This window comes from Dendropsophus ebraccatus, chromosome 1 (assembly GCF_027789765.1).
Source record: "Dendropsophus ebraccatus isolate aDenEbr1 chromosome 1, aDenEbr1.pat, whole genome shotgun sequence".
NCBI classification, from domain to species: Eukaryota; Metazoa; Chordata; class Amphibia; order Anura; family Hylidae; genus Dendropsophus; species Dendropsophus ebraccatus.
Window position 1 is genome coordinate 44828110 of NC_091454.1, and position 288358 is coordinate 45116467.

Below are 288358 nucleotides of genomic sequence, written 5' to 3' on the forward strand. Positions count from 1 at the left end.
CCCTACTACCGTAGAAGATGTCTATGATCTCCTCTGGACGCAAGTCGGGAGCTAAGAGGCACCACCTGACCTGCAGAGAGTGTGGTGGGTAACAGCTGGGGAAACCGCTACAGTGAAACGGATAATTAGCTAACCTACCTTATTTATTCCAGAAATTCCCTTGCCGGATGACAGTGAATTCACCATCTGCTTGGCGTGTCGCCCCCGGATCCAGGTGAGATTTAATCCTTTAAACTTAAAGGTTTAGTCCTCTGGCGTACTATAAGGTCTATTTCCATAGGATAAAGAGGAGCCCACTATCCAGGACGTGGTTATATGGGTTAGTGACCTTGTAAAATCCTCGGTGGATGGTTTAAAAAATTCCCTCACTCAGTCAAGGTGTGTGCCCCCAGCTACCCCCCCTCCCCCCTCACCTTTCTCACTTGAAGTAGAGACTGATGTACCTCGAGATCTAGGAGAGACCACGATCAATCTCCGTCTATGTCTGATGAGGGGTATAGAATCCTAGATGAAGTGTTTTCCTCGGATTCTGAGAGAGACATCAAAAAGAAAGAGAAATTCTTATTCAATCCGGATAGAATTTCTAAGTTAATAAAATATGTCCAGGAGGCCAGCGAGCAGCCTGAGCCTTCTGCTAGTACTTCCAGAGCATTCCGGATGGACGATTTCATTTCCGACTTAGTCAAAGCGGAGTGGAAGAGGCCTGATAAGGCACCTGCCATAGGGAAAAGTTTTTGGGCCCTATTTCCACTAAATAAAGAACAGTCTAGCCCTTGGGTGGAACCACCTAAGGTGGATGTGGCAATATCTAAATTGTCCAAGAATATTTTGGTCCCTGGGGATGATGGTTCTAGTCTCAGGGATCCCATGGATCGGCGCATTGAGGCATCCCTAAAAAGATCCTATACCACAGCGGCTGGACAGGGGGCCATAGCCATAGCTAACCACGAGGTCTCCAAGGCACTTAGGAAGTGGCTCAAGAAAATGCAGGAAGACATTGACTCTGGGGTGAGCAGAGATGATATCCTAGATTCTTTTAAAGAAATCAACCTAGCAGTGGATTACATCTCTGACTCAGCCACTCATCAGACCAGATTAGCATCTAGATCTTTGGCCCTGTCAACGGCTGCCAGGAGAGCGCTGTGGCTTCGCCCTTGGGCAGGGGATAACCCGTCCAAGTTTAATTTATGCAATATCCCCTACACTCCTGGGAAGCTATTCGGCAAGGAACTGGATTCCTTGATGGAAGAGCTCTCGGACCGCAAGGGTAAATCCTTGCCGGCCCCAAAGAGGTCCTTTCGTAGGTATCGCGACAGGTCTCCTCAAAGAGAGAGACAATACCGATACAGAGGTAGAGGTAGAGGATATGGAGGTCCCAGAAGAGGGGGTGGGACTAAGAGAGGTAAGTCCCCCCCCTAGAAAGAAGGACGCCTTCTGACGCCAGACTCCCAGTAGGAGGTCGCCTCTCGCATTTTCTGCCAGCTTGGGAGAGGCTGATCAAGGACGCCTGGGTCCTAAACATTGTCAGGAGGGGATATGCGCTATCCTTAGAACATCTGCCACCAAGAAGGTTCAGGATTTCATCTCGTCTCTCACCCGACAAACAGAGGATCCTGGAAGACTCCATTTTAGATCTGGTCAAGATTTCTGCCCTGGAACCTGTACCGAGAGAAGAGATAGGACAGGGCGTCTATTCACCTGTGTTCCTTGTTCCCAAACCATCAGGGAAACACAGACTAATAATAGACCTTCGTTTCCTAAATCGCTTTATGGTAAAGAACAGATTTCGGATGGAAACAATAAAGTCCGTGAAAACAGTCCTTTGCAGAGGCGACTTCATGGCATCACTAGACCTAAAGGATGCCTATTTCCATATTCCAGTCTTCCAGGGTCACAGAAAATATCTACGGATAGCAGTACACGTGGGGAGACGTGTCCTGCATCTTCAGTTCAGGGTCCTCCCGTTCGGGATATCTTCAGCACCCTTCATCTTTACAAAGTAGTAGCCTTGGTGGTGGCAGTTCTGAGGTTACAAGGCATAACCATAGTCCCCTACCTAGACGACTGGCTATTGATAGCCAGATCTCAGGACCTCCTCAAGCAGGGAGTCTCCACAACACTGGATCTACTCTCCGAACTCGGTTGGCTTGTCAACTGGGAGAAGTCAGATCTAACTCCCTCTACAAAAAAGACCTACCTGGGATTTATCATAGATTCCCAGGAGATGAGACTATTCCTTACTCCAGAGAGGAAGAAAAGAATTCTGGACGGATACCGCTTTCTGAGAGTTCCTCGCTTGGTCTCTCTGAGGACCCTGATGAAGTATCTAGGGCTTCTAACATCGGCCACAGAAGCGGTTCCTTGGGCCTTGTTCCATATGAGACCTCTTCAGGCGGAGGTTCTCCAACAATGGAACAGACAGACTTCAGGTCTGGACAGGAAGATCAGACTCTCATTAGCTACAAGACAATCTCTACGGTGGTGGTCTCACATAAAAGACGGTGCAACGATAGAAGAACCAGACTGGATCACTCTCACCACAGACGCTTCAGGCCGAGGATGGGGAGCTCATCTAGCTCAGAAGACAATACAGGGAATTTGGACTCCGTCGGAAAGAATCCTCTCGTCGAACGAGCTCGAACTGAGAGCCATTTTCAACGCCCTAGTTTACTTCTCGGATTTGCTCCAGGGTCAAGCGGTCAAGGTAAGAACAGACAACATTGCTTCTGTATATTACCTGAGGAAACAAGGTGGCACCAGATCCAAAACCCTCCTCAAGGAGGTAGGGAAGATCTTGAGATGGGCAGAATCAAATCTTGCCAACATTTCAGCTGTCCATATCAAGGGGACTCTGAATGTTCTGGCAGACAGGCTAAGCCGGGACCTGGCAATTCCAGGGGAATGGTCTCTGAATCCTGTAATGTTCAGCCAGATAACAGCCAGATGGGGGACCCCGGAAATAGATTTAATGGCGACCCGTCAGAATGCGAAACTCCCAAGATTCTGCTCACTATATCCGGAGGACAACCCAGAAGTAGTGGATGCAATGTCAATAAGGTGGGAATTCAGACTGCCATGATTCCCAGGATCCTTCTGAAGATCAGACAGGACAGGACTTCGGTAATAGCAATAATTCCATTTTGGCCGAAGAGATCCTGGTTCTCCTTTTTCATGACCATGAGTCAGGGGAGATATTGGAGGTTGCCACCTTGGCCGAACCTGGTGTCTCAGGGCACACAGCTCTGTCACAACCTGGGATCATTCCACTTGACAGCATGGAATCTAACATACCCCTATTAGAGGCCAAAGGCTTTTCTTCTAGGGTCCGGGAGACACTCTCCCATTCAAGGAGTAAGGCCACTAACAGAGCTTATGCAAGAATCCTGAAGATCTTCAATTCTTGGTGTTCTCAGCACCAGATAGACCCTAGTACTCCATCCATTCCCCAAATATTGGAATTCCTGCAAGATGGGTATGATAAGGGACTATCCCCAAGCACGTTGAGAGTCCAACTGGCTGCTTTATCAGCATCTCTACACCAGAAGCTCCTTCAGACCCAGGAAGTAAAAGATTTCATCAGAGCAGTGTCTAGGCTTCGCCCCAGAATCTGCAGACCAGTTAACCCTTGGGACCTTTCCCTAGTCTTGAGGACACTAAGTAAAGAGCCCTTTGAGCCTCTAGGCCAAGTCACTCTGAAACAATTGACTTTAAAGACAGTATTTTTGATGGCAATTACTTCTGCCAAACGTGTAGGAGAACTACAAGCATTCTCCGCTGTAGAACCATATACTACCTTCCTAGAGGACAAGGTCCTTTTGAGATTTCTCCCCAACTTCTCACCAAAATGTCCATCATTTTCTAATCTAAATCAGTTGGTAACTATACCAGTACTACCTGCAGAGTTAACAACGGGGGATGCTGAACTTAGTAGACTGGATGTAGTAAGATGTTTGAGAACATACCTACATAGAACCCAGGAATTCAGAAGATCCGAAAATTTATTTATATCTTTTTCTGGAAAGAATAGAGGGCTGAAGGCATCAAAACCATCTATATCCAGATGGATTACTGAATGTATAAGAATCTCCTACCAGGTTAATGACAAGAATCCGCCTGAGTTTACCAAGGCCCACTCGACCAGTGCAGTCGCTTCTTCCTGGGCAGAGAAGGCTTTTATTCCTTTGGAACAGATTTGCCAGTCTGCCTCCTGGTCTACTCCGAAGACCTTTTTCAAATACTACCGCATTAGAGCCTCTGAGTCTTCCACTTCGGGGTTTGCCTCCTCGGTAGTCAGGCCTTCTTGGATTCCCACCCTAGGGATTACTTGTCTTGCTAAATCCCCATTATTGTGACGCTGATGGACGTAAGGGAAGAGTACATTTGATTGATAATGTGTTTTCCCTTAGTCCCATCAGCGGCACAACTTCCCGCCCTATTTTATTGTAATTTTTTTTCTTTATAAATAACTCATGGTGTATGGGGGCTGGCTTCCTCTTATACTAAGGAGGAGGGGCCTATTCAGTATCATTTCATTAAAGCTTTATTTTTCTATTAAAGTTCCTTTGTCCTGCCTAAGCTCACAGGGGCAATAATACCCCATTATTGTGCCACTGATGGGACTAAGGGAAAACACATTATCAATCAAATGTACTCTTTCTTTTAGTACCTTGATTTTTCTTATCATTTTTCTGGATTTGATGCAACCAAAAATCAGCAATTTGGCACTTTGGCTTTTTTTTGCGCTTACGCCTTTTACCGTGCAAGATCAGGAATGTGATAATTTTATAGTTTGGGTGATTTCATACTCGGCAATACCAAATATAGTTATTTATTTATTTTTATTGGAAATAGGAAAAACTGGGTGATTTAAACTTTTATTAGAGGAGGGGATTTTAAATTAATTAAAAAATGTTTTTATTTTTTTATTACAATGTAATTCAACTACACTGATCTCTCATAGAGATCTATGCAATTCATATGTACTACATAGATCCATTAAATTAGTGATGCATTGCTCTGGGCTGCTGGAACCAGAGCAATGGATTGCCGAGCTGCAATCTCACTACTAGACCACCACAGATGGGGGGAAATAGCCATTTAAATGTAGCTTTGACAGCTGCATTTGAATGGTTAAATAGCCGGGAGCGGCGATCGGTGGTCTGATAGCAGCTGGGAGCGACCCGGTGTAGCAGGCCAGTTTAACCCCCGTCCAGATTATACCCGGGTATAAAATGGCCTAGGCCAGAGTATACCCCGGAGTATAAAATAGCCTAGGCCAGAGTATACCCCGAGGTATAAAATAGCCTAGGCCAAACTATACCCCTCCAGGCCAGAATATACCCCAGGGTATAAAATAGCCTAGGCCAGAATATACCCCGGGGTATAAAATGGCCTAGGCCAGAGTATACTCTGGGGTACAGTATACCCCGGGGTATAAAATAGCCTAGACCAAACTATACCCTGGTGTGTAACATAGCCTAGACCAGAGTATACCCATCCAGGCCAGAATATATCCATCTAATGTCGAACTAGGCCACAGTATACCCCGGGGGATAAACCCTACACCTGGGGGTGTAAAACAGCCTAGCCCATGCTATATCTCTCCGGGCCATAGTATTATTACTTCACTGGTTTTCTCACCCCTGGCCCAGGCAACAGTGTACACCAGGGCATATATTTTCATACCCAGGGGTGTAATATAGCCTAGGCTATACTATAAACCTGGGGACAGTCTAGCCCAGCCACAGTATACCCCGCCAGACGATATCCCTCCAAGTTATCATTTCACTGTTTTTCTCAGTTCTGACCCAGGCTACAGTATACCCCAGGAGATACATTCTATACCAGGGGTGTAAAATAGCCTAGGCCACAGTATACATGAGGTGATATATTCTATACCAGGGGGTGTAAAATAGCCTAGGCCAGAATATATCCCTCCAGGTCATAATGTTATCGCTTCACAGTTTTTTTCACTTTATCTATAATTTGTTGAAAAGTGTGCAGTTTTTTTTTTTTGTTTTTTTTTTTATTATACTCGGACACACAGCTGCTTATTATGGGCTGTGAAAAATTTTACGGTTGTTGAGCAAAAAGCATCATTAGACGCAAGTGCCCTGATACATCTTGCAAAATTTATTACACTATTTACGCGTTTTTTGCAGTCCGGTTTTTTTTTTTTCATCCTTTTTTGCAACAAAAAAGAATGGATTGAAAAACAGAGCAAAACACATTTTTTTTAGAACAACCCCCTCTCCCTTGCATACATTGAAAAAAGGTGCAGGCAATGAAAACTGATGTAAAATAGCGCAAAACTCTTAATAAGTCTTGGACAGGTATTTATGAAGTGCACAAAATCTCCTTATTAGCCAAAAAAACCCCATAATAATAAATGTCCCCTATGGCCCCATTCACACTGAGCAAAAATGACGGAAGCTCCGCTGCGGAATCCCGCTGTGCTCAGTGTGCTGCTTTGAGTGGAAGAGAGTGTGCACGCTCCTCCGCTACCGCAGCTCTCTGCTCAAAGAACTAACATGTTAGGACAATGACAGAAGGAAGCGGACGCCTTCACTCCTTCACTCACAGTGAGACACTGAGCACGGCGGGATTCTGCGGCTCAGTGGGAATGAGGCATATGGGGGAGGCAACCAATCAGATTCCACCTTTCATTCCTCACAGACTCTTTGGAAAATGAAAGATGAATCGGTTGCTAGGGGCAACTGAGCCAGTTTCACTTAACACCATGTTTGATAAATCTCCTCTATGTGTTTAGATTTTTAAGATTTACATCAGTAGCTTCTCACTTAACTCAGTAGACAAAGCCGAATACCCAATAAAATGTAAAAAAAAAATTAAGTATTTCTTGTGTATATCACTCAATGCTACTGCTTTCATGGGGGTATAAAATGGCCTGAGGGGGTATGAATTGGCCTAGGCCGAAATATACCCCGGGGTATAAAATAGCCTAGGCCAAAATATACCCGGGGTATAATCAAGCCTAGGCCATTTTAACCCTGGGTATAGTCTGGGCTGGGGGTATACTCTGGCCTGTTACACCGGTTCAGAGCGGGATTACGGTGCGACCCCCCTCTAAACTCCCCTACCCAACCCAGGACATACTGGTACACCATGGGTTGTTAAGAAACTCGATAATAATTTTTATTAACCCCTTCATGACAATGGTCATTGGTGCACGGATGTCCAGGTCACAGTGAAGCAGTGTCACCTGCTTGCATTCTAAGAGCTATAACGCTTTTATTTTTCGCCTACAGGGCTGGTAGGGGGCTCATTTTTTGCGCCACAATCTCTTGTTTTTATTGGTATCATATTGGTGTAAAAGAAAATTTTTGATCGCTTTTTATTAATTCTTTTCTGATATATATAATATAAAAAAAATAAAAAGCCTTAGAGCAGACACTATGCCCAGAGTGCTCATCCGACAGGTTCGAGATAAGTGGCCTGTAAGTGCAAGTGATCGGAACCCAATCAGTCATTTAAAGACTTTTTTTTTTTATTCAAAAGAGCCGGGAGGAGGCGGCTTAACATATTAACATGCACTTACCTCCCCGGATCCACCACAGGGGACCACTGTCCTCCGCTATGATTCCTGGTCCCCGGACATTTCTAGGTCTGAGTGGGGACCTGAGATGTGACATGTCAGGCCTGCTAAGCCAGTCAGCTGCCAAGGTGGCAGCTCACTGGCTGAGTGGGCCTGACATTTCACGTCCCCAGTCCCTACCTAGAGGCGTCCGGGGATCGGGAACCGGATCTGCGGGAGGTAAGTCCATGTTGTGCCATCTCCTCCCTAGCTGTTTTGAGAAAAAAAAAGTCTGTTCCCAGACTTCTACTTTAATTCTCCTCAGTAAATTCTCTGTGCACTGCTATATAAGCATTGATGAACTGTTTGCAAATAGAGATACAAGTATCTTACTGTAGATGCAAGATTTATGATGAATGTCACACTTTGTATTGGTTTGTATGGTATTCCAACAGGGAAAAACTCAGACATACAGAGGTATAGTAATAGGCCTATGTACCTTTAAGGCAGCCCTGTTTCAAGACAGTCTTAACATGGTGTGGTGTTGGGTACACTCTGGTGTTGCATTCTACTACCGGTCGCACACTTAGGTGGAAGCAGTGATGCCACTTCTAAGGTGGTTGGTAGTGCAGTATAGCCTAGCCAGTGATGGTTCTGTCGTGATGCCAGTGCTAACTCAGCACACAGGTGTGGTGGTATACCTGCTTTGTTTGGTGGCTGGCTATACTGTTCCTCTGAAATGGTCGGTTGTGATGGGTCCCTTGGGCTCTTGTTACACTGGTCCGGAGTGGGAAGATGACCCACCCGAACTGTCGGTACCGCCACCCACAGAAAGGGGAGAGTAACCCAAGGAAGGTGTAGCCGGTATGTGTAAGTGCTGGTGCAATGATCACTGAGTCCCAGTAGAATAAATATAATAGCTTTACTGGATACAGGATAGCTTGGTAATAGATAACTTCTGTGATACAGACTTGAGTTCACTTAAGATACCTTAAGTGCCATGGTAGAGAAGCAGTGCTTGTGGAGCTTAGTTTTGAAGAGAGTAGAGAAGTTTGTCGGGAGAGCCCCAACCCAGGGTAGTAGTGTGCTTTGCCGGAACTTGAGAGAGATACTTAAGAGAAGAATACTTGAGCGAAGAATACTTGTGCCTGTGTTTTACTAAACCACCTTCTGCCCTGCAGTGTTGGGGTAACCGTCCTACGAGGGTGACACAAGCCCCAGTCTAGGTTACCTGGGTGAAGCTAAGTGTCCGAGGGTGTCCCAGTTTCACCTGCGCTGTGATCTGGTGGTAAAACTCATATACAACCTCATCACCACCTTAAGAGTACTAGGCTTTTGCTACAGGTGCCAGATAAGGAACACCAGTGGTGGAACAACACAATGGCCCATTAAAACTCTTATTTTTCATCAGTACAGAGCACTTCCATTTTGTTTAGCATGCATTTTAAGGTATGTAATTAAACCCTAATGTTTGTAGTTATTTTTTTCTAGGTATAAATCCCATCCGATGGTTTTGCCTACCAGTTTTGCTGAATATGTTGTTCGGTCATCAGCTAGGCAAGTAATAGGTCTAGCACAGTGGGAACAAAGGGTCATTCTCTAAATGAGAATAACCATGATATCAGTCTCTCTCTCTCTCTGTTCAATAGAAACTGGCAAAGAGCCTGTACTCAAAGAGTCTTCAAAAACCTTCAAGAGCTCTGGGATAAAAGCCGCTCTATATTTCTTATATACTTCAAATGGAAGATCATCTGTTACAGGAGTCTTATCATTAAAAATTTGTTTAACTCTTTATATTATGTTTGAAGAATGCCTGATTGAGTCAAACCTTCTTTTTTAAAGGGAATCTGTAACGTCTAAAACACCAAATAAACAAAGAATACCGCCATATCCCATCTTTTAAATATATTGCATGGATACCTCTGCATCTTTTGGCCACCACTACAATAAAAAAAGTGCCTTTTATCAGCATTTTTGGGACCAAGAAGGCTGATTAGAACCACTGCACATGTTCAGTATGTATTGGAGCCAACATTTGTCATGCTTTACAGCGATTAAACATATATAAGGCAAGAGATAGACTCACTTTTTGTCTTCACATATTTTTTTATTTTTCTTTTATACGTGAAGACAGCAAAAAGTGAGTCTATCTCTTGCCTTATATATGTTTAATCGCTGTAAAGCATGACAAATGTTGGATCCAATTCATACTGAACATGTGCAAATGATGACCGGTGGTGGTTGGAATTGTATGAGCCTGACCTGGTAAAGGTTCACTTACATGTACTTTGTCTAATCATTAGAACCACTGGTCTGCTCTGCTCTGTAACACCCCTCCTCCTGCACCATGCTGCCCAGTCCACACTTCATTTTGCTGTGATAGAATCAAGGATCCATTTCTCACATGCACCTATTAAAATTGCACCCCCCAGCTATATATAATATATAAATGCAATTAACATACTGCACACAAGCAGTGAATATACCGCTGCACACATATATACCAGCAGTATATAGACTGCACACAAAGTCATACCTGCAGTGAATATACCACCGACTTGCATATATACCAGCAGTTACCAGCTTGCTTCAGAGTTCACTTTCCCATTCCTTATCAAAATGCAGTAACCAGAACTCCACACAGTGCCCTTGGTGGTGGCAGAGAAAGTGATATCCTAACACCTAATATATTCCTAATATACAGTATGCTGAGACTCCCTAGTAAGCTTCTCCTTAGGCCCGCTGGAAGGCTGATATGACAACATATACTACTCAAATAAATAAAGGGAACACTTAAACAACACAATGTAACACCAAGTAAATCAGGCTTCTGTGAAATCAAACTGTCCACTTAGGAAGCCACACTGATTCACAATCAATTTCGCATGCAATTAGCAAGACACACTCAATAAAGGAGTGGTTCTGCAGGTGGGCACCACAGACCACTTCTCAGTACCTATGCTTTCTGGCTGATGTTTTGGTCGCTTTTGAATGTTGGTGGTGCTTTCACACTTGTGGTAGCATGAGATGTTTTCTACAACCCACACAAGTGGCTAAGGCAGTGCAGCTCATCCAGAGTATATCTAATGAGACACTGCTGTGTGGGACACTATTATGGGGCTTGCTACTGTATTAGACACTACTGTGGGGGGTGGCTACTGTATGGGACAATACCGGGGGGGGGGGGCTGGCTACTGTATAGTACACTACTGTGGGGGCTGGCTACTGTATGGGACACTATTATTGGGGCTGGATACTGTATGGGACACTATTATTGGGGCTGGATACTGTATGGGACACTACAGTGGGGGCTGGCTACTGTATGGGACACTATTATGGGGTCTGGAGACTGTATGGGACAATGTGGTGGACATGCTGGTGAGAACTGGTGATGTATTCGAGGATCGGCTGGTCACTTGCTAGATGGTAGTGTGTGACGCCACTCCGGTGGTGCTTGGCCAAGATACATCCTGACCTTAGAAGGTTATTTCGTGACGCCAGATGTGGGGGGTACACATGCTTTTAGTTTAGGAAGCCCGGCTGTACCCTTTTCCCCTGTGGACAGTGTCCTGCCGGGCTGCTACGGGGTCCCTTGGGTTAGTGTAGTCATGGATGGCCAGAGTGGTATAGTGACCCTCCCGGACTGTCGGAACTGCCACCCACAGAAAGGGGAAATGTCCCAAGGCTGTAGTGTACGCAGTGTCGGTGTCGGGTGAAGAATCACGGAGGCTCTTTATATAAATAATCTTGGTTATCCTTGAAAGGTACTTGTGTGCAGCAAGACATACAGCTGCGCATTGACAAGATAAGTTACACTTGACAGTTCCCTTGATAAAGCACTTGATAAGACACTTGATAATACGTGAACCAGATCTGTGACAGGAATAGAGTGAGGAGTACAGTGCTGACTGAGTAGCGTGTTGAGAGATACAAGGAGCAGAGTAGCAGAGAGAAGGATGCCGTGAGAGTCTTAACCCAAGTAGTACTAAGCTCTGCCGGGATGTTGGAGGATGAGGTAGACGAATACTTAGAAGAAGAAGAGAATACTTGTGCCCGTGTATTGCCCTTTGGGTCTTCACACCACCTTATGCCCACTAGCTTTAAGGGACCCGTCTTAGAGGGTGACACAAGGTCTAGACCTTGTTACCTGGGATGAGCGGAATGCTTAGGGTTCCCTGCTGAAAACCGCGCTGCAAGATAGAGTTCCTAGGCTCCTAGCAACTTTGCTCTATCCGGATGAGTTCCTAGCTTGCTGCTGTCTGTGAATACTCTCCTGTTCTGTGACTCTCCTAGTCCACGGAGTGGGTTAAGGTTGTCTCTGACTTGTCCTCTCTTGAAAGGGGTTTAACACTGCATTGTGTTGTGTAGCATCACTGAGAAGAAACTGTTAGCTGCATCCTGTCTGATGTCCCATCCATACGGGGCTCTGGCTAAGACCAGAGTAGGGGACCTGGCAGAGGGCCAGGGCCAAGAAAGGACCACTGTAGAGAGCTGTCTAGCTTTCGTCCTTCCTCTACAATGTCCAACACGAAAGACCTATGCACTTCCTCTACCTATGTGACTTCCTTCCTCAGCGTATCTAAAGTGCGCTGTAAGTGGGTTAAAGTGCAACAGAAGAAGTAAAGAGAGAGGTCATAGGAGAGAACAGATTCATGTTGGTTCACACATTCATGTGATATACAAATAAACAATAACCCTTACACACTTCAGCTGTGCAGCATCTGAATACACACATCTAATACAGCGACATCTAGTGGCAAAACTTTATCACTACCTTCATAGCCACCTTTACACAATAAGTATAGGCTTTTCTGAAGGGTGTAACCAATAGCAACACCCGTGGTAGAACACCACAACAATACTGGGGGGGGGGCTGGCTACTGTTTAGTAGACTACTGTGGGAGCTGGCTACTGTATGGGACACTATTATGGGGGCTGGCTACTGTATGGGACACAGCGGTGGGAGGCTGGATATTTTATGGGGCACTGTTACCATGTTAGGCACTATTGTGGAGTTTTACCATATCATTTTTGTAATGCAAAAAGCTAGGTGATGCACACCACTCTGACAGTGTCAGAGACTAGTGATGAGCTAACATCCCAATATTCGGTTTGGATCCCATTCACGAACATCATTTACTTTTCAGTCTACACACACACATGTACAGATTATAAGGTGATAAAAATTAAATTTGCATTTGCATACGCATTTCATTTTCATTTATTTGCGTACAGATTGCATATGTTTCGTTCTAGAGTTACGCACATGCGTTTATATTGTCAGACGCAAAGTGTAAATGACATAGTTGTGTACGTTCGCAAGTTCAAATATGTTCGAAAAAAATCGTTATTGATCGGTGAACATGAACAATTAGCGTCATGTTCGTACTAACAAGCAAACATTTACGAACATGTTGGCTCATCACTATTATCAGAGACGCCGCTATGAAAGGGCCAGAAATGCTGATGGTAAACAGAGAACTCACTGAACTCAATGAAGCTTCGATGTCCTTGCTACCAAAGCTGATCAGTCTCTGTCCTTAAGCAGAGTCTGTTCTGCTCTACCTGTCACTGTATCACTGAGAGGTATAATATACTGCAATGTATAGTCAATGTAGGACAGTGGCGGCATTTCAGGCAGCACAGCATGGAATGCCATATGTGATAGCAAGTGCCGCTTTAAATATGTTGGAGTAGGCTTGGTGGTGCCTTAGCCTGCGTTTTCACACACACACACACACACACACACACACACACACACACACACACACACACACACACACACAAACAGATAATTGACCAATTTACTTGACAGATTTTTGAAGCCAAAGCCAGGAACAGACTATACGCAGAGAACAGATCATAAAGGAAAGACTGGGATTTCTCCTCTTTCTCCATTCCTGAGTTTGGCTTAAAATCTTAAATAAACTAGTCAATTATCTGTGGATCTAAACGCAGCCTTAAAGCGACTCTGTACCCACAATCTGACCCCCCCAAACCACGTGTACCTTCGGATAGCGTCTTTTAATCCAAGATCTGTCCTGGGGTCTGTTCGGCAGGTGCTGCAGATATTGTCCTAAAAAACAACTTTGCAAACTAACTTTGCACCACCCCTCTTCCCCTCCTCCCCACCCTCTTCATCATAAGGAATGCAACTGGAACATTTTCTCCTGCGCGAACATTGCACAGGTGCCTTAGCGATCCAGCCCATGTTCAGTATTCACACAGCTGATGAATAGGAGACAATCTGCCTGGAGCATTCCTAATGATGAGGAGGGTGGGGAGGAGGGACAGAGAGGTTGTGACAGCCTAATGCATGCACAATCTAAGCCCCGGCCGTTGGACACGGGGCTGCCAGTTTAAAAGTTGTTTTTTAGGAAAATAACTGCATCACCTGCCTAACAGACCCCAGGACAGATCTTGGATTAAAAGCAGCTATCCGAAGGTACAAGCGGTTTGCGGGGGTCAGATTGTGGGTACAGAGTCGCTTTAACCTCTTAAGGACATATGACGTACCCCTACGTCATATGTCCTCACTTGCACTTCAAAGCGGGGCCGCGCGGCGGCCCCGCTTTGAAGTGCCGCGATCCCGGGTGCCGCGAGTAGCCCGGGACCGCTGCTATTAGCGAGCACGGTCGGATCGCCGTGCCCGCTAATTAGCTAATCGGAGGCAGCTGTCAAAGTTGACAGCTGCCTCCGATTACCGGAGGCAACGTTTCCCTGGTGTCTAGTGGGGGAGATCGCTCCTCCGGGACCTTGTCCCGGAGGAGCGATCTCCGTTACTGATGCCGGCCGGGGACGCGTCCAAGATGGCGCCGTCCCCGACTCGGCACTCGTTTACTTCCGGCTGCAGCAGCCGAAAGCAAACGAGTGCCGATCTCATGGATCTCTGCAGCATATCTATGCTGCAGAGATCTCAATGAGAGATCACAGTGTATATACTAGAAGTCCCCTAGGGGGGCTTCTAGTATATGTGTAAAAAAAAAAAAAAAAAGTGTTGTTAATAGTAAAAAGCCCCCTCCCCTAATAAAAGTCTGAATCACCCCCCTTTTCCCAGGTTTTAAATAAAAGTAAACAAATAAATAAATAAACATGTTTGCTATCGCCGCGTGCGTAATCGCCCGAACTATTAATTAATCACATTCCTGATCTCGTACGGTAAACGGCGTCAGCGCAAAAAAATCCCAAAGTGCAAAATTGCGCATTTTTGGTCGCATCAAATCCAGAAAAAATGTAATATAAAGCGATCAAAAAGTCGTATATGCGCAATCAAGGTACCGATAGAAAGATCACATCATGGCGCAAAAAATGACACCTCGCACAGCCCCATAGACCAAAGGATAAAAGTGCTATAAGCCTGGGAATAGAGCGATTTTAAGGAACGTATATTGGTTAACAACGGTTTGAATTTTTTACAGGCCATCAGATACAATATAAGTTATACATGTTATATATCGTGTTAATCGTAACGACTTGAGGAACATGCATAACAAGTCAGTTTTACCCCAGGGCGAATGGCGTAAAAACACATTTCCCCCAAATAAAAGAAATGCGTTTTTTTTCCAATTTCACCACACTTTGAATTTTTTTCTGGTTTCGCAGTGTACTTTATGCAAAAATTCAGCCTGTAATTGCAAAGTACAATTAGTGACGCAAAAAATAAGGGGTCATGTGGGTTTCTAGGTGGAAAAATGCAAGTGCTATGACCTTTTAAACACAAGGAGGAAAAACCGAAAACGTAAAAACGAAAATGGGCCATGTCCTTAAAGGGTTAAGGCCCTATTACACCAAGCTATTATTGGCTGTATTTGGCTGACTATCGGCCATTACGGGCGATAATCGCTTGCACGTTGTCGGCTAATCCTTGTCTTTCAATACAGTGGTACCTTGGTTTAAGAGCGTTTTGGTTTAAGAGCTCACAGTTTTTTAAAATTGTGACTTGGTTTAAGAGCATTGCTTTGGTTTAAGACCTCCCTGTACTGAGTGGGAGCGCAAGTGGAAGAGGGTCGTGCTCTGCATAACTTGGTCTACAGCCCTGTACTGTGACCCAGGAAGTCTCCCTCACCTTCCAAATCATAGCAGATCCACTTCAAGCTGGGGCTTACATCAAGGGACAGGACTGTGGGGGTAATCTCTTCATAGTTGTAACCCCTCTCTCCCCGGACAGAGAGTGCTGTATGTATGTGCCCACATCTGCCCTGCTCATTCCTTCATGCTCCCTGCAGTCTCTGTCAGCCCTTGTGTTTCCCATATTCTCCATTACTGTACAGTAACTTATAATATCACATATTCTGCTGTTTTTGAATGTTTGTTTCATCTGTTTCACGTTATTCAGAATAATAAATCATTATTTTCGGGGTACGAAACCAATTGTCTGCATTTCTATCATTTCCTATAGGAAAATTTGCTTTGGTTTAAGAGTGGATTTGGATTACAAGCACAGTCTCGGAACGAATTATGCTCGTAATCCAAGGCACCACTGTATATTGAAAAAATTACAACGATGATGACAGTCTGCTGGCCATTGCTCCGTTTAATAGGAGTGGCGACAACAGACCGTGGCTATTATCTATGGGCTTCAAATCGTTTGATAATATGTCGGCCCTCTCTTGCTCCTCCAGATTAAATAGACGGGGCGGGGGGGGGAAACTGGAAATTTGCCAGGTTGAGGTTGTGTGGTGCCCAATGCAGGGTTCATCCTACAGGCTTTGACAGTGCTGTAGGAAGGACACTTCTCCCCTAGTGTTTGTGGCATCGCAAAAAAATGGCCTTTGCAGACTTCTCCTGGAGTAAAAACCGGATGGCAATCCGTAAATCCACAGATGTGAAAATTGCTTGAACCTCTGCAATGTCAAGCTTTATCAGAAATGAAACATTGAAAATAACAAGATGTCATGCTATCATATGGTAACAAATTCATTTTTCAATTTTAACTGGAAGGGGGCAAAGCCAGAAACTTTTCAGACTCCCTTCATATGTATATGTTGTTTATAACCATAAATGACTACAGAAGTGATTTATACAGCCTCTACTTTAATTTATAGACATTTTTTCTAGGTTTTTCTTTTCCAATCATAATAATAATGTTTAAAATTCACATTCCTAAAAGGAATTGAGTCTGAAATACTAATATTGGCAAAGGTAAGTAAAATCATCGACTTCATGCCCAAGACTTTGGTAATATCATGTGTCTAAAGCAGTCTATTGAAGATAACGCATATACAATTTTCCCCTCTGCTACACAAAGCATCCTGTCACAGTCACACCCAAGCATGAAATCAGGAAGTGACAGCTACACAATATAGCGTCACATAAATGTTTTCCCATATCTATAAAAGGTTATCATGGCACATTTTGCTGTGAGCAATCGCATGCAACTAAAGAAACAATCATTTTAATCTGGTTTTAGGGTGAACGAGATAATGATTTAGAGGTGATGGCTTCATACAGCATTTCAAATACGATTTAACAAGAAGAAATAGCAATTGCAGTGAATTGAGGGCATAAATGTAACAGTAAATTAAGCGTGGAAAGGAAGAAATTGGGAGTGTTCATAAAAGGTCATCGGTAAACAGATACATGAGCCGGGACTATGGTTTTCTTAAAGCTATAGTGTTCAGTAATAAAATTATTCCTTACAATATACTGAACATTATTTATCCCTTAATTTTGTGTGACAGGAAAGTGTTTGCATCTTGATGTATTTATAATATGTAAACTGGGAACCGTGCAGAATAGTTCAAAAGATAAGTGTATTGTTTGGCAAAACTGAACCATCCAGGTGAGTAATTAAATTATCTGAGTCTTCTTTCATGACTATGGAGAGAATTTTGTTAGACATGTTATCCCCATACTAAAGGCCCTATTCCACGGAACATAAACTCGCTCCAAGGACCGCTCGTTAACGATCACTAAATTATTTTTTTTTAACGATAACACATAACACGTGGGAACGTGAACGATATATGTAGTGTAACGATTATTTTGCAGTCGTTACATGGTCGTTTAAAACGTTCGCCGGGGTGATCATGACCATACGACACACCTACTTTTTTTAAACCTTTTTACGAACGACTGAAAGATTTCTAATTTTACGAACCGATTAGCTAATTATCTTTCAAAGACCAATGATTTTTTTTCAACATGCTGAAAAACTATTTTGAACGACAATATAACTATTTCGCCTTTGTCGTTCGCTCGTTTACACCAATTCCACGAAGCGATCATCGTTTACGAGCGGTCGTTGGAGCGAGTTTATGAATGACAATCGTTCCATGGAATAGGGCCTTAAGCTATGGGCTTTACCAGGAAGAGACAGCAACAGAGTACTGTATCTGAGTATTTTAAGATTTAAAAAAAAAACACCTTTAGGGTATAAACCCACACACCGTATATGCAGCGTATTTACTGCTGCGATACGCAGCAAACTCGCAGCAAAATCGCAGCAGATTAGATCTAAATAACTGAACACAGCATCAAATCTGTACCAACAAATCTGCTGCGTATTTGTTGCATATCTGCTGCATATACGGTGTGTGGGTTTATACCCTTAAACATAAAAGATTGTTGGCAGAAAAAGTCCAGAGAAAATGTCACCTGTGAGTCACTGGATATAACAGGATTGTAATTACTCATGTAATTATTAAGAGTTATCCAGCTAAAATCTTTCTTTCAAATCAACAGGTTTCAGAAAGTTATAAAGATTTCTAATTTACTTCTATTTAAAAATCTCAAGTCTTTCCATACTTAACAGCTGCTGTATGTCCTGCAGGAAGTTGTGTTTTCTTTTCAGTCTGACACAGTGCTCTCTGCTGACATCTTTGTCTGAGACAGGAACTGTTTCAATATATTTTATTGAATTTTTTTTCAATAAGAATTTTTGAAAACAATAGTACAACAAGTCATACAAATAGAATGAAAAAAAAAAGCAATTATGAAATAAACAATAAAGCAACATGTAGCCAAATTACATGTCTGTAAAGTTATTCATCAAGATAGAACAAATCTTTAAGTAATGTTTTTCTTTTTTATATGCAATTATAAAATACTCATGAAACAATCATGAAAAATTAAGGTGAATAGAATGGACTAGATGTCCATGGTGACCACATCTCTCTAAATTATTTTACCGAATTGTTGCCATAGGCTATTGCCTCCTCGTATTTGTAAGTTATATTTATTTCTTGGACCAATTCTGCTTTAGTCGGAATATTGGGTGTTTTCCAACGTCAAGGAAGTAAAAGTTTTGCTATTGTCATAATTAGGCAAAACAGTATCCTGTGTAGAGGTACAATGTAATGAATTCCCAAAGATAGTAACGCTAGTTGAGGTGTAATAGAGATAGGGGGGGAGATTTATCAAAGGGTGTAAAATGTAGACTGGTGCAAACTGCCCACTGCAACCAATCACAGCTCAGCTTCCAGCTCTGGTGAAAGAAAAAAGGAGCTGTGATTGGTTGTTGTGGCAAGTTTGCACTAGTCTAAATTTTACACCCTTTGATAAATCTCCCCCCGGGTGTTTAAATATTCCGGTAATTAAATCAGTGATTTCCATCCAATAATTTGCTACAAAAGGACATCTCTAGAGACGAGTGAACCTTGAGCATGCTCGAGTTCATCTGAACACGATCGTTCGGCATTTGATTAGCGGTGGCTGCTGAAGTTAGATAAAGCCCTAAGGCTATGTGGCAAACATGGATATAGTCATTGGCTGTATCCATGTTTTCCAGACAACTTTAGAACTTTATCCAACTTCAGTGACCTCCGCTAATCAAATGCCGAACGATCGGGTTCGGATGGACTCGAGCATGCTTGGGGTTTGCTCATCTCTAGACATCTCCATAAAATATTTGTCAATGATCCCTCACTTCCACAATTCCTCCAGCACATTTGTGAGACTGAGGGAAACATTTTGTGGAGTCTCGAGGGAGTATAATACCATTGTAACCTAGTTTTAATGATATTTTCAACATGAGAGACTCAATGAACTGCTTTTAAAGACCATTTGAATGCTTGTTTCCAATCATTTTCAGATGGTGAGATCTTAAGGGTAGCTTTACACGTACCACATTGCAGCTGATTTTCTGATTTTCTTGACTAAATGAATGAACACAGCATTAAATCCGCACTGTAAAATCCACTGCGGATCCGCAGCAGATTTTACAGTGCAGATTTAATGCTGTGTTCAATTATTTAGCCAAATCTGTTGCGGATCTGCTGCAGATCTGCAGCAGAAAATGCGGTACGTGTGAGATATCAGATATCCATTCTTCGAATGGACCTCAAAGACCAATGATTTACCCAACAGGTTGTAGATGTGTTTTATTCCCTTTGGCTGCGATTTGAGTAATTGTATAAGATTAGAGTTGCATTTCAGTGGGTTTTGTTTCTTTGACATTAAATAGTGTCTTACTTTTACAAATTTGTAATGGTCTTGCTTAGGTAAGTCATAAGGTTTTTTTTAGGTTTAAATAAGTATGGAGAATGCCCTCTCGAAATAATTGGTTTACTTCTGATAAACCCTGTGCAATCCAGTTAGATAAGTCAATTGTAGGTATAGCTATATGGAGTATATCCAGCAGTATGTGTGGTAGGATACTATTCTGCCTTGTCCCTAATGCTGTATGTGAAATAATCCAAGTTTTCAAACTTGCCATTGTCGTGCATGAGTAAATTTTTGGAGTAGGTAAATGGCACAGATTGGCATATAATAGTGATTTGAGTGAGTGTGGTTTAACTAAATATTGTCGACTTTCATCCAAGGAGAAACTATATGGTCTTTAAACCATGCATATGTTTGGGACAAGATTATGGATCTGTGGTACATTTCAATATCCGGTAGTCTGATTCCACCCACTGATCTATTCTTATAGAGTAATTTATATGAAATCCTGGGTCTTTGAGAACCCCACAAATATGATAATAATACAGTTCTGGTTGAAGAAAATTTCTTTGGTATGCATATCGGAACAGTTCGGAATATGTACATTAATTTTAAAAGGAGGAACATTTTAAAAGTTTTTTAATTGTTAAAGGTAATCTGTCAGCAGCACCTTTTCGGCTTCTGAGGTGCTGACATTGTGAGGAAGGTGTGTGTGTGTTAGTGTGTGTATTACCTTTCTTTTTCTGGTAGCTGCTGTACTTTTTTCATAATCTGTTCCGTAACTTGCGGCACAAGTGCCAAAGAGAAGTCTTGGTGCCGCATTCGGGCCGCACTTCATCCCGCCTCCAACTACCTCCTCCTCCAAGCTTCACCTCAATATTCATTAGGGGCTGGCTGCAGCCCTCCTGGCAACGTCATCTGACGGCAAAGGCCCCGCGCACACTTGCCACTTCGCGCATGAGCCCTCGCCCTCTGCGGCGCGCGCGCATCAACTGAGGGCAAAGGCTCCGGCCCTCAGCGCGACTGCGCCTCTACGGCGCATGCATGGATTGTTCGTCGGGAGCACACGCCGCACAGAGCCAGGGCGCATGCGCAAACTGACAAGTGTGGGCAGGGCCTTTGCCATCAGATGACGTCACCAGGAAGGCCGCAGCCAGCCCCCAATGAATATTCAGGTGAACCTGGGAGGAGGAGGGAGTTGGAGGCGGGACGAAGTGCAGCACGTACGCCACACCAAGACTCCTCTTTGGCACTTGTGCCGGAAGTTCCAGAACAGATTATGGTAAAAGTACAGCAGCTACCAGAAAAAGAAAGGTAATACACACACTAACACACACACACACACACCTTCCTCACAATGTCAGCACCTCAGAAGCTGAAAAGGTGCTGACAGATTCCCTTTAAGGAAATGCCTAAATATGATATTTTGGATTTTTTCCAGTCAAGGGGATACAGAGATTTCAGTAGGTCCGCTTTCTCTACAGGAATGTTGATTGTGAGAGCTTGTGTCTTATTAGTGTTTAATTTATAATAGGATACCAATTCAAATTTTTCTAATTTGGATAGGATATTAGGGAGAGAAACCAAGGGTTCAGTTACTGTTAAAATTATATCTTCAGCATAAAGAGAAAGGGTATGCTTTTCTTCTCCTATGGTTATCCCCTTAATATTGTCAGAAGATCTCAGTATAGTAGCTAGTGGTTTTAAAGTCAGAACAAAAAGTAGTTGCTATAATGGACATCCTTGTCGGGTGCCATTAAGTATTTGAAAAGGAGATGACAAAGTTCCATTAACAAATACTTGAGCTGATGGTGCAGAGAATATAGCGCTTATGGCCTTGTCAATAGATCTAACAAAGCCCATATTTCGCAGTACCGAGAAGGCATAAGACCAATTAATTTGGTCGCAAGCCTTCTCAGCGTCCGCAGTAGAGGTTTTCAATGGGGATTTGCTGCTTCTCTGGTCAGTTCCTGACATGGACAGAGGTGGCAGCAGAGAGCACTGTGTCAGACTGAAAAGAAAACACAATTTCCGTCAGGACATACAGCAGCTGATAAGTACTGAAAGACTGGAGATTTTTAAATGGAAGTAAATTACAAATCTATATAACTTTCTAAAAAACCAGATGATTTGAAAGAAAAAGATTTTCGCTGGAGTAACCCTTTAATGTTGATTTAAACACAACGATAAGCTGATAAAAGGATCACCAGCTGATCATTGTCTTTATTCCAGCCTAAAAATTACTGGCCGCTGGGTGCAAGATCTTACTGTATATACTCCTCATCTTACCGTACATACTCCTCATTTTTTAATATCTACAGAGCAAGTTTTTATCGTGTCTACACTGGGAGGAGTATATACGGTAAGATCTTGCACCTGTGGGTTGCTGTTGCACTTTTTGTATTTTTGTGTACTGGCTGGAATTCCTGTGTTTAGTTTGTTTGTTTTTTTCAACCAGCACAAGTCTAAAAATCTGCCTTCAGGAGTTCAGCTTTGTTTTACAACAAAAAAAATAATGAATGTATATTGCAAACTGGCTTTATATCACATCTACTGTTGATTTAGATTGTGAAACTTATAACAACCTACAACCCCTTTGGGGGAGAGGGAAGAGAGGCGGAGAGAGCCAAACAGTGGTCAGCCACGTGGAAGGGGTGAGAGGGAGGGGGAAACGCAGAGTGAGCCACACAGTGATCAGCAGTGGTGGTCGGGAGGAGAGGGGGGAAAGGGGGAACTGAGACGGAGAACATGTAGTAACAAAAACACATCATTTACTGGAGGCATGGCCCAATAAAGGTGATGTCAGTGGGTCCCATGTCCTCTGTCACTTCAGTAGTCAGGGTTATAATCGCTAACCCAGCCCATTGAAAAGCAGGAGGACACATGATCCCGACTCTGAAGGTTGGGGCCAAGAGGAAGGAGCGTGTCAGAGAGGATTCAGTTTAGCTCATTTTTTATATCCAGAGTCGGCAGAAAAGGCACCAAAAGGGCGCAAAATACATAATTACTTGCTTTGACCAATATGTACAGCTATGGGTGGGCTATGACATAATGTTAAAAAGATTTTGGTTGGATTACCCCTTTAACCTCTGTGGCAGTTTTACCTCAGGAGGGAGAATTTCGTGGACTTGGCCTTTGACAAAGATTTCATTATTCACTCAGCGATTCTCTCTCATTCCTGATTTCCCCTCACTCCACTCTGCTACAGACAGGTTATAAAGAAACGGCTGCGATTTTTCCTCTTTTCAAATGTATTCCTGGCTTAGGCTATGTTTACACAACATCAAAAATAGAGAAAAGATTTTGATATTTAAAAAAACGTCTGTTATTGCAGCAATTTAACTGACTGCATCGGCAATGCATTGAAGTAAATGGAAAGACGGAAGTCCAATGCACTCAATGTTTTTTATTAGTTGTTCACACACAGTTTTTCTTTTTTCACCATTCTTTCTCCGTTTTTACTAATAAATTCAATGGACTTTTCAATTAAGCCACACCCAAAGGTCAATTACTAACCCAAACTAGAATAATGTACCAAAAGCAGGGAAGGCTAGACAGCTAAATGACGTCCATTATTTTAGACTCAAAATGACAGTCGTCATTTTAAACGGAGCAGAAAAAACATGTAAACATAGCCTTAGTTCACTGTAATTGCAATTAGAGGGGTATTTGACTCAAACCTAACTTTTGATATGTTGCTGCCCATGGTGAGATTAACAATTAATTCTATACTTATTTTATTATTTATTCAGTCTCCTTCTCCCATTTCTGAGTCACTGCTTTCTGCTGAAAACAGAAAAATCTGTGTGTGAGCCTTTCTCTCTGCCCCCCCCCCTCCTCCCTCTCCCTTCTGAGACAGATGATGAAAACAAGTCCCTGACTGGCTTTATCTGCAACTTTGTAAAGATGGGATCGTTAATGTGAGGTCAAGTTGCTGATGAACTCACTGTGATTAATCCTCCCAGCATTACAAAGAACCAAGGGGAAGAGAGAGACAGGCTCACACACAGATTTTCTGAGAACTGGGTGTAGGAGACTAAATAGATAATAACAACTATGGAATGAATTGTTAGTCTCACCATGAGCAGCAACATATCAAAAGTTATGTATGAGTGGAACAACCCTTTAAATAATTTTTACACTAATTCGGTCCTTGGTAAGCTGGCTCACAGTAATTACCTCAGTTCCTCACAGCATGTGGACTCTACCACAGCTAAGCTCAAGCTTGATTCAGGGAATTCCTTTGAGGATTCCATTTACATAGCTCTGCCCACTTTCTAGATATTGCTTTGCTAACATCTGCACTTCTCTTAGAAAAAAATATTTTTTTTTAAATGTGTGCACAGACTGACATTTTTCCATAGACTTTAATATAGAACATTTTTAGATAAAAAACAACAACAGCATTTTGTCCGCATCTCTGTCACGGCATGGATACCTAAACTTCCAGACGCAGAGTGGACTTTACCGCCAATTGCGGTCAGCTGCCGTGCTGACAGGTAAGATAAGGCAATAGTTAAAGATGTTATACATGGACGCTTTCTACCAGAAACAGTACAACTCCCCAATTTGGGTGTAGTTTTGCAACTCAGTTCCATTGAAGTGTTATTTGTGGAAGTGGCCATGTTTCTCTAAATGGTGTGTTTCTGGACTTTCTTTTCTCTCAATAAATGGCAAACATTTTTTTTTATTCTTAATTTATTAAAGTCTTAACACTCAAATATATAAAACAAGGTAATACGACCCCAATACATGGTGGAGTGAAAAACAAATTACAGAAAATGTGAGGAAATAACACAAATAAGGCTCATAAAAGAGGAAAAAAGAGAAACGAAAAATGAAGGAAAAAAAAAAAAAAAAAGAGGGGAGGGGGGTTTGCTGGAGAGGTCCCAAGAGATATTTATTCACTTCTCAATGTCCTAAATTCAAGATCATATTCCTCTGAATGTTGTTGCTTTAAATGTTTCAGGATTACTTTGGAAAGTAGATTTTTTTGAATGTTGTCTTTGAAAGTCCTTGGAGAATCTTAAAAACACATAGAAGAGCCATAAGTGTATTAATAATGTAGTTTCTGTTAAAGAGTCACTGTCGTTTAATTTTTTTTTTGTAGAAATTAATAGTCCAGGCGATTTGAAGAAACTTTGTAATTGGGTTTATTAGACAAATATGCCATTATCTGCATGTAAAAAGCCTTTTCCCAGGTCCTTCCTCCTCTCCTTTCTGTCATCCACTGCTCAGAATCAGGAAATCTGGAATGTTTTTTCATCAGTTGGATCCTGTCTGAGCTATGAAGAGGGGAGGGGGGAGGGGGAAGGAGCCAGATTAGTGGGCAGCACAGAACAAAGGATTGCACAGCAGGGAGCTATTCAGAGACCTATTAAGAGGTCAGAGAGGTCAGTAGTGACTGCAGAGGAGTCATGTGAATGTAAATTAACTCTTTGTTATCCTGTTTTGCTGCCTCTACTTTCTCTCTCCATAGGAAAACCATAAAGACAGAGGGGAGAGCTTCAAACTGCTTTTTCATGATAAAAATTCATTTTTCAGCTAATAAAACCCATTTACAAAGTTTCTTAAAATTGTCTGTACTATTGATTTCTGCAATAAAAATTTTAATGACAGTGACACTTAAAGGGTAACTCTGGTAACATTACATAAAATTTTCTTTGCATAAAACTATCACTCCAATTATATAATAATACCATATATAATAGTAATGTTATCATTAATAGTACTCGCTTTAGCTTTTCCATGCTTCAACACTGACAGGAAATAGAAAACTGAAGACCTTCAAAATTTGTATTGTCCCCAGCTCCTCCCTCTCATCTGTGACAACGCATCATCATCTGATGATGAAGCTTGGATGTACCTTACCTCTGAGTTTGCCCTGAGGGATTTACAATGTCTGACCAGCCCCTCCAGTGTACATCACCATCATCTTAAGCGGACAAGGAGTAAGGGTGCCCCCAAACACAAAAACTTCCACAAAATTGCCATTGCTGTTCATAGTGTTTTTTTATTGCATTTTGTGCTTTTTTGTGGTTTTTGTGCCATTTTTGTCTTTATTTTTGAATAGTGTTGAATAGTGGTTCAGCAGTTAGACCCTAACACGGACTTCATCCCTAAAGTTTAAGTGACCCCTTCCTTGCTGGGGCGGACGCTAGACCCAACGCATTGAGTTTTCTGTGTGCTGGGTCGTTGAGCCAATCAACTTGGTGTAACTTGGTGTTTTTCGGGTCGACCTTAAGACCAGACCACGGACCTCATTGCTAAGGTTTAGGTGACCCCTTCCTTGCTAAGGCCCAGACCCCAATGCACTAAGTTTTCTGTGTGCTGGGTTGCTAAACCAATCAGTCTGTGTGCCAGATGTTGAGCCAATTGGCTGAGTGTACCTACAGGAGCCAGAGCCTGGCACAAATTAAAGCGAATGTACCAGGAGGTTAAGATTTTTACATCAATAGACTGGCCCCGGCGTGGGGATGCCGGTACCGCAGTTCTTTTCTTAAACCGCAACCTGGTTCCTGTGCAAGGCACCGGTGTATTCTAGGTCAGCAACCCCGCCTGAAGGACTGGAGGTGGGCCCGTCGGCCCCAAATTTGACAAAACCCCTCCCCTATGTGACGCGGCTCCATTGATTCTAATGCACTTTTTGATTAACAGTTGTGCAAGCATACAAAAAATTCTCCTGTGCGCCTAATGATATTTTTGGGTTTATAAAACAAAATCCAACGGACAACATCTTCATTGTGCAAACTTTGTGAAGTATTCTAGGTTGAACCAACTGGATTGGGGACTTTGCAGCTGACTTTTTGGATCTATTGTCTCTATTGTGATGCATGTATAGTATACATGTGTGTATATCATCTATGCATGTACAGATGCAGCCAGTGCCAACATAATCATTGGCACGTAGCTTTGAAAACTATAATAGGGACAGTAAACTTTATGCATCCCTATTTCACTGTTACTAGATTACCAGGGCCAGGTGAACTGCATCCGACCATGGGAATCGAATACCTGCCCGAACTATAATACAGCAAGCAAATGCTACTGTATACAAGGTAGGCTTGCTGCCAACTGCATACTGTCTTAGGGTTTCTTAGGCAGAAGTAAGACATTTTCTCACACACTGCAACTCTAGCAGAAGCTTCTGCTTTGGAAACATTGCAGACAAGCACAGACAAAGCTTAAGAGTTAGAAACATAGAAGATTGTCGGCAGAAAAAGAGGGCTGGGTCCATCTAGTCTGCCCTTTTAGTATTTCCATTCTTATTATCTTAGGATAGATATATGTTTATCCCAGCCATGTTTAAATTCTGTTACTGTAGATTTACCAGCCACATCTGCTGGAAGTTTGTTCCAAGTATCTACTACTCTTTCAGTCAAGTAATGTTGCTTCCTCTCACTAACCTCTAGCTCTTCTGTTCAGTTTTTTACTATAAACACTTCCCTCCAGAACCTTATTTAGTCCTTTATCATACTTAAATGTTTCAATCATGTCCCCCCTTTCCCTTCTTTCCTCCAGACTATACAGATTCAAATCTATAAGTCTTTCCTTATATGGTTTATACCTGACACCCGCCAAGCTCAGGAACTGTTCGGCATTCTGGAAAAGGACTGCACCACTGGGATCCCCACACCGGGTAATGTAAAAAAATGTGATGTACCTGACAGTACATTTGCTTTAAAATTGTCCTATTCTGACTCAACTTTTTTATTTTTCAATCTGTAGGGCTAAGTGAGGGTCATTTTTTTGCACCATGATCTGTAGTTGTAAACGGTACCATATTTATATATATATGTGGCTTTTTGAACACTTTTTTAGAAAATTGGAGCTACTGCCCCAGAGTACAATCCGGCTTGCCCTGTTGCTTTTCGTTAGAAAAACAGGCCGGCCAGGGGCACACCCCAGAACACCGATCCAGCCTGCCCCATTGATTTTCATTAGGAAAGGCAGGCCAGCCAGGGGTGGATCGGTACTCTGAGGGCAGCAGCCCCGCACGCGGTGCTCCAAACTGACTGATTAGCATAAGGATCTAAATACTTACTGCAATGGAACGGTTTCTAGGATGAGGGTAAGGGACTTACTTTCATCCTGAGCACTCAGTGCACAAAAGGGACATATCAGCAGGTTAGATTTGTGTAACCTGTTGATAGTTTCCCCTTAAAGCGGCACTGCCGAGAAAACCTGCTGATATGCCACAGAAGCCCTTTACCTTAGGAGTAGATTGATGCTAGAAACGCTTCTCTGCGCCGCTGCATTGTTCTTAAATTTGCTAATTGACCCTATGCAAATTTGGGGATTAAGAGCATTTGTTACGTCGCCTGGGTTTGAGAGCACCACTCCGTCCCCCCCAGTTCGTCCCCTGTGCCCCCTCCCCTCCAGCTTGCCCAGCCAGCCTTCTCCCGTCCCGCCCAGACGCTCAGCCCACTATGCATATTCATATGTGCATAGTGGGTCTTGTAACTGCGCCCGTGAATCAGCTGTTCTTACAAGCATGCTATCCCCAGCCCAGCATGCCTGTTATCTGTCAACCTCACCTCCCGGATATGTGCTGCCACAGAGGGGTCTGATGAGGCCTGTAATACCGACCGGTATGCCCCGTGCCTGGTTGCCATGGTGATCACAGGAGGCACGCGGGGGCGCTTCCGTGCTCGGTCGGGTATTACAGGCCTCATCATACCCCTCTGCGGCAGCACAGATCCCCAGAGGGGAGGTGACAGATGACAGGCAAGTTGGGCTGGGGATAGCATGCTTGTAAGGACAGTCGCAGTTACAAGACCCACTATGCACACATGAATATGCATAGTGGGCGGAGCCGCTGAGCGGGACGGGAGGAGGCTGGCTGGGCAAGCTGGAGGGGAGGGGGCATAGGGGGCGGACTGTGCGGGATGGAGTGGTGCTCCCGGACCCAGGCAACGCCCCAAATGCTCTTTATCCCCAAATTTGCATAGGGGCAATTAGCAAATTTAAGAACAACCCAGCGGCGCAGAGAAGCTGTTCTAGCATCAATCTACTCCTGAGGTAAAGGGCTTCTGAGCAGGGGCGTAGCTAATGTCCCTTGGGCCCTGGGGCAAGAGTTCAACTTGGGCCCCCCCCCCCTTCCTTGACCAAGCTATGCGATAGATAGATAGATAGATAGATAGATAGATAGATCAAGACTGATATTACCAATAATACCAGTATATAGGAAGGAAATATAATCACCATACATATTACCGCCATACTGTTACTGACCAAATCCTGTATACTGAGACCAATATTACCAAGGCGCAAACATTACTGCCACACCACAACCACTACCATCACCACCATATTGTTACTGATCAAATCCAGTATACTAAATCCAATACTGACTAATACCACCACATACTACCACCACTGCTGCTACTAACACCACCACATACTGACTAATACCACCACCGCTGCTACTGACTAACACCACCACATACTGACTAATACCACCGCTGGTACTGAATAACATCCACTGTACACAGATCACTATCACCTCATCCAGAAGAGGCAGACCCAGCTCTACACAGGTTGTATACACCATATACATTACAGTGCTGTTACATCAGATGACTCACAGGAGACGTCTTCTCTGATCGGAGTTCTTCCCTTTTCATCATCTTCTCCATCTGGGCCATTATGAGAACTTCTCCGAGCCACGAATCCACAGAATCTGCCAGACAGACTTATTAGGCTCCTCACTCTGGCACCATCCTCATCTCTTAACAAACTGCACATCTGTATTGGCCCCTTTACACCCTCAGTTAGTGGGTAGGCTAACTCTATATAACCCCCTTATAGTATATGCCCCCCTCTGTGTAGAGATGGCCCCTTGTTCAGTCTTCCATATATATGGCCCCATGTGCATCTCCTTGACAGCCCCTCTCAGTGTAGTCCCCCCTTTTAGATGGTCCCCTCTGTGTTGTCCCCCTTATCTTTTTCCCCATATAGATGCCTCCCTTGTTTCCCCCCCCCTTGTAGATGCCCTCACTGTGTTGTCTTCTTATACATTCCCCCCTATGTTACCCCCCATGTATATGCCCCCACTGTGTTGTATTTTTATACATACCCCCCTATGTTACCCCCTATGTATATGCCCCCACTGTGTTGTCTTCTTATACATTCCCCCCCATGTATATGCCCCCACTGTGTTGTCTTCTTATACATACCCCCCCTATGTTACCCCCCATGTATATGCCCCCACTGTGTTGTCTTCTTATACATTCCCCCCATGTATATGCCCCCACTGTGTTGTCTTCTTATAAATACCCCCCTATGTTACCCCCCATGTATATGCCCCCACTGTGTTGTCTTCTTATACATACCCGCCTTATGTTACCCCCCATGTATATGCCCCCACTGTGTTGTCTTCTTATACATCCCCCCCCATGTTACCCCCCATGTATATGCCCCAACTATGTTGCCCCCCATGCATATGCCCCCACTGTGTTGTCTTCGTATACATCCCCCATGTTACCCCCCATGTAGATGCCCCCACCATGTTTCCCCCATGTATATGTCCCCACTGTGTTGTCTTCTTATACATAGCCCCCACCCCATGTTGCCCACCCTTGTAAATGGCCCCCGTGTTGCCCTCTTATCTTGTCCCCCTTGTCAAGTAGATAAAAACAAAAGGGGGGGGGGGGGGAAACAACAACAACAACTCACCTTTAACCTCGTTCCCCCGTCGCAGCTCCCTTCTCATCTGCGGTGTTGGACGGCCCCTGGCTGACGCTGGCTCCCTCCTTTCATCCCCTGTGCCCGCCGCTCCGCACTCCCGAACCCCCGGCTGATGCTCCACTACCTGGCGGTGTCTCCGGGATTTCCCTGCAGCACACGCACCAGGAAGGTCACTGTGCGCGGGGGCTTTTACTTCCGGGTCAGGGAGCGCTCCCTGACCCGGAAGTAACAGCCCCAGCATACACATCTCCCTGGTGCGTGTGCTGCAGGGCCAGGCCGGGTCGCAGCAGCGACCGTTGCGACCACGGTCGCTACACCACTGCTTCTGTGGCATATCAGCAGGTTCTCTCGGCCGCTTTAAATATCAGTAATATTAAATTATAAAAGTTACTATTATGAACATTTATATAATAACTTCTTAATATTCTTAATATTCCTATAAGCATAGTGTACCTTAAGCATGTGACTGCTCCCTTTTTTATTGCTAGTTTATTTTTTTTGTCTTAAACTAGTCAAGGTAACATAATTTCAGCACTAGAAGGGATGCAGAATTCCCATTCCATAGCTCTAAATCAATGGAATAGTTATTCCATTAAAGTACCTGACATAAATTTATCCAATATGAGAGAAGCGTGATTTATATTTATTTGATGTATTTTCTTTTGAACCCAATGACCGCTGCCATTTGGGAGAACACAGCAGCATAAAACCTACCTATCTTCAGAAACAGGCATGCCTTTCAGATGTTTCACAATATCAAGCTATGTTCACACTACGTAAGTTGAGCAGAAATCACGGCCGTTGTTACAATGGCCGTGATTTCTGCGGTACTTAAGTAGCGCTGCAGGCTGAGGGAATCCCGGCTCTAGTGCATACACATAGTATACACTCCGGCCAGGATCTCTAGCGGAGCTGTAGAAAACTGACATGTCAGTTCACGCAACTGTCAGGTCACACAATGGAGCAAGCGGCTCTGGCCGCACACTCCATTGTGTGCTGTGGGGAGTTCTGATGCAGGGGCGCACTGATGCGCCTGCATCAGAACTCAGCGGTACTAAAGATCATCCGGCCAGTACTGCAGTACCAGCCAGGATGATCTTTTCTGAGACCGGCCGTTCCGTGACCCGGCCAGGTCACAGAACGGCCGGTCTTATACTACGTGTGACCATAGCCTCAGACAGTATGAAGGGTCCATAAAAAATTTAAATGCATATTGCTTTGCAATGTAAATAGTGACAAATAATGAAATTAAAGGAGAAGTCCGGCATGCCCGCCCCCACCCCGGCCGGGGACACCAGGAAGTGCCGTGCTCCCGGCCGGGGTGGGGGCGGGCATGCAAGAGCAGAGAGCGGCGGCCAGATAATGTGAGGAACGGGGCGTAGGAACGGGCGGGCGGGAGGAAGTCAGTGGCCGGATAGTGAGGAGCGGTGAGGACGGCGGGGAATCAGCGGCGCATTGGTAAGTTTGAAGCCGGCAGGAGGAGGGGGAACGGCGGGGGGCATGAAAAGCAGCCCCTGTGTGAGCGGCGGTGGCGGTGGCGCGGGCGGTGATAGGGATAGCAAAAGGTACTACTCCCCCATTATCTGCAGATAATGGGGGAGTAGTACTTTGTATATGTTCCCAGCACCGAGCAGGGAGGGAGGGGGGAGGTAGATAGCACCTCTCTCCCTCCCTGCTCGGTGCCCAGCAAATGTATTCATTGAATACATTTATGGGATACTTTGGGGAGCAAGGACACTTGCTCCCCAAAGTATTACATAAATGTATTCATGAAGTCACAAAAGTACAGTGCATAACATTACATTACATACACTGTTATTCCTATGGAGTGTCCAGCAGGGGCGCACTATATATAGAAGTCAATGGTACTCATTGACTTCTATATAGAGAGCACCCTCTGCTGGACACTCCATAGGAATTACACCCTTCATCGTGACGTCACTGGTTCTGAGAGAATTCTAACACTTCCTGATACACTAAATTAAGGGAAATAGCAGTATATGAGCATTTCCCATAATTAATGTACATTAGAAAATTGTATAACTTTCCATAAGTAATAACATATAAAAAAATAATTTTGGCCGGACTTCTCCTTTAAGTTAAAAGACACATTTGGATTGGATGTGGGTCATAATAATAATTATTTGAATCCAGTAGTTTATCTTACCATCATATATCACTAATCGGAAAGTATTGTGGCATTCAAGTGAACTTTCTAGGATATCCTTTAAGGTGCGGCAGAAGAGTTTGGCTTGCTCCATGCGATCCTGTTTGCTAAAGCCAGCACTGGATATATTTGACATTTCATACAGAGATGCAAGAGGTGTAGCATACTCCGCTATGCAGTAGTATGGCTAGGTATAGAAAACAGCAAGAGGTAAAATAAGAGACACATTCCCAAAAACAAAATCACAAGAAAATAGATAAGTGTTCAATCTACCAGCAGCCATGGTATTAACAGCACCACTTTAATGGTGTGCTGAGAGACCATACTGCTCTTAAACCTTATCAGCTATACCAGCGTTTCCCAACCGGGGTGCCGCGGCACACTGGTGTGCCGGGAGAACCCGCCAGGGGTGCCGCGGGATCCCGGTGGGAAATGTGCGCTGTCTCTTTAAGCATCCCGAGAAGCTGCGGCCATGCACTTCATGCCAGCAGCCCAATGGGAGGCCGGGACGTGACCTCTCCAGCAGGCGTGATGATGTGACGTCATCACGCCTGCCAGAAGTCCCGTCCCCGCGGCTCGCAAGATGGAGCCCAAAGAGGAGGAGGAGAGCTGCTGCCTGCAGCCACAGCGCGGATAAGGTGAGTATGATGTTTTTTTTTTTTAAGGGGCAGAGCAGGGGGCATTATTAGTTCATGGGGGCACCTCTGGGGGCATTATTAGTATATAGGGGGAACCTCTGGGGGCATTATTAGTTCATAGGGGCATTATTAGTATATGGGGGCACCTCTGGGGGCATTATTAGTATATGGGGGCCACCTCTGGGGGCATTATTAGTATATGGGGGCACCTCTGGGGACATTATTAGTTCATGGGGGGCACCTCTGGGGGCATTATTAGCTCATGGGGGCATCTCTGGGGGCATTATTAGTTCATGGGGGCACCTCTGGGGACATTATTAGCTCATGGGGGCACCTCTGGGAGCATTATTAGCTCATGGGGACACCTCTGGGGGCATTATTAGTTCATGGGGGCACCTCTGGGGCATTATTAGTTCATGGGCGAACATCTGGGGGCATTATTAGTTCATGGGGGCACCTCTGGGGGCATTATTAGTTAATGGGGGAACCTCTGGGGGCATTATTAGTTCATGGGAGAACCTCTGGGGGCATTATTAGTTCATGGGGGCACCTCTGGGGGCATTATTAGTTCATGGGGGCACCTCTGGGGACATTATTAGTTCATGGGGGCACAGCAGGGGATCCTACATACAGGGGGCATCTCACATTCCTACTCGCTTTACTGCACATAACACCAAACAGCGCAGTTACTTTGGGAGCCTACAGGAGGGAGAAAGGATAGGAAGTTGCTAGAAATGTGCGGAGCCTAAATTGTTTGTCTTGCACTGAGCTATACAATATAACTGGTCGTAACAAATGGGCACAGCCTTCTACTACAAAGCATCAAATTAACATACAATCACTAACATTGTAGTTCTGTGCAACTATACAACCATCCATGATACTCCATAATTCCGGCTGTTAGGGGGACATCTATCACTTCTTTCCATGTGGCAGTGCGGCTGCTGGAGTGGCATATTTGCGCCAAATCAGACTTAGGTAACCAGTGTTTGTACTGCAGAGAACTAGAATTTATTTGTGCTAATATAAGGGCACACTAGATGGACCGGGTGGTCTTTTTCCACTGACAATCTTCTGTATTTCTATAGATATATCAAAAATATAACAATGTTTCTCACTACAGTACTGATAAAGTACTATACTCCATCTATGTTATCAATGTTCTAGGATGAATATAAGGAATATGCTTGTTCTTACCAGGCACACTGAAAAAGTATTATGCAACATACCCGGTGTTCTTCATCCAGAATGCGATAGACATTGTTCTTAAATATTCTTGCTTTGATGCCAGCTCGATCCACGCGAAGTGGAGGAATCTCTTTAAAAAATGTTAAGTTTTCATCTTCTTCCTTTAAGTCATTATATATTTTGCAGCTTAAAGGCATCAAAATATACAGTTTCAAGGTTTCTGGAGACCTCAATAAATTGTTGTTCTCTTTATTAAATTCCTTTACCAAGTGTTTTAAAGCTATAAAACAGTAATTATTTTTATGTTATAGCTCAGCCATTCTATATTTTAAACATCAAAAATCTTCAAATCCAAAACAAGATTTTTAAGCATATTACCTACATCAAAAACCTCAAAAAATGATCCACACCAAAATTTATTGAATAAGTCATATGTTTTATTTATTTAAAACAATACCCCCATAAAAACATAAAAAGTCCCTGGGTGTCTATGTAAAGATCAAACAGGCTGTCATACCATATTATACATTGCCCCTAGGTCGGTGATGACGGACCTATGACGTGTGTCAGCACTGACACGCATAGCTATAGTCGCTGATACGCGACCGCTATGCAATCTCCAGGACATTCCCAGCGGCCTTACAGTGCTGCCTCCAGCGTTGTCTCCTGATGCCACAGCTCGCATACTGGACCTCAGCAGAATTGTAAGTGTGTGTGGCGAGGGATGGGGGTCTGGGGATTGGGGTCAGGGGATGGGTCAGGTGGGGTATTATGTGGAGGGATGGAGGTTGGGGGATTGGGGTCAGGGTATGGGTCAGGTGGGGAAATGTGTGTAAGTGGTAAGGGATGGGGCCAGTGTGTGTGTGTGTGTATGTGTGTGTGTGTAGGGAGGGATGGGGTCAAAATGGGTAGTGTGTATGTGGGTAAGGAGGTCAGGTGGGGTAGTGTGTGGGGGGATGGGGGTCAGGTAAGATTGTGTGGGGTGATGGGGGTCAGGTAGTGTATGTGGAAGGGTCAGGTAGGGTAGTGTATGGGAAGGGATGGGGGTTAGGTGGGGTAGTGTATGGGGAGGGATAAGGGTCAGGTAGGGTTGTGTGTGTGGAACGGTCAGGTAGGGTAGTGTATGGGGAGGGATGGGGGTCAGATAGCGTTGTGTATGGGGAGGGATGGAGCTCAGGTAGGGTAGTGTATGGGGAGGGATGGGGGTCAGTTGGGGTAGTGTATGGGGAGGGATGGGGGTCAGATAGCGTAGTGTATGGGGAGGGATGGAGCTCAGGTAGGGTAGTGTATGGGGAGGGATGGGGGTCAGGTGGGGTAGTGTATGAAGAGGGATGAGGGTCAGGTAGGGTTGTGTGTGTGTGTGGAACGGTCAGGTAGGGTAGTGTATGGGGAGGGATGGAGCTCAGGTGGGGTAGTGTATGGGGAGGGATGGGGGTCAGGTGGGGTAGTGTATGAAGAGGGATGAGGGTCAGGTAGGGTTGTGTGTGTGTATGTGGAACGGTCAGGTAGGGTAGTGTATGGGGAGGGATGGGGGTCAGGTGGGGTAGTATGTGTTTGTGGTTTTTAGTTTACTTCACACAATTATTTTTTGGTTTATTAAGTACAGTTATATATTGCAATTACATATTTTTGTTATTTAAACTATGAATACCGCAAAATTATGGTGTTTTTTCCCTTAAGTGACACACCATCTGAGTTATACTCGCTTTTTTGCCGAATGCTGACACACCAAGCTCAAAAGGTTGCCCATCACTGCCCTAGGTATATACTGCAAATGCTATACTCTGGATGAATCCCAGACATGTATTGTACCTAAATCATCCCCACCAGATCACAGGTTCTGCATCTCATTCCTATACTGACCCAGTGGCCATGCGTCCTGACTCCTCCACCTCCACAGATGGGGGAGTCTATCTATTTGTTCATCTGTTTACCATGGGCATTGTGCAATAAGATTTTATATATATCATTCTATGCTATACTTACCTCTAGTCTGTTAGTTGGGCCACTGTGCAATATATTTATGACAATCATGTTTATTCTGCTCCTTGGACATATGGTGCTATGTTAGTTTGCTGAAATTTTTATTTGCTTGGACTTTATTTATTTATTTATTTATTTATATATTTTTTGTATGATTATGTACCAACTGTAATCCTCATAGTTCTACCTTGTTTGAGAATTTGATGTTCCTGATCTCCTCTTTTTAACATGTCTAGTGTATATGTTTTTATGGGGGGATTTGTTTTTTGTCTAACAATAAAATATATGTCTATAATGTTACATCCTTTCTATGCCCAGAACTGAACAGCATACTCCAGAAGAAGCCACACAAAAGCTTTCTGAAGCAAATATTATATCCCTGGCCAGTAAGTCCAATAACTTCTTCTCTTTTGACGAAGTCTTTTACCTACAGCTTGTAGGTGCACCGATGGGGGCCAAATTTTCACCCTCTCTAGCAAATCTGGTGATGGCTTGGTGGGAGGAGGAGTTTGTTTATTCTGATCGTAATGTGTTTGGAGGCAGCATTGGGTGGTATGGGCGATACATCGATGACATACTTATTGTGTGGTCAGGCGATGTGTCGTCCATACCACCCTTTGTTGCGATGCTCAATCGAAACGAATTTAATCTGCGTTTCACACATGAAACTTCAAATACTAAGATATCCTTTTTGGACATTGAACTTACAGGTAATCCCGTAACTGGCAAAGTAGACACTGCCATGTATAGGAAACCGACGGCAGGCCACCAGTCAGCACCCTAAACACACTATCCAATCCATACCGGTAGGCGAATACATTAGATCAATCAGAGCATGTTCCACCCCAGAGGCCACACAACGCCAACTACAGGACACTGAACAGAGACTGAGGGACAGAGGTTACTCGTCACTCACCCTTAACAGAGCCAGAAACATAGCAACGAATAAGTCCAGAAATGATTTTCTTGGTGACAGGAAAAGAATCCGTAGCAATAGATTCCATAAAGGAATTTATTTTTGTACCCCTTTCAGTAAGGAATTTACCAAGGTCAAAAATATTGTACAGAAACATCTGGGCATTTTACGACAAGACGAGGGCCTAGCAAGGGTATTAGATGAAGGTTGCCACTTTGTCTCCCGAAGGGGACCCTCGCTTGGCAGCTTACTTTCTCCGAGCTTATTTATCAGCACCAAACACACTCGAAACCTTAGACCTAACAAACAAGCAGGTTTTACCCCATGCGGTAAACCACGGTGTGGTATGTGTCGATACACGGAAGCACATACTACTTTTCACTCCAGTGACATGGCTAAGTCCTTTAACATCAACCACCATTTAAGTTGCGAGTCGGATCACATTATTTATATCATACAGTGTATAGAATGCAACCTACAGTATGTAGGCTGCTCGATTAGAAAGCTTAAGGTCCGTATCGCAGAACATGTGCATAGCATAAAAAATGCGGGTATACAACTCTCTGGAGCTGCCAGACATTTCTGTACCACCCATAATGGTAGTTTAAATTCCTTCAATTGTTTTGCCATCGACAGAGTTCTAGAACCAAGGAGAGGGGGAGATTGGAGGAAAAAAGTGTTAAGAAAAGGGGCAGAATGGATCTTTAGATTGGGCACACGATCACCTCTTGGTCTTAATATCAGGAGTGATCTAATGTTTTTGTATTAACTTTCTATCCATTCTGATCCTCCTCATTGTGGATGGCACTTAGGTTTACTTGTTATGTTGTTTTCTATCTTTGCTTCTTATCCAATACTGAAGGACAGGTAGAAAACATACTAATTAAGCAGGTAATCATATCATTTTTCGTGCCTTACACATTTATGCGCCTGCTGCTATTTCTGCACTGCCTTCTTCTATGACCAGTCAACTTACACCGCAGTCTAATATCCATCATGCACCCAGATCTATTTATCCACTCAAATATTCCCCCTTTTTCTGGTTTAGATTTGGTTTAAGATTTTTGTTTTCATTTAGGGTTTAGATTCATTAGTGATGCGCTCCAAGCTGGAACGCATCGAGTCCCATGAGCTTAGTATCTGGCAAACCCATCCAGATCTGTGATTCTGGGTGACACGCACATTGCGTTCCACCAACCGGATGTGACGCACCACTGGTAATCCATCTAGATTTGCGTTTCTCGGTGACACGCATTTTGCGTTCCACTAACCGGATGTGACGCTTGTCGTCACTTCCGGTCTTGCCGGGTATTAATTCAGACGCAGACCTATCCGCCTCACACGCTGCGATTCTATGCAGCGCCACCTGCGCTTCCCCTGTTGTCTTGGTCCCATAGGTGAGTGGCATCACAAATGCTTCCCTCTATATAAACTGTTTTATATAGGATCCATAACTCTCACTGCATACTAGGTACCATTGTTTTATGTTTACATCATATGTCCACTCCATTTGTCTATTACAGAGACTCCCTGTTTCTTGGGGACTTTCTAAATATGGTAGAGACTATCCTCCCTTCCTAGTGATTGCACAGACCAAAGGTATTTAATGAGAGTGTGGCATATGTCTTTCATATAATTGGACAGAGTTCTTCTCTATGTTGTATTGAGTATTACTTCATTTATACTGCTGTTGAGCCCATGCCATACCACGTAAATTGTCTGGAGTGTGGTTGTCTTATATATAGCCTCATATACAGGCAGGACATATCATGGTTTAAGCATCAGATATACACACAGCAGCATGTCTTTGTCCATTCTTTTTCTGTTACTAACATCTTGTTATGTGTAGTTTTTAACCACCTTGTATGTACATACACTAATACTATGTTTGTCTTGTAACATTATTATTTAGATGCCATGATTAAGGGCCAGGTTAGGCCCGAAACGCGTCGGCTATCGTTTTAATGAATTACTGAAATAAAAATGGAATGATTTTACGTGAGCTGAAGGAATCCAGTTTGTTCTTCTTCACAGTAAGTCCATGCCTGTTTTAAATGCATGACAATATTCAGCTGACTTTAGAATTGGCCAAGGGGTGTAGCTACCACAAAGAAAGATGAGGAAGAAGAGGGAGGCACTGCAGGCCTAGGGCATGAATGCTTTAGGCCCCACCTCTTTTTTTTATTCACCAGCAGCCAAAAGGACCCTGGGGCTGGGCATTGATTGAGAAAGGCTAAGCAATAGTACCTGCAGTTAAGGAGGGGGGGGGGGGGGCTACTGATTGGCTAAGTGGAGACTGCAGAACTCTCTGCTCAGCCAATCAGTGGCTGCAAAGGTGACCTGCCTCAACTACTGGCTGAGCAGACATTTGAAGAGCCAGAGCCTGGCACACACGAAACTCTGTGTGCCGGACTGTTAGTTCCGTGTCGGGTCTGGTGTCTGCCCGGCAAGGAAGAGGTTACTTAATCCCTTCCTTTCTGACGTGGGTGCCTTCAGGTCTAAATTCGGACCCGAACACAGACTTCTGCGATAAAGTCCATGTCGCGGGCTGAACACCAACCCCAAAAATGACAAATGCAGCATAAACAAAATACAAATAAACACAAAAACGCCAGAAAAGAAGCCATTAAAAACGCAAATGCATGAAATAAAACACCATGTGTCGCACTGACCTTTTTTTCTGTGGTTTTTGGGGGGGCAAGAAATATGCCACAAAAAAGCTGTGTCTGTGGGTACCCTTAATGCTTTTTTTTCATGTATTGTGACTTTACATTTTTGTTTATCAACATTGTCTTTATCTTCTTTCTGGACAAGTATTTCCATATGTATCTTTCAGTGTGAAAAATGGTTTGAAGAGTGCTTGTACAGGCTAGTATCTACCACTAAATGGTCACTGCATGGGGAAATATAAGTCTTAGTATGGGGTTATTTAGTCATTACGGTGTGGTGGTATCTTTCCCTTCAAATGTAACTCATTGAACTTTCTAGATCTAAAGACTAGGCTATCATAAGGCTAAGTTAGATGTTATTGTTCTTTATTTTGACACTTTATTTTACTATATACCTGCTCACCCATCACAACATATAAGACAAAATTTCCTACCTGGCAAGGCAAACTTTAAATATCCAACATAATAGGACCATGCAAGACCATGAGCCACATTCAAATGTTTCTTTTCAGTTATTTTAGATATTTCTGCTTGTGTTGGAGCCTACAGGAATAAAATGATGCTGTTAAAACATAAATTAAATATAATCACAGTTTCACAATTTCAGTGGGAATCTATATAAATGGTAGCTAGCTTGGAATTTGTACAACACCCCAGTGCAGTGACTGCAATAGCAATGTTATAGTTGACTCTCATGAATCATAATGCAAAGGAAACTGGTGGAAGGAAGGGATGGGTAGTGCCACATAGTGTCCTTCCTGTTTAGGAGACCAGAGATTAAGCCTCCTATGGAACTAGTTCATGCTATTTAGATGACTAAAGATGTCTATCAATCAACTATAAATAAAAGTCACCAAATCTAGAGGACAAGAAATGGCTTAATGTTTGTTGTTTTCAATAACTTTAATCAAAAAGAAATATGTATATTCGCTTGTTAGCAGCACTGTGGGGGGGGGGGGGTTCTCGGCCCCACTGTGCACAGTTCAGCCCACCCGCTACCTCAATCGGAAAGATGAGGTTCCTGGCTGCAGGAAGATATCAGCAGCTTTGCGCAAACCTGTTTCCTTTCAATTTTAAATCCCTGTATAGTTTTGTTATATTCAACTCTCAGGCCATATTCACATGGCGCGAGACACTGGCCGGAACAGAATGGCCGTTGTCAGAGAAGATCATCCCGGCCGGTACAGCAGTACTGGCCAGATGATCTTCACTGCTGCTGAATTTCGGATGTGGGCGCATCCGTACGCACCTGTATCCGAATTCCCCCCTCCACACAATGGAGCATGTGGCCGGAGCCGCATGCTCCATTGTGTGCGCTGACAGCTTTTCTGTGGCCGCTATTCACTGAATAGTGGCTGTAGAAAACTGACATGTCAGTTTCTTGTGGCGCGGCTAGGGATCCCGGACGGAGTGTATACTTTCTGTATACAATCTGGCCGGGATTCCCTCAGCTGCAGAACTGAGTGAGTTCCATAGTAATCACGGCCATTGTTGCAAATCGGCTCTGCTACTGAGTCCTTTATAAGGTGGGGGACAACCAAGCTAATTGCCCAGTGCCCCCATTTCGCAGAGGGGCCACTGCAGCTGCCGTGGTTCCTGCGGATAAGATGCAGGCGCACACAGCAGTATCCCTTCAGAGAGTGAGCCTCACTACAGCTAATATCTGCTGGGCTCATCTCATGAGAAAGAAAGGCAGGAACATGTCTGTTTGTTGAGGGAGTAGGAAGAGTACTTATAGGAGTTTAGGGCAGGCAGTGGCGGTCTTTGGCACCAAGCACCCCAAGCGATCGCTTGGGGCCCCCAACATCCAGGGGGCCGACCCATGCCCCGCTCTTGTGCTCAAAAGCGCTAGACAGGGCCGCTGCCCCGCTCGCTGCTGCCATCTGAACTGTAACTATGAGCACTCGTAATGAGCGCTCATAGTTACATGCAGCAGCACTGAGAGGCCGGGAGACATTGGCTCTCTTCCTGTCAGTCACTCTTGTGGCCGCAGGAAGCGTTTTCCCTGCGGTCACAAGTGGCAGCTTTGTATATATATATAACTGGGGGAGCACACAGGGGTCTGTATACAACTGGGGCAGCACACAAGGGGTCTATATAATACTGGTGGGGCACACAGGGGGTCTATATACTAATGGGGGAACCACACAGGGGGTTTATATACTACTGGAGGAGCACACAGGGGTCTATATCCAAGTGGGGGAGCACACAGGAGGTCTATATCCAAGTGGGGGAGCACACAGGGGGGCTAAATACCCCTGAGGGAGCACACAGGGGGCCTATATACAACTGTAGCAGCACACAGGGGGTCTATATACAACTGGGGCAGCACACAGGAGGTCTATATACTTTGGGGGGAGCACACGGGGGGCTATATATAACTGGGGGAACACACAGGGGTCTATATACTACTGGGGGAAGCAAACAAGGGGTATATACTACTGGGGGCAGGACACAAGGGTTATATACTATTGGGGGCAGCACACAAGGAGTATATATTACTGGCAGTAGCGCACAAGGGGTATATACTACTGGGGGAAACACACAGCGGTTTATTGTTTCGGAACGCGTGTCGAGGGGGGGCCCCAGACATAACTTCGCTTGGGGCCCCAGAAATGCCAAGACCACCCCTGAGGGCAGGTACTAGAATGTAGTCTCAATGCATGCATGTAAACATACAGGATAGCAATGGAAACACCTCAGAAGAAAGAACAATCAGAAAAAGATACATTTTAGATAGAGATTTGGCTAAGCATTTACTATACATCTAGATAGTTTTTATATTTCTATTTAGGACCTAAGCTGATATTATTCATATCAACGGACACTGAGAAATTGGTACATACCTGAAGTCCAGAGCACCTGCAGAGCAAATTACATAGAAACAGCAACACTATGTTTATCATTCCTGGTAATGAGTCTTCATTATAAAGAATGTAGCACAAAATGGCAGTGAAGATCATACAAAATGTGTTTCTTGCATTAATACTTGTTTGCAATGCTTTCAGGTAGATGCCGTTATACCTATATAAAAAATTACGTTTTTTTTCTTTATTTCTTTATCATTAGTAAATACTGAATTGTATATCCACTATATTATTCTTTTTGATTGAACTGTATGCATTTTAAAGGGAATGTGTCATGAGAAAATTACTTATTGTTTAAATAATGTTTTTATTTTTTAAGAATTTTAACTTTTTTAAAGAATTTTTGGTGACATTTTTTCAAATTTTCCATTTTTATATCTATATTATAAAATAATCCTGATATCTTGCAGTTTTCATTCTCACCAATGGAGCTAAAACTAAGCTAACACTTCCTGTTCTGTCTGTAGTGATAAACGGAGTCTGCTGTAAAGTGATCTGTACAGCATTACAGCGTCATGTGACACCAGTAGATAGTATCAATACAAGACAATAGCAGCTCCTGCAGAATTACCTTTTTAAAGGTCACAGAGCGCGCTTAATGATGTTTTACTTCATTTCAAAATGGACACAATGGGGGACATTTATCAAACATGGTGTAAAGTGAAACTGGTTCAGTTGCCTCTAGCAACCAATCAGATTCCACCTTTCATTCCTCACAGACTCTTTGGAAAATGAAAAGTGGAATCTGATTGGTTGTTAATGGCAACTGAGCCAGTTTCACTTCACAACATGTTTGATAAATCTCCCCCAATCTGTCTATGTTCATGAGTCTTGCTGTAAAGGATGTCACTAAATGCTGATAAAAACAAATCAGGCAATATCGCAGCCCCCATAACAAAGTCAGAAAATAGAAACAGATCAGGATAAAAGAACATGTTTTAGTATCTGAATCTGATCAGTAAAATAACATTTAGGTGACACGTTCCCTTTAAATGTTTACAGCAGTATAATAGGGGAGAACATCCCAATCACAAAAACAAACAAAAACATAGAGAAAAAGACTTTTGCTCTACTCTATTCACATTAGAACAATACATTGTGACTAGAGAGAAGGAAGCGTCCTACCCCTAAATAGGGACACTCCATAATACTATCCTAATTCATATACTGAAAGTACCATAAGAGTCACAGCTTTTCTTAGTTATAGATAGAGTACAAATGATGGTTCCTTATGTTGCAATGGCCTTTGGTTATAATATTTTAACACCACTGGACCACTGTAACTTAAAAGTATGCCTGACATTGGTAAAGACAGTCTGGATTAGTGGCATGTGTATTTTACTGAAAGATTCAACATGGACATGGAGTAGAAGTAGGGGCGGTGTCTGGTGCTGAGGGGCGGGGTTCACACAGTGATTAAGTCACAGAGGGGCGTGGCTAAGTGGCGCTTCGAACGTAAAGCTCCTCCCAGGTATGCCAATCCCAGATGATAAAAAATCACTTTTTACTGGAACAACCATCATGACATATGATATAAAATGTAAATTTACCCTTTACACTTGTGTAGAGCAGTCATAATGCAAAAAGGGGGTGACAGTGTCACTTTAAAGACACACACACAGATAAATAATATGTTTGCTAAGACATTTTTTGTTGATTCCGGGGCGGACCCTAACTACAGCACAGATGTCGTGGTCCACTGGAGGATTCTGTGGTGGGCCCTGATGTCTGTTCTGTACTGCAGTTGGAGCCACATCAGACTGGAGTACCTGGAGACCACCAAAAGGAACTGAGCCTGGGGGCACCCAAATAAAGAATCAGAAGTGACATGCTGACCCAGTCCTATCCTGGACTAATCTGTATCTGTGACCACAACTCCTTAAATAACAATAACTACAACTTTCAGAATGTCATACACTTATAAAGCTTTCAGGTTATGCAGGTTATTCAGGATCCGAAAACATAGTTCTGTGGGTACTCAGTCTGTGGAAGTGACCCAAGAACAGCACAAATAGGGTATACAACAATATATATAGCATAACCATATAATCACAGCCTATATCAACAAACCAGCACATTGTTAGGGTACATGCATCCATTCATATGTACAGAATCTGCAGCAGATTTATGGTGTGCTCCATCATTTAGTTACATTGGTATCTAAAGCTTAAGGCGACTGAAACCGTCAGATAGCTGCTTTTAATCTAAGATCTGTCCTGGGGCCGTCCGGCAGGGAATGCAGCTATTGTTCTAAAAAACAACTTTTAAACTTGCACTTGCAGCCCTCTGCCAAACTGCCATGGCCTAGAGTATCTGTGCCCTAACTTTGCACCACCTCTCAGTCCCTCCTCCCCACCCTCTTCATCATTAGGAATGCCACTGGCAGGATTTTTTCTATTCCTTTGCAGTAAAAATTGCACAGGTGCCTTAACGATCCAGCCCATGTGCCGTGTTCTCACAGGTGATTAACCCCTTAAGGACCGGGCCTGAAATGGCCTTAAAGGGAACCAATCACCGGAAAAACGCATATAGAGCTTTTGAAATGTGCTGTTAGAGCACACAGCACACTTGCCACACGTGTTTTCATAGCCTCCGTGCCTCCCCTGTGTAAGCCGCAAAGTAACTTTATAAAACTGGCGCCCTGTATGCTAATTACCTGAGGTAGTCATCTGGGCGGTGTGCGGCTAGCAGGTAGTCACGGTCCCCTGGGCGTTCTTCTGCTGTAATCACGCCCCTCTGGGCGTGATTTAAATGGCCAAGTAGCTGTGACATTCTGATGCCGGACGCCGCCGCGCATGCGCAGTACAGCCGCTTCCATTCCGTCGGTACTGCGCCTGTGCAGAATAGCCTCAGATAGCCTGTTAGCCGGAGTTCGAGGCTATTCTGCACAGGCGCAGTCCAGCCGGAATGGAAGCGGCGGCGTCCGGCATCAGTACGTAAGCGCGCCGACCTCGGGCACGGTGCGCTCCCGAGAGACGCCACAGCTACTCTGCCATTTGAATCACGCCCAGAGGGGCGTGATTACAGCGGAAGAACGCCCAGGGGACCGTGACTACCTGCTAGCAGCACACCGCCCAGATGACTACCTCAGGTAATTAGCATACAGGGCGCCAGTTTTATAAAGTTACTTTGCGGCTTACACGGGGAAGGCACGGAGGCTATGGAAACACGTGTGGCAAGTGTGCTGTGTGCTCTAACAGCACATTTCAAAAGCTCTATATGCTTTTTTCTGGTGATTGGTTCCCTTTAAGGACTGGAGCAAATGTTATGAATTTGACCAGTGTCACTTTATTCATTAATAACTTCGGGATGCTTTTACCTATCCGGCTGACATATTGTACTTCACATTTCTTGTAAATTGGAGTCGATACTTATAACGAATCTTTATGAAAAAAAACAAAATAGCGTGAAAAATTGTGAAAAAATGCATTTTTCCAACTTTAAAACTTTTCTGCTTATACAGAAAATGGTTATGCCACATAAATTATATATTAAATAGCATTAGCAACATGTCTACTTTATGTTGGCAGCATTTATTAAACTATATTTCATTTTTTTTAGACAATAGAAAGCTTAAACATTAGCAGCAAATTTCTAAATTTTCAGTAAAATTTCAAAATCAGATATTTTTAGGGACCTGTTCAGGTTTAAGCTGGGTTCACACTACGTATATTTCAGTCAGTATTGTGGTCCTCATATTGCAACCAAAACCAGGAGTAGATTAAAAACACAGAAAGGATTCTGTTCACACAATGTTGAAATTGAGTGGATGGCCGCCATATAACAGTAAATAACTGCCATTATTTCAATATAACAGCCGTTGTTTTAAAATAACAGCAAATATTTGCCATTAAATGGCGGCCATTCACTCAATTTCAACATTGTGTGAACAGAGCCTTTCTGTGTTTTTAATCCACTCCTGGTTTTGGTTGCAATACTGACTGAAATATACTGACTGAAATATACATATAATGACTGAAATATACGTAGTGTGAACGCAGCCTACAAGTGTATTTGAGGGGACTGTATGTTAGAAAGCCCCACGAAGCAACCCATTTCAGAAACTGCACCCCCTAAACTCTGCAAAAGCACATCCAGAAAGTTTTTTAACCCTTTAGGGGAGTCACAGAAATAAAAGCTAATTGTGTAAGAAATTTGAAAATTTTAATTTTCTGTGCAGAGATTTTATTGTAATCCAATATTTTTCATAATTATAAACTTATTAACAGAAAAAAGCACCCCAATATTGATTTCCCCCTTTCTGCAGTTTATAGAAATACCCCATATGTGGCCCTATTGCGCTATTTGACGCAACCACAAGCCTCAGATATAAAGGAGCGCCTAGTGAATTTCAATGGCTCCGTTATATTTGGTCATTTCTGACTGTACCACTTCAGGTTGGCAGAGGCTCTGGGGTGCCAAAACCTAAAAAACACCCCTAAAGGGACACCATTTAGAAAACTACACCCCTCAAGGAATGTAACAAGGGGTGCGGTGAGCATCTAGACCCCACAGGTGCTTCACAGATTTTCCGAACAATATGGCGTAAAAAAAGACAAAAGTATTTTTTACACTAAAATGTTGTTCTAGCCTTCAATTTTTCATTTTCACAAAGGGATAAAAGGAAAAAAAAAACACAAAACATGTAGCGCAGTTTCTCCCGAGTACAGAAATACCCCACATGTGGACATAAAGTGCTAAGCGGGTGCAGGACGAGCCTCCAAAGGGAAGGAGCGCCAATTGGCTTTTGGAAGCTGGATTTCACTGGAATGGATTTCAAGGGCAATGTGGCATTTACAGAGCCCTCGTGCTGCCAAGACACTGGAAACCCCCCACAAGTGACCCCATTCTGGAAACTACACCCCTCAAGGACTCTAACAAGGGGTGCAGTGAGCATATGGACCCCACTGGTGATGGGCAAAAATGTGGAAAAATGTGACGTGAAAGTGAAAATTTTCATTTTTTCACTTTCACGGCACAAATGTGCCCGTCATCAAGGGGTCCATATCCTCATTGCACCCCTTGTTAGATTCCTTGAGGGGTGTAGTTTTCAGAATGGGGTCACTTGTGGGGGGTTTCCAGTGTTTTGGCAGTACGAGGGCTCTGTTAATGCGACATGGCGTTCATTATCCATTCTAGCCAAATCCAACCTCTAAAAACCAAATGGCGCTCCTTCCCTTTGGAGGCTTACCCTGCGCCCACATGGCGCTTTATGTCCACATGTGGGGTATTTACGAACTCGGGGGAAATTGCTCTACACATTTTTTTTTTTCTCTTTTAACCCCTTGTGAAAATGATAAATTCAAGGCTAGACCAACATTATAGTGTAAAAAATTTAATATTTCATTTTAACGCCACATTGTTCCACATTTGTGCCCGTCACCAGTGGGGTCCATATGCTCACTACACCCCTTGTTACATTCCTTGAGGGGTGTAGTTTCCATAATGGGGGTCACTTGTGGGGGGTTTCAACTGTCTTTGCAACACAGGGGCCTTTTAAATGCAAATTGTCCCTTGAAATCCATTCCAGCCAAATCCAGACTCAAAAAACCAAATGGCGCACCTTCTCTTTGGAGGCTTACCCTGCACCCGCATGGCGCTTTATGTCCACATGTGGGGTATTTCCGTACTCAGGGGAAATTGCTCTACGCATTGTGGTTTTTTTTTATCTTTTAGCCCCTTGTAAAAATGAAAAAATCAAGACAAGATAAATGATTTAGAGTAAAAATTTTAAAAAAATTACACTGAATGTTGGTCTAGCCTTGATTTATTTCCATTTCCACAAGGGGTTAAAAAAGAAAATAAAAGCAAAACGTGTAGGGTAATTTCCCCTGAGTACGAAAATACCCCACATGTGGACATAATGTGCCATATGGGCACAGGGCAAGCCACCAAAGGGACAGAGCGCCATTTAGAAGCTGGAATGGAGGAAGGAGGCCATGTCGCAATTACAAAGCTCCTGTGCTGCCAGGACAGTAGAAACCCCCAAGTGACCACATTTTAGAAACTACACCCCATAAGGAATCTAACAAGGGGTGCAGTGCGCATATGGACCTCACTTGTGACGGGCACATATGTAGAACATGTGCCGTGAAAATAAAAAATACCATTTTTTCATTTTCACGTCCCAAATGTGGCCGTCACTAGGGGGCCATATACCCGCTGCCCCCATTGTTAGATTCCTTATGGGGTGTAGTTTCCAGAATGGGGTCACGAGTGGGGGGTTTCTACTGTCCTGGCCGCACAGAGGGTTTATAATTGCATCATGGTATCCTCTAATGGGAATGGTGGCCATACCTATTTAGCTGGGGAAAAGGGACAATTCTAATTTATTTGGGAGTATTAGGCCAATTATTAGTTTATAAGGTTGAAAATGACAGGTGTCCATCAAATTCAACCTGTGTTGATCCAGAGGAAGGCAAAAAACCCTAGTGAGGCAGTCGACAGTAGCTTTATCACAGGGGAAAAATTCCTTCCTGACTCCATAATGGCAATCAGAATAATCCCCGGATCAACGTGACCCCTGAAATAGGAATAAGGGAAGGAATTTAGAATATGTGGAACCCCAATGACGTGTGGTACGCCTTGAAGCTATCCAGTATGCAGAGGCCGGGGTGATCAGGACAGGCGTCACACTGGGAAATGGTGTCCTTCCTGATCCCCCTCTTACGCCACACTCTGCGCTTCTTCTGGGGTCTCCGGTTTTCCAGTGTGGGGGACGTCACCTGGAAAATGTTGTCCTGGTGCGATACGGGGTCCTTCATGTCCAGAAGCGCTGGGGCCGCTCCATGGCTGCTAAATATTAGGGCTCTATTACAGCTTCTGATATTTTCGGAGGGGGTGCTGGTATAAAAGTTATCCCCGTACAGGTGGTAACCTTTATCCAGCAGTGGAAAGATCAGTTCCCGAATGATCTCCCCACTAACTCCGAGGATGGGGGGGGCATTGTGGGGGCATCTGGGGGCTGGATTCGGTTGTCCCTTGCTTCATACACTCTAAGGCTGGGTTCACACTATGTATATTTGAGGCTGTATTTGTGAGGCTGTATAGCAACCAAAACCAGGAGTGGATTGAAAACACAGAAAGGCTCTGTTCACATAATGTTGTAATTGAGTGGATGGCCATCATTTAATGGCAAATATTTGCTGTTATTTTAAAACAACGGCTGTGGTATTGAAATAATGGCCGTTATTTACTGTTATATGGCGGCCATCCACTCAATTTCAACATTGTGTGAACAGATCCTTTCTGTGTTTTCAATCCACTCCTGGTTTTGGTTGCTATGAGGACCTGACATGAGGACCAAATACAGCCTCAAATATACATAGTGTGAACCCAGCCTAAGGGTACATGCACACTGCGGAATGGCGAAGGATAACCCTTTGTGCATTCCGCAGCTGGCACCCACCGGCAGACTGATGCAGGCGTGCGTCTCTGTCCGTCATAGACTCCATTCTATGCACGGGCGGATTCCGCTCTCCGTCCAATGTGTTCATGCGCGCCTCCATCAGTCCGCCGGCGGGTGCCAGCTGCGGAATGCACAGAGGGTTATCCTTCGCCATTCCGCAGTGTGCACGTACCCTAAATCTGTAAGCCCAGAAAAAAGACAACGCTGGAGCCGAAAAAAGCCGAACGGGACGTCACGGAAGAAGCCGAAGACCCGACGAGAAGAAGAGGACGCCGATCAGGACCCCGGGACAGGTGAGTAATGTACAAACACCTGCTCTGGACCCGGAGCAGGTATTTATTACTTGTGGGGACTTTGATCGCCGTGAATGGCCGGCCGGTATCGGCCGGCGGTTCACGGCGATCGGGACGGTGGTACCGTGACCACCATTACTTTTTACAGTAATGGCGGTCGGTGCCGTCCTCGGACAGCACCGACCGTCATTTTTTCCGGGTCATCGGGTCACCGATGGCCCGGAAAGGTTCCGGTCGCCACTATTGGCTGATCAGCCAATAGCGGCGATCGTCGGCATGGGGGGGGTTAACAACCCCCCATGCCGACAGGGAGAGATGGCCTGCTATGTATTATAGCAGGCTATCTCCCCCGATCGGGACCCGGCCGGCCGCGGCGCCCTCTTAAAGGACCCGCGTACCGGTACATCATGGGTCCTTAAGTGACAGTGATCCATGACGTACCGGTACGTCATGGGTCCTTAAGAGGTTAATAGTAGAAAATCTGCCTGGGGCATTCCTAATGATGAGGAAGGCGGGGAGGAGGGACAGAGAGGTTGTACCAGCCTAATGCATAGACCCTCTAGGCCACGCTAGTTTGACACAGGGCTGCAGGTTCAAGATTTGTTTATTAGGACAATAATGGGTACAGAGTCACTTTAAAATCTGCATCAAATTCTAAATGTGTAAACAGACCCTTAGTCACTAAATCCAGTAAACCAAGACCAATTTTACCAATACTACCAGTATATAAGAAAATGTTTGGAATTTTTTTTTCAGGGACACTTTGCCTTTGACAGTGAGGGATATGGCTCCTTGTGGGTGTGTTTTGGGGGTGTGAAATATAGTGGGTGAGTTTGGGAGGGGTGTGACTGGTCACCAGCGTTTTTTTCTCAGAATGTTTTTTTATATTGTCCTTATTATGTGGCCCTTACGGTTAGGGCAATACAGACCCCAGTATTAGGCCCCAGCATATTAAAGACCCTAGTATTTAGGTCCATTTTGGGTCCTCAAATAGTACTTAGGCCCCCACTGTGCCCTCACATAGTAATAAGCCCCAGTCTGTATCCTCATATAGTGGATAAGCCCCCTTTTTGCAACCATATAGGAGATAGTCCCCTCTTTGCAGCTAGTCACTATGTGGTGGTAATGGTGTAGTGACAATATGTGTTTTTTATATGGTATTTAAAGATGAGCAAACTTTTCAAAAGTTCGGTCTGACCAGACTTTTGGATTTTTTCGGAAATTTCGGTTAGACCAAATTTCGGATTTCTTCGGATTTCATAGTTTAAAGCATTTATATGATACGGGGGTAGTGTATTTGGTTGAATTTAGGGCTCTACATGTCAGTGACATCAATATCTTTTCGATAACTCAAAGTCATTTTTTTTTAGACTTCAATATTCACCATTACAGGGTCTATGCAGGAAATTCACCATTACAGGGTCAATGCAGGAAATTCACCATTTCTATGCAAGTCTATGCAAGAAAAAGGTCACAAATCCAGTGAAGGAGCAGCATTAGTCATTGGAGGCCGGTGGAGGTCCAGCAATAGTCATTTGAGGCCAGTACAGGAGTAGCAGTAGCCAACATGGAGGCCAGGCAGGAGCAACAGTAGCCAACATGGAGACCAGGCAGGAGCAACAGTAGCCAACATGGAGGCCAGGCAGGAGCAGCAGTAGCCAACATGGAGGCCAGGCAGGAGCAACAGTAGCCAACATGGAGGCCAGGCAGGAGCAAGAGTAGCCAACATGGAGGACAGGCAGGAGCAGCAGGAGCCAACAGGGAGGCCAGGCAGGAGCCACAGGAGCCAACATGAAGGCCAGGCAGGAGCAACAGTAGCCAACACAGAGTCCAGGCAGGAGCAGCAGTAGCCAACATGGAGGCCAGGCAGGAGAAGCAGTAGCCAACATGGAGGCCAGGCAGGAGCAACAGTAGCCAACATGAAAGCCATACAGGAGTAGCAGTAGCCAACATGGAGGCCAGGCAGGAGCAACAGTAGCCAACATGGAGACCAGGCAGGAGCAACAGTAGCCAACATGGAGGCCAGGCAGGAGCAGCAGTAGCCAACATGGAGGCCAGGCAGGAGCAACAGTAGCCAACATGGAGGCCAGGCAGGAGCAAGAGTAGCCAACATGGAGGACAGGCAGGAGCAGCAGGAGCCAACAGGGAGGCCAGGCAGGAGCCACAGGAGCCAACATGAAGGCCAGGCAGGAGCAACAGTAGCCAACACAGAGTCCAGGCAGGAGCAGCAGTAGCCAACATGGAGGCCAGGCAGGAGAAGCAGTAGCCAACATGGAGGCCAGGCAGGAGCAACAGTAGCCAACATGAAAGCCAGGCAGGAGCAGCAGTAGCCAACATGGAGGCCAGGCAGGAGCAGCAGTAGCCAACATGGAGGTCAGACAGGAGCAACAGTAGTCAACATGAAGGGCAGGCAGGATCAGCAGTAGCCAACATGGAGGCCAGGCAGGAGCAGCAGTAGCCAACATGGAGACCAAGCAGGAGCAGCAGTAGCAAACAAGGAGGCCAGGCAGGAATAGCAGTAGTCAACATGGATGCCAGTTAAGTCCCAGCAGTAGTCAACATGGAGGCCAATTAAGGCCCAGCAGTAGCCACCATGGAGGCAAGGACAGGCACACAAGTAGTCAACCTGGATGCCAGTTAAGGCCCAGCAGTAGCCAACAAGGAGTCAAGGGCAGGCACACCAGTAGTCAACCTAGATGCCAGTTAAGGCCCAGCAGTAGCCAACAAGGGGGCAAGGGCAGGCACACCAGTAGTCAACCTAGATGCCAGTTAAGGCCCAGCAGTAGCCAACAAGTAGGCAAGGGCAGACACACCAGTAGTCAACCTAGATGCCAGTTAAGGCCCAGCAGTAGCCAACATGGAGGCAAGGGCAGGCACACCAGTAGTCAACCTAGATGCCAGTTAAGGCCCAGCAGTAGCCAAAAAGGAGGCAAGGGCAGGCACACCAGTAGTCAACCTGGATGCCAGTTAAGGCCCAGCAGTAGCCAACAAGGAGGCAATGGCAGGCATGGCAGTAGTCAACATGGAGGCCAGGCAGGAGCAGCAGTAGCCAACATGGAGGCCAGTACAGGAGCAGCAGTAGTCAACATAGAGGCCAGTACAGGGGCAGCAGTAGTCAACATGGAGGCAAGGGCAGGCACAGCAGTAGTCAACATGGATGCCAGTGAAGGCACAGCAGTAGCCAATATGGAGGCCAGTAAAGGCCCAGCAGTAGGCAAGATGGAGGCCAGGGCAGGAGTAGCAGTTGTAATGGGGTGACATGAGCAGCAGATGCAGAATAATGAGGTCCATGGACAGGCGAGAGGTAGCAGCAGCAGCAGGAATGGTGGAATGACCAGTAAGGTCTAGTTCACATATAGGCCATAATAGATGCAGAAAAGGTCCTACATCTTGGTGACAACAGGACCAAATCCTACTCTGTGGTATCAGGAGAAGGTGTCACAAAGTCCTTATCTATCCATGTGGCGTTCATTTTGATGAAAATTAGACCTTCCACACTATCACAGGACAATCTGGTTCTCCTGGGACTGACAATATGACCTGCTGCACTGAAAAGTTGCTCGGATTACACACTGCTGGCTGCACAGGAGAGAATGTCCAAAGCAAATTCAGCGAGTTGTGGCCAGACATCTAATTTCCCCACCCAGTAGTCCAGGGGTTCCGGCACTTAAGGTGGCAACGTAGAGTCCAAAAACACCTGGACTTGCTGTTTGAGGTGTGCCGCCATGTTCTGCTGCTGTGCGGGTGCTCCTGTTACCCCGGCCTTTGGCTGCATGAAAGTGTGCATCATGGACATCAGGCTCAGACTGCTGCCGCTGCTCATGCCACCCAAGCTGCTAGAGGAGGATGTGGAGGAGGCAGTGCTGCTGGTGTGGCCCTGGTGGGAATGGCGTGAATCAGAGTGCCGTGTTCCAAAGGCTGCCACTAACTGTGCACCCAGCTCCTCTCTATAGTAATTAATTTTTTTCTTCCGTTGGGAAGGGTGAATGAATTCACACAGCTTGTTGCGATACCATGGGTCCAGTAGTGTGGCCAGCCAGAACTCGTCCCATTGATGAATCCTTTGCAAGCGTAGGTTAGCCCGAAAGCATATCAACATGCGCTTAGCCATTTCCACCAGCATACTGCCAATGGGTACTGCCTCCATCCTCCTCATAGCCCTGCATATCCTCTTCTGGCCCCCCTCTGGTCTGGCAGGAAGGCTCATCTCCTTCTCCTCCACCCATCTCCCCTAAGAGTTCCTGTGCGTTCAGGTCCTCCTCCTCCTCCACAACTTCCTCTCCCCCCTCTTCCGCCAAGCCTTCCTCCAGCGACCCAGGCTGCGACAGTGGCAAGACCTCTTTCCCCTCGCCACTGAGTCACATCAGCATCAGTTCCAGTACATGAAGCATGGGTATGATGGCACTCAGTCCTGTGTCTTGCCCACTGACCCGAAAGGTGGCCTCCTCAAAGGATCGTAGCAAGCGGCAGGTGTCAAACATGAGCTGCCACTGTCCGAGCTCCAGGTTACACCGGGGAGACGCCGCGTCCACCTGCATCAAGAGGAAATCAGTCAAAGCCTTCTTCTGCTCATAGAGCCGGTCCAGCGTGTGGAGGGTGGAGCTTCACCGCATGGCTACATCGCAAATGAGATGATGGTTGGGAAGACCATTCCTCCGCTGCAGGTTGAGGAGGATGTGGAGAGAGCGACTTGAATGGCCGAAATGATTACACAGCTTTCAAGCCATTGACAGCACAGTCTGGGATGAAGTCTGGAATCAATGGGATGAAGACTTAGAAAGTGTGTAACTATTAGGTTTAAAACATGTGCCATACACGGGGCATGCCTCATACCTCCTCGAGGCAGCGCGGAGTGAATGTTGCTCCCATTGTCACTCACCACCGTCCCAAGATGGCGTGGAGTCAGCCAAGACACGCCGTGCTACACCCAAGTGGTACAAGGGAGAAACACTGGCTGTTGAGGAGGTTTTGGACCTACTGGAGGAGGTGGAGGAGGACCGCGACACAGGAACCCTGCTGTGACAACGGGGTGGTGTCATCGCCCTTCCCTGGCCACGTTGCTGGGGGTCCGCCGGCCATATTACATTTACCCACTGAGCAGTAATGGACATATATTGCCCTTGCACGTATTTACAGCTCAAGATGTCTGTGGTTAAATGTACATGTCTGCTCACTGAATGGCTCAGCGAGTCAGCAACTTTTTCGCGAACATAGCTATACATGGCCGGGATAGCTGTGTTGGAAAAGTAGTGTCGACTCGGCACCTTCCACCGTGGCTCCGCACACGACATCAGTTCACGGAAAGGTGCTGAGTCAACAACTTTAAACGGCAGAGCCTGGAGCACCAGCAACTTGGCCAGGTGGGCGTTCAGCTTGACTGCTGCGGGATTGCTGGGTGCATAAGTCTGCCTCCAGTATAGGGACTCCATGATGCCAGGCTGCCTACTGCTAGCAACACAGGGGGCACCAGCCGAAGAAGGGAGTGAAGCCACACTCCCTTCCACAGAGGAGGTCTGACTCTGTGAAAGGCCCCCCTGACTACTGCTGCTTCCTGCTGCTGTTGACCGCAGCTCTGCCTGGGCCTGGGCGGAAAGGTGGTGGCGCTTCATATGGGCAGCCATGGCGCTGGTGCCAGGATGGCAACTCTTGCCTCTTTTAATGCGCCTGTCGCACAAACGACAGATGACCATATAGGTATCCTCCCGACACTTTTAAAAAAAAACTGCCACACAGGCGAGGTGTAGAATCTAGTACCGACAGGCTGCGAGGATGGGCGGGCACTGCTGATACTAGGACTTGCAGTGGAGGAGGTTTCCCCAGTGGTCATCTGCTTGTCCCGGCTACGCTTCCGATTTGTTAGTTGACTACTGGTGCCTGTCTGCTTTTTAGTGGTGGCGGGCCTGCTGGCGGACGGATTCCTGGTTGACGAATCCGTCGAATAAGCCAAATCCTGCCGTGGATGCCCTGCACTTTATTGTCCCCTGTCTCTTCCCCCACATGCTCATCATCATCAAAGAGCAGTTTGCTGCTCATAGACGCCAACAGTTCCCTTGCAGGCGGCGGGTCAAAAGTTAGCGGGATGTTGCTGAGGATGTCAGATGGAGGACGTGGGGGAATTGCTGCCAAGTCAGGGCTGGTCCGAGGTACCCACAGATACCTGGCTTTCTGTCTCACTACTCATCCTTGTAGACGTCGAAGTGTGAGCCAGCCACTCCAGGACTGTGGAATTAGATGTGTGGATACGACCCTGGTGTGACAAAGGAAGCTCAGGCCTGCCACTGGACCCTCTTCCTGCGCTACTTCCTCTTCTGCCCCTTGAGCCAGACTCTCTGCCCTGCCCTCTGCCTGAAACGCTTTGTGAGGTTTCCTACTGCCGCTGTGCCATGACTTTATATTCATATTCCGATTGCTACACTTGGCAGATGAGAACAGTATTTTCTGTAATATATAGGACATGTATATATATATATATATATATATATATATGTATATATATACATATATATATATATATATATATATATAGGACTTGTAATATATAGGACAAGTATAGAAAAGTATAGAAATTGTGTGGACTTAGTGTAGGGACCCATGTGTATCAGATACCTGCACGTGGTACATGGGGCAGTGTGGCTTGATCAATTCATACACAAAATTCTGATGTTTTTTATGCAGCCGAGAGGCACTAGTGTCATCCATAGGTGTGAGGTGCAGCGCTCTTTTTCTTCCCTGAACCGTATATATATATTCTGCTATACACCTGCACCAGGTATTTTTGTCTCTTAGAATAAGACGGATGTGATATCCACACTATCAGAAGTATAGGACTTGTATATCTGTACAGCACGTTTCTGTTCCGTGCACCCTTTGCTGTCCTATGCCTAATCTATCTTTCGCCCTCTCTATATTTCTCTTTCAATCACTAGATGTTTCTCCTCTCCGCTTCCTAATCTTTCCTTTCCTACAATATCTTCTCAGTAGTCTGTAGTACACAACAGCAGCAGCACCAACAGCTTTTTGTCAATGACGAGCTCTGTGCACCGCTAACCAGTATGCTTCCTCTCTTTCTCTACACACTGCGTGGTGCGGTCATGTGACCGCTTCTCTTAAAGCAATACAGACGTCACACAGGGGGTGGGCTCGTGCAAGATCTCTGCTGATTGGATGTGTTTCGGGCATCATGGGAAAGGGCTTTTCCCGCCCGGAACACTTCCTGCTTTTTAGAATGGTGGCTGCCATTTTAGAAAGCAAGAAAAAAAAAATTGGAGCGGACTTCCAAAAATCCGAATCCGATCGGACTAGGATTTTTGGAAAAATCCGAACCGGATCCCATACCGTCCGAACCGGTTCGCTCATCTCTAATGGTATTATTGGTCATGGTATACTGGATTTTAGTAATGGTCTAGTGGTCTTAGTCAATATATGGTGAAAATATGATGATAATATATGTAAATACTGGTATTCTTGGAAATGGTTTACTGGATTCAGTCAGTAACAATATGACTGAATGTTAAATATATTTGTGTGATGTGAGCTGGTCGAACGGTCACTTGCCAGATGGTGCTGTGTGACGCCACTACTGTGGTGGTTGGTCAAAGTATAGCTCAGCCAAATGGTAGGTTGTTGTGACGCCAGTGCCAATTGGGCACACAGGTATGGAGGCACACCTTTTTTTTTTTTTTTTTAGGATGGCTGGCTATACCCTCTCCCCTGTGGTCGTTGACCTGCCGGGCTGTGAGGGGGTCACTTGGGTACTTATCACGGTGGTCCGGAGTGGAGTTGTGACCCACCCAGTCTGTCGGTACCGCCACCCAAAGAAAGATAAGATGACCAAAGGACGGTGTAACTGCTGTGTAGGTGCTTGAGCAATAAAAACTGAGTCCTGTTATCATAAATAAACTCTTCTTTACTGGACAAGCACTTAATACACCAGCTGACAATAGGTCGTGAGTCCCAACCCAGTTTAGAAATGTGCTCTCCTGGAATTTCAGAAGAAGAAGAAGTAGAATACTTGAGAGTACTTGAGAGCAGAAGAATACTTGTGCCCTTGTTTCGACCTTTGTCGTGATAGGTGTCAGGTGACCCGACCCTTTGTCAGGTGACCCGTCCTAACAAGGTGACACAAGCCCCAGTCCTTGTTACCTGAGTTGAGCAAGGTGGCCAAAATTACCTGGTTAAACCTGGGCTGCGAGATAGGTGGAGATAGATAGGCGGAGAAAAGAAAAAGGTCTCATTGGTGCACAGATCACAAATAAACAGTAAGCCCTTGTTCACTACAGCTGTGCAATATAAAAGAACAGAGATACATACTAGTGACATCTAGTGGCAAAACTTAGGCATAACTTCATTACCACTTTACTTTGAGTACAGGCTTTTGCAAGGGGTGTACAGACTACTAACACCCGTGGTGGGACACCACAATTTGTTCTATCCTCTATTAATGCTGTTCTTCCACACACAGAGCTCTAGGGCTGTGGAGTTGGTAAGCCACAGCTCCGACTCCATCTTCAACTCCGACTCCTTAATTTTATTAGGGACCAACTCCAGCTCCTGTATAAACGGCCAGACACCAGGGGAGTTATTTATCATACTAGTGTAAAGTAGTAAAAATGAACAAACAACTCAAGTAGCTGTACTTACAGAAACTACAACTCCCAGCATACCCTGAGAGCTTCATAAGTGGAGGATATTTATAGAGTTGAAGTTGTTGTTATTTAAAGAGTTGTTGTCAGTATGTTGCTTCTCACTGGTACTTCATTTGTGCCCCCCCCCCCCCCCAGGATCAGATTAATTGATTATTCCCAGATGTATCTGTGAGTGTGTGCCCTTAAGACTGGAGGGTGATGGTACGATTAGGTAATGAGGGGCCCAAGCAGATTTTTTTCACAGAGGCTCTCTGCAGTCTGAATCTGCCCCTGAATCCATATGCAGCTATTCAAAAGGTACATTAATTATAAATGTAGGCAGTTTTCCGACAGTCTTATGTTGATTACGACACCATGGTATGCCGTGTTAAGTTTAAGCTAGTGACTACGTTCAGCTAATTTCCCACACAAGTAAGAAGTAGAGGAAGTTATTCAAACATAGGTACTAGCTGACTACATTTGCGCCATAGAAGTAAATAGGATCTGTGTCTGTTGTATACTGTACCTCCTATTGTAGGTGGCCCACATACCCTTTGCCCCCCCCCCATATTCAGTGTCCCCTACTGTGCATTTTATTACCACTCCTGCCTCCCCTCCAGCTTGAGCTGAGCAGGTAGGGGCGGAGCATAACAAGTCTGGCTCTGGCTGGCTAATGCTCAACCTCCCAGTGTCAGGGATCTGGTCAGCTGACTATAACTAGGGCTTATTTTTGGAATAGGGCTTATAGTTTAAGCTTACTTCAAAAATACTGCAGAATATCTTATTTTTTAATGGTAGGTCTTATTTTCATTTTCAGAAAAACATAGTAGTTATAGGGGTCATTTTTTTTTTTACTTTTTAAGGCCGGATTCACACTATGTAAAACACAGGCCATTCTGTGACCTGGCCCTGCCACAGAATGGCCTGTGTCAGTGAAGTTTATCCCGTCCGCCACTGTCAGTCAGTTTTCGCTGTGGCCACTAGGGATCCCGGACAAAGTATATATACTATGTGTAAACACTCCGGCCGGGATCCCATTAATTTTCAATTGAACGTTTTTTTATCCCAGATGCTGTTGCAAATTACAACAACGGCCGTGATTAATTAAAAAAATATGTTGTATAAACATAGCCTAAAAAGTAGCAAAACAAGTAAACAAATTTGGCATTGGTGTAGTTGTACTGACCCATAGATAAAGGTAAAAAATTATTGCCCCACAAAATTGCACAATTGCATTATTTTTTTTTCTTAATTTTACCTGCTTATTGCAAATTCCAAATTTTGAGCTTCACTTGAAGTATAGCAAAAATAGTCAACACCTCATTAGTCATCCATAAAATACATCCATTCAGGTTATGATGCAAACATATTTTTAAAAGTATAAAAAAAAACTATACCAATTTGGTATCATTGTAATCATACTGACCCATAAAATAAAGGTAGCATGTCAGTTTTACCATGAAGCGCAGTTTTTTGTTACATAGTTACATAGTTAATACGGTTGAAAAAAGACACATGTCCATCAAGTTGTTGTTGTAACATTACATGATGAAATAAAGTTGTCTTGCAAAAAATGAGGATGTGTTTGTCCAGTGTCTACATACACTGGAAACTATGACAGAATCACAATAAAAAAGAATTATAAGTGATTGGGTTGCATGAGAGCTTACCTATGATGGGTCTAGTAATGTATTGTAGAACGAAAGCTACTAACAGAAACACAAAAAGGATTTTTAGGTCTGACATTAACTAAAATCTATATTTCCTATAGTTACCTGCTTTGAATATGAGCAAGTTCTTCACAAAACTCACACAAGCTGACTATGAACTGCCAACTTTGTGCAATTACACAATGAACTGCTATCGCAAAAGCTATTTGACTCCTTGTGTAATTTTCGATTCCAAGTAGGTAAAGGAAGAGAGTACATACAAGAATGAAGAAAAAGGCGGTTTTAACAGCTCGATTGCCTCTCGGTTGGGGAATAAGTGAACAACGTTCAGGGTTATTCCTTGCCGTGGGTGTCATCTAAGATATATTAAAAAAAAATTACAATAAAATATCTACACAAAAACAGACATGAGTAACATACAGTAACTTTGCTAATACTATCATATTGCAAATATGATAAGATATAAGATAAGATGTTATCTAAGATACTGTATATAAAAACAATTACAATAAAATATATACACAAAAACAGACATGAGTAACATACAGTAACTTTTATCATATTGCAAGTCATGACATCTTGGGGTTCCACGAAGTTGGTAGCAGATTTGGCAAAATCAGATGCATAACACATACATACACTACCTACATAACTGTACTGTTCTCGCTCATGGATCTGATCAATTTCTGCTGTTGATCCTGCCACTGAACAGAGCAAACATTTTTCCACAATCTCCCTAGTTTGCATACTCAGGGGGATTAAGATGCACAGCTCTGTGATTCTCACTTACTGATTAGTCCATGCTAAACACCCCCTCTCTTTCCCATTGCTGTCATGTGACTACACAGACCTCTGACAGCAGCCTCTCTATTCTAGCCTGTTGTACTATGCTACTGCATTATAGGGATCTGCAGTTCAATTATGTACCTACAAACTGCTGCGGCTTTTTGAGGTTTATGCACATACTATACATAATATACCACATGCTGCTTTCTATACTGTACAGTAACTTATATGACACATTCAGCTGTTATGAAATTTTTGTTTCATTTGTTTTACATATTATTCAGAATAAAAAATCATTATTTTTGGGGTGTGGAATTGTCTGCATTTCATTGATTTCTTATGGGAAAATTTGCTTTGGTTAAAGAGTGATTTGAATTGCAAGTATAGTCCCAGAACAAATTATACTCGCAATCCAAGGCACCACTATATATATATATATATATATATATATATATACTGCTGCACTCCAGGAGTAGAATTAATTCAAAACAACGTGTTTATTTCCCCAAACTGCGACATTTCGCTCTCCACACTGCTTGAAAAAACTCTCAGTGCGGAGAGCGAAACGTTGCGGTGGACAGGAAACAGCAGGGGCAGCATGTATGCATGCCTCTGAGGCTGCCTAATGGCACCATTATGCCTAATTCTGTGCAACAACCTGGTTAAAACAGAGGTAGGCATATGGACTACTCAAAAACTCAGCCTGACACAGCATGGCAGTGAGAACACAGGGAACCATTAAAACAGAGGTAGCATATCATGAACCAGCCAAAAATCAGCCTGACACAGAATGGCGGTGAGGACAGAGTGAACAAGGTAGAAGCGGTAGCCAGTAATCCTTCCAAAAATTATACCAGACCTAGCATGGCAGTGAGCACACAGAGAACCATAAAAAGTGAGTGAGGAAGCAAGTGAGCCTCCCAAAAATTATACCAGACACAGCATGTCAGTGAGCACACAGAGAACCATTAAGAAAAATTAATAAAAAATTAAATTAAGAAAAAAGTACAATGTATCTATACATCATAGTTCAAATGTTTGAGGGGTAGAGCACACATCCTTCTAAACTATCAAAGTGGTAAAAGTGAACTCAAACTGTGCAATCAAACTACAACAACCAATGAAAAGTGAGATAAGTGCAGAACTTTAAACTTTTATGGTGCGTTCACACCTACAGGATCTGCAGCTGATTTTCTGCAGCAGATTTAATTTAAATAACTGAACACAGCATCAAATCTGCTGCAGATCTGCTGCAGATCCTGTAGGTGTGAACGCACCCTTACAATGTAAACTATGAACTGAAAACAGTCACCCAACAATAGTGACATCCCATTCCCTAGTTGACTAAGTTGACTGTGACAATTCTAAGTGCTAATGGGGTTAAGTGCTAACAAACAAGCATGAGCACAGCTAGATTTCTCTCTCATACTGTGCAAACTTACAATATGTATATATCCCAACAAATTAAACTAAAGGGTAACCATCATTTCCAAATTTCTGACATGTCACCAAACTTGTTAGGGTCCAAGTGTTGACCCTAACCCTACTTGCTTAAAGAGAACCAATCACGGAAGAAATTTAAAAAAAAATTATTTTCTAATTCAATGTAATTATTTATTTAATTAACATTTGTAAATACTTTTATTTATTTTTTCGGCCGCGTTTTTGTTTTATTCACTTTTTAATTCACTGTCTCGCGCCGGCTCTTTTCAAAAGAGCCGGCTCGAGACAGGAAGCTCCCGTCATCCACAGCGGCAGCAATGCCGGCCGCCGCCATCTTGATTACGTCATTTGCGTTCCAGTGGTGGAACGCAAGTAGCGTAATCAAGATGGCGGCGGCCGGGCCGAACAAGAGGAACAGGTATAGTATAAGATACAGACTGCAACAGCAGTCTGTATCTTCATTTTGTCTATTTATGAAGATACAGACTGCCTTTGCAGTCTGTATCTTATACTTTACCTGATCCTCTTGTCCGTTGCAGTCTGATGCCGGGCGGCGCCATCTTGAATACGTCACTTGCGTTCCAGCGGTGGAACGCAAGCGACGTAATCAAGATGGCGGCGCCGGCCTTGCTGCAGCAAACAAGAGGAACAGGTAAAGTATACGATACAGACTGCAAAGGCAGTCTGTATCTTCATAAATAGACTGCCTTTACAGTCTGTAGCTTATACTTTACCTGATCCTCTTGTTCGGTGCTGGAAGGCCGGGCGCCGCCATCTTGAATACGTCACTTGCGTTCCAGCGGTGGAACGCAAGCGACGTAATCAAGATGGCGGCGCCGGCCTTGCTGCAGCAAACAAGGGGAACAGGTAAAGTATAAGATACAGACTGCAAAGGCAGTCTGTATCTTCATAAATAGACTGCCTTTACAGTCTGTAGCTTATACTTTACCTGATCCTCTTGTTCGGTGCTGGAAGGCCGGGCGACGCAATCTTGAATACGTCACTTGCGTTCCAGCGGTGGAACGCAAGCGACGTAATCAAGATGGCGGCGCCGGCCTTGCTGCAGCAAACAAGAGGAACAGGTAAAGTATAAGATACAGACTGCAAAGGCAGTCTGTATCTTCATAAATAGACTGCCTTTACAGTCTGTAGCTTATACTTTACCTGATCCTCTTGTTCGGTGCTGGAAGGCCGGGCGACGCCATCTTGAATACGTCACTTGCGTTCCAGCGGTGAAACGCAAAGTGACGTCATCAAGATGGCGGCGCCCGGCCTTCGTTCAGCAAGCAAGAGAATTGGGTAAAGGGATAAGATACAGACTGCACAGGCAGTCTGTATCTTCTTAGATAGACTTAGGGAGAGATTTCCTTTGATAATAGGGATAGTGATTTTTAGGTGATTGGTCCTCTTTAAAGGAAGGGGCAGAGGGCCCTGAGCAGAGTGTGGCATCTGTTCCTTCCTGATCATCACTTCCCGGATAGACAAACAGAAACAAAAAGGTGACGACGTGACCTCCTCTGCTCTATTTTGGCAACTGTTGGGGGTAAGGAGGCTGACATGTCAATATGAAAGTTATAGTCATGTCAATCGTTCTATGAAGTGATAGTTACCCTCCTCTTTAAGGCACAAACAGCATTAACAAACTATTAACTGTGGCGGTGTGTATCCTAAACGTCATTTTTGTCAACTCCATTTCCTCACTATCCTCCTCACTTTGAGTTACATCCATGACAACAACCTCACTGTCTGACAACCGGGTCTCATCGCCATCATCAGACACCTCTTCCAGCTTGCAAGTCCCCACTCTCATTACCCACTGACTGCGTGAGCTGCATAGTTTGGGCATCAGGACAGATCGACTGCTCCGGTTGCTCTGACTCAGGGAAGGGTCCAGAAAAGAGTTCCTGGGAGCATGGTGGTGGATCTGAATCCCTTCTTTCCCTGGAGGGGCCAGGCTGTGTGGCTCTGTGTGGTAGGACAACAACTCCCAGCATACTCCTATGTGGCTCTGTGTGGTAGGACAACAACTCCCAGCATGCTCCTGTGTGGTAGGACAACAACTCCCAGCATGCTCATGTGTGGTAGGACAACAACTCCCAGCATGCCCCTGTGTGGTAGGACAACAACTCCCAGCATGATCCTGTGTGGCTCTGTGTGGTAGGACAACAACTCCCAGCATGATCCTGTGTGGCTCTGTGTGATAGGACAACAACTCCCAGCATGATCCTGTGTGGCTCTGTGTGGTAGGACAACAACTCCCAGCATACACCTATGTGGCTCTGTGTGGTAGGACAACAACTCCCAGCATGCTTCTGTGCGGCTCTGGTAAGACAACAACAACTCCCAGTGGTGGGTATGTGTGGTGTGTATGTGTATATGTGACTGTATGTGTGTCTGTGTTTGCAGGATATATATACTGTGTGTCTGTATGTGTCTGTGTAAGCAGTATATACACTGTGGGAGAGATTCATCAAACATTGTGTAAAGTGAAACTGGCTCAGTTGCCCCTAGCAACCAAAGAGTCTGTGAGGAATGAGAGGTGGAATCTGATTGGTTGCTAGGGGCGACTGAGCCAGTTTCACTTTACACCATGTCTGATGAATCTCCCCCGTGTGTCTGTATGTGTATATGTGACTGTATCTGTCTGTGTAAGCAGTATATATACAGTGTGTGTCTCCAAGAGATAGGCTTGGGATGGGCTACAATCAGTCGGGGGGGGGCGCCAAAAGAATATTCTGCACAGGGCGCCATCTACCCTAAGGCCGGCCCTGGCCCTGAGTAAGTATTGAGGGCATTTACTGTACAGACTTTTCATTTGGTCGACATGTCTGTGTTAAAAACATTTTTTTTCGGTTGGTTTTATATAATATTCTAATTTTCTGAAATACTGACTTTTTGGTTTTTCTTGGCTGTAATCCATAATCATTAACTTTAACAGAAATAAACGCTTGAAAAAGTTCACTCTGTATAGAATATATGAGGTCACTTTTTGAATTGAATTACTGAAAAAAAAATAAAAAAAATTGTTGATATTCTAATTTATTGCAAATCACTGTAATAGAGGTCTTATGGACTTTTACAAAGAGGAAGTGTTTTTTTCTTCCTTCAAACAGCATACACATGAACACCTGTATATTCTATGATACTTTGGATAATTTGGAAGCCAAACACATTTTATCTATATATGATTTTGCAGATGTGTTTCCCAAAGACAATAGTACAGCTGTTTTACATATTCAATTTTACAGTCAGTAAAAAGTGTCAAATTATTTTTATCTTACATTGTCGGAATTAGCTATTAGGGAGATACAGCTGGGGAGTAAATGACATGGGTGCCGCGCTCTCCCCCAGCTATATCTCCAGATCATTGCTGAGACCGGCTGGGATCAATAACTTTTGACATGTCTGATGACATTTTATTATTTATTTTTGGTTACAGGCACTCTCTAAACTCTCAGGCAACACCTATCAGCTGGCCTGGAAAAAATGTCATTGGTGTGTGGTAGGGTCAGTGCTTTTTGACCCCACCACACTCAGGATCCATGGAACTGTAAGAATCCTCTGATTGCTGTACTCATGTGTCCTCTGACTTTGGATCTCTAAGAGCACAGCTAAATCTGGCCATTAGAATGCAGCATTTTGTGCCTCACAACATTCTGAATGTTTTATTGATTTTGCTGTGAATTCTCTGAACAAAAGAAATTATGTACAGTATATGGCTATGTTCACACAACGTATGAGACCAGCCGTCCCGTGACCTGACCAGAACGGCCAGTCTCTGAAAAGATCATCCCGGCCAGTACTGCAGTAGCGGCCAGATGATATTTGCAGCCGCAGAGTTCTGATGCGGGCGTATCTGTGCGCGCCTGCATCAGAACTCTTCACTGCACCGTTTCCTCCCGTGATATCACCCCTGCTCTTCTACAGAACACCAGTAACTGTCTGTCTGCCATCTCTAACGCTATGTCCTCCCTATTCCTAAAACTAAACCTTTCTAAGACTGAGCTTCTTGTCTTCCCTCCCTCTGCTAAACACCCTCCACCTGACATCTCCATCTCTGTCTGTGGTGCGACCATAGCCCCTACACAGCAAGCCCGCTGCCTTGGGGTTATGTTTGACTCAGATATGTCCTTCACTCCTCACATTAAATCTCTTTCACGTTCCTGTAATCTGCATCTAAAAAACATCTCTAAAATCTGTCCCTTCCTTCCTGTCGAATCTGCTAAAACTCTCATTGTCGCTCTGATTCATTCCCGTCTTGACTACTGCAATTCCTTACTAATCGGCCTTCCTTCCTCTAAACTCTCCTCTCTCCAGTCCATTCTCAATACAGCGGCCAGGCTCATCCCGATGTCCAGCCGCTATACTGATGCCTCCCCCCTGTGCCAGTCACTACACTGGCTCCCTGTTAAACACAGGATACAATATAAAGTCCTCCTGCTCAACCACAAGGCTCTCCACAGTGCTGCACCTTCATACATCTCCTCCCTCATCTCTGTCTACCGCCCTACCCGTGCCCTACGCTCCTCTAATGACTTACGATTAACATCCACCTTGATCCGCACCTCTCACTCCCGTCTCCAGGACTTCACCCGAGCTGTACCAGTTCTATGGAATGCATTACCCAAGACTGTCAGATTCACCACCAATACCCAAAGCTTCAAACGTGCCCTCAAAACACATCTGTTCAAACAGGCTTACCAGGTTCCCTAATTTTGACTCAACCCTCAACCCCCCCTCCACACACACACACACACAGACACATACATACACGCACACACACACACACCAAGCATTTAAGCACTTAGACCTGTGCATGCAGGCATTGGCTGGTGACAGGTTCACCCCCCCTTACCCGCACTGCCTTATTTATAAAGATAGCTGGACCATAAGAACATCGATGCACTTTGCCCCTCTACCATTTTGTCTCGCAACCCCTCCTGATAGTGTGTAAGCTCATGCATGCGAGCAGGGACCTCACTCCTCATGTATGGATAATTATATGTATCTCTGTAATGTCGATTTTTTGTCTATGTATGTACCTCCAGAATTGTAAAGTGCTGCGGAATCTGTTGGCGCTATATAAATAAAAATTATTATTATTATTATTATTATTATTAATAAGTCTAGATTCTGATGCTGCTATCTCTGGGGGATCAGGGTATAAAATAGTAATACACCTCCCCTGAGGATGTGTTAATACAGAATGCTCAGATCCCTCTCTACAAGTGACGCCGATGAGCTCTATTCTTTCTCAGGACAATTATGTCCCCTTCTTGGGATCGGTGGGGGTTTCATCAGTTGGATTTCCATCATTTAGCTTGTTATCTCTGATCCTAAGGATAATGTGGTAATGTGGTGTCCCTCTACTGGTGACATGGTAATGTGGTGTCCCTCCACTGGTGTTTCTTTCTCTTCTATGAACTGTCAAAAAGTTCTCACTTTAGGTTAAGTGGTGGATGAGGTACTTTACAGTTTCCTCACTAGGTGTCAGTGTCTCTTATGGTAATATGTTCTTATGTGTACAGCTGATTGGACTCATGGGTTAAGGATTTTGTACCATGTGTTATGTGCTGACCACTGGGAGGTGCTATCTCTTTCTCCACCTATCCTCTCTTCCCTTGCTCTACACACAGTGATACGCATTCAGTTGAGTCTAGCCATCAAAAAGAGCAGATGCAGATAGAGAGCAACAGTTCTTTCAGCCAAACTATTATATTCACTATGCAGTGCTAAGCCTGACTCGGACACCTAGCTCCACCCAGATAACCACAACTGGGGCTCATACTACCCTACTGGGGCAGGTTCTACGCTACCAGAGGGCAGAAGGTGGTAAGACAGTGTCTAAACGTGAGTACAAGTAACACTTCACTACTAAAAGATATCTCTCAAGCGTCCTGCAGAGTACAAAGCTACACTGGGTTGGGGCTCCTCTGGCAAACTCCTCTACTCTACTCTCTACTCCACAAGCACTACTGCAACTACCTCTTCTACTTCTCTCAAGCACCTTCCTCTCAAGTTTAAGTATTCAAGTGTGTGTCAAGATTTATTACTTGTGAAACCCTGTACTGTGAAACTACAAAACTTTTACTATAGAGCTCATCTCTATTCACACCCGCACCTATACACACACCACCACACACCTTGGGTTAATTTCCCCCCTTCTGTGGGTGGCGGTACCGACAGTCCGGGTGGGTCAGTTGCCACTAAGGACTGCCGTGACAAGAGCCCAAGGGACCCGCAACAACCCGGCATGTTACTGACCATTTTGTGGAACAAAGCCAGCCATACCAGAAAAGCATCAAGTATCAACATCACACCTGTGTGCTGGACTAGCACTGGCATCACGACAACTAACACCTCTGGCTGAGCTCATAACCAGGCTAACCACCACCATCTTAAACTTGGTAACCACCACAGTAATAACCCTTTAAGTTACAATCTAGTTCCACATATTCAATTTCAGGAATATGATTTATTGAATGACTGTGTGTACATTTCATTTTTTGCTGGGTTGTAACACATGGATCTCCCTATCCACTGCTCTTCCTTTTCTTGGAATCCTTTTTAATCCTCCTAACTATATTTATCCAGCTACTTGCCTGATTTATTAACCCCAATAACTGCTTGCACATTGAGCTTGTCGGCTGCATTTTGCTCCTCTAGATCTCTAATGCAAGCTCCCACATAAGCAACAGGCTCACATTATCCACAGTTAAACATATCCTTGAAGTGCTGCACTAGTCTTGCATACACATAAGGCACACTAAGAAAACCTCATACAGTACTTGCTATCCATTATCCCAGTTAGAAAAATGAAGAGTCGGGCAATGTTCACTCATATGCTATGTGTGAACATTGCCTGAATCTTTGTTTTTCTAGCATTCAGTTTGTTTTTAGCTGTGATTTTAATGGAATTGTGGCAAAAGTATTGATATTTTACAATTATCAACTATTATATTTTAATTTACAGCAAAACATCAATAATTAAATGCGCACCATATGCTCTGTGTGAACATACCTTAAAAGAAAAGTACCTTTAACTTTTTTTTAACTCCACTTATTTTCAAGCCACTTGGTGGAGCAAGCTCAGGCACTATTACATACTTCACTACCAGTGGTAGTTACCATTTTTCTCTAAACAGAGTTTAGTCCTCAGGGCTTATTCCAATATTGCATATTCCACTGATTTTACAGATGGGGAAGCCCTGTAGTGTTTGAATGTTCACAGCACTGTAATGAAGCAGACGCGCGGCTGTGTCATTGCAGTGCAATGAAGGCTCAAACACTTTGGAAATAAGCCCTCAGGCCATGTCCCCACATGATGATGATGAATACATGCGATCTCAACCAGCTCCCCATGCATTTACTGCATGATTTTGACAGAATTATCGACACTTTGGTTTTGGTGGCATGCTTTCATCAGAATGTAGCTTCAGGGTAGCTTCAGGGTAGCTTCATAAGTACCGGATTACAGCAGATTTCACACTTCGAGTTCTGCAGCGAAATCCTCTGTGATTCCCGGTACTGTCATTTGCTATGGGTTTACAAACTCACAGCGGATTTTTTATTCCTGGCTGAGTGGGACACCAGGGTCAGGTTGTGATGGGGCTTTACATATTCGCAGCAGAATGAAAAATCCACTGCGAGTATGTAAGTCCATAAAAAATCACAGGACACAGGATCACAGGTGCTTTGGCTGTGAAACTCGCATCGTGAAATCCGCTGTAGATCCTGTATGCTTGAAGTTACCCTCAAAGTGAGTCCTTCAGTACAAGTTAAATCACTTGAAAACAATTAGCTCATCCCCCTATGTGCCTGCAAATCATCCTAAGAAAAAAAGAAGCAAAATCCACTAGACGCTCCTTAAAGGTAATCTGTCAGCTCCTGGGCCCTACCTGAAGTGCTGACAGTGTGCTGTAGCTGGCAGTCCCCTAGTGAGCTTGGTGACTTTTGGTAATTTTCTGTGCAGTGGATTATGCACACATCTCACATCTCTTATCTCACATCTCCTACTGTACTGAAGAGGCACAAGAGTTGTATGTGCCACACTCTGGTACACCTCTCTACTCTTTACTCCTCCCTCTTCTTCATAATTAATCAATGCTGCCCGGCCTCCTGCTCGCTCAGCTGTCAGCCAGTGTCTCTGATTGCAGATCAGTCCTCTGTAGACAGTAAGGGTACAAACACACACACCGTATACACAGCAGATACGCCGCAAATACGCAGCAGACCTGCAGCAGATTTGATGGTGCAGATTTGATGCTGTGTTCAGTTATTTAGATCTAATCTGCTGCGTATTTGTTGCGTATTTGCTGCGTATCGCAGCAGTAAATACGCTGCGTATACGGTGTGTGTGTTTATACCCTAAGGGTCCATTTGCACAGAAAGATTATCTGCCAAAGATTTGGAGCCAAAGCCAGGAATAGATTTGAAAAGTGGAGAAATCTCAGTCTTTTCTTTATGACCTGATCTCTGTTTATAATCTGTCCCTGGCTTTGGCTTCAAATCTTTGGCAGATAATCTTTCTGTGTAAATAAACCCTAAAAGAATCAGATATAATTGAATCTCTCAATCCAAATGTGTTGGAGCTTTGGTCTAGAGGTAATGCTGCGTTTACACGGAGCAATAATTCGCCCGATCGTACGGTTAACGATATCGAAAGAACAATGTTTTTTTTAGAACGAACAGCGTTTAGATGGAACAATATATAGTACGGAAAAATCGTTTTGCGATCGCTTAAGCCTATCTCGCACAAAGGTAAAATCGGTGAACGACTGTTTACACGGAACGATCTGCGAATTTTTTGCGAACGACGATTTAAGGACATGTTGTAAGATCAAAATGAACGATTTCTCACTCGTCGCTTGATCGTTTGCTGCGTTTACACGTACGATTATCGTTCGAATTCGATCGTTATTGTGCAAATTCGCACGATAATAGTTCTGTGTAAACGCAGCAAACTCACCTGTCTAGAGATCTGCAAGCAGCTCATTCTCTGGTTCAAATCCCCTGATGGAAATGAAATAGAGGTCTTAATTTTTTCTTATTATTGTATCATTTTTAAGGCTATATTTACACCGTATTTTTGCTCAATATTTTGGTCAGTATTTTGCAACCAAAACCAGGAGTGGATTGAAAACATAGAAAGGCTATAGAAACACTGTGGAAGCTGAAAGGATGAACGTCATTTAATGGCAAACATCGGACGTTATTTTACACTAGTAGTAAATATTTGGGATAAAGTGGCTGCCATCCACTCAATTTCAACAGTGTGTGAACATAGCCTTTTTTGTGTTCTCAATCTACTTCTCGTTTTTGGTTGCAAAATACTGACAAAAATACTGTGTGTGAACATAGCCTTAACAATAATACAATAATGAGGAAAACAACAAAGACCTCTACTTCATTTCCTTCAGGGGACTTGAACCAAAGAATGAACTGCTGGCAGGAGACTAGACAGGTAAGTTACCCCTGCACTACAGATCCAACACATTTGGGGTGAGAGATTAAAGGGGAACTCCCAGGGCCGTATTTACCACTAGGCACCCGTGGTCCGGTGCCTAGGGCAGCACCAGGGAGCATGGGGACAGAATAAAATAATTTTTTTTTTTTTTTAGTTTCCCTCCTCCCTTCAGACTTGCCAGTAAATCTGGTGCCTTTTCCAGGGGGTGGGGGGTATGGTGGTATTGGTCAGGTCTGGCATCGCCAATAGGTGCGTGAAGATGGGGCGTCTTCAGGTTTAGTGCCTAGGGCAGCAGCAGCTGTTAATACAGCCCTGGAAACTCCAGGTAGATATTAAAAAAATGAAACTTCTGCAGAAGAATATAGCATTACTTACCTGTCTATCCCAGTTTTGAAACTAAAAAAAATCCATTTGTTTTGGGGAGAGGGGGGGTTGTTCTGTTTTGTTTTTCTGTCCTTCCTGGTTGATGAGTTCCCAGAACGCAATGCTTTCCACCTCAGCTGATCATCACAGTTCCCCCCCCCCCCCATCACAATCAGTAAAATTAGTGCAGCACCAGTTTCTGGCCGGACAGAGATGGTGAATCATTCAGGGGATTGCGGGTCCCAGCCAAGCCTCCTCTCTGCATCATCAGCCTGTCCTCACCAAACACACACAATGTGAGACAGAGGCCTGGAACATTTGTCTCCTAAGGGGGGATAGCAGAAGGAGCAGGAGACAATGTAAATTGGCACAAAGGCCATTTTTTTCACTTTTGGATTTCTATCAGTTACCAGTGTGGCAGAACCGCACAGATATGGTAATGCATTATATAGACACATCTATATAACGTTTCATGTACTTTTAATAGAAAACAATTTTTTCTTATTCAGAGTTCCCCTGTAAACAATACCTGGAGTGCTTCTTTTAGACTTAAACTGCCTACAGAGGACTGACTGAAATGAGAGACACTGGCTGACAGCTGAGCGAGTAGGAAGCCGGGCAGCATTGATTATGGGGCATTGGCGCTGCCTAAGCAGACAGTGCCTTTGACTGACGGGGCCAGGGTTTAGAGGAGGGCACTAGGTATCAGCCGGGCTAGGGGCAGTTCTGATTGGCTGGGGGGCGGGCTCACCTGGAAGTAGTCATAGCGGGCCCGGAAGTCACGTGCCATTCGCCCCGAGTGTCCGGCACCAGAGAAGACGTTTTCGTCTTCAGCTCTGTTTACCATGGCCGAGGGTGATGCTGTATTGGCCCGTCTCCAGGAGAGGATCAGGCTCGAAGGGGTCGCGTGGCTCGCTCCCCTGGTGAGTTCTGTTCCCCTGCCTGATGACCCGGCGGTGCCGCGAGTTTCCCGCCCGCAGCGCAGGGCGCGCGCTCCTGCGCGTCTTAGTCCCTCTCCTCCAGCAGCTGTACGTCGAGGTAAGGGAAAGCGTCCAGCGAAGGGCTCGCGGGGGGAGGCGGATGCAAGTGGGAGACATGTTTCCGCGGCGGTGCGCGCGGCGGCGTCTCGCCGTGCACGTGCGGCTGAGGCAGCGGTGGCCGGCAGCGCGTCGGCATCGGGGCGCCGTGTATCGTCGGATGCCGACGCAGTAGAGCCTACACCTGCGGTTAGTACGGCGGGTGCCCGCAGGTCCCCCGCACCTTTCGTCCCCAGCAGTAGCTGCGCAAAGTAGCGCTCCTCATGTGGTGCAGGATCCTCCCCCTCCCCCTCAGAGTCGTTTGGCGCGCTGGTTCGGGCGCCGAGCGGCTCCATCCAGCGCGGTAGCGGCCCTGCCCCCTCCCCCCCCGGTTCTCGCAGTGCCCTCTGAGGATTTTCCTCCTGGGGCTCCAAATCATAGTGACAGTTCCGCGTCGGAAATTTTCGACGCGGATCGGTCTCCTATTGCTCCAGCCAGGTCCTCGTCCAGCAGCCGCCACAGGTCGGCAGGTGATACTGGGTCCAGGCGTAGCAGGCGTGCATACGACGCTCTAGATCCCCCCTCATCCTCTTCATCACCTAGCTCGGTGTCTACTGCTGGCCGCAAGCGGCACAGGCATCGCACGTCACGCTCCAGGGCCACCTCTCACAGATCCTCCTGCAGAGGCTCGGGTGCACACAGACGCCAGAAGAAGCGCTCCCGTAGGTCGCGCAGGCGGTCCGCTTCATCCTACTGCTCCTCATCTGGCGATTCCTTTGGGAGCCCTCGACGTCACCGCAGGGCCCACGGCCGTGGACGTTCAAGGCGGACCAGCGAAGGGCCGGGGCTTGAGTGCTCCTCCTCTCGGGGGTCCACGGTAGCCTCTGCCGCGCCAGCTTTTCCGCAGCCTTCAACAGCCGTCCCAGGTCCAACGCCCGTGCGACTGTCCGACGGTGAGTTATCTTGCCTTCGGGCATGGTCTAATACTCCTCAGGTTGTTAATTCTGTCGATTCTGAAGTTATTTCAGTTCTGCGTGGTGTTTTGGATAAATTTGTTAAAGCACAGACTGTCCAGGACAGATCTTGTGCCTCTCCCCCAGCGGAGGAATCTTCTCCGGCTGCGACGGCCGGTTTTTCTGGTATGTTAATGAAGGATTCACATTTTTGTGGTGTGGCGCCCTTAGGTACCCATTTATCTCACGAGATTCGTGCAAAAATATTATCTAATGAATACGTAGACATCTGGGCGCTGGTATCAGTAGACCATCTGACGGTCGATAAAGAAAAAAGGTTTGAGAAAACGGAGGACAAAAAACAAAAAGTGGCTAAAACTTTTGGGAATTGGCTGCAGGCCTTTTCCATTTTCGCTGGTGTTTTATGTACCAAATACCCAGCGAAAGCGTCTGATTTGTTTACATACTTGGATACCATCTACTCTGCTTATAAGTTGCACGGGGGTACAGCATGGTGGAGGTATGACGAGGAGTTTAGAAGGCGTTTGGCTCTGCAGCCCGAGATAGGGTGGGCAACAAAAGCAACGGATGCGTGGATACAGCTGATGATGTCTCAGCAAAGGCCCCCCTTTCCTTCCTTGGCTGCTTCCAGTAGCTCCTCAGCGGGAGCAGCCAACAGAAGACCAGGAGCTTGTTGGCTCTTCAACGAGGGCCATTGCCGATTTTTCTCCTCCTGTCGTTTTAAGCATGAATGCTCCATATGCGGAGGAGCTCACACCGCCATCCGTTGTTTCAAGAGAGGTAAGACGTTTGGGCTCAGACCGTCAGGAGCGGGAAAATCCGAGGACGCCAGTGAGCGTGGTAAGGATGCTCCCGTGGCTAGAACAGTACCCCATGAAGCGGGAAGCAGAGCTCCTCACTGACGGCTTTTCCGAAGGTTTCTACATACCTCACATTCATGGTTCCAGTTTACAGTTTGTTGAGAATCTAAAATCTATCAAGGACAATCTCCAGGAGGCACAGGACAAATTGGATAAGGAGGTTGCCCTGGGGCGTATGGCCGGTCCTTTTACGGTACCGCCCCTGGACAATCTGCGTTTCTCTCCATTGGGTTTAGTGCCCAAGAGAGAGCCTGGTAAGTTTAGGCTAATCCAACATTTGTCCTTCCCTCCAGGTGAATCGGTTAACGACGGCATTGGCCCGGAGGAGGCGGCGGTCTCGTACGTGTCCTTAGATAAAGCACTGCTTTTGGTCGAAAGGGCAGGCAGGGGCGCACTGCTTGGAAAATCCGATATTGAGTCGGCTTTCCGCCTCCTCCCGGTTCGTGCTGATTGTTTCCACCTTTTGGGTTGTCATTTAACCCCTTAAGGACAGAGCCTGAAATGGCCTTAATGACAGAGACAAATTTTATGAATATGACCAGTGTCACTTTAGTCATTAATACCTTCGGGATGCTTTTACCTATCCGGCTGATTCTGAGATTGTTTTCTCGTGACATATTGTACTTTACATTTCTGGTAAATTGGAGTCGATAATCATAACAAATCTTTATGAAAAAAAACCAAATAATGTGAAAAAATGTGAAAAAATGCATTTTTCCAACTTTGAAACTTTTTTGCGTATACAGAAAGTGGTTATACCACATAAATTATATATTAAATAGCATTAGCAACATGTCTACTTTATGTTGGCGGCATTTATTAAACTATCTTTCATTTTTTTTAGACGATAGGAAGCTTAAAACATTAGCAGCAAATTTCCAAATTTTCAGTAAAATTTCAAAATCAGATATTTTTAGGGACCTGTTCAGGTTTAAAGTGTATTTGAGGGGCCTGTATGTTAGAAAGCCCCACAAAGCACCCCATTTCAGAAACTGCACCCCCCACACTCTGCAAAAGCACATCCAGAAAGTGTTTTAACCCTTTAGGGGAGTCACAGAAATAAAAGCGAAGTGTGTAAGGAATTTGAAAATTTTAATTTTCTGTGCAGAGATTTTATTGTAATCCAATATTTTTCATAATTATAAACCTATTACCAGAGAAATGCACCCCAATAATTATTGCCCCGTTTCTGCAGTTTATAGAAATACCCCATATGTGACCCTATTGCGCTATTTGACGCAACCACAAGCCTCAGATATAAGGGAGCGCCTAGTGAATTTCAACGCCTCCGTTATATTTGGTCATTTTTGACTGTACCACTTCAGGTTGGCAGAGGCTCTGGGGTGTCAAAACCTAAAAAACACCCCTAAAGGGACACCATTTAGAAAACTACACCCCTCAAGGAATGTAACAAGGGGTGCGGTGAGCATCTGGACCCCACAGGTGCTTCACAGATTTTCCGAACAATATGGCGTGAAAAAAGAAAAATTTATTTTTTACACTAAAACGTTGTTCTAGCCTTCAATTTTTCATTTTCTTAAAGGGATAAGAGGCAAAAAAAGACAAAAAATGTGTAGCGCAGTTTCTCCCGAGTACAGAAATACCCCACATGTGGCGATAAAGTGCCAAGGGGGCGCAGGACGAGCCTCCAAAGGGAAGGAGCGCCAATTGGCTTTTGGAAGCTGAATTTCACTGAAAAGGATTTCAAGGGCCATGTCGCATTTACAGAGCCCTCGTGCTGCCAAGACACTGGAAACCCCCCACAAGTGATTCCATTCTGGAAACTACACCCCTCAAGGAATCTAACAAGGGGTGCAGTGAGCATATGGACCCCACTGGTGACGGGCACAAATGTGGAACAATGTGACGTGAAAGGGAAAAATTTCATTTTTTCACTTTCATGGCACAAATGTGCCCGTCATCAAGGGGTTCATATCCTCACTGCACCCCTTGTTAGATTCCTTGAGGGGTGCAGTTTCCAGAATGGGGTCACTTGTGGGGGGTTTCCACTGTCCTGGCAGCACGAGGGCTCTGTAAATGCGACATGGCGTTCATCATCCATTCTAGCCAAATCCAACCTCCAAAATCCAAATGGCGCTCCTTCCCTTCGGAGGCTTGCCCTGCGCCCACATGACGCTTTATGTCCACATGTGGGGTATTTACGGACTCGGGGGAAATTGCTCTACATATATTGTGTGTTTTTTTCTCTTTTAACCCCTTGTGAAAATGATAAATTCAAGGCTAAACCAACATTATAGTGTAAAAAATGTAATATTTCATTTTCACGCCACATTGTTCCACATTTGTGCCCGTCACCAGTGGGGTCCATATGCTCACTACACCCCTTGTTACATTCCTTGAGGGGTGTAGTTTCCATAATGGGGTCACTTGTGGGGGGTTTCAACTGTCTTGGCAACACAGAGGCCTTTTGAATGCAACATGGCCCCTCAAAATCCATTCCATCCAAATCCAGCCTTCAAAAACGAAATGGCGCTCCTTCCCTTCGGAGGCTTGCCCTGCGCCCACATGGCGCTTTATGTCCACATGTGGGGTATTTACGGACTCGGGGGAAATTGCGCTACACATTTTGGTTTTTTTCTCCTCTTTTAACCCCTTGTGAAAATGATATATTCAAGGCTAAACCAACATTATAGTGTAAAAAATGTAATATTTCATTTTCACGCCACATTGTTCCACATTTGTGTCCGTCACCAGTGGGGTCCATATGCTCACTACACCCCTTGTTACATTCCTTGAGGGGTGCAGTTTCCATAATGGGGTCACTTGTGGGGGGTTTCAACTGTCTTGGCAACACAGGGGCCTTTTGAATGCAACATGGCCCCTCGAAATCCATTCCATCCAAATCCAGCCTTCAAAAACCAAATGGCGCTCCTTCCCTTTGGAGGCTTACCCTGCACCCGCATGGCGCTTTATGTCCACATGTGGGGTATTTCCGTACTCAGGGGAAATTGCTCTACACATTAAATGTTTTTTTTTATCTTTTAACCCCTTGTGAAAATGAAAAAACATGACAAGATTAATAATTTAGAGTAAAAATTTTACAAAAATTACACTAAATGTTGGTCTAGCCTTGATTTTTTTCCATTTCCACAAGGGGTTAAAAAAGAAAATGAACACAAAACGTGTAGGGTAGTTTCCCCTGAGTACGAAAATACCCCACATGTGGGCATAATGTGCCATATGGGCACAGGGCAAGCCACCAAAGGGACAGAGCGCCATTTAGAGGCTGGAATGGAGGATGGAGGCCATGTCGCAATTACAAAGCTCCTGTGCTGCCAGGACAGTAGAAACCCCCGACAAGTGACCCTATTCTGGAAACTACACCCCATAAGGAATCTAACAAGGGGTGCAGTGAGCATATGGACCCCACTGGTGACGGGCACTTACGTAGAACATGTGCCGAGAAAATAAAAAATACAATTTTTTTCATTTTCACGTCCCAAATGTGGCCGTCACCAGGGGGCCATATCCCCGCTGCCCCCCTTCTTAGATTCCTTATGGGGTGTAGTTTCCAGAATGGGGTCACTTGTGGGGGGTTTCTACTGTCCTGGCCGCACAGAGGCTTTGTAATTGCATCATGGCATCCTCTAATGGGATTGGCGGCCATACCTACTTAGCTGGGGAAAAGGGACAATTCTAATTTATTTGGGGGTATTAGGCCAACTATTAGTTTATAAGGTTGGAAATGACAGGTGTCCATCAAACTCAACCTGTGTTGATCCAGAGGAAGGCAAAAAAAAAAACCCTTGTGAGGCAGACGACTGTAGCCTCATCACAGGGGAAAATTCCTTCCCGACTCCATAATGGCGATCAGAATAATCTCTGGATCAACGTGACCCCTGAAATAGGAATAAGGGACAGAATTTAGATAATGTAGAAGCCCAGTGACGTGTGGTGCGCCTTGGAGCGATCCAGTATGCAGAGGCCGGGGTGATCAGGACAGGTGTCACACTGGAAAATGGCGTCCTTCCTGATCCCCCTGTTACCCCACACACTGCACTTCTTCTGGGGTCTCCCTTTCTCCAGTGTGGGGGACGTCACCTGGAAAATGTTGTCCTGGTGCGATACGGGGTCCCTCATATCCAGAAGTGCTGGGTCCGTTCCATGGCTGCTAAATATTAGGGCTTTATTACTACTTCTGATATGTTCGGATCGTGCCGCAAGCTACAGTAGCTCGGGCAGCGAGGGACCGGAAGAGGGGGCGCTGGTATAAATGTTATCCCCGTACAGGTGGTGACCTTTATCCAGCAGTGGGAAGATCAGTTCCCGGACGACCTTCCCACTAACTCCAAGGATGGGGGGGGGGGGGGAGGGGGCATCTGGGGCTGGATTCGGGTGTCCCTTCCTACATACACTCTAAGGGTACATGCACACTGCGGAATCGCGACAGATAACCCTTCGTGCATTCCACAGCTGGCACCCGCCGGCGGACTGATGCGGGCGCACGTCTCCACACGTGTCATAGACTCCATTCTATGCACGGGCGGATTCCGCTCTCCGTCCAACGTGTTCATTCTTTGGATGGACGACGGATTCCGCCCGTGCATAGAATGGAGTCTATGACACGGGTGGAGACATGCGCCCGCATCAGTCCGCCGGCGGGTGCCAGCTGCGGAATGCACAAAGGGTTATCCTTCGCCATTCCGCAGTTTGCACGTACCCTAGATCTGTAAGTGTACCCTGAGGTACTCTCACAGAGTTTGTAGAATTTCACGCCATACCGTCATCTCTTATTGGGACGGTACTGGCGGAAAAGACGTGTCTGGGGGGCAGCGTACGCTACGCTACCCCCAGACACGTCACTGGATGATGAGGATGATGAGGATGAATGGAGGAAAGAAGGATCCCCCCCATTCATCCTCACTGGCTGTTTCGGTGCCGGAGGTAATAATAACGTATCCCTCTGACGCCGAAAACACCCAGGGGGCCATCTTTATACGGGGATTGGTATATGGGGTATGTAGTGGTGTAGTGTCAAACTTTATTCAATGTAGTGTGGTGTAATGTAGTGTTTTTTACGTGTTTTTTTACAGTAAGTATAAAAAAAAAAACCTACGCCAACAAAGGAGATGCTGATAAATGCCGCAATGTGCGGCACTTATAAGCAGACCGTGGCAGTAGAATATAGAAAAAAAACACCCTACGCCAAAAAGGAGGAGTTGCTGATTAGCAGCGCACTTTCGTGCGATGCTGATCAACACTCAGCGGCGATAGGGTGCGGAAAATAGGAAAAAAAAAATTTGGGAAAAAAAAATAATTTTTTTTTATATTCTGAATATCCCTGTAGCTGCTGATAAGTGTATTACACATATCAGCCGCTAGGGGGCAGCAGAGCGCAAAATCCGGAAAATGACGAGGCTGGAGCCGAAAATAGCCGAAAGAAGACGACGAGGATCGCCGGAAAGACCCGAAGACCGAACGGAATGACGGAGGACGCCGCGAACCCGGAAGACGCCGATCAGGAGCCCGGGACAGGTGAGTAATGTACAAATACCTGCTCTGGACCCCTCGGCTACCTAGCTGAGGGGTCCAGGGCAGGTATTTACTATTTTGTGGGACTCTGATCGCCGTGCCACCGGCCCGATCGCCGTGAACGGCCGGCCGGCCGTTCACGGCGATCGGGCCGGTGGCACGGCGATCAACATTACTTTTTACAGTAATGGCGGTCGGTGCCGTCCTCGGACAGCACCGACCGCCATTTTTTTCCGGGTCATCGGGTCACCGATGACCCGGAAAGGTTCCGATCGCCGCTATTGGCTGATCTGAATTGATCAGCCTATAGCGGCGATCGTAAGCACGGGGGGTGTTAACCACCCCCCGTGCCGAGAAGCTATGATGGCCTGCTATGATTTATAGCAGGCCATCTTCCCCGACCGCTGTGTGTGAACACGCAGCGATCGGGGAAACATCGGGCGTAAATTTACGCCCTGATGCGCTAAGTACCATGGCGCCAGGGCGTAAGTTTACGCCCGATGTCGTTAAGGGGTTAAATGGTCACATATACGTCGATATGTGCTTGCCGATGGGATGCTCGATTTCCTGCCGTTATTTCGAAATGTTTTCTTCTTTCCTTGAATGGGTGGTCAGATTCGAATCGGGTTTCCCATCGGTATTGCATTATCTCGACGATTTCCTTTTTGTTGGTCCAGCAGGTTCAGAGGTGTGCGCCCATATCATGGTTACGTTCAGGTATTTAATGAAAAAATTTGGCGTGCCCGTGGCAGAGGAAAAAACGGAAGGTCCCACAACAGTTTTGTCCTTTTTGGGAGTCCAGATAGACACGGAGCGCATGGTAGTCTCGCTCCCACCACAAAAATTGGCAAAACTGTTGTCGGCCCTGGATGCATGCCTCCAAGTCCAAAAGGTAAGGTTGAAGCAGTTACAGTCTTTGCTGGGTCTCTTAGCATTCACCTGCAGGATTATGCCGATGGGGCGGGTATTCTCTCGTCGGCTGTCCATGGCGACGGCTGGGGTCAGGCACCCGTCCCATTTCATCCGGTTAACCAGGCCATTGAAGGAGGATTTGAGAGTATGGAGGGTTTTTCTGCAGGAGTATGATGGCATTTCATGTTTCAGGGAACGTGAGATGAACAGCCGGTATTTGCAGCTTTTCACTGATGCGGCTGGCGGCCACGGTTACGGGGCGATTTTCGCCGACCGTTGGTCTTCAAACCCCTGGCCTCAGTCGTGGCAGCAAAAAGGACTGACTAAAAATATGACTCTATTGGAATTGTTTCCCATCATTGTAGCCCTCGAGTTGTGGGCGGCTTTGATGGCAAACAGGAGGATCCATTTCTGGACAGACAATATGAGTGTAGTACATGCAGTGAACAACTTGACTTCGTCCTCCCTGCCGGTTTTGGCCCTGTTGAGGCGCTTAGTTTTGAAATGTTTGCAGTTTAACATTGTCTTTAGAGCGAAACATGTTCCAGGTGAGGACAATAGCGTGGCTGACTCTCTTTCCCGTTTTCAGTGGAATCGTTTCAGGGCTCTGCATCCACGAGCGGCGCAGGAAGGAGAGCCATGCCCGACGTCCCTCTGGGACCTGGTGGAGAACGGATGAGACCTCTGCTGCAAGCAGCCCTGTCGGAGGCGACGTGGTCTTCACATGGTAAGGCCTGGGCGGAGTGGTTGGGATGTGCAGCTGGCCAGGTGTGGTTGACGCAGGAGGTTTGTAATGCAACCACATGGGCCTTCCTAGAAAAACTTAGGGGGCAAGGTGCTTCGGCTGCAGTAGCAAAAAAGAGACTAGCTGGAGTCTCTTTCATGTTGCGTTTATGGGGTTTACCCGATGCTACAAAAGATCTGGCGATACAGCTAGTACTGCGAGGTTGGAAAAAGGAAGTGGTCAAGAAGGATGCCAGAAGACCAATCTCGTTTACTTTATTGCAACAGTTATTGGGGTCACTTTCTGGTTTGTGTTCATCTCCTTATGAGATTCGACTTTTTCATGCCGCGTTTAGTTTGGCATTCTTTGGGGCCTTGCGGGTGGGGGAACTGGTAGCTGCGTCCCGCTCCGCCCCGCCAGGCCTGCGCATCTCTGACGTGGTAGTTTTGTCAGATTCCTTGAGGATTTTTATTAGGAAGTCCAAGATGGACACCTATGCCAACGGGGCATGGTTGTCGGTCTTCAGTCTGCAGGGCCCCTACTGCCCGGTTGGCATAGTTCGCCAGTACAAACAATCCTTGCCTCCTTCTGCTTCCTCGGTCCCCTCGTCGCATTTCCTAATACACGAGGATAGGTCCCCTCTGACGAAATTCCAGTTTGTTTCCATGTTAAAGAAATGTTTGTTTGTGGCCGGTCTCAATCCTACCGAGTTTGGGACACATTCTTTCAGAATAGGTGCGGCCACAGTAGCTGACTCTTTGGGCATGCCGGGGGAGTCGGTAAAACGCATAGGGAGATGGGCATCGGATTGCTATAAACGGTACGTGCGTCCAAATTTGTTGTGTTACTAATTTCTTCTTTCCGTTTCCAGGTCAGCATCGGCCGGCAGTTTGGATAGTCGGTCATTCCTACATACATAGAGCTGCGCAGAGGGCTTCATGTCGACCTGGAGGGCTTCAGTTGGGTTTTGCGCAAGCGGATGTATCTTGGAGAGGAGTTGGGGGTTTGAAATGGATACGGGTTCTGTCCGAGGTTGTTTCCATCAGCAAGTCAGTTCGGGGTCCGGTAGTTCTATTAATTCATGCTGGGGGTAATGACCTTTGCTCGGTCCGCCTGGCCGAGTTGATCTCTGTTGTCCGATCTGACATGTTGCGTATGGTTGATTTTTTTACTGATTGCATCCTGGTGTGGTCAGAAATTGTACCGCAAGTGGTTTGGAATGGGGCTCGGAACCCTGGGGCAATAGAAAGGGCCAGACGGATATTGAACACTAGAGTGTCGCGGTTTGTTCGTGCAAAAGGAGGTATAGTCATTCGGCATAGACAGCTGGAAGGGGACAACCGTCCTTTAATGTTACAGGACGGTGTCCATTTAAACGACATCGGGCTCGACATATTTTTGTCAGGTTTGCAGGATGCCATAGAGCGTGGCCTGTTTACTTTGGCCAGTGGGGGAAGGTGCGCAGTGTAGGTGTACACTGCCCACCTGTGGCGGGGGGAAGGACCTTGCGGTGGTTGACGGAGAACGGTCGGCGAGGCACCTTGGCGCACCAACGAGGACATGCCCACCGCAGGAGCGGTGGCCTGGCATGCAGGTAGCCTCGCAAAGAAGATAGTGCAAGGTCCTTTTTCCTTCCCTATTGTTATGTCTTTTATTGTTTAAATTTGTTAGACAAATAAACAAGCTGTGGCCTTCCCCCACGCATCAAAGTTTTGGAGTTTCTTGTCTTTAATTTTTACTATTACAAGTATCCTTGGTAATTTTGTCATGGTAGTGTCCAACAAGGGGGTGCGGATACCGGCAGTCTGGGGCATTGGCGCTGCCTAAGCAGACAGTGCCTTTGACTGACGGGGCCAGGGTTTAGAGGAGGGCACTAGGTATCAGCCGGGCTAGGGGCAGTTCTGATTGGCTGGGGGGCGGGCTCACCTGGAAGTAGTCATAGCGGGCCCGGAAGTCACGTGCCATTCGCCCCCAGCGTCCGGCACCAGAGAAGACGTTTTCCCACCCTCCCCCCCTTTGATCTCTAAGCTTCTTGTTTTGAAACTTCTTCTTTCTTATGGGTTTTTGGCATTTTGGGTTAGGGTATTTTGCTACAGTTGTGTGTTTGATTGCTGTCACAGCTTGGCGGGGGGAAGGACCTTGCGGTGGTTGACGGAGAACGGTCGGCGAGGCACCTTGGCGCACCAACGAGGACATGCCCACCGCAGGAGCGGTGGCCTGGCATGCAGGTAGCCTCGCAAAGAAGATAGTGCAAGGTCCTTTTTCCTTCCCTATTGTTATGTCTTTTATTGTTTAAATTTGTTAGACAAATAAACAAGCTGTGGCCTTCCCCCACGCATCAAAGTTTTGGAGTTTCTTGTCTTTAATTTTTACTATTACAAGTATCCTTGGTAATTTTGTCATGGTAGTGTCCAACAAGGGGGTGCGGATACCGGCAGTCTTCATGAAGAGGATGGAGGAGGAAGGAGCGATGAGGTGTGCCAGAGTGTGGCACAAACAACTCCTCTTTGACTCTTCATTACAGTAGGAGACGTGAGATTGTACATAATCCACTGCACAGAAAATTACTAAAACCATGCTTAATAGGAGACTGCCAGCTACAGCACACTGTTAGCACCTTAGGTAGGGCCTAGGAGCTGACAGATTCCCTTTAATGTTTAATGCCTGTGGTTGAGTCAAGTAATGCTCTAGGGCTCTATGGCATAGTTCTAAAAATCACGGAATTCAGCAATAAATATTGAGTTGCACTTGCCCAAGGCAAGGTGGTCTTTTATTCTCTTTGGACTGGTGAAGACAGGACTATCATGGTTACTAACTAAAAGGAGCATTTCTCTGATTGGTATATTTTCATTGGCCGGGAGGCGGCAGTGATTACAAACCATCTGTTGTTGTGAATTGACACTGGGACTGATATCTGTGGACGAATACAGACTTTCCCCATACCAGATAGGACAGTGTGGTTGGAGCCCCTCCCCATGGCTATACACTATTGAAGATTAATGTAAATATATTTGTTATTTGTATGTTATGTATTTTAATGTATACTCAATAAAAGGTATTTTTTAGGCAAATCCTTTCTGCTTTTCATCTGATTCTATTAATAAACCTCAAGTCTTTCAGCACGTATCAGCTGCTGTATGTTCTGCAGGAAGTGGTGTATTCTTTCCAGTCTCAGGGTATGTTCCCACTACGGAATATATGGCGGAATTTTAAGCAGAGGCCACGTTGCGGACTCCGCTTGAAGTTTCCCCTGTCCCATAGACTCAATGATACTCAAACGAAATCCACTGTCCGCCAGAAGAATTGACATGTCAATTCTTTGGGCAGACAGGGGATTTTGTTTGTGTTTAGAATCATATTTCTTAAAATATTAATATTTTTAACACATTTTCTTTTTATCAAAAGTGATCAAAAAGTCGCATATGCGCAATCAAGGTACCGATATAAAGTACAGATCATGGCGCAAAAAATGACACCTCACACAGCCCCATAGACCAAAGGATAAAAGCGTTATAAGCCTGGGAATAGAGTGATTTTAAGGAACATATATTTGTTAACAATGGTTTGAATTTTTGAAAAGCTATCAAATAAAATAAAAGCTATACACGTTACATATCACTGTAATCGTAACGATTTGAGGAACATATATGACAAGAAACGTTTACCCCAGGGGAAACGGTGCAAATTTTTTTTTTTTTAAATGCGTTTTTTTTTTTTCAATTTCACAACACATTTAATTATTTTCTGCTTTTGCAGTGTACTTTAAGAAAAAATTCAGCCTGTCATTGCAAAGTACAATTAGTGGGTTTCTAGGTGAACAAAATGCAACTGCTATGGCCTTTTAAGCATAAGGAGGAAAAACGAAAACACAAAAATTTAAATTGGCCCGGTCCTCTAAGGGTTAAAGGAAAAGTCCGTCTCAAAGCTAAATTAAGTTATTGCAACATAAACAGACACTTATTACGGGAAATGCACCTATAGTGCTTTTTTCGCTCCACTTACAACTGCATCAAATCTTCAATTCCTTGATAAAATGGTGACATTACGACACTCTGTATGAGTAAGTCCCTGAGGCGTGGGCTGGGCGGCAGCTGCTGTGGTGTGTGTGATCACAGCAGCCTACCTAAAATCTTGATTTCTGGGGACTTATACCATCTACACTATGCCGTCAACTGCATTCCCCTCCAATGTCAGTCGTTCCCCCAAGTGTGTGCAACTCTGCCTCCTCTCCTTCTCCCGCCTGCATCGCTGGGACTGGAGTCTAGAGTGAGCCATGGCGCTGTTCTGCTGCGGTAATAAGGCTGCTTGGTGGTATGGGGCTGCTCCAGACAGCTCTGTCTCCCTCCATCTCCTTTCTTCCTGTTTGGACCCACACAGCAGCCATGGCAGCGGAAGCAGAAGGAGATGTGCGGGAGGAGGAGAGGAGGCAGGGGGCCTTTGCTGCCGCACACGTTTCAGGGCACCGACACTGGAGGGGGATCCAGCTTATGGCACAGTGCAGTTGGGACAGGTCCCTGGAAATTAGGATGTTAGCAAGGCTGCTGATTGTACACACCACAGCAGCCGCCGCCGCACAGCCCGCACCTCAAGGACTTATACAGTGTGTTGTGACGTCCCCATTTTATCAAGGATGCAGCAGTTAGAGGAGGGATATAAGCAGTTCCCGTAATATATGTCTATTGAGAATTTGTATAACTTTTATGTTGCAATAACATACTTCTCCTTTAATAGATCAGACAATTAAGCATGCTACAATATATAATAAGTTTATTTATTTTTACATGTTTTATTTGTAAATTGGGAATGGGTGGTGGTTTAAACTTTTCTTGGGGGAGGGGCCGTGTAATTAAAAAAAAAAATGTATATATAATTTTTAATAGTTTTTATGTCCCCCAGGTGACTATTAGAAGCAATCATTAGATTTTTAACACTTGTCATTACTATTTGCCTAGCATTGATCAGTGTTAGGCTATGTTCACACAATGTTTTTTTAGCTCTGTTTAAAATGACATCCGTCATATTTAATCTAAAATAACGGACGTCATTTAACCCCTTGACGACCAAGGACGTACCGGTACGCCCTGGAAGTCTGTGCCCAGACAACCCTGGGCGTACCGATACGCCTTTTGCTATGAAGCGCGCTCCGGAGCGCGCTTCAAAGAAGATAGAGGCCGGCTGCAGTGAGCAGTCCGGCCCTCACCGTTAAAGCGACTCTGTACCCACAATCTGACCCCCCCCCCTCAAACCACTTGTACCCTCGGATAGCTGCTTTTAATCCAAGATCTGTCATGGCGTCCGTTCGGCAGGTGATGCAGTTATTGTCCTAAAAAACACTTTTAAACTGGCAGCCCTGTGGCCTACGAGAGTGGCCTAGATTGTGTATGCATTAGGCTGGCACAACCTCTCTGTCCCTCCTCCCCACCCTCCTCATCATTAGGAATGCTCCAGGCAGATTGCCTCCTATTCGTCAGCTGTGTCAGCTCGGCACATGGGCTGGATCGTTAAGACACCTGTGCAAATGTTTAGCATGGATAAAATGTTCCAGTGGCATTCCTAATGATGAAGAGGGTGGGGAGGAGATATGGAGGGGTGGTGCAAGGTTAGGGCACAGATATTCTTCCCCACACCCGTAGGGCACAGGGCTGTAAGTTTAAAAGTTGTTTTTTAGGACAATAACTGCATCACCTGTTTCATTAACCCCTTAAACGCCACAATCCCCTGTCACTTACAGATCAGGACCCCCCCCCCAGTGGGACTGCGGGGGTCTTGATCGTTGTAACGGACCACCCGAGGTCTCTCACCTGCCTCCGTGCGGTCCGATCGGCGATCTGCTCACTGAGCCTGCACAGGCAGGCTCAATGAGCAGATCGCCTATCACGCTGATCAATGCTATGCCTATGGCATAGCAATGATCAGTGTGTGAAAACAATGTATTGTATGTACAAGTCCCCCAAGGGGGGAAAAAGTTTAAATCATTATTACACTACCCCAAAGCCCCTCCCCCAATAAAAGTTTAAATAACCCCCCTTTCCCATTATATAAATAAAACATATAAAAATAAATAAACATATAATATATCGTAGTGTGCGTAATTGTCCTATTTATTAAAATATAACAAGCGTCATTGTGAACGGCATACACGAAAAGAGGGAAAAAAGTGCCAGGATTACCGATTTTATGTTACATTATATATAAACAAAATTTTTATAAAAAGTGATCAAAACGTCCGATCTTCACAAATATGTTATTAATAAAAACTAGAGCTCATGGCAGAAAACATTATTCTAGTTTGGGTTACTAATTGGCCTTTAGGTGTGGCTTAATAGAAAAGCTCATTGAATTTAATAGTAAAAACGGAGAAAGAACAGTGAAAAAAGAAAAACTGTGTGTTAACAACTAATAAAAAACGTCTGCTGTTTGCAAAAGACATCTGAAAATAATGATCATGTTCATTATTTTGACGTCCGTGGTAAAAACGCCCGTTATTCAATACATTGTGTGCAATGGATGTCCATCTTTCCATTGACTTCAATGCATTGCCATAGCAGTCAGTTAAATCGCAATAACGGATGTTATTTTACATTTTAAAATCGGATGCTTTTTCTTCTTTTTTAATGTTGTGTGAACATAGCCTTATGCTGCTGTCCGTCATTAGTGGTGTATTCACACAGATTTATCTGACAGATTTTTGAAGCCAAAGCTAGGAATGGATTTGAGAAGAGGAGAAACCTCAGTCTTTCGTTTATGACCTGTTTGCTGTTTATAGTCTGTTTCTGGCTTTGGCTTCAAACATCTGTCAGATAACTCTGTGTAAACGCAACTGTGAAGACCCTGCTGCTCTGATAGCAGCCTGTCCTCACTCTCTATGAAGGGAGCTCAGGAGCACCTGCGCATTATGACTAGGAACTCATTGTTTTTCATGCGGTAAGGTGATTTATTTGTGTTTCTAACATACAGGCCCCTCAATTGCACTCCTCCAAACTTAACTAATCCCTACAAAAATCTGATTTTGAAATTGTCTTTTTGGACAACATCCTTTTGAACTACAACCTAAGGCTATGTTCCCACACAGCATTTTTGCTCAGTATTTTGAAACCAGTCAGGAGCGGATTGAAAACACAGAAAGGCTATGTTAACTCACTGTTGAAATTGAGTGGACGGTCGTCATTTAATGCAAATAATTTCCATAATAAAAAAAACAGCCTTTGTTTTGAAATAACGGATGTAATTTGATATTAAATGACGGTCATCCACAAAATTTCAAGTGTATGAACAAAGCCTTTCTGTCTTTTCAATCCACTCCTGGTTTTGGTTGCAAAATACTGAGCTAAAATACTGTGTGGGAACGTTGCCTAAAAAAATAAAAGGAAATTTACTAAATAATGCTGGCATAAAGTAGATATATTGGGCCAGACTTATCAAAGGGCTTAACATATACACAGGTGTGAACTGCCCATAGTAAACAATCACAGCTCCTCTTTCATTTTACTAGAGCTTAAAGCAACTCTGTACCGGCACCTGGCTGGCTTCGGCCTGTCTCCCAATGACGGTATTTAGAAGAAAAACAACTTTTATGGATGCTGCGGGGTGGGCAGTCAAACTGGCATGGCCTTGAGCAACATTGATAAAAGTTGTTATTCATCTAAATACCGTCAGCGGGAGACAGGCCAACCTTCAAACTGGGCACTGCGTGAGGGGCTCCACAATGCCGTGACGGCGGTGGCAAGGTGCTGGTACAGAGTTGCTTTAAAGCGACTCTGTACCGACAATCTGTCTCCCCCAAACCACTTGTACCTTCGGATAGCTGCTTTTAATCCAAGATCTGTCCTGGGGTACATTCGGCAGGTGATGCAGTTATTGTCCTAAAAAACAACTTTAAAACTTGCAGCCCTGTGTCAAACGGCCGTGGCCTACAATATCTGTGCCCTAACTTTGCACCACCCCTCTGTCCCTCCCCCCCCCCCCCTCTTCATCATCAGGAATGCCACTGGAATATTTTCTCCTGTCTGAACATTGCACAGGTGCCTTAACGATCCAGCCCGTGTGTCGTGCTCACACAGCTGATGAATAGGAGACAATCCGCCTGGAGCATTCCTAATGATGAGGAGGGCGGGCAGGAGGGACAGAGAGATTGTGCCATACACAATCTAAGCCCCGACCGTTGGGCACGGGGCTGCCAGTTTAAAAATTGTTTTTTTCCTATTCCTCTACAGTGAACACTGCGCAGGTGCCTTAACGATCCAGTCCATGTGCCGTGCTCACACAGCTGATGAATAGGAGAATACCTGCCTGGGGCAGTCCTAATGATAAAGAGAGCGGGGAGGAGGGACAGAGAGGTTGTGCCAGCCTAATGCACAGACACTCTAGGGTCTAGGCCATGCAAGTTTGACACAGGGCTGCAAGTTTAAAAGTTGTTTTTTAGGACAATAACTGCATCACCTGCCAAACGGACCCCAGAACAGATCTTGGATTAAACGAAGCTATCTGAAGGTACAAGCGGTTTGGGGTGGGCAGATTGTGGGTACAGAGTCACTTTAAAGCTGAGGTTTAACTGGATGCTATGAGCAGTTTACACCAGTGTATATTTTACACACTTTGACAAATCTCCCCTATTGTGAATGTGAAATATTATCCAATTTATGTGTATCTTTCTTACAAGCAGAGACTGTGAAGTTATGACCACATAAAGAGACCCTTTTAGATTTACAAAATAGGCCTTGGTTCTTAAAGCCAACATTGGCCTTGTCCTGAAGGGGTTCATCTGAAAACAACATTCTACATATTTACTGATAAAGAAAATTCAATGGGATCTTACCTTTACTCGTACTAAACAGCACATGCAGTTGAGAATGCGAAGTAGAATCACTGGGTGTTGTTTTCACAGTCTCAAACTCAGGCTGGGAAATGAAAGCAAAAGTAATTGTTCAGGAAGAGGAACTTTAGGTCCTACCAGCATCACAATAAGGGGAGTGGAGTGAAAGGTTTTAATTAATAAATACGGGTCCATTTACACAGAAAGATTATCTGACAGATTATCTGTTAAAGATTTGAAGCCAAAGCCAGGAATAGATTTGAAAAGAGGAGAAATTTCAGGCTTTCCTTTATGACCTGATCTCTGATTATAGTCTGTTCCTGGTTTTGGCTTCAAATCTTTGGCAGATAATCTGTCAGATAATCTTTCTGTGTAAATGGACCCTAATGCTACGTTTACACAGAGCGATTATCGGGCGAATTTAGCGATAACGATCGAATTCGAATGATAATCGTACGTGTAAACGCGGCCAACGATCGAAAAATCGTTCATTTTGATCTTTTAACATGTTCATAAATCGTCGTTCGATCGCAAAAAATTCGCCGATCGTTCCGTGTAAACAGTCGTTCACTGATTTTACCTATGTGTGAGATAGGCTTAACAGATCGCAATACGATCTCAAAACAAATTTTCTGTACGATATATCGTTCCATAACGCTGATCGTTATAAAAAAAAATCGTTATTTCGAAATCGTGAATCGCTGTGATTGGTTGCTTTGAGCAACATGGAGAATCTTACCATTAGAAAGCTTAAAGGGGTAGTGCGGCGCTAAAAAATTATTCACAGAATAACACACATTACAAAGTTATACAACTTTGTAATGTATGTTATGTCTGTGAATGGCCCCCTTCCCCGTGTCCCACCACCCCCGCCCGTGTACCCGAAAGTGTGTGGTGCATTATACATTACCTGATCCGTGTCGAGCCCGTCCGCCATCTTGTGCCAAACGTCATCTTCGGACGGACGGACGAATCCCTGCCGCCGCCCCCCCTCTGCCGCGTCATAACTGTGCTCAGCGATTGGCTGAGCACAGTTATGCTCAGCCAATCGCGGCTGAGCGGCTGATGACGCCCAGTATCATATCTTTGGCACTTCTACTCCCATCATTCAGTCTCCTCACTTCAAGTAAAGCTACCATCACATCCTATTGCAGCATCACCCATTCCTCAGTTATATTCAAGTCTGCCTCAATCCTGGTTGCATCCAGAGAGACTGTTGCTATTGGTTACCTCCGTTATAATAAACGCACAACTACCGTTGTTTCTGAACCCTGGCATTGGTCTAGTTATTGGTGCCTTGACTAGGGACAACGAAGAATTGCTCGGGCCCCGCATGGTCAGGATCCAGTGGGTTAGTCAGCTCCCCTCGTGCCAATACCGTGACCTAACATCTGGCAACTGGCTACCCGGGTCCTACCCAGTACCACCACCTACTACTACCCTTAGCGGGAGGCCCCAGCGCACAGCAAAAACCAGCCCTGTAAAAAATATCCTTCATTCTAATCCACAGATAAAATCATAAATCCATAGATATCCATAGGTACCTTAACAGAGGAGTCATTGTCTCTGCTCCATGCTGCTTGTACCTGTGAATTAGGAGGCGGGGCTTCCTGGTCCATCCATCCAGCATGAGCCCCAGTGTAATGATATTTTATGGCTAAGGTTAGAGACGGGTGTCATCAAGGGCAATATTCCCTCGCTTCAGCTACTGCTGAGTGGAATGGCAAGTGAGCTGAGCAACGTTCAAGCAAAGTTGGCCAAACCGAAAACTTAACACAGGAATGTCGGTACCTTATGGTGTGTTTACACAGAGAGATTTATCTGACAGATCTTTGAAGCCCAAACAAGGAACAGACTATAAACAGAGAACAGGTCATAAAGAAAAGGCTGGGATTTCTTCTCTTTTTAAATCCATTTCTGGCTTTGGCTTCCAAAATCTGTCAGATAAATCTGTCTGTGTAAACGCACCATTAGTCAAATGCATGGTCTCCAAACTGTGGCCCTCCAGCTGTTGCAAAACCACAATTCCCATCATGCCAGACAGCTAAAGCTTTGAATTTTGCTGTCCAGGCATGATCAGAAAAGTAGTATTGCAAGAGCTGGAGGACCGCAGTTTGGAGACCCATGGTCTATCGTAAAATATCATATTAACTCTAGTGGAACAGTTAGTGTACATTCACATGAACATCTGTTGCAGATTTTATGCAATATTAAGAAATTTTGTTATATTGGTTTATACAGTATCAGATTAGTACAGTTACATCCAGTGACTCAAGTCGGGAGTCTTCTCTGATCAGTCATTCATTTTTTCTTTCCAATCAGGCCAGGCCATCTTGAAGACTACTCCCAGTCATAAATTCTTTATCCTGAATCTGCGAGAGAAACAATTTAGTTTCCTTGCTCCAGCACATATAGTAGTTAAAGAGGTTGGCCACTTTATAGTAAAATAGGTCAGTACAAAGTATTAGTAAGTGTACTTGATGTATATACTGACAGGAGCTTCTTGCGTACCTCATAGAGCTAAAATCAGACTCCCCTCCTCCAGGCTGGACGGCCCTGCTCGGTTTTGTTTCAGTCCACAAAATGGCTGACATGGAGGAGCATGTGACCATGCCCTGTCCACTGTGTCCTCCATAGACATATACAGGCTCAGTGGTGGACACTGGGGTGTAGGGCATGGTCACATGATCCTCCATGTAAGCAATCTTATGGACCAAAACACCACAGAGCAGGGCAGCCCAGCCTGGAGGAGGGGAGTCTGATATTAGCTCTGTGAGGTACACAGGGAGCTGCTGTCAGTATATACAGTGAGTACACTTACTAATACTGTACACTGAGCAATTTTACTATAAAGTGGCCAACCCCTTTAAGTAGAGATGAGCGAACCTCAAGCATGCTCGAGTCCATCCGAACCCGATCGTTCGGCATTTGATTAGCGGTGGCTGCTGAAGTTGGATAAAGCCCTAAGGCTTTATCCATTGTCATTGGCTGTATTCATGTTTTCCAGGCAACCTTAGAGCTTTATCCAACTTCAGCAGCCACCGCTAATCAAATGCCGAACGCTCGGGTTCGGATGGACTTCAGCAAGTCTGGTGAAATTTTTTATTAAAGTACTGTATTGCCCCCCAAAAGTTATAAAAATGCTTATAAAGTGCTTTTTTCCTGCTCTTACTACTGCATCAAGGTTTCACTTCCTGGATAAAATGGTGATGTCACGACCCAACTCCTAGAGCTGTGCGGGCTGTGGCTGCTGGAGAGGATGATGGCAGAGGGATGCTCAGTGTCCCTCCAGTGCCCTGTGTCCCTCAGTGTCCCCCTACCATCATCCTCTCCCGCAGCCACAGCCCGCACAGCTCTGGGAGTCGGGTTGTGACATCACCAGGAAGTGAAGCCTTGATGCAATAGTAAGTGCAGGGAAAAAGCATGTTATGTGCATTTACAGTAATAAGTGTATATTGGTGATTTGTATAACTTCTCAGGGGCAATACAATACTTAAATAAAAATTTTCGGTGGACTTCTCCTTTAAGGCCTCCCCTCCAGGTTGCCTTTAGTATTATTAAAGTGACTCTGTACCCACAATCCGTCCCCCCCCCCCCCAAACCACTTGTACCTTAACCCCTTAAGGACGGAGCCCAAAATGGCCTTAAGGACCAGAGCAAATTTCAGCAATATGACCTGTGTCACTTTATCCATTAATAACTTTGGGATTCCTTTACCTATCCGGCCGATTCTGAGATTGTTTTCTCGTGACATGTTATACTTTATATTTCTGGAAAAATTGAGTCGATACTTGCAGCCTCTCTTTATGAAAACCCCCAAAATAACGTGAAAAATTGAGAAAAATTGCATTTTTCTAACTTTGAAATTTTGTGCTTGTAAGGAAAATGGTTATGCCACATAAATTAGATATGAAATAGCATTAGCAATATGTCTACTTTATGCTGACAGCATTTATTAAACTTTCGTTCAACTGTTTAAGACAGTAGAAAGCTTCAAAGTTTAGCAGCATTTTTTCAAATTTTCATAAGAATTTCAAAATCTGATTTTTCAAGGGACCAGTTCACGTTTGACGTGTATTTGAGGGGGCTGCATATTATGAAGCCCCACAAAGCACTCCACTTCAGAAACTGCACCCCCCAAACTGTTCAAAATCAATTCCAGCAAGTTTTTTAACCCTTTAGGTGATTCACAGAAATCAAAGCTAAGAGTGTGAGAAAATTGAAAATTTCAATTTTCTTTGTAGAAATGATACTGTGATCCAATCTGTCTCATAATAGAAAACCTATTTCTAGAGAAATGCTCCCCAATTTTTATTGCCCCGTTTCTGCAGTTTATAGAAATATACAATATGTGGCCCTATAGCGCTATTTGATGCAACCACAAGCCTCAGATGTAAAGGAGCGCCTAGTGAATTTTGAAGCCTCCTTACAATTGGCCAATTTTCAAAGTACCACTTCTGGTTGGCAGAGGCTCTGGGGTGCCAAAACCTAACAAACACCCCTAAAGGGATACCATTTAGAAATAGGAAACTACACCCCTTAAGGAATGTAAAAAGGGGTATAGTGAGCATATGGACCCCACGTGTGACAGACACAATGTGCCGGGAAATTGAAAAAAAAAAATTTTTTACACTAAAACTTGGTCTAGCCTTAAATTTTTCATGTTGATAAGTAGTTAAAAGGAAAAAAAACCATACAACTTGTAGAGAAATTTCCCCCGAGTACAAAAATACCCCATATGGGGACATAGTGTATCATGCGGGCGCAGGACACGCCTCAAAAAGGAAAGAGCCCCATTTGGCTTTTGGAAGCTGAATTTGGCCAGAATGGAGGACGAAGGCCATGTCAGGTTTGCAGAGCCCCTGTGCTGTCAAAACAGTGGAAACCCCCCACAAGTGACCCCATTATGGAAACTACACCCCTCAAGGAATGTAACAAGAAGTATATTGGGCATATGGACCCCACTGGTGACAGACACAAATGTGGAACAATGTGCCGTGAAAATGAAAAATTTTATTTTTTACACTAAAACGTTGGTGTAACTTTGAATTTTTCATGTTCACAAGGGGTTAAAAGAAAAAATGAACCCCTAGTCATGTAGAGCAATTTACCCCGATTACAAGAGTACCCCACATGTGGACACAAAAGGCAAAGCCCGCGCACGGAAAGCCTCCAAAGGGAAGGAGCGCAATTTGGATTTTGGAAGCTGGATTTGGCCAGAATGGAGGACGAAGGGCTCTCAGAGCCCCCGTGCTGCCAAAACAGAGGAAAACCCCCACAAGTGACCCCAACGAACTCAGGAATCTGTGGCTCGTACGGGGTGGGGTCACTTGAGAGGGCTTGTGGGGCTTCCTGGGGCGGCGCCTTGGGGGCTTATCATCACTAAATGATGATGACAATGAGGAAGAAGAGGAAGGCAGAAGTAACAAGGGATCTTCCTCTTCTCCCTCACTGGTTGTCTCAGTATCGGAGGCAATCCAGGTGAATGCCTCCTCAGCCGAGAACAACCTGTGGCCATTTTTTTTTTCATTTGGGTGCCTTCACACACGGGATCCGCAGTTGATTTCACGCTGTGGATTTGCAGCGAAATACAGCGTCAGTTCATCCCTATGAGAATACATACACGCAGCGGGAATGACATCCCGCTGTGTGTATGTAAGTTAACCCCCCCCACCACCATCCGGAGCATACATCCCCATTCCAGCTTGCTTCGGGGGTTCCCAGCGTCTGCTCATCCCACGCAGCCACTGATTGGCTGAGCGGGACATCCTGCCGAGAACCCCTGAAGCAAACCGGAGTAGGGAGCAGGTGATGTATGCTCCGGCCGCCGGGGGGTTAATTTACATACACACAGCGGGATGTCATTCCCGCTGCGTGTATGTATTCTCATATGGATGCACTGACACTGGATCCACTGCGAATCCACATTGTGAAATCCGCCGCGGATCCGGTGTGTGAAGGCACCCTTAGAGGGGTGTGTAAGTGTTATGCTTTTACATGTGAAAGTGTTAGTGTGTGTGTTTTATGTACTGTTTTTACATTTTATTTGTGTTTTTGACTTTTTTTTTTTTTTTTTACTTGGGGGGCAGAAAAAAAAGAAAAACAGCAGAGGGTAGAGGGTGAAAGGACAGAGGGCAGAGGAGAGGGTGGCAGAAGAGGAGAGAGGGTGGCAGAAGAGGAGAGAGGGTGGCAGAACGGAGGGGAGAGGGTGGCAGGAGAGGGGAAGCAGGACGGAGGGGAGAGGGTGTCAGGAGAGGGGTAGCAAGACGGAGGGGAGAGGGTGGCAGCAGAGAGGGGAGAGGGTAAGAGGAGAGGGCGGCAGCAGAGAGGGGAGGATGGATGCCGGGAGGATGGGTGGGTGCCTGGAGGGAGGAAGGGAGGGAGGGAGGGTGCCAGAAGGAAGGGAGGGTGGGTGCCCGAAGGAAGGGAGGGAGGGTGTCCGAAGGAAGGGAGGGAGGGTGCTCAAAGGAAGGGAGCCTGGAGGGAGGGTGCCCGAAAGGGGGAAACTTGGAGGAAGGGGGCCCGGAGGGAGGGAGGGTGCCTGGAGGGAGGGTGCCTGGAGGGAGGGAGGGTGCCGGGTGGGTGCCTGCCTGGAGGGAGGGTGCCGGGTGGGTGCCTGCCTGGAGGGAGGGTGCCTGGAGGGTGGGAGGGATGGAATGGGTGCCAGGAGGGAGGAATGGGTGCCTGGAGGGTGGGAGGGGTGGAAGGAATGGGTGCCTGGAGGGTGGGAGGGGTGGGAGGAATGGGTGCCTGGAGGGTGGGAGGGGTGGGTGCCTGGAGGGTGGGAGGGGTGCCTGATGGGTGGGAGGGAGGGAGGGAGGGGTGCCTGATGGGTAGGAAAAAAAGGGAGGGGTGCCTGATGGGTGGAAGGGAGGGGTGCCTGATGGGTGGGAGGGAGGGGGGGGAGGGGTGCCTGATGGGTGGGAGGGAGGGGGGGAGGGGTGCCTGATGGGTGGGAGGGAGGGGGGGATGGGTGCCTGATGGGTGGGAGGGAGGGGGGGATGGGTGCCGGATGGGTGCCTGATAGGTGGGTGGGAGGGTGCGAGGGATGGGTGCCGGATGGGTGCCGGATGGGTGCGATGGATGGGTGCTTGATGGGTGGGAGGGAGGGATGGGTGCCTGATGGGTGGGAGGGTGCCTGATTAGGGTACCTGGAGGGTGGATGGGAGCACGGAGCGGCGGCAGCGGCATGGAGCGGCGGTGGGAAGGAAAAGTAAGCGGCGGCGGCGGCAGCATGGAGCGGCGGTGGGGAGGAGGAGGAAGCGGCGGCGGAGAGGAGGAGGAAGCAGCGGCAAGGAGGAGCAGGTACTGGGGAGGGAGAGGCGATCGGGCAGGGGGGAAGAGGAGAGAGCACACCAGAGATCGGAGGAGAAGGGGGACCGCACAGGCAGCACAGCGGGAGGAGGCGCCCGGCAAACTCCAGGACGGCACCGGGCGCCGGGCACAGGGGTCATCACTCCCATCATCACCTTCTCTGCCGCTGATTCTCAGCTAGCAGAGAAGGTGATGATGAGAGTAGTCGTATAGATCGCCCATAATTGGCCGGCTGGTGATTACCAGCCAATCACGGGCGATCGGGGGCCGGCACCCACGGGCAGATGATGCCCAGGCACAGCTGTGATTAGTGCTGTCTCGGACAGCAGCAATCACAGCTCATTGCCGGGGCCCGGTTCCGGAAATAGAGGAGATTGCTGAGATTGGCCGATGAGAAGTCATCGGCCAATCACAGCGATAGTCGTCACGGGGGGCAGGGAAACTGCCCCCTACGTGACACAGGAAGATGCCTGCTGATAGAATCAGCAGCCATCTTCACCGGAGCGCCGCGCGTTTAAAGGGCCGGCGTACCGGTACGTCATGGGTCCTTAAGTGACAGTGATCCATGAAGTACCGCTACGTCATGGGTCCTTAAGAGGTTAAAGAGTCACTGTAGTATTTTTTTTTTCCAGAAATCAATAGTCCAGGCGATTTTAAGAAACTTTGTAATTGGGTTTATTAGCCAAATATGCCATTATCTGCATGTAAAAAGCCTTTTCCCAGGTCCCACCCTCCTTCCTCTTTTCCATCCACTGCAAAAAATCAGAAAATTGTGACTTGTTGCATCAGACTTACCCTGTTCTAGGGAGAGGGGAGGGGGGAGGAGGAAGGAGGGAGTTAGCTGACAGCAGAAAGCAGATAACAGAGAGCTGGGTGACAGCTGTAATCTGAGCTCAGACAGGTCAGTGGTGATTGTCTCAGGAGATTGGGTGAGGTATTTGTGTAGATTAACTCTTTGTTGTCCTGTTTTGGTCTTTTCTTTAGCTCTCTCCATAGGAGAACAATGAAGACAGGGGGGAGAGCTTTAAACTGCTCTTTCATGATAAAAATGCATTTTTTGGCTAATAAACCTAATTACAAAGTTTCTTAAAATCGCCTGGACTATTGATTTCTGCAAAAAAAAATCCACGAAAGTGACACTTTAAGATACCTGCTTTTAATCCAAGATCTGTCCTGGGGTCTGTTTGGCAGGTGATGCAGTTATTGTCCTGAAAAACAACTTTTAATTTTGCAGCCCCGTGCCCAACGGCCGTGGCTTGGAGTATCTGTGCCCTAACTTTGCACCACCCCTCCGTCCCTCCTCTCCACGCTCTTAACCTTTTTTTTACTCCTCTGCAGGGAAAACTAAACAGGTGTCTTAACGATCCAGCCCATGTGCCGTGCTGATACAGCTGATGAATGCCTGGAGCATTCCTAATGATGAGGAGGGTGGGGAGGAGGGACAGAGAGGTTGTGTCAGCCTAATGCATACACAATCTAGGCCACGGTCGGTTGAGACAGGGCTGCCAGTTTAAAAGATGTTTTTTAGGACGATAACTGCATCACCTGCCGAACGGACTCCAGGACAGATCTTGGATTAAAAGCAGCTATCTGAGTGGTTTGGGGGGGGGGTCAGATTGTGGGTACAGAGTCACTTTAACTCCTTTGCTGCCAGGATGCCCCTAGTGTTAAGAGTTAACCCCTGCCCCCTTCAAGATGCCCCTAGTATTGTAGTGAACCCCTCCAGGATACCCCTGCTGCCTGGATGCCCTTAGTATTATAGTTAATCCCTTCCCCTCCAAGACGCCCCGAGTAATGTAATTAACTAATGCCCCCTTCAGGATGCCCCGGGTATTGTAGTTAACCCCTCCCTTTTCCAGGATGCCCTTGGTATTATATTTAACCCCTCCACTGGCAGGATGCCCCTATTAATATATAACCCCTCCACTGCCAGGATACCCCTAGTAATGTATATAACCTCTCCACTGTCATGGTGCCACTAGTAATGTATATAAGCCCTCCACTGTCATGGTGCCCCTAGTAATTTATATAACCTCTCCACTGCCAGGGTGCCCCTAGTAATATATATAAGCCCTCCACTGTCATGGTGCCCCTAGTATTGTAGTTAACCCTGCCCCTCCAGGATTCTCCTAGTATTGTAGTTAACGTCTACCCCCTCCAGGATTCCACTAATATAACCCCCTCCCCCTTGCATGCACCTAGTATATTAAACAACCCCCCCTCCCAGGAACCCCTTGCATTGTAATCAACCCCTCTGTTCCCAAAGTTACTCCCCTAGTCTGTGGCAATTCCGAGTGAAAAAAAAGAAAAATATACGTACAGGATCTAGGATTTCCCTCCAGATTACCTGCTCCTGTACAGTAGTGAGTGGCGATGCGAACATAGTAAATGGTATACAAATACATGTAAAGGACTTTATTTGCTGTAGGACAGACCATGTGGTTTATGTGATCCTATGCCAATGTGGTAGATTTTATGTAGGTCAGACTAAACGAGCATTACACGTGCGGATAAAAGAACACTTTTATTCTATCAGATCGGGATCTGGTGCTCCTAGACTAATTCAGCACATGAGAGAAGTACACGCCGGTAATATGTCAAATGTAAAAATTGCCGGGATACAAAGGGTGTTCCTGTGTAATAGCTGTGATAGGTCCTGTGCTTTGCTTAAAGCCGAAACTTTAGGGTGCCTTCACACGTACCGTATCGCTGCGTATTTATCGCACAAAACGATTTTTGTGGTGTTAAACTTGTCTGTGAAAATCATGTCCAAATCAAAACTCGCATGTAAAAATCGCACCAAACTCGCATGTAGTAATACACATACATTGACTTGATAGCAATCAGTATCACTGTGGATTTATGTGCGAGAAACTGACAGCGATAAATACGCAGCGATACGGTACGTGTAAAGGCACTCTAATGGATCTTACGGACTGAGGCTGAAGGGCCCGGCGGTCTAAATGATAAGGTGGACCGTAGCTTTCTATTATGGCTATCGCAGCGTACTATTGTTTTCAATATATATATATATATATATATATATATATATCAATATCATGTTTGTTACGTCATTATTGTTGGGAGTATTTATACAGGGATGACATAACTAAGGGGGAGGGGTCTGTTGAAGCGCAGCCGCGCGAAACAAGCTTGTAACCTGCACCTACCTGGCATCTGCCCAGTGTGTGTCCATGTGTTCTAAATAAAGAAACCTGCACCAGTATCTTCATCAAAGAGTGACACTACTTTCTGTTTGTTTGATAACTATGTAAGGAGACCCCACACCGGCTGGAGCTTGCTTTGGGGGCTCCCGCCGTCTGGACAGCCAATCAATCCCACTCAGCCAATCAGTGCGCTGTGGCTGGGAACCCCCAAAGCAAGCCAGAGCATGGTGCAGGTACAGTATGCTCCAGCCGGCGGGGGGTTAACAGGGCTGTCAGTTACATACTCGCAGTGGGATGTCAATCCCGCTGGAAGTATGTCTTTTTATAGAAAGTACAGGCAAGGGGTGCAGCGAGAAATTTTGTACCAGTAATAGGATGTTATACGACCAGAAATCAGCTATTTAGCAGGTTTGGCAGGTTTTTACACTTACACTGTTTACCATGTAAGTTCAAGAATGTGATTTTAATAGCAAATACAAAAAAAAATACTAAATATGTTTATTATTTTTCTATATATGTATATGCGTGCATGTTTGTGTATATATATCTATTTGTTTTTAGTTTAAAAAAAAAAAAACAGGAAAAGGGGAGTCGTTTAAACTTTTATTAGTCGATGGATTTATTTCTATTTTAAAAAACATATTTAATACACCCCCCACCCCCCGGGACATCCATATACAATACCATGATTGCCATGGCCGTATGCATGTTTTCCAGGACTCCCTAGGGCTGCTTCCAACTTCTTATGCCACTGATAATCAAATGCAGAGAGTTCAGGTTCAGGCAAACTCAAGCATGCTTGAGGTTTGTTTCACGCAATCATTTTATCTCGTTTCTTGCTGTGCACTGTGCGACAAAATATTATGTATGAATTCAAGATTATTTGATGTTTGAGAAATGCTTTTTCAATTTCTCTCACAAAACTGATCTGTACTATGTGCGGTTCTGCCACACTGGTAGCTGATAGAAATCCAGGAAGTGAAAAAATGGCCCCTGTGCCAATTCACATTGTATCCTGCTCCCACTGCTCTCTCACCTTAGGAGACAAATATTCCATGCTTCTGCCTCACATTGTGTGTGTTTGCTGAGATCAGGCTGATGATGCAGACAGGGGGCAGGGAGTGATCTCCCAGGAGGCTTGGCTGGATCGCCCAATCCCGAGTTATTCCCCATCTCTGACCGGCCAGAAGCAGGTGTTGCACTGATTTCTCTGATTGTGCAGAAGTGTGCAGTGAAATTAGGGCTGTGTTTACACATGTTGGAGTGTCATTGCAGTACTGCAGCGTGTTCACAAAAATGATGCTAAACGGCAGAGAGGATCAGAGCCTTATTGTGGGGCTCAATTTCAAAGATAAAAGATGCTTGATCATAATATGTGCGTGGAAATGAAAAGAAAAAAAATTCTAAAAGTTTTACTTTATTCCAATATCAGCGTTACAGGTAGAGAATACAGCGTGCTGTGTGGTATTACAGGTAGAGAATACAGCGTGCTGTGTGGTGTTACAGGTAGAGAATACAGCGTGCTGTGGGTCATACAGGTAGAGAATACAGTGTGCTGTGTGGTGTTACAGGTAAAGAATACAGTGTGCTGTGTGGTGCTACAGGTAGAGAATACAGCGTGCTGTGTGGTGTTACAGGTAGAGAATACAGTGTGCTGTGTGGTGTTACAGGTAGAGAATACAGTGTGCTATGTGGTGTTACAGGTAGAGAATACAAAGTGCTGTGTGGTGTTACAGGTAGAGAATACAGTGTGTTGTGTGGTGTTACAGGTAGAGAATACAGCGTGCTGTGTGCTGTATCTTAGGGGGGAAGAGTATAACATGCCTGCTGCTCTTATAAAACAAAACAAAAAATTCTAATCACTGTACTGATACTGTGGTGTCCCAGCACAGGGTGCTGTCCCTTGGCACCTGAGCAAGTAACTCCCTCAGGTTAAATATTCACCATACACACAGAAACACTGGTAACAATGGCAGATCCCTGTAATATAGAGGTCAGCCATAGTGATATAGAGGGGTCACTGTGGGTGTGGGGGCATGCCATAGCACACACATATACACACAGCCTGCTGAAGCCATAGCACACACACACACACACAGCCTGCTGCTGCCATAGTACATACACACACATACACAGCCTGCTGCAGCCATAGCGCACACACACACACACACACACACACACACACACACACAGCCTGCTGCAGCCATAGCACATACACAGCCTGCTGCAGCCATAGCACACACACACACACACACACACACACACAGCCTGCTGCAGCCATAGAACATACACACACACATACACAGCCTGCTGCTGCCAAAGCACACACACACACACACACACAGCCTGCTGCAGCCATAGCATACACACACAGCCTACTGCAGTCATAGCACATACACAGCCTGCTGCAGCCATAGCACACACACACACAGCCTGCTGCAGCCATAGCATACACACACAGCCTACTGCAGCCATAGCACATACACAAACACAGCCTGCTGCAGCCATAGCGCGCACACACACAGCCTGCTGCAGCCATAGCACACACACACAGCCTGCTGCAGCCATAGCACACACACAGCCTGCTGCAGCCATAGCACACACACAGCCAGCTGCAGCCATAGCACACACACACAGCCTGCTGCAGCCATAGCACATACACACTCACAGCCTGCTGCAGCCATAGTACATTCACACACATACACAGCCTGCTGCAGCCATAGCATACACTTACAGCCTACTGCAGCCATAGAGCGCACACACACACACACACACACACACACACACAGCCTGCTGCAGCCATAGTACATACACGCACATACACAGCCTGCTGCAGCCATAGCATACACTTACAGCCTACTGCAGCCATAGCACACACACAGCCTACTGCAGCCATAGCACACGCACACACACAGCCTGCTGCAACCATTGCACATACACACGCACAGCCTGCTGCAGCCATAGTACATTCACACACATACACAGTCTGCTGCAGCCATAGAGCGCACACACACACACACACACACAGCCTGCTGCAGCCATAGTACATACACGCACATACACAGCCTGCTGCAGCCATAGCATACACCTACAGCCTGCTGCAGCCATAGCACACACACACACACAGCCTGCTGCAGCCATAGTACATACACACACATACACATCCTGCTGCAGCCATAGCACACAGACACACACTGACACACACACACACACACACACACACAGCCTCCTGCAGCCATAGTACATACATACATACACACATACACAGCCTGCTGCAGCCATAGCATACATACACAGCCTGCTGCAGCCATAGCACATACACACACAGCCTGCTGAAGCCATAGCGCGCGCGCGTGCACGCGCGCACACACACACACACACAGCCTGCTGCAGCCATAGCATACATACACACACAGCTTCAGCCATAGAACACTGAAGAAAAACATCACATTGAGGACAGAGGTTACTGCTGCACTACTTATGTCTTCTTCTCCTCCTCCTTTATATTACACAGGATATCTTCATATTACACTGCTGCTCATATACAGTCATCCAGCATCCAGGGAGAGAACAGCACAGACCTCCCCCACACAATGGACTCTTTCAGCTCAGAAACTGCCAAATAGTGATCAACAACTTCTAAATTGTTCTAAGATTGTTTTTGAAAGCTGGAGTCGGAGTCGGTACATTTTTTCCGGCTCCAACTCCACAGCCCTGCACTCCCAGGAGGGTTTAGATAGCCCCTGTAGGAGGAGTTATCTCAACTTTCAGCACCTTATTCTTCTGTGAAGATTTGTACTGATCCACTGTGCTGTCATCACATGTATTGTTTGCACTAAATTCATCTCCACTAAAGTATCCTATTTTTGCATTAGGCATTGGACTCTGATTTACTCTTTGACCACCTGCACCTACACACCTCTGTATACTTGGGCTATCCTCTTTTTCTGTGCTGTGGTGGTGCCAACAGTCCGGGGTGGGTCTAACACCACTCCAGGCTACTACGACAAGTGCCCAAGCAGGGCCGGCCTTAGGGGTGTGCGAGCAGTGCGGCTGCACAGGGCGCTGTGCACTCCCGGCAGGAAGGGGGCGCCACCTGCGTCCCCCTGAGGCCATAAATCCGTCCCTGCCTCTGCACAGCAGCCGAGGAAGCTCTTCTCCCCGGACATGTGACTGCAGCCTGGCCCCCATCCCCGCCCCCCACAGCGTCTCCCAGCTCACAGAGGCCCATAACCCCGCCCCCTCCCCCGACGGAGACACCAGCAGGGTGATCCTCCACTCTACCTGCTTCTCCTCATGGGCAGAGACATCCTCCACTACTGCTGCAGTGTGACTGTGAGTATATCTATCTCTGTCTGTGTGTGTTAGTGCTCTGTGCGGTAGGACAACAACTCCCAGCATGCCCCTGTGTGATAGGACAACAACTCCCAGCATACTCCTATGTGGCTCTGTGTGGTAGGACAACTCCCAGCATACTCCTATGTGGCTCTGTGTGGTAGGATAACAACTCCCAGCATACTCCTATGTGGCTCTGTGTGGTAGGACAACAACTCCCAGCATACTCCTATTTGGCTCTGTGTGGTAGGACAACAACTCTCAGCATACTCCTGTGTGGTTCTGTGTGGTAGGACAACAACTCCCAGCATGCTCCTGTGTGGCTCTGTGTGGTAGGACAACAACTCCCAGGATGCCCCTGTGTGGTAGGACAACAACTCCCAGCATGCCCCCATGTGTTGCTCTGTGTGGTAAGACAACAACTCCCAGCATACTCCTGTGTGGCTCTGTGTGGTAGGACAACAACTCCCAGCATGCTCCTGTGTGGCTCTGTGTGGTAGGACAACAACTCCCAGTGGTGGTATGTGTATATGTGACTGTATGTGTGTCTGTGTTTGCAGGATATATATACTGTGTGTCTGTATGTGTCTGTGTAAGCAGTATATACACTGTGGGAGAGATTCATCAAACATGGTGTAAAGTGAAACTGGCTCAGTTGTCCCTAGCAACCAAAGAGTCTGTGAGGAATGAGAGGTGGAATCTGATTGGTTGCTAGGGGGGACTGAGCCAGTTTCACTTTACACCATGTCTGATGAATCTCCCCCGTGTGTCTGTATGTGTATATGTGACTGTATCTGTCTGTGTAAGCAGTATATATACAGTGTGTGTCTCCAAGAGATAGGCTTGGGATGGGCTACAATCAGCCGGGGGGGGGGGGGGGGGGGGGGGCACCAAAAGAATATTCTGCACAGGGCGCCATCTACCCTAAGGCCGGCCCTGTGCCCAAGTGACCCTTAACTCCCCCAAGGCGCCGGCTACCAGCCACCACAATACTGGGGACAGCTTTATGAGGGGATCTGTGTACCGCCTCTCACACAGCCCACCCTGTGCCCTATGAAATTCAGCTCTCACTGTCACAGCTGCAGCAGCTCCTCTTCAGTCCCATCCTGCACATCATAAAGTGACACCTCCAGCTGCTGGAGCACATCCATGTGCTCCTCTATCTCCTGCTCCTTATCTCACCATTATTCATGTGCTGCTTTACCTCCTCCTCTCCTCACACAGAGCCATGAAGGTTACCTCACCACCACAAAGGAGAGGAAGGGGGCGGCTGTCAGCAGCATGATCCCGGACATGTGACTGTGCTGAGGGCAGCGGGAGCTAGTAAAAACAGGCCATCCTAAAGTGGGCTAAAGAGTAGCAAAGGTGAATGCCTCTGTGATAGGTGCCAGCCGCCCCCTTACAGATCACTGCTCCAATCAACGCACACAGAGAGGTTGGAGGACACATGAATCTCTGCTGCATCACCCATGTACTGTACAGTATTTTACATGCTCTGAAGCTTCTCATCTTATGTGAACCATATAGACAGGGCCGCCATCAGGAATTTCGGGGCCCCATACAACCAAAGTGTCTGGGCCCCCCACATTAATAATAAAAAAAAATTGTGTGTTCGACCCACGCCTTGCTGGGAGGTATAATTTGGTTCAGATCAATTCTAGAGAACTGGCTCATATACCCCATTTTCCCCAGTGGCTTAAAATGTAACCTCTGTTATACAGTTATAAAATTGTAGAAACTAAATGTGAACAAGGTGCAATTCAAATAGACACTTACTTGTATAGCTGCCTCTTGTGCTCTGTATGCAGTGCATTATATTCACCCTTGCAACGTACAATTTATAGTGTGTCTACAAGCCCAGCGGGGCTCATTATGATGGAGACTAAAACTTTTACAAGAGTGGGGTAGGGGTTCCCCTGTATTCAGAATGCTGGTGAGTACTAGGCAATGCCCCGTTTGGGGTTATTGAATTTCGAGGGTCTGGGGGGCTGTTTGATTTGTATATGTTCACCAATATCCCCCCCCCCCCCCCCCCCCCCCCCCCCCCCCCCCCCCCCCCCCCCCCCCCCCCCCCCCCCCCCGGTATGCTCACTAACATAGAATATGTTGATGAGGCTAATATAATGAGGCTGTTCCATGTTAGTGAGCATATACAAATCACCCCCCCCCCCCCCCCCCAGGCAGACTAGTTTAGCTCACCCAAGCCAGTGATAGCGAATACATGGCAGTGAGAACGCTTTCTAGGAGATCCTGTTTGTGCAGCAGAGGTGTCTTTATCCTGCTCTGCATAGACCCTCGTAATTCAATAATCCCAGACGGGGCATTGCCTAGCACTCAACAGCATTCTGAATACAGGGGAACCCCTACCCCACTCTTGTATAAGTTTTAGTCTCCATCATAATGAGCCCCGCTGGGCTTGTAGACACGCTATAAATTGTACGTTGCAAGGGTGAATATAATGCACTGCATACAGAGCCCAAGAGACAGCTATACAAGTAAGTGTCTATTTGAATTGCACCTTGTTCACCTTTAGGTTCTACAATTTTATAACTGTATAACAGAGGTTACATTTTAAGCCACTGGGGAAAATGGGGTATATGAGCCAGTTCTCTAGAATTGATCTCACACACAGACACCAGCACACATGTATACAGACACCAGCACACATGTATACAGACACCAGCACACATGTATACAGACACCAGCACACATGTATACAGACATACAGACACCAGCACACCAGGGCACGATGAAGTTTGAACTTCTGCAACCTGGAGAAATCACCTGATATCACCTGCAGTCCTATGTAACACCACATAACACAGTGGTATCTCTGAGTACAGATAATGTAGTAGATTTCACCTGCAGTCCTATGTAACAGCACAGATAACACAGTGATATCTCAGAGTATAGATCATGTAGTAGATGTCACCTGCAGTCCTATGTAACAGCACAGATAACACAGTGATATCCCTCTGAGTACAGATAATGTAGATGTCACCTGCAGTCCTATGTAACACCACAGATAACACAGTGATATCTCTGAGTACAGATAATGTAGTAGCTGTCACCTGCAGTCCTATGTAACACCACAGATAACACAGCGATATCTCTGAGTACAGATAATGTAGTAGTCACCTACAGTCCTATGTAACACAACAGATAACACAGTGATATCTTTGAGTACAGATAATGTAGTAGCTGTCACCTCGGGGCGCCCCTACTAAATGATGTTCTACAAAATAAGAAAAGTGTCATACAGTGACTCACAGGTGATGTCTTCTTTGATCTGAGCCGTCACTTTCCCTTTTCCTCTCCATCCGGCCCAGGCCTCCATGATGATTCCTTCCAGATACGTTTCATCCCCTTAGAACCTGCGAGACAAACAATTTAGGCTCCGCCCATTTCTAGCAACTTCCTTTCCTTTCTCCCCCCTGTAGGCTCCCATAGTAACTGCGCTGTGTGGGATGCCCCCTGTATGTAGGATTCCCTGCTGTGCCCCCATGAGCTAATAATGCCCCTAGAGGTACCCCCATGAGCTAATAATGCCCCCAGAGGTGCCCCCATGAGCTAATAATGCCCCTAGAGGTGCCCCCATGAGCTAATAATGCCCCTAGAGGTGGCCCCCATGAACTAATAATGCCCCCAGAGGTACCCCCATGCACTAATAATGCCCCCAGAGATGCCCCCATGAACTAATAATGCCCCCAGAGGTGCCCCCATATACTAATAATGCCCCCAGAGGTGTCCCCATATACTAATAATGCCCCCAGAGGTGCCCCCATATACTAATAATGCCCCCAGAGGTGTCCCCATATACTAATAATGCCCCCAGAGGTGCCCCCATATACTAATAATGCCCCCAGAGGTTCCCCCCATGAGCTAATAATGCCCCCAGAGGTGCCCCCATACACTACTAATGCCCCCAGAGGTGCCCCCATACACTACTAATGCCCCCATACACTAATAATGCCCCCAGAGGTGCCCCCCATACACTAATAATGCCCCCAGAGGTGCCCCCATATACTAATAATGCCCCCAGAGGTGCCCCCATATACTAATAATGCCCCCAGAGGTGCCCCCATATACTAATAATGCCCCCAGAGGTGCCCCCATACACTAATGCCCCCAGAGGTGCCCCCATACACTAATAATGCCCCCAGAGGTGCCCCCATATACTAATAATGTCCCCAGAGGTGCCCCCATATACTAATACTGCCCCCAGAGGTGCCCCCATATACTAATAATGCCCCCAGAGGTGCCCCCATACACTAATAATGCCCCCAGAGGTGACCCCATACACTAATAATGCCCCCAGAGGTGCCCCCCATATACTAATACTGCCCCCAGAGGTGCCCCCATACACTAATAATGCCCCAGAGGTGCCCCCATACACTAATAATGCCCCCAGAGGTGCCCCCCATATACTAATACTGCCCCCAGAGGTGCCCTCATATACTAATAATGCCCCCAGAGGTGCCCCCATACACTAATAATGCCCCCAGAGGTGACCCCATACACTAATAATGCCCCCAGAGGTGCCCCCCATATACTAATACTGCCCCCAGAGGTGCCCCCATACACTAATAATGCCCCCCGAGGTGCCCCCATATACTAATACTGCCCCCAGAGGTGCCCCCATATACTAATACTGCCCCCAGAGGTGCCCCCATACACTAATAATGCCCCCCGAGGTGCCCACATACACTAATACTGCCCCCAGAGGTGCCCCCCATACACTAATAATGCCCCCAGAGATGCCCACATACACTAATAATGCCCCCAGAGGTGCCCCCATATACTAATACTGCCCCCAGAGGTGCCCCCCATATACTAATACTGCCCCCAGAGGTGCCCCCATATACTAATAATGCCCCCAGAGGTGCCCCCATACACTAATAATGCCCCCAGAGGTGCCCCCATATACTAATGCCCCCAGAGGTGCCCCCATATACTAATAATGCCCCCAGAGGTGCCCCCATACACTAATAATGCCCCCCGAGGTGCCCCCATATACTAATACTGCCCCCAGAGGTGCCCCCATATACTAATACTGCCCCCAGAGGTGCCCCCATACACTAATAATGCCCCCCGAGGTGCCCACATACACTAATACTGCCCCCAGAGGTGCCCCCCATACACTAATAATGCCCCCAGAGGTGCCCCTAAAAAAACAAACATCCTACTCACCTAATCCGCGCTGTGGCTGCAGGCAGCAGCTCTCCTCCTCCTCTTCTGGCTCCATCTTGTGAGCCGCAGGGACGGGACTTCCGGCAGGCGTGATGACGTCACATGATCACGCCTGCCGGAGAGGTCACGTCCCGGCCTCCCATAGGCTGCTGGTATGAAGTGCCGGCAGCCTATGGGAGAGAATACAGGAGGAGGACGCTGACAGGTCCTTCTCCTGTATTCTGATCGCTTTAATGTTCCGCCCGCTCAATGTGCGGGCGGAACATCAAAGCGATCAATGCATCCGGAGAAGCTGCGCGGCCGCAGCTTCTCAGGATGCTCAGAAACAGGTGGCAAGGGGGGCCGTGCGGGCCCCCCTAGCGTAGCGGTGGGGGGCGGCGGCCGGCGGGCCCGCCGGGCCCCCCCCCCCCGTGTCTCTTAGGGTCCGGGCCCCATACGGCAGTACCACTTGTACTGCCCTATCGGCGGCCCTGCATATAGATATTAGTCCGTCTAAAATGTGTTAGGATTAGTGATGAGCGAGCACTAAAATGCTCGGGTGCTCGTTACTCGAGACAAATATTTCCCGATACTCAAGTGCTCGTTTCGAGTAACAAACCCCATTGAAGTCAATGGGAAACTCGATCATTTTTGCAGGGGACCAAAGCTCTGCACAGGGAAGGTTGTGTGAAAACCTGGAAACCTCAGGAAATGATGGAAACACCACAGAAATAGACAGGAAAACAGCAGGGGCAGCATGCATGGATGCCTCTGAGGCTGCCTAATCACACAATTACGCCAAATTCTGGGCAACAGCCGGGTGGTGGCCCTCAATACAATTTTAGAACATGTTAGAAAACACCCAACTAGGTGCAACTGGGAGGACTTTTGGTGTAGTCTATGGAGTCTGTGTGTACAAGGTACCAGGTGCTGTTTGTTTTAGAGCACCTGTTACACTGCACACTGCACATCCAAGATAGGTGTAGCTGCACTACAGGTCCCAGCAAGCCAAGATGCTGCACCAAAAATGAGAACTGGGGGGACTTTTGGTGTAGTCTATGGAGTCTGTGTGTACCAGGTGCTGTATGTTTTAGAGCACCCGTTGTACTGCACACTGCACAGCCAGGATAGGTGTAGCTGCACTACAGATCCCAGCACACCAAGGTACAGCAGCAGCAACAATGAGTACTGAGAGGACTTTGGGCAATTTCCTTGGGGTCTATGTGGGCCATGTGCTGTCCCCTTTCTGGCACCAAGATGGCGGTAGTTGCATTACATGTCCCAGCCAACAGCCAAGAGGAGGCCAAAGAAAATGTAGTTGTAGCCCTTAGGACATTTGGGTTCTTTGTGGATGATTCCTGCCTAACAGACACTATTATTCCCACCCTAACACTCTCCCTGACAGACAGCAGCTCTCTCCCTAAGCTCATCCAGCCTGCAAGCATCTGAAGCAAGCATCACAAGATCTGGATCTTATATGCCCAGGTCATCTGATCTGGCCAGCCAATCGCTGCTATCGACATGTAGGGTTCCCACGTGATGCTACATGCTCCCAAAGACTCTCCTGCATGATGATTGGCTGAGAAAAAGCCGCCAAACATGCAGGAAGAGGAAGATGCCATTGTCTCGAGTATCGCGAGATGCTCGTCCGAGTAAGGAGCACCATCGAGTACCCTAATACTCGAACAAGTACCAAGCTCGGACGAGCATGCTCGCTCATCTCTAGTTAAGATTAAGAACATATATAATAACCCTATTGGCATCTACCTAGGGATTTTACATGACCTGAGAGCACTTATTAAAAGTACAATGGATACACCACAGTACATCTTATTTGATACCTTAAAACATCCTAAAAAAAAAATAAACATTTTTACTTTAGACATGAATGTAAAGCTGTACTCCAGCGGGGAAAAAAAAAAACATTCTTTTAAATCAACTTGTGTCAGAAAGTGCCAGTTTATAATTTACTTCTATTAAAATATCTCCAGTCTTCCAGTACTTATCAGCTGCTGTATGTACTGATGGAAGTGGTGTATTCTTTCCAGTCTGACACAATGCTCTCTTCTGCCATCTCTGTCTGTGACAGGAACTGTCAAGAGCAGTAGTAAATCCCCATAGAAAACCTCTCCTGCTGTCGACAGTGGAAAGAATACACCACTTCATTCAGCAGCTGACAAGTACTGGAAGACTGGAGAATTTTTAACAGAAGTACAGTAAATTTTTTCACTGGAGAACCCCCTTAACAAACGTGGGCGTACATTTACGCTCTCGCTGCCTGGGCCTGCCAGTAAATGTACGCCCTGCCAGGGTCCCGGGCGTTTAAGTGTAAGGGTACTATTACACGGTCGCTCCATGTAATAAATACAACGATCAGCCGATGACAACAATCATCGGCTGATCGTTAATATAGGTTTGTACCTATTTTCGTCGGGCGCCGACCACACACCGCTACGTGTAATAACGGTGCGCGGCCGGCGACTGACGATATACATTACCTATGCACGTTCCAGGGCTGCTGCTGCGGTCTTCTTCTCCCCGGGTCCTGCGCGCTCTAGCTTCAGAGTGGTCTGTCAGCTGACAGGCCACTCTGAAGTTAGAGCGCGCGGGACCCGATGAGAAGAAGACCGCAGCAGCAGCCCTGGAACGTGGATAGGTATTGTATATAGTTAAGCAAGGGCTGCAAGGACATCGGTAACAATGTCCCTGCAGCCCTTGTTTAACGATTATCGGGCTGTGTAATAGGTCCAGTAAATGAGCGGCGATCTAGCAGATCGCTGCTCGTTTACAGGTATTATCGGGCCCCCATCGGCCCGTGTAATACCACCCTAAGTGGCCGGAGAATCTCTGGTCACTTACCAATAGGGAGCCCTGCAGCGTGTCTGCAGGGGTTCCAATCACATGACCTGACTGCCGGAGGTCTCTTACCTTCCTCAGTGCATTCAGGTCTTCAATCTTCTGATTCAGTCTGCCACAGGCAGGCTCTATCAGAAGATCACAGATAACACTGATCCCTGCTATGCTATGGCATAGCAGTGATCAGTGTGTTCAATCTAATGTAGTAATGTAAAAGTCCCCTAAGGGACAGTAAAACAATAAAAGTTAAAAAAAATGCCCCAAAGCTCCTCCCCCGAATAAAAGTGAAAATCACCCCCCTTCCCATTTTATACATAAAACACATAAAAATAATAAATTTAATTAACATATACCATACCGTAGCATGCATAATCGTCCGATCTTTTAAAATAAAACAATATTGTTCCCGCACGGTGAACGACGTGAACAAAAAGCGGTAAAAAAAATGCTGAGATTGCTTTTTTGAAATTAAATTTTATGTCTAAAAATTTTTATAAAAAGCGATCAATACATTTGATCTAGAAAAAATTTAACTAATAAAAACTATAGTTCATGGTGCAAAAAATTATGCCCCATACAACCCCATAGGTAAATAAATAAAAGCGCTATAAGAGTTACAGTAGGGCCATTTTAACCCCTTCAAGACCAAGCCTATTTGCACCTAAAAGACCAGGCTAATTTTTCAAAATCTGACCTGTCTCACTTTATGCGCTTATAGCTCAGTGATGCTTTAAGGTATGCTAGCGATTCTGAGATTGTTTTTTCGTCACATATGGCACTTTAAATAAGTGGCAAAATTTGGTCACTACTTTGTGTGTTTTTTGTGAAAAACATCAAAATATCATGAAAAATTTAAAAAAAATTAGCATTTTATGAACTTTGAAATTCTCTGCTTCTAAAAAAAGAAAGTCGTATCACATAAATTAGTTACTAAGTCACATAACCGATATGTCCTCTTTATTCTGACTTCATTTCATAAACATATTTAACTTTTTTAGGGTGTTACAGGACTTAGACATTTATCAGCAAATTACCACCTTTTCGTGAAAGTTTCCAACACTGATTTTTTTAGGGACTAGTTCTTTTTTTAAGTTGATTTAGGAGGTTTGTATACTGGAAACCCCCATAAGTGCCCCCATTTTGAAAACTACACACCTTAAAGAATTAATCTAGGGGTATAATGAACATTTTAACCCTACAGGGGCTGGAGAAAAGTATTCACCATTAGGCCGTAAAAAATTGAAAAATTTTAATTTTCCAATAATATATACGTTTAGATTAAAGTTTCTCATTTTTAAAAGGAACATGAGAGAAAAAGCACCCCAAAATTTGTAACGAAGGTTCTCTTGAGTACTACGGTACCCCATATGTGGGCGTAAACCCCTGTATGGGCACACAGCAGGGCTCAGAAAGAAGGGAGCGCCAATTAGCTTTTCCATTGCAGATTTTGCTTAAGAAGTTTCCGAGCGCCAGGTGCGTTTGCAGAGCCCCTGTAGTGTCAGCAGAGAAAAAAAAAACCATAAGTCACCCCATTTTGGAAAGTACACCCCTCAAAGAATTCATCTTGGGGTAGGATGAGCATTTTGACCCCACGGGTGTTAGAGGAAAGTATTCAAAATTAGACAGTAAAAATGAAAAACTCGAATTTTTCCAATAATATGTTCGTTTAGTTTGAAATTTCTCAATTTCACGAGGAACAGGGGAGAAAACTCACCCCAATATATGTAATGCAGGTTCTCCTGAGTAAAACGGTACCCCATAAACCACTGTATGGGCACACAGCAGGGCTCAGAAGGGAAGGAGCTCTAATTAGCATTTTCCGTGCAGATTTTTCTGAAGAAGTTTCTGAGCGCCAGGTGCGTTTGCAGCGCCCCTGTAGTGTCTACAGAATAGAACCCCCCCCCAAAAGTCACCCCATTTTGGAAAGTACACCTCTCAAAGAATTCATCTTTGGGTAGGATGAGCATTTTGACCCCACCGTGGATGGACAACCTGCTGTGGTTACAGACAATCTAGGGTGGTTACAGGCAACCTGCTGTGATTACGGGAAACATGGGGTGGTTATGGGCGACGTGGGGTGGTTACGGACAATCTGGGGTGGTTACGGACAACCTGGGGTGGTTACAAGAAACTTGGGTTAGTTACAGGCAACCTGGGGTGGTTAGAGGCAACCTGGGCTGGTTACGGGCAACGTGGGGTGGATACGGACAACCTGCTGTGGTTACAGACAATCTAGTGTGGTTATGGGAAACATGAGGTGGATACGGACAACCTGCTGTGGTTACAGACAATCTGGGGTGGTTACAGACAATCTGGGGTGGTTACGGACAATCTGGAGTGGTTACAGACAATCTGGGGTGGTTACGGACAATCTGGGGTGGTTACGGATAAACTGAAGTCCCTTTAGGTAATCTGAGGTGGATACCTGTAATCTGGCGTGGTTACAGGCAATCTGGAGGGGGTCATTGGCAATTTGGGGTGGTTAGAGGCAAGGTGCGGTTGTCAGTGGCAAGGTGCGGTGGTCAGAGGCGACGTGCGGTGGTCAGAGGCGATGTGCAGTGGTCAGAGGCAACCTGTGGTGGTTGCGTGCAATCTGGGGGGTTACATGTAATCTAGCATGATTACGGGCAAGCTGGGGTGGTTATGCGCAACCTGCAGTGGTTACGGGCAACCTGGGGGGGGTTACAGACAATCTAGGATTGTTACGGATAAACTGAAGTGCTTATAGGTAATCTGGGGTGGGTACATGTAATTTGGGGTGGTTACAGGCAATCTGAAAGGGGTCACTGGCAACGTGCGGTGGTTGCGGTCAACGTGCGGTGGTAACGTGTAATCTGGGGGGGTACGTGCAATCTGGCGTGATTACGGACAACCTGGGGTGGTTACCAGCAACCTGCGGTGGTTACGGGGTAATTTGGGAGTAAACTGTAATTATACAAAAAAATAAAACACACTTTTTATTATAGTAATGTTTGTCACTTCTTGTATTTTATACATTCATTTTCACTGTATTACTATGATTACTGTGATATTTTCTATCACAGTAATCATAGTTCAGTGACAGAAACCAAATTGGTCTCTGTCACTTTAAATTTTCAGAGTTGGCTGGTTGTGGAGCGCATGCGCACTTCATAACCAGCCGGGACGTCGAGGAGGAAGGACCTCCCAGGATCAGGTGAGTATATGGGGTAGGGGGTGGGTGACTGGGGGACGGGGGTGACTGCGGGGGTGGGGGCACATCACTTTTTATCCCCTGTCACCAATCATTTATGGTGACAGGGGATAAAAAGTGCCGGCGGCACATGGCACAAGCGATCAGTGGTATATAGCATCACTTCCCCATGCTCTCCGCTACCTCTGGTGATCTTTTTGATCACTGTGAGCAGACATTAGTCTGTTCACAGTGATGGCGGCGGCCATCTTGGATCTGATGGCCGCCGCGGGGAGGGGGGGTTAGTTACCGGGGCACTAGGGGAGCTGATCTGGGGTCTGATTGTACTTATTTCATCTCCCTCCACCGTGGATTCACATGGGGGGAGATAAAAAAAACAGCGGCGGCACCGGCCCACGGGTTAATGGGGGTCAGCTGCGGGATCGCAGCTGATTCTCATTATCTCCGGTGCTGTACTCAGATGACAGCGGGATCGCTATCTCTGCGACGATCCCGCTCTCATCACAAAGCCCCTGTCAGTCAGGAACGTATATATACATGTTACTGACGTGAAGGGGTTAAATATACCTATTTGCAAAAAAAAGTTTTACTGCTAGTTAAATTAGTAAAATGTTAGAAAACCTAGTAAACATGCATATTGCTGTGTTCAGACCGACCTATAGAATAAAGAAAAAATGGCAGTTTTACCGTAAAGTGCATTACGTAAACATGAACCCCCCAAAATTTAAATATCTGCTATTATATGTCACTTTGATGATGTGCCGGTTATTCTTTATATGCTTGTTGCTTACATTCAACCCCACTGTTTGCTTGGTTGATTTATGTATTAATTTATACTGTACTTCATATATGGTAATATGTCAAATATGTAACTGCTTTTGCATTCTTGTACAGTTGTATTACTGCACTGTTATGCTTGGAAACCCTCATAAAAGATTGAAACTGAAATCTAGTATAATGTGGGAATATAATGAGGGAAAGGGAGATAATGAAGGGAAAGGAATTAATAGATTTTTTTTTAAACTAAAATTATTACTTTGCAATCTTGCAGACAAATAGCTACATGAAGCGAAACATCTGTGGTAAGCATAAACGCAGCACCGCCAAGCCATTCTTTGTTTCTGGCTTTTAACTTCTGAAGTCTCCACAAATCTGCTATTCTTTTTTAAAGCGTTGTCTGAACATGAAATAGCTGCGTAGTTTATATTCTGATTTAAACTTCAAGGGGAAATCCATTTTTCAAAAATATGCTTTAACAAATAGTGGATATTGGAAATGCGATGAATAAAATGCCCAAGGACAAAGGCCCAGATTGATCAAACTATGTTCAGAGAAACTGGTGTAAACTGTACCAGTAGCAACCAATCACAATTCAGCTTTATTTTACCAAAGCTGGGTGCTCATATGATTTCATAAGAGCCATATTAGATAGCCCAACATTTAACGGAGAAGTCCAGCGAAAATCTCCAATATACAGTTATTATGGGAAACTCACATAAAGTGCTTTTTTCCCTGCACTTACTACTGCATCAAGCCTTCACTTCCTAGATAAAATGGTGATGTCACGACTCACGACCCAACTCCCAGAGCTGTGCGGGCTGTGGCTGCTGAAGAGGATGATGGCAGGGGGACACTGAGGGACACAAGGCACTGGAGGGACACTGAGAATCCCTCTGCCATAACCCTTTCTAGAAGCCACAGCTCGCACAGCTCTGGGAGTCGGGTCATGACATCACATGACATCATCGGGTCTTGACATTTTATCCAGGAAGTGAAGCCTTGATGCAGTAGTAAGTGCAGGGAAAAAAGCACTATATCTGCATTTTCCGTAATAAGTTTATATTGGTGATTTTGGGTCGCTTACGAGCCTATTACATGGCTTGGTGATCGTGCCGCAAGGGCTGTACAGACATTGTTAGAGACATCTGTGAAGCCCTTGCTGTGTATATAGAAAATAATAAAGTAATACATACCTCTTTACACTCCCCAGTGTCTTCCTGGCCTAACCCTGGTCACCATAGCCCTTAGCTCCAGGTGGGCCCAGCCAGATTGCCTTCATTATAACGTACCTGCATACATCTGGGGCGCCGACACCTAGTGGGCGCTGGTAGCAGCCCGACCCCCTTTCTCCCCCACCGCCAAGCTCAGCAGCAGCAGTGCCCACACATGCAGACCAGCTGTGCCTCTGAGCCAGCACCATGGAGACACAGCACTCCACAGGTCCTGTATCACTTCCCTCCCCTGCCAAGATGCTGCAGATGCCCTGCTCCTGGCTGCCTGCTAACTACAGCTGACACCAATGCAGAGATACTGGAGAAGAGCAGGGGCCAGAGGGGGGATAGGTGAGAAGGAGAGAGGGTAGCTGCCGTTGGAAGAGGAGGTTAATGGGGGCAGTGCTGCTATTAGTGGAGAAGAGTAAGAACATGGCCTTTTTTTTTTTTTTTTTTTACAATTCTGGGGTTGGTGCAGGGCTGACAGGGAGCAGCCATGCATATATTATATGCATTAAAGGGATAAGTCCTGTGAAAATTTTTATCAAAATATTGTATTGCCCCCCAAAAGTTATACAAATCACCAATATACACTTATTACAGAAAATGCACATATATTGCTTTTTTCCCTGCACTTACTACTGCATCAAGGCTTCACTTCCTGGATACAGAAGAACTCCAGACCCTCTTCCTTCACTTACAACATCTGGTTTTTACATCTATGGGTCACACAAACTCATGAATGCAGGCTGCTGATAAAAGGCAAGTGACGGAGCTGGGTGGAGGCCTGGGACCTGGCCATTCCTTGCTCTCTTGTGCACCGCTTAGCTCTCTCTGCCCCGCCCCTAGTCTCCTGAGAACATATCACTGGAGACAGGGCCAGTGTTGGGGGTGGAAACCTGGGTAGGGGCGTAGCTAGCCTCTCTGGGCCCTGGTGCAACTTGGGTCAACTTGGGCCCCCCCCCCTAACCAAGTGACAACACGCCACTCCAGAGACACCGCTTTAGGACTCAGCAGCTCCATCTGCTTAAAGAAGAAGTTCACATAAAAATGATATAATTTCCTCGATTGTTATACCCATACAAATGATTCCAATTCTCCTCAAACATAAAGATGTATCTAAACTTAGAACTACATTCATTGTTTTTATATGGAGATAAAAAAAAAACCGAATAGCTTATAATACTTTATGCACATCCAAAAACAGAGGATGAGCTCAGTTACCTAATATCAGGTTATATAATTTAGCATCTATATACAGACATATTAGAGACTGGCTCAATCACACCTCTTATATTTCTAACTTCTCACTAGAATCATCCCTTACCCATCCATGGCCTTTATCCACAATCCTACATTGTACTATCTCTGAATTACCTACTCATTTGAGACAAAATGTTATTCTTAGAGACACAATAGCAACTTGGAAATCTATCAGAAAACTATACAATTTACCGTTCAAACTCTCTAAATATCTTCCCTTATAGAATTTACCATTATTCCAACCTGGAATTAGAAACCCTGATCATACAATATGGAAAGAAAAAATATCACTACTTTAGGTCACTTACTTGATTCTGAAAAAGGAATATTTCTTTCCTGAAATCAACTGAGAGAACAATATAACCTACCCCCAGAACAAGAAGAACAGCACTATAAACTTCTCAAATTCGCAAGCAACCGAGTTCAATCAATAGCCAATGCAGAAAAATCAGGACCGTTTGACCTTCTTTTCTCCCGAACAACCTTACGACTATCCCTATCACAAATATACCAAATGCTTTCTTCCATTTCTTTTAATAATACCCCCCCTGCATTTGTGAAAAAATGGTATGATGAATTACAATGTAATGATTTAGAACAGCGATTACTAAATGGAATTAAATTCATCCACACCGCTACTCCTAACACAAAACTGAGGGAGCTCCACTTCCGACTGTTAAACAAAGCAATATATCCTTTTATCCTCTCTTATACTCAACACTTAGAAGATTATTTACAAAACTGTCCTAAATGTACTAAACCTAAAGCAGATCTCTTTCACTGTGTATGGCTGTGTCCCCATATCCAGTTATATTGGAAATTAATAGAATCTTTTATTAAAAAAAAAACAAAAAACACCTGGCACACATCTATGCCTTTTGATCCAATCTGTTATTTATTCCACGATATGACGGAAGGAAGTGAGGCTCCCTCAACCAAACAGATTATTCCCCCTGGAGTTCACCTTACTCTATTATTAGCCCTTAAATGCCTTTTAAATCACTGGCTCAAACCTACACCCCCTACACTACCAGAGTTGGTTGAAACCCTGAAAGAAACACTACATTGGGAAATGATTGATACACTACATAGTAATGAAAAGTTTACAATTTCCTTCATGAAAAAATGGAAACTATTTATAATAAATAGAAGAAAGAAATTCTGTTATGCAACATTTTTCTAATACAACTTGGTATCACAAAGCAATGGTTGCAGGTACCCTGGGAATACTTACCTGTACTTAATATATAGCATAGTATGATACAATTTTACTTCATTTGTATATTAGAGCAATAAATAGTTGTTTTATTATTTGTTTTAATGATTTGTTTTAACCCTTTAAGAACGGGGCCAATTTTCGTTTTTGCGTTTTCGGTTTTTCCTCCTTGTGTTTAAAAGGCCATAGCAGTTGCATTTTTCCACCTAGAGACCCACATGAGACCTTATTTTTTGCGTCACTAATTGTACTTTGCAATGACAGGCTGAATTTTTGCATAAAGGACACTGCGAAACCAGAAAAAAGTTCAAAGTGTAGTGAAATTGAAAAAAAAACAAACGCATTTCTTTAATTTGGGGGGAATGTGTTTTTACGCCATTCGCCCTGGGGTAAAACTGACTTGTTATGCATGTTCCTCAAGTCGTTACGATTAAAACGATATATAGGGCTTCCGGCGCCATGCTGTGAGGACGCAGTAAGGAGCAGCTCCGAGCCACACTCTCCCTCCCGAGCTTCATTTCACCCGCAATCTCTTACCTTTCCATTCCGGACCGACGGTGTATGTGACGGGCGTCCACATGGACCGGTTTGTCAGTAAAAGGGGGCAAAAGAACAAAGCCAAAGCGACAGGGAAGTCGGCAAAGGCGGCGGTGCAGGCTGACAAAATGGCGGGCGCCGGCAGCGCACAGGATACGGAGCTGCTGGATGGAGAGCTCTCGGAGCAGGAGGTACCTGCCCAGCTGGACTACAAAAGAATAGCAACGGAGGTGGCAAAACAGATAGCCCCAGACCTGCAAGAGTCCCTAGCCACTACTGTAGCGGCCACTTTGAGGCAACTGCAGAATGAGGTTGCGCAGCACACAGAGAGGCTACATGAGGTGGAGACGAGGTTGCAAAATGTGGAGGACTTTCTAGAACAAAACTCCGCACATTTCTCTGACCTAGAGGAGGACAATAGGCGGTTGTGGGAGAAGGTCCAGGACCTGGAGGACCGCTCCAGACGCAACAACCTTCGCATCTTGGGGGTGCCTGAAGCAGTAACACCAAGGGAGGTGCGGTCCTTCTGCGAAATCACCTTGCCTAAACTACTAAACCTGCCGCATGACTTTGAAGTGGAAAGGGCTCATAGACTTGGTCCGGATCTTAGCCAGCCAGCCCAGGGTGTCCCTAAATCACAACAGCACAGGGACAAGCCGAGGCAAGTGATTGTGCGTTACTTAAGGTTCACGGATAAAATGGACTTATTGCAGGCCTTTAGATGCCAAAAAGAGACTCTGAACTTTCATAACCATCGACTGCTGCTTTTCAGTGACTTTTCAGCAGAGACAACCAGACGCCGCCGCCTCTTTTCTCCGATCTGCTCTGAACTGTACACTAAGAAAGTACGATTTGCCCTCATGTATCCTGCCAAGCTATGCATATTCCATGCGGACGGATCTATATCCACATATGCCTCGCCAGAAGATACGGCAGAGGGCTTAGCCGAGGTGCTCGACACCCCAGCGCATTGGAAGACACACAGCCCACCGCGGGATGTCCCCAGTGTTCACCCACAGCCGCGTCGATCTCCAAGCTCGTCCTGGCCCTTGGATTTCCCAATAGACGTACCGGACTGGAAAGAGATGCCGAAAAAACAGCGCAAACGACGGTCCTCATTGCCACAGGTCTGACTGTGAGGCCACGGAATTATCAGATCGGAGGATTTTGCCGAACTGCTACAGGAAATTATGGTTTGCTCATCCTTTGATCTCGGGAGGGTCATGATAACTTAGGACATATTCTTTTTGCCGACGGGTGTGGTAGGGCTCATGCTCCGCAAGCCGAGATGTTTATTGGAGCAGCTATGTTTTTGGAAAACCTGCCTGAGATTTGGATGGCTGCACCACAGCATGGAAAAAACTGAGCCAAGAGGCTTAGTATGCTCCCAGCTTTTGGTTTGAGTGGTTTTTGTCTGGGATACGCCTATTTACGTTTTCTGTTGTTGGGAGACTGTTTATGTTTATGCATATGTTGGGGGGGAAGGGAGGGAGGGGGTAGGGTTTTTCTCGCGGAGTGAGTCTCTCGTAGGTTCATGCTCATTTTCTCATCTTGCCGCGTCATGCGGATAGTTTCTTGGAACATTAAGGGGTTGCGTTCCCCACAAAAACGCAACATGGTGCTTACACACCTCAAAAAGCTCCGCCCCGACATAGTTCTCCTACAGGAGACCCACCTACCCGTGGAGGATTTCGACAGGATGAGGAGACTGTGGGTAGGGTTAGTGCTAGGTTCTCCGGCGGTGAACAGGAAAGCGGGGGTGTTAACATTAGTCAGCAAGCACTTCCAGGGGGATGTCCAGCAGACCCACTGCGACTCGGCAGGTCGTCACTGTGTAGTCCAAGTTAAGGTAGCCAATGAAATGTATGTGATCCATAATGTGTATGGTCCCAATGAATCTAACCACTCCTTTTTTTCAGAGTTATCGACTAGGGTGCTGGCATGTCCGTCGCGTCACGTCCTGGTGGCTGGGGATCTTAATGCGGTCCCGTCTCCAGCGGAGGACAGACAGCGGGCCAACCCAGGTTCAGGTAGACCGATACCAAATGACACTGCCTTGGGTGATTTCTTATCCTCTTCAAGGCTATTAGACACATGGAGACACTTACACCCTGATGGTAGGGAATTCTCCCATTATTCTCACGTTCACTCCTCCTGGTCCCGAATAGACGGCGCTCTCGCCTCTGTTCACCTACTCCCCTGCATAGTGAAACATGACATACTTGATATGGTGATCTCTGATCACGCCCCTATTAGCTTGTACATCCTTGATATATTCCCTAGAGGGACAGATTTCCAGTGGAAATTTCCGATTGGGTTGGCGAAAGATAAATCCTTTCAAGATATTCTTAAAGGCTGGTCGAAGGACTATGCTTCTACTAACTCCGCACACATTCCTAATAGCCAGCTTTTCTGGGACGCTGCTAAGGCAGTATTAAGAGGTCGCATACTGGCTTATGTAGCCTCCCAGAAAAAAAAGGCCCACGCCAACCTTATCCGTCATGGCCGGGTGCTTAGGGAGGCTTACACGTCCTTCCTCTCAGACCCCACCAGTAGAAATAAAGAACGCTGGAAAACAGCCAAGCTGGAATATGATACTTGGCTAGAGAGGAGGGAGGTGTTAGGCCGCTCTCAACTTGAGGCCCAACTATTTAAATACGGAAATAAAGCAGGACGCCTGTTGGCTCGCTTTGCCAAGGGCCCTTACCCACCCACTAGGGTCACCAGGATTAGAGACGCTCAGGGTTCGTATCAGAGCTCTCCAGCGGCTATAAACAGAGTCTTTGCTGATTTTTACGCCTCCCTCTACACAGCCCCTCCTCACCCCCCGTTGCAGTGGCTACATTTGTTGCCATCACTTAGTGATGAAGAGAAGGGGACTCTAAGTGCGTCCATCACAGTGGAGGAAGTTAAACGTACTCTATCTTCTCTTTCACACAATAAAGCGCCAGGTCCTGACGGTTTCTCAGGCGAATTTTACTCCATTCTGATGGATGACATTGCTGAACCCCTGACCCCTCCTTGTACAATGCCTACCTGTCGGGAGAAGTGATTCCATCTCAGAATAATACAGCTAATATTATAGTGTTGCCAAAACCAGGCAAGGACCCGACTTTGCCGGGCTCTTATAGGCCTATTTCTTTAATAAATGTTGATCTGAAAATTGTGGCCAAGATCATGGCAGACAGACTGGCTCTGATTCTCCCCCGTTTGATTTCTCCTGTACGGGTGGGCTTTGTCAAGGACAGGGCGGCGGTGGCCAACATAAGGAAGGTCATTGCGGTCCTCGATGAAGTGGCCTTACGGCCAACACTGCACCCATCCCCAGCCATATTGTCCCTTGATGCAGAAAAGGCATTTGACAATGTGAGCTGGGGATGGCTGCGGCAGACACTAGGGAACATGGATTTCCCTGAGGCTTTTACCAACTTGATTAATGCAATGTATCATGCCCCTCAAGCTAGGATTTCCACTCCGGGCTTTCTGTCTAAGCCCTTCCCATTATATAAAGGCACACGCCAAGGATGCCCCCTTTCCCCCTTACTATTCAACCTGGCCATAGAGCCTCTGTCACGTTTTATGCAATCTACATCAGAGATTAGGGGAATAAAGGTAGGCAGCCAGGAAGTGAAGATTGCATTATTCGCCGACGACCTCTTGCTGTTTCTAGAAAATCCTGCCCGAAATTTACCGAAAGTATTCCGCCTCTTAGACTTATTTGGCCAACACTCGGGCTACAAGGTAAATGTGGCTAAAAGCAAACTCTTAGACATCTCCCCCCCACTGTCACCCAGGTTAGGCCCCCAACGAATCCCGGTTCAAGTAACATGTACACATATCTCCTATCTGGGTATTCAGGTAGGACATTCTCCACATTCCCTGTATACACTAAACTTCCCACCAATCATACAGAAAATAATATCAGAGCTCCAAAAATGGTCTACTATACCGCTGTCTTTCCTGGCCAGATGTCATCTGCTGAAAATGATGTCGTTTGCAAAATTGCTGTATCCGTTGCAGACGTTACCACTCCTCCTCAGACACCAGGATGTGAAGCGGTTGCACAAGGCCTTTACTTCTTTCATATGGGCGAATAAACGCCCGCGAATAGCATACAGAAAACTGGTACTGGACAGAGACAGGGGTGGTCTAAATATGCCCGATGTGCGGTACTATAATTTGGCCAGTTTGTTAAGACATAGTATAGACTGGCTAAGGAGGTCAAGCGTGTACTCCAACTTATCTATTGAGTCTGCTCTGGCGTCACCGTGGTCTCTAGGGTCCATCCTACACACTAGGCTGGTCTCCCTGCCCCCTGCTGTTAAGCGAAGTGTTCTTTTTAGGGACACTATAGCGGCATGGGAATCAGTACGTATTTTACTGCAGCAATCTCACCTGGCAGGTCGGTATATGGACCTCTGGAGTCATGCTGAATTTAGAGCGGGCAGAGAAAATAAATTGTTTGGGGAATGGAAGTCTAAAGGCATCTATACGGCTGGAGATCTTCTTCACGCTTCCGAACCCAGACTACTTTTCTTCCCTGAATTACAACAGTCCAAGGGACTGGGCTTAGGTCACTTCCTTTCCTATAACCAGGTGCTCTCTTTCCTGCAGTCCCGCCTTCGGAACTGGAGTAAAGAGATCCAGACGGGTGTCATAGAGGGGTATGTAGATAGTGGGGAAATGTGCCACTCCTTATTTTTCCTATACCGTGACTTAAAAAAGGAGGCGCTAGCCCACTTGGAACCACATCTATTCACGTACTGGGAGAGAAAGTTGGGGGAACAAAATCTATTAGAGGCAATTCTGAAGGGTTGGGGAGTAGTTAAGACTGCTGTTACTAATGAACGTTGGAGGGAAACGCAGTACAAGATAATGCATCACGCTTTGTACGGCTTTTCTCTGCCAATCTCCTCCATTGATCCCAATCGTCTAACCGCATGCCCCAAATGTGACTCCCAACACTGATCTGATGCGTTTTGGACCGCCTTGGGGGATGCATTGCGGACTCGACTGCATCAACACTTGCCTGTGCGTCCTCTAACTATCTTATTGCACATACCTGAAGAAGACTCACCATTGACCCTGCTCGCACATGTTTTCATCCTGGTGGCTAAAAGATGCCTGTTAGCCCACTGGCTGACACCTGAGATTCCCACGATTCCTGAGGTTATTGGTCAGGTTAAACACTACCTAAAAATGGATCAACTTGACACTGAACTTCACAAATCAAAAAAGACCAAACAGTTTGTTTCTAAATGGAAATCCTTTATTTGTTCGTTTATGACCAGCGCTGAGATATATCAGACTATATCTCCATTTCGCCAGACAGAATGGTATTTGAAGGAGGCCCTGGCGGGGTCCCTGGGGAAACTGAAGGTGGATTGAGGTGTTCTCCGTATGCCTAGATAGAAATAGAAGTGTAATAGTATGTGCATGAACGGGTCTTTTGCATTACTCTGCATTAGGCACGATAGATGACTCTGCGAGAAGGGAGGGAATGGGGAGTTGGTTTTGTTTTGTCTGTTAGTTTGCTTTAGCTATTTGGGACACTACTGGGTTGTGGCAGCCTGACCTTCTGTCATCTAGCGAAAGGGCGACACATTCCGCCGCGGCCCTCTTGGGACTTCAACGTCTGTTTCTGGTCACCTTAGTGATCAATATCATTGTATTATACTGATTCAGACCGTATGTTGGAAACTATGTGAACTTGTATATGTCCCTTTCTTTCCTTGTACCGCAAAAAAGTTATTTACTAAAATAATAAAAAATATATATATATATATTAAAAAAAAAAAAAAAAACGATATATAACATGTATAACTTATATTGTATCTGATGGCCTGTAAAAATTTCAAACCATTGTTAACAAATATACGTTCCTTAAAATCGCTCCATTCCCAGGCTTATAGAGCTTTTATCCTTTGGTCTATGGTGTCAGGTGTCATTTTTTGCGCCATGATATTTACTTTCTATGGGTACCTTGATTGCGCACATACGACTTTTTGATCGCTTTTTATTACATTTTTTCTGGATTTGATGCAACCAAAAATACGCAATTTTGCACTTTGGTATTTTATTGCGCTTACGCCGTTTACCGTGCGAGATCAGTAATGTGATTAATTAACCCCTTCGGGACCAGGCTAATTTTCGTTTTTTCCTCCTTGTGCTTAAAAGGCCATAGCACTTGCATTTTTACACCTACAGACCCACATGAGCCCTTATTTTTTGCGTCACTAATTGTACTTTGCAATGACAGGCTGAATTTTTGCATAAAGTATACTACGAAACCAGAAAAAAATTCAAAGTGTGGTGAAATTGAAAAAAAAAACGCATTTCTTTTATTTAGGGGAAATGTGTTTTTACGCCATTCGCCCTGGGGTAAAACTGACTTTTTATGCATGTTCCTCAAGTCGTTACGATTAAAACGATATATAACATGTATAACTTATATTGTATCTGATGGCCTGTAAAAAATTCAAACCATTGTTAACAAATATACGTTCCTTAAAATCGCTCCATTCCCAGGCTTATATCGCTTTTATCCTTTGGTCTATGGGGCTGTATGAGGTGTCATTTTTTGCGCCATGATGTTTACTTTCTATCGGTACCTTGATTGCGCATATACGACTTTTTGATCGCTTTTTATTAAATTTTTTCTGGATTTGATGCGACCAAAAATGCGCAATTTTGCACTTTGGGATTTTTTTGCGCTGACGCCGTTTACCGTACGAGATCAGGAATGTGATTAATTAATAGTTCGGGCGACTTCACAGGCGGCGATAGCAAACATGTTTATTTATTTACTTTTATTTATAACCTGGGAAAAGGGGGGTGATTCAAACTTTTATTGGGGGAGGGGGCTTTTTACTAATGACAATCCTTTTTTTTTTTTTTATAATACACATATACTAAAAGCCCCCCTGGGGGACTTCTAGTATATACACTCTGATCTCTCATTGAGATCTTTTCTGTATAGATATACAGCAAAGATCAATGAGATCGGCACTCGTATGCTTTCGGTTGCTGCAGCCGATAACAAACGAGTGCCGAGCCGGGGACGGCGCCATCTTGGAGCGGTCCCAGGCCGGCTTCAGTTACGGAGATCGCTCCTCTGGGATAACGTCCCGGAGGAGCGATCTCCTCCACTAGACACCAGGAAAATGCTGTATCTGGTAATCGGATGCAGCTGTCATGTTTGACATCTGCATCTGATTACTGTATTAGAGGGCACGGCGATTGGACCGTGCCCGCTAATACCGGGCTACAAGCGGCACCCGGGACCCGTCGCCACGCGGCCCCGCTCTGAATGCCCGCACCCGTGTGAGGACGTACAGTTACGTCCTCGTGCGGGAAAGGGTTAATAGTTCGGGCGATTACGCACGCAGCGATAGCAAACATGTTTATTTATTTATTTACTCTTATTTAAAACCTGGGAAAAGGGGGGTGATTCAGACTTTTATTAGGGGAGGGGGCTTTTTACTAATAACGGGTCCCTTGGGATAATGTCACAGATGATCACAGGTGACCAGAGTGGTGTAATGACCCTCCCAGATAGAAGGACCCGCCACCCACAGAAAGGGGAAATGTCCCAAGGTTGCGGTGCAAATGCTGTGCTGGTGGTAGGGAATAATCACAGACTCAGTTAATAACGTTGACTTGGTTTACTACTTGTACACTTGTGTAGCAGGTAATACAATGGATCTTGACATACACTTGATACAGTTCCAGTAAATACTCGAACATAGAACCACCAGATCTGTGTGATAAATGCTGAGTTAGGATATAGTAGAGTGGGTAGAGTTGTACTGAGGTAGCGTAGTAAAGAGGAGTGTGCCATGAGAGTCTCAACCCAAGTAGTAATGTGCTCTGCCGGGATGTTGGAGTGTATTGAAGAGAAGAAATCAGGCGATACCTTTTAGAGGCTAACTGAGTATATTTGATTGTAAGCTTTCGAGAGTCTAGCTCCCTTCATCAACTTTGTATAAAATCATGTCTGACAAAGGGAGCTAGAAAGCTCTCGAAAGCTTACAATCAAATATACTCAGCCTGATTTTTTCTCTATTCTACTGATTTCTATGGCTAACACGGTACAATATTCTACTAGCAACTTGGAGTGTATAGAGGAATACTTGTAGAAGAAGAAGAAAACAACCTGTGCCCATGTATTGACCTTTTCTCTAGTCTTCACACGACCTTATGCCCACTAGCTTTGGCTGAACTGTACTAATGGGTGACACAGGCCCCAGACCTTGTTACCTGGGATGAGCAGAGTGCTGAGGGTTTCCTGCTGACACTCGCGCTGCGAGATGGAGTTCATAGGCTTTCCAGTAACTTTGCTAAACCCGGATCAGTTCCTAGCTCTTTCGCTCTTTAGTGGATACTGTCCTGCACTGTAGTACTCCTAGTCCACAGCGTGGGTTGAGATGATCTGTTGGCTAGTCCTCTCCTGAATAGTTTAGCACTGCAGCGTGTTGGCACTTCAAGAAAGAAGTTTGTAAGAGGGCACTGTCCTGCATCCTAGCCATGCGGTGTACTGACTAAGAGTGCTACTTGTCTGTAGAGGGGACCTGGCAGAGGGCCAGGGCCCAGGTAGAACCACTGTGGAGAGCTATCTGAGCTGCGTCCTTTCTCCACCGAAGCTCAACTAAGACTCCTGCTTCACCCAAGGCACTAACTTCCTATCCAGTGTGTGTTGTGCGCTGTGGTTGGGTGGAAAGAGTGCAATAGAAGAGTAGAAAGGGAAGAGGTGATAGGACAGAAGAAAGTAAAGATCCTACTGGTTCACAGAATCTGAACTTTGTCAGGTCGGTATTTCTCCGTACAGGTTGCAGGGATGTCCTGTGTGCGGGCGAGCTGCGGGTATGCCCTGTGTGCTGACGGACTGCGGGGATATCCTGTGTGCGGGCGGGCTGCGGGGATGTCCTGTGCTGCTTTATCCTGGTGCCCAATCACAGTCCTGAGGTCTCAGCGCTTAGGCCGCCCCAGCTGTCAAGATGGAGTGTCAAGTACCCAGCATCATGAAATGGGGAGCGGATTACATAAAATGGACAAAGGTAGCTCTGCACATGACACCATACATAGAGACCGGAACCAGGACTACAAGACCCAGCATGCCGTGCTCAAAGAGGATATCACAGTGCTGTCTCCCTAGGAGCAGCTGACAGGCACTCAGCTCCAGCACTTTGTCCATGAAAAGATAAGGGGGCAGTACATGGCCACAATGTGAGAGCTAGCTCCATCATATGACATCACTGTGCGCAAGTCAGCGATCTACCCGCTGCCACCTGGAGCCAGATCACATGGAAAGAACTAGTTTGTGTACTACTGGTGCCTGCTGATGACATTAGAGGGATGTGTGGGCACTCAGCTCTGCTGCAGAAAGGGAGAAGTGGCACCTGTCTGCAGGGAAACTCCGGCTGAGCCTGTGTGCCCTTCACTCACACACTGCCCGATTCCTCTATCAGACTTCTCCTATATAAACTATATTAAAAGATAAAACCACACACACACAACAATGGCTTACACAGTGGTTTACGTTTAACAAGTACATTAACGAGTAACTGCTTTCACATATATATTAGGCAGTGTTTACACTGCGTTTATGTAAATACCTCCTGTATATGTGCTGTATATGTGCTAAAGCATAAGAGAGTCCTGATGTGCTTATCCGGGCGGTGTCTTCCTGTATATAGTGAGCATTTATAAAAACATATACGCATATGGCACATAGCGTAGCCTTGCGGCCACTGTATGTTGTATCTCACTGTTAATGTTCCTTATGTATATTACTGTCGCTTTATATTCCTGAATAGAGATAAGCAAACCTCAAGCATGCTTGAGTCCATCCGAACCGGAACAATCGGCATTTGAATAGTTGGGGCTGCTGAAGTTGGATAAAGCTCTAAGGTTGTCTGGAAAACATAGAGACAGCCAATGACTATATCCATGTTTTCAACATAGCCTTAGGGCTTTATCCAATTTCAGCAGCCACCGCTAATCAAATGTCGAACGAACGGTTCGCTCATCTCTGTTCCTTAAGTATCTCCCCTTCTGTGTATATTCCTGATATACAGGTATACAGCTATGTACACACTACAGGACGTATATACACAGATATTCAGCTATGTGCACACTACAGGACGTATATATACAGGTATACAGCTATGTGCACACTACAGGACATATATATATATATATACAGGTATACAGCTATGCACACACTACAGGACGTGTATATACAGGTATACAGCTATGTGCAACACTACAGAACGTGTATATATAGGTATACAGCTATGTGCACACTACATGACATGTATATACAGGTATACAGCTATGTACTACATAGCTGTATACCTGTATATACACATCCTGTAGTGTGTACATAGCTGTATAGCTGTATATACACATCCTGTAGTGGCTGTATACCTGTATATACACATCAAGGTCTCTGCTGAGACCCACTAATAATGACAAATGATAATAATAATAATGACAATACACTAAATGGCACAGCCTGGTTGCTGCTCAGTGAGTTACTTTTTCATTTACTTTAATGAAACAAAATTTATCCAGTTTGGCACGGGCAAGTGGGTGTGGCTTGTAAAAATGGGTGTGGCTTACAGTGGGCGTGACAATTATCACTCAATTATTGTTACTGTGGCTACATGAACGATTAACTGCGATATTTATTTAGGCGCATATTGCGGGGAGGCGAATGGCTGTGCAGCGGGGATGGGGGTTTGGTGGGTGAGACTGATGTCGGCTGGGGGGGGGGGGGGGGCTTGGTGATGGGGATCTCCCTGGCACTACTCCCCCATCATCTGCTCATACTATAAGCAGATGATGGGATCAGTGGTAGTGTGTATCTGTCCCACTGCACTGAGTAGGGAGGGAGGGGGGTGGTAGTTAGATGCACGGGCACCTCTCTCCTTTCCTGCTTGGTGCCCTCCCTTTGGGGAGCAAGTGGCCTTGCTCCCCAAATTATCCCATAAACATAGTCCATCAATAAAGGGTATTTTACATTACACTACATTACATCACATAGACTTCCATAGACAATACAGTGCCATAGACGTCTACATATAGTGCGCCCCCTGCTGGACACTCCATAGGAATTACAACTGATTCGTGATATCACGTTTTTTTAGGAATTCTAAACCCTGCCCGATCTACTAAATTAAGGGAAATGCAGTGGTACCTCGGTTCTCGAACTTATTTGGTTCCGGAAGGCAGTTTGAGAACCAAGCAGTTTGAAAACCGAGCAGTGTCTTCCCATAGGAAATAATGTAAATGTGATTAATTGGTTCCAGCAGCCACCAATAATTACCTACAATACTCATTTATTACACTGATAAGTGCTCAGTATAATCACTACAGTACAGAACAGCACTATACTGTACAGGACATTAAACATATGAAATGTTCATCAGAACCAGCAATTATAGTACAGTAGTCACCAACTCCTCACCCATCCTTTACTGTATAGCGTCCCCCCCCATCCAAGCACTTATACAGCACTGTACTGTATGTGAAGCCTCACCACTGCTTAACTCGCCAGGTACAACCCACCATCCACGCTCGCAAAAACGTTCGAAAACCGAGCAAAGTTCGAATTCCAAACACTATTTCTGGGTAAATTTTCGTTCGAATACCGAGCAGTTCGAGTTCCAAAGCATTCGAAATCCGAGGTATTACTGTAGCAGTATATGTGAACTTCCCATAATTAATGTACATTAGGAATTTGTCTAATTTGTCTAAGTAATCACATATGAAAAAAATACTTTTGGCCGGAGTTGTCCTTTAAGTAATCACATGATCTAATTCCACATAAACCAGCAAAAGAGCGCTCTGAAGCAGCTGCTGCAGAACATCTTTGACTGCAAAATGGACAGCTACAGCTCAGCTTGGTTACTACCTATGTAGTCAGTAAAGGTGACATATCTATACACACATAAGTAGAAGTGTACATATAAAAGACGGACAAGGAGAGAAAGGAGTGCTGCATCTCACACCTATGGCTGACACTAATGCCTCTCGGCTACATTTAAAAACCAACGCCAGGATGTTGGTATATAATTTGATCAAAACATATTGCTCCACGTACCATGTGCAGGTCCCCTACACTAAGTCACCACTGTGTCAGTCAGCGACCTCTAACCCCGCAAAGCGAGCACAAACAGGGAAGGGAGGCCAAAGAACAGCCCTGCAACCCCAATGTCACAGGACCAATCCCCAAGAGCCCCCCTAAAACCCAGCAGGTGCCACCGGCGGGGAAAGCTGCAACCAAGCAACACAAGTGTGACCATGGCCTTATCATTCATCATTGCTCCAGCAGGTAGAATGGGAAAAATAGAAGGTACTAGTCATGTGTGCACAGGTGCCTCCTGCTGATTGCGGGTGTGATGTGGGTCTTACCATGAGGAGTGCAAACACTCAGAAAAGAGAGAAACGTAAAATACGGACAAGGAGAGAAAGGGGAGCTGCACCTCACACCTATGGCTGACACTAATACCTCTCGGCTATATTTAAAAACCAACGCCAGGATGTTGGTATATAATGCCAGGTACACCAACGCCAGGATGTTGGTGTACCAGGGGACCTGCACGTGGTACATAGGGCAATATGGTTTGATCAAATTATATACCAAGATCCTGGCGTTGGTTTTTAAATGTAGCCGAAAGGAATTAGTGTCAGCCATAGGTGTGAGGTGCAGCGCTCCTTTCTCTCCTTGTCCGTATTGTACATGTAAAAGGATCATTACTCTGAGGCAGCTGCTGCAGAACATCTTTAAACTAGATTTGCATTTCCAGGGAAATACATAGTGCTTGAAAAGAGCGACCCTTTACCAGTGACTTCCTTTTAACTTTAATCCTGTGTGCCGTCCCTTTAAGAGCGACTTGGGTCCCATCCCTTTAAGAGCAACTTGGCTCCCGTCCCTTTAAGAGCGACGTGGGTCCTTTCGCTCTTAAAGAGCCCCAGGTCGCTCTTAAAGGGCCCCAACTCGCTCTTAAAAGGACCCATTTCGCTCTTAAAGGGACCCAGGTCGCTTTTAATGGGACCCATTTAGCTCTTAAAGGGACCCAGGTCGCTCTTAAAGGGACCCAGGTCGCACATAAAGGGACCCATTTCGCTCTTACAGGGACCCAGATTGCTCTTAAAGGGACCCAGGTCGCTCTTAAAAGGACCCATTTTGCTCTTAAAGGGACCAATTTCACTCTTAAAGGGACCAATTTCACGCTTAAAGGGACCCAGATCGCTCTTAAAGGGACCCAGGTCGCTCTTAAAGGGACCCAGGTCGCTTTTAAAGGGACCAATTTCGCTCTTAAAGGGACCCATTTTGCTCTTTAAGGGGCATATTTCGCTCTCAAAGGGACCCATTTTGCTCTTAAAGGGACCCAGGTCGCTCTTAAAAGGACCCATTTTGCTCTTAAAGGGACATATATTTTGCTCTTAAAGGGACACATTTCACTCTTAAAGGGACCAATTTCACGCTTTAAGGGACCCATTTCGCTTCTTAAGGGACCCAGATCGCTCTTAAAGGGATCCAGATCGCTCTTAAAGGGACCCATTTCACTTTTAAAGGGACCCAGGTCGCTCTTAAAGGGACCCAGGTCGCTCTTAAAGGGACCATTTTCGCTCTTAATGGGACCCATTTTGCTTTTAAAGGAACCCAGGTTGCTCTTAAAGGGACACAGGTCACTCTTAAAGGAACCCAGGTCGCTCTTAAAGAGACCAATTTCACTCTTAAAGGGACCAATTTCACGCTTAAAGGGACCCATTTCGCTCTTAAAGGGACCCAGGTCGCTCTTAAAGGGTCCAATTTCGCTCTTAAAGGGACCCATTTTGCTCTTAACCTCTTAAGGACATATGACGTACCGGTACGTCATATGTAATCATTAGCACTTCAAAGCGCGGCCCCGCTTTGAAGCGCCGCGGTCCCGGGTGCCGCGTGTAGCCCGGGACCGCCGTGCCCACTAATTAGCTAATCGGAGGCAGCTGTCAAAGTTGAAAGCTGCCTCCGATTACCGGAGGCAACCTTTCCCTGGTGTCTAGTGGGGGAGATCTCCGTTACTGATGCCGGCCGGGGACTCGTCCAAGATGGCGCCGTCCCCGACTCGGCACTCGTTTACTTCCGGCTGCAGCAGCCGGAAGTAAACGAGTGCCTATCTCATTGATCTCTGCAGCATATCTATGCTGCAGAGATCTCAATGAGAGATCAGTATACTTATACTAGAAGTCCCCCAGGGGGGCTTCTAGTATAAGTGTAAAAAAAAAAAAGTGTTGTTTATAGTAAAAAGCCCCCGCCCCCAATAAAAGTCTGAATCACCCCCCTTTTCCCAGGTTTTAAATAAAAGTAAACAAATAAATAAATAAACAAACATGTTTGGTATCGCCGCGTGCGTAATCGCCCAAACTATTAATTAATCACATTCCTGATCTCGCACGGTAAACGGCGTCAACGCAAAAAAATTCCAAAGTGCAAAATTGCGCATTTTTGGTCGCATCAAATCCAGAAAAAATGTAATAAAAAGCGATCAAACAGTCGTATATGCGCAATCAAGGTACCGATAGAAAGAACACATCATGGCGCAAAAAATGACACCTGACACAGCCCCATAGACCAAAGGATAAAAGCGTTATAAGCATGGGAATGGAGCGATTTTAAGGAACGTATATTTGTTAACAATGGTTTGAATTTTTTATAGACCATCAGATACAATATAAGTTATACATGTTATATATCGTTTTAATCGTAACGACTTGAGGAACATGCATAACAAGTCAGTTTTACCCCAGGGCGAATGGCGTAAAAACACAGTTCCCCCAAATAAAAGAAATGCGTTGTTTTTTTTCAATTTCACCACACTTTGAATTTTTTTCTGGTTTCGTAGTGTACTTAATGCAAAAATTCAGCCTGTCATTGCAAAGTACAATTAGTGACGCAAAAAATAAGGGCTCATATGAGTTTCTAGGTGGAAGAATGCAAGTGCTATGGCCTTTTAAACCCAAGGAGGAAAAACCGAAAACGCAAAAACGAAAATGGGCCCCGTCCTTAACCTCTTAAGGACATATGACGTACCGGTACGTCATATGTCCGCGATCCCGGGTGCCGCGAGTAGCCCGGGACTGCTGCTATTAGCGGGCACGGTCTGATCGCCGTGCCCGCTAATTAGCTAATCGGAGGCAGCTGTCAAAGTTGACAGCTGCCTCCGATTACCGGAGGCAACGTTTCCCTGGGGTCTAGTGGGGGAGATCGCTCCTCCGGGACCTTGTCCCGGAGGAGCGATCTCCGTTACTGATGCCGGCCGGGGACGCGTCCAAGATGGCGCCGTCCTCGGCTCGGCACTCGTTCGTTTTCGGCTGCAGCAGCCGAAAGCAAACGAGTGCCGATCTCATGGATCTCTGCAGCATATCTATGCTGCAGAGATCTCAATGAGAGATCCAAGTGTATATACTAGAAGTCCCCCAGGGGGGCTTCTAGTATATGTGTAAAAAAAAAAAATAAAGTGTTGTTAATAGTAAAAAGCCCCCTCCCCTAATAAAAGTCTGAATCACCCCCCTTTTCCCAGGTTTTAAATAAAAGTAAACAAATAAATAAATAAATAAACATGTTTGGTATCGCCGCGTGCGTAATCGCCCGAACTATTAATTAATCACATTCCTGATCTCGTACGGTAAACGGCGTCAGCGCCAAAAAATCCCAAAGTGCAAAATTGCGCATTTTTGGTCGCATCAAATCCAGAAAAAATGTAATAAAAAGCGATCAAAAAGACGTATATGGGCAATCAAGGTACCGATAGAAAGATCACATCATGGCGCAAAAAAATGACACCTCGCACAGCCCCATAGACCAAAGGATAAAAGCGCTATAAGCCTGGGAATGGAGCGATTTTAAGGAACGTATATTGGTTAACAACGGTTTGAATTTTTTACAGGCCATCAGATACAATATAAGTTATACATGTTATATATCGTTTTAATCGTAACAACTTGAGGAACATGCATAACAAGTCAGTTTTACCCCAGGGCGAATGGCGTAAAAACACATTTCCCCCAAATAAAAGAAATGCGGTTTTTTTTTCAATTTCACCACACTTTGAATTTTTTTCTGGTTTCGCAGTGTACTTTATGCAAAAATTCAGACTGTAATTGCAAAGTACAATTAGTGACGCAAAAAATAAGGGGTCATGTGGGTTTCTAGGTGGAAAAATGCAAGTGCTATGACCTTTTAAACACAAGGAGGAAAAACCGAAAACGTAAAAACGAAAATGGGCCACGTCCTTAAAGGGTTAAGGGGTTAAAGGGACATATTTTGCTCTTTAAGGGACCCAGGTTGCTCTTAAAGGGACCCATTTAGCTCTTAAAGGGACCCATTTCGCTCTTAAAGGGACCCAGGTCGCTCTTAAAGGGACCAATTTCATGCCTAAAGGGACCCATTTCGCTCTTAAAGGGACTCAGATCGCTCTTAAAGGGACCCAGGTCGCTCTTAAAGGTACCAATTTCACTCTTAAAGTGACCCATTTCTCTCTTAAAGGGACCCAGGTCGCTCTTAAAGGGACCCATTTCGCTCTTAAAGGGACCCATTTCGCTCTTGAAGGGACATATTTCGCTCTTAAAAGGACCCAGGTCGCTCTTAAAGGGACCTAGGTCGCTCATAAAGGGACGAAGGTCGTTCTTAAAAGGACCTGAGTCGCTCTTAAAGGGACCCAGGTCGCTCTAGCGACATTGGTCTCTTTAAGAGCGACATGGGTCCTATACCTTTTGGAGTGACTTGGGTCCCTTTAAGAGCAACATGCGTCCCGTCCGTTTAAGAGCAACTTGGATCCCGTCTCTTTAAGAGCGACTTGGATCCCTTTAAGAGCTACATGGGACCCTTTAAGAGCAACTTGGGTCCCGTCCCTTTAAGAGCGACCTGGGTCCCTTTAAGAATTACTTGGGTCCCTTTTAAAAACGACTTGGGTCCCTTTAAGAGCGACATGGCTCCCGTCCCTTTAAGAGCAACTTGGGTCCCTTTAAGAGCGACTTGCGTTCCTTTAAGGGCGACCTGGGTCCCTTTAAGAGCTATCTGGGTACTTATAATGGTAAAGATCATTGCTCAGTTACCATGACAATCTTACTCATGTCAGTGAGACAAAATCGTTAAGGACCTTCCATGTATTACATCTTCTATTGGCCAATAGTGGACATGTGACTGTGGATGGTGTGATACATGCCTGACAAGACCTTAGAATTCCTATTGGCTGCTATATCTCAGCTATTTGCATATGTGCTGTGATTGGCTGTTAGCGGTTAGAGTGTGGCCATTATTTGCAATGGGCCATTATTTTCTATGGGAAATTTGGGGTCTTTAACCCCTTGCCGCAAAATGACGTTTGGGGAACGTCATGTAAAGTAGGTAGTTAATGCAACATGACGTTCCCCAAACGTCATGTTATTCCTGCCTCCCCCCGCAGCCCATAAGTGAGATCGGGCAGCGGGAGGAGGCAGTATCACACCACATCCTCCTGCTGCGACCGCAGCGTCTATGGGGGATATGTGGTGTTTGCCGCCGATCGGGCGGCGGGAGGAGGCTGCAGGAAGTTGCCTCCTCCCGCCGCCACTGTCACTGTGTCCCCCGGCCCCCCTTCCACTGCCGCAGGTACCGGAGATCGCCGATATCAACGTTATACCGGCAATCTCCGGTACCGGCGCCGCCGACAGCTGTCATCTCCCCCCACCGTGAATTTACGGTGGGGGGAGATGAAAATGTAATAATCAGACCCCAGATCAACCCCCCTAGTGCCCCGATCACTAACCCGCTCCCTCCCTGGGCGGCCATCAGATCCAAGATGGCCGCCCCCATCCCTGCGAACAAACGATGTTTGTTCGCAGGGATGGAAATGAAAGAATGATCAAAGCCCCATGCTCTCCGCCACCGGAGGTAGCGGAGAGCATGGGGCAGTGATCGGGGACCCCCCCGTGTGGTCTCGGAGCAGGCGATCGGCGGTATATACTATATACCGCCGATCGCCTGTTCCCAGTGCTGCCGGCACTTTTTATCCCCTGTCACCATAAATCATTGGTGACAGGGGATAAAAAGTGTTACAGTGTCGCCCCCCACCCCCCCAGTCACCCCCCCTTCCCTACCAATTTGGTCTCTGTCACTAAACTATGATTACTGTGATTAGAAAATATCACAGTAATCATAGTATTACAGTGAAAATGAATGGATAGAGTACAAAAAGTGAAAAACACACAAAAAATAAAACACACTTTTTATTATAGTAATAATTGCAGTTTACTCCCAAATTACCCCTAACCCCCCCAGATTACCCGTAACCACCGCACGTTGCCCATAACCGCCCCAGGTTGGCCGAAATCACGCCAGATTGCACGTAACCACCGCACGTTGCCCATAACAACCGCACATTGCCCGTAACCACCGCACGTTGCCCGTAACAACCGCACATTGCCCGTAACCACTGCACGTTGCCCGTAATCATGCCAGATTGCCCGTAACAACCACACGTTGCCACTAACAACCGCATGTTGCCCCTAACCACTCCAGGTTGCATGTAATCACAACAGATTACCCGTAACCACCCCAGGTTGCCCGTAATCACGCCAGATTACACTTAACCACCGCACGTTGCCCGTAACCACCGCACGTTGCCCGTAACCACCGCACATTGCCCGTAACCACCGCACATTGCCCGTAACCACCGCACGTTGCCCGTAATCACGCCAGATTGCACGTAACCACCGCACGTTGCCCCTAACCGCCCCAGGTTGCCTGTAATCACACCAGATTACCCATAACCACTGCACGTTGCCCCTAATCGCCCCAGGTTGCCCGTAATCACCCCAGATTACACGTAACCACCGCACGTTGCCACTGACGGCCGCATGTTGCCACTGACGGCCGCACGTTGCCACTGACGGCCGCACGTTGCCACTAACCACCCCAGGTTGCATGTAATCACAACAGATTACCTGTAACCAACCCAGGTTGCCCGTAATCACGCCAAATTACACTTAACCACCGCACGTTGCCCGTAACCACCGCACGTTGCCCGTAACCACCGCACATTGCACGTAACCACCGCACATTGCCCCTAACCTCCCCAGGTTGCCTGTAATCACACCAGATTACCCGTAACCACTGCACGTTGCCCCTAATCGCCCCAGGTTGCCCGTAATCACGCCAGATTACACGTAACCACCGCACGTTGCCACTGACGGCCGCATGTTGCCACTGAGGGCCGCACGTTGCCACTGACAGCCGCACGTTGCCACTGACGGCCGCACGTTGCCACTGATGGCTGCACGTTGCCTCTAACCACCGCACACTGCCTCTAACCACCCCAAATTGCCAAAGACCCCCTCCAGATTGCCGTAACCAACCCAAATTACATATAAGCACTTCAGTTTATCCGTAACCAACCCAGATTGTCCGTAACCACCCCACGTTGGCCGTAACCACCCCAGATTGTCTGTAACCACCGCAGATTACCCGTAACCACCTCCAGATTACCCGTAACCACCCCATATTACCTGTAATCTATTTTTTTTATTGTATTTTAGTAACTGCGCTATTCTAATAACTGTTTCTAGCTGCGGTTTTGCTCCAGCAAATTGGCGCTCCCTTCCTTCTGAGCCCGGCTGTGTGCCCATACAGTGGTTTATGCCCACATATGGGGTACCTTTCTACTCAGGAGAACCTGCGTTACAGATTTTGGGGTACATTTTCTTTCCTGTTCCTCGTGAAATTTAGAAATTTCAAACTAAACGAACATATTATTGGAAAAATTCTAGTTTTTCAATTTTACTGTCTTATTTTGAATACTTTCCTCTAATACCTGTGGGGTCAAAATGGTCACCACACCCAAAGATGAATTCCTTGAGGGGTGTACTTTCCAAAATGGGGTGACTTTTGGGGGGTTTCTCGTCTGCGGACACTACAGGGGCGCTGCAAACGCTCCTGGCGCTCAGAAACTTCTTCAGAAAAATCTGCATTGAAAAAGCTAATTGGCGCTCCTTCCCTTCTGAGCCCGGCTGTGTGGCCATACAGTGGTTTACGCCCACATATGGGGTACCGTTGTATTCAGGAGAAACTGCTTTACAAATTTTGGGGTACTTTTTTTCTCTTGTTCCTCGTGAAATTGAGAAATTTCAAACTAAACAAACATATTATTGGAAAAATTCGTGTTTTTCATTTTTACTGTCTAATTCTGAATACTTTCCTCTAATACCTGTGAGGTCAAAGTGCTCATCTTACCCAAAGATGAATTCTTTTAGGGGTGTACTTTCGAAAATGGGGTGACTTTTGGGGGGATTCTATTCTGCGGACACTACAGGGGCTCTGCAAACGCACCTGGCGCTCAGAAACTTCTTCAGCAAAATCTGCATTAAAAAAGCTAATTGGCGCTCCTTCCCTTCTGAGCCCGGCTGTGTGCCCATACAGTGGTTTACGCCCACATCTGGGGTACCGTTGTATTCAGGAGAACCTGCGTTACAAATTTTGGCATGCTTTTTTTCTCATGTTCCTTTTGAAAATGAGAAACTTTAATCTAAACGTTTATATTATTTGAAAATTTAAATTTTCCATTTTTTTACAGCCTAATTGTGAATACTTTCCTCCAGCCCCTGTAGGGTTAAAATGCTCATTATACCCCTAGATTAATTCTTTAAGGTGTCTAGTTTCCAAAATGGGGTCACTTATGGGGGTTTCCAGTATACAAGCCTTCTAAATCCATTTAAAAAAAGAACTGGTCCCTAAAAAAAAATCAGTTTTGGAAATTTTCACAAAATGTGATAATTTGCTAATAAATTTCTAAGCCCCATAACACCCTAAAAAAGTAAAATATGTTTCCAAAATTATGCCAGAATAAAGAGGACATATTGGTTATGTGATTTAGCAACTAATTTATGTGCTATGACTTGCTTTTTTAGAAGCAGAGAATTTCAGAAGTTCATAAAATGTAAAATTTTCAAATTTTTCATGATATTTTGATGTTTTTCACAAAAAATACACAAAGTAGTGACCAAATTTTGCTACTAATATAAAGTGCCATATGTGACGAAAAAACAATCTCAGAATCGCTAGCATATGTTACAGCATCACTGAGCTATGAGCGCATAAAGTGAGACAGGTCAGATTTTGAAAAATGAGCCTGGTCATTAAGGCCAAAACAGGCTTTAGAGGCAAGGGGTTAAATTTCTTAAAAACGACAAATCTGATCGAAACGAAAAATAGATAGCACACCACACACCGCAGAGGGCTTCAAAACGCAGTTTGAACGGAGTCTGTGTGTAAAGCGGTTCGGGCTGTATTACGCGCAGAAAAATAGCTGGAAGAAGAAGAAGAAACGGAAGAAGAAGAAGAAGAATACGGATTACAATATAGTGCTTTTCAAGCACTATAATAATATTTTAGTATCGTTACAACCTATGCATCTTATAAGGGTGACATATCTATATATACATGATCTAGTTTCATGTAAAAAGATCATGGCCCTGACACAGCTTTTGCACAACATCTTTGTCCCCAGAACTTACATTGGTATACACACATATACTGTATTCCTGCTGGAGCTCCCTCTGGTGGCAATCACTGAGAAATATAAAAAATTTGATAATTTTTCAGATTTCCTTACAGGTAAAAAAAAACAAAACAGAAATTAGCACAAAATAATAACATGAAATTTTAACATTTTCAATTTTTTTTTTACTTTGTGACACATTTCCTTTAAGTGAGGGTGGCATGTGTCCTCACTTAACCCCTTGTGTGTCATACTATAAGCAGAATCTGCTAAGATGCAGCATTGTGTAAGGTGCAGAACACCTGTCATAATGATGGGTGTTCTGCTCCTTACTTTGTGTTTTTCCCTTTTGTTTTTCAGATATCGGTATTTAGAAGATTGCAGTAGATTCGGTGGACTACGTCGATAACCAGCGTTTTTTTTAAATAAAATGGTCAATGAGGGGCCTGGGGGCGGTATTTTTTTTTATTTAATAAAATACTTTTCTCTATTGTGTTGTTTTATTTATTACAGGCTTAGTAGTGGAAGCTGTCTGATAGACAGCATTCATTACTAAGTCGGGGCCTAGTGTTAGCCGGTATAAAATGGGTAACACTAAACCCATTAGTACCCCAACACCCACTGCACCAGGGGTACTGGGAAGAGCTGGGTACCAGTAGTCCCGGAGCGCCTCAATTGGTGCTCCTGGACTGGGCAGTAGCAGGCTGGTATTATAAGGCTGGGGAGGGCCCAAAAAAGTCCTTTCCCACCCTGGTACTACTAGGCTGCTGCTGTTTGGTTTTTAAACCTGGCTGGTTATGGATATATGGGGGACCCTATGCTATTTTCTTTATAATTTAAAAAAAAAATGTGTATGGAAATGGTTATTTCCATAACCAGAGAGGTTTGAAAACAAACAGCAGCAGACTAATAGTACTAGGTTGGGAAGGGACATATTTTTTGGCCCACAACAGCCTAATAATACCAGCCTGCTATCCGCAGGACCATAGAATAGAGTATATGGCACAGGCGGAGACACGTGTGGCCGCCAGAGTCTGCAAGCGGGTACGGGCTGCGAAATCCGTGGCGGATTTTCCATTGGGATTCAGTAGTGTGCACATACCCTTTCAGGGGGTGAGTGACATATAAAAGCATAGGAATGCTGCAAAAGCCTTTGTTACAGTATAATAGAAAGCTGACAAGCTGAAATTTTACAATTTAATGACCAAGTAACAATTTTCAGCGAAAGACCCCTTTCATTTAAAAAAAGAAAAATGAACAATGCATTTTACCTGAGGTTACCCTAATGTTGTGACAAGACATCCCTAGAACCAGCCCCTCAACTCAACCAGCCCCTGCATTCGAGGACAAGACAAAGGTGGCGCCCTCTCCCTTTGTCTACAATGCATTCAACACTTATCGCAGTGCTTAAAGGAGTTATCCAGCGCTACAAAAACATGGCCACTTTCCCCCTACTGTTGTCTCCAGTTTGGGTGGGGTTTTGAAACTCAGTTCCATTGAAGTAAATAGAGCTTAAGTGCAAACTGCACCTGAACTGGAGACAACAGTAGGGGGAAAAGTGGCCATGTTTTTGTAGCACTGGATAACCCCTTTAAAGTTTAAAAACATGGCCACTTTCCTCAAGAGACAGCCCCACTCTTGGGTGAAGTTTTGCTGCTCAGTTCCATTGAAGTGAATGGAGCTTAATTGCAAACCGCACCTGAACTGGAGACAAGAGTCGTTTTGTCTCTGAAAGAAAGTGGCCATGTTTTTGTAGCACTGGATAGCGCCTTTAACCCCTTAACGACAGTGTGCGTAATGTACGTCCGTTTAAGTTAAGGCATGGGCTGCGGGGGGCGTACATTTACGCCCGCGGTTTACCTGATGGCTGCTATAAATCATAGCAGGCCATCATAGCTTTTCGGCATTGGGTGTGGTTAACCCCCCCTCCTGACAATAGCTACTATTGGCTGATCAGTTCAGATTAGCCAATAGCGGCGGTCTTCACCTTTCCGGGTCATTGGTGACCCGGGAAGCAATGGTGATTGGTGGTGGTCGAGCCGAAGATAGGAAGCTGAGGTGTTCAGAGCAGGTATTTGGCCATATCTACCTCACCGGAGTCTTCCAGGTCCCACAGCGTCCTCTTCTTCCCGTCGTCTTTCTTTGCACCCTACCGCCACTGAGTGCTGATCAGCATCACACATAAGTGTGCTGCTAATCAGCATTTTGGCGGAGGAGGCATATGCTCTTATTGCCTCAGACACCAAAACAGCCAGTGAGGATGAATGCGGGGGACCCTTTTTTCCTCCATTCATCCTCATCATCATCCAGTGACATGTCTGGGGGTGGCATAGCGTATGCTGCCCCCCGACACATCTTTTCCGCCAGTACCTTCCCAATAAAAGATTACGGTATGGCGTGAAATTCTACAAACTCTGTGAGAGTACCTCAGGGTACACTTACAGATTAAGGGTACGGGCACACTGCGGAATGGCGAAGGATAACCCTGCATTCCGCAGTTGGCTCTGTCGATTTTTTGGACAGCAGGCAGAATCTGCCTGTGCATAGAAAGGAGTTTATGACACGTGCGCAGACGCGTGCGCCCACATCAGTCAGCCGGCGGGTGCAAGCTGCGGAATGCGTGAAGGCTTATCTGTCGCCATTCCGCAGTGTGCACGTACCCTTAGAGTGTAGAAAGGAAGGGACACCCGAATCCAGCCCCCAGAATTCCCCCCCCCCAATCCTCGGAGTTAGTGGGAAGATTGTTTGGGAACTGATCTTCCCACTGCTGGATAAAGCTTACCACCTGTACGGGGATAACTTTTATACCACCATCCCCGTTTCGGTCCCTTGCTGCCCAAGCTACTGTAGCTTGCGGCATGATCCAAAAATATCAGAAGCAGTAATTAGAGCCCTTATACTTAGCAGCCATGGAGCGGACCTAGCGCTTCTGGATATGAAGTATCGTATCGTACCAGGGCAACATTTTCCAGATGACATTCCTCACACTGGAAAACGGGAGATCACAGAAGAAGTGCAGAGTGTGCAGAACATTCTAGAAACTACACCCCATAACAAATCTTACAAGGGGTGAAAGGGGGATATGGCCCCCTGGTGACGGGCACAATTGTGCCGTGAAAATGAAAAAAAGTTATTTTTTACTTTCACACATGTTCTACATATGTGCCAGTCACCAGTGGGGTCCATATGCTCACTGCATCCCTTGTTAGATTCCTTGAGGGATGTAGTTTCCAGAATGGGGTCACTTGTGGGGGGTTTCTACTGTCCTGGCAGCACAGGGGCTACGTAATTGTGACATGGCCTCCATCCTCCATTAAAGCCTCTAAATGGCGCTCTGTCCCTTTGGTGGCTTGCCCTGTGCCCATATGGCACATTATGTTCACATGTGGGGTATTTTTGTACTCAGGGGAAATTACTCTACACGTTTTGCGTTCATTTCCTTTTTTAACCCCTTGTGGAAATAGAAGAAATCAAGGCTAGACCAACATTTAGTGTAAAAATGTTTTTAATTTTTACACTAAATCATTGATCTTGTCATGATTTTTTCATATTCACAAGGGGTTAAAATAATAATAATTAAAAAAAAATATGTACAGCAATTTCCCCTAAGTACAGAAATACCCCACATATGGACATAAAGCGCCATGTGGGTGCACGGTAAGCCTCCAAAGGGAAGGAGCGCCATTTGGCTTTTGGAGGCTGGATTTGGCTGGAATGGATTTCGAGGGCCATATTGCATTTAAAAGGCCCCTGTGTTACCAAAACAGTTGAAAGCCCCCACAAGTGACCCCATTATGGAATCGACACCCCTCAAGGAATGTAACAAGGGGTGTAGTGAGCATATGGACCCCACTGGTGACGGGCACAAATGTGGAACAATGTGGCGCGAAAATGAAATATTAATTTTTTTACACTATTATGTTGGTCTAGCCTTGAATTTTTCATTTTCACAAGGGGTTAAAAGAAAAAAAATGTGTAGAGCAATTTCCCCATAGTATGTAAATACCCCACATGTGAACATAAAGCGCCATGTGGGTGCAGGGCAAGCCTCCGAAGGGAAGGAGCGCCATTTGGATTTTGGAGTCTGGATTTGGCCAGAATAGATGATAAACGCCATGTTGCATTTACAGAGCCCTCATGCTGCCAATAACCCATTCTGGAAACTACACCCCTCAAGGAATCTAACAAGGGGTGCAGTGAAGATATATGCCCCTTGATGACTGGCACATTTGTGCCTTGAAAGTGAAAAAATGGAAATTTTCACTTTCATGTCACATTGTTCCACATTTGTGCCCATCACCAGTGGGGTCCAAATGCTCACTGCACCCCTTGTTAGATTCCTTGAGGGGTGCAGTTTCCAGAATGGGGTCACTTGTGGAAGGTTTCTACTGTTTTGGTAGCACGAGGGCTTTGTAAATGCAACATGGCCTTTGAAATCCATTCCAGTGAAATCCAGCTTTGAAAAGACAATTGGCGTTCCTTCCCTTTGCTTGGCACTTTATGTCCACATGTGGCGTATTTCCATACTCGGGAGAAACTGCACTTCACATCTGGTGTTTTGTTTTTTCTTTTATCCTCTTGTAAAAAAGATAAATTTAAGGCTAGTACAACATTTTAGTGTAAAAAATAAAATTTTTCCTTTTTCATGCCACATTGTTCTTAAAATCAGTGAAAACACCAGATATTGGATTACAATAAAATCTCTGCGCAGAAAATGAAAATTTTCAAATTTCTTACACATTTGGCTTTTATTTCTGTGACTCAACTAAAGGGTTAAAACACTTTCTGGATGTGCTTTTGCAGAGTTTGGGGGGTGAAGTTTCTGAAATGGGGTGCTTTGTGGGGCTTTCTAACATACAGTCCCCTCAAATACACTTTGAACTTGAACACATCCCTAAAAAAATCTGATTGTGTGTGTGTGGGGGGGGGCATTTTTTTCCTGGGACCAGGGGGGAGGTGGCTGAGGGAAACGACGTCCACTCACCTCCCCGGTTCCAGCGGCGGGTTCCGCATCGCGGCGCTCCGGTCCCCGACCGCTTCCTGCTCAGGTCCGTCTCAGGTCCGCTCAGCCAGTCAGTGACACAGGCGGGATCTGAGACGACTTCAAACGGATCCCGCCTCTGTCACTGACTGGCTGAGCGGACCTGAGACGTTATGTCGGACCCGCCGCTGGAGCCGGGGAGGTGAGTGGACGTTGTTTCCCTCAGCCACCTCCTCCTTGGTCCCAGGAAAAAAAAATGCCCCCCCCCCCCCCCCCCCCCCGCTGGAGTACCCCTTTAAGCTTTCTATTGTCTTAAAGAAATGAAAGAAAAATGCTGCTAACATAAAGAAGACATATTACTAATGCTATTTAATATTTATTTATGTGGCATAACCATTTTCTGTAAAAGCAGAAAAGTTTCAAGTTTCAAAGTTGTAAATGCAATTTTACACGTTATTTAGTTTTTTTTCATAAAGATTTGTTATAAGTATCGACTCCAATTTACCAGAAATGTAAAGTACCATATGTCACGAGAAAACAATCTCAGAATCAGCCGGATAGGTAAAAGCATCCAGAAGTTATTAATGAATAAAGTGACACAGGTCATATTCATAAAATTTGCTTCGGTCCTTAAGGCCATTTCAGGCCCGGTCCTTAAGGGGTTAACGAAATTGTCAATTTCGATAACCCCCTTATACTGCACTATACCAATGAAAGTAAATAACTTTGTAATAGACTTGCATTTCCAAAAATGCCCCATTGGGCCATTTTCCAGGGACATTATGTTTGTGTTCTTCCTACACTGCAGAATTGGTGACAACATGTAAAACCTCAGTTGTTTACTGCTATGAGCTGGGATAGGATGGTAATAGGAATGGTGCAACGAGGCAAGTCTCTTTCTGTCCAACAAATCTTCCTTTTTCTTGTGACTTAAAGCGAATGTACCTTCAGGTACATTCTAGTGATATGCTACACTTGAAGAAGAAGTCCAGCCAAAAGTATTTTTTAATATGTTATTACTTATGCAAAGTTAGACAAATTTCTAATGTACATTATTTATGGGAAATGCACATATACTGCTATTTCCCTTAATTTAGTAGATCATAGAGTGTTAGAATTCTGTCCCAAACCGTGACTTCACAAATCACTTGTAATTCCTATGGAGTGTCCAGCAGGTGGCGCAATATATATAGAAGTCAATGAGTACCATTGACTTCTATAAATAGTGCACCCCCTGCTGGACACTCTATGAATTCAATTGATGTGTATGTAAAAATGTTATGTACAGTACGTTTTTGATTGAATACATTTATGGAATACTTTGGGGAGCACATTACTACTCCTCTCATCATCTGCATATAGCTCCCCCTCCTCCTCCACCCAGCTTCAAACTTGTAACTATCTCGCCACTGACTCCCCACCGCTGGCCGCTGCATCAGCCCTCCCCCACCCCTCAGGGAGTACGGCGCTCCCGCTGCTTCCTGGTGTCCCCCGCCGGAATGTAGTGTGAGCAGAGAGCGGCGGCCGGCCAGTTTGAAGCTGGGAGAAGGAGGAGGGGGAGCGGAGGGGGCATGAAGCAGCCCTTGTGTGAGGAGCAGCGCGGGCGGCAGCGGCGATGTGATGGAGATAGCACAGGTACTACTCCCCCATCTTCTGCTCATACTATGAGCAGAGGATGGGAGGAGGAGTACAGTGCATATATGGCGGCGGCAGCAGGGAGGTGAGTGGGCGGACAGTTTAGTGATGGCCCTGGTACTACTACTCCTATCATCTGCTCATACAATGAGCAGATGATGGGAGGAGTAGTACTGTGTATATGTGTCCAGCACCAAGCAGGGAGGGAGGTAGTTAGGTGCATATGCACCTCTCTCCCTTCCTGTTTGGTGCCCTCCAAAGAACACTTGCTCCCCAAAGTATTCCATCAAAAATATACTGTAAATTACATTTTTACATACACATCAATTGAATCCATAGAGTGTCCAGCAGGGGGTGCACTATATATAGAAGTCAATGGTACTCATTGACTTCTATATATAGTGTGCCCCCTGCTGGACACTCCATAGAAATTACAAGTGATTTGTGATGTCATGGTTTTGGAGAGAATTCTAACACTCCATGATCTACTAAATTAAGAGAAATAGCAGTATATGTACATTTCCATAATTAATGTACATTAGAAATGTGTCTATTAACATATTAAAAAATACTTTAGGCCAGAGTTGTCCTTTAAAGTTATTGTACCTGATGGTACATTCACTTTAACCTGGCCACCTTCTTGATGTCATTGGGAATCCCAATCTGCCAAGTATCTGCTAATTTCCTTGAAAATTTAAGATCTCTGCATATGACTCCTATAGAGCTGCCACAAAAGGTGTTCCTGACAGGGAGCAATACTCTTTACTTTAGGATATTGCCCCAGCAGGATACAAGCCATCAACCTCTGCAAGGGACTACTTTGCTGCGGTTACTAGTGCCTGGCTCACCTTCTACAACCTGGGTGTGAACAATGTCCTGTCCCTGCCAGCTGGCTCCTTCATTTGCTAGCTTGTCATCTGCTAGCATGGGGTACACAGGACGTTGCGACAGGGCAGTGGTGTCTCCATTGCTATACTATGCAGTGTATATATACCTTGATTGGCAAGGCTTGTTCCCAGGCCCCGAGTTTGACATTTTCTAGATGCGTCAGTGAGTCCAGAGTGTGAATGGACCCCATAGATCAGCAACCCTTTCAATCACTGCTTACATGACTGTAGTTAGCCGGGTTTCGCTCTCCCTCATGCAGCTGCCATACGCGAAAGCCGTCATTCCTCAGTTTTAAAGAAATATCTGACAAAAAGCGACAGAAAAACCTACTGTAAACCCAGCGCTGATTATAAAGGTACGTTAGATTTCCCACTGAGCTGTGGCCATTCCGTGAGAACCTACCCCTACCTAAAGTAAAAGCAATCCACTGCATGCGCACATAAACCATACCCAGATACACGACCTTCTAAGTGTCAGCCCAACACTGGCCACAAGATGGCCACCGCACAAAGGGAGGACACGCGACGTGCAGCCGTTCCCTTGCCAACAAAAACACGTCATCATACCATAGAGCTGCAGCCGCACGCTCGGCAGAGAGTCGCCACCATAGAAAAGAAACCGGAAGTGTTTTGTTTTGTAGTCTTTAGACTGAAGATGGCTGCGGATTTCGTAAGTCAATATCAGAGTTTCTGCGAGAGTGACAAGCAATGGAGGGCCAGGGAAGAATTCCTGTTACGGAACCTTGAGCAGTTCCAGGGAGAAAACGAGATGGACAAACTGCTGGCGCTGTCTATGGTCTGGGCCAATCACGTGTTCATGGGTTGCAGGTAGGTATTAACAGGGTTAATGTTCTTTATCTGCCATTGGAGGCTAGGGAAGAGCAGACTGTACGCAATGTTCTTGTAGGATGTGTTTGTATATAGATGTGTACAGCATGGAAAGCTTTAGGGTAAATTCACACAAGCTGATCCGCCGGGAGTCTCACGCACGAAATCCGCAGCTCATCCACAGCAAAACGTGCATTGCGGATTACGTGCGTGAGACTCCCGGCGGATCCGCCTGTGTGAATTTACCCTAAGGGTACAAACACACACAGCATATTTGCAGCAGATTTCATACTATGTTCAGTTATTTAGATCTAATCTGCTGCGTATCGCAGCAGTAAATACGCAGCGTATATGCCGTGTGTGTTTGTACCCTAAGGATACGTTCACACTCACCGGACCTGCAGCTAGGGCGTTATCCAGCTCTACATAAACATGGCCACTTTTCCCCCTACTATTGTCTCCAGTTCAGGTGCAGTTTGCAATTAAGCTCCATTTACTTCAATGGAACTGAGTTTCCAAACCCCACCCAAACTGGAGACAACAGTAGGGGAAAAGTGGCCATGTTTTTGTAGCGCTGGATAAGTGTCTGCATTGATTAAAGTGATATGCAGTAGACTGCTAGATTCTTAATAAACAGTTTATTGTTGCAAATGACTGTACCACTAGTCCCAAGCAGAAGCACTGGAGGCGGGCCGACCCACCCCCAGTGGGAAGAAACCCCAGCCCCTCCATGACGTGACTCCACTAGAATCAATGGAACCCTACCATAGAGGGTGGGGGTTTCCTCCCACTAGAGGTGGGTCAGCCCGCCTCCAGTGCTTCAGCCTAGGGCCTGGTGGTACAGTCACTTTAAAGTGTACCTGTTGTCATAGTCGGGCTCCATAGCAGCCTATTATAAGTCTGACTTTTTTTTTTCCTCTCCCCGCTCTATGTAAGAAACGACATGCTCCGTAGACTTACAAGATGAGCGTATCTCTCTTTATTTCTAACAAAGAGCAAGGAGTGGACGTGCTACAGTGCGGTCCTCTCCTGTTCGTTCTCTCGTCCATTGGGGACATTTATTACTGACTTGACACCAGTTTGTCAGTTGTGCTGCTGGAAGAAATCCATATGAGGCACATGCCTGCATCCGGAGCGCAGCGTCAGGCAGTTTTTTTGACAGGGTATCCTGCCACCCGCTAAAGATTCTAGTTACTCTTTAACATATCAGGTTGTTTTTTTTTTAATAAGAGATAAGATGTCCACAAAGTTGTCAGGCTTTTCCACTTGTCAGGGTTCTAAGAAGAGAACTGTCAGCTTAAAAGGATATCTAGCTTGTAAAATTAATGGCCACCAATAATAGGCCCCATTTACCCATCCGTACGTGTCTAGAGGGCTAAGATCTGTACTGCAAAAAAGCATAGATCTTAGTGCAGATTGCAATTGCTGCACAGACACACCAACAGAACTTTATAGGGTCTGTATTATTGCCGAGGCAATCTGAAAAAAATGGACTCGCAAATAGTGACATAGTAATAACTATTCTTTTCCATTTTTGCGGATCCATTATGGAGGACTTTTTGCAGATTGCTGACGATAAATAACAGGCGCAATTGAAAAATTTACTGACTTGTAAATAGGGTTTTAGATTGGTTGAGCTCTGACTTTTGCTACAGCTGCCAATCAGCAGTTTAAAAGAAGGAGCACAGATCCTGTATAAATACTGAAGTGTTCATCTTAGTATTTCCATGCTGTTTGCATCATCAAGGATGTGCATCATCGCGCTTAATGTGAATGGAACAACACTGTGGCTCAAATAGTATAGTGATTTCAAGTAAACACTGAAAAAGCTGCTGTGCTGGCACAAGTGCCTTGGCCCATTCTGAACAGTGGGGGTGCTGGGACTTGGACCAGTCTAATAGTATGGGCCTATATATATATATATATATATATATATATATATATATATTCTTTATTTTTTTACAGGCTTGAACTTCTGGCCTCAAATGTGGTTTGCTTATGTTTTCAATATTGTTTTGTATTGTTTTTTGTGTTTAAGTGGCCTAAAGAGTTTTCATGCTGAAGTTTGGAACAAAATAAATATCTATTCATTTTTTCAGATACAGTGAAGAACTCTTGGAAAAGGTGCAGAGTATGGCAGAAGGCATTGAAATAGAAGATGCACCACAGTTCACCACAAGAGACGATATTATGAAACGGGTATGATACCTGGGTATAAGGGTGGCAACATATTAAAACATCCCATTCTTACCTTTCTGCACTCCCACATTGTCTTCCAACATCATTTTCGGGTCCCAGCTGAGGATGCCATCTCCACTTCTGCCAATCACTGGCTGCAGCAATGTCCTATCTCAGTCAGTGATTGGCTGAGCGAGCTGTCACTGCCAAGATGGGTTCGGGATCGTTGTTTATGTTCTTTTCCCTAAGGGCAGCAAAATATTAAAAGTTTACTTTGAGAGAATACCCCTTTAGTCTGTGTTGACACAACATATAAACAATGGGCGTTATTTGGCACTCAAAACAACGGCCATTGTTTTAAATGAAAATTGCATTGAAGTATGTGGACAACGGACAGAAATGATTAACATGATCATTATTTCGAGGGCTGTAGCCAAACAACGGGCATTGTTCAATACATTGTGTGAAACAATGGCCGTTGTTTGTATTGACTCCAGTGCAAATCATTGCATTGTGAAAACATGTCTGTAAATTGAAAACAATGGCCGTTCTAAAAAATGTTGTGTGAACATAACCTTACAGTGATAGTGTTACCCCTCTAACTCTATGGGGGACATGTATCAACGGGCGTACAGGGGTTTTTCGGCATAAAGTGCCGATTTGCGCATTATTTTATACGCAAATCGGCACTTTCCGCCAGGGGGAGGGGGTGTGAAGGGGGCGGAACGGAGGGCGCGGATACCATCTGTTCCATCCGGGGGCGATTCACCATTCGTTCCGCCAAAAGATACGCTGAAAACTTACTCCAGTCCTCAGCTGGCGTAGGTTTTCGGCCGTGCGCACCGGAGCGCACAGGATTTATGTAGAGGCAGTCCGCCTCTACATAAATTCCCGTAGCGCCGGAGATGCGGGGACATTTTTAAGTTCGGCGTGAAAAACGTCGGACTTAATAAATGTCCCCCTATGTGCAGTTCTCTGCATCATCCACCTGTTTTGATGCTGCACATTTGATATATACCCATATAAAACTTACCTGTGTTATCTTTCCGCTCTAAAATTGCTTAATTTCATTGGTGGATCTTCTCCCCATCTGCAGATGGGGCCCAATAGCCCTGTCTAGGTAACACTGAAGTGAAAGTATTGGGGCTGACTGTTAATTTAAAGGGGAACTATGAGCTAGTTAAATAAAGGACTATAACGTGCTGATAGTGCTTTATAGCATCCAAGACGCTGAGAAGGAAGGTATGTGTGTTACCTTTCTCCTCGGCGACGGTTAGTTGGAGTATTCTTTGCTCAGATGCACTGCTAGGAGCACCAGAGCGAAGATTACCCCGACTAACAGCGCAGGACCGGCCCCGAGGAGGAAGTTAAGACACATGGAACGTTGTTGCAGAACCCATCCAAACTGTAGACAAGAGTGGTGCTCTCTCTGGAAGAAAACGGCCGTGTTTTTGTAGCACAATGCTAATGTCTTCCTCCTCAGCGTCCCTGGCGCTGTAAGGGGCAGGGTAAATTCGTCTTAGCTGCTGATAGTTCCCCTTTAAGTTTTAGTGCTTCTTGTTGTGTTAATGTTCTCTCTTCTCTTTTTATCTTTACTATAGAACAATTGATGTCTGGATCACTTACAATGGGTATAGATTTTCCAGGACTCTTCGCCTGAGATCTTCTTTTCCATTTATTTGTGTTGTACCCCAAGACAAGCATATGGACATTTTTCTACATCCTGTGAACACCATTGGAATTGTTTTTAACATATTTTTAATTGTGAAGCTTTTTTAAAATGACTAAATATTTCATCAGGTCCTCTTTTCACATGGTTTTCTCTTTACAAGTCTTCTGATTCAAGGAATTTTTAGCAGGAAATAAATATATATCAATGTCTACTGGAGAAAAACATTGTACATAGATTATGCTGAGTCTAAAAATACTGCAACTACCCCATCAATGTGCCTCAATTGAGCACAGCCACAGCGTTTTTTCTTTTTCTGGTGTTTTTGCAGGAAGAAAAATAAAAGTGTGAAGCCTTCCTACCATTGTGTGAATTGCATAGAGACCATATCACCGTTGATGTGGATTTGTTACCCAAATAAATTGGAGACTTATTAATTCTGATGAAATAAAACATTTTTGTTGTGTTTTTACATATATGTGGTCCCATAGTTCTTGAGTACTAGTTACTTTTAATAGTTGTATGATTTTTATGAAGGTTGCATGTGTAATGTACAAGTCACAGTAGGGGTTAGCAATCTAATATCTCACTAAAGATGATAAACTTGCTTAGACATTTTACTTCATTTTAATTTATTCAAATGAAGACAATTCAGAAATTTTGAATCAAGCTGGCATCAACAAGGCATGTCGGATGTATGAACCAATGACAGCTATTGTGCACTATAGAACCTGCATTGTAGTCCGTGACAATTACATATCTGATATGCCTTGTTGATGCCCGTTTGAACCGCTATAGGTGAATTATACCATGTTTTTTCTTTTAAGAGACACACCGAGGTTTTAGAGGAGGAAAATAAGAAAAAATATTTAAATTTGTGTTATATGTTGCTACGGACTAGTCAAAACTGATTATGGAGGTAAAGCGCAGACAATATGGTGCAATAGGTATTACAGTCTGTGTGCTGTAGGGTTTTGAAGATCATCTCAAGCTGTAGGGATTTACGCAATTCAAACATCTTCCTGTTGATGCCTAGCACAGAGATCCACTCCTCTGTGATGTTGCCAGGGCCAGACCCAGATGCACTGCAAGCACGTTCTTCTGCCTCAATGTCGCAGGTGCGATCAGGCAGTGACGTTGCCGTCTCTACCTACTCCACTGAGATGGAAGATGGCTCTTGCAGTGCATCTGAGTGGTCTTGGCAATTTCACAAGAGGAATGCATCTCAGCATTGGACACTGGCAGGAACAGGGTTGAATTTTGGGAGTAAAAAGTTGTGAATTATTAAGTGGAAAATAAGGTATTTGCTGGAATAAAAATGTTAGCAAGTGTTGCAAGTTTTCTCATCTTTGAAGTAATACTAAAATGCCCCTATAATTCTGTATAGGGGCATGTCCTCATGATGCATGTAATACAAATAAAAGGTATTGCTTCAATTGGTGTAACATTTCACTGGTAAATCCTCAGAAGTATAAAGAATACCCCCAAATCCACAATATATGTAAATAGGGTATGTAAAAGCCTTTTCATTTGTATTGTGTTGTACTGTGCTATATGGTCGGATATGGGCTGATATGGTCTATATGGACTGTAAACAATATTTACAGATGGAGAGGTAAAGTCGTCCATAGTATATGCAAGATCACAGGGATGGAGTGTGCCTGCAACTCAGAGCCCAAACAGGAGTGGAGGGGTGGAAAGGACACAGGGTATACAATAACGCAGATATGTAAGACATACCTGTAACAGTGGCAAGGGCCAGTCTCCCTTAGGGTATAAACCCACACACCATATACGCAGCGTATTTACTGCTGCGATAAGCAGCAAATCCGCAGCAGATTAGATCTAAATAACTGAACACAGCATCAAATCTGCTGCGTATACGGTGTGTGTGTTTGTATCCTTAAGGTTAGGCTGGGTTCACACTGCATTTTTGCAGTCCGTTTGACATACATTTTATGGAAAAAAAAATCTCTGGAAGAAAGCGGCCATGTTTTTGTAGCACTGGATAACCCCTTTAAGTCACAATGCTAGATAGTTCATATTTAGAGATGAGTAGAGATAAGCGAACCTCGAGCATGTTCGAGTCGATCCGAACCCGAACGTTCGGTATTTGATTAGCGGTGGCTGCTGAACTTGGATAAAGCCCTAAGGCTATGTGGAAATCATGAATATAGTCATTGACTATATCCATGTTTTCCAGACAACCTTAGAGTTTTATCCAAGTTCAGCAGCCCCAGCTAATCAAATACCGAATGTTCGGGTTCGGATCGACTCCAACCCAAACCCGGTTCGCTCATCTTTATTCATATTCCCTGTTCAGTCCCCTAGGGGTCAGGGTCTGCAGCGTGTGAATCCAGTAGGCTTCTTGTTTGTGTACCTTCCCCTCCTTAGGGCAGTACCACCTGTTCCAGGACTTGGAGCTTGAGTTGGGCAACCGTATGGCCCTTTTCTTTTAAGTGGTGTGGTAAAGGTAGTAGTAAGTTCTCAGAGCAAATGGTGCATTTGTGCTTGCTAATGCGGTTTTTAACTGCTTGCATAGTCTCCCCTATGTACATTAGGCCACAGGGGCACTTGATACAGTTTGCTACTACAAGTGTAGTAGCATTTGATTTTAAAGCGACTCTGTACCCCCCAAATCACTTGTACCCTTGGATAGCTGCTTTTAATCCAAGCTCTGTCCTGTGGTCCGTTCGGCAGGTAATGCAGTTATTGTCCTAAAAATATACTTTTAAACTTGAAGCCCTGTGCCAAACGGGAGTATCTGTGCCCTAACTTTGCACCACCCCTCCGTCCCTCCTCCCCACCCTCTTCATCATTAGGAATGCTCCAGGCAGATTGCTTCCTATTCCCCACCTGTGGCAGCCTGGCACATGGGCTGGATCGTTAAGGACCTGTGCAATGTTCAGCATGAAGAAAATGTTTCAGTGGCATTCCTAATGATGAAGAGGGTGGGGAGAAGGGACGTCGGGGTGGTGCCAAGTTAGGGCACAGATACTCCAGTTTGGCACGGGGCTTCAAGTTTCAAAGTATTTTTTTTAGGACAATAACTGCATCACCTGCCAAACGGACCGCAGGACAGATCTTGGATTAAAAGCAGCTATCCGAAGGTACAAGTGGTTTTGGGAGGTCAGATTATGGGTACAGAGTCGCTATAAACATTTTGCCTTTGTGGTGGTGGTGGGGGGGGGGGATGGACATTATTACATTGTGCAGAGTGTAAGTATGGGAATGTATCACGTTTTCTTGTAATAAATGCTCTTTGTCCGTGTTTGTTATGAGGGGAGGGTGGGTTGCTATTTGCTTTAACCAAGCTGTTATAAAGGTTAGGAGCCTTTTTTTTACAAATAAGTGGGGGCCATAAATTATTCTTTCCATATCATCCTGCGGCAGCACAAGACAATTGGGGTAACCACTTATTTCATCCTACTAGGCAGAAGAAACAAAATATAATTCTATTTCAGGGTAGGACCTTTGTAGGATGCCCCATTGTCTATGGATATTTTCTATCCATGGTGTCAAGGGATGGTGCTGGCGTATGAAGGGGATACGTCTAGGTTTGTCCTGCATGTTGATACCAGGTGTGGCACTGTTTCTAGCTACCGCCAGGATGTGCTAAGGATAGCCCTGCTCAAGGAACTTATAATCCTTTTTCATTGAGTCTGGTTTCCCTTGTCATGGAGTCTGCTACTATCTGCCTCACCCACTAGAATTGGGATATTGGTATAACCCTTTTGATACTTGATAGGTGGGCACTGTCAAAGCGTAGGAGGCTGTTCCTGTCTGTGGTTTTGCGGTATAGATCTGTAGTCAGTCCACCCTTGTGGTCCTTAGTCATCATGGTGTCAAAGCAGTCTACTGTTTCACAACTGCAAGTCATGGTTAATTTTGGCTTTGGTCAGACATCATTCAAGGAAGAATGGGCCATCCCATACACAGAAGATATCAGATACAAATTTTCGCTAGACCCTTGCAGATTTACAGAAGTGAACATTGTTGTAAGCATAGTTACATTCAAACCAGGCCATATATGTATTGGCATACGGGGATGGGGGGCACAATAACGTTCTGAATGGTGAACAAAGTATCCGTGCCACTGTGTGTCTGCTGTGCCATCTGTCTCCAGGGCTGGTGGTATAGGGAGCCTAATGCTGCGTTTACACATAACGACTATCGTTCGAATTTTTGCAATAACGATCGCATTTAAACGATAATCGTTCCGTGTAAACACAGCAAACGATCAAGCAAAGAGCGAAAAATTGTTCATTTTGATCTTTCAATATGTTCTCAAATCGTTGTTCGCTAAAAATTTGCAGATCGTTTTGTGCAAACAGTCTTTCAAAGATTCACCCTATGTATAAGATGGGCTTAAGCGATCTTAAAAACGATCACATTAACGATTTTTCTTACAAATTTTCTTACGATTTTTCTAACGATTTATTCGTCTAAACGCTGATCGTAATAAAAACCAAATCGTTGCTTCAAAATCGTTAAACGATCGATTGGGCGAATTATCGCTCCGTGTAAACGTAGCATTAGTGGCATAGTGCAGGGTGATGTGCTCTTCCTGTGCTGATCAGTGAGTAATCACTGATCAGCTACAAGTGGGTGCAGGTGTTTTTTTTTTTTGCTGTTATATTACATAGCTGGATTGTATTGCAGAGTGTATACTGCCAGCAGTGCCCTGTGTGCTGACAGCCTCTGACTGCTAATCAGTCTGGTTTCTTTTGGTGCAGATCTTTCTTTTTTTTTTTTTATCTTATGTATTCTGCTGCCACTGATGCACATCACTGATCAGCAACCGCTCTTTTGGTTCCGTTGTTTTTTTTCTTGTGTGTGGTCTGCTGTCACTAAGCGATGTACATCACAGATTAATAACCACTCATTTTTGGCAGGTAAGGGTGCGTTTACACAGAAAAGATTTATCTGACAGATTTTGGAAGCCAAAGCCAGAAATGGATTTGAAAAGAGGAGAAATCTGTCTTTCCTTTATGACCTGATCCGTTTATAGTCTGTTCCTGGCTTTGGCTTCAAAGATCTGTCAGATAAATCTGTCTGTGTAAACACACCATTAGAGTGCCTTTAATGGGGGATTAAAAAGACCACCATTTACCAGTGTGACATTTGTCCTGATAATCCAGCCTCTGCATAAAAAAACTGCTTCAATGTGTACCATAGGTCAATGGACTACTAATTTGGATTTTTAGTGGCACAGCATGATAAGCAGAGGGTCATACTGACCTAACAGTTGACCAGTGTCAAACCAGGAAAAATAAATTTATGAAACACTCATGCTCCCTACACTCCTAGATATCTTCCCTAGGTGGTGTAGTTTCTCTAATGGGCCTCCTTTTTGGGCATTTCTCTTTTTATTCTCCTAAGAATGTTTGCAGCTGTCTGGCAATGCCGTGCAAATCCCTTTAAGGGTCTGTTCACACGTACAGACTCGCATGAAAGTAGCTGCATTTTTTTGTGGTGTTGAACTTACCTGTGAAAATCATGTGAAAATCAAAACTGGCATGTACAAAATCGCACCAAACACGCAGAAGAATACACATACATTGACTTAATAGCAATCAGTATCACTGTGGATTTATGTGCGAGAAACTCACAGCGATAAATACGCAGCAAGTCTGTACTTGTGAACAGACCCTTATGCACGTAGTACTCCATCCCTTTGGAGGCCTCCCTTGTGCCTGCATTTCTCTATGTCCACATGGGGTATTTCTGTATTCAGGAGATATTGCGCTACACAATTTTTTTTAACCCCTTATAAAAATGAGAAATTTGACCAGACCAATGTGTTAGTGTTAAAAACAATAATTTTTTCATTTCTCAAATACCAGTGGGGTCCATATGCTCACTACACCCCTTGTTACATTATGTAAGGGGAGGTTTTCACCATCTTGGCCCTCAACATCCATTTCAGACAAATCCAGCCTCCAAAAGCCAAATGTAGCTAATTCCCTTTCAAGGCTTGACTTTATGCCCACATGTGGGGTATTTCCATACCCAAGAGAAATGGCTAATCGTTGAGGTTTTTTTTTTTTTCTCTCTTAAAACCTCGTGTGAAAATGAAAAATTTAAAGGGGTAGTGCGGCGCTTAACAATTATTCACTAAATAACATACATTACAAAGTTGTATAACTTTGTAATGTGTGTTATGTTAGTGAATGGCCCCCTTCCCCGTGTCCCTCCCTCCTCCCTCCCCCCCCACCCACGCTAGACCCGGAAGTGTAGTGCTCTATACTCACCTGATTCATGTCGACCCCCGTCCGCCATCTTGTGACAATGATGTCATCTTCGGGAGGCCGGCCGAACTGCTCCGACCGTCCCTCGTGCCGGCCCCCCTCTGCCGCGTCATGAACTGCTCAGCCGCGATTGGCTGAGCATAACTGCTCAGCCAATCGCGGCTGAGCAGCTCATGACGCGGCAGAGGGGGGCCAGCACGGACGGTCGAAGCGGATCGGCCAGCCTCCTGAAGATCAGGCGAGTATAAAGCGCTTTTATTTTTCTACCTACAGGGCTGGTATTTTTTGCACCATGATCTCTAGTTTTTATTGGTATCATATTGGTAAGAAAAATTGATTGTTTATTATTTTTTTTCTAATACTGTATATGATTTTTTTTTAAATCAGCAATGCCATATTGGCGATCTGTGTATAGTCTGCCCGAGAACAGACTATGCACAGATCACCAATCCGACAGTGGCTTACCCACCTGTCGGTACAAGTGATAAGGATGCTGCAGGGGTCCCCATCAGCCAGTAACAGGTGCTTGTCCTGTCACCGACTACCTCTAACGCCGTGATCGCTATGCATGGCAGTGTTTAAGAGGGCTAATGACAGGCAGCTGAGTGAGTGTGGCTGCCTGTCATTAGCTCCAGCGCCGGCCACACTGATGTGTGCTCCAATGTGAGTGGTCCCAAACACATTTTAAGTCCCTTCACTACAGGAACGTATATAAACATGTTCCTACTGCACGGGCCGGGCATGTGCAGTAGGAACGTATATATGTATGATGGACGTGAAGGGGTTAATGAATAAAGTGACAGTTCAAATTCATAAAATTTGGCTTGGTCCTTTGGCTTTGCCACTTTCTTCCAGAGGCAGCATGGCTCTTGTCTCCACTTTGGGTGGAGTTTTGCAACCCAGTTCCAATGTAATGAATGGAGCATAACTGGATTTGTCTGTGGAAGAAAGTGGCCATGTTTTTCTAACGCTAGATAACCTCTTTTAGGCTATTTTAGGCTGTGTCCTTAAAAAGGTTAAAAACCAGTGCGCTGCAAATGTCCTGAGCTGTAGTTTTGTAACAACAGAATGATACAGGATTGGTGCGAAGAGTCAAAATAACCACAGATTCTGCCAATGTGGTTCCAGGAAAGTTACAATATAGATGGTACACACAAGAAAAAAAAAAAAACACACACACCTATAAACAGTTGATTATCCATCTCTATTGTGAGTAGTTTTACAGCTTACTTTGAGATATTAAAAAAAACAATGCAAGTGCTCTCCTGTAAAAAAGGGACACAAAACTGAAGCATTCAGATTTCTTAAAGAAAAGTGTACAGATTTACAAAATGTGTATTTGCATGAAAACTCCATGCCAACATTATACATTAAAGAAGGGGTAATACAAACAGGGTATATTACAAATGTAGCAATAACTTATTCTCAAACCATGCACAACATGCAATAAAAAAATACACTAAGATACACAAGCTTTTAAACTTTCCAAACCGGAGTATTATGGGCAGGAGAACCAAGAGGATTTTCTGTGCTTGCCATCAACTTTCTGCAAATCTTTAAAACTTGAGGCATTTGTAGAAGTTCTCAATTTTGTCTCTTCCAATGTTAAGATGTACACAAAAATAGAAGAACCATTTATAAGAGCAGAAAAGAGCTTAGGAATCATTCCAACTTTGTTCAACAATAGCAGATACCCTCTTTTCATATTCACGTTTGTTTTCCTGATAAAGTTGTGCTGCTTGACTGTTAGCAGGGCTGTTTGGATTTGGTTCGTCAAGTAGAGACTAAAAAACAACAACCCAAAAAGTATAGATGATAAGTAAAGGTTTGATATATGAACAAAGAACCTAAAAACTACTTTTATATCCATTCTGACAAAAAGACTATCCCATAATAACACACAAGCTACCACCCATGTAAACTATACAGCAGCAAACCAATCCCAGGTGACCCTTGGTTACAATATACATGTATTATGGCTTGCTGTTACTACAGTTATTAAAGTTACAAAAACTGTTATCTTACCAAACTAGGTTAACCCCCCCCCCCCTACTTTCAAAGACAAAAGGGGGCAGGTGTAAGTATTGATCATTGTAGAGCTAGTGGTTATGGTGTGTGGGGCAAATCATACATACATGCTATGACCGATAGCTGTACAACGTTACACTCCGAAGCAAGAGCCAAAGTAAACACTGATTTCTGCTCCCAGGACAAACTGCTTTAACAGTTGCATTAAAATAATCCTCCTAAAAACAGCCAGGGGACCTGGACCGTAGAAAGGCGAATGATGAGCTGGGGATGGGGACTGCAGGTGAGAAACTATAAGAGGGGTCACAAAGGCCATAATAGGGGGTGTGGGTATTTAGCTAGGGTACAAAAATAGAAGGGTAATGGTAGGTATATATATGACAAGGTAGGTAAAAGGATATTTAAGATGGCTCTCAATACTGGAATAGGCAGTATGTGGCAGGAAAGCCTGGGGGAGGTGTAATGGGCATTACAGATATAAAAGAGGGCAGGTAGTAAGGGCAGGTTGGGTGTCCTAGTGTTTCTTGTTAGCTGGGGAGTAGGGATAGCAGGGTTACCTTTTACACAGATTATTGCAAACAAGCATTCTTAGGAAAAAAATGGCAGAGATCAGCCATTAAGCAGGCAAACATTCGCTCGTCGTTTCATATGATCTTCTGTGCTTCTGCAAAAGATTATTATCGGTCGCACATGTCTCTGCGTAAAAAGGAGATGAATGGCCGATAACGCATTTTCACAGCAGCACATATGGTACAGCTATTGTTAATGTGACCTGGCCATGCTATTGATCTGGTCTGGTAAAGCCACGGCAAACGGGTGCCGATCTCATTTAGCAATCTGATAGGGAAGGGCTAACCCCCCCCCCCCGTCCCCCTTACACAGGGAGAAGGACTGTAGAGACAAGACTGATAGGTAGCACATACCTTGGTGCCACATTGGGCCATTCCTCCTTCCATTTAATGCCCTAACAATGGCCCTGTGTGGTCAATGTCAGCTTATGTCATTCTGGTAAATCACAGTGTGCCTATTCTGGTATTGGTACGCCAGTGTTTAATGTTCTATGATTTACAAATTGTTACTTTTTTGTATCTAACAAATAAAGAATTAAAAAAAAAAAAAAAAAATGCTGATACACTTTTACTTTATTCACTGCCAGGAGAAGCAGCTGTCTTTCCTGCACTAAGGGGGCCCTGCACACTCCTACATTTGTGATCAAAAAGCATAAGGGTATGTTCACACTACAGACTACACACAGAAATATCAAGTGGAGGCCGCACGGCAGACTCCACTTCAAGTTCACCTTGTTCCATTTCTCAAGCTCAATCCACCGTCCACCCAAAGAAATGACATGTCAATAAAATATATGTTGTATTACCATAGCACATGGCGCAAAAATCTTTGTCTCAACTTGATTCTCCGAACTAAGATTATCTTAATCCAAAAGGGAATTTCTATGGGAAATTACTAGAGATGAGCGAACCTCGAGCATGCTAGAGTCCATCCGAACCCGAACTTTTGGCATTTGATTAGCGGTGGCTGCTGAAGTTGGATAAAGCCCTCAGGCTATGTGGAAAACATGGATATAGTCATTGGCTTAGCCCAGCTAATCAAATGCCGATCGTTCGGGTCGACTCGAACCCGAACCCGGTTCGCCCATCCCTAGAAATTACTTTAACTGGGTTGTTTGGGACTAAACTGGGTTTGGGACTATACTAGCACTGCACTGACTTGTGTGAGTGTTGAATGTTCTATATAAACACGATCATTATTTATTTCTGGCAACTTCTTCCAGTTCCCCAGGACTGGATCCAGCTTTTCCCAGCACCCAGGAAGAGCAGCATGGAGCGGCACTAAGTTAAAAGGAAGCAGGCTGATGAGCGTCTGGAACTCCATGTTGTTTTTAGCCCTGCCCCTGTAGTCAGAGCTAATAATGGAGCTCAGTAGGAACTGTTGCAGAAAAGACAATATGACATGAAGGAGAGCAGGGTCTGATAGCAAATGAATTGAATGCTAGTTTACTGAAAAGTCCCAGAGAACCCCTTTAAGTTCTGATCCCAATCAGTTTTTAATTGACCTTAAGACTCCTGAAGCTGATCTCCCCAGTTGTCACCACATATACCTCTTTTGTTAAAGGGAAACTCACAGCAAGTAACAAATATCTAACATGCTGTTATGTTCCTATAGTGGACAGGGTGTTGAGAATGAACTCAGCGCTGTTTTTGGGAAATGAATATTGGGGCAGTACTCAGCAATGACAAACCAACACATCTCATCATCCCAAGACAACCATCCCCACAGCATGATGCTCCCCCACCATGTATCCCTGAGGGGATGTTTTTCAGCTGTAGGGACTTAGAAACTGGTCCGAGTCAAGTGGAAGATGGATGGTGCTATATACAGGGATATTCTTGAGCAAAACTTGTTTTGGTCTGTCAGTGATTTGACACTGGGAAGCAGGTTCACCTTCCTACAGGACCCAAAGCATACTGCTAAGGAAACACTCGAGTGGTTTAAGGAGACATACTGTATAAATGTATTGGAATCTCCTAATCAAAGCCCACAACTTAATCGAATTGAGAATTTATGGTCAGACTTTAAGAGCTGGACCAGTTTTGCCTTGAGGAATCCAAGTGGGAAGATGTGGCAAGCACAATGCAGGCATGAAACGTGTCACTCCTGTTTTTTTAGCTTCTACATAAGTGTTTCCTTGCTGGAGCTCCCTTTATAAAGATTAGGATACATAACAAAGGAAAGTGGTTTGCAGAAACAGCAGGATTTTACCTGAATTGATGTTAATATGGAAGAGACATCGTAAGTTGGGCTCCAGCGGTTCTGAAGGATGTCTAAACATATACTGCCATCAGCATAAACTGCAGGAGAAGAAATTGCTTAAGTTACAATGTAAACACTAATCAAATCTATGCAACCATCACACACACACATACATAGTAACAAGCATGAGGAACACAAGCTTAACTCATTTCTAGATTACTTGCAACTAATTTAATGCTGGGCATATTGAATCCACCCAACATACAACACATAAATCCCATGTTAGAGCAATCTGAAGTCATAGAGAAGTTTCATGCTTCCCATATAAGAACATAAGTATGACTCCTAGCATGTTGTACTTTTGCCACAGCTGGAGCATTAAAGCTTACCGACCACTGCTCTACAAACTGCGCCTAATTCTGTGCTCAAAATTAAATAAAAAAAATACTTCCGTACTACAATTAGAAGAATCATTTCACAGCTGAAACTCACCATTTGGATGAAACATTTTTGAGGCAAATCTAACAGTAGGAGGTTTATTTGGATATTCTTCAGAAAATTCTATGACAAGTTTAAAGGTACCTAAAGAAGATAATGATTAGAAAGAGAAAAATTAAGACATTCTGTAAAAAGTCTACATATTTATGTTTAGGCGAAGCCACCTTAATTCTGCAGCAGCAGCAGACCAACCTATGCATAGAAACATAGAAGATTGCCAGCAGAAAAAAAAAAGACCCTAAGGTCAGTCTAGTCTGTCCTTTTATTATTTCCCTTCTTATTATCTTAATATAGATATATGTTATTCCAGGCAGGTTTACATTCAGCTATTTTAGCTTTACCAATTATTTTTGCCAGCCTAAGGGTCCATTTACACAGAAAGATTATCTGCCAAACATTTGAAGCCAAAGCCAGGAATGGATTTGAAAAGAGTAGAAATCTGTGGCTTCCCTTTATGACCTGATCTCTGTTTATAGTATTTTTCTGGCTTTGGCTTCAAATATTTGGCAGATAAATCTGTCAGATAATCTTTCTGTGTAAATGGAACCTTATGCTAAGTTTACACGGAGCGATAATTGGCCCGATCGCACGGTTAACGATTTCGAAGTAACGATTTTTTTTATAACGATCAGCGTTTAGACGGTACGATATATCGTACTGAAAAATCGTTTTCAGATCGCGCGCCCGCAGCCCGGCCCGCCTGCCCCCCCGCTCAACCGCAGCCCCCTGTGCCGCCCCGATCGCCACCGCCACGAGCATACGTTACCTGCTCCGCATAGCAGGTCTTCAAATCCCCGGCTCCCCTCCTTAGCGCATTGATTGGCTGAAGAGATGAGCCGGGAATTTCAAACGGCTCTTCTTCAGCCAATCAGTGCTCCTCTTCAGCGAAGCAGGTAACGTATGTTCTTGGCCGCGGCGGCGATCGGAGGGGGGCGATCAGAGTGGCGATCGAGCCGGCGCAGGGGGCTGCGGATGAGCGGAGGGCCGGGCTGCGAGCGGGGGGGCCGGACTTTGGGCGGCGGGACTTTCGCGCAACAATTGTTTACAGGAAATGATCGGCGAATTTTTTGCGAACGACGATTTAAGAACAAGTTAAAAGATCAAAATGAACGATTTCTCGCTTGTCGTGCGATCGTTTGCTGCGTTTACATGTACGATTATCGTTCGAATTCGATCGTTCTCGTGCAAATTTGCACAATAATCGTTCCGTGTAAACGCAGCATTAAAGTCAGCAATCAGCCAGTGTTTGCTAGTTCGTCAGCTGATCACTGGCACTAGTACATAGGGAGATATCTGCCTGTTTGGCATATAATCGCTTCGTGTGATTGGGCCTTTACTCACCTCTCTGATCCCCCACATGGCCACTGCAGCCAACAGGCGGCCTCAGTTGGCAGGTGCTGTAGCCCTGTCAGCACAACTTAGTTACCAGGAGTATGGCCCGTGACATCTGAAGCCACTGATTCAATACCGCAGTTATTTTTTACAAATTAGATAAGTGCCCATACATGTTAGACTGCTTTTGGCTGATAGCTGTCCCTCAAGAGTCGCCCATATACATACAGGTGTTTTTGGGTTTCAAAATATGGCATACAGCTATCATAAATTGTGCAGAATTATACAAAAAATCATGGTGAAAAATGAAAGAGGAGAATCTTCAGTAGTTCATGTATTGTTAATAGGAAGAGGGGGATACAGGCAGGTGTCTGGCAGCAGCTAATCTACTGCAGGAAGAAATGATGAGCCAAGCTGAAAGCTCAAAGGTTCTCCATGCCCAGGCCATGTTCACATACAGTAAAATAATACCAAAATACGGTCATAATTTTGAGTGAGAATGAAACAACGTGTAAACAGGTAAAAGAAAGTTTTTTTGCAAAAGCATATCATAAACAATGAGCATGTTTATTATTTTGACATTCATAATTAAGGCAGTTATTCTATACTGTGTGGACTGATGGCCAATTTACCATCAACTTCAATGGACTGCATTATTACACCTAAAATATGGACGCATTTTGATCTTTATTCACTGTGTGTTAAGATATCTTGAGCAGAAGATTAAGGCTATTCCACACACCATACAGATTATGTAGTTAGCAGGTTCATATTAATGGATATGGGCATGTATACATATATAACCACCACAGATAAATATCATATCAGCAGCTCTTCTGCCTAAATAGACAGCCAACAGCTAGCACTCCTGGCCTTTCCCCTACACACGCACACTTGGCTTGATCAAGAATTCAAGTGTTTTTAATGAGGAAAGGAAAAAAAACATTGTTGCCAAATAGGATATGCTGATACATCTTCCCCCCACATTTTTTTTAAATGAACATACCATCCTCAAATGGTGTTCCTTCTGGCCTGAAAGAGAATGAGGCATCAGATTAGTCACATGATTTAAATAAAAACTAAATTTTTTACCACAATATAAATAATTCTATTGTATCTTGATTAAAGAAGCACAAATACCCCCCGCCCAATGCAGCTTCATCTAGGAGTTATGTTGACATTCTTCAAATCCAGATAGTGTTGTTGTCACCCTTCTTCTGAACCCATGTTTCCCCAGTGTTTTTGAAGACCAGAAGTCGGGGTCTTCAATGCATCTTATAAAAGCGCTCTCAAAGGGAATCATTAAAGACTGACTTCTGGCCTTCTTTGCTGCAGAACAGCCAAAGATGTCATGGGACCGCTAGAAATGAAGGGGCGCCACAAAAAAGCAATCGCTGCAGGAGAGTATACATGCCACCAGGCAGCAGGGGCAGAGGGGGTGGTTGAACCCTTGAAATTACGTTCCCCTTTGCAACCACATTAAGCAACAGATATCCTACCTCTTGTTCTGTGGCACATGTACAGATCTTGGTATGGTTGCAGACTACAAACATTTAGTATGATGTGGGGTCCAGCAGCACTGGCCAATCCCTCTGTAAGCACATAGGCGGATGCACGCTGGGGACCACTATCCCAAGAAGTGGGTGTAGGAACACTGTAGAAAGCAAGTCCAACAGCATCAAGAGTCCAGATACGACGTTTTGACAAAGACTTATTGTGAGTCGAAACGTCGTATGTGCTTGTGAGCTCAATAATGATTGAAGATTTTCCTGGACTCTGGATGCTGTTGGACTTGCTTTCTCCAGTGTACAAACATTTAGTAGTCTGGCCCCATCCTACTCCTATCTGTCCAATACAACTTTACTAACAACATTCAAGCATGGCAGCAGTTTATGGTGAATAATGTGTATGTGTATATCATATAGATATGAAGGAGCTGTCCAGTCCAATTTCTAAAAGCATTCATGTCTTAAAGGACAACTCCGGCGGGACCTAAAAAAACAAAAAAACAAAACACAGACACACACACACACACAGTTCATACTCACCATCCCTCCGGTAATGATCAGCACTTGAATCTCCCGCCGCCCATGACTGTCACCTCCGGCAGACTTCTTCAGAACTCCCTCACTTCCGGGTTCGTGTGAATCGAATGGGAGAGAAAATGCTCATGCGGCAGCCTTTTCTTTGGCTAGAGCGTATCACATGGCTTCCAGCAAGCTCAGTCAATCAGTGCTGAGCAAGCTGGAAGCCATGTGATGTGGTCCAGCCAATGAAAAGGCTGCTGGTGCACAAGTGCACCAGCAGCCTTTTCATGTCCCATTCACTGTAGCAGAAGACGCCGCGGAGGAGAAGAGGACAGGGGTCGCCTGTAATCGGGTATGTATACTTTATTTAACTTTTATTTGGGGGGGGGGGGGGGGGGGGGGGGAAGAGGAAAATCGGGGCAAGACCGCTTATTTAGACACATTACAAAGTTGTATAATAAAAGAAAATGCCGGAGTTGTCCTTTAAACGGTCTTATGTTTCAAGAGAAATCACAACTGTCAGTAGTCATCTTCATTACTAAACTTACCCAAATATGACAGCATTCCAGACCATGATATTGTTCTCAGAAGGTGCGCCACTGACTCCAACAGGGGGATCTTCTTGTAATCTGTTTAGAATTCATAAAGCAGAACATTTTAAACTGCATAAACTGGGAAGAAAAGAAAAGAGAAGAAAAAAGCCACAACACGGCACAGCTCTCTTTATTTTTCATCGGTCTTGAAAATATCCGTCCTTCCTCGGCCACACCATTCCCTCTGCTAGACCCATTACAGCAAAGAACTGGAAAGTGCTTCCCCCCTTACTATAGGTGAATTATAGAACACAAACTCTTTATCATCTATCCTAGAAAGGAGGAACGTTATATACTCCAATGACACTAATCTATTTACCTGAAAGTGGTCCCAATGGATTACTTTCCATAATGCTTCTGTTTAGGTGTTGGCAACACTTTTCCATCTTCTGCCTCTTTTTATCCTCCACCTTACTCATGTGTTACGCTACAGTAAATGTTATTCTAATTACTGTACCATTAATTGTATATTTATCTCAAATTAACGTGTTTATAAGTATCGTTTCTACCATGTCTTATACCGATCCTATAGCAAGAAAGAAAAAGGGAAAAAGGGCACCTCCTAGTCCGATATTGTGATTTTAGTAAACGTCTTATGTTGTGCAACCAATATAGGCACAAGACTATGTCACACATTAATTGAATACCGCAGCTCAGCAAAGGATCATCCACACGACGTATGGAATAGAGTACACGAAGAAAGCAGGATCCTTATAGAACTTTAGGAGCCACATATGATCCTCTAAGATGCCTGGCGCAGGTTAAAGTCACTAGGAATAGGTAGTCACTAGTGAAACCGCATCAGAGGCTGCCAAGTACATACAGTAAATATATAACTACCAAATACTGTTTGGCAGAAACAAAAAAAAGAGTTTTTAATAAGCGACGCGTTTCGGCACTATAATCCATCAGTGCCTTTCTCAAGCCTAACTTATCCTTTTATATGGACCATATTCTTTTCTTGACTATTTTGATTAAAACTATAACAATTTGAATAAGAAAAAAAACAAAAACTAATACTATACAACATATAGTTAACAGGCAAAATGCATATTTACTGTGATCCCTCCAACATGCTATATAGGTCTTATAAGGGATTCATTCATTGAAAATTAAAATATCTGGCTAACATTAAAGAAATTGTGAGGGTCAGCCATGATGAGAAAAATGAAACACTCCTGTATAAGACACCTAAGACAATGGTCACATTGTGTTCACACTATATGTCATGGGTGTTTCCTGAGGTATACATCCAACTTATACCCCAGGTGAACAAAGTACTTCATTATAGCCATGCAGTGGCATATGTTTACAACTGGTAGCAGTATACTACTGCCTACACCGCAAGTGAAAAAATGTACGGTAAATGAAAAAAACTTTTAAAAAAATAACAAAATTAGTATAATAATCTTCTAATTGTCTTCAACTTCCCCAGTAAGACAGAGTTACATCTAGTATATGTGCCAGCAGTTGGCCTGCAGAACCTATTTATCCAAACACTGAGAACACAGCCTAAAGGCAATAAGTATTCACTACAATAATACATTAACATATCACAAAAAAAAAAATAATGTACATACTTTATTAAACAGACTCTATTTAAGGGTTGCATAAACTAGTGACAGAAGCTGAACAGAATGATTTATCACTTTCTGTGCAGCCGATTTGAAGATATCCTCCTGAATAATATGGACAATAAGTAATCCTCTCCATTGTGTGGGTGAAATCAGTAGTCCTGGATATTCATGAGGACCAGCCAACTCCGCACACCACCTGCTGGTTGGCAGTTATCTATCCATGTTGTGTATAAGCAGTCAACTGTCAATCAGCAGCTGGAGCAGCTGAATCCCATTCTGTTTAATGGAAGTTGCACATACAGTGCAGCCCATGCGTATGTGAGAAAAGTGTCCCAGAGGAGTATACTAAAAAAAACACAGTGCAGGCAGGGGGTGGGGGAACATACTAAAGAGTTTATACTTACCGGTCCCTGTGCCCCCACAGTGGCACATCCCTGCTCCTTGGGAAACTGTTGATAGAAACCGGTGATTCTTCCCACCACCACCTTCCCGCACTGTATTTTCAATAAAATATGGAATAAAAAGAAATAAAAGTCCCATCTACACCAAAATGATACCTATAAAAACTGTTGACCACAGCCCAATAAATAAGTATACAGCAAAATAAAACAAAAATGATAGTGAGGGGGGGGGGGGGGGGGGCACAATATGGTGCTTTAAATGTTTGTTTTTGTTTTTTTTTTAGTTTTTTACCAAATTAACCAATTTTTTTTCTATTTGTTGGTTTTGCTGGAGTTCTGGAACCACCTTCCTGCCGAGTTCCTTCATGACCTGTGTGCAAGTACCTAGAAGAACCAATGCCATTTGAAGATACAGGGCAGACACACCAAATATTGATCTGATTGATGGTGCGTTTACACAGAGAGATTTATCTTAGATTTTTGAAGCCAAAGCCAGGAACAGACTATAAACAGGGAACAGGTCATAAAAGATTTCTTCTCTTTTCAAATCCATTCCTGGCTTTGGCTTCCAAAATCTGTCAGATAAATCTTTCTGTGTAAACGCACCATTAGATATCTCATCCATTGATTTACTTAGCATTTTGTTGATTGATAAAGACAAATAAGTAAAAAAGCATTACATGATTTTTTTGTTTCTAAAGGTGCACATAGGGTTACTAAATAATGAAGCACGGACTCCTTTGTATGCTTTGTAGTTACTTATTTTGCTCATGTGGCATGCATGTAATGTCTGCCATCTTGATTCCCATAATCCTCTAATATGATTTCCTGTTGCTGACTACATTTCTCATGATGCCTTTGAGATATATTTAAATGTGGAAAGTGACAAAGATCTTCTTTCTCTCTCTCACACTACAGAGCATTATATTGTATGTAAAAAGGCGATCGGGCGGCCTGGGCTGCGGGAGGTGTTAAAGGGGCTGCGGGCGGCTGGCTGGAGCATATACTTCACCTGGTCCCCGCTCCGGCTTGCTGAAGACATCAGGAACCGCCGGAGCCGGGATCAGGTGAAGTATCAGCTCCGGGGGGTTAATGGGGTGGGCTGCAGACAAACTCGCAGCAGGGATGTACATCCCCGCTGCGTGTTTGTCTGCCATTAAAAGTATAGGGCCGGGATCTGCAGCGAGTCTCGCTGCAAATACGCAGCGAGGGGACTCGCTGCAGACCCGCCAAGTGGGTTTGTAGCCTTACACAGAAAGATTATCTGACAGATTATCTGCCAAAGATTTGAAGCCAAAGCCAGGAATGGATGTGAAAAGAGGAGAAATTCAGGCTTTCCTTTATGACCTGATCTCTGTTTATAGTCTGTTCCTGACTTTGGCTTCAAATCTTTGGCAGATAATCTTTCTGTATAAATAGACCCTAACGGTGCGTTTACACAGGCAGATTTATCTGACAGATTTTGGAAGCCAAAGCCAGGAATGGATTTGAAAAGAAGAGAAATCTCACTCTTTCAGTTATGACCCGTTCCGTGTTTATGGTCTGTTCCTGTCTTTGGTTTAAAAAATCTGTCAGATAAATCTTCCTGTGTAAACGCACCATAAGACAAATTGCTTTCTGCCCCAATAAAAGGTGCATTTACACAGAGAGATTTATCTGACAGATTATTGAAGCCAAAACCAGGAATGGATTTGAAAAAAGGAGGAACCTCGATCTTTCCTTTATGACTTGTTCTCTGTTAGTCTGTTCCTGGCTTTGGCTTAAAAAATCTGTCGGATAAATCTCTTTGTGTAAATGTACCCTTACTGTGTAGTGTGGGTGCCCGCCAATTAGTCAATTACCTTGTCATATCCTTAGACTTGAAAATTGGATATAGACTGAAAAGGCCACTTAATATGGTGATCTTGGGGGTCTCCTTACAGGAGCCACCCCCTGGCTAGGTCCTTCCCTGGAGGGATACCTGGCCAGTGTTTTAAGACTGACTTAAAGAAGCAGTTCACAAAAAACTAAATTTTTCCACGGGGGCAGCACCCCAAAACAGCCATCTGTGGACAGATTTGGCATTTCCCTTGTCATATTCTTAGGGCGTATTCCCACATTCCAGAACACGGAACCTACGGATGATGAAGCCTGTGTGGATGCTTCATTACCGTGCCGTGAAGATTCCAACACTTTCCCTGCTCCCAGCATCATATTGATACATGATGCAGGGAGGGGACAGAGCTCAAAAAAGGGCTTCTATGCCCGCAGATTCTGTGTTTCACGGAACGTGGGAATAAACACTTAGACTCATAAATTTCGCTGTCCGTAAGATCCGCAAATTTGCGGATGTGTGAATGCCCCCAATAGCTGCGGTTTCTTTTTGCCGACTGCAGTCAGGGGTGGAACTGTGCAGAGGAGACTCTCTGTACATCCCTTAACCCAAAATGACATACCTGTATGTCAAAATGGGTTAAGGGGTTAATGCACGGATATCCAGGTTACATTGAAGCAGTGTTCCTCCTCCCCTTCTAAGAGCCACAGGGCTTTCATTTTTTCACCTACAGGGCTGGTTGGCAGCTTATTATTTGCACCATGATCTATACTTTCTTTTAGCAACTTATTGGTGTAAAATAAATTTTTTTATCTGTTTCTATAAATTTTCTTTCTGACGTACAGTATAATAAAATCCTGGCGTTTTTTTTCCCTGTTTCTGTCTACGTGGTTCTCTATGCAGGAACAATGTTGTTATATTTTAAACCCTTGACTACATGTAGGTAGGGGAGTTTAGAGGGGGGTCAGCGATGCAATCGCAGAGGGGCAATCTCTGTTTCTGCCCTAGTCGGGCCTCAGAGCTGCAATGAAGTTGATTCTGACACATCAATCGCTTACTATGGCCTGTGATACTGCAATGACACCACCCCAATCACTGATTGGCTGAGTGGGCAATTGCTCATCTGTTGCTGCTAGAAGAGCCCGGTACGTGACGTACCTGGTTTTCAGCAGAGGATAACATGGGTATCGCTGTATTCGTTCTGACCTAAAGATCAAAGATAGTGCGTCAGTTTTACCAAGCAGCGCACTGCGTGATGGAAAACAGGAAACACCCCACCCAAAAAAAAAAAAAAATTAAGCCAAATTACATTTTGTTTCTTTAACAAATAATATTTCATCCAACAAATAATATTTTGGGAGTTTCACCAGAAGTTTTATAGGAGATTGAAAGGAGTCATTACAAGGTACAATTGTTGCTGAAAAACAGCACATATGTGGCCCTGGAGATGTAAAAATTATTAAAAGAGTTATGGCTCTTGAAAAACTACAAGAAAAGATTTAAATTGTCTGTGTCCACAAGGCTAAAACCTAAGTTAAGCTGGGACTAAACCTTTACGCTTTGATCAATTCATACACAAAATTCTGATGTTTTTTATGCAGCCAAGAGGCACTAGTGTCAGCCATAGGTGTGAGGTGCAGCGCTCTTTTTCTTCCCTGAACCAAACCTTTACGCTTTGTTCCTACTGCTCCAGTCATTCTCTATGGGCATCGGACTCATCTCTGATGAGCGTGTGTACAGCTTCCGACTGGGATTTCTCGGCGGCGGGACTGGGTTCGGGATTTCAAGGAAGGGGTAAGTATAAGCGGCTCCACCGGGGGGTCAGGTGGACTTCACCCCAGCAGCCAAAGAACATAGCCAAAGAAAGGCTGCATTTCTCGTAATATTCACAGCCACTAAAAATGTTTGTGATCTTTATTTGCAGCCATCAATGTTACAAGACAGCAGCCTTTCCCTTCTATATTCCCAAAGTGGGAACATAGCCTTAAGGAACTATCAGTCTGACAAGCCGAGGAGGACAGTACGTCACTTACCTTCCTCCTCTGAACAGTTCCTGTGCTGTTAACAGTGTAATCCTCGGTCGGGAGGAGCACTGACCTTCTTCCATAGCAGGCTTGTCCACTCATTAGAAGGAGCAGGCCAACTCAACGCTGTGGGGGGTGGGCAGTGCTCCGGACCGAGGATTACACTGCTAACAGCATGGGAACAGAGCAGAGGTGGAAGGTACCGTCCTCCTCAGCTCCTTGTGTTGGGTATCAGCAAGCTAGATTTGTCTAACCTGCTGATAGTTCCCCTTTATAGGGGTTTTCTGGGCAAAATTTTATGCTGAGCTAACTAAAATTGATCAGCGTTGTGTCCACACCCACATCAGCCGTTTGGCGCCTCATTGAACAGTGAGCAGAGTTTGTTGTGTAGTGGTAGCGATATGTAACTGCAGCTCAGGTCCAGTTCACGTGAATAGAAGCTGAGCTGCAATTGCGCATCACCACAGCTACACCGCTAATGAAGAAAACCTCCACTTACTGTGTATTGTGGCACCAAATATCTGATCAGCACTGGTGGAGGATGTGGGTACCACACTGATCAGTAAATAATGAGCTATCCTGTAGATAACGAAGACTCTGAGCACTGCACAGTAGTCCTTTGTATTAGCTGTAGTGATGAAATGCAGATGCACCAGACCTGGGCGGTAACAGATAACACTACAGGAATACTGAGGGGTGTTACGCAGCTGGAAAAGGAGATTTGTATTTTTAAAAACATTATTACTTTACTATGCAAACATATTTACAAGTGAGCACCAAAAGCAATCTGGTCTTTTACTGTGATTTCTGAGAACTGCTGCAACCTTTGTGTTGACTGATGAGATTACTGACATACCTGCCCCCCCCCCCCCCCATCAGACTTATAGCTTCATGCTTAGGGCGCCTTCACAGCCAAGGAAATGTATATGACGGTTCAGTTACATTTTGTACGTTGTGGGAACGTAGCCTGAAGATCACTAGTATACAGCATGGATATAGGGTCCAGGTTATACAATCATAACAAAGCATATTCACACATGGCAGATTTGCTGAATGTTTATCATCTGATAATCTGTTGTCTTCAGCTGAATGTGCATAGATTTTCACGAACCCTTTCTGCAAAATATCTGCCGCATGTGAACATGTCCTAATAAGACACCTACTGCAACCATACATATGCTTCAGATTTCAAGTGTTTATCTGGAAACACCAAACAACAGAATGTGCAGCACTATCCCATATTAAGGACATGCTGGAAATTGTAGTTTCTATAACATCTGGCTAAAGATCACTGGTATATAGAGTGACACAACCATACAGCTAGGGGATATCCAAAAAGAGAGTTTCCTACACTTGATTCCTTTAAACCCACCTCAAGTTTAAGGTGATTTTAAAAGAATCAAGTGCTGGTATTCTCTCTTTTTTGGATATCCGCTCTCCTAGTATTGGATATCCGCTCTCCTAGTATTGGATATCCGCTCTCCTAGTATTGGATATCCGCTCTCCTAGTATTGGATATCCGCTCTCCTAGTATTGGATATCCGCTCTCCTAGTATTGGATATCCGCTCTCCTAGTATTGGATATTCGCTCTCCTAGCATTGGATATCCGCTCTCCTAGCATTGGATATCCGCTCTCCTAGCATTGGATATCCGCTCTCCTAGTATTGGATATCCGCTCTCCTAGTATTGGATATTCGCTCTCCTAGTATTGGATATTCGCTCTCCTGGTAGAGCCCAGGCAGGTTCCTTGCACAGATATATATAGTTGTTATACAGGGGCATAGCTCTGCTCCTCTCTATATAGAGATATCAGGGCACCTCACATGGCACACATGGCAGCCCCAGGAGGACTTCCTGGGTAACTGCATCTCACTACTTCATGGCCCTTTAGAAAAAACAAACAGATGGCAGCTGAAGCCAATTGTATGCCAATAGGTAAAGGGCCCATTGGGTCTGCATTGTGCCCTCCCTGCCTCGGGGCCTGGGGCACAGTGGAGTGAAAGTTGGAGGGTCACCAGTGGGTGGAGTCAGGACCTGCCCTACTCACCTCTTGAAGTCCCTCATAAGCCTCCTCCGGGCCGGGGTTGACATGGCCTTAGCTAAGGCGGACGGAGGAACAGAGGAGGGAGAGCGGGTGTCGGGAGCCCAGGCCCGGCTGCCGCCGCTGCTCACTGTACGGCCCTGGCACAAACAAGCTTCGGTGACGTTTCACAGCGCCCCAAAAAGGGCAGAACAGAACGTTCGACGGAGCGCACCACTCGTTCTATAATAGAGGGGTGTTCGGAGTTCACACAGTTCCTACTCGACTGGGAAAAGCGCTGATTTTCTTCTTCAGCATACTCTAACACTGAATTGTAGAATTATGGTCTCCCTAACGGAAGGATTGTTTAATACTTTGGCGCACAACGGCATATTACCACCGCCGCCACCCTCATGCTAAGAAACTTGGAACATTCCAAGAGTGACAACCGAAAAGTTCCTGGAGGAAGGTTGCGTCAGATCATGTGACCGGTGATGCTGTGTGTACATTGCGTGTCACTGTGTGTGTGTCAGCGAACAGAAATTAACGGCTACAAGAAGGAATGGGTTAATTAAAGGGGCATTCCAGGCTGATGCGCGTTTGGCCGCAACTGAAAAAGTGATATTTGCTATATAGGCAGGGGTCTGACAGATCGCGGGAAAGGGGGCCCCCAAGGCCATGGCTAGGAAGACCCTGAATACAGCAGCATGCACCCTGCCTCTATGGTCAGAGTCTATAGCCCTGTATTACCACAGATTGCCAGCACCTGGGTCCCCATTGTAGAGACTGGTGGGGGTCTATCAGACTGTTAATTGGCTAGCATTTATCATCCAGCCAGTGGATAGGCAGAGCCAGCCTTAGGGTAGATGGCGCCCTGTGCGAAACCGTCTTCTGGTTATATGTATAGACATAGACATACAGGGCAGAGCTGCTGCTGTCCCTGCGGTTGTGATGTTTCTGCAACAAAGTAGCTGTTCTTTTCCAATTTTAGACAACCCTATTAAAGGAGCTATCCAGAATTCAAAAATACATGGCTACTTTCTTTCATAAACAGCTCCATCCCAGTCCTCAGGATGTGTGTGGTATTACAACCCAGTTTCATTGATGTGATGTGAATAGAGACAAGCTGTAATACCACATACAACTAAAAAATAATAATACATTAACATAAGACAATAGTCAACACTAGATATAAGCAGTATGCCCTATACATGCCCTCAAATAGTAGTCAGGCAGCTCTGTGCCACCATATAAGCAGGTAGCTGTAGGTAGGTAGTTGTGCGTAGCTGTAGGTAGTTGTAGGTCGGTAGCTGTAGGTAGTTGTAGGTGGGTAGCTGTAGGTAGGTAGTTATAGGTAGCTTTAAGTAGTTATAGGTAGCTGTAAGTAGTTATAGGTAGCTGTAGGTAGTTATAGGTAGCTGTAGGGAGGTAGTTATAGGTAGGTGTAAGTAGATGGCTGTTGTTAGCTGTAGGAAGGTAGTTATAGGTAGCTGTAGGCAGTTATAGGTAGGTAGCTGTGGTAGTTGTAGGTAGGTAGTTATAGGTAGCTGTGATAGTTGTAGGTAGGTAGCTGTAGGAAGGTAGTTATAAATAGGTAGTTGTAGATAGCTGTAGATAGTTGTGGGTAGCTATAAGTAGGTAGTTGTGGGTAGCTGTAGGTAGTTGTAGGAAGGTAGTTGTAGGTAGTTAGCTGCCACCCCCTCCCCCGATGTAGGCACTGAAAAACACACATACAAAAAAGAAACAGACACTTTAACTCACTGGGCTTCCTGCCGTGCGTCTCCTCTCCTCAGCTCGGCGGACGTCACTCAGCCGTCGGGGCGCTGGAGATCAGCCATTGAGGCGCCCGGGCATAGAGAGGCAGCTCTGCATACTTATCTTTGGTGTAGAAAGGATCGATGTATGTCTGCAAGAGCGCCGTTAGAAACCACTGTAGGAGCAGGGTGCCGGGCGGCAAGCTGGGGGAGCGATCGGGGCCGACAGACATACACAACATGCATTATGTGACAGTGTTGTGCTGTGTATGTCTGTCCGCCCCGATCGCTCCCCCAGTTGGCCACCCGGCACCCTGCTCCTACAGTGGTTTCTAACGGCGCTCCTGCAGACATACAGCGTTCCTTTCTACACCAAAGATAAGTATGCAGAGCTGCCTCTCTCTGCCCGGGCGCCTCTATGGCTGATCGCCCTGCACCCTCCTTCTATAGTGTGCCTGCGCTCCTGCAGACAGAGACAGCACACATTTCTATAGCTAGATGTGCAGCTGTCTCTGTCTCTTCTGCCCGAGCGCCCCCCTGCTAGCCCGGAGTGACGCGCCCTGTGCAACCGCACAGGTCGCACACCCCAAAGGCCGGCCCTGTGGATAGGTCAATATGTGTGAGGCTAGGGCTACACAAACACTCTGTATAAATGATGGCTGGCTTCATAAGAATGGCCGTCAATGTAGAAATATCGCCTGGTTTTAAATAATGGACGGTATTTGCACAATGACGGCCGTTGTTATGAACGATGTCCCTCATTTTTACATAGTGTGAACCTAGCCCAAGGCTGTATATCTTCTATAATGGATTTCTGGTCACAAGAAGCACTTATTTGTGTCTGCATTAAAGGAGAAGTCCAGCGAAAATTTTCATTAAAGTATAGTATTGCCCCCCCAAAAGGTTATACAAATCCCTAATATACAATTATTACGGGAAATGCTTATAAAGTGCTTTTTCCCTGCACTTAATACTGCATCAAGGCCTCACTTCCTAGATAAAATGGTCATGTCACGACCCGCTGGAACTCCCAGAGTTGGCTGTGCAGTGGCTGTTGGAGGGGGCATTGGGACACTAACGGACATGGGACGCCGGAGGGACCAGGGCTGTGGAGTCTGTAAGCCATAGCTCTGACTCCGATTCTTGAATTTTATCCGGACCGACTCCGACTCCTGCTCCTTCATAAATGGTCAGATTCCAGAGGAGTTATTAATCAGACGGGCTCAGCAGCTTCTCCCTAATGTCCTACATGATCCTGGGGCGACTTCTGAGTAAATAAGAAAAGATATAAAGTAGATTCTCCTGTGTGTGCAATGGATGCAGCTAGTCTCCAGCCTCCATGTCCTGAACTACTCACAACTAGACTAGATGGAGCAGGTGGTCTTTTCTGCAGAAAATCTTCTATGTTTCTAACTAAATATTCACCATACACAAAGAAACACTGCTAACAATGCCAGATCCCAGTAATATAGAGGTCAGCCATAGTGATAGAGAGGGGTCAGTCATAGTGAACTAGAGGGGTTACACATAGTGATATAGAGTGGTCATCCATAGTAATACAGAGGGGTCACACATAGTTATATAGAGGGAGTCACACATAGTGATATAGAGGGGTCAGCCAAAGGCCCAGATGTGTCAGCTCTCTGTCAGTGTCCGTGCTCCTGAATCATCTTAGACCCACAGGAACTACCCACTCAGCCAGTCAGTGACTACAGCTGTGCCTCGCCTTACTCACTGATTGGCTGAGTTGATAAATTCCGAGTGGGGGCCATGACATTACAGGATTGGAAGCGCATTGCACATTGCACTTTAGGGGCACGGGGACTGGTTAATAGGACTTCTTTATTATGAACCCACCACCCCTGCCCCCCCCCCCCTTTAATTTCTACCTCTCTCTCTCTTTCTCTCCCACACACACACAGCCTGGTACAGCCATAGCACACACACATACAGCCTGCTAGATCCATAGCACACACACACACACACACACACACATAGCCTGTTGCAGCCATAGCACACACACAGCCTGTTGCAGCCATAGCGTGCACACACACACAGCCTGCTGCTGCAGCCATAGCAAACACACACACACAGCCTGCTGCAGCCATAGCACATACACACAGCCTGCTGCAACCATAGCATACATACACTTACAGTCTGCTGCAGCCATAGCAAACACACACACACACATAGCCTGCTGCAGCCATAGCAAACACACACACACATAGCCTACTGCAGCCATAGAATACTCACACGCACAGCCTGCTGCAGCCATGGCATACACACACAGCCTACTGCAGCCATAACACACATACATACAGCCTGCTGCAGCCATAGCACACACACAGCCTGCTGCAGCCATAGCACACACACACACACACACACACACACACACACACAGAGCCTGCTGCAGACATAGCATACACACACACACAGCCTGCTGCAGACATCACATACACACAGCCTGCTGCAGCCATAGCATACACACTCACATACACACAGCTCCAGCCATAGTGTACACACACAGCCTGCTGCAGCCATAGCACACATACACACAGCCTGTGCAGCCATAGCACACACTCATACACACAGCCTGCTGCAGCCATAGCGTGCACACACACATACACGGCCTGCTGCAGCCATAGTACACACACATACACAGCTGCAGCCATAGAACACTAAAGAAAAACACAATCTTCTCCCAGATATTAAACACCATATTGTGGACAGAGGTTACTGCTGCACTACTTATGTCTTCTCCTCCTCTATATTACACAGGATATCTTCATATTACACTGCAGCTCATATATAATCACCCAGCGTCCAGGAACAGAACAGCACAGAACTCCCCCCACACAATGAACTCTTCCAGCTTAGGAACAAGCTGCCAAATAGTGACTGACAACATTTTCCCGACCACCCTTATCTAATAGGGCCAGTGTCCTATTATAATGTTGCTTAGTATATATATTGATGAGCAAAATTTATTAAATTCATATCAAAACTCAATTCAAAATTTTTTAAACATTTTTTTAACCCCTTAGGGACTGGGCCTAAAATGGCCTTAAGGACCGAGGCAAATTTTATGAATATGACCTGTGTCACTTTATTCATTAATAACTTGGGCATGCTTTTACCTATCCGGCTGATTCTGAGACTGTTTTCTCATGACATATTGTACTTCACATTTCTGGTAAAATGGAGTCGATACTTATAACAAATCTTTATGAAAAAATCCAAAATAACGTGAAAAATTGTAAAAAAAATGCATTTTTCCAACTTTGAAACTTTTCTGCTTATACAGAAAATGGTTATGCCACATAAATTATATATTAAATAGCATTAGCAACATGTCTACTTTATGTTGGCGGAATTTATTAAACTATCTTTAATTTTTTTTAAGACAATAGGAAGGTTAAAACATTAGCAGCAAATTTCCAAATTTTCAGTAAAATTTCAAAATCAGATTTTTTTAGGGACCTGTTTAGGTTTAGGCTATGTTCACACTGCGTATGATTCCGTCCGTAGATCGTACGCCGCCGTACATGTGCGGCTGAAACTACGGGCGTGGGAAAAATAGACATGCGGCCGGATGCGTACGAACCGCGAACATACGCCCGTAGTACAGTTATGCTTCCCTAGCTTGTTTCGAAGCGATCTGAGGCAGGTCATTTACTTGGAAAACTTCGCCCAGCCCCGTAAACCACACAGAACCTTTTGGATCGAAAAATCAAGTTCAATTTGGCTGAAATAAGTACTTCTTACGGGACCCCATGGAAATCCATGGCCGTGAGTTTCAACATTTCCGTCCTCAAACAATGGTCTTGTTAATTTTTCACGGCGCCGTATACAATCCGGCCATAAGCTCATACGTAGTGTGTACTGTGCGGCCGTATATCGTATACTTTCTAGCGAACTCATCAACCTCAAAACTACGTGCATATATTCGCGGTTCGCACTACGGACGAATTCATATGCAGTGTGAACATAGCCTTAAAGTGTATTTGAGGGGACTGTACGTTAGACCCACAAAGCACCCCATTTAAGAAACTGCACCCCCCAAACTCTGCAAAAGCACATCCAGAAAGTTTTAAAGAGTAACTGTCATATTTTTTTTTATTGCAGAAATCAGTAGTATAAGCGATTTTAAGAAACTCTGTTATAGGTTTTATCAGCCAAAAAAGCCTCCTTCTGTACTCAAGAAGCAATCTCCCAGCCTCCCCCCCTGACTTCTTATCTGTGCATTATCAGGCAAACATGTCTTCATTACAGAGAAGCCAGTGAAGACGGGCTCTGCTCTCTCCATTCTATCCTTATGGAGGGGGGAGGGGCCGAGGGAGATGAGTGAGCAGGAAGAGGTGACATGAAGATCAGCTGTTTGTAGACTCTCTGGGCACCTAAACCGCAGGATTCTGGGGTCAGAAAGGTCAGTGCTTATCTATGAACTTACTGAGAGAAGATTGCAGGGTGTTGTGCTTTGCAAGACTGCTCCGTGCTTAGTCACTCCTAACAGCCCCTCCCCTCTCCATAGCCACATAATGGACACAGAAATCCTGCTGCTTCTGAAGTGAGGGGGAGGCTGGGAGATTGCTTTTTCAGTACAGAAGAAAACTCTATTGGTTTATAAAACCTATTACAGAGTTTCTTAAAAATCACTTGTACTGTTGATATTTAACCCCTTGCCGCATTACAGTTCCTGCAGATGGACGTGCCGGTACGTCCACGGGATGACAGGGGCGCAGGAGCTGCACTCCTGTCATCCCTGGCGGGGCCCGGCTGTCAGTGATAGCCGGGCAACTGCCGAGATCCGCGCCATGCCCGGATCCCGGCAGTTAACCCCTTAGTGACCGCCGATACGGCGGTCACTAATGGGCCGGCGCTGCAGTGCTTTTCATCTCCCCCCACCGTGAATCCACGGTGGGGGGAGATGAAATAAGTGAATCAGACCCCAGATCAGCCCCCCCCCCCCAGTAGCCAGTCACTAACCCCCCTCCCCCGGCGGCCATCGGATCCAAGATGGCCACCGCCATCGCTGTGAACAGAGTATATCTGTTCACAGCGATGGAAATGTAAAAATGAATTAAAACCCCATGCTCTCCGCCACCGGAGGTAGTCCCCTGTGGGGTCCCGGAACAGGCGATCGGCGGTATATACTATATACCGCCGATCGCCTGTTCACAGTGCAGGGATGCACTTTTTATCCCCTGTCACCATCAATGATTGGTGACAGGGGATAAAAAGTGTCAGGGTCCGTCCCCCAAGTCGCCCCCCACCCCCCCCCAGTCACCCCCCGTCCCCCAGTCACCCCCTACCCCCTATACCTAACCTGATCCTGGAGCTCCTTCCTCCTCGACGTCCTGGCTGGTTATGAAGTGCGCATACCGCTACATAACCAGCCAACTCTGAAAATTTAAAGTGACAGAGACCAATTTGGTCTCTGTCACTGAACTATGATTACTGTGATGTAATACAGTGAAAATGAATGTGTAAAGTACAAAAAGTGACAAACACACAAACAAATAAAACACACACTTTTTATTATAGTAATAATTGCAGTTTACTCCTAAATTACCCCTAACCCCCCCAGATTACCCGTAACCACCGCAGGTTGCCCGTAACCCCCCCAGGTTGTCCGTAATCACGTCAGATTGCACATAACCCCCCAGATTACACGTAACCACCGCACGTTGCCCATAAACATCGCACGTTGCCCGTAACCACCGCACGTTGCCTGTAACCACCGCACGTTGCCCGTGACCCCCTCTAGATTGTCCGTAATCACCCCAAATTACATGTACCCACCCCAGATTACCTATAAGCACTTCAGTTTATCCGTAACAAATCTAGATTGTCTGTAACCCCCCCCCCCCCCCCAGGTTGCCCTAACCACCGCAGGTTGCCGTAATCATGCCAGATTACATGTAACCCCCCAGATTGCACGCAACCACCGCAGGTCGCCTCTGACCACCGCACCTTGCCACTGACCACCCCAAATTGCCAATGACCCCCTCCAGATTGCCCGTAACCACGCCAGATTACAGGTACCCACCTCAGATTACCTATGACCACTTCAGTTTATCCGTAACCACCCCAGATTGCCCGTAACCACCCCAGATTGTCCGTAACCACCCCACATTGCCCGTAACCACCTCATGTTTACCGTAACCACAGCAGGTTGCCTGTAACCACAGCAGGTTGTCTGTAACCACAGCCGGTTGTCCGTATCCTCGTCAGGTTGCCTGTAACCACCCCAGGTTGCCTGTAACCACCCCAGGTTGTCCGTATCCACGTCAGGTTGCCTGTAACCACCCCAGGTTGCCTGTAACCACAGCAGGTTGTCCGTATCCACGCCACGTTGCCTGTAACCACCCCAGGTTGTCTGTAACCACAGCAGGTTGTCCGTATCCACGTCAGGTTGCCTGTAACCACCCCAGGTTGTCTGTAACCACAGCCGGTTGTCCGTATCTTTGTCAGGTTGCCTGTAACCACCCTCAGGTTGCCTGTAACCACCCAAGGTTGTCTGTAACCACAGTAGGTTGTCCGTATCCACCCCAGGTTGTCTGTAACCACAGCAGGTTTTCCGTATCCACCCCACGTTGCCCGTAACCACCCTAGGTTGCCTGTGACCACCCCATGTTGACCATATCCACCCCAGATTGTCTGTAACCACAGCAGGTTGTCTGTAACCACAGCAGGTTGTCCGTATGCACGCCACGTTGCCCGTAACCACCCCAGGTTGTCTGTAACCACAGCAGGTTGTCCGTATCCACCCCACGTTGCCCGTAACCACCCCAGGTTGCCTGTGACCACCCCATGTTGACCATATCCACCCCAGATTGTCTGTAACCACAGCAGGTTGTCTGTAACCACAGCAGGTTGTCCGTATGCACGCCACGTTGCCCGTAACCACCCCAGGTTGCCTGTGACCACCCCATGTTCACCGTAACCACCCCAGGTTGTCCGTATCCACCCCAGATTACCCGTAACCACCCCAGGTTGCCCGAAACCACCTCCAGATTACCCGGAACAACCCCAGACTGTCCGTAACCACCCCACGTTACCTGTAATCTCATTTTCTTTATTGTATTTTAGTAACTGCTCTATTCTAATAACTGTTACTAGCTGCGGTTTTGCTCCAGCAAATTGGCGCTCCTTCCCTTCTGAGCCCTGCTGTGTGCCCATACAGTGGTTTATGCCCACATATGGGGTACTGTTCTACTCAGGAGAACCTGCGTTACAGATTTCGGGGTACATTTTTTTCTCCTGTTCCTTGTGAAATTTTGAAATTTCAAACTAAATGAACATATTATTGAAAAAATTCGAGTTTTTCATTTTTACTGGCCAATTTTGAATACTTTCCTCCAATACCTATGGGGTCAAAATGCTCATCCTACCCCAAGATGAATTCTTTGAGGGGTGCACTTTCCAAAATGGGGTGTCTTATGGGGGGGGGGGGGTTCACACCGCTGGCACTACAGGGGCTCTGCAAACGCACCTGGCTCTCAGAAACCTCTTCAGAAAAATCTGCACTGAAAATGCTAATTGGCGCTCCTTTCCTTCTGAGCCCGGCTGTGTGCCCATACAGGGGTTTATGCCCACATATGGGGTACCGTTGTACTCAGGAGAACCTGCGTTACAGATTTTGGGGTGAACTTTCTCTTGCTCCTCAATAAATTGAGAAATTTCAAACTAAAGGAATATATTATTGGAAAAATTTGTGTTTTTTATTTTTACTGTCTACTTTTGAATACTTTCCTCTAATAGCTGTGGGGTCAAAATGGTCACCACACCCCAAAATGAATTCTCTGAGGGGTGCACTTTCCAAAATGGGGTGACTTATGGGGAGATTTTACTCCGCTGGCACTACAGGGGCTCTGCAAACGCACCTGGCGCTCAGAAACTTCTGCAGCAAAATCTGCATTGAAAAAGCTAATTGGCGCTCCTTCCCTTCTGAGCCCCTCTGTGTGCCCATACAGTGGTTTATACCCACATATGATGTACCGTTCTACTCAGGAGAACCTGCGTTATAAATTTTGGGGTAATTTTTTTCTCTTGTTTCTCTTGAAATTGAGAAATTTCAAACTAAACGAACATATTATTGGAAAAATTCGAGTTTTTCATTTTTACTGTCTACTTTTGAATACTTTCCTCTAATACCTATGGGGTCAAAATGGTCATTACACCCCAAGATAAATTTTCTGAGGGGTGCACTTTCCAAAATGGGGTGACTTATGGAGGAATTTTACTCCGCTGGCACTACAGGGGCACTGCAAACGCACCTGGCGCTCAGAAACTTCTACAGCAAAATCTGCATTGAAAAAGCTAATTGGCACTCCTTTCCTTCTGAGCCCTGCTATGTGCCCATGCAGTGGTTTATGCCCACATATGGGGTACCAATCTACTCAGGAGAACCTGCGTTATAAATTTTGGGGTAATTTTTTTCTCTTGTTCCTCGTGAAATTGAGAAATTTCAAACTAAGCGAACATATTATTGGAAAAATTCGAGTTTTTAATTTTTACTGTCTAATTTTGAATACTTTCCTCTAATACCTGTGGGGTCAAAATGCTCATCCTACTCCAAGATTAATTCTTTGAGGGGTGTTACTTTCCAAAATGGGGTGACGTTTGGGCGGGTTCTATTCTGCTGACACTACAGGGGCTCTGCAAATGCACCTGGTGCTCAGAAACTTCTTCAGCAAAATCTGCATTGAAAAAGCTAATTGGCGCTCCCTTCCTTCTGAGCCCCACTGTGTGCCCATACAGTGGTTTACGCCCACATATGGAGTACCGTTGTACTCAGGAGAACCTGCGTTACAAATTTTGGGGTGCTTTTTCTCTCATGTTCCTTTTTAAAATGAGAAACTTTAATCTAAACGTATATATTATTGGAAAATTTTAATTTTCCATTTTTTTACGGCCTAATGGTGAATACTTTGCTCCAGTCCCTGTAGGGTTAAAATGCTCATTATACCCCTAGATTAATTTTTAAGGTGTGTAGTTTCCAACATGGGGTCACTTGTGAGGGTTTCCAGTATACAAGCCTCCTAAATCAACTTAAAAAAAGAACTGGTCCCTAAAAAAATCAGTTTTGGAAACTTTCACGAAAATGTGGTAATTTGCTGATAAATTTCTAAGCCCCGTAACACCCTAAAAAAGTAAAATATGTTTATGAAATGAAGCCAGAATAAAGAGGACATATTGGTAATGTGACTTAGTAACTAATTTATGTGCTACGACTTTCTTTTTTTAGAAGCAGAGAATTTCAAAGTTCATAAAATGCAAATTTTTTAACTTTTTCATGATATTTTGATGTTTTTCACAAAAAACACACAAAGTAGTGACCAAATTTTGCCACTAATATAAAGTGCCATATGTGACGAAAAAACAATCTCAGAATCGCTAGCATATGTTAAAGCATCACTGAGCTATGAGTGCATAAAGTGAGACAGGTCAGATTTTGAAAAATTAGCCTGGTCATTAAGGCCCAAATAGGCTTGGTCTTGAAGGGGTTAATGTTTTCAAAAAAATGGCCCTGAAATGACAGTTACGCTTTAAGGGGAGTCACAAAAATAAAAGCTAAGTGTGCAACGTGACCCCTGAAATAGGAATAAAGGACAGAATTTAGAAAATGTAGAACTCCAATGACGTGTGGTACGCCTTGGAGCGATCCAGTATGCAGAGGCCGGGGTGATCAGGACAGGTGTCACACTGGAAAATGGTGTCCTTCCTGATCCCCCTGTTACTCTGCACTTCTTCTGGGGTCTCCTGTTTTCCAGTGTGGGGGACGTCACCTGGAAAATGTTGCCCTGGTGAGATACGGGGTCCTTGATATCCAGAAGCGCTGGGTCCGCTTCATGGCTGCTAAATATTAGGGATTTTTTACTGCTTCTGGTATTTTCGGATCGCAAGCTACAGTAGCTCGGGCAGCGAGGGACTGGAAGAGAGGGTGCTGGTAAAAAAGTTATCCCTGTACAGGTGGTAACCTTTATCCAGCAGTGGGAAGATCAGTTCCCGAATAATCTTCCCACTAACTCGGAGGATGGGGGGAGGGCATCTGGGGGCTGGATTCGGGTATCCCTCCCTTCATACACTGTAAGGGTACATGCACACTGGGGAATGGCAATGGATAACCCTTCATGCATTCCACAGCTGGCACCCGTCGGCGGACTGATGGAGGCGCGCACGTCTCCGCACATGTCATAGACTCCACTCTACGCACAGGCAGATTCCGCCCTCTGTCCAAAGAATGAACATGTTCATTCTTTGGATGGACAATGGAATCCGCCTGTGCATAACATGGAGTCTATGACATGGGCGGAGACACGTGCCTGCATCAGTCCGCTGGCGGGTGCCAGCTGCGGAATGCACAAAGGGTTATCCTTCGCCATTCTGCAGTGTGCACGTACCCTAAATCTGTAAGTGTACCCTAAAGTATTCTCACAGAGTTTGTAGAATTTCACACCATACCGTCATCTCTTATTGGGACAGTACTGGTGGAAAAGACATGTCTGGGGGGCAGTGTACGCTTTGCTACCCCCAGACACGTCACTGGATGATGAGGATAAGAATGAATGGAGGAAAAAAGGATCCCCACCATTCATCCTCACTGGCTGTTTTGGTGTCGGAGGCAAAAATAGCATATGCCTTCTCCACCGAAAACACCCTGGGGGCCATTTTTATATGGGGATTGGTATATGGGGTATGTAAATGTGTAGTGGTGTAGTGTAAAACTTTATTTCGTGTAGTGTAATAGTATTTTTTACGTGTTTATTTAACATTAAGTATAAAAAAAAAACCTACGCCAAAAAAGGAGTTGCTGATAAATGCCGCACTTATGTGTGGTACTTATCAGCAGACCGTTGCTGTAGGATATAGAAAAAAAAACACCCTACGCCAAAAAGGAGGAGTTGCTGATTAACAGCGCACTTACGGTAGGGTGCGGAAAATAAAAAAAAAAGAAAATGGAAAAAAATTTGAAAAAAAAACAAACAAAAAATTTTTCTTCAACCCAATAGCTACCGATAAGTGTATTATATACATTTATCAGCCGCTAGGGGGCAGTAGAACGCAAATTTCGGAAAAAGCCGAAGGGAGCCGAAGATTGCCGAAGCCGATCGAAGAAGAGGACGCGATCGGGACCCGGAAGACGCGATCGGGACGCTGAATCAGGTGAGTATGGGTCAATACCTGCTGTGGACACCTCAGCTACCTGGCTGAGGTGTCCACAGCAGGTATTTAACCCTTTCTTGGGGGACTTATATCGCTGTGATCGGCCGGTAGGTCCCGGACGGCTGATCACGACGATTGGGACATGGCACCTTGGCCACCATTACTTTTAACAGTAATGGCGATAGGTGCCGTTCTCGGACAGCACCGACCGCCATTGCTTTTCGGGTCACTGGGTCACCGATAACCCGGTAAGCTGCAAATCGCCTCTATTGGTTGATCTGAATTGATCAGCCAATAGCGGCGATCGTCGGCACGGGGAGGGTTAACCACCCCCTGTGCCGACAAGCTATGATGGCCTGCTATACATTATAGCAGGCCATCTTTCCCGATCGCTGTGTGTGTACACACAGCGATCATGGAAACCGCGGGCGTAAATGTATGCCCGTTTGCGTTAAGGCACAGGCTTTGGGGGCGTACATTTACGCCCACGGTCGTTAAGGGGTTAAAGTCGGAGTTGGTACATTTCTTACGACTCAGACTCCAACTCCAGACAAAACTAGTTCCGACTCCACAGACTCTGACTCCACAGCCCTGGGAGGGACACTGAGCATCCCCCTGCCATCCACCTCTCCAGCAGCCACAGCCCGCACAGCTCTGGGAGTTGGGTCGTGACATCACCATTTTACCCAGGAAGTGAAGCCTCGACCTCAATGCATATAACTGCAGTTTGGCATTTTTTTTGTAATTTTTTTTACAGCCAAATCACAACTATAATAAAGTTGCACAAAAATTTCATTCAGATATGCACGGTACTGTGTAACCTTAGTATAAGTGCGCTGTCACTTAGTGCTGTTGCTACAGTCCTAGCGGTCTAGTTCATGCTAGGGGTCTAGGAGCAGAGTAGAACAGCAGTATGATGGACATTTCCCTGCTGTTGGCACCTCATTTACAATACTGTACTGATATCGATAAAACACATTTGAAAGACTGCTGGGTGATACGTTGCACTTGTATATGTATTAATGTATTTATGTATACACTGTAATATGTTATCTTGGTTTCATTGCAGAAATCACTTGACAGCAGGCCGCTATGTCTGACAGCTCCACTATGATCCATTGGTGTGGATAGCAACAAGAACAAGTGTTTTTTTGACCGACACTTATACAGGGAGGTTCAGGTATTGACATAGGCCCTTTAAGAGCTTAAGTGGTATTCCAGTGTTTTATTAAAAAATAAATAAATTAAAGGTAATAATATGCTGTTGGCGCATGGGGGGAAAGGCATACTTACTTAGCCCCCAGCCCCTCTGGAGCTTCCATGGTCCATATGGTCCCCTAATCTTCTCTCTTCCGGCTATAAGTGCTAGACCTGCTCGCTCAGCCAGTTGCTGGCCGCAGCACCGTCCTGTCTAGTGATTAGCTAAGCCGGCAGATTCTGCATCAAATGTTCATCTGGAAAGCAAGAAGAGGAGAGAAGATTGGGAGACCAGATGGAGGTGAACAGGAGCTGTAGGGAACCAGTGGGGGGTAAGGGCTAGATTCACCTTTTTAAAATTCTTTTCCCCTTTTTTTCTCAGCAGTATATCATTAAAAAATGAAATACCCCTTTAAATCTTTAGTAGGAAGCATATTACAAAGGTATATAACTTTGTAATTTTTTTCAATTACTTGGAAACAGCTTTTCGCTGGAGTACCCCTTTAAAGAGACTTTGTACCCACAATCTGCCCCCCCAAACCACTTGTACCTTCAGATAGCTGCTTTTAATTTAAGATCTGTCCTGGTGCCCGTTCGGCAGGTGATGCAGTTATTGTCCTAAAAAAACAACTTTTAAACTTGCAGCCCCATGCCCAACGGCCGGGACTTAGAATATCTGTGCCCTAACTTTGCACCAACCCTCCTCCCCTCCTCCCCACTCTCTTCATCATTAGGAATGCCACTGGAACATTTTCTCCTGTCTGAACATTGCACTGGTGCCTTAACGATCCAGCCCTTGTTCAGTATTCACACAGCTAGGAATAGGAGACAATCTGCCTGGAGCATTCCTAATGATGAAGAGGGTGGGGAGGAGGGACAGAAAGGGTGTGCCAGCCTAATGCATACACAATCTAAGCCCCGGCCGTTGGGCACGGGGCTGCCAGTTTAAAAGTTGTTTTTAAGGACAATACCTGCATCACCTGCCGAACAGACCCCAGGACAAATCTTGGATTAAAAGCAGCTATCCGAAGGTACACGTGGATTGGGGGGGGGGGGGTCAGATTGTGGGTACAGAGTCGCTTTAAGGCTTCCCTGGAGGAATCTAAAGTCTGTGTATGTCAATGTACAGTATACCATTTCAGTCATTTGCAGGAATGGTGGTGATACACATATGATATTTGGTTGGGTACACAGCCAAAGTTGGCGAATTATTTTACATTCTTTAAAGGGGTTATTTGGGGTGCTAAGAGGTCATGCAAAATGTGGATATACAGTGGTCCCTCAACTATATTAATTGGTTCCTGGACGACCATTGTATGTTGAGACCAAAACTCTATGAAAAACTGGTAATTGGTTCTGAATCCCCCAAAATGTCATCTCAAAATGAGAAAAATTTAAAATGTAATGGAAAATAAGCAGATAACTAATATAGATAAAGCAAGTCCTTACTTACAGTACAGCAGCCAGGAGAAGCTACTGTTGACTGTAAATTACTGCAGATCACACAGGGTCCCAGAAAATTTTTATTAAGCCGCCCTCACCTGGTGCCCAAAGGAGCAGCTCAAACTGGCACAGGTAGAGAGCAGTACAGGACATGTAGTATGACACTGTACTGTAGGGAGGAGATACAGTAGGGAGGAGATACTGGACCTGGAGTTCTGGTAAGTTCAGCTTTGTTTTACAGCAAGATAACAACAAAAAAGAATGTATATTGCAGAATGTATATTGATTTTATAATGACAGTGACAATTTAAATTGTTGAAATATCTTTGTTTATGCATACAGCGGTCCGTCAACTAACATTGGTCTCAAGATACAATATTTCCAACATACAATGGTTATTTCTGGACCATCATAACTTGAAACCAGACTGAGGCTGGGTTCACACTACGTATATTTCAGTCAGTATTGTGGTCCTCATATTGCAACCAAAACCAGGAGTAGATTAAAAACACAGAAAGGATCTGTTCACACAATGTTGAAATTGAGTGGATGGCCGCCATTTAATGGCAAATATTTGCTGTTATTTTAAAACAACGGCTGTTATATTGAAATAATGGCAGTTATTTACTGTTATATGGCGGCCATTCACTCAATTTCAACATTGTGTGAACAGATCCTTTCTGTGTTTTTAATCCACTCCTGGTTTTGGTTGCAATATGAGGACCACAATACTGACTGAAATATACGTAGTGTGAACCCAGCCTCACGGGGTTGGCCACTTTATAGTAAAATAGGTCAGTGAAAAGTATTAGTAGGTGTACTCACTGTATATACTGGCAGCAGCTCCTTGTGTACCTCATAGAGCTAAAATCAGACTCACCTTTACCAGGCTGGGCTGCCCTGCTCTGTTTTGTTTCAGTCCACAAAATGGCCGACATGGAGGAGCATGTGACCAAGCCCTGTCCACTGTGTTCTCCATAGACCTATACAGGCTCAGTGGTGGACACGTGGGGCGGGGCCTGGTCACATGCTCCTCTATGTAAGCAATCTTATGGACCAAAACACCACAGAGAAGGGCACCACAGCCTGGAGGAGGGGAGTCTGATATTAGCTCTATAAGCTGCTGTCAGTATATACAGTGAGTACACTTACTAATACTGTACACTGAGCAATTTTACTATAAAGTGGCCAACCCCTTTAACCACAAATGGATTAAAAACACAGAAAGGCTCTGTTCACACAATGTTGAAATTGAGTGGATGACCACCATATAACGGTAAATAACTGCCATTATTTCAATACAATGGCCGTTGTTTTAAAATAGCAGCAAATATTTGCCATTAAATTACTGACATCCACTCAAGTTGAACATTGTGTGAACAGAGCCTTTCTGTATTTTTAATCCATTCCTGGTTAAGGTTGCAAAATACTGACCAAATACTGACTGAAATATACTGTGTGTGAACACAGCCAGGGGGTCATGTTATTGTGATAATATGGTACATGTTTTTGTTCTATCCCCTATTAGTGCTGTTCTGGGGTCACTTCCCTGCAATGAGCCCCCACAGATCTATGTATTCTGATCTCCCAGTAAGAGCCCTATTCCACAGTAACGATAATCAGCCGGATCGGCCCCATTTGGCCCGATTCGGCTGATTATCGTTTGGGGAAATAGAGAGAACGATCAGCCGATGATCGTGTCATCTGCTGATCATTCATTTAGGGCCAGACCTAAAATCATTGTTCCCCCACCGCGCATCGCTACTGTTGAATAGCGGTGCACAGCGGGCGACCGACATTTTGACAGGCTGCAGCATCATACATTACCTGTCAGGTCTTCTCCGCGCTGTCTTCATCCCCAGGTCTTGCGCGCTCTATCTTCAGAATGGCCGGTTTGGCTGGTCAGCTGACCGGCCATTCTGAAGATAGAGCGTGCGGGACCCAGGGGTGAAGACAGCACCGAGAAGACCTGACAGGTAATGTATGATGCTGCAAGGGCTGCAAGGACATCGGTAACGATGTCCTCACAGCCCTCGCTCAACGATCATCGGGACGTGAAATAGGCCCAGTAAACGAGCGGCGATCTAGCAGATTGCCGCTCGTTTACATCGTTGATCGGGCCCTCCTCGGCCCGTGGAATAGGACCCTAAGTATCCAGTGTATAATGCACCTAGGACCCAACTACAATAGCTGCAGGCACTACAACTCCCAGCATTTTACTGAGAGGCTGCAGCCCTCAGGAGATGCTGGGAGTTGTAGTTCAGTAAAGAGACAATCCTCTGATAACTGTCGCTAACTAGACAGATGTATTGCTGGACCTTCAGGGCTGATGGTTGTCACCCACAGATTGCAGCCACCAGGAGACTCTGCACACAGTGATTTATTAAAGGGTTTTCCTCTCAGAGACTACAACTCCCAGCATACCCTAAGAACTTTATATATGTAGGGTGTTCTGAGATTTGTCACAGATACAGATGAATCCAGGAAAGGACTGGGTCAGCATGTTGTGTCTCACTGGTTCTTTATTGGTGGGCCCCAAGGATCATTTCCTCTGGTGGGCCCCAGGTACCCAAGTCCGACACTGAATCTGCACCTTCTCCCTGGCGTACGCCTCGGGTGGACATTTCATAAATGTCCCCCAATGTGTTCATTAGTCACATGACTGCCATCTCTGTGTGAGCGCTCAGATGATCTGGGAAACACAGGACTTCCTGGTTTCTGACTCAGAAAACACTAAGTGCAGTGTTTTCAATGATAACTGGAAAATAAATCATGAATGTAAATTGCAAACTTGCTTTATATCACATCTATTGTTGATTTAAATTTTGAAAGTTATAACGACAGTGACACTTTAGGGTACAAACCCACTTGACGTATTTGCTGCGTGAATCAGTCTTAAAAATAAGCAGGCAAAACGCAGGTTGGCTTTATACAATTGTTCTGCGTTAAAATACGCAATTGCGTATTTTTGAATGCGTTAAAATACGCAATTGTGTATTTTTGAAGCGTGAAGCTTGTTGTTAGCAAAGCATCAGTTGTTAACAACCTGTGTGAAAAACGCATGTAGCTTCACGCTTCAAAAATACGCAATTGCGTATTTTAACGCAGAACAATTGTATAAAGCTAACCTGCGTTTTGCCTGCTTATTTTTAAGACGCAGCAAATACGTCAAGTGGGTTTGTACCCTAAATGTGATTTTGGTGCTTTCTTTCATTCCACCTTACTCCTGCTCATGCTACTCATTGTTTAAAATCACTTTCTGGTTGGGAGAGTGTCAGCTGTTCTCTAAAAATCAGACCTACTCCCTCCCACTACTACACCTAGCAGTTTGTATCCCTAGCCCAGCTCATCCCATACCTCGCTAAAAATCATGTGCCGCGCCTTTTAATTAGGCTGTTTACATGCTTCCATGTCTCTCTGCCCACAGGTCTCTTCATAACCCCCAAGCTGTGTTTGCACCTCTTCACAGCCCACTGGGGTACGCCTCTCAGTAAATCCGTTGAATTTGAGGCTGCAGCGCACACTAGAGCTGGTATGAATATTTGCCATGATTCACACTTCCTTGCAGGTCATGCCCACTCCTCACCTTGTGCCCCCCCCCCCCATCCATCAGGCAAGCAAGGCGTATGCATTGGCATAAAATTGCTGATTTTGGCAGACTTGCACAGAGCAGGAGCAACACGCTAGCGGGAGCTACCCACCAGTGGGTTTATTATGCTATACTTTTAGTGGATCGATAGAAGATTCCAAAAATATAATCATTCAAACATTTGAGTGCTTTCACATATTAATGCAATATTACAGTATTGCACTAATTGTTGATCTCGGGACTCCGCTAGTAAAGTCTTCCTGAGGCAGACTTTATTAGCAGGGTTGACATGAAAATCCCAGAAGTTTCCAGAAGGTTTCTGGCTGCCATAGTAACCACTTATCAGTAAATTTATGAGGTAAAAAGTTCCCTGTAGTCCCCATTAGCAGTACAACAATGGGGTGCTCCTGTGAGCAATAGAACGAGGAATATTTTAATGAAATCACAATTTAACATAACCCATTCCTAATGGGTATATCTTAGTGCCTAATGCTGCATTTACATGAAACGATAATTGGCCCGATCGTACGAATAACGATGTCGGAGTAACGATTTTTTTTTCAAAACGGTCAGCGTTTAGACATTACGATATATCGTACGGAAATTCGTTTTGCAATCACTTTGCGATCGTTTAAGCCTATCTCACACATTGGTTAAATCGGCGAACGACTGTTTACACGGAACGATCTGCAAATTTTTTACGAACAACGATTTTAGAACATGTTCGAACAAGATCAAAATGAACGATTTCTCGTTCGTCGCAGGATCGTTCGCTGTGTTTACGCGCAACGATTATCGCACCAATTCGATTGTTATTGTGCAAATTCGCACGATAAGCGTTCCGTGTAAACGCAGCATAAGACATGGTTATAGTGAGTAAATTTTTATAGTCTTCCTCTGCAGAAGTTTGTTTCTGACACTGGAGTCCCCATTTTGATGCAGCCTGCCGCCTAAAGCATTCTGGAAGTGACATGATACGTTCACTTCTGGATTCAGAACAGCACCCATAGTGATTCCCTCAAATGGGTATGTATCTTCTATGGCTTCACGATTTCTAAGACCATTTTGATGAGCAAAATCTTCTCCCTTCTGAGTCTGCTGGATGACTTGGGGAGACAGAGCCTCCTGCCTTTCCAGTGCCACATTGTCTCCATGCAAAGCCAGTCTGATTCTCAGAGGGTGCTTTTGCAGTGGTTGTTTACAGCTTCCAAGCTGTTTAACTCTGACATCTCTATTGTTTGTAGCATCCTGGGTTCTGTTTATGTTTAATGCTTGGTACATAATTTTAATGTAGATATATTTGCAGATGTCTTCTATAGACTCAAGTAGGAGTACAAGTGGTCACAAATGAACCTTGAGGACCCATTCACACGTCAGTGCCAGTTTTTCCTGTGAGAAAAACCTGATCAGGAGGCCTCAAAAGCCATCAGGAAAGTATCAGGATTTCCTGACAGTAATCCATTTTTACCTTCAGGAAACCATCAGGAAAAGCCTTCAGGATTTCCTGATGAGGGGGAAAAAAAAGGTGTTCTCAATATGGTCTAGTATGCCAACATACATCACAGGTACCCACATCGCCGCTCGTATACCCCGCCACTGTGTCCCCCTCGTCTACCCTGCCACTGTCAGCCCATTGTCTACCGTGTCATGTCTCCACCTCGTGTACTGTGTCACCATTTCCCCCTCATGCCATCTGTCATCCTCAATCCAGTGGTAGGAAACCTTTGCTCTCCAGCTGTTTCAAAACTACAACTTCCATAATGCTAAAGCTTTGGCAGTCAGGGCATGATGAGAGTTGTAGTTCTGTAGCAGAACTACAACTCCCATTATGTGATGTAGTCCTTCATATTACCACACATCATGCTGGGAGATGTAGTTCTACTGTGCCACTGCTAATCTGTTGCAGAACTACAAATCCCACCATTAACTGTAAGTGCTGGAGTGGCCACAGGTTGAAAAACTACAACTCCCATCATGGACTGTCAGTGCAACATGATGAGAGTTGTAGTTCTGCAGCCAGGGTGGCCACAGGTTGCAAAACTACAACTCCCATTATGGACTGTCAGCAGGACATTGTGGGGGTTGTAGTTGTGTGTAATCTCACCTGTCCTCGATCCTGCTCTTGTCCTCTTCTCTGGGGCAGCAGGCACTCAGGTCCTGGGTGCAGCTTACTTCCGTGGGGGGGGGGGGGGTTTTCGGGCAGCAGGTGGTGTGGTCCGATCCGGGAGGGGTGCTTTCTGGCTGCAAGAGGTGCGGTTCAGGGGGGGGGATTAGTGCTGTCAGGCAGGTCCAGGGTGGGGGAGGGGGTTCATGGAGGCTCAACGGGGGTCCGGCACGTCCGGTCCGGGGGTAGGGGTGGGGTGGATTGTGTCGGGCAGCAGGCGGGGGCGGTGTAGAGCGGGGGTCCACTGAGGTCCAGGGGACGCTGGGGGCAGTGGCAGGAGGTGGCAAGGGCCTGCCAGGACAGAAGCAGCAGAAGGTGACTGGTGAGTCCGGGGAGAGGGGTACGGGTGGTGGGGGGGGGGGGGGCGCGCAGACTATCCAGAACCCCAGACGCTTTCCTGATGTGCATCAGGAAAGTGTCCGTGGCTCCGGCGCTCCCATAGAGTTCTATGGGGGCGTCCAAGCCGGATTTCCGGACGAAAATAGGACAGGATCTAAAAAATCCAGTCCTATTTTCCGGAACGGACACCCTTCTGGAAAAATCCGGAAGGGTGTCCGTGACTAATGTATGCCTATGGGTCCGGAAATTCGTCCGGATTTCCTGATAAGAAATCCGGGCAGATTTTCCGGACGTGTGAAGGGGGCCTGAAATGGAGACGTAATGTCTGTAGCAACTGTGAAACCCCTTGACAGTTTAGGTCATAGGATGAGTCTTATGGTGCATCTATATGAGCTATGTAAGCCTACCCTCATATAACCAGTGTGTTATTCTTTTGCAGCTTTGTGTAAATCATGTCATCCTAGAGCTGCAGATAGAAAGGAACCTTAAGTTCATGGTGTTGTGATATGGGTGAAGGATTATTTCCAGGAGTCTGTAACTGAGTAGCATTCTGTTTTTTTTTTTCTTCCCCCCTCCCCCCCACTGTGTGTGTGTTTGTGTGTGTGTGTGTAAAAAAAACGGAATGCTTCTTTAAAGTATTCAATACAGCCAAACCCCAAAAAGAGGGCAAGAAGATGTGTCTCTACCCCCCAAACATCATACTTGGGCACTGAATTTTATGTGATTGATTGAAAACATGCAATCAACAGATTGCATATCAGGGCCGGACTGGGACTTAAAGTGACACTGTCACCTCCTTTGTACTTTCTGACATCTCTACATAGGTGTAAAGGGTAAATTTAGCGTTTTTCATACCTTATTTCATATCATACGTCACGGTGTTTGTTCAAGTAAAAAGTGTCCTTTTATCAACTGCAGATTGTATTAAGTGGGCGTGGCCTCGCGGCATTAGCACCACTTAGCCCCACCCACAACGGCACCGTTGGGCGATGTAAAGGGGTGGGGTCTAGACCTTTTGGCCCGTCTGTTCCAATGGCCGTCGAGGGGGCGGGGCCAACTGTGGCGTTCTGGGCGGGGCTAAGTGGCGCTAATGCCGTGAGGCCACGCCCACTTAATACAATCTGCAGTTGATAAAAGGACACTTTTTACTTGAACAAGCACCATGACGTATGATATAAAATAAGGTATGAAAACCGCTAAATTTACCCTTTACACCTGTGTAGAGATGTCAGAATGCACAAAGGGGGTGACAGTGTCACTTTAAAATCAGCCTTGGCACTCAAACCTCAGCAGCCCACATACCATATCCTCCCTGATATATTAGAGATAGTGTTGTACTATACATGCTGTAGCGAATTCTACTCACTACTCACTACTCCCGCAATAGTTTAGTCCAGTGTAAACTTTCATAATTATCCTTTTTCTTTACCAGCTGAAGTGTCACAGAGGAGGAGCCTTCCTGCTCTGACTGATTTACATACATAGCGGTGCTGCGGCTGTCACTGTGACACTTCAGCTGGTAATAAAAAGGATGATTATAAAAGGAATGTTTATAGTGCAATTACATCCAGTGACTTACAGGAGGCGTCTTCTCTGCATGAATTGCAAGTGACGTTTTTGCTAAAGTTGTTCTCTTTTTCTTGCTCGCCTATCATGAAGACTTCTCCGGCCGTGACTCCCCTCTGTTGGATCTACCAGACAAACATTTTAGGATCCTTGCTCCAGCATCATACCCAAGTGTATTGCTTCACACAGTAACCTTTGCCAAACTGTCTGGGGCCCCCCTGACAAAAGGGCCAGTGCCCCACTCACACCTTGGACGTGACCCTATTATTAAAACTTATCGTTTGTTAATGCCCAATAAAAGAATAAATTTAACATGAAGATGAAGGTGACACTATTAAAAATACACTCCAGGTCACCAGTATATGAAGTGTATGGATATGGCGGGCCACACAGGCCCTGCCTATACTGTAGTAGCTGCAGACTACTATCCATAGAACAATACTGATGACCGGATGATATATTAAAAGCTGCATAGCCCCTCAACTAGTGTCACTTTGCACAGAGGGAGCGATACTGCAGCTTATTTACAGGGAAGTGAATGGAGCTGAGTTCTAATACAATAACACACACAACCTGAGGACAGGGTGGCGCTGTTTTTGGAAGAAAACAACCATGTTTTTCTAATTCTGGATAATCCTTTTAAATTCTGTAGTAACAATTATGACCATAAAGTCACTACATGTGTGCGCAAACAGCCATTTTAATATTCTGTCTGCTGCAGCTATGGTGAGCGCAATACCTCATCCAGACTTGTGCTGTTTGGAGGCGACCTTCTCCGCCGGCGGTGCTGGCCGGGTTCTGGTGTGGTGTTTGTGGGTCTGGTCCTGTGGCATGGGGGTCGCAGGGCCGTCCCATGGCCCCCGTTCCCTGACTGTGCGTGCCTGCGGGGTTGGTGGCCACTGACTGGCACGGTGTGGACTTAGTGTAGGGACCCATGTGTATCAGATACCGGCACGAGGTACATGGGGCAGTATGGCTTGATCAATTCATACACAAAATTCTGATGTGTTTTTTAATTAGCCTAGGGGCACTAGTATCAGCCATAGGTGTGAGGTGCAGCACTCTGTTTCTTCCCTGAACCGCATTTTAATATCAAGTTTAATTGAACATAATAAACTGTTATGGACCTTTTAGGACTTTATGAGCAGCTACTGTATGGTCGCATTCACACGTTCCGTGTTCTGCACAGAACACGGACGTGAAATGCCTGTAACGGACTCTCCCCCGCCCGGACAACATCTGTGATAAGATGCTGGGAGCGGGGAAACTGTACAGATATGCTGTAATAAATCAGCCGCCCGGCTCTGTCATTACAGCGCGTCGCATATCTGTACAGTTCCCCCGCTCCCAGCATCTTATCACAGATGCTGTCCGGGCGGGGGAGAGTCCGTTACAGGCATTTCACGTCCGTGTTACGTGCAGAACACGGAAAGTGTGAATGCGGCCTATGGCTCAAAAAAGTGTGTGTGAACATAGCCTGACAGACAAAAGTCCAGCACCTTGCTCTGGTCATGCATCATGTGATGGTGATGGCGTCTTGTATCAGGGATTTACAATAAAGGTGTGAATATAATTAAATAGGAAGAAAGTGCTGGACTTTTGTCTATGGAATCCTACATATATTTACAGTCACATTTAACTACAGATTATTACAGATTATTCCAGTGGTGTAAACACCCAGCACACACTGTTCATTCATACATACATATATATATACATACGTACGTACGTACACATGTAGCCGGCATTAAACAGATTGTGCTGATGCTACATTTCAGGTATGGTCACATGTCAGAGCAATATGTCTAACGCTGGCAATATACACTTTCTGTAGTGCTGTGTACTGCCGATACCCTGGGATGGGCACACTACAACCAACCCATTGCGCCCCTGTCACACAATGGAGACTATAAACTAGGACAACATCTCCTTCATACAAAAAATGTGTTTTCATATTCTGCCATATTGCATACACAAAATATATGGAATACTGTATGTGCAATATGTCAGAATAAGAAGGCACAATTTTTGCATGAAGTAGATGAGGTCCTCTGGATTTTGTTTAACACGTGGATATCATATATGAGCACATTCTGTACAAACATAAAATTATATACACGTATGCCTACTGCACATACATACATGCATATATCATAAGCATACTACAGAAGCATGTAATGTATACACTATGCACACATCTACACACACACACTATACATATATTCATACATCATAAACATACTACAGAGGCATGTATACACTATATACTGAACATACATATACACACACACTATACCTATATTCATACATCATAAACATACTACAGAGGCATGTATACACTATATATTGTACACACACACATATATATACACACACACACATATACTGTACATACATATATATATACACACACACATACTGTACATACATATATCATGCATACACACACATATACTGTACATACACACACACATATATATATACACACACATGTACTGTACATACATATATCATGTATTCACACATATATACTGTACATACATATATATATACACACACACACACACATACTGTACATACATATATCATGTATACACACATATATACTGTACATACATATATATATACACACACACACATACTGTACATACATATATCATGCATACACACACACATATACTGTACATACACACACATATATACACACACATATACTGTACATACATATATCATGTATTCACACATATATACTGTACATACATATATATATATATACACACACACACACACACACATATACTGTACATACATATATCATGTATACACACATATATACTGTGCATACATCACATACAAACCCACACACACTTTACATACATACATCATAAACATACTAAAGGCATGCATACACTATATACTGTACACACATATACATACATCATAAACATACTAGAGGCATGCATACACTATATACTGTACATATATATACATACATCATAAACATACTAGAGGCATGCATACACTATATACTGTACACACACATACTGTGTACATTACACACTTGAACACACTCCATATAGTAACACACTTACACATGCACATACAATCACTTACTTCTCATCACTAAGCTCCTTAGTTCTCTGGTCCTGCCAGGTCCTCCTCCCTCACAGCCAGCATGGAGCTCCCCTGCCCCTCCGACTGCAGAGCAGGAAGGAGATGATGAAATCACTGCGAGGGGGAGGGAGACTTGGTTGCCTCCTCACACAGCACAGCAGGGGGCAGATGACAGGCTGGGGCTGTAGCTTGGTGGGGAGAAGGGTCCTGTCTGATCACCAAGCAGTGCCTGGCCCCCTCTGACTGACACCTCAGTCAGCAGCAGCCTCTCAGTGCTGCAGCCTGGGGCAACTTCTTCTCCCCTCTCTCCTCCAGGAAGCTGATCCTCTGCAGGAAATGACGTCAGCTGTGAGAGAGGAAGTTGTAGCAGACGGCCTGTGCGGCACCTCCCTTATGCATAGGGGGAGGGGGGAGCAGGGGAGAATTATTCCGGCCCAGTCACACTGGCAGAGGCTGGGCCGGCCACACTGTTCTCTCAGCCACTGCAGAGGGCCGATGCAGGTTTACAGCAGGACCAGCGGCCCCACTGACTGGTAATCTGGCGGCCCAGCGGGCATTTGCCCGGCCGCCAGATTACCAATCCGGGCCTGTTGCATATACTGATCTATGCTATGCTATGTGAGAAGTCCCGAGCCTTTCAGATTGGAGATCAGGTTATTAACATTATACAGCCTAAATGGAAAAAGCCTGAGAAAGCAGCAGTTCTAAGTATTTCGAAACACTACCATCTATGAAGACCAATCCAAGGATTGAGTAACACCTCCTAAAGTAGACATGGCTATTGCCAAGTTGTCAAAATATACTATTCTGCCTGCCATGGATGGATCAAATTTGAAAGACCCTATTGGTAGACGCATTGAGGTGGAATTAAAGTGAGCAAATTCCTCTCCATCTGCTCAGAATTCAGTGGACATATCATCTTACCAGGTCTCTAGGAGCCTCATGAGACTGCTAGCCAAGACTCAAGATGACTCAAGTCTGCCGTTAATAGAGATGATATACTGTTATCTTTTGAACAAATTAATATAATCATTTACTTTCTCATACCTCCCAACCGTCCCGGATTTCGCGGGACAGTCCCGTTTTCGTGGGTGCTGTCCCGCGGACCCGGAACGCCCCCCCAGTGTCCCGCATTATATGTGGCCCCAGCGGAAAAAACAATAAGGCAGTAACTCACCTTTCCTCCGGTCCCAGCAGCTCCTCTCCCGGCAGAGCGCGCACTCCCGTCATCCTCCGGGGCGGGCAGCGGGGTATACAGACACTGACTGTGCCGGAAGTGACCTGCAGCCTCCATCGTGAATCACTTCCGGTACAGTCAGTGACTGTATACCCCGCTGCCCGCCCCGGAGCATGACGGGAGTGCGCGCTCTGCCGGGAGAGGAGCTGCTGGGACCGGAGGACAGGTGAGTTACTGCTTTATTGTTTTTTTCCGCTGGGGCCACACAAATGGGGGGTATTGTCTACTATGTGGGGCGATATATGGGGGATTGGCTACTATATGGGGGATTGGCTACTATGTGGGGCACTATATGGGGGATTGGCTACTATGTGGGTATATATGGGGGATTGGCTACTATGTGGGGCACTATATGGGGGCATTGGCTACTATGTGGGGCATATTTGGGGGCATTGGCTACTATGTGGGTACTATATGGGGGATTGGCTACTATGTGGGGCACTATATGGGGGATTGGCTACTATGTGGGGTATATATGGGGGATTGGCTACTATGTGGGGCACTATATGGGGGCATTGGCTACTATGTGGGCACTAAATGGGGCATTGGCTACTATGTGGGGCATATTTGGGGGCATTGGCTACTATGTGGGGCATATATGGGGATTGGCTACTATGTGGGGCACTATATGGGGGATTGGATACTATGTGGGGCACTATAATGGGGGATTGGATACTATATGGGGCACTATATGGGGATTGGCTACTATGTGGGCACTATATGGGGGATTGGCTACTATGTGGGGCATATATGGGGGATTGGCTACTATGTGGGGCATATATAGGGGCATTGGCTGCTATGTAGGCACTCTATGGGGGTTTGGCTACTATGTGGGGCACTCTATGGGGGATTGGCTACTATGTGGAGCACTATATGGAGGGATTGGCTACTATGTGGGTCACTATATGGGGATTGGCTACTATGTGGGGCACTATATGGGGATTGGCTACTATGTGGGGCACTATATAGAGATTGATTACTATGTGGGGCACTATATGGGGGGATTGGCTACTATGTGGGCATATATGGGGGATTGGCTACTATGTGGGGCACTATATGGGGGCATTGGCTACTATGTGGGCACTATATGGGGGATTGGCTACTATGTGGGGCATATATGGGGGATTGGCTACTATGTGGGGCATATATATGGGCATTGGCTACTATGTGGGCACTCTATGGGGGTTTGGCTACTATGTGGGGCACTCTATGGGGGATTGGCTACTATGTGGAGCACTATATGGAGGGATTGGCTACTATGTGGGGCACTATATGGGGATTGGCTACTATGTGGGGCACTATATGGGGATTGGCTACTATGTGGGGCACTATATAGGGATTGATTACTATGTGGGGCACTATATGGGGGGATTGGCTACTATGTGGGCATATATGGGGGATTGGCTACTATGTGGGGCACTATATGGGGGCATTGGCTACTATGTGGGGCACTATATGGGGGATTGGATAATATGTGGGGCACTTTATGGGGGCATTGGCTACTATGTGGGGCACTATATGGGGGGATTGGCTACTATGTGGGGCACTTTATGGGGGCATTGGCTACTATGTGGGGCACTATATGGGGGATTGGCTACTATGTGGGGCACTATATGGGGATTGGCTACTATGTGGGCACTATATGGGGGATTGGCTACTATGTGGGGTACTATATGGGGATTGGCTACTATGTGGGGCACTATATGGGGATTGGCTACTATGTGGGGCACTATATGGGGATTGATTACTATGTGGGGCACTATATGGGGGCATTGGCTACTATGTGGGGCACTATATGGGGGATTGAATAATATGTGGGGCACTATATGGGGGCATTGGCTACTATGTGGGGTACTATATGGGGATTGGCTACTATGTGGGGCACTATATGGGGGCATTGGCTACTATGTGGGGCACTATATGGGGGCATTGGCTACTATGTGGGGCATTGGATACTATGTGGGGGATTGGATTCTATGTGGGGGATTGGATTCTATGTGGGGCACTATGTGGGGGATTGGATTCTATGTGGGACACTATGTGGGGGATTGGATACTATGTGGGGCACTATATGGGGGCATTGGATACTATGTGGGGCACTATATGGGGGTATTGGATACTATATAGGGCATTTTGGGGGGGATTGGATACTGTTTAGGGCACTATTCAGTCAGCAGCATGTGGTCACTGTAGGGGGCGTGGTCACTGTAGGGGCGTGGTCACTGTAGGGGCGTGGTCACTGACCGCGGCGCACATGTCCCTCTTTGCAAAAGTTGGGAGGTATGCTTTCTCTGTGATGCTTCCTCCCATTGGTGAGATTGTCTTTGTGATCCATGTCTTCATCTACCCCTGGTCGCAGGGCTCTATGGCTTAGACCTTGGGCAGATGACATTTCTTACAAGTTCCACCTTTGTAACTTCGAATTTCACCACGACAGACTATTTGGGCCTGAACTTGACAAACTGATGGAAGACCTATCGGATTAAAAGAGAACATCCCTTCCAAAGATTTTTAGATTTTGCCCTCACTTTGTCAGCACTCCTGCACTCTGCTAGTAAAGTCTTCCTGAGTCTTCCTGAGTCACCCAGCTATGACTGACTAATTATTTTTTTCTTTTTCTTCTTCCCTCTCCCTCTCGTCTTTTTATTTCTTTTCTCCTCCTGCTTCCTGCCTTCTACCCTTGTTCCCTCTCCCTACTTCTTTTCCTTTGTTTGTTTAACTAGCTGCTTCAAAGTCTTGACTGTTGTTATGTGGTGACATGTTTTAATGAGGGTTACTGCACAAATAATGTGTCATACATTTGATGCTTTTATGTCCTTGGATGTAGCGTTTGTTTCCTTAAGAACACTGTTATATTAAAACATTTGTTAAATAAAGAATTAAAAAAAAAATCACCTAATGGGGGATCTTGTCAGGAGTCAACAGGCATCCCTGAGGAGTCAACAGAGGCTTTGTGCATCGAGGTAGCCTTGACTAGGTAAGTATTTGTTGTTATTTTATGTTTAGTCAAAGGGGAGCATTATTAGTATAGGACACAGAGGCACATTATTACTATATGGGAGGGCAAAGGGGAAACTGTTACTATATGATTGCACAAGGGGACTACCGCTATGGGGGCATTAAAGGACAACTTTGGACAAAATTTTTTTTAATATGTTATTACATAAGCAAATTTAGACAAATTAGACAAATATACACAAATTATGGGAAATACACGTATAGTGCTATTTCCCTCAATTTACTAGATCAGGCACGCTTCAATTTCTCCAGCAGGGGGAGCAGTATATGTAGAAATGACATGTAATGGCTATTCCTGTGCTTTTCTGCCCAAAATTAACTTACCTGCAGCAAAATCCGCAGCGATTTAGTTATATGTCAAACACCCTTAAAGTGAATCTGTACCGCTTGCCACCCCTACCGTTTTCTAGAGTTCATTATGACATGTCGAGTAGAGATGAGCGAACCAGATTCGGGTTCGAGTCCATCCGAACCCAAACTTTCGGTATTTGATTAGCTGGAGCTGCTGAACTTGGATAAAGCTCTAAGGTTGTCTGGAAAACATGGATACAGCCAATGACTATATCCATGTTTTCCACATAGCCTTAGGGCTTTATCCAACTTCAGAAGCCCCAGCTAATCAAATGCCGAAAGTCCGGGTTCGGATCGACTCGAGCATGCTCGAGGTTCACTCATCTCTAATGTCCAGTCCCAGGGTCTGCCTTTCTTCTGAGGCCAGTATTCTAGCTCATAACAACTTTCACTCCAGCAGCACAGCAAGGCGGGGTGTCAATGAGACAAAGCCAGAATGCCAACCCCAGGAAAAAAAAGAGACCTCAGGACTAGATATGCCATGATGAAGTGTAGAAAACTGTTCTGGGGGTGGTGGGCCATAGAGATTCAAGATTATGTTCACACACAGTAAAATCAAAGTAAAATATGACTGTAAGGCTAGGTTTACACTGCGTTTTCAGCATCCGTTTAACTGATCCGTTTTTTGCAAAAAACTGATGCATTTGTGTGCATCCGTTTTTGATCCGTTTTTCCATTGACTTCCATTGTAAAAAAAAAAAAATGGATCACAACAGATGCGTTTTTTTGACGCACGATAAAGTACTGTTGACACTACTTTTTTGACCGTTAAAAAAAACGGATCCGTTAAACGGATTGCAAAAACGCAGTGTGGACCCACCCTAAGATCAGTATAAAATGCTGTTGTATTTTGAATCTAATGACATGCTCAATTAAAGTCTAATGTTAATCTGTGTAAATATAAAAATATATTGTATGCACAGACACACATTTTCCCATAGACTTTAAAGCGAATGTACCATGAGGTACATTCGTTTTAATGATACCCATGTATAGAACGGCGCCGGTGCCTCTCTCCGCTTTTTGAACCGCGGCCCGGTTTCTGTGCAGGGGCTGTTCTATGCACAGGTATCGGGTTCGGGCTAAAGCACTGTAGGTGGTAATATTAAAGCAAATATACCTACATTTGCTTTAAAGTGTCACTGTCGTGAAATTTTTTTTTGCAGAAATCAATAGTCCAGGCGATTTTAAGAAACTTTGTAATTGGGTTTATTATCCGAAAAATGCATTTTTATCATGAAAAAGCAGTTTGAAGCTCTCCCCCCTGTCTTCATTGTTCTCCTATGGAGAGAGCTAAAGAGAAGACCAAAACAGGACAACAAAGAGTTAATCTACAAATCCCTCACGGGATATCTCTTGTGACCATCACCAGTGACCTGTCTGAGCTCGGATTACAGCTGTCACCCAGCTCCGTGCCTGTAATCCTCTGTTATCTGCTTTCTGCTGCCGGCTAACTCCCTCCTTCCTCCTCCCCCCTCCCCTCTCCCTAGAGCAGACAGGGTACGACTCCTGCAACAAGTCACAATTTTCAGATTTTTCAGAGTGGATGAAAAAGAGGAAGGAGGGGGGGACCTGGGAAAAGGCTTTTTACATGCAGATAATGGCAGATTTGGCTAATAAACCCAATTACAAAGTTTCTTAAAATCGCCTGGACTATTGATTTCTGCAAAAAAAAAAATACGACAGTGACTCTTTAAGGGTATAAACCCACACACCGTATACGCAGCTTATTTACTGCTGCAATACGCAGCAAATACGCAGCAGATTAGATCTAAATAACTGAACACAGCATCAAATCTGCACCACCAAATCTGCTTCAAATCTGCTGCGTTTTTGCTGCGTATCTGCTGCGTATACGGTGTGTGGGTTTGTACCCTAAGGGTACAAACACACACACCGTATATGCAGCAGATACGCAGCAGATTTGATGGTGAAGACTTGATGCTGTTTTCAGTTATTTAGATCTAATCTGCTGCGTATCTGCTGCGTATTTGTTGCGTATTTGCTGCGTATCGCAGCAGTAAATACGCTGCGTATACGGTGTGTGTGTTTATACCCTCAGGGTATGTGCACACTACGGAATCCACACGGATAACCTTCAGCGGATTCCATTGTCAATTCTTTGGGCAGACGACGGTATCCGCTTGAGCATAGAATGGAGTTTATGGGACAGGCGGAGATTCAAGCAGGAGCGTGCACGGAATCCGCTGGAAGTTATTGCGCAGATTTTGTAGTGTGCACATACCCTAATGTAGCATGTTATTAGATTCAAAATACAACCGTGTTTTATACAGATCTCCCATTTTGCTTTTATTTTACTGTGTGTGAAATAATGAAAATGTGAGTATTGTGGTGGATCACTGGAGACCTGGCTGATTACAGGACTGTTCCTGTGCAGGTTTCCATATAGTGACATTACTGAGGTAGTGTACTGTGTGTGACACTCTAATCACCTTGATGACCATTAGTAACTTCTAACAGGCAAACAGTGACTGTGGGAAGTGGTTACCTAGCAACACTGGCCCATATCCTCCCACCCCCTGTTCTCGGTAACATGCTAAACAGCTTGCTGTACTTGGCAGGATTAGCCTGTTGCCATGGTTACCCTGCAGCTGTAAACAGTCCAGGTTGGAGCATAACACTGCACAAGAACACTAGAGGGAGTGCGAGAAATGGAAACATCCTTTCTGTCACTTTGGCTAACACTGTAGGATAATGTCTGCATGCTACAGAAGGAAGAACACATGAAACTATTACATAATGAAAGTCTTACAGCCAAGACTCTATTTATAGTCTGAATATGCCCTATTTTAAATGTTAAGATAAAATACAAAGCAATATTCAGCAGTTTAATCCCTGTCATGTTTAGTTCTGCTGCTCTGGTGGGTCCATATACCCACATAGTGCTGTAGACAATCACAGGTCACCAGTGGGCTTACACTAACAACCCTTAGGGTAAAAAACGTAAAAACTGCGTATTTGCAGCGAGACTCGCTGCGGATCCCGGCCCTATACTTTCAATGCCAGACAAACCCGCAGCAGGGATGTACATCCCTGCTGCGAGTTTGTCCGCAGCCCGCCCCGTTAACACCCTGCCGGCTGGACACTATACATTACCGGGTCCCCGCTCCTGCTTGCTTCGGGGCTCCCGGTGTCTGCACGTCCTGCTCGGCCAATCAGTGCGCTGCGGCGGGGCAGCGCACTGATTGGGCAGACGGGACGTGCCGGGAACCGCCGAAGCAAGCAGGAGCGGGGACCCGGTAATGTAGAGTGTCCAGCCGGCAGGGGGTTAACGGGGCGGGCTGCGGACAAACTGGCATTGAAAGTATAGGGCCGGGATTTGCAGCTGCGGATCCGCCAAGTGGGTTTGTACCGTTAAGGTGCCTTCACATAGCAGTTTGTTTGGCGCTTTTCTGCCACAAATTATGCCAGTGTGGCACATGGCATTCATCATGCGGTTGCGCTTTTCTGCGGTTTTTGACTTTATGTGTGAATTTGTTTTTTTTTTTTTACTTTGCACGTTTTTCTGGTCAATGCTTTTACCCGAACATGGAGAGGGGGTTGGTTAACTTACCCCCCGTTCTTATCTCTGTCTTTTTTCACTCAGCGGTGAGCAGGGACACTGCTTCAGTCGAGATGATGCTTGTGGCGTGTGATCTTAGCCAATCAGTGGCTGCAGGGATAATAAACTGTTATCCTGTGATTTCGCGCCATAACAGTTTAACTCATTCACGTGCACAAGCATGGGGTTGCACTAATGTGCAGCAACCCAGACATGCATGCACATGAATTTACGCTAACGGGTTTATGTTTCATCAGTCAGTTACTACTGCCTGTTTTTAACCTAACTTGTTCTATATGATTAAGTGGCATGGGTCTTCATAAATTTGCCACCAGTGCAAAGCAGTTTTACCAATGTCAAACAAAATCGATCAATGGCAGAGCCAGACTGGAACTAAAAAGCAGCCATGGCACCCAAACCTCCCAGCCTACATACAATATCACCCTCCTTCCCAAAGTAGCAGACCTTTTGGGGGAGATTCATCAAAGGGTGTAAAATTTAGACTGGTGCAAACTGGCCACAGCAACCAATCACAGCTCAGGTTTCAGCTCTGATGAAGCCAGTTTGCACCAGTCTAAATTTTACAACCTTTGATAAATCTCCCCCTTTGTGTCCAACTTTGCTTTACTTGGTCACACCTCTCTCCACTCAAATATGTGAACCTGACCATAAACACTGATGAAAAATTTAAATGGTACATAGAAACAAAGATGGAAAATTAAAGTGGTACATAGAAACAAAAGAATCACACAGCCATGGACAGGCGCACACTCACTTTTTCAGTTATAGACACTTTACTACTATATAGGGATGGTCCGAACCGAGTTCGGTTCGGGTTCGTACCAACCCAAACCCTCAATAATGATCCCCGCTGTCTGCCCGCTCCGTGGAGCGGGCGGATGCAGCGGGAGGACCGCCTGGAAAACTGGGATACAGCCATAGCCATAGGCTGTATCCCAGTTTTCCAGGCGTGCATCCCGCTGTATCCGCCCGCTCCACGGAGCGGGCAGACAGCGGGAATCTGCTGCCGAGCGTTCAGGTTCGGACCATTCCTACTACTATACACTAGTGAGAATCAAGCCACTCAGCTGCCCAAGCCACCACCTCTTCTGTAGGGGTAATTCTGACATGCACTGTACCCCTGTACCCCACACATTATATTTAGGAGCACAGGACTTGGGGAAGTTGGGAGTTGTTTTCTATAATAAAAAGGTAAAGCGGAAGAGCAGGAAACCTAAACTGAACTGTAAAAGAGAGACTATGACAAGGACGAGTAGGACTCTGGGAAATATGGGGGATATAGCAGGGCACGTATGGGAAATATAAAAGGGCACTAAAGGGGAGATAAGGGCACATGTAAAAGATATAGCAGGGCACATATGGAGGATATGCCGTGGCCGGTGGTTGCTATGTGGTAACAGCAGGGGGCCTGTTGGGGTTTTGGAAGGGCACTTGTCATGGTGGCCAGAAGTGGTGATACCCACCCCCAAACACATTGGCACTGGGCTTTGTAAGGGTAGCACAATAGGTGCAGGTGCAGCGAAGTAATGAGCACAGAGTCCAGCACTTAACCAGATTAACGTTTGCTTGAAAAACTCTTTATGCAATACAAAACAGGTTAATTGAGTGCAAAAAATAATCTCAAAAATAGAATATAGCAGTGCTGAATAAGGCTGCGTTTACACGAAACGATAATTGGCCCGTTTGTACGATTAACGATGTCGGAGTAACGTGTTTTTTTTTCATAACGATCAGCGTTTAGACGGTACGATATATTGTACAGAAAAAATTGTTTGCGATCGTTTTGCGATCTCTTAAGCCTATCTCACACATTGGTTAAATCGGCGAACGACTGTTCACACGGAACGATCTGCGAATTTTTTGCGAACGATCAACGATGATTTGAGAACATGTTCAAAGATCAAAATGAACGATTTCTCGCTCGTCGTTTGATCGTTCGCTGCATTTACATGTACAATTATCGTTTGAATTCGATCATTATTGCGCAAATTTGCACGATAATCGTTACGTGTAAACGCACCATAACACAGAAGTTTTTACTTCAGTGTGCTTCAAGTGTAGCTAATAGGTGAGGTTGTATAGCTGAGTTGAGTAGGTTATAAAGTGTAGCTGAGTTGAGTTGGTTAGGGGGCTGTCTTGGGGACCTTGCCTAAGTAATGCAGTACTCTGTCAGGACGTTTTGTAGTAAGTTTGTATTGGAGAAGAAGACTCTCTTAGTCCTATACTGGTTGTAGATAAGAAGAAGACCGCATTCTGCCAAACCAGCCCAGCGACTGTCAGGTTTGGTAGTACAAGTCCCAGGCTTGAACAACTGGGCAAAGCTAACCTCTCAGGATTATCTGAGTAGGTCAAGCAAGATCCAATGGAGTACTTCAGCTTTGTACGTTTTGCACTGCAGACTAATCCTTACTTTTGGGATAGGCAAGGTTGAACCCAAGTGATGGTTATGCCACCTTTGGGTTTAGCACTGCATAGTAGTTTTCTCACAGACTCTCACAGAAAAATGTCTCCAACTCTAAATAGAAGATGACCACTCCAGGGCCCTGGCCTAAGCCAGGCCTAGCTGTAGACTGCACCAGCAACTCTCTCTCGGTATATCCTTCACTGCAGACAACTGTACAAGAAAGACCTCTCCCACCAGAAACCAACTCTCCTAACTGGAACTGGGACTAACCCCCACTTGGTGGGGAAAGTTCTAGAAGAGGTGAGGTGTAAGAGTTTGATAGGTGAGGACAGCGTGAGGCACCCAAGCTAGTGAGTTAACTCTTCCATACCTTCAACTGTGCTAAAAAAAACGGGAGAGTGAGACACCAAGTGGTGGTGGTGCGGAAAGGCTCCCATCATTCCAGAGTGTGGCACCTGACAGAGTTACCTTTAGACAGGTGGAATACAGGGCTTAGTGGCACACCTGTTCTGGGACACTACAGATATGCAAAACAAGAATCCGTGGAGTCTCGGTTGCGAGTCTCAAAACACGGGATAGCCAGAAATCTCTAGCCTGTTGCCACGGGGTGCCTCCATGATAGGGAAAGCACCACACCACCCTGATAAATAGCCCCTTAAGTCCCACTCGGTTGTGAGTACTGGAACATAAATAGGGAAATACCAGGGTGGCCCCTTTTTGTCAATGTCTTACTCAGGGTACGAGCATTGCGATCATGACAAGGGCTTGCCAAGGCAGGCTTCCATCCATAGACAGCCGTTTCGGGGTAGCACACATATGGAGGAGTGGAGCAAGGCATATTAGGGAATATTAGGTACATATGACTGGTTACAGGACCACCTTTCACCATTGTTTTACACAGCTGACATGTTGTAGTAAAGGAGGATTTAGGGTAGCTTCACACAGGCGGGCTCGCAGCGAGATTCTCGCTGCGAGCCCGGCAGGTCCTGGCAGTTCCCATAAACTACATACTTGCTGCGGACCGCAGCGAGTATGTAATTATACCGCGCTTAACCCCTTCTACTCCCGCCCGGCTCCCCCGCTGTAAGCAGCATACATTACCTGTCCTTGCTGCTCGGGTCCGGCGTCCTGCTCTCCCGTCCGGCCAATTAGTGTGTTGCCCAGCCGCAGCCACTGATTGGCCGGGCGGGAGAGCAGGACGCCGGACCCGAGCAGCAAGGACAGGTAATGTATGCTGCTTACAGCGGGGGAGCCGGCGGGAGTAGAAGGGGTTAAGCGCGGTACAATTACATACTCGCTGCGGTCCGCAGCAAGTATGTAGTTTATGGAAACTGACAGGACCTGCCGGGCTCGCAGCGAGAATCTCGCTGCGAGCCCGCCCGTGTGAAGCTACCCTTACTCCTCAATGTCAGCTTCCTGTCACATTTTGTTATGCCTAAATTTAATTCTGCCATGCGATATTACTGTCAGGGATTTAGTAAGAAACAAATTAGATTTTGACAGATATATGTAAAATCCTAAGCATGCCAGCTGCACTGGATTTATTGACAGCCACCAGCCTGTTATCAAATCAAGCCCATGCGGTAGTCTTAGAAATCTATGCCATCTAAAAACTGGGGTATTTCCACTATAATTATGCTAGATACTGGTATAAATTATGTTTCAAAAGTGGTAGGCATGAAGGGCCAAAAAATCAGACTTTTTTGTGCAAACGAGCTCTGCTTAAACATTTGCAAATTGTATACTATTGGTGCGTTCACACAGACAGATTTATCTGACAGATTTTTTTAAGCCAAAGCCAGGAATGGATTAGAAAAGAGGAGAAATCTCACTGTTTCCTTTATGAGGGTAGCTTCACACGTACCATATCGCTGCGTATTTATCGCTGCGTGTTTGGTGCGATTTTTACATGCGAGTTTTGATTTTCACATGAAAATCATGTGAAAATCAAAACTCGCATTTAAAAATCGCACCAAACACGCAGCATAAATACGCAGCGATACGGTACGTGTGAAGGCACCCTGAGGATAGATCTGTCTGTGTAAACGCACCTTAACATTGATAAATAAAATAAAAAAGATTTTAAAAAAACTTACCACTTCACAGCATATATTGGAATAAATATTAGCTGTTATCCTAAAGGACACTGAATTTAAACATGTCTATATAAGTACATATCTATCCTAAGTTAATAATAATAATAAAGATAAGAATATAATATATAATAACAACAAAAATCTTAGGCTGCGTTTACACATACAGATTTATCTGAGAGATTTTTGAAGCCAAAGGGTATGTTCACACTGAGTAAATGTAACAGAGAGTTCTGCCGCGGAATCCTGCCTGCCTCAATGCTCCATAGCCTGTCTATGAGAGGGTTTGCGGGCCTTCGCTCCCGCCACTCTTCGCGCAATGGGTGGAGAGCAGCTGAAGCCCTCTCATAGACAGGCTATGGCCCATTAAGGCAGGTGCCACATTTACTCAGTTTGAACAAACCCAAAGCCAGGAACAGACTATAAACAGAGAACAGGTCATAAAGGAAGGTCTGAGATTTGTCCTCTTTTTAAATTTATTTCTGGCTTTGGCTTCAAAAATCTGCTTCATAAGGCTATATTCACACTACCTAAAAGTACGGCCGTTGTTGCCGATGGCAACAACAGCCGTACTTTTACCGCGGTGGAACAATGCCTGTTGTTCTATGGGATCCCATATGCCGCCGGAAACAACTGACATGTCAGTTTTCTGCGGCCGGAATTCAGTGAATTCAGTGGCGGTTCGCTTCATTGTGCGCTATGGGAAGCTCTGATGCGAGCGCACGCTGATGCGACCGCATCAGAGCTCTGCGGCCGAAAGGATCATCTTAAGTACCGGCCGAGATGATCCGGCCAGAGACCGGCCGTTCCGTGACCCGGACGGGGTCAAGGAACGGCCGGTCTCTTACGTAGTGGAAACATAGCTTAAATCTGTCTGTGTAAACGCAGTCTATTAGGGATTTTGATCTCTTCTTGTAAATCTTTTTCACAGTCATTTTTTAAAATAACTTGCTTAGTTTTTGAGGCAGTTTTTTCTTCAGGGGACATTTAGGTTAGTAAAGGAGTAATCAGGTCATCATATCTACAGGACAAGTTGCAGCTTCTTAATACTAGACTGTGTAGCATCCGTTAGCTAGAACACAAGAAACTGAAGCACCATACACCCCCTCGCAGATGCTCTGTGCCCATCCATCTGCCATTACAGAAAGCCAATCTAAACAGTGTTCTTCTCATATAATTTCCTATGCCACTACTTACTAGTTTCCTATAAAGTTTGTCCCTGTTCTGTGGGGAATTTGCTACTAAATTGATATGATGCCATTGACATCAAAGAGAGAGTATATATTCTATATGTCTGCTTTATTAAATAAATGTGCGGTACAAAAGCTCCATAAGTAAAAAAAATATATATATATATATACAGTCATACCTTGGTTTTAGAGTAACTTGGTTTAAGAGCGTTTTGGTTTAAGAGCTCACAGTTTTTCAAAATTGTGACTTGGTTTAAGAGCATTGCTTTGGTTTAAGAGCTCCCAGTACGTGGTTGGAGGTGGAGTGGGGGAGGGACAGGGTCTGCATAGTGTGGTCTACAGCCCTGTACTCTGACCCAGGAAGTCTCCCTCAGCTTTCAAATCATGGTAGATCCACTTCAGGCTGGGGCTTGCATCAGGGGACAGGACTGTGGAGGTAATCTCTTCATAGCTGTAACCCCTCTCTCCCCGGACAGAGAGTTCTGCATGTATGGGCCCACATCTGTCCTGCTCATTCCTTCATGCTCCCTGCAGTCTCTGTCAGCCCTTGTGTTTCTCATCCTCTCCATTACTGTACAGTAACTTATAATATCACATATTCTGCTGTTTCTAGATGTTTGTTTCTTTTGTCTTACATGTTATTCAGAATAATAAATCATTATTTTTGGGGTGTGGAACCAATTGTCTGCATTTCTATGATTTCCTATGGGAAAATTAGCTTTGGTTAAAGAGTGGATTTGGATTACAAGCATGGTCCCGGAACGAATTATGCTCGTAATTCAAGGCACCACTGTATATATATATATATATATATATATATATATATATATATATATGGACAAGGAGAGAGAGAAAGGAGCGCTGCACCTTACACCTATAGCTGACACTAATGCCTCTCGGCTACACTTAAAAACCAACGCCAGGATGTTGGTATATTATTTGATTAAACCATATTGCCCCATGTTCCACATGCAGGTCCCCTGGCCCAAATGAGTTCCTACACTAACTCACCACTGTGTCAGTCAGCGACCACTAACCCCGCAAAGCGAGCACAAACAGGAAAGGGAGGCCATATAACAACCCTGCAACCCCTCTGTCACAGGACCAATCCCCAAGGGCCCCTCCAAAACCCAGCAGGCACCGCCGGTGGAAAAAGCTGCCACTAAGCAACACAAGTGTGAACGTGGTCTTATCACTCACCATTGCTCCTGCAGGTAGAATGGGAAAAATAGGAGGTACTAGTCATGTGTGCACAGGTGCCTCCTGCTGATTGGGGTTACGTGGGTCTATATATATGATACCTTAATAACTTATTTGTATATGTTCATAAACAAAGGACCATTTTGGTATGTAGATCCTAAAATCGCTTTCTTTATTCATGAAACTGAAAGTGCAAATGAAAATTCATTCTGCAGAACGCACCTTGTCTGTTTTGTATTTTAAGGGGAACTATCTGCAGGTTTGATTCATCATCGCTCCCTATTGCACAGGAGACACCGAGTAGGAAGGTATGTCTCTTACCTTTATCCTCAACACCATGCCGGTGCACTTAATCGTTTACTTCACGGTCTGGTAAGACCATTAAGAGCACTGAAGCCCCATAGGGAGCACTGACCCCCAAAGCGCTGATCTGCCCCTGACTGGCCCAGCCCTTCTAATGATAGTCAATGAAGCAAGGCTGCTGGGGTGGGCTGGAACCTTGCGAAGGGGGCTGGGCAGTGCTCCTAACAGTCTTACCGGACCGAGGAGTAAGCGACTAAGGGTGCCTTTACACAGAGAGATTTATTTGACAGAATTTTGAAGCCAAAGCCAGGAACAGACTATAAACAGAGACCAGGTCATAAAGGAAAGACGGAGATTTATCCTCTTCTCAAATGCATTCCTGACTTTGGCTTCCAAAATCTGTTAGATAAATCTCTGTGTAAAGGAACCCTTAGTGCACAGAATGGCGCCAAGGATGAAGGTAAGAGGCATGCCTTCATCCCCAGCATCTCTTTCATAGTAGGGAGCTATCAGCATGTTAGATTTGTCTAAACTGCTGATAGTTCCCCTTTAAAGGGGTAGTGCGGAGTGTTTCTTTTTTCTGTTTAATGAACACACATTATGGGTGCGTTTACACAGAGAGATTTATTTGACAGATCTTGGAAGCCAAAGCCAGGAATGGACTATAAAGAGGCAACAGGTCATAAAGGAAAGACTGAGATTTCTCCTCTTTTCAAATCCATTCCTGGCTTTGGATTCAAAAATCTGTCAGATAAATTTCTGTGTAAACGCACCATTACAAGGTTATATAACTATGTAAGGGTCTATTTACACAAAAAGATTATCTGACAGATTATCTGCCAAAGATTTGAAGCCAAAGCCAGAAACAGACTATAAACAGAGATCAGGTCATAAAGGAAAGCCTGAGATTTCACCTCTTTTCAAATCCATTCCTGGCTTTGGTTTCAAATCTTTGGCAGATAATTTGTCAGATAATCTTTCTGTGTAAATGGACCCTAATGTGTGTAATTAAGCTGTCTGTCTGTATCTGTCTGTCTTTCTCCGACACGTTGTCTGTACCGGAGGAGAGGAGAGGAGCGCAGGCTGCCAGGAGAGGTGCTGCTGTGATGGAGCCTGCACTAGGTGAGTTCATTTGTTTGTTTTTTGTTTCTGTAGTGGGGGGATTACTATGGTGAGCACAGGGGGGGATTACTATGGGGGAGCACGGGGGGGTTACTATAGAGGAGCACAGGGGGGATTGCTATGGAGGAGCACAGGGGGGGGATTACTATGGGGAAAGGGGGGGATTACTTAGGGGAGCACAGGGGGGATTACTATGGGGAGCACAGGGGGGATTACTATGGGGAGCACAGGGGGAATTACTATGGGGAGCACAGGGGAACATTACTATGGGGGAGCACTAGGGGAATTATTATGGGGAGCACAGGGAGGGATTACTATGGTGAGCACAGGGGGGATTACTATGGAGAGCACATGGGGGGGTTACTATGGAGAGGGGGCATTACTTTGAGGAGAGCACAGGGGGATTACTATGGAGAGAGCATGGGGGGATTTCTATGGGGACAGCACAGGGGGATTTACTATGGGGAGAGCACAGGGGGAGGGGGCATTACTATGAGGAGGAGTACAGGGGGGAATTACTATGGGGACTGCACAGGTTGGCATTACTATGGCGAGAGTACATGGAAAGGGGGCATTACTATGGGGAGAGCACCTGGGGAGGGGGCATTACTATGGGGAGAGCACATGGGGAGGGAGGCATTAATATAAGGGGAGCACAGGGGGGTCATTACTAAAAGAAGAGTACATGGGGAGCGGGCATTACTATGGGGAGAGCACACGGGGCATTACTATTAGGGGAGCACACAGGGGTCATTACTATAAGGGGAGCACACGGGGGGGCATTAATATAAGAAGAGCACATGGGGCCATTACGATAGGGGACTGCTCAGAGGGGGCCATCTACTATATAATGGCTTCACAGAGGGGTCAGACTACTATATATAGGGGCACAGGGGATCTATTATATGTGCTGGAGCAAGTAGCCTAAAATGTTTCTCTGGCTGATTCTGGAGAGAGGATTCATGGCCTCTCCTGGCCTGCAGGATGCATGGCCTCTCCTGGACTGCAAGATGGCCCAGGAAGAATGGAGAGAAAAAGAAAAAGTGAACGACTCTGATCAGAGAAGACGCCTCCTGTGAGTCACTGGATGTAACTGCACTCTCTTATAGGGTCTGTAGTAATTGTGGTCATGGTGTGGCGGTATTATGTAATGATATCATTGGTAATGTCTTTCTGTTTTGTTCAGTTACAGGATGGAGGCAATATGTAGTCACTGTATAGTAGTAACATTTATTGTCAACAATGTTTTAAGATAGCATTGAGGGCATTATACTGTGTGTGGATACTTAGGGGGACATTTATTAAGTCTGGCGTTTTCTGCCTCTACATAAATCCCGCGCGCGCCGGTGCGCACAGCCGAAAACCTACGCCAGCTGAGGACTGGAGTAGGTTTTCGGCGTAACTTTAACAGAAAAAGATAATGAATCGCGCCCCCGGTCTGCCCCCTGCACTGTAACTATGAGTGCTCGTAACAAGCGGTCATAGTTACATGTGTGGTGCTCGACCGCTCACTTACTAGGTTGTCCCTGGTGACGGCACTCCTGTGATGGTCGGTCGGTGGTGCAGTACAGCTCAGCCGGTGATGGAAATGTTGTGACGCCAGTGCTAGTTTAGCACACAGGTGTGGTGGCATACCTGATTTTATGTTATCGCTGGCTATACTGTTCCCCTAAAATGGTCGGTGACCTGCCGGGCTGTGATGAGTTCCTTGGGCTCTTGTCACAGTGGTCCGGAGTGGGGAGATGACCCACCCGGACTGTTGGTACCACCACCCACGGAAAGGGGAGAATAACCCAAGGGATATGTAGGTGCTGGTGTACAAGATGTACAAGAGATGTGTAGGTGCTGGTGCAATAATCACTGAATCCCAGTAGGATAAATAAAATGGTTTTACTGATAGTCTCTTGCAATACAGAATACTCTGATAACAGATAACTTCTTTAGTAAAGACTTGTGTTCACTGGATCTGTGCTGGGAGATACTTTAAAGGGAATGTACCATCAGGCCTGAGCTGAAGCACTGGAGGCGGGCCGACCTACCCCAGTGGTTGGAAACCCCCACCCCTCTATGATGCAGCTCCTTTGATTCTAATGGAGCCGTGTCATAGATGGGCAGGGGTTTCTTTCCACTGGGGTAGGTCGGCCCGCCTCACAACTAAGGGAGCACACAGGGGGTCTATGTAAAACTGGGGGAGTACACAGGGGTTCTATATAAAACTGGGGGAGCAAACGGAGGTCTATATAAAACTGGGGAAGCACACAAGGGGGTCTGTATAACTGGGGGAGCGCACAGGGGTCTATATAACACTGGGAGCAGTACACAAGGGGTCTATATATAACTGGAGGCAGCTCACAAGGGGTCTATATACTACTGGGGGCAGCACAAAGGGGGTCTATATAAAGCTGGGGGACCACACAGGGGGTCTACATACAAGTAATGGGGCACACAGGGGTCTATATGCAACTGGAGGAGCACACAAGGGGTCTATATACTACAGGGGCAGCACACAGGGGGTCTATATACTACTGGGGACAGCACACAGGGGGTCAATATACTACTGGGGACAGCACACAGGGGGTCTATATACTACTGGGGGCAGCACTCAGGATGTCTATATACTACTGGGGGCAGCACATAGGGGGTCTATATACTACTGGGGCAGCACATAGGGGGTCTTTAGACTACTGAGTGCAGCACACAGGAGACTATATACCACTGGGGTCAGCACACAGGGGTCTATATACTATTGGGGGAGCACACAGTGGTCTATATACTACTGGGGGAGTACACAGAGGGTCTATATACTACTGGGGGAGTACACAGGGGGTCTATATACTACTGGGGCAGCGCACAAGGGGTATATACTACTGGGGGCAGCATTGGGACTGCACACAGGGGCCTTTCTACTATACTGGGGCACAGAGCATACCTAATTATTAAGTGGACGCACATGGACACCTTAAAACTATGAGGGCACAGAGAGGTGTAACTACTATATAGGGGTACAGGGGACCTAACTCTTATATGTGCTGGACCCCAAAACATTTCTCTGGCAGATTCTGGAGAGAGGATTCACAGCCGGGGTAAGACCAGGCCTGTATTTAGAGTTCATGCTGCCCTAGGCACCTTGCTTGCTGAGGCGCCCCCCCCCCCCCCCCGGTTACATGCATGGTATATACCCTGGCACTTGGGTGCCGCTCTGCTTGATGCCCGCTATTCTCAGCAAACAGACGTGATGGAGGAAGGAAGGAGGCCGGGGACGTCTTAGTTCGGGGGCCGCTTCTGTCCAGTGTGGGACTGGGGCACCTGGGGCCCACCAATATAGAACCAGTGAGACACGACATGCTGACCCACTCCTTTCCTGAATTCATCTGTATCTGTGACAAATCCCTACATTTATACAGCTCTCCGGCTATGCTGGGAGTTGTAGTCTCTGAGAGGACAACCCTGTAATAAATCACTGTGTGCAGAGACTCCTGGTGGCTGCAATCTGTGGGTGACAACCATCAGCCCTAAAGGTCCAGCAATACATCTGTCTACGCTGTACTACAACTCCCAGCATATCCTGAGGGCTGCAGACTGTCAGTACATGCTGGGAGTTCTAGTTCCTGTAGCTGTTATAGTTGGGTCCTAGGTGCATTATACACTGGATGCTTTGTGGTATATAAGAATACATAGATCTGTGGGGGCTCAGTGTGTGGAAGTGACCCCAGAACATCACTAATAGGGATAGGGGGAGATGTTTTTGTTCTATCCCCTATTAGTGATGTTCTGGGGTCACTTCCCTGCACTGAGCCCCCACTGATCTATATATTCTTATATGCCACCTAGGGCCCAACTACAACAGCTGCAGGCACTACAACTCCCAGCATGTACTGACAGTCTGCAGCCCTCAGCATATGCTGGGAGTTGTAGTGCCTGCAGCTGTTGTAGTTTGATTCTAGTTTAAAAGTTTGCGCTAGTGTACTGTAGTGTCCGCGGGGCTGTGTCAGTACACTACCGCAAACCATATACTAACCCATTTAGACCCCAATGGTACACAGGCTCTACACACTATAGAAGTGATTACAGTGCAGTTACTAATGACTCACAGGTGATGTCTTCTCCCATTGCCGTTGCTCACTTTTTGCTTTCTTCTCCATCTGGCGCAACCATCATGAAGACTTCTCTGACCACAACTCGTCTGCAGGCGGGCAGCTGGGGGTGACTGGGGAAGGGAGGCAGCTGGGAGTGACTGGGGAAGGGAGGCAGCTGGGGGGGGCTGAGGAAGGGAGGCAGCTGGGGTGACTGGGGAAGGGAGGCAGCTGGGGGTGACTGGGGAAGGGAGGCAGCTGGGGGTGACTGGGGAAGGGAGGCAGCTGGGGGTGACTGGGGAAGGGAGGCAGCTGGGGGTGACTGGGGAAGGGAGGCAGCTGGGGGGGGCTGAGGAAGGGAGGCAGCTGGGGGTGACTGGGGAAGGGAGGCAGCTGGGGGTGACTGGGGAAGGGAGGCAGCTGGGGGGGCTGAGGAAGGGAGGCAGCTGGGGTGACTGGGGAAGGGAGGCAGCTGGGGGTGACTGGGGAAGGTAGGCAGCTGGGGTGACTGGGGAAGGGAGGCAGCTGGGGGTGACTGGGGAAGGGAGGCAGCTGGGGGTGACAGGGGAAGGGAGGCAGCTGGGGGGGGGACTGGGGAAGGGAGGCAGCTGGGGGTGACTGGGGAAGGGAGGCAGCTGAGGGGGGCTGAGGAAGAGAGGCAGCTGGGGTGACAGGGGAAGGGAGGCAGCTGGGGGGGGCTGAGGAAGGGAGGCAGCTGGGGTGACTGGGGAAGGGAGGCAGCTGGGGGTGACTGGGGAGAGAGGCAACTGGGGGGGGGGCTGAGGAAGGGAGGCAGCTGGGGGTGACTGGGGAAGGGAGGCAGCTGGGGGTGACAGGGGAAGGGAGGCAGCTGGGGGGGTGCTGAGGAAGGGAGGCAGCTGGGGTGACTGGGGAAGGGAGGCAGCTGGGGGGGGCTGAGGAAGGGAGGCAGCTGTGGGGGGCTGAGGAAGGGAGGCAGCTGGGGGTGACTGGGGAAGGGAGGCAGCTGGGGGTGACAGGGGAAGGGAGGCAGCTGAGAGGGGCTGAGGAAGGGAGGCAGCTGGGGTGACAGGGGAAGGGAGGCAGCTGGGGGTGACTGGGGAAGGTAGGCAGCTGGGGTGACTGGGGAAGGGAGGCAGCTGGGGGTGACTGGGGAAGGGAGGCAGCTGGGGGTGACAGGGGAAGGGAGGCAGCTGAGGGGGGCTGAGGAAGGGAGGCAGCTGGGGTGACAGGGGAAGGGAGGCAGCTGAGGGGGGCTGAGGAAGGGAGGCAGCTGGGGTGACTGGGGAAGGGAGGCAGCTGGGGGTGACAGGGGAAGGGAGGCAGCTGGGGGGTGCTGAGGAAGGGAGGCAGCTGGGGTGACTGGGGAAGGGAGGCAGCTGAGGGGGGCTGAGGAAGGGAGGCAGCTGGGGTGACTGGGGAAGGGAGGCAGCTGGGGGTGACAGGGGAAGGGAGGCAGCTGGGGGGGGCTGAGGAAGGGAGGCAGCTGGGGTGACAGGGGAAGGGAGGCAGCTGGGGGGGGCTGAGGAAGGGAGGCAGCTGGGGTGACTGGGGAAGGGAGGCAGCTGGGGGTGACAGGGGAAGGGAGGCAGCTGGGGTGACAGGGGAAGGGAGGCAGCTGAGGGGGGCTGAGGAAGGGAGGCAGCTGGGGTGACTGGGGAAGGGAGGCAGCTGGGGGTGACAGGGGAAGGGAGGCAGCTGGGGTGACTGGGGAAGGAGAGGCAGCTGGGGGTGACAGGGGAAAGGAGGCAGCTGGGGGGGGCTGAGGAAGGGAGGCAGCTGGGGGTGACAGTGGAAGGGAGGCAGCTGGGGGTGACAGGGGAAGGGAGGCAGCTGGGGGGGGCTGAGGAAGGGAGGCAGCTTGGGGTGACAGGGGAAGGGAGGCAGCTGGGGGGGGCTGAGGAAGGGAGGCAGCTGGGGTGACTGGAGAAGGGAGGCAGCTGAGGGGGGCTGAGGAAGGGAGGCAGCTGGGGTGACAGGGGAAGGGAGGCAGCTGAGGGGGGCTGGGGAAGGGAGGCAGCTGGGGTGACTGGAGAAGGGAGGCAGCTGAGAGGGGCTGAGGAAGGGAGGCAGCTGGGGTGACAGGGGAAGGGAGGCAGCTGGGGGTGACTGGGGAAGGTAGGCAGCTGGGGTGACTGGGGAAGGGAGGCAGCTGGGGGTGACAGGGGAAGGGAGGCAGCTGGGGGTGACAGGGGAAGGGAGGCAGCTGAGGGGGGCTGAGGAAGGGAGGCAGCTGGGGTGACAGGGGAAGGGAGGCAGCTGAGGGGGGCTGAGGAAGGGAGGCAGCTGGGGTGACTGGGGAAGGGAGGCAGCTGGGGGTGACAGGGGAAGGGAGGCAGCTGGGGGGTGCTGAGGAAGGGAGGCAGCTGGGGTGACTGGGGAAGGGAGGCAGCTGAGGGGGGCTGAGGAAGGGAGGCAGCTGGGGTGACTGGGGAAGGGAGGCAGCTGGGGGTGACAGGGGAAGGGAGGCAGCTGGGGGGTGCTGAGGAAGGGAGGCAGCTGGGGTGACAGGGGAAGGGAGGCAGCTGGGGGGGCCTGTGGACGGGCGGCCGCTGGGGTGACTGGGGAAGGGAGGCAGCTGGGGGTGACAGGGGAAGGGAGGCAGCTGGGGTGACAGGGGAAGGGAGGCAGCTGAGGGGGGCTGAGGAAGGGAGGCAGCTGGGGTGACTGGGGAAGGGAGGCAGCTGGGGGTGACAGGGGAAGGGAGGCAGCTGGGGTGACTGGGGAAGGAGAGGCAGCTGGGGGTGACAGGGGAAAGGAGGCAGCTGGGGGGGGCTGAGGAAGGGAGGCAGCTGGGGGTGACAGGGGAAGGGAGGCAGCTGGGGGTGACAGGGGAAGGGAGGCAGCTGGGGGGGGCTGAGGAAGGGAGGCAGCTTGGGGTGACAGGGGAAGGGAGGCAGCTGGGGGGGGCTGAGGAAGGGAGGCAGCTGGGGTGACTGGAGAAGGGAGGCAGCTGAGGGGGGCTGAGGAAGGGAGGCAGCTGGGGTGACAGGGGAAGGGAGGCAGCTGAGGGGGGCTGGGGAAGGGAGGCAGCTGGGGGTGACAGGGGAAGGGAGGCAGCTGGGGGGGGGGGTGAGGAAGGGAGGCAGCTGGGGTGACTGGGGAAGGGAGGCAGCTGGGGGTGACAGGGGAAGGGAGGCAGCTGGGGGGGGCTGAGGAAGGGAGGCAGCTGGGGGTGCTGAGGAAGGGAGGCAGCTGGGGGGGGGGCTGAGGAAGGAAGGCAGCTGGGGGGGGGACTGGGGAAGGGAGGCAGCTGGGGGAGACAGGGGGAAAAAGCGTGGGTGACGGGGGGAGCAGCTGGGGTGACGTGAAGGGGGAGCAGCTGGGGGTGGCAGGGGCAGGGCGAGAATCTGGGGAGGCAGGGGGAGCATCTGAGGGGGCAGGGGGAGCCGCTGGGGTGGCAGGGAGAGGATTGGGGCAGCTGGGGTGGCAGGGGAGAAGCTGGGGTGGAAGGGGGAGAAGATGGGGGGCAGAGGGAGAAGCTGGGGGGACAAGGGGAGAAGAGGGAGCAACTGGGAAGCAGAGGAGCAGCTGGGGGCACAGGCAGGGGGAGCAGATGGGTGGCACAGGCAGGGGGAGCAGATGGGGGGCACAGGCAGGGGGAGCAGATGGGGGGCACAGGCAGGGGGAGCAGATGGGGGGCACAGGCAGGGGGAGCAGATGGGGGCAGGGGGAGCAGATGGGGGGCACAGGCAGGGGGAGCAGATGGGGGCAGGGGGAGCAGATGGGGGGCACAGGCAGGGGGAGCAGATGGGGGGCACAGGCAGGGGGAGCAGATGGGGGGCACAGGCAGGGGGAGCAGATGGGGGGCACAGGCAGGGGGAGCAGATGGGGGGCACAGGCAGGGGGAGCAGATGGGGGCAGGGGGAGCAGATGGGGGCACAGGCAGGGGGAGCAGATGGGGGGCACAGGCAGGGGGAGCAGATGGCGGGCACAGGCAGGGGGAGCAGATGGGGGCAGGGGGAGCAGATGGGGGGCACAGGCAGGGGGAGCAGATGGGGGCAGGGGGAGCAGATGGGGGGCACAGGCAGGGGGAGCAGATGGGAGGCACAGGCAGGGGGAGCAGATGGGGGGCACAGGCAGGGGGAGCAGATGGGGGGCACAGGCAGGGGGAGCAGATGGGGGTAGGGGGAGCAGATGGGGGGCACAGGCAGGGAGAGCAGATGGGGGCAGGGGGAGCAGATGGGGGGCACAGGCAGGGGGAGCAGATGGGGGCAGGGGGAGCAGATAGGGGGCACAGGCAGGGGGCAGGGTGGGCACAGGCAGGGGGAGCAGATGGGGACACAAGCAGGGGGAGCAGATGGGGGCACAGGCAGGGGGAGAAGCTGTGGGGGGGGAGAGGGAACAGCCGGGGGCAGAGGCAGACCGGTCAGGTCCCCCCAAAGCAGCTTCGGGGCGTCCGGGGTGAGCTCCTTCCGGCACACGCTGCTTCTATCTCAGGCCGGCAGCTCACCCTTGCAGCCCCGCGGTGCCGGAACTTCTTTCTGCTGCAGCGCTGCGGTGCCTAGTGGCAAAAACGGCCCTGGGTAAGACTACAAGGTAGTCCCCCTATTGGAGAGAAAAAGTGAAAGACTCTTATCTGAGATGTCACCTTTAAGTCAACGGATGTAACTGCACTCTATTATAGGGCCTATAATGATTGTAGTCATGGTGTGGTGGTATTATTCAATGATATCATTGGTGATATCTTTCTGTTTTGTTCAGAGGCAATGTGTAATCACTGTATGGAGGTAAGAATGTTATAAAATAACTACCATAAGTATTGGGGGGGTACTTTCAGGGCATTATACTGTGCCCAGCACATCAGTACAGTACAATAGCACTTGAGGACTTGATCAGACAGATCAACTCCTCCCATGTACCGATTCTAGTCCAAAATACAATCCGGTTTCAATGCCATGGTTGTGGTACCTCGCACAGGGACAGGGGTGGTGCCGTTACCATGAATCGAGGTCAAAATAAGGACATCACGCTTATCCCTATATTTGATCAGCAACACGTTTTTATGGGTAGAGGGCCCTGCTCTCACCCTTGGGATGGGCTCGGAGATGGGATTTCTAGGAAGACCTCTTTGGCTTTTCTGCACGGTAGCGCAACCTACAGTAGCTCGGGCAGCGAGGGACTGGAAGAGTGAGATGGTGTAGTAGTTATCCACGTACAGGTGGTAACCCTGATCCAGCAGTGGGTACATAAGTTCCCAAACGATCTTGCCACTTACTCCCCGGAGGGGGGGTGTTCTGGGGTTAAATGTGGGTGTCCCTCTCCTCATAAACCCGAAACCTGCTTGTGTTTCACGTCATATCTTGCCTGCTTACTGGAAATATATTGGTGAAAATCGAGGCGTCACTTGAAACTAACAAGGGTATTATCATTCGAGATGTATTTCTTAGGGAAATACACCTCGACAAATTTAGACGAGAAATTATCTATGACAGGCCTTATTTTGAAAAGGCGGTCATATGTGGAATTACTTCTCGGTGGGCACTTTGCATTATTACTGTAAGGCAGGAATTTACGGATTGCCTCAAAGCGTGCCCTGTGCATGGCCATACTGTAAAGTGGGGTATGATAAAGTATATCCCCACTCCAGTAATGCCTCTTCAGCTAAGGAAACCCTGTGGGCCATTTTATTGTGTAGGCATGTGTAGGTGTAAGAGTTGGGCAGAGTCAGCTGGCAGAGAGGAGGAGGCAAGGGGCGGAGAGGAAGTCAGCGGGCAGAGAGGAGGAGGCAAGGGGCAGAGAGAGAATCAGTGGGCAGAGAAGAGGTGACGGCAAGGGGCAGAGAGGGAGACAGGGGGCAGAGAGGAGGAGGCAAGGGGGAGAGAGGAGGAGGCAAGGGGCAGAGAGGGAATCAGTGGGCAGAGAGGGAGTCAGCGGGCAGAGCGGAGGAGGCAATGGGCAAAGAGGGAGTCAGCGGGCAGAGGGGAAGAGACAAAGGACAGAGAGGGAGTCAGCGGGCAGAGAGGAAGAGTCAAAGGAGAGAGGTGAGGAGGCAAGGGGCAGAGAGGGAATCAGTGGGCAGTGAAGAGGTGGCGGCAAGGAGCAGAGAGGGAGGCAGCGGGCAGAGAGGAGGAGGCAAGGGGCAGAGAGGAAGAGGCAAGGGAGGAGATGAGGAGACAAGGGGCTGAGAGGGAGTCAGTGGGCAGAGAGGAGGTGGCAGCAAGGGGCAGAGAGGGAGGCAGCAGGCAGAGAGGAGATGGCGGCAAGGGGCAGCGAGGGAGCCAGCAGGCGGAGAGGTGGTGGCAAGGGACAAAGAGGGAGTCAGCGGGCAGAAAGGAGTTGGCGGCAAGGGGCAGAGAGGGAGGCAGCGGGCAGAGAGGAGGTGGCGACAAGGGGCAGAAAGGGAGTCAGCAGGCGGAGAGGTGGTGGCAAGGGACAGAGAGGTAGTCAGCGAGCAAAGAGGAGGTGGAGGCAAGGAGCAGGGAGGGACCCAGCAGGCAGAGAGGAGGAGGCAAGTGGCAGAAAGGGAAGAGGAGAACAGGGGACAGAGGAGGCAAGCACAGATAAGGACACTGGAAGAGGGGAGGAGGATCAGATCCCAGGAGATCAGAAAGCTGAACGGATGCAGCTGCACCACCCTGTGACTGTACCACCAACAAGGCACAGAGGAGGCAAGGGGCAGGGGTGGCAAGGGGCAGAGGTGGCATTGGCAGAGGAGCATGGTGAGGAGGATTTGGACAGGATTTGAACAGGCAGGTCACAGGGGCGGACTTGGGGGGTGGGAGGAGGAAAGGGCAGACACAGGGGTGGGAGAAGGGATGGTAGGGGATCAGGGATGGGCACAGAGGTTGGGCACAGGGGAGGAGGCAACTACTGGGGGAGGAGGGAGGAGGAGAGGGCAGACACAGGGGTGGGAGGAGGATGGCAGGGGATCAGGGATGGGCACAGGGAAGAAGGCAGCTATTGGGGGAGGAGGGAGGAGGAGAGGGCAGACATGGGTGGGAGGAGCATGGCAGGGGATCAGGAATAGGCACAGGGGAGGAGGAGTAGAGGCTGACACAGAGGGGGAAGTTCTCCCCACATTGAGTCACCAATGATCAAAAGGGCACAAGGGGAGGCTCAGAGGGAAAAAGGGGAAACTGAGGGGGCACAGAAGGCACTGGCACGGAGGGGGCACAGAGACAATGGCTATGGCGGCAGCAGCTCTCTCTGCTCACCTTTCCCGACAGGAATGAGGTGAGCGGAGAAGGCTAAATATTTTAGATTCCCCGATTCGGCCATGATTGGCCGGCATGTGGCTACCGGCCAATGATGGGCGATCGGGCACACGTGGGAGTACTACTACTCCTCCCATCCCATTCCAGGATACCGGCCCAGAATATGCCTGAATCGCTGCAGTTGGCTGGTCAGTTGGCAGTTGGCTGGTCAGTTCAGCCAATCGCAACGATCACCGTCATGGGGGGCAGTGAAGCTACGTGTGCCCTACGTGAACCAGGAAGATTGCTGCTGTAGAAAACAGCAGCCATCTTCACCAAAGCACCCTGCGATGTCACACATCACTCTTTAAAGGACCCGTTTGCCTATACGTCATGGGCCCTTAAGTGACAGGATTCCATGACGTGCCATGAGTCCTTAAGGGGTTAAAAATATTTTTTTCCTGTTAACAAATTTATTAGCATGGCTGAATTGGAAACTGTTTCTGCGTGGTATACGAAGGAAATGTCATTCCTTAGCTCTTCTGAACTTCAATGGAATTAAAGGAATAGAGAGAAACATTGAACCTGATTTAAAGGGGTTATCCAGTGCTACAAAAATATGGCCACTTTCTTCCAGAGACAGCACCACTCTTGTCTGCACCCTATATGGAGACAGGAGTTGTGCTGTCTCTGGAAGAAAGTGTCCATGTTTTTGTAGCGCTAGATAACAGCCCTACAATATCCAAAGCACACAGATGTATTATAACTGTCTTTTATTTTAACATCTTAAAAGTAGACCAGAAAGGCAGAAAACCAAGGCCCTTGTGAGGTGTACCCTCGACCGGTCACTTGCTAGATGGTAACATGTAACGCCACTTCTATGGTGGTTGGTCGGAATATAGCTCAGCCAGATGTCAGGTTGTTGTGATGCCAGTGCCGGTTGGGCACACAAGTATGTTGGTACACCTGCTTTTATTTTAGATAGGCTGGCTATACCCTTTCCCCTGTGGTCAGTAACCTGCCGGGCTGTTTGGGGGTCCCTTGGGTACTTATCATGGTGGTCCGGAGTGGAGTTGTCACCCACCCAGACTATCGGTACCGCCACCCACAGAAAGGGGAGATGACCCATGGAGGATGCAATGGCTGTGTAGGTGCTTAGTGAATAATTACTGAGTCCAATTAGAATAAATAAACTTCTTCTTTACTGCAGGAAGGCTTAATACAGTGATTTACAGTAGGATCTTGACCTGATAATATCATTGAATCTTTAGCGACCCGACCTGTGCTGGGAGTTTGGAGAGAGGTATAGTTGTACTGACTGAGTTGCATGCTGAGAGGTAGAAGCGGTTCAGAGATGTAGAGAGAAGGATGTTGAGAGGGTCCCAACTCAGGGTAGATATGTGCTCTGCCAGAACTTTAGAAAGAGAATAAGTAGAGTACTTGAGAGTAGAGAGAATACTTGCGCCTGTGTTTTGACTCCTTGTTCTTTGCACCACCTATTGCCCACTAGTGTCGGGCGACCCATCCTAGAGTGTGACACAAGCCCCAGACCTTGTTACCTGGGATGAAACCCACGCTGCAAGATAGAGTACGTAGGCTTCTAGCAACTTTGCTTTTTCCGGATCAGTTCTGTTCTTCTGTTGGATACTGTCCTGCACTTTTAGACTGGTTCTCAGTGTGGGTTGGCGTGATCCCTGACTTTTCCTCTGTAAGTGTGTATTCAGCACTGCATAGTGTGTGGAAGTTCTGCTTTCAAGAAACGAGTGCTAAGGTGTCTCGGGTGCGTCCGTTCACTACAGAGACCAATCAACCACTGTCCACAGGGGACCTGGTATAAGCCAGGGCCCTTCTTGGCTACTACAGGGACCATTCTGGCTTGTGTCTTTCCTCTACAACAACCAGAGTAAGACTCACTAAGGTGCGGCTACACTTCCTCTCCCCCTGCGCGGCCGCAGCTTCTCGGGATGCTTAAAGTGACACTGTCACAAGTGGCAAGGGGGGCCGTGTGGGCCCCCCTAGCGTAGGGACCCGGTCGCCATGGCGACCCCGGCGACCCCTATAGCTACGCCACTGACCTACACTGTTCATCAACGGGCATGTGTTGGGATCCAAGGAAGGCATATACCACTCTGAGCCTTGTGCCAAGTACCGCAGCAGTACTGCAACACCTGCCCTTGCAAGTTTCATCTAGCACCTCACTGCAGTGAACACCAGCAGGACGCCGAGGGAGCACGGACAAGTAAGCAAAGGATGTTTATTATTTTCTATATGACTGCAGCTATATAGGAAAAAATTGCTAGTGCTGTATAACCCAAGTTAGGTGATGATGCAAGGGCATCAGTGTCAGAAATGGCAGCTCTAGTGGAACCTGTTCTCCCTAACAGCTGGGGGAACAGTCCAACTAGTAGTGGGCGGGATGGTATTGTAGGTAGGCCTAGACAGTTAGTGGTTGTAGGGGATTCTATAATCAGGAAGACGGATAGAATAATTTGTCGCCAAGATCGCCTCAACCGAATGGTTTGCTGTCTCCCTGGTGCCAGGGTTCGGCATGTGGTGGAAAGGGTGGATAAATTACTTGGGGGGGGGGGGGGCTGGGGATGTCCCAGCTGTCGTGGTCCATGTGGGAACCAATGACAGGATACAAGGTAGGTGGAGGTCTATTAAAAATAATTTTAGAGAACTAGGTGCTAAGTTGAAGGGAAGGACCTCCAAGGTTGTATTCTCTGGAATACTGCCTGTGCCATGCGCATCGCAGGAAAGACAGCGGGAGCTTAGGGAGTTAAATGCATGGCTCAAGTCGTGGTGTAGAGAAGAAGGGTTTGGGTTTTTAGAGCACTGGGCTGAATTTTCATTGGGGTACAAACTGTTTTCCGCAGATAATTTGCACCTTAATGGAAGGGGGTCCGCTGTGCTGGGGGAGAGAATCCTAGAAGGGGTGGAGAGGTTAGAGAGGGGACAGATCATTGAGGAGGGAGGAGAAGGGTCCTGTGGGGGGAGGATAAGAGCAGTGGATAGGGAGATCCATATGTTGCGGATGAACAGTGAGGATGATTGTAGCCACAGCACTGTAATATCCTATTTCTTATAATGTAGCGGTTAAACTCGATGGTAATATAAAGTGTATGGTTACTAATGCCAGAAGTCTAGCCAGCAAGATGGGGGAGCTAGAGGCCTTGGTTCTGGAGGAGTCCATTGATGTGGTTGGTGTGACTGAGACATGGCTGGACTCCTCACATGACTGGGCTGTCAATATTCAGGGATTTGCGTTGTTCAGAAGGGACCGGATGAGCAGAAGGGGAGGAGGAGTATGTCTGTATGTTAGAAATTATATTAAAGTGAGTGTAAAAGATGCAATAGTGGGCGATGACTGTGATGATGTGGAAGCATTGTGGGTAGAACTACAGAAGGAGGTAAAGGGTGAAAAAATTATTGGTGTAATCTATAGACCCCCCAACATTACTGAGGGGATAGATGGTCAGTTGAATAGACAAATAGAGTGGGCTGCCCGGGAGGGAACAGTAGTGGTAATGGGGGACCTCAACTACCCAGATATAGATTGGGGTCACGGTTCAGCTAAAACTCACAAAGGGGAGGGAATTTCTTAACCTCCTGCAGGAAAATTTTCTGGGCCAGTTTGTGGAGGAGCCAACTAGAAGTGATGCCTTGTTTGATCTGGTTATTTCTAACAACGCTGAGCTGGTTGGGGATGTCACTGTCCATGAACACCTGGGTAATAGTGACCACAATATAGTGACTTTTAGCTTAAAGTGTAGAAAAGAAAAACATGTTGGGAGGGAAAAAACTCTTAATTTTAAAAGGGCCAATTTTCCTGGGTTAAGGGCTGAACTTCAGGGCATAGACTGGGAGCGGCTGCTGTCACATACTGATACAGCTAATATATGGGAAATCTTCAAATCCACATTAAATAACTGTACTGCCAAATATATTCCTATGGGTAACAAATATAAACGGTTAAAATCAAATCCCACATAACTTACAACCGAGGTTAGAAGGGCTATAAATTAGAAAAAAAGGGGCATTCAAACAATACAAATTAGAGGGGTCAGCTGTAGCATTTAAACATTACAAAGAAGTCAACAAAACCTGTAAAAATGTAATAAAAGCAGCAAAAATTCACAATGAAAGACAGGTAGCTATAGATAGCAAAAGAAACCCCAAAAAATGCTTCAAATATATTAATGCAAAAAAACCAAGGTCAGAGCATGTAGGACCCCTAAATAATGGCGAAGGGGAATTAATAACTGTAGATCAGGAGAAAGCTGAGTTACTTAATGGTTTCTTAAGCTCTGTATATACAAAAGAAGAAAATGGAGCTGTTGTGGGTGGGTCCAGTACTGAGGTGGGTGGGGCCAGTGCTGCTTACACATGTAATGTACTGAACTGGTTTACTATAGATATGGTCCAAGATAAATTAAACAAACTCAATGTAACCAAAGCTCTAGGGCCTGATGGATTACACACCAGAGTTCTTAGGGAACTCAGTTCTGTAATTTCTCTACCCTTGTATGAAATATTCTGTGATTCTTTGCCTACTGGTATTGTGCCAAGGGACTGGCGTAAGGCAAATGTAGTGCCGATCTTCAAAAAGGGCTCTCGAACTTCCCCATGTAACTATAGACCTGTAAGCTTAACGTCCATTGTGGGGAAACTATTTGAGGGGCTTAAAAGGGTCTATATCCAGGAATATGTAGTGGCTAATAGTGTCATAGGTGATAACCAGCATGGTTTTACTAAGGACAGAAGCTGTCAAACAAACCTAATATGTTTCTATGAAGAGGTAAGTAGAAGCCTGGATGGCGGCGCAGCTGTGGATATCGTGTACCTGGATTTTGCAAAAGCGTTTGACACAGTTCCTCATGGACGTCTGATAGGTAAGTTAAAGTCTATCGGATTGGAAAATTTAATGTGTAACTGGATTGAAAACTGGCTTAATAATCGTACCCAGAGAGTGGTGGTCAATGATTCCTACTCTGAATGGTCCCCGGTAATAAGTGGTGTACCCCAAGGGTCAGTTCTGGGCCCTCTATTGTTTAACTTGTTTATTAATGATATTGAGAATGGAATTAACAGCAATGTTTCTATCTTTGCAGATGACACCAAGCTTTGTAGTACAGTACAGTCTATGGAGGATGTGCAGATGTTACAGGATGACTTAGACACACTGAGTGTTTGGGCGTCCACTTGGCAAATGAGATTCAATGTGGATAAATGTAAAGTTATGCACCTGGGTACTAATAACCCGCATGCATCATATGTCCTGGGGGGAGTTACTCTGGGAGAGTCGCTGATGGAGAAGGATCTGGGTGTACTTGTAGATAATAGACTACAGAACAGTACACAATGTCAGTCAGCTGCTTCTAAAGCCAGCAGGATATTGTCATGCATTAAAACAGGCATGGACTCACGGGACAGGGATACAATATTACCGCTTTATAAAGCTTTGGTGCAGCCTCATCTGGAGTATGCTGTCCAGTTTTGGAACCCGATTCATAAAAAGGATGTTCTAGAGCTGGAGAGGGTACAAAGACGGGCAACTAAACTAATAAGGGGAATAGAGCATCTTAGTTATGAGGAGAGCCCGCCGCATGACCGACCCCCGGGGGAGCGAGTGCTGCCGACACCAAGTCTGGGGGAGGGCTGGAGGGGCTGGGGAAGGACCTGCCGTGTTTGCTGCACTGGGGAAGGACCTGTGGTGACGTCATAAGGGGGCGGGACTGAAAACGGGAGAGGCTACATATGGATGAAGGACCTGTGGTGACGTCATAAGGGGGCGGGGCTGAGAACGGGAGAGGCTGTATATGGATGAAGGACCTGTGATCATTGTCATGTGACATGAGGAGGCGGGGCTCACTAATACCTTCCCTCTGTATGCTGTGAGTTTTAGTCCTTCTCTTATATCTCCTTCTGTAATGGCCTCTGATCTCCAATAATAACAGGCTGTCCATGCTGGGAGTTGTAGTCCTCTTATATCTCCTCCTGTGATGTCCTCTGATCTCCCATAATAACAAGCTGTCCATGCTGGGAGTTGTAGTACTCCTCTTAAATCTCCTCCTGTAATGTCCTTTGATCTCCCATAATAACAGGCTGGACACGCTGGGAGTTGTAGTCCTATTATATCTCCTCCTGTAATGTCCTCTGATATCCCATAATAACAGGCTGGACACGCTGGGAGTTGTAGTCCTATTATATCTCCTCCTGTAATGTCCTCTGATATCCCATAATAACAGTCTGGACATGCTGGGAGTTGTAGTTCCCCCTGGTATACCTCATGTAACTCCATTCTAGCTTGCTCTATGGTGAAGAAGCTAGAATACAGACTCCAGGGGGACGACCTCCTTCTAGCACCTCCATTCTAGTAAATTCTAGCATGGATCCGATCTCACCAACAGGCGCAGAGCGATGACGTCATCACGCCTGCTGGTGGATCCACAAGGCGCACACAAGGGAGAAGAGGACCCGTCCCCCACCCGAATTAGTGAGTATGATTTAATTTTTTTATTTTCTTGTGCTGAGGGAGATCAGGGGGCATTTCTATGGGGCAGAGCAGGGGGAATTTCTATGGGGACAGAGCAGGGGGCATTACTATGGGGACAGAGCAGGGGGCATTACTATGGGGACAGAGCAGGGGGCATTACTATGGGGACAGAGCAGGGGGCATTACTATGGGGACAGAGGGCATTATTACTATATGGGGGGCACAGCACGAGACCCACAAACCTCCTTACTTTACTGCACATGACACCAAACAGTGGAGTTACTACTGTACTGCTGGAAAAGTGCGGAGCCTAACATGTTTGTCTGACAGGTCCCGAAGAGATGAATTGTAGCTGGAAGAAATCATCATGGAGGTCTGGGCCAGATGGAGAGGAAACGGAAAGCGATCGCCTCAGATCAAAGAAGACGTCACCTGTGAGTTACTGAATTACGTTTTTTTTCGATATTTTGTCAAACTTTATTTGGTAGGTGTTCCCCGAGGTGTGCTATACAAAGGGGCCCGCTGAGGCTCTCTCGCCCAAGGGCCCACAAAAACCTGGAGCAAGCCCTGGAGGAGAGATTAAAATAATTAAATTTGTTTAGTCTGGAGAAGAGACGTTTAAGGGGAGATATGATTAACTTATTTAAATATATAAATGGCCCCTACAAGAAATATGGGGAAAAGATGTTCCAGGTAAAATCCCCTCAAAGGACAAGGGGTCACTGCCTCCGCCTGGAGAAAAAAAGGTTCAATCTCCGGAGGCGACAAGTCTTCTTTACCATGAGAACTGTGAATCTGTGGAACAGTCTACCACAGGATCTGGTCACAGCAAAAACAGAAGAGGGCTTCAAAACCGGCCTAGACAAGTTCTTAGAGCAAAATAATATAAATGCTTATGTATAGAACCTATCCCCCCTCCCCCTTCCCTGTATCTATCCCCTCCTTTGTTGAACTTGATGGACATGTGTCTTTTTTCAATCGTATTAACCCCTTAGTGACCGCCGATACGGCTTTCTACGGCGGTCACTAATGGGCCTTATTCTGCTGCCATCAGCTTTTTACGGCGATGGCAGAGAATAAGGCTGCGGGGCCGGGACGGCCCCCACCCCATCCCCCCGGCTACCGGAGGTAGCTGAGGGGTTGGGGCAGTGTGTGGGATCCGTCCCGGCCCCCCCCCCTTACCGACGATCGCCGCTATTAACGTTATAGCGGCGACCGTCGGTAAAGGAGATTACCGGTGCCGCCGCCGCCTTTCATCTCCCCCCGCCGTGAATCTACGGCGGGGGGAGATGAAATAAGTGTATATCAGACCCCAGATCAGACCCCCCTAGTGCCCCGATAACTAACCCCCCTCCCCCGGCGGCCATCATTTCCAAGATGGCCGCCGCCATCGCTGTGAACCGACTAACGTCGGTTCACAGCGATTAAAAAGTTAAAATGAATGAAAGCCCCATGCTCTCCGCCACCGGAGGTAGCGGAGAGCATGGGGCAGTCATCGGGGACCCCCTGTGGGGTCCCGGTACAAGCGATCAGCGGTATATACTATATACCGCTGATCGCTTGTACCATGTGCTCCCGGCACTTTTTATCACCTGTCACCATAAATGATTGGTGACAGGGGATAAAAAGTGATGTCCCCCCACCCCCCCAAGTCGCCCCCCCACCCCCCCTGTCACCCCCGTCCCCCAGTCACCCCCCCTTCCCCATATACTCACCTGCTCCTGGAGCTCCTTCCTCCTCGACGTCCTGGCTGGTTATGAAGTGCGCATGCGCTTCACAACCAGCCAAGCTCTGAAAATTTAAAGTGACAGAGACCAATTTGGTCTCTGTCACTGAACTATGATTACTGTGATATCACAGTAATCATAGTAATACAGTGAAAATGAATATGTAAAGTACAAAAAGTGACAAACATACAAAAAAATAAAACACACACTTTTTATTATAGTAATAATTGCAGTTTACTCCCAAATTACCCCTAACCCCTCCCCAGATTACCCGTAACCACCGCACGTTGCCCGCAACCACCGCACGTTGCCCGTAACCACCGCACGTTGCCCATAACCACCGCACGTTGCCCGTAACCACCGCACGTTGTCCGTAACCACCGCACGTTGCCCGTAACCACCGCACGTTGCCCGTAACCACCGCAAATTGCCAGTGACCCCCTCCAGATTGCCCGTAACCACCCCAAATTACATGTACCCACCCCAGATTACCTATAAGCACTTCAGTTTATCAGTAACAATCCCAGATTGTCTGTAACCCTTCCAGGTTGCACATAACCCCCCCAGGTTCCCCGTAATCATGCCAGATTACATGTAACCCCCCCAGATTGCACGTAACCACCGCGCGTTGCCTCTGACCACGCCACGATGCCTCTGACCACGCCACGATGCCTCTGACCACGCCACAATGCCTCTGACCACCGCACGTCGCCTCTGACCACCGCACGTCGCCTCTGACCACCACATGTCGCCTCTGACCACCACACGTCGCCTCTGACCACCCCAAATTGCCAATGACCCCCTCCAGATTGCGGTGCCCATGTCAGATTACAGGTACCCACCCCAGATTGCCTATAAGAACTTCAGTTTATCCGTAACCACCCCACATTGCCCGTAACCACCCCACGTTGCCCGTAACCACCCCAGATTGTCAGTAAGCACTGCAGGTTGCGCGTAACCACCCCACGTTGCCCGTATCCACCTCAGATTGTCTGTAAGCACTGCAGGTTGCCCGTAACCAGCCAACGTTGCCTGTAACCACCCCAGATTGTCTGTAAGCATTGCAGGTTGCCCGTAACCACCCCACGTTGCCCGTATCCACCCCAGATTGTCTGTAAGCACAGCAGGTTGCCCGTAACCACCCCACGTTTCCCGTAACCATTCCAGATTGTCTGTAAGCACAGCAGGTTGCCCGTAACCAGCCCACGTTGCCCGTTACCAGCCCACGTTGCCTGTAACCAGCCCACGTTGCCTGTAACCAGCCCACGTTGCCTGTAACCAGCCCACGTTGCCGTAACCACAGCAGGTTGCCCGTGACCACCACACGTTGCCCATAACCACCACACGTTGCCCGTAACCACCCCGCGTTGCCTGTAACCACCCCAGGTTGCCTGTAACCACAGCAGGTTGCCCGTGACCACCCCATGTTGTCCAAAACCACCCCTGATTACCTGTAACCACCTCAGGTTGCCCGTAACCACCCCTGGTTGCCCGTAACCACCCCACATTACCTGTAATCTCATTTTTTTTATTTTATTTTAGTAACTGCGCTATTCTAATAACCATTACTAGCTGCGGTTTTGCTCCTGTAAATTGGCGCTCCTTCCCTTCTGAGCCCTGCTGTGTGCCCGTACAGTGGTTTATGCCCACATATGAGGTACCGTTTTACTCAGGAGAACCTGCGTTACAGATTTTGGGGTACGTTTTCTCTCCTGTTCCTCGTCAAATTGAGAAATTTCAAACTAAACCAACATATTATTGGAAAAATTCGAGTTTTTCATTTTTACTGGCCAATTTTGAATACTTTCCTCTAATACCTGTGGGGTAAAAATGGTCACCACACACCAAGATGAATTCTTTGAGGGGTGCTCTTTCCAAAATGTGGTGACTTTTGGGGGGAATCTATTCTGCTGACACTACAGGGGCTCAGCAAACGCACCTGGCGCTCAGAAACTTCTTCAGAAAAATCTGCACTGAAAATGCTAATTGGCGCTCCTTCCCTTCTGAGCCCGGCTGTGTGCCCATGCAGTGGTTTATGCCCACATATGGGGTACCGTTCTACTCAGGAGAACCTGCTTTACATATATTGGGGTGACATTTCTCTCCTGTTCCTCGTGAAATTGAGAAATTTCAAACTAAAGGAACATATTATTGGAAAAATTCGAGTTTTTCATTTTTACTGTCTACTTTTGAATACTTTCCTCAAATACCTGTGGGGTCAAAATGGTCACCACACACCAAGATGAATGAGGGGTGCACTTTCCAAAATGGAGTGACTTATGGCGAGATTTTACTCCGCTGGCACTACAGGGGCACTGCAAACGCACCTGGCGCTCGGAAACTTCTGCAGCAAAATCTGCATTGAAAAAGCTAATTGGCGCTCCTTCCCTTCTGAGCCCTCCTGTGTGCCCATGCAGTGGTTTATGCCCACATATGGGGTACCATTGTACTCAGGAGAACCTGCGTTACAAATTTCAAACTAAACGAACATATTATTGGAAGAATTCGAGTTTTTCATTTTTACTGTCTTCTTTTGAATACTTTCCTGTAATACCTGTGGGGTCAAAATGGTCACCACACACCAAGATGAATTCTTTGAGGGGTGTACTTTCCAAAATGGGGTGACTTATGGGGGTTTTTCTCTCTGCTGACACTACAGGGGCACTACAAACGCACCTGGCGCTCAGAAACTTCTTCAGCAAAATCTGCATTGGAAAAGCTAATTGGCGCTCCCTTCCTTCTGAGCCCTGCTGTGTGCCCATACAGTGTTTACGCCCACATATGGGGTACCGTTGTACTCAAGAGAACCTGCATTACAAATTTTGGGGTGCTTTTTGTCTCATATTCCTTTTGAAAATGAGAAACTTTAATCTAAACGTATATATTATTGGAAAATTAAAATTTTCCATTTTTTTACTGCCTAATTGTGAATACTTTCCTCCAGCCCCTGTAGGGTTAAAATGCTCATTATACCCCTAGATTAATTCTTTAAGGTGTGTAGTTTCCAAAATGGGGTCACTTATGGGGGTTTTCAGGATACCAGACTTCTAAATCCATTTAAAAAAAGAACTGGTCCCTAAAAAAATCAGTTTCACGAAAATGTGATAATTTGCTGATAAATTTCTAAGCCCCATAACACCCTAAAAAAGTAAAATATGTTTACCAAATTATGCCAGAATAAAGAAGACATATTGGTAATGTGACTTAGTAACTAATTTATGTGCTACGACTTTCTTTTTTTGGAAGCAGAGAATTTCAAAGTTCATAAAATGCAAATTTTTTTAATTTTTCATGATATTTTGATGTTTTTCACAAAAAACACACAAAGTAGTGACCAAATTTTGCCACTAACATAAAGTGCCATATGTCACGAAAAAACAATCTCAGAATCGCTAGCATACGTTAAAGCATCACTGAGCTATAAGAGCATAAAGTGAGACAGGTCAGATTTTGAAAAATTAGCCTGGTCATTAAGGCCCAAACTAGCTGCAGCACGAAGGGGTTAACTATGTAACTATGTAACCCCTTTAAATCATCATCTCTACATGTATGGCAGCCATTCCATTCTGGTTAATTCCATCACAGGCACACCTCAGGAGCTGATCACCTAAGGGCCCTATTCCACCAGACAATTATCGTTCAGATTATCGTTAAATCGTTCGAATCTAAACGATAATCGTTCGATTAAAATGCAGTTAACGATTACCGACCGAACGAGAAATCGTTGATAGCTTTATAAGACCTGGACCTATTTTTATCGTTGCTCGTTTGCAAAACATTCGCAAAGCGTTCGCATTGAATAAGACAACGTTTGGTCGTTCGCAGTAGATACGAACACAATAGTGAAGAAAAAAACGCAAATACGATCATAAGTAATGATTATCGTTCCATGGAAATGAGTGAACGTTTTCAGGTCTTTCGCAATAGCGATCGTTTGAGATCGTTAATCGTTAACGATTATGTGAACAATAATCGTCCGGTGGAATAGGGCCCTTAGGCTGTGTTCACACATTAAGGGCTTCAAATCGTTTTTTAATAGTATTACTACAGACTGCTGGCTGGGACTTGCAGTGCTGCTACCACGATTTCACCAGCACACTGTGGTGACCGGCTGCTGGCAGAAAGGGGACATTAGGTGTTGCATACAGACCCCTAAGAAGTGCTCAGTGTACTCTTTTTTGATTTTGGGGCTGGTGGTGCTGCTATATTACACTGTATTGCTGGGATTTGTAGTACATCCTGCATAGAACTTCACTGCTGCTTGGAAGAGGGTGTCAGGTGTATAGTTCACGCCAATAACAGATTGAACCGTCCAGCCCCCCCTAAACTAGTGGGCACTACACTGTATTGCTGGTATTTCTAGTACATCCTGCATACAACTACTTCACTGCTGTGCTGATTTTGAAGGGGGTGTCAGGTGTATAGTTCACGCCAATAACAGATTGAACCGTCCAGCTCCCCCCTAAACTAGTGGGCACTACACTGTATTGCTGGGATTTCTTGTACATCCTGCATACAACTGCTTCACTGCTGTCCTGATTTTGAAGGGGGTGTCAGGTGTATAGTTCACGCCAATAACAGATTGAACCGTCCAGCCCCCCCTAAACTAGTGGGCACTACACTGTATTGCTGGGATTTCTAGTACATCCTGCATACAACTACTTCACTGCTGTGCTGATTTTGAAGGGGGTGTCAGAGTGTGTATAGTTCACGCCAATACCAGATTGTACCTTCCAGCTCCACCAACCAGTGGGTACTACAAGTATTTTTCCTGATTTCTGTGCAGTGTCCATAAAATGGTGAACCCCGGGGTAAGGGTCGAGGGCGTGGCCGTGGGGTTCCAAGTGATGTGGTTGCCGGAGGCAGTGGTTCAGGGCAGGGTGACATAGCAGCACCTGTTGAGGAGGGAGCAGTGGCACACCGCAGACGTCCACTCCCTAGCTTCTTTGCCCAACTTACGGGGTCTCAAGGTAGACCGTTATTGAAACCGCAGCAGTGTGAACAGGTGATCGAGTGGATAGTGGATAATGTGTCCAGTAATTTATCCACTATCCAGTCTTCCACGCAGTCCACCCACGCTACCCAAGGGAGTGGAACCCTTGCTCCATTAGCTCAGCCTCCTTCCCCACAGCTTGGCCCCTCCAGGGATTCAGATTCACCACTATGCTCCCAGAAACTCTTTTCTGGACCCTTCCCTGAGTCAGAGCAACTGGAACAGTCGATTTGTCCTGATGCCCAAAGTATGCAGCTCACACAGTCAGTGGGTGGTGAGAGTGGGGACTTGCAAGCGGGGTTGGAAGAGGTGTCTGATGATGACGATGAGACCCGGTTGTCAGACAGTGAGGTTGTTGTCATGGATGTAACTCAAAGTGAGGAAGAGAGTGAGGATCTGGTGAATGAGGACGAGGTGACTGACCCGAGCTGGGTGGATAAGCCTAGTGAAGACCGTGCTTCTGAGGGGGAGGCAAGTTCACCCGCAGGACCGTTTGAAAGAAGAAGAGGGGTGGGCAGAGGGAGAAGCAGGGGCAGAGCAGGTAGACCAGCAACTGTTTCACGGAGTCAAACTCCCGTGGCCAGAGCTAGATGTTCCCAAGTCTGGAGGTTTTTTAAAGAAAGTGCGGATGACCGACGGACTGTAGTGTGCAATGTGTGCCATGCAAGGATCAGCAGGGGAGCCACCACTACCAGCCTAACCACTACCAGCATGCACAGGCATATGAGTGCTAAACACCCCACTCAGTGAAACCAAGGCCGTTCAGCGGGTGCAAGTGGCACACCTGCTCCTTCCCCTGTGTCACGTGCTGGCTCTGTCAGTCCCCAGGCACCAGGCACGAGCGCCTCCCGCATTACCTCCACTATGCTCCACACCCTCCAGCAAGGTGTCCAAGCGCAGCGTTCAACTGTCCCTGCAGCAGACCTTTGAATGGAAGCGCAAATACACTGCCACTCACCCGCATGCACAAGCCCTAAATGTGCACATAGGCAAACTGCTGAGCTTGGAGATGCTGCCCTATCGACTGGTAGAGACAGAGGCTTCTAAAAACCTCATGGCGGTGGCCGTCCCTCGATACTCTGTCCCCAGCCGACACTACTTTTCATGGTGTGCCGTCCCAGCCCTACACCAGCACGTGTCGGATAACATCATCCATGCCGTACCGTACAGCCCCCCCTAAATTAGTGGGTACTACACTGTATTGCTGGGATTTGTAGTACATCCTGCATAGAACTTCACTGCTCATTGTAAGGGGGTGTCACAGCGTGTGTGTATAGTTCCGGCCAATACCATATTGTACCGTACAGCCCCCCCTAAACTAGTGGGTACTACACTGTATTGCTGGGATTTGTAGTACACCTGCATAAAACTTCACTGCTCATTGTAAAAGAGTATCACAGCGTGTGTCTAGGTCCAGCCACTACCAAATTGTACTGTACAGCCCCCCCTAAACTAGTGGGTACTACACTGTATTGCTGGGATTTGTAGTACACCTGCATACCTGCATAAAACTTCACTGCTCATTGTAAGGGGGTATCCCAGCGTGTGTCTAGGTCCAGCCACTACCAGATTGTACCGTACAGCTCCCCCTAAACTAGTGGGTACTACACTGTATTGCTGGGAATTGTAGTACACTACCCCTCAAGGGATGATCCCTTTGCATGACACAATTGCCAGATCCTCAAGGATCAAAGTCAAATTCAAAATCAAAACAGTGGTGGGGGGAGTGGTGGTGAGTCACATTATGCAGGGAATGTTGCCCCAACTGCTGCAGTCAAATTGAAAATCGAAAGGGTGGTGGCGGGGTAGAAGTGAGTAGTTACATTATGCAGGGAGTGTTACCCCAACTGCTGCAGTCAAATTGAAAATCGAAAGGGTGGTGGCGGGGGTAGAAGTGAGTAGTTACATTATGCAGGGAATGTTACCCTAACTGCTACAGTCAAATTGAAAATCGAAAGGGTGCTGGGGGTAGAAGGCTACTTTTTGGCTACTGCTGGGCCTTAACTGGCATCCATGTTGACTACTGCTGTGCCTGCCCTTACCTTCCTTGTCTTGTCCATTTCAAATCATGTTATCTGTGGATGTCATCTTATCTTACGGGTGTCCTATGCCATTCTTTCACCAGTACCTTCTACCTTTTTTCAAAGTTGTAGCCGTTTTTAAGGCAGGATTGACTAGAGCAGTAATGGACATCCATGTCGACTACTGCTGTGCCTGCCCTTGCCTCCATGTTGGCTACTGCTGGGCCTTAACTGGCATCCATGTTGACTACTGGTGTGCCTGCCCTTGCCTCCTTGTTGCTGGGCCTTAACTGGCATCCATTTTGACTACTGGTGTGCCTGCCCTTGCCTCCTTCTTGCTGGGCCTTAACTGGCATCCATGTTGACTACTGGTGTGCCTGCCCTTGCCTCCTTGTTGCTGGGCCTTAACTGGCATCCATGTTGACTACTGGTGTGCCTGCCCTTACCTCCATGTTGAATATTGCTGGGCCTTCACTGGCATCCATGTTGGCTACTGCTGGGCCTTAACTGGCATCCTGGGTTCGTGTGTAATTAACAGTGAGCTTGGTTGCATGTGACAAGGGGCGGAACCTGGTGGCGGCTCTGCAACTTGGCAGCCTCACACATGTACCATGCCTGGCCCACGTCTTCAACCTAGTGTTGCTGCGGTTCCTTAAAACTTACCCCAATGTGGCTGACTTTCTCACCAAGGTGCACCGCATCTGTCAAGTCAACCAGTTAAACTAACCCCAACTGCTACAGTCAAATTCAAACTCAAAACAACGGTGGGGGGAGAAATGGGGAGTCACATGATGCAGGGAGTCAAACTCATAATCAAATTTAATTTACCTTCCTTGTCTTGTCCATTTCGAACCATATTATCTGTGGATGTCATCTTATCTTAGGGGTGTCCTCTGCCATCCTTTCACCAGTACCTTCTACCTTTTTTGGAAGTTGTAGCCGTTTTGAAGGCAGGATTGGCCAGGCCTTTCCCCAGTAGCTTCTATCCTTCCTTGGATGTTGTAGTAGCCTTTTTGAAGGCGGGATTGACCGGGCCTTTCAACAGTACCGTCTACCTTCCTTGGATGTTGTAGCCTTTTCGAAGGCAGGATTGACTAGGTCTTTTTAATAGACCCTTGCCCTCTTTTAGAGACTCTTTAAAGGATTGAAAGTGTATTCATTCGTTCAAATCAATTTCCAGGACCTCTTAAGAAGACTGTATTGTTATTCTTCGTCCCTACCTCCAAAGATATGCCTCTCACGCAGAACTGCAAGTGGGTGTGAGGCTAAATCTAGCCATAATTGTATTGTCCATCTTGGTCTGGGTCTGTGGTGTCAGGTTAAATTTTTGGGTGGTCCATATGCTACCAGTGTTTGAATGGTTCCATGTGTTCTCACCGCCATGGTGTGTCAAGCAAAATTTTAGGTTGGTTCAAATGGTAACTCTGCTTTATTGAAACTCTGTGTCCTCACCGCCATGCTGTATGAGGCCTAATTTTTGGGAGGCTCACTTGCTACCTCACTTTTAATGGTTCTCTGTGTCCTCACTGCCATGTTCTGACGTCACACTACGTCTGCGGAGGAGCGGGACTGGTTGCCGGGGGCCCGCTGATCGCGCCCCCGCCAACCAGCCAGCTGTTTTTTTTTGTTTGTTTTTTTACTCTTACTCTACTGTGTCAGGCCTAATTTTTGTGAGGTTCCACGCCTGCCTCATCTAAAGGTCGGTACTGGCCACTTTATGTTTTTTTATTTTCTAACCTTCAATTTAAATTTTAAAATCAAATCGACTTCAATTCAAGCGCAATTTTGCAGGGCAAATCTAGTCATCTATTGTCTATCGCGCCCCCGCCAACCAGCCAGCTGTTTTATTTTATTGGTCTAGCCGTGGCCGGGGCCTCACCACCCCCAGTCGAGAGGCATCAAGTGTACCCTTGATGGTGAGTGGTGACTGACAGCTGGCCTAGCCAGTTAGCTGTCAGCACCCGGGTTCATTAGTAAACATAGGAGACAGCACTTCTTGTGAAAAAACGTGATTTTTTTTATTCACATCAGACGCGACGTTTCGGCTGGTACTTCAGCCTTTCTTAAGCGTCACTACATGGTGGCCATTCAATGCCTTATATGTGCTACACAGCAAAATCACAGCAAATTACACAGCAAGCATATCCAATCAGTAATTCATAGCATAATTAAGTGATAAACATTATATCAAGTATCAAAAACAGTATTGTATGCGTCATTAAATATATCAAGTGTATACAGTGTATCATACATTATATATCTGTGAAAAACTAGTCATATCTCCTCCAGATTATCAAATAATCACATTATGTGCATAAAAGGTCTCCTCAATCAGTTAATTGGTGCATAGTGATAAATAAAACATAAACATATCATACCAAACCAGCATGCTCCTGAAACATGGCGTACAAACAGGCTACAAACACCAGTGTGTGGGCGTCACTGCACAAGCACCATCCTATCACGTCACTGCACAGCTCTGTGTGTGACTGGCACATGTGCAGAAGCATCCATGAGCTTCCGGGCACCATCTTGGATGTGGGCAAGGAGACTGTCTCTGCAAACAGACTGAGGGAACCGCATAAATAATGTGTCAAACCTATCAAACTATCTCAAAGTCACAAGGGGCAGTAGAAACCAGCAGTATTATTGCTATGTATAATGACAAAAAAGGGGTCTAGATATAGCTACGAGGTTATTGAGTGGTAAAGAATATTTGGGGAGTGAGACCCCTAGTGGTGAAATGCAGAAAAAGCACCCATGGTGATGAACCCGGGTTCATGTCCACTACATATCCCAGCGCTTGGACTCACTCCAATTTTTGGGTGGGCTCACTTGCTTCCTGACTCACTTTTAATGGTTCTCTGTGTGCTCACTGTCATGCTAGGTCTGGTATAATTTTTGGAAGGCTCGCTGGCTACCGCTTCTACCTTGTTCACTCTGTCCTTACCGCCATGCTGTGTAAGGCTAAATTTTGGGGTGTTTCTTCATATGCTACCTCTGTTTTAATGGTTCCTTGTGTTCTCAATGCCATGCTTTGTCAGTGTGAGTTTTTGGGTGGTCCATATGCCTACCTCTGTTTTAACCAGGTTGTTGCACAGAATTAGGCTCAATGGTGCCATTAGGCAGCCTCAGAGGCGTGCATACATGCTGCCCCTGCTGTTTCCTGTCCATTTCCGTGGTGTTTCCATCATTTTCTGAGGTTTGACAGGTGGAATAGATGTTCTTGGAATTTTGACAGCTATAGAGAAAGTATGAGTCTTGTGCTTATTGTGTCAGACTGTGCCCAAATTAGAAATGCTGGAGGTGGAATTTATTATCCCTTACAAAGTTCTAATAATAAGAAAAACAAGCTAGAGAGAAACTGGTTTCAAATGTTCATTCTAATACAGGCAACCTATGATCCTTTTTTCCTGGTTCCTACTTTTTCCAATTAATTAAAATAATTTGCTTTATAATCAGCAACTGAGAATTAATTGTTCATTGTGCTTCATAATAAATCATAGTTTTATTTTACTTCTCACTCTTTCACACTGCTATGCATTGTCATATTTACATTCCCAGAGGATGTAACATGCATGAATCTAGCATCTTATACATCATTAAAAAGATAATGCAATAAAAATTTTTTTTAAAAAAGATAAAGTACATTTTGTGTGTTTTATGCTTGCTGTTTAAATTAACACCATCTATTTCTCTCTTAATGCATTGTGTCATTTCCCACCCTCCTCCAGCCATACACATATAGGTACAATTTTTAGCTACAATGTTTAGAAAGCATAACAGAATTAAACAAATTTCAGAGGTGGGGCAAAGTATTTACAGGAATAGAAAAGTACCAAAGGATCCTCCAATGGACCCATTACTGTGGGCATAATAATTGGCCTCTACAATACCGGCACTCTAAAACAGAGGGTGGCTGTGTCAGCACCTTGTCAATCACATGTTTGGGAAATGCACAGGACCTGGAAGCCTAGGCCCTGTACATTGCATAGTAGTGGCGCTGGGTTACTGCAGTGCAGCTCCCATTTAGTGGAGGAACATAGATTTCAGTTTAACCATAGGGAAATGGTGCAAACACCCCCCCCCCCCCAAAAAAAAAAAAATTGCTTTTATATTTTCAATTTCACCGGGCAAATAATTTTTTTTACGGTTTCGCAACATATTTGTGGGAAAAATTGCAAAGTACAATTAGTGACGCAAACAATAAGAGCTCACGAGGGTGCTATGTCCTTTTAAAGACGAGGAGGGAAAAACGAAAGCGCAAAAAAGAAAATTAGCCCGGTCTTGAAGAGGTTAACAATCACATCACCCGCATAGTTTTGTTTATTCTTAACATTTTACGAGAAAGTAAAAGCTCAACCAATATAACAAAGTGAGATTAAGAGTTTAATTTCTGAAATTAGCTCTCGCTGCTCTTCAAAGTATAGGGTGGAATAAAGCCTAGAACACTGCTAAAAAGCAGGCTTTAATTTACAGCTTGGCTGTGGTTGGAAGACCATGATTAGTTGTTTTTTATGTACATTTTTACTTCCTGGCTTTACTGTGATCAATTGCTTATGCTGACATGATTAGAGGGGATTATTCGTAGCTATATCAGGAGAATGGCTGATTGTTTAATAATTCTAGAAAGTAATGGTGCATTTACACAGACAGATTTATCTGACATCTTTGAAGCCCAAACCAGAAACAGACTATAAACAGGGATCAGGTCATAAAGGAAAGACTGGGATCTATCCTCTTTTCAAATCCATTCCTAGCTTTGGCTTCCAAAATCTGTCAGATAAATCTGTCTGTGTAAACGCTCCCTATGTTGGGTTTACGCGAAACGATGATTGGCCCAATCGTACGATTAACGATGTCGGAGTAACAATTTTTTTCATAACGATCAGCGTTTAGACGGCACGATATATCGTACGGAAAAATCTTTTGCGATCGTTTCGCGATCGCGCGTCCACAGCCCGGCCCGTCCACAGCCCGGCCCCCTACCCGCAGCCTGGCCCCCCGTTCGCAGCCCGGCCCCCCGCTCATCCGCAGCCCGGCCCCATGGTCAACCGCAGCCCCCTGTGCCGCCCCAATCGCCACCCCCGCCACTTTGATCGCCACCCCCGCCGCCGCTCCGATCGCCCCGCCGCCGCTCCGATCCCCCCCCCCGCTCCGCCGCCGCTCTGATCGCCCTCGCCGCCCCGGCCACGAGCATACATTACCTGCTCCGCGTAGCAGGTCTTCGAAATCCCCGGCTCCCCTCTTCAGTGCATTGATTGGCTGGTGAGGTAAGCCGGGAATTTCAAACGGCTCCTTTTCAGCCAATCAGTGCTCCTCTTCAGCACTGATTGGCTGAAGAGGAGCCGTTTGAAATTCCCGACTCCCCTCTTCAGCCAATCAATGCACGGCAGCACTGATTGCTGAGAGGGGAGCCGGGAATTTCAAACGACTCCTCTTCAGCCAATCAGTGCTACCCGGCGGGGGTGGCGATCGGGGTGGCGAGGGTGGCGATCGGGGTGGCGAGGGTGGCGATCGAGCCGGCGCAGGAGGCTGCGGATGAGCTGGGGGGCCGGCTGCGGATGAGCGGGGGGCCGGGCTGCGGGCGGCTTTGGCGCGACGACTGTTTACACGGAACGATAGGCGAATTTTTTGCGAACAACGATTTAAATGATTAAATATCTAAATGAACGATTTCTCGCTCGTCGTTCGATTGTTCACTGCCTTTGCATGTACGATTATCATTCGAATTCGTTCGTTATCGTGCAAATTCGAACGATAATTGTTCCCTGTAAACCCAGGATAAGGGTCATAAAGAAAAGCCTGAGATTTCTCCTCTTTTCAAATCCATTCCTGGCTTTGGCTTCAAATCTTTGGCAGATAATCTGTCAGATAATCTTTCTGTGTAAATGGACCCTTAATCTTGCTGATACTTGCCACAGTTTAATATCCAATAATCTAAAAAAAGTGTTGGATGTGAATTCTACAGAGGTGGGGCTGCTATACCATTATAGCGTTAATATATTAGAAACTTAAATGGGTTGTTCATCAATTAAACCTATTTTCAAAGTGTGCCTATCATGACATATTTAAAAAAGAAGCAAATATAGAGTTAAAGGGGTAGGCCACTTTATAGTAAAATTGTTTAGTGTACAGTCAGGGGCTGGCTGGCAAATTTTAGCCTGGGGGGCAAGCACACAGCACTAGCCCATGAGTAGAGACCAATCGTCAGGGTACATTCACATGCTCTTAATACGAACTGAATTTAATGTTGTGGATTTAAGAAATTTATAATGATGAAATTGGCAGCATCAAATCTACATCAAATTAAGTAAGTGCGAAAAGACTCTTAAAGGGGTTATCCAAAATTACAAAAAAGCACAGCTACTTTCTTGCAAAAACAGCCCCACCCTTTTCCTCAGGTTTTGTGTGGTATTAAAATTAGACTTTATTCATGTCAGTGGAACCAAACTGCAAAACCCACACCCAAACTGAGGACAAGATTGTTTCTATTTCTGGAAGAAAGCCGCCATGTTTTTCAGAGCCTGGATAACCTCTTCAAAGAGAACCTGTCAGGTCCATATGAGGTACAGAGTGGCAGATCCCAGCAGACAGGTGCTGGGGAGATAGAGGCGACTGGAAATTTAGTGCTGCTGATCAATGACTGTAAAGGTTTTATCTCAGCCGTTACCAGCTGAAGTGTCATAGAGGCGGAGCCAAGCAGCAGCATCTCCCTACCCTGCTTCTTCCTGCTCTGACTGACATGTACATGCCTATAGAGTACATCGGGGGATGGGGCATGGTCACATGCTCCTCAATGTCGCCATCTTATGGACTCACCACATAGCAGGGCACCACAGCCTGGAGGAGGGGATTCTGATTTTAGCTCTATAAGGTGCACAGGGAGCTGCTGTCAGTATAGGCTGTGAGTTCGCTTACTAAGGCTATGTTCAGACAACATATCTTTTCGTAAAATCACACATGGTATACACTCCGGCCAGAACCCCTAGCGGCACTGGAAACAACTGACATGTCAGTTTTCAGCAGCCTCTATTCAGTGAATAGCGCCCGCAGAAAACTCTGTCAGTTCACACAATAGAGCGAGCAGCTCCGGCCACCTGCTCTATTGTGTGCTATGGGGAGTTCTAATGCGGGCGGGCACAGATGCGCCAGCATCAGAACTCTGCGGCCCAAAGATCATCTGCTGTACCGGCCAGGATGATCTTTTCTGACCAGTGGCGTAGCTATAAGGGTCGCAACGGTCGCCATGGTGACCGGGCCCCTATGCTAGGGGGGCCCGCTGGCCCCCCTCGCCACTTCCTCCTGTGGGCCCCCAGGCCACGCACTATGTCCCCAGCTCCACTGACATAACTGCTGGCACTTGCTGTCATCTGACTGGATCTCTTACCTAGTCAGATGACAGCAGGTACCAGTGTCCTCTCCTGCAGATATGGCAGGGGCCTCCTCCGTGATCTGAGAGGAAACTGAGAGGATCGCGCTGCTGCAATCCTCCTCTCATCTCCTCATCACTGTAAGCGGCTCCTGCAGGGTGGAGGCCCCTCCCCCAGGCCAGGTCACAACGCTGTGCAGCAATAAAGGAAGAAATCAGTGAGTATGGGGTCGTGACATGGTCTGGGGGAGGGGCCTCTACCCTGCAGGAGCCTACAGTGATGAGGAGATGAGAGGAGGATTGCAGCAGCACGATCCACTCAAGTTCCTCAGAGGTGAGGTGCTGACTGCAGGGACGCTGCGATCCTCCTCTCCTCAGTGGTGTAAACAGGATCCTGCAGGGCTGAGGGGTATGGGGTTGGGATCCGACCAGGGGTAGGAGCCTCAGCCCTGCAGGATTCAGCATACACCATGGAGGATACTGGTCTGCTATGTACTGGGGGACACAGGAAGGGATACTGGTCTGCTATATACAGGTAGCACAGGGAGGGATACTGTTCAGCTATATACAGGGGCACATGGAGGAGTATAGGTCTGCTGTATACTGGGGGCACATGGAGGGATACTGGTCTGCGGTATACAGGGGGACATGGAGGGATACTGGTCTGCTGTATACAGGGGGCACATGGAGGAGTACTGGTCTGTTATATACTGGGGGCACATGGAGGAGTACTGGTCTGCTATATACTGGGGGCACATGGATGGATACTGGTCTGCTGTATACAGGGGCACAGGGAGGGATACTGGTCTGCTGTATACAGGGGGCACATGGAGGAGTACTGGTCTGTTATATACTGGGGGCACATGGAGGAGTACTGGTCTGCTATATACTGGGGGCACATGGAGGGATACTGGTCTGCTATATACAGGGGGCACAGGGAGGAATACTGGTCTGCTATATACAGGGGGAACATAGAGGGATACTGTTCTGCTATATACAGGGGACACAGGAAGGGATACTGATCTGCTATTTACAGGGGACACAGGAAGGGATACTGGTCTGCTATATACAGGGGACACAGGAAGGGATACTGGTCTGCTATATACAGGGGACACAGGGAGGGATACAGCTGTTGATTCAAAGGTTAGAAAACAATTAGACAATGACACAGTACAGTCAATTAATAATAGGGGACACAGTGCCACATTAGGGGCGTCACCTTAGATCGATTATAAGGGGGGGGGGGCAAACTAAAATTTTGCACCAGGGCCCATCAGCCCTTAGCTACGCCCCTGTTTCTGACTACAGGTGAACAAAGCCTAATACTGTACACTGAACTATTTTATTATAGAGTGGCCAGCCCCTTTAACCCCTTAAGGACAGAGCCTGAAATTGCCTTAATGACAGAGAAAAAAATTTTATGAATATGACCTGTGTCACTTTATTCATTAATAACTTCGGGATGCTTTTACCTATCCGGCTGATTCTGAGACTGTTTTCTCGTGACATATTGTTCTTTACATTTCTGGAAAATTGGAGTCGATACTCATAACGAATCTTTATGAAAAACCCCAAATAATGTGAAAAAATGTGAAAAAATGCATTTTTCCAACTTTGAAACTTTTTTGCTTATACAGAAAGTGGTTTTACCACATAAATTATATATTAAATAGCATTAGCAACATGTCTACTTTATGTTGGCGGCATTTATTAAACGATTTTAGACAATAGGAAGCTTAAAACATTAGCAGCAAATTTCCAAATTTTCAGTAAAATTTCAAAATCAGATATTTTTAGGGACCTGTTCAGGTTTAAAGTGTATTTGAGGGGCCTGTATGTTAGAAAGCCCCACAAAGCACCCCATTTCAGAAACTACACCCCCAAAACTCTGCAAAAGCACATCCAGAAAGTTTTTTAACCCTTTAGGGGAGTCACAGAAATAAAAGCTAAGTGTGTAAGAAATTAGAAAATTTTAAATTTCTGTGCAGAGATTTTATTGTAATCCAATATTTTTCATAATTATAAACCTATTACCAGAGAAATGCACCCCAATATTGATTGCTCCGTTTCTGCAGTTTATAGAAATACCCCATATGTGGCCCTATTGCGCTATTTGACGCAACCACAAGCCTCAGATATAAAGGAATGCCTAGTGAATTTCAACGCCTCCGTTATATTTGGTCATTTTTGACCGTACCACTTCAGGTTGGCAGAGGCTCTGGGGTGCCAAAACCTAAAAAACACCCCTAAAGGGACACCATTTAGAAAACTACACCCCTCAAGGAATGTAACAAGGGGTGCGGTGAGCATCTGGACCCCACAGGTGCTTCACAGATTTTCCGAACAATATGGCGTCAAAAAAGAAAAATTTATTTTTTACACTAAAACGTTCTAGCCTTCAATTTTTCATTTTCTTAAAGGGATAAGAGGAAAAAAAAGACGCAAAATGTGTAGCGCAGTTTCTCCCCAGTACGGAAATACCCTACATGTGGACATAAAGTGCCAAGCGGGCGCAGGACGAGCCTCCAAAGGGAAGAAGCGCCAATTGGCTTTTGGAAGCTGAATTTCACTGGAAAGGATTTCAAGGGCCATGTCGCATTTACAGAGCCCTCGTGCTGCCAAGACACTGGAAACCCAAGTGACCCCATTCTGGAAACTACACCCCTCAAGGAATCTAACAAGGGGTTCAGTGAGCATATGGACCCCACTGGTGACGGGCACAAATGTGGAACAATGTGACGTGAAAGGGAATATTTTCATTTTTTCACTTTCATGGCACAAATGTGCCCATCATCAAGGGGTCAATATCCTCACTGCACCCCTTGTTAGATTCCTTGAGGGGTGTAGTTTCCAGAATGGGGTCACTTGTGGGGGGTTTCCAGTGTTTTGGCAGCACGAGGGCTCTATAAATGCGACATGGCGTTCATCATCCATTCTGGCCAAATCCAGCCTTCAAAATCCAAATGGCGCTCCTTCCCTTCGGAGGCTTGCCCTGCGCCCACATGGCGCTTTATGTCCACATGTGGGGTATTTACGGACTCAAGGGGAATTGCTCTACACATTTTGTTTTTTTCCCCTCTTTTAACCCCTTGTGAAAATGATAAATTCAAGGCTAAACCAACATTATAGTGTAAAAAATGTAATATTTCATTTTCACGCCACATTGTTCCACATTTGTGCCCGTCACCAGTGGGGTCCATATGCTCACTACACCCCTTGTTACATTCCTTGAGGGGTATAGTTTCCATAATGGAGTCACTTGTCGGGGGTTTCAACTGTCTTGGAAACACAGGGGCCTTTTGAATGCAACATGGCCCCTCGAAATCCATTCCATCCAAATCCAGCCTTCAAAAACCAAATGGCGCTCCTTCCCTTCGGAGGCTTACCCTGCACCGGCATGGCGCTTTATGTCCACATGTGGGGTATTTCCGTACTCAGGGGAAATTGCGCTACACATTTAGTGTTTTTTTTTATCTTTTAGCCCCTTGTGAAAATGAAAAAATCATGGCAAGATTAATGATTTAGAGTAAAAATTTTACAAAAATTACACTAAATGTTGGTCTAGCCTTGATTTTTTCTATTTCCACAAGGGGTTAAAAAAGAAATTGAACACAAAACGTGTAGGGTAGTTTCCCCTGAGTACGAAAATACCCCACATGTGGGCATAATGTGCCATATGGGCACAGGGCAAGCCACCAAAGGGACAGAGCGCCATTTAGAGGCTGGAATGGAGGATGGAGGCCATGTCGCAATTACAAAGCTCCTGTGCTGCCAGGACAGTAGAAACCCCCGTAAGGAATCTAACAAGGGGTGCATTGAGCATATGACGGGCACTTACGTAGAACATGTGCCAAGAAAATAAAAAATACAATTTTTTTCATTTTCACATCCCAAATGTGGCCGTCACCAGGGGGCCATATCCCCGCTGCCCCCTTTGTTAGATTCCTTATGGGGTGTAGTTTCCAGAATGGGGTCACTTGTGGGGGATTTCTACTGTCCTGGCAGCACAGAGGCTTTGTAATTGCATCATGGCATCCTCTAAATACCTATTTAGCTGGGGAAAAGGGACAATTCTAATTTATTTGGGGGTATTAGGCCAATTATTGGTTTATAAGGTTGAAAATGACAGGTGTCCATCAAACTCAATCTGTGTTGATCCAGAGGAAGGCAAAAAACCCTCGTGAGGCAGACGACAGTAGCTTTATCACAGGGGAAAAATTCCTTCCCGACTCCATAATGCCGATCAGAATAATCCCTGGATCAACGTGACCCCTGAAATAGGAATAAGGGACGGAATTTAGAAAATGTAGAACCCCAATGACGTATGGTGCGCCTTGAAGCGATCCGGTATGCAGAGGCCGGGGGGATCAGGACAGGTGGCACACTGGAAAATTGCGTCCTTCCTTATTACGCCACACTCTGCACTTCTTCTGGGGTCTCCTGTTCTCCAGTGTGGGGGAAAATGTTGTCCTGGTGCGATACGGGGTCCTTCATATCCAGAAGCGCTGGGTCCACTCCATGGCTGCTAAATATTAGGGCTCTATTACTGCTTCTGATATTTTCGGATCGTGCTGCAAGCTACAGTAGCGCGGGCAGCGAGGGACCGGAAGAGGGGGTGCTGGTATAAAAGTTATCCCCATACGGGTGGTAACCTTTATCCAGCAGTGGGAAGATCAGTTCCCGAATGATCTCCCCACTTGTTCCGAGGATGGGGGGAAGGGGGCATCTGGGGGCTGGATTCGGGTGTCCCTTCCTAAATACACTCTAAGGGTACGTGCATACTGTGGAATGGCGAAGGATAACCCTTCGTGCATTCCACAGCTGGCACCCACCGGCGGATGGATGCAGGTGCACGTCTCCATCCGTGTCATAGACTCCATTCTATGCACGGGCGGATTCTGCCCTCTGACCAATGTGTTCATTCTTTGGATGGACGATGGAATCCACCCATGCATAGATTGGAGTCTATGACACGGGTGGAGACATGCGCCTGCATTAGTCCGCCGGCGGGTGCAAGCTGCGGAATGCACAAAGGGTTATCCTTCGCCATTCTGCAGTGTGCACGTACCCTAAATCTGTAAGTGTACCCTGAGGTACTCTCACAGAGTTTGTAGAATTTCCCGCCATACCGCCATCTCTTATTGGGACGGTACTGGCGGAAAAGACGTGCCTGGGGGGCAGCGTACGCTACCCCCAGACACGTCACTGGATGATGAGGATGAGGATGAATAAAGGAAAGAAGGATTCCCCCATTCATCCTCACTGGCTGTTTCGGTGTCGGAGGCAATAATAACGTATGCGCCCGACGCCGAAAACACCCTGGGGGCCATCTTTATACGGGGATTGGTATATGGGGTATGTAGTGGTGTAGTGTCAAACTTTATTCAATGTAGTGTGGTGTAATGTAGTGTTTTTTACGTGTTTTTTTACAGTAAGTATAAAAAAAAACCTACGCCAACAAAGGAGTTGCTGATAAATGCCGCACTTATCAGCAGACCGTGGCAGTAGGATATAGAAAAAAAACACCCTACGCCAAAAAGGAGGAGTTGCTGATTAGCAGCGCACTTTCGCAATAGGGTGCGGAAAATAGAAAAAAAAAATGAAAAACTTTTTCTCCATTCTGAACATCCCTGTAGCTGCTGATAAGTGTATTACACATATCAGCCGCTAGAGGGCAGCAGAGCACAAAATCCGGAAAAAGCCGAGGCTGGAGCCGAAAATAGCCGAAAAAAGACGATGGGGACCGCCGGAAATAGCCGAAGACCCGATGGAATGACGGAGGACGCCCCGAACCCAGAAGACGCCGATCAGGACCCCGTGACAGGTGAGTAATGTACAAATACGTGCTCTGGACCCCTCAGCTACCTAGCTGAGGGGTCCAGAGCAGGTATTTACTATTTTTGTGGACTCTGATCGCCGTGCCACCGACCCGATCGCCGTGAACGGGCGGCCGGTACCGGCCGGCTGTTCACGGCGATCGGGCCGGTGGCACCGTGACCACCATTACTTTTTACAGTAATGGCGGTCGGTGCCGTCCTCGGACAGCACCGACCGCCTTTTTTTCCGGGTCATCGGGTCACCGATGACCCGGAAAGGTTCCGATCGCCGCTATTGGCTGATCTGAATTGATCAGCCAATAGCGGCGATCGTAAGCACGGGGGGTGTTAACCACCCCCCGTGCCAAAAAGCTAAGATGGCCTGCTATGATTTATAGCAGGCCATCTTCCCCGATCACTGTGTGCGAACACACAGCGATCGGGGAAACATCGGGCGTAAATTTACGCCCTGATGCGTTAAGTACCAGGGCGCGAGGGCGTAAATTTTCGCCCAATGTCGTTAAGGGGTTAATGCTTGCCTTATGTATGCTGTTAGTTTTTATTTTAATTTTTCAGCTCCAGTGGTCCATTTAGTGCCCCATTGTGCTGCTTATACAATGGTGCCTTGGATTATGAGAATAATTCGTTCCCGGACCGTGCTTGTAATCCAAATCCACTCTTAAACCAAAGCAAATTTTCCCATAAGAAATCATAGAAATGCAGACAATTGGTTCCACACCCCAAAAATAATGATTTATTATTCTGAATAACATGTAAGACATTCGGTATGAAACAAACATTCAGAAACAGCAGAATATGTTATATTATAAGTTACTGTACAGTAATGGAGAGGGTGGGAAACACTAGGGCTGACAGAGACTGCAGGGAGCATGAAGGAATGAGCATGGCAGACGTGGGAACATGCATGCAGCACTTTCTGTCCGGGGAGAGAGGGGTTAAAGCTATGAAGAGATTACCTCCACAGTCCTGTCCCCTGATGTAAGCCCCAGCCTGAAGTGGATTTGAAGGGTGAGGGACACTTCCTAGGTCAGAATACAGTGCTGTAGACCAGTGCTTCTCAAACTGTGAGGCGGGCCTCACCAGTGAGGCGCCCCCTAGTTGTTGGTGAGGCCCAGAGGATGAGCCAGTATTCTCAAAAATTAACAATGATCTGCACAGTCCTTTTGCTTTTTGCAAAAATCTCCACTTTAGCAACATTATTAATTTATTTTGTACTTAATTTATTAGTATCTAGTATGGGAGATGGGTGAAAGGTAGCCCTAGCATTCTTTTCAGCTTTTAAATGGACTTTCACTACAGATGGTGAGGCCCAGGCACCCTCTTGGTCAGTCTGGTGAGGCCCAGGCATCGTCTTGGTCTGCTAGGTGAGGCTCCAGTGGAAAAAGTTTAAGAAGCACTGCTGTAGACCATGCTATGCAGACAATGCTCCTGCCTCACTCGCGCTTCCACCCAGTACAGGGAGCTCTTAAACCTAAGCAATGCTCTTAACCCTTAGAGGACCAGGCCAATTTCAATTTTTGCATTTTCCTTTTTTCCTCCTTGTGCTTAAAAGGCCATAGCAGTTGCATTTTTCCACCTAGAGACCCACATGCGCCACTAATTGTACTTTGCAATGACAGGTTGAATTTGATCATAAAGTACAGGGGAGGGTTTTTGTTTCTACGCCGTTCACCCTGGGGTAAAACTGACTTGTTATATATGTTTCCCAAGTCGTTACGATTAAAATGATATATAACATGATGTATAACTTTTATTTTATTTGATGGCTTGGAAAAAATTCAAACCATTGTTAACAAATATATGTTCCTTAAAATCGCTCTATTCCTAGGCTTATAGCGCTTTTATCCTTTGCTCTATGGGGCTGTGTGAGGTGTAATTTTTTGCGCCATAATCTGTTCTTTCTATCAGTACCTTGATTGCGCATATGCAACTTTTTGATCGCTTTTTATTACAATTTTTCTGGATTGAAGTGCAATTTTGCACTTTGGGATTTTTTGGGGCTTACGCTGTTTATTGTGCGAGATAAGGAATGTGATAAATTAATATTTTGGACAATTACGCACACGACGATACCAAACATTTTTTTTTTTTACACTCACACTAGAAGCCCCCCTACAGTGGTGGTCCCCCCCACTAGACAACAGGGAAGGGCTGCAATGAAGTCTCCAGATGCAGCTGTTAACTTTGAGAGCTGCATCTGAAGACTTAATTAGTGGGCACGGCGATCGGACTGTGCACGCTAATAGCCGCGGTCCCGGGCTACAAGCGGCACCCAGGACCGCGGCAGTTCAGGGCAGGGCTGGCGTGCGGCCCCGCTCTGAACACCCCTAGGCGGCCCAGGACGTAAGGGTATGCCCAGGGTCGTCTAGGGGTTAAATCAAGTCACAATTTTGAAAAACTGTGAGCTCTTAAACCAAGTTACTTTTAAACCAAGGTAACACTGTACTTCACATTTTATTCTCAGTTTTATTTACTCAGTTAGTTTACTCACTTTACTACAGCTACAGCAGTGCACAGGGGTGTGTAGGGCTGCTGACCAATCATCTTTCATCTTTACTGGACCAGTCTGTGCAGAGCAGAGGGAAAAGTGACATCACTTCCTGCATTTGGTCTCTTTTTTTTTTTTTGCTGTTACTGAAGACAAAATGGTCTTAGTGATGAAGTCTCAACTGTACTTTAGGTGCAGTATATCACATCCTCTGCTGCTTTAACATTATGGGGGACATTTATGAAGGCTGGTGTACTCGTACGCCAGTCTTAAATAATACCTCACCTCCTCTTCTCTGGCCAGATTTACTAAGAGACGCACACCTCTTAGTACAGCTGGCTAGCCCTGCACCCAGCGCAGGCATTGCCCAAAAATCTACACTTGCTCTGAAGCAGGTCTAGACATTACACTTCACGCAGATGTAAACCTACTCCCCCCTTGTCGCGCCACCCCCTCCCTCCGCCTGCCCATCAGGCGAGTGGGGAATACGTACGCCAAGGAAAAGGTCCCCTTTTGTTGTACCCCTTTTTTGTGGAGTACACCAGGGGTGCACAATAATAAATCCCCCCCCCATGTATTTGAGGGGCATGGCCTGCAAAGGGTGATCTACAGCCCTGTACTCTGACCCAGGAAGTCTCCCCCACCTTCCAAATCACAGCAGATCCACTTCAGGCTGGGGCTTACATCAGGAGACAGGACTGTGGAGGTAATTTCTCCAAAGCTGTAACCTCTCTCTTCCCGGACAGAGAGTGCTGCTATACTGTGCCCACATCTGTCCTGCTCATTCCATCATGCTCCCTGCAGTCTCTGTCAGTCTTTTATGTGAACAGTACATCTCCTTGTAACCGTATTTACGTCTTATAGTAATATTGTGCAATCCTGCTATCCTGCCTTATTGCACTCATTGTCCCATAGATTACAGCATTATCACATATAAAGAAATTGATAGTTTACATCAATATTGTGCAATCCTATGATAATCCTTATTGCACTTATGTCCCGTAGATCACAACATCATTATATAGAAAAATTCTGCCACAAAACTTTTTTAGCAAAATATTTCTTTTCTTGGAGGTGTTGTGTCTATTAAAATTACCATTTGGATCAAATGACCATTTTATTGGTGAGCTAGATAGTGTCCTTCCTCCTATTGGTGATCTGTATTGCTTCTTTTTTCACTCTTTATGCGATTTTTTTTCTCTGTATTGTGGTACAGTCAATTTAATAAAGATTGTATTTTCAAGAGATTTGACTCTTCGGCATTCTTAGATTTTGTAGGTGCCAAAGATTTTGTAGGGTAATAGTATACAAGTATACAATTTATTAGGAACAGGAAGTTAGTCTGTGACTTTGGGGTGTAGGACTTACCACTGTACACATAAAAGTAGTTCACAATGACTATGAAAAAGGCGTACTATATAATTACAGGAGCTGTACTTTGGCTCTACATGTTAAGTAAGGATAATTGTATTGCTGAAATTTAATGACTGGCAGGTTGACACCCTTGTGAAGCAAACCCTACCACCTATGTCTGTGAAATAATGCTCCTACATATTCGATATACACATCTCATATCATCTGCAAATAATGCTCTTTGACTATATAAGTACATAAACACTCAAAAAATATAAAAAGTTAATATATTAGCTTTGTCAAATAGCTATCTATATTTATTAATAGAAAAACCAATATAGTTATTGTAATAATTCCAGGGTGGTTTCAGATTCAGCTTTCATTGTATATAGCAGATATTTCTAGTTACGCTACACATTTTCACTTTTTTACAACACACTTTCTGATGCTTGGCATTCTGCTTAGAGAGTTAAAGTGACTCTGTACCCACAATCTGCCCCCCCCCCCAAACTGCTTGTACCTTCGGATAGCTGCCTTTAATCCAAGATCTGTCCTGGGGTCCGTGTAGCAGGTGATGCAGTTATTGTCCTAAAAAACAACTTTTAAACTGGCAGCCCCGTGCCCAACGGCCGGGGCTTAGATTGTGTATGGCACAATCTCTCTGTCCCTCCTGCCCGCCCTCCTCATCATTAGGAATGCTCCAGGCGGATTGTCTCCTATTCATCAGCTGTGTGAGCACGCCACACGGGCTGGATTGTTAAGGCACCTGTGCAATGTTCAGACAGGAGAAAATATTCCAGTGGCATTCCTAATGATGAAGAGGGTGGGGAGGAGGGACAGAGGGGTGATGCAAAGTTAGGGCACAGATACTCTAAGCCCCGGCCGTTGGGCACAGGGCTGCGAGTTTAAAAGTCGTTTTTTAGGACAAAACCTTCATCACCTGTCGAATGGACCCCAGGACAGATCTTGGATTAAAAGCAGCTATCCGAAGGTACAAGTGGTTTGGAGGGGGGGGGGGGGGTCAGATTGTGGGTACAGAGTCGCTTTAAGGCTTGCAAGTAGGGGATGAGCGAATTTGTTTGGGTTCGGCTGAAACGGAACACTCTGTATTTGACTCCCTGGAGAGGCTGCTGCCTGGAAAACATGGATACAGCCTTTGGCTCAAATGCTGAGTGCTCGGGTTCAGCTGAACCCGAATGTGTGGCAAATTCGCTAATTTCTACTTGCAAACAATTGTTTAGCCATGAAGAATAGAGATGAGCAAATCATGAAAAAATTGCACCGGTTTTTACCTCAAAACTGAACCTAAAGAATCTGAACATACCAGAACTTGTTTTTCTTTTACTTTGAGTGTTCTGATGTGTATTAGCTATCTTATATCTTTTATAGGAGAACAATATGACCTCTAGGGTCATGGGAGACGATATGTATAAATATAGTAATTTCCTTATACTTTTGTTATTTAGCAGGGTTTGTAGAAGCTGTCCCCCAGTTACATGGCCCTTTGCCTTAGAACTGTACAGATAGTGGGATCGCATCCTGCTATTTCACTATTAGCAATTAACTAGGCTAGTATAAAAATCAATATATTCAAATACAGCAGATTTGTGCCGAATCTTCTGCAACTGTCCTATGTATCTGGACAGTGGTGGAGTATAAGAGTCGCAGAAATAGCAGCTGTAGTCAGAGGACAGCACCATGGTCAGTGGTTGGCTGAGCAGGCTTACTCTCGAGACACAAGAGTGACAGCCCGCTCAGTCAATCACTGGCTGACTGAATACGAACAGTGCCACTGCCAGTGATTGGTTGAACAGGCTGTCACTCTTGTGTGTCGAGTGTTACAGCTGCAGAGCTGTGCCTCTGTCAGTGATTGCCTGAGTGTGCGGCTGAAGACATGGAAAAGGACATCGGGGGAGCGTGGACAGATAAATAAAGCTTTTTTTCGTGAATTGTGTTTGCAAATTTGTTATCGAATTTAGCAAGAATTCAATTTGTCAACATCATCGTCATCTGTGTCAGTTTTTATTATCCTGTACCCAAGCCCAATAAGTAGTGATGAATGAACATCAGAAAGGTGTCCAGGTTCCAGGACACTTTTCTGATGTTCATTCATCACTACCAATGGGTCATATCTTGAGACCTTATGCCAGAACTACATGACTTTGGTTGGGCAACATGTGTCATGGCCAAAGATTACAGTACTGTGCTGCTTGCATCGTGCAGCTTTGCAACTAATGAAATGATAGTAGTTGTGTTGCGACCATGTTGTCCTTAGAAATGTAGCAGGTCTGGATTTCTGCTGACTGTTGGTTTGCAACAATATGTCTGTTTTCATTACTCACAGCATGGCACTAAAATTGATGGCCTTAATACATTTTGAATGGCTACAGTTTTTGTTTAGCCTTATGGTGTGTTTACACAAATAGATTCATCTGACAGATTTTTGAAGCCACAGCCAGGAATGGATTTGAAAAGAGGACAAATCTTAGTCTTTCCTTTATGACCTCTCTGTTACTGGCTTTAAAAATCTGTCAGATAAATCTTTCTGTGTAAACATACCATTAGCCTAATATTGCATATTTGACTTAATTTTACTTTAACCCCTTAAGGACAGAGCCTGAAATGGCCTTAAGGACCGGAGCAAATTTTATGAATTTGACCAGTGTCACTTTATTCATTAATAACTTCGGGATGCTTTTACCTATCCGGCTGATTCTGAGATTGTTTTCTCGTGACATATTGTACTTCACATTTCTTGTAAATTGGAGTCGATACTTATAACGAATCTTTATGAAAAAACCCAAAATAGCGTGAAAAATTGTGAAAAAATGCATTTTTCCAACTTTAAACCTTTTCTGCTTATACAGAAAATGGTTATACCACATAAATTATATATTAAATAGCATTAGCAACATGTCTACTTTATGTTTGCAGCATTTATTAAACTATATTTCATTTTTTTTAGACAATAGGAAGCTTAAAACATTAGCAGCAAATTTCCAAATTTTCTGTAAAATTTCAAAATCAGATATTTTTAGGGAACTGTTCAGGTTTAAAGTGTATTTGAGGGGACTGTGTGTTAGAAAGCCCCACGAAGCACCCCATTTCAGAAACTGCACCCGCTAAACTCTGCAAAAGCACATCCAGAAAGTTTTTTAACCCTTTAGGGGAGTCACAGAAATAAAAGCTAAGTGTGTAAGAAATTTGAAAATTTTAATTTTCTGTGCAGAGATTTTATTGTAATCCAATATTTTTCATAATTATAAACCTATTACCAGAGAAATGCACCCCAATATTGATTGCTCCGTTTCTGCAGTTTATAGAAATACCCCATATGTGGCCCTATTGCGCTATTTGACGCAACCACAAGCCTCAGATATAAGGGAGCGCCTAGTGAATTTCAATGGCTCCGTTATTTTTGGTCATTTTTGACTGTACCACTTCAGGTTGGCAGAGGCTCTGGGGTGCCAAAACCTAAAAAACACCCCTAAAGGGACACCATTTAGAAAACTACACCCCTCAAGGAATGTAACAAGGGGTGCGGTGAGCATCTGGACCCCACAGGTGCTTCACAGATTTTCCAAACAATATGGCTTGAAAAAAGACTAAAGTATTTTTTACACTAAAATGTTGTTCTAGCCTTCAATTTTTCATTTTCACAAAGGGATAAAAGGAAAAAAAAAACACAAAACATGTAGCGCAGTTTCTCCCGAGTACGGAAATACCCCACATGTGGCGATAAAGTGCCAAGCGGGCGCAGGACGAGCCTCCAAAGGGAAGGAGCGCCAATTGGCTTTTGGAAGCTGGATTTCACTGGAATGGATTTCAAGGGCCATGTCGCATTTACAGAGCCCTCGTGCTGCCAAGACACTGGAAACCCCCCACAAGTGACCCCATTCTGGAAACTACACCCCTCAAGGAATCTAACAAGGGGTGCAGTGAGCATATGGACCCCACTGGTGACGGGCACAAATGTGGAAAAATGTGACGTGAAAGTGAAAATTTTCATTTTTTCACTTTCATGGCACAAATGTGCCCGTCATCCAGGGGTCCATATCCTCACTGCACCCCTTGTTAGATTCCTTGAGGGGTGTAGTTTCCAGAATGGGGTCACTTGTGGGGGGTTTACAGTGTTTTGGCAGCACAAGGGCTCTGTAAATGCGACATGGCGTTCATCATCCATTCTAGCCAAATCCAACCTCTAAAATCCAAATGGCGCTCCTTCCCTTCAGAGGCTTGCCCTGCGCCCACATGGCGCTTTATGTCCACATGTGGGGTATTTACGGACTCGGGGGAAATTGCTCTACACATTGTGTTTTTTTTTTCTCTTTTAACCCCTTGTGAAAATGATAAATTCAAGGCTAGACCAACATTATAGTGTAAAAAATTTAATATTTCATTTTCACGCCACATTGTTCCACATTTGTGCCCGTCACCAGTGGGGTCCATATGCTGACTACACCCCTTGTTACATTCCTTGAGGGGTGTAGTTTCCATAATAGGGTCACTTGTGGGGGGTTTAACTGTCTTGGCAACACAGGGGCCTTTTGAATGCAACATGGCCCCTCGAAATCCATTCCATCCAAATCCAGCCTTCAAAAACCAAATGGCGCACCTTCCCTTTGGAGGCTTACCCTGCACCCGCATGGCGCTTTATGTCCACATGTGGGGTATTTCCGTACTCAGGGGAAATTGCTCTACACATTGTGTTTTTTTTAATCTTTTAACCCCTTGTGAAAATGAAAAAATCAAGACAAGATCAATGATTTAGAGTAAAAATTAAAAAAAAATTACACTAAATGTTGGTCTAGCCTTGATTTTTTTCCATTTCCACAAGGGGTTAAAAAAGAAAATGAACACAAAACGTGTAGGGTAGTTTCCCCTGAGTACGAAAATACCCCACATGTGGACATAATTTGCCATATGGGCACAGAGCAAGTCACCAAAAGGACAGAGCGCCATTTAGAGGCTGGAATGGGGGATGGAGGCCATGTCGCAATTACAAAGCTCCTGTGCTGCCAGAACAGTAGAAACCCCCCACAAGTGACCCAATTCTGGAAACTACACCCCATAAGGAATCTAACAAGGGGTGCAGTGAGCATATGGACCCCACTAGTGATGGGCACATGTGTAGAACATGTGCCGTGAAAATAAAAAATACCATTTTTTTCATTTTCACGTCCCAAATGTGGCCGTCACCAGGGGGCCATATACCCGCTGCCCCACTTGTTAGATTCCTTATGGGGTGTAGTTTCCAGAATGGGGTCACTTGTGGGGGGTTTCTACTGTCCTGGCCGCACAGAGGCTTTGTAATTGCATCATGGCATCCTCTAATGGGAATGGCGGCCATATCTACTTAGCTGTGGAAAAGGGACAATTCTAATTTATTTGGGGGTATTAGGCCAATTATTAGTTTATAAGGTTGAAAATGACAGGTGTCCATCAAATTCAACCTGTGTTGATCCAGAGGAAGGCAAAAACCCCTCGTGAGGCAGACGACAGTAGCCTCATCACAGGGGAAAAATTCCTTCCCGACTCCATAATGGCGATCAGAATAATCCCCGGATCAACGTGACCCCTGAAATAGGAATAAGGGACAGAATTTAGAAAATGTAGAACCCCAATGACGTGTGGTGCGCCTTGGAGCGATCCAGTATGCAGAGGCCGGGGGGATCAGGACAGGTGTCACACTGGAAAATGGTGTCCTTCCTGATCCCCCTGTTACGCCACACTCTGCACTTCTTCTGGGGTCTCCCTTTCTCCAGTGTGGGGGACGTCACCTGGAAAATGTTGTCCTGGTGCGATACGGGGTCCTTCATATCCAGAAGCGCTGGGTCCGCTCCATGGCTGCTAAATATTAGGGCTCTATTACTACTTCTGATATGTTCGGATCGTGCCGCAAGCTACAGTAGCTCAGGCAGCGAGGGACCAGAAGAGGGGGTGCTGGTATAAAAGTTATCCCGTACAGGTGGTAACCTTTATCCAGCAGTGGGAAGATCAGTTCCCGGACGATGTCCCCACTAACTCCGAGGATGGGGGGGGGAGTGGGCATCTGGGGGCTGGATTCGAGTGTCCCTTCCTTCATACACTCTAAGGGTACGTGCACACTGCGGAATCGCGAAGGATAACCCTTTGTGCATTCCGCAGTTGGCACCCGCCGGCGGACTGATGCAGGCGCACGTCTCCGTCCGTGTCGTAGACTCCATTCTATGCACGGGCGGATTCCGCTCTGCGTCCAACATGTTGATGGAATGACGGATGATGGAATCTGCCCGTGCATAGGATAGGGTCTATGACACGGGCGGAGACGCGCCCCTGCATCAGTCCGCCGGCGGGTGCCAGCTGCGGAATGCACGAAGGGTTATCCTTCGCCATTCCGCAGTGTGCACGTACCCTAAATCTGTAAGTGTACCCTGAGGTACTCTCACAGAGTTTGTAGAATTTCACACCATACCGTGATCTCTTATTGGGACGGTACTGGCGGAAAAGACGTGTCTGGGGGGCAGCGTACGCTACGCTACTCCCAGACACGTCACTGGATGATGAGGAGGATGAGGATGAATGGAGGAACAAAGGACCCCCCATTCATCCTCACTGGCTGTTTCGGTGTCGGAGGCAATAATAACGTATGCGTCCGATACCGAAAACACCCTGGGGGCCATCTTTATACGGGGATTGGCATATGGGGTATGTAGTGGTGTAGTGTCAAACTTTATTCAATGTAGTGTGGTGTAATGTAGTGTTTTTTTACGTGTTTTTTACAGTAAGTATACAAAAAAAACCTACGCCAAAAATGGTGTTGCTGATAAATGCCGCACTTATGTTCGGCACTTATCAGCAGACCATGGCAGTAGAATATAGAAAAAAAACACCCTACGCCAAAAAGGAGGAGTTGCTGATTAGCAGCGCACTTTCGTGCGATGCTGATCAACACTCAGCGGCGATAGGGTGCGGAAAATAGAAAAAAAAAAATTGGGAAAAAAAAATATTTTTTACTACATTCTGAACATCCCTGTAGTGGCTGATACGTGTATTACACTTATCAGCCGCTAGGGGGCAGCAGAGCGCAAGATCCGAAAATAGACGACGCTGGAGCCGGAAAAATACGAAAAAAGACGACGCTGGAGCCGGAAAAAGCCGATCGGGACTCACGGAAGAAGCCGAAGTCCCGACAAGATGAAGAGGACGCCGGGAACCCGGAAGACGCCGATCAGGACCCCGGGACAGGTGAGTAATGTACAAATACCTGCTCTGGACCCCTCAGCTACCTAGCTGAGGGGTCCGGAGCAGGTATTTATTACTTGTGGGGACTTTGATCGCCGTGACCACCATTACTTTTTACAGTAATGGCGGTCGGTGCCGTCCTCGGACAGCACCGACCGCCATTTTTTTCCGGGTCATCGGGCCACCGATGGCCCGGAAAGGTTCCGATCGCCGCTATGGGCTTATCAGCCAATAGCGGCGATCGTCGGCATGGGGGGGGTTAACAACCCTCCATGCCGACAGGGAGAGATGGCCTGCTATGTATTATAGCAGGCTATCTCCCCCGATCGGGACCCGGCCGGCCGCGGCGCCCGTTTAAAGGGCGGACGTACCGGTACGTCATGGGTCCTTAAGTGACAGTGATCCATGACGTGCCGGTACGTCATGGGTCCTTAACCCCTTAAGGACAGAGCCTGAAATGGCCTTAATGACAGAGACAAATTTTATGAATATGACCAGTGTCACTTTATTCATTAATAACTTCGGGATGCTTTTACCTATCCGTCTGATTCTGAGATTGTTTTCTCGTGACATATTGTACTTTACATTTCTGGTAAATTGGAGTCGATACTTATAACAAATCTTTATGAAAAAAACCCAAATAACGTGAAAAATTGTAAAAAAATTCATTTTTCCAACTTTGAAACTTTTTTGCGTATACAGAAAGTGGTTATACCACATAAATTATATATTAAATAGCATTAGCTATTTAGTTATAGTCTACTTTATATAGTCTACTTTATGTTGGCGGCATTTATTAAACGATCTTTCATTTTTTTTAGACAATAGAAAGCTTAAAACATAAGCAGCAAATTTCCAAATTTTCAGTAAAATTTCAAAATCAGATATTTTTAGGGACCTGTTCAGGTTTAAAGTGTATTTGAGGGGCCTGTATGTTAGAAAGCCCCACAAAGCACCCCATTTCAGAAACTGCACCCCCCACACTCTGCAAAAGCATATCTAGAAAGTGTTTTAACCCTTTAGGGGAGTCACAGAAATAAAAGCTAAGTGTGTAAGAAATTTGAAAATTTAAATTTTCCGTGCAGAGATTTTATTGTAATCCAATATTTTTCATATTTATAAACCTATTACCAGAGAAATGCACCCCAATATTGATTGCCCCGTTTCTGCAGTTTATAGAAATACCCCATATGTGGCCCTATTGCGCTATTTGACGCAACCACAAGCCTCAGATATAAGGGAGCGCCTAGTGCATTTCAATGGCTCCGTTATATTTGGTCATTTCTGACTGTACCACTTCAGGTTGGCAGAGGCTCTGGGGTGCCAAAACCTAAAAAACACCCCTAAAGGGACACCATTTAGAAAACTACACCCCTCAAGGAATGTAACAAGGGGTGCGGTGAGCATTTGGACCCCACAGGTGCTTCACAGATTTTCCGAACAATATGGCGTGAAAAAAGAAAAATTTATTTTTTACACTAAAATGTTGTTCTAGCCTTCAATTTTTCATTTTCACAAAGGGATAAGAGGAAAAAAAAGACACAAAACATGTAGTGCAGTTTCTCCCGAGTACGGAAATACCCCACATGTGGCGATAAAGTGCCAAGGGGGCGCAGCACGAGCCTCCAAAGGGAAGGAGCGCCAATTGGCTTTTGGAAGCTAGATTTCACTGGAATGGATTTCAAGGGCCATGTCGCATTTACAGAGCCCTCGTGCTGCCAAAACACTGGAAACCCCCCACAAGTGACCCCATTCTGGAAACTACACCCCTCAAGGAATCTAACAAGGGGGGCAGTGAGCATATGGACCCCACTGGTGACGGGCACAAATGTAGAAAAATGTGACGTGAAATTGAAAATTTTCATTTTTTCACTTTCACGGCACATATGTGCCCGTCATCCAGCGGTACATATCCTCACTGCACCCCTTGTTAGATTCCTTGAGGGGTGTAGTTTCCAGAATGGGGTCACTTGTGGGGGGTTTCCAGTGTTTTGGCAGCACAAGGGCTTTCTAAATGCGACATGGCATTCATCATCTGTTCTAGCCAAATCCAACCTCCAAAATCCAAATGGCGCTCCTTCCCTTCGGAGGCTTGCCCTGCACCCACATGGCGCTTTATGTCCACATGTGGGGTATTTACGGACTCAGGGGAAATTGCTCTACACATTTTGTGGTTTTTTTTCTCTTTTAACCCCTTGTGAAAATGAAAAATTCAAGGCTAGACCAACATTATAGTGTAAAAAATGTAATATTTCATTTTCAAGCCACATTGTTCCACATTTGTACCCGTCACCAGTGGGGTCCATATGCTCACTACACCCCTTGTTACATTCCCTGAGGGGTGTAGTTTCCATAATGGGGTCACTTGTGGGGGGTTTTCACTGGCTTGGCAGAACAGGGACTTTTTAAATGCAACATGGCCTTTGAAATCCATTCTACCGAAATCCAGCCCCAAAAAGCTAAATGGCGCTCCTTCCCTTTGGAGGCCCGTCTTGCGGCTGCATAGTGCCTTAAGTCCACATGTGGGGTATTTCCGTACACGGGGGAAATTTCTCTACGCGTTTTGTTTTGTTTCTTCTCTTTTAACCCCAACATGTGGACATAAAGCGCATTGCGGCCGCAAGACGGGCCTCCAAAGGGAAGGAGCGCCATTTGGCTTTTGGAGGCTGGATTTGGCTGGAATGGATTTCAAGGGCCATGTTTCATTTACAAAGACCCTATGCTGCCAAGACAGTGGTAAACCCCCACAAGTGACCCCATTCTGCAAACTACACCCCTCAAGGAATCTAACAAGGGGTGTAGTGAGCATATGGACCCCACTGGTGACGGGCACAAATGTGGAACAATGTGACGTGAAAGTAATGTGCCCGTCATCAAGGGGTCAATATCCTCACTGCACCCCTTGTTAGATTCCTTGAGGGGTGTAGTTTCCAGAATGGGGTCAATTTTGGGGGTTTTCCACTATCTTGGCAACACAGGGCCTTTGTAAATGCGAGATGGCATTCACCATCCATTCTAGCCAAATGGCGCTCCTTCCCTTTGGAGGCTTACCCTGCACCCGCATGATGCTTTATGTCCACATGTGGGGTATTTCCATACTTGGGGTAAATTGCGCTACACATTTAGTGTTTATTTTATCTTTTAACCCTTTGTGAAAATGAAAAAATAAAGACTAGATCAATGATTTAGTGTAAAAATATATATTTTTTTTACACTAAATGTTGGTCCAGCCTTGATATTTTTCATTTCCAAAAGGGGTTAAAAGAGAAAATAAATGCAAAATGTGTAGGGTAATTTCCCCTGAGTACGAAAATACCCCACATGTGGACATAATATGCCATATGGGCACAGGGCAAGCCACCAAAGGGACAGAGCGCCATTTAGAGGCTGGAATGGAGGACGGAGGCCATGTTGCATTTACAAAGCTCCTGTGCTGCCAAGACAGTAGAAACCCCCCACAAGTGACCCCATTCTGGAAACTACACCCCATAAGGAATCTAACAAGGGGTGCAGTGGGCATATGGACCCCACTGGTGACGAGCACATATGTAGAACATGTGCTGTGAAGATGAAAAATACTATTTTTTTCACTTTCACAGCACAAATGTGCCCGTCACCAGGGGGGCATATCCCCGCTGCCCCCCTTGTTAGATTCCTTATGGGGTGTAGTTTCCAGAATGGGGTCACTTGTGGGGGGTTTGTACTGTCCTGGCCGCACAGGGGCTTTCTAATTGCACCATGGCATCCTCTAATGGGAATGGGGGCCATGCCTATTTAGTTGGGGAAAAGGAACAATTTTAATTAATTTGGGGGTATTGGGCCAATTAGAAGTTTATAAGGTTGAAAAGGACAGGAGTCCATCAAATTCAACCTGTGTTGATCCAGAGGAAGGCAAAAAACCCTAGTGAGGCAGAAAACAGTAGCCTCATCACAGGGGAAAAATTCCTTCCCGACTCCATATTGGCAATCAGACTAATCCCTGGATCAACGTGACCCCTGAAATAAGAATAAGGGACAGAATATTGAAAATTTAGAACTCCAATGACGTGTGGTACGCCTTGAAGCAATCCTTTATGCAGAGGCCGGGGTGATCAGGACAGGTGTCACACTGGTAAATGGTGTCCTTCCTGATCCCCCTTTTGTGGCACACTCTGCACTTCTTTTGGGATCTCCCCTTTTTTCCAGTGTGGGGGACTTCACCTGGAAAATGTTGTCCCTCTACGATACGGGGTCCTTCATATCCAGAAGCGCTGGGGCCCGCTCCGTGGCTGCAGAATATCAGGGCTTTGATTACTGCTTCCTGGAAATCAAGGAATTTCCCCTGGTGGCCGGCACATCGGTACAACACAAAAGCGTTGTACATCGCTGTTTGTACCAGATGTACGGCCACCTTTTTGTACCACGTTCTGGTTTTTCGCGTGGCGTTATATGGCTTGAGGACTTGATCTGAGAGATCAACTCCTCCCATATACTGATTGCACTCTAGAATACAATCAGGTTTGTTCACCACGTTTGTGGTACCACGTACAGTGACAGGGGTGGTGCTATTCCTGTGAATTGTGGTCAGAATAAGGACATCGCGCTTGTCCTTATATCTGACCAACAACATGTTTTCACAGGAATAGGCCTTGCACGCACCCCTTCTCATCGTTTCTCTAACAGGGTGACTTGGGAGGCCTCTTTGGTTTTTTCGGATCGTGCCGCAAGCTACTGTAGCTCGGGCAGCGAGTGACCGAAACAGGGGGATGCTGGTATAAAAGTTATCAACAAACAGGTGATAACCTTTATCCAGCAGTGGGAAGATCAGCTCCCAAACGATCTTCCCACTAACTCCGAGGATGGGGGGGCATTCTGGGGGCTGGATTCGGGTGTCCCTACCCTCATACACTCTAAATCTGTAAGTGTACCCTGAGGTACTCTCACAGAGTTTGTAGAATTTCACGCCATACCGGGATCTTTTATTGGGAAGGTACTGGCGGAAATGGAGTCTTCCTTTGAAGCTCAGGAGGGACTCATCTACTGAGATGTATTTCTCTGGGATATACATCTCAGTAAATTTGGCTGAGAAGTGCTCTATGACCGGCCGTACTTTGTACAGTCGGTCATATGAGGGGTCATCTCGTGGGGGGCACCTTGCATTGTCATTGTAATGCAAGAATTTTAGGAGGGTTTCGAATCGTACCCGTCCCATGGCCATTCTGTAAAGTGGGGTATTATATATAATATCCCCACTCCAGTATTGCCGCATTGTGGGTTTTTTTACTAGGCCCATGTGCAGCAGGAGCCCCCAAAATTTAGTCATTTCGGCTGCATCAGTAGGGGTCCACGCCATGGGCCTAGCAAAAGAAGAGGAGGGGTTCTGGGCCAGGAATTGGTGCGCGTACAGGTTTGTTTGCGCCACCATCAAATTTACAAGGTCACCAGAGAAATAGAGTTTGAAAAAGTCTATTTCTCTGAGACCTGTGGGGTTAACCTGGATTCCCGCCGTTGCCGTAAAGCCAGGAATCCAGGGCTGATGATTTTGGGGGTCTGGGTTCCAGATGGGGTCACCTGTCTGGGGGACAGTGGGCGGGATGGGGTCACCTGTCTGGGGGACGGGGGGTGGGATAGGATGACGTGTCTGGGGGGCAGGGGGCGGGATGGGATGACTTGTCTGGGGGGCAGGGGATGGGATGGATTGACGGGGGGCAGCCCGAGGCGTTCTCCTTGGACGCCGTGGTGGATAATCATCATCACTGGATGATGATGATGATGAGGATGAATGGAGGAATGAAGGATCCCCCCATTCATCCTCACTGGCTGTTTCGGTGTCAGAGGCGATAAGTGCGTACGCCTCTTCCACCGAAAATCGTTTCTGTGACATTTTTATACGGGGATTGGGGTAGGGGGGTATGTAAATGTAATGTGGTGTAGTGGTGTAGTGTAAAGCTTTATTAGATGTATTGTAATGTAATGTGTGGTAGTGTAGTGTAGTGTTTTGTGTTTTACGTGTTTTTCACAGTAAGGGGGGGGGGGGAACCTACGCCAAAAAAAGAGTTGCTGATAAATGTCGCACTTATGTGCGGTACTTTTCAGCAAACAGTGGCAGTAGGATATAGAAAAAAAAGGGTGAAAAGGGGGGAAAAAAACCCCTACGCCAAAAAAGCGGAGTTGCTGATCAGCGGCGCACTTACGTGCAAAGCTGATCGGCACTCAGCGGCGAAAGGACGCAAAAAAAAAAAAAAAAAAAAAAAAAATGGAGGGGAAAAAAAAAAAAAAAATGCTATTTCTTCACCCCAAAGCCACTGATTAGTGTATGATATACACTAACCAGCCGCTAGGGGGCAGTACTACGTACCTGACGGAAATAGCCGAAGATCTCCGGAAAAAACGCGACAAGACCCGAACGAAGAAGCCGAACGATGACGTGGAAAGAAGCCGACGCCGAACGAACGCGGACGCCACGGAATCGCCGATTCGCCGCACCGGACGCTACGATCAGGTGAGTATGGTGCACTACACACCACACACACCTGCTCTGCTCACCTCAGGTAACCGACTGAGGCGTGCAGATCAAAGTAAAAATATTTATTTTTACTTTGATCGCCGCTATTGGCCGGCCGGGCTTGGCCGGCCAATAGCAGCGATCTGGGGGGTGGCACCATGGCCCCCTCTAGTATACACACTAATGATGATTGGTGCTGTCTCGGACAGCACCAATCATCATTAAATTCCGGGTCCCCGGGTCACCGATGACCCGGGAACCGGAAAATCACTGTAGTTGGCTGATTTGGATAAATCAGCCAATTACAGCGATCGTCGGCACGGAGGGGTTAATCACCCCCCCGTGCCGGCAAGCTACGGTGGTCTGCTGTTAGTAACAGCAGCCATCATTACCCGATCGCCGCGTGTTTACACGCAGCGGTCGGGTAAACATCGGGCGTAAATTTACGCCCTGGTGCGTTAAGTACCAGGCTGCGAGGGCGTAAGTTTACGCCCGATGTCGTTAAGGGGTTAAGAGGTTAAAGAGTCACTGTCGTATTTTTTTTTTTTTTGCAGAAATCAATAGTCCAGGTGATTTTAAGAAACTTTGTAATTGGGTTTATTAGCCAAATCTGCCATTATCTGCATGTAAAAAGCCTTTTCCCAGGTCCCCCCCTCCTTCCTCTTTTTCATCCACTCTGAAAAATCTGAAAATTGTGACTTGTTGCAGGAGACGTACCCTATCAGCTCTAGGGAGAGGGGAGGGGGGAGGAGGAAGGAGGGAGTTAGCTGGCAGCAGAAAGCAGATAAGAGAGGATTACAGGCACGGAGCTGGGTGACAGCTGTAATCTGAGCTCAGACAGGTCACTGGTGATGTTCACAGGAGATATCCCTGTGACAACAAAGGACAACAAAGAGTTAATCTACAAATCCCTCACGGGATATCTCCTGTGACAGTCACCAGTGACCTGTCTGAGCTCGGATTACAGCTGTCACCCAGCTCTGTGCCTGTAATCCTCTGTTATCTGCTTTCTGCTGCCGGCTAACTCCCTCCTTCCTCCTCCCCCCTCCCCTCTCCCTAGAGCAGACAGGGTACGTCTCCTGCAACAAGTCACAATTTTCAGATTTTTCAGAGTGGATGAAAAAGAGGAAGGAGGGGGGGACCTGGGAAAAGGCTTTTTACATGCAGATAATGGCAGATTTGGCTAATAAACCCAATTACAAAGTTTCTTAAAATCGCCTGGACTATTGATTTATGCAAAAAAAAAAAAAAAATACGACAGTGACTCTTTAACCCTTAGACGACCCAGGGCGTATAGTTACGCCATGGAAGTCTGTCCCCAGACGACCTAGGGCGTAACTGTACGCCCTGGGTGTTTCTCACGCTATGAAGCGCGCTCCGGAGCGGAGCGCGCTTCATAGCAGGTGGGGGCCGGCTGCAATCAGCAGCCGGGACCTCACCGATAATGACACGCTGCAGCGATCGCGCTGCCGCGTGTCATTAACTCCTTAAACGCCGCGATCGCGGCGCGACCGCGGCGTTTAAGTGTAAGTGACAGGGGGAGTCCCCTGTCACCTACCGATCGGGACCCCCGCAGTGTGACTGCGGGGGTCCCGATCGGTAAAACGGGCCGCCGGAGCTCTCTCACCTGCCTCCGTGCGGTCCGATCGGCGCTCTGGTCACTGAGCCTGCACAGGCAGGCTCAATGAGCAGAGCGCCGATAACACTGATCAATGCTATGCCTATGGCATAGCATTCATCAGTGTAAAAATCCAAGTAGTGAATGTAAAAGTCCCCCAAAGGGACTTCAAATGTGTAAAAAAAAAAAAGTTAAAAACACTAACACACAACCCCAAAACCCCTCCCCCAATAAAAGTTGAAATCACCCCCCTTTCCCATTATATAAATAAAACATATAAAAATAAATAAATAAACATATAATATACCGTAGCGTGCGTAATTGTCCGATCTATTAAAATATAACAAGCGTCATTGCGAACGGTAAACGGCGTACACGAAAAGAGGGAAAAAAGTGCGCGGATTACCGATTTTATGTTACATTATATATATAAAAAAATTAATAAAAAGTGATCAAAACGTCTGATCTTCACAAATATGGTATTAATAAAAACTAGAGATCATGGCGGAAAAAATGACACCCCATACAGCCCCGTAGGTGAAAAAATAAAACCGTTATAAGCGTCACAATAGTCCCATTTTATTTATAATTAATTGCCAAAAAAAAGGATTTCATTTAAAAAAAATATATAACATTAGAGAATCTGCGTAAACCTGCATATGGTTGTGTTCGGACTGACCTATAGAATAATAGTGTCATGTCGCTTTTACCATATAGTGCATTACGTAGACACAGGAACCCCCCAAACGTTACCATATTGCATTCTTTTTTGCGATTTCACCAATTTATATCTTCATAAATAATATATTTGGAATTCCATCATACATGTTATGGTAAAATGAATGACGCCATTACAAAGTACAACTATTCCTGTAAAAAACAAGCACTTACATGGCCTGTAGATAAAAAACTGAAAGTGCTGGAGCTCTTAGAAGGGGAGGAGGGAAAAACGGAAACACTAAGATCAAAATTTGCGCGGTCCACTGGGTCATTTTGGGCCTGGTCCTCAAAGGGTTAACTCTTTGTTGTCCTGTTTTGGTCTTTTCTTTAGCTCTCTCCATAGGAGAACAATGAAGACAGGGGGGAGAGCTTCAAACTGCTTTTTCATGATAAAAATGCATTTTTCGGATAATAAACCCAATTACAAAGTTTCTTAAAATCGCCTGGACTATTGATTTCTGCAAAAAAAAAATTCACGACAGTGACACTTTAAATGATTAGCACATGTGTTTTGACAATGCAAAATCTTTTCTACATGGTATGCTGGGATTTACTAAAGACTAATGGTCCATTTACACAGAGTGATTGCACAGATGGCGATCAAATTGGAGCGATTATCTGCTTGTGTAAATACAGCTAACGATCAAGTGACGAGCAAGAAATCGATAATTGTAATCTTTCAACATGTTCTCAAATTGTTGCTGGTGGCTTGCTAATAATTAGCAGATTGCTTCGTCTGAACAGTCTGTTAGATTGCATGTTCATTTCTTTTAGAATCCTTATAATACAAAAGTATACAATGAAAATTAAATGTGAAATATGTTCTTGGGCAGATCTATGCTTGGTTGAGAATCATCAAGCTAGCAAAACATTCAATGGGAATGTAGTTGTGATTGCTATGACAACTCTGTCAAGGTAATTTTAGCAATATATTTAATCCTTATTTTACAACAGATACAATCTAAGGTAGGTAAAAAGATCTGAGAGATGAGCATAACATGGTGTGGTGTCCCACCACGGGTGTTCTTTTTCAAGTACACCTGTCGCAAAACTTCCTTACTCCAGGTTAAGTGGTATTGAAGGTATTTTAGAGTTTCACCACAAGAAGTCAGTATTTTTTATGTATGCTCTTATGTATTGCACAGCTGAAGCTAACAAAAGGTTACTGTTTTATGTGTACCATGTGCTTTTGCCAGCCTATAGGAGATGCTCTTCTAGCCTATCACTCTTCTTCTTTTTCTTGCACACTTTCCTTTCCACCACTCACAGGGTACTTTACATAGCCCCTGTAGGAAGTTACTTCGTTGGAGGAGGTGTAGCATCAGTTCTTACTCGATTCTCGTGGGATGATACACAGAGCAGACGTCACTGCTGTAGCCAGGGCCTGGCTCTGCCAGGATCCTTGTCCCGCACAAGTCAGTTTAGTTGTTCTGGTCTAGTCTTAGACACGTGTGTATGCAACTAAACACTCCATTCTTTCAGTATTCCTACTAGATCTACTATGCAGTGATAGACACTACAGAGGGAGAAGAGTCTGGGAACATCCTAGCCCACGCCGCGAACCAGTCTGAAAGGTGCAGGGCAGTATCCTGATACACAAGAGGAACTAGCCTGGATAGGACAAAGCTATCAAAAGGTCTACATATCCTATCTCACGGTGAAGGTGACCGGGAAGGCTCGGAAGCTTAGCTTCACCCAGATTACCAACGTTGGGGCTTGTATCACCCTATTAGGGTGGTCAGACTATAGTCTATATACATTGGGTTAGGACTCCCTTGACAAACTCCTCTCCTCTACGCTGCTCTACTCTACTCTAAACTCTTCAACCACTGCTACAACTACCTCTACTCTACTCTATCTCCTCAGCACAAACGAGTTTATGTACTAAAAACTGTATAAAGATTTATCTATTTGCTGCCAAAGTGTTTTGTACTATAAAGAGATTGTACAGTAAAGCTGTTATATTTTCACATCACTGGGACTCAGTCATCTTTTCCTCCACACCAACACCTATACACACTAGCCGCACACCTTGGGTTATTTTTTCCCTTTCTGTGAGTGGCGGTACCGATAGTCCAGATGGGTGGATTGCCACTCAGGACTACCGTGACAAGAGCCCAAGGGTCCCACTACAACCCGACAGGTCACTGACCATTTCTGGGAAATACAGTCAGCCACTATACAAAGCAGGTACCAACATCACACCTGTGTGCTGGACTAGCACTGGCATCACGACAATACCATCTCTGGCTCAGCTGTATCATACCACTGCTAACATCCATTAAAAAGTGGCATCTATCTCTCTCCCATACACCACAATGGCAATTTGGTTACATCACAAATAGGTTTGAAACACAATGAGCAGAATTAAACATTTCTGAATCATCCTTAGCCAAAGTATAATTCACAGCTCTGTTTATCTACAGGAACAGCTCACACTGTGTTTTATTCTCCCACTATATAGGTTACTGAGAATAATCTGCTATTCTAAACACCTACATGTCACTGACTGTGAAGTCAGCCAACCAAAATGCTAGAGTAAAACACAGTGTAAGGCTATGTTCACTATGTTATTAGTTAGGAAAAGTTAGCCAAATTCCTAATATACATAAATTATGGTCTGAGGCCTACTTCCCCCCTGAGACCGGGGCCTTAATTACAGAAGCGGACCCGTCCGGACCTCCTGTCCCCGAAGTCAATGCCGCCCCTGCTCGTCCGGCGGGTCCGCTGATGTAATTGAGGCCCCAGTCACAGGGGGGGAGTAGGCCCCAGTCTGAAGTCTACTTCCCCCCTGAGACCGGGACCTCAATTACAGCGGCGGGCCCGTCCAGACAATGAGCAGATAGATGATGGGGGAGTAGTACAGTGTGCAGACTCACCCATTCCATAGACAAATCAGGGTGTAATTTCAATGGAGTGTCCAGCAGGGGCGCACTATATATAGAAGTCAATGGTACTCATTGACTTCTATATATATAGTGTGCCCCCTGCTGGACACTACATTGGAATTACACCCTGGTTCGTGATGTCACAGTATTTCTGAGATTTTGAAGTCTCCGTGATCTACTAAACTAAGGGAAATAGCAGTAAATGTGCATTTCCCATAATTAATGTATATTAGGAATTTGTCTAACTTTCCCTAACTAATAACATATTAAAAATGGTTTTGCCCGAACTTCTCCTTTAATCACGGCCATTGTTGCAAATTGCAACAGCGGCCGTGATTAATAGAAAAGATACATTGCATTGAAGTCAGAAAGAATCCTGGGCGGAGTGTATACACATAGTATACACTGCGGCCGGGATTCCTAACCGCACAAAAAACAGACATGACGGTTGTGCGGGTGCTATTCAATAGCGGACGCACAACACTGGCAGTTAAAACAATGGAAAGTGCGTTTCCTGCTATGTGCTATGGTGAATTTGTATGCAGGGACAGACGGATGCGCCCACATCCCAATTCAACAGAAATGAAGTTCATCCAGCCGGTACTGCAGTACAGGCCGGGATGAACTTCACTAACACCGGCCGTTCTGTGATACGGACATACAGACAGTGAATGCATGCAATGCATTGTTTCCCCGCCCAGCAGGATGTATCAATCTCATGCCGGCAGAAGGAAAACTCTTTGAATCACCATGGCACGGCACTGAAACAGCCACCGGAGCCGGAGATTAAAATAGTTTCCCCACTGCTGGCATGATATGGATACATCATGCCGGGCGAGGAAACAATCCATTACATGCATTCACTATCTGTATGTCTGCAAAATCTACGAACGAGTAAATGCAGCCTCAGGCTATGTTCACACTACATAAAAGTATGGCTGTTGTTGCCATCGGCAACAACGGCCGTACTTTTAGCGGGGTGGAACAATGCCTTATTTTCAATGGGATCCCGGCCAGAGTGTATACAAATAATACACGCTCCGGCCGGGATCCCGTGCGGCGCCGCAAAGAACTGACATGTCAGAAACCCTGTCAGTTCGCACAGTGAAGCTTCACTGTGTGCTATGGGAAACTCTGATGCGGGCGCGCGCTGATCTGGGTCATGGAACAGCTGGTCTCATACGACGTGTGAACATAGCCCTAAACAGGAAAAGTTATTTTTTCTAGCGCATAGCATACATTAAGAGTGCCAGGCTATACACACATAGTATTTCCGTCAGTCTTTTGGTATTTTTTTTAACCAAAACCAGGAGTGGATTGAAAACATAGAAGCTGTGCAAGTCTTTCCATTATAATTTTTTTTTGTGGGGGGAAACTTTGAGGGAAACTTTGGAGAGCTGCCCCTACAGGGCGAATCTAGCTAAAAGCCCCCCCCCCCCAAGTGATGTCGGGGTGGGTGCAGTGGCGGTTTTTACCAGGGAGAAGCAGTGTGTGTATTATGGCTTAGTGCAGTGTTATTCAACCCTTTTCAACTTGGGGCAAAAAAAAGTCATTCAGTAACTCACAAGTGACGTCTTCTTTGATCTGAGGCATCACTTTCCCTTTTCCTCTCCATCTGGCCCAGACCACCATAACGATTTCTTCCAGCTACAATTCATCTCTTTTGAACCTGCCGGATAAACATATTAGGCTCTGCACTTTTACAACTTCCACTTTTTTGCATCTTGTGCAGTAAAGTCAGTAGCTATGTGGGTTGCCCTCTGTATGTAGGATCCCCTGCTGTACCCCCATATAGTAATAATCCCCCCTGTCCCCTTATATTGTAATATCTCCCTGTGCTGCATCCGGCATAGTAATATCCCCCCTGTGCTCTGCCCCTTAGTAATACCCCCCTGTGCTTCCCCCCATAGTTATATTCCCCCCTGTGTTCTGCCCCTTAGTAATATCCCCCCCCCGTGCTCTGCCCCTTAGTAATATCCCCCCGTGCTCTGCCCCTTAGTAATATCCCCCAGTGCTTCCCCCCATAGTAATATCCCCCCTATTCTGTCACCATATTAATAATCCCCCCTGTGCTCTGTCTCTCCCCCCCAAAAAAACTAAACATTATACTCACCTTAATACAGCAACATACAGCGGATCCCTGTCTCATCTTCAGCCTGCGAGGAGCAGGCCGCCGCCGCCCCTGCACACATCTTCTCCCTCTAGCAAGCGCAGTGATATGACGTCACTGGGCCTGCTCAAGGGAGAGGACGTGTGAGGGGGCGGCGGCCTGACAGGTGCTGAGCACTCGGAGGAGTGCGGTCCGGCAGGGGAGAGCTGAGATTAGGGCGGCTGATGGGGCGGCCGGGGCAGGTGATAAGGTGGGTGCCTGGGGCGAGTGATGAGGCAGGCGGCCGGCTGGGGGTGCCAACAGCGCCCCCAAGCTGTCGGCGCCCCGTGCGGTCGCCCGGCCCGCCCGCCTCTAGAAACGGCCATGACATAGCTCCAGTGTGACACAAGCATTTAAATTAAGACATTGCAGCTAAAAGTTTCCACATATTGAAAATATTAGACTTGTAAAATGTATATATATATAGAACAAAACATACAAAAATATTATTTGGCTAAATGTATTGTGCCAACTACAAAGTTTAGTGGAGGAGGGATAATGTTCCGAGGTGTTTATCAGAGCAAGGCCTAGGTCCCTAAGTAAATCGTAATGCTTCAAGACATTATGGACAACTGTATGCTTCCAACTTTGTGTCAACTATTTGGAGAAGGCCTATTTCTGTTCCAGCATGACTGTGCTCCAGTGCACAAAACAAGGTCCATAAAGGCATGGTTGAGTGATTCTGGTGAGTAAAAACTGGCTTGCACAGTCCTTTCCCATTAAACACATTTGGGCTATGTTCCTACATAGTATTTTTGCCAAGTACCAGGAGTGCATAGAAAACACAGAAAGGCTATGTTCACACACTGTTGAAATTTAGTGGATGGCCGCCATTTAATGGCAATTAATTGCCATCATTTTAAAATAACAGGCGCTGTTTTGGAATAACCATTCTTTGCCATTATGATGGCCAGCCACTCAATTTAAACAGTGTGTGAACATAGCCTTTCTGTGTTTTCAATCCACTCCTGGTTTTGGTTGCAAAATACTGACCAAAATACTGTGTGGGAACAAAGCTTTAGAATAAAC

At 45.9% G+C, this 288358-nt stretch overlaps 3 protein-coding genes across 8 annotated transcripts; 1 reads left to right on the top strand and 2 right to left on the bottom strand.

The window, feature by feature from the left end:
* Positions 1-24661: 24661 nt before the first annotated feature.
* STING1 (stimulator of interferon response cGAMP interactor 1) lies at positions 24662-152402 on the bottom strand. Of its 4 annotated transcripts, XM_069970023.1 has the most exons (9): positions 152333-152402; positions 152031-152227; positions 91880-91961; positions 61133-61383; positions 43012-43189; positions 40600-40708; positions 34639-34877; positions 32772-32958; positions 24662-24940 (listed from the first exon to the last, which is right to left on the bottom strand). In XM_069970023.1, exons 3-9 carry the CDS (start codon positions 91901-91903, stop codon positions 24816-24818), a joined length of 1113 nt encoding a protein of 370 aa, XP_069826124.1. In that variant the 5' UTR covers positions 91904-91961; positions 152031-152227; positions 152333-152402; the 3' UTR covers positions 24662-24815. The 4 variants fall into 4 exon arrangements, with proteins under 4 accessions (XP_069826124.1, XP_069826132.1, XP_069826142.1 ...); XM_069970031.1 differs by lacking the exons at positions 152031-152227; positions 152333-152402 and adding an exon at positions 94132-94195; XM_069970041.1 differs by lacking the exons at positions 152031-152227; positions 152333-152402 and adding an exon at positions 93421-93458.
* Positions 152403-152518: 116 nt separating this feature from the next.
* Positions 152519-157074, top strand: CDKN2AIPNL (CDKN2A interacting protein N-terminal like). Its single transcript, XM_069970063.1, has 3 exons — positions 152519-152751; positions 154851-154950; positions 156531-157074. The coding sequence occupies exons 1-3, from the start codon at positions 152579-152581 to the stop codon at positions 156537-156539; spliced, it is 282 nt and encodes a 93-aa protein (XP_069826164.1). The 5' UTR covers positions 152519-152578; the 3' UTR covers positions 156540-157074.
* A 6960-nt stretch (positions 157075-164034) lies between these two features.
* On the bottom strand, positions 164035-206390 carry UBE2B (ubiquitin conjugating enzyme E2 B). Of its 3 annotated transcripts, XM_069970077.1 has the most exons (7): positions 179963-180217; positions 177049-177096; positions 172055-172135; positions 170486-170511; positions 168142-168231; positions 167659-167747; positions 164035-164633 (listed from the first exon to the last, which is right to left on the bottom strand). In XM_069970077.1, exons 1-7 carry the CDS (start codon positions 180004-180006, stop codon positions 164505-164507), a joined length of 507 nt encoding a protein of 168 aa, XP_069826178.1. In that variant the 5' UTR covers positions 180007-180217; the 3' UTR covers positions 164035-164504. The 3 variants fall into 3 exon arrangements, with proteins under 3 accessions (XP_069826178.1, XP_069826194.1, XP_069826186.1); XM_069970093.1 differs by lacking the exons at positions 177049-177096; positions 179963-180217 and adding an exon at positions 206271-206390; XM_069970085.1 differs by lacking the exon at positions 177049-177096 and having other exon boundaries at positions 179963-180197.
* Positions 206391-288358: the final 81968 nt, after the last annotated feature.

Bases quoted from the DNA above. Each gene is read 5' to 3' on its own strand.
- STING1 (XM_069970023.1), bottom strand. From the start codon at position 91,903: ATGTGCTGTTTAGTACGAGTAAAG. The intron at 43,190-61,132 runs GTAACTATAGGA...TTTTTTATATAG, and splicing joins CTTGCTCATATTCAAAGCAG to GTATAACGGCATCTACCTGA. The intron at 32,959-34,638 runs GTATGTTGCATA...TTCTATACCTAG, and splicing joins TTCTGGATGAAGAACACCGG to CCATACTACTGCATAGCGGA.
- CDKN2AIPNL (XM_069970063.1), top strand. From the start codon at position 152,579: ATGGCTGCGGATTTCGTAAGTCAATATCAGAGTTTCTGCGAGAGTGAC. The intron at 152,752-154,850 runs GTAGGTATTAAC...TCATTTTTTCAG, and splicing joins CACGTGTTCATGGGTTGCAG to ATACAGTGAAGAACTCTTGG.
- UBE2B (XM_069970077.1), bottom strand. From the start codon at position 180,006: ATGTCAACCCCGGCCCGGAGGAGGCTTATGAGGGACTTCAAGAG. The intron at 172,136-177,048 runs GTACGTCACGTA...AATTCTAAACAG, and splicing joins TATCCTCTGCTGAAAACCAG to ATTACAAGAAGATCCCCCTG. The intron at 164,634-167,658 runs GTAAAATCCTGC...GTTGTTTTTTAG, and splicing joins CCATATTAACATCAATTCAG to TCTCTACTTGACGAACCAAA.